Genomic DNA, 278,377 nt, shown 5'->3' with positions numbered 1-278,377 from the left:
GAGGCTTAATCATGGTGAAACACGTAAAAGATCATCTTTGAAAAGCAACATATAAAGCAAAACAAGTGGAGCAACATTGTCAAAAGATTTGAGGGAAAAAGAAATGTGAATCCAGTATCCAGAAAAGCAGTCTTTCAAGGAAGAAGTTGGTAGAAAAACAACTTAGAGTTCAGTACTGTGTTCATGGAGCCCTTCCTGAGGAATCTGCTCCATCTGATCAAGAAATAACTTGGGAGTTTAGAAGAATTAAAGTAGTAAGCTGGAAAATATGTAACACAAAACAATAAAAGAACAGAGGTACAAAAATAAATATGAAACATCGCAAAAACCCAACCATATAGATAATTGCATTAAAACATAAGTGGACAAAACATTTCATTTAAAAGGCTGAGATTGGCAGACTAAAGTTTTTTAAAATTAAATATGCTTAGATACACTTCACATTCAAAGACACAAATAAGTAGAAAGTAAGGAGGTGAAAAATATGCCGTGCAATCAAGAACCATAAGAAAGCTGGAGTAGGCCAGTATCAGTATTAGAAAAATAATGGAGGGCAGCCCAGTGACTTAGCGGTTTAGCGCCACCTTCAGCTCAGGGCCTGATCTTGGAGACCTGGGATCGACTCCCACGTCAGGCTCTCTGCATGGAGCCTGCTTCTCCCTCTGCCTGTGTCTCTACCTCTCTCTCTCTCTCTCTCTCTCTCATGAATAAATAAATAAAAATCTTTAAAAAAAAAAAAAGAATGGATTTTTAAGACGAAAAAGATTACTACAGACATAGAGATATTTCAAAACAATAAAATTGTCAGTGCATAGGGAAAATAATAATTATAAACATATATGCTCCTAAAAAGAGACTCCTTAAAATACATAAGGCAAAACTGTCATAATTGAAAAAATAGATAATTTAAGAGTAATAGTTGGAACTTTGAAAAAGCCACTCTAAATAACTGATAGAACAACCAGTAAGAAAATTAGTATATAAAGAAGGCCTAAAGAGCACTGTTAACCAACTTGATCAAATCTGCCTACATTTGTAGAACATTCTACTCGGAAACTCCAGAACATAGTCTTCTCAACTGCCCATGAAAGTTTTCAGGGTAAACTATATACTGGGCTGTAAAACAAGTCACAATAAATTGTAAAAGATTGAAATAATAAAAAGTATATGTTCTCTGTCCACAACACAACTAAGAGAGTCACAAAAGAAAACTGGAAAAACCCTAAATAACTCATGGATCAAAGAAGAATCACAAAGGAGGCTTCTTAAATGCTCTGAACTGGTTAAATAGAGTGACAAAATGATGTGACACAGCTAAAGCAGGAGTTAGAAGGAAATTTGTAACTTTAAATGCCATATCAGAAAAATGGTTTCCAATTGATAACCTAGTCTTCCACCGTCAGAAACTGGAAAAAGGAGAGCAAACTAAGCCTGAAAGAAGGAATAGAGAGGAAATCAATGAAATAGGAAACAAAAATAGAGGAAATTAATGAAACTATTGGCAAAACCTTGCTGAACTGGCCAAGGAAGTAACAGAAAAGACACAAGTTACCAAACCCAGGACATAGTGGGGTAACATTGCTACCATCCCCACAGAAATTAAAAAGATTATAAGAGAATGTTACAGGTTTGTGCCAACAAATTAGACAAATGATGTGAATGAACTCCAAGGAAGACACAGTTAACAAATTACAAAAATCTGAATGGAAGTATAACAAATACATTGACTTAGTAATTCCAAATCTTCCCACAAAAATGTCCAGATCCAGATGGCTTTACTAGTAAATTCTATCAAACATTTAAAAAACAAGTAATACCAATTATTCACAAATTTCTTTCAGAAAAAAATGGAGATGGGAACATCTGTCCATTCATTCTATTTGGTATCTGTGATACCAAAGCCAGACAAAACACAAGAAAAGAAAGCTACATATAATTTCCCTCCTGAACATGGGTTTAGAAAGTCCTAACTCCTAGTCACAATTTTAAGGAAGAAAATTATTGCCTGTGTAATAAGTGTGGGGGAAAGGAATTAGATTGGAAAAAATGAAATAAATTTATTTGCAGATGACACTATATATAGAAAATCTTGGGCAGCCCCAGTGGCGCAGTGGCTTAGCGCCGCCTGCAGCCCGGGGTGTGATCCTGGAGACCCTACATCTGGTCCCATGTCAGGCTCTCTGCGTGGTGCCTGCTTCTCCCTCTGCCTCTCTCTCTCTCTCTCTGCGTCTCTATGAATAAATAAATAAAATCTTTAAAAAAAAAAAAAAGAAAAAATCTTAAGGCATCTCTTAAAGAACTATAGTAAAAATGCATTTAGCAAGATCAGAAGGTTTCAAATCAATACACAAAAATGAATTGGAGGTGCCTAGGTGACTCAGTGGATTAAGCGTCTGCCTTTACCTTAGGGCATGATCCTGGGAGTCCTGAGCTGGAGCCCTGCATCAGGCTCCCTGCTCAGCAAGGAGTCTGCTTCTCCCTCTCCCCATTTGTGCTCTCTCTCAAATAAAATCTTTTTTTAAAAAATGAATTGTATTTCTGTATATTAGCAACAAGTAATCTGAAATGAAATTAAGGAAACAATTCCATGAATGGTAGCATTAAAATAAATAAATGTAACAAAAAGTGTAAGACTCATACACTGAAAAGTATAAAAATTATAAAATACTGTCATGAGAAACAGAGGAAGATTCAAATAAGTGGAGAGATATTCCATGTTCATAGATGGGAAGACTTCCCACATTGATTTATAGATTCAGTGCAGTTCTTAACAAAATTTCCACAGACCTTTATGCAGAAATCAATAAGCTGATCCTAAAATTGATATGAAAACAGAGACCTATAGTAGCAAAACAGTTTTTTAAAAGAAGAATCAAGTTGAATGATTTACACTACTTAGATCCTAAAATTTACACTAATACTACAGTTAGCAAGACAAGATGGTGCCAATGCAAGGATATATCAATGGAACAGATTTGACAGTTCAGGATAAACCCTTACCTTTATGGTCAGTTGATTTTCAACAATGCCAGAGTGCTAATTCAAAGGGAAAAGGATAGTCTTTTCAAAACAAATGTTGCAAAAAAAAAAAAAAATGTTGCTGAGAGAAATTGGGTTTCATAGTAGATCAGATAATGGGCCACCCAAAGAATTGAGTTCTGATCCATGGAATTTGTAAATATCACCTTATCTGGAAAAGGGGATCTGTACATCTGTGATGAAGTTGAGGATTTTAAAATGAGATTTCCAGGAATTATTTTTTCAAAAGATTTTATTTATTTATTAGAGAGAGAGAGAGAGAGAGAGAGAGAGAGAGAGAGAGGCAGAGGCAGAGGCAGAGGGAGAAGCAGGCTCCATGCAGGAAGCGCAACATGGGACTCAATCCCGGGTCTCCAGGATCACGCCCTAGGCCAAAGGCGGCGCCAAACCGCTGAGCCACAGGGGCTGCCCGTGATTGCCAGGAATTATAGTGGTGGGCACTCCCTAAAGGCCATCACACATGTCCTAAGATAGAGGCAAAAGGAGATGACCCTTAGACGCAGAGGAGATCACTCCAGAGAAAAAGGCTGTATGAAGACAGGTGGAGGAAGCCCAGCAACCACCAGAATCTGTTCCAGGAACAGATTCCCCCCAGAGACATGGATGGAGTGTTGCCTTTATGACACCTTTATTTAAAATAAACCCTTACCTCACACGATATATAAAAATCAACTCATAATGGCCCAGAAGCCTAAATAACAGGCTACATTATAAAGCTTCTAGGAGGAGGCCTAGGAGAAAATCTTTGTAAATCCTTGGTTAGGCAAAGATACCTTATGTACAACATGAAAAGCATAAGCCAAAGAAAGACATTGATAAGCTTCATTAAAATTTTTCTGAATTTTCAGGGGCCCCTGGGTGGCTCAGTTGGCTAAGCATCCGACTCCTGATTTTGGCTCAGGTGGTGATCTTGGGGATGTGAGATTGAACCGCGTGCTGGGTGTGGAGCCTGCTTAAAATTTTCTCTCTCCCTCTCTCTCTCTATACACTCCCTGTGTGTGCTCTCTCTCTCTCTCTCTCTCTCAACAAGAAAATGCTTTAAAATGTTTTAAATTTGCTCTTCAAAGGACAGAATGAAGGAAATGAAGACAAGCCACAGACTGTAAGAAAATATTGCAAATCATATATAATAAAGGATGCGTATCCATGTATATAAAAATAATTTTAAAAAACTAGATTTAAAAAATGGTGAAAAAGATGCCACCAAGAGCCATTTAGTGTCTATAAAATCTCATGAAAATATATTCAACATCATTAATCATTAGAAAAACACAAATCGAAACTTCCAACATAGCCCCTGGCACCCACTAGAATGAGTATAATAAAAAAGGTCATACCAGCCATTGGCAAGATAGAGGAAAAAAATGAAAACCTCATACATTTCTGGTGAAAATGTAAAATGTAAAATGATACTACTTTGGAGAAACTGTGGCAGTTTTCTAAGAAGCGTAACTTTTCTCTATGAAATGAAAACACCTGCTCATGCAAACACTCGTACGTGAATGTTGATACCAGCATTAGTCATATAGACCCAAACTGGAATCCATCCAAACGTCTGCCAACTGATGAACATCCAAAAGATGGTATATCCATACAGTGGAGTACAGGTCAGCAATTAAATAAGCTAACACGTGTTACAACATTGATGAATCTCGGGCAGCCTGGGTGGCTCAGCGGTTTAGCACTGCCTTTGGCCCAGGTCATGGTCCTGGGGTCCTGGGATCGAGTCCCATGTCGGGCTCCCCACAGGGAGCCTGCTTCTCCCTCTACCTGTGTCTCTGCCTCTCTCTGTGTGTCTCTCATGAATAGATAAATAAAATCTTAAAAAAATAAAAAACAATATAGATGAATCTCAAAGACAAAAACATTCTGCTAAGTGAAGAAACCGCCAAATCATACAGCTTCTTATGCAAGATCACATCTTCATTGTGCTACCTCTGTTTCTTGATTATATATAATCCCAAGAATGATAATAGGTTGCCATCATTTGGGGAAGTATATCCTTAAATTTTCATTCTTATGAAACTCTTTTGGCCTAGGTGATTCTTGGGTGAAATATTTAACTTCCTGAAAGATGTGGATAAGGGTATTGGCCGTTAGTTCCTTTTCTCTTAAAATTTAAAAATGTCCGGGGTGCCTGGAGGACCCAGTCAGTTAAGTGTCCAACTATTGATCTCAGCTCAGGTCTTTACGTCAGGGTCATGAGTTAGAGCCCTGCTTTTGGCTCCATGCTGAGTGTGGAGCCTACTTTTAAAAAATTAAATTTAAAAAAATCAGCAAAGCAAAACATGTACATGGTTAAAAATCAAATTGTATAGAAGGATTTCCCACCCCAACAGTTCCCACACTCAGCCACACTCTGAGGAGGCAACCACCGAAAGCATTTCCCCTTTGTTCCTTCTGGAGAATAAAACATCTGTCTAAATATATGTTATGGCCCCATTTCCTCATTTATCACCCTGAGGTCATCATTAGGATCTCCTATTTTTAAAATGTTTTGTATGTATCCTTTCCCCATTTTTCTATGTGGTTTACACTCCTTTCTCTGGTTTATTTTTCTAGGAGCTCCTGGTTTGTGTGAGGCACCAACCCCATATAGTTTCACGCAGCTGTGTTGTTAAATATCTACCATTTGTATCTTAGCTCTCTCATTGAACAGAAGCCTGAATTTTTTTTTTAAGATTTTATTTATTTATTCATGAGAGAGAGACACAGAGAGAGAGAGAGAGAGATGCAGAGACACAGGCAGAGGGAGAAGCAGGCTCCATGCAGGGAGCCCGACATGGGATTTGATCCTGGATCTCCAGGATCACACCCTGGGCTGAAGGCAGCGCTAAATGCCTGAGCCACCTGGGCTGCCCAGAAGCCTGAATTTTGATGTAATGAGAGCTATTGACTTTTTTTTTCTTACGGTTAGTGTTTTTCTTTGAGAACTTTCTGGCATTCTTTGCTCTCTCTTGACTTCGATCCAGTCTCTATCTTTCACATTCAGGACTTTATCTAGAGTCTGCCCCTGTATCCGGGATTAGATAGGGACCCAATTTTCTTTTCGCAGGTCATTCTCTAAACAGTCTGTTGTTTCCTCATTAATTTATTTTTATACTTTATCTTATACTGAGTGTTATACAAACGTGGGTCATCTCCAAATCATCATTTTCCCTTGGTCTGTTCATCTGTTCTTGTGCAGATTTCAGTATGTCTTTATTAAAATATGGCCCTTGGGGTGCCTGGGTGGCTCAGGCAGTCAAGTGTCTGACTTCAGCTCAAGTCATGATCTCAGGGTCCTGGGATCAAGTCTCAAGTCAGGCCCCCCACTCGACAGAGAGTCTGCTTCTCCTTCTGCCCCTCCCCCTGCTCATACTCTCTCACTCTCTCAAATAAATAAATAAAATCCTTTAAAAAATAAAATAGCAAAACTAAAATTAAAATAAAATGAGGCTTTTCAGCATGTCTCAGTATGTAAAATTTACTTCACTATGCATAGATTCTTACATCTTCACATGTATTTTTACATAATTTTGTTGAGTTCCCTTAAAAGAAAAAACCAGCTGGAATTTTGACAGGTACTGCATTTCATTCATAGATTAAATTAGGAAGAATCAACATCTTATAATATTAAATGTTCCTATCTTGAAGTGTGGGATGTCTTTGTATTTATTCGGATCTTCAATCTCCTTCATTAGAGTATTTGTTTCCCCATAGAAGGATTTTGGATTCTCAGATAATTTCTAGATATCTTATACTTTTAGTCATTGTACTTTGTATCTTTTATTATATTTAGTATAGTTATTGCTGGCATAGAGAAAGACCATCAATTTTTTGCATTCCCCCCCCAAGTTTTTATCAATTCCAGTTAGTTAACATACAGTGTAGTAGGAGTTTCTGGTGTAGAATTTATTATTTTTTTAAAGATTTTATTTATTTATTCATGAGAGACACACAGATATAGAGAGGCAGAGACACAGGCCGAGGGAGAAGCAGGCTCCATGCAGGGATCCTGACAAGGGACTCAATCCCGGGTCTCCAGGATCACGCCCTAGGCCAAAGGCGGTGCCAAACCCCTGAGCCACCCGGGCTGCCCTCAGGTGTAGAATTCAGTGCCTCAACACTTAACGTACAACACAGGGAGCTCATCACAAGGGCCCTCCTTAATAAGAGCATGGAACACTTCACTAGAGTGTCATCCTGCATGGGGGCCCAGGCTAATCGCCGCATTTTTCTAATTTTAGCATGTGTGCTGCTGAAGCGGGCACAAGACCATTGAATCCTTTGTAAGTTGGTCTGGAACATTGAACTCTGTATGTGTTCTGACACAGTTGACCTTTAAACAACATGGATTTGAAGTGCGCGGGTCCTCTTCTACATAGATTTTTTTTCCCGGTAAATACAGCAGAATACTGTAAATGTATTTTTCCTATAATTTTCTTAATAACATTTTATTTTCTCTAGCTTACTTTACTCTCAAAATGCAGTCTATCACACACATAATATACAAAATATGTGTTAATCAGCTGTGTTATCGGTAAGGCTTCTGGTCAACAGTAGGCTATCAAGTAAAGTTTGGGGGGGTCAGAAGTTACACGGGGATTTTCTGCTGCATGGGTGTCTTTGTCCCTAATCCTCCTATTGTTCAAGGGTCAACGCAGTTTGGTGGTTCTTTTGGTTTTTCTCTAGGTAGATGTTCATCGTACTGCTCACTTCCTTTTCTTCTGTTACAACATGGCCCTGTATCTCCAGAACAAGATTAAATGGTGGCAGTGGCACTGGGCATTCCTACCTTGTAATTAATCATAAAGAAAACCCATCTAAAGTGTCTGTGTTACATTTCTCAACTTAAGTTGCTGTGGGATTTTTGGTATTAGAGCCCTCAGCAAATGAATGGAGTTTGGATCCTCTGGGAAGCAGACATCAAGACAGAAATAGACGCGCAAGGGATTTGGCCTCTTGGTATGATGGATTGCCCTGGTTGATTTTCGGATGTCGAACTAGCCTTGCATCCTTGGTGGGGATGACGTGGTCATGATGTACAGTTGTTTTAATACATCACTGGACTCACTTCGCTAATATTTGTTGAGGATTTATACATCTAAATTCATGAGAAAGGTTGATGCATAGCTTTATTTTTATGCACGCCCTGTTTGTACCGTGGTACCAAGGTAACGATGACCTCATAAAACGAGCTGGGAGGTGTTCCCTCCCTCTTTTCTTCACTGGCAGACATTTTGTAAAATTGATGTTAATTCTTTAAATGCTGGGGAAATTCTCTATATGAAAACATCTGGAACCTGGAAATTTCTTTCTTCGGGAACTTTTAAATTACAGATTCGATTCTTTCGACGTTATGGGATTAGTCATGTATCTGTTTTATCTTGTTGGGTTTTGGTAGTTTGTGGTTTTCAAGGAATTAGTCCATTTCTTCTGAGTTGTCAAATTTCTGACACGTGTGACAAATGTATGATTTATAATGTCTGCAGGATCCTTTGTGGTGCCCTTCCTTCATTTTGACACTGGTGATTTGTCTCTTCTCTCTTTTTATCCTTGTCAGTTGAGCTTAGGGTTTGTCAATTTTATTGACTTTTTTGACAAATATGTTTGTTGTTTTCACTAATTCTCTCATTTTCATGCTTTTATTTTCATTCATTTCTGCCCTTTTAAAAAAATTCATTCTTTCTGCTTGATTTTAGTTGCTGTACTTTTCCTTTCTCTTCTTTTTCCAGCCTCTTGAGCTGGGGATTTAGATTACTGATTGATATATTTTCTCTTTTCTAAGGTAATGTAAACATTTATTTTCTAATGTAAACACCATATTGGCTGAACCCCACAAGCTTTGATGTTGTATTTTCAATTTCATTTCAATGTTCATTCACCTTCCTTCATTTATTTTTCAGTTTCCTTTGAGACTTCTGTTTTGCCCCACAAATTATTTAGAAGTGTGTTATTGAATTTCCAAGAATTTGGAGATGGTTCTGTCGTCTTTCACTTACTGTCTTCTAATTCGATTCTGTTCTGGTTAGAAAACACACTCTGTACAATTTAAATTCTTTCAGATTGGCTAAGGTTTGTTGTATGACCAAGGATATGGCCTTTCTTCACAGTGAGTGTTCCCTGAGACTTGCCTACAGTATGTATCCTCCTGTTACCGGGTGGATGGAGTATTCCGTAATGTCAGGCAAACCCAGTGGGCTGTGGCGTTGTTTGTTGCAGCCTTGCTGGTTTTATCTCTAATAGTTCTAGCAAACACTGCAAGCTGGGTTTTGAAATCCCCAGCTACAACCGTGTGTGTCTGTTTCTCTTTTCTTCACCAGTTTTTGCTCCGTGGAAAAACTTGAAACTTTGCTGTGTGCTGTACCCAAACTTAGGGTTGCTGGATCTTAGTGGGTTGACTGAGCCTTTATCATTCTGTGATGCCCTCTTTTGTTCCTAAATAACTTTTTTTTTGCTCTGAAGCTTACTTTCTTTGGTGTTATTATAGTCACTCTTGCTTCTTTTCTAATTCACATTTGCATGATAGAGCTTTGCCATCCTTTTCTTTCCTACGTATCTATGGTGTTATTGTGAAGTCATGATTCTCATAGACTGCAGGTGATTGAGTCGTGTGTTACCCACGCTATCTCAACCTTTCTGCATTCTTAATTTTTTCCAACTTTACTGAAGAACAACTGGTGTCTGTCTTTTAACTGGTATATTTATCCTACTACTATTTAAAATAGTCTTTTATATTAGAGCTTACGTCTGCCATTTTAGTGTTTTGTTTTCTATTTGTCCTCTTTTTTCATTCCTCTGCGGGGTTTTTTTGTCTTTGTTTTTGTTTTGCTTGCCTTCTTGTGAGTTACTTGACCATTATTCAGCATTAGATTCTTCTTTATTTATAACATTTTTTTATATACCACTTTGTGTAACTTTACTGCCAGTTGCCCTGTGACCCAATACCGCTGTGATACACCACAACCTGTGCTCTATCAGTGTTTTACCCTGAGTGTAGAAGCCTTACCTCCATTTAGATCTTTGACTCTCCCCACTTCTTAAACATAGTTGTCTTAAGTGTTTTCCCCTGCATGCACTGAGCACCACATCAAATGGTGTTATAATTTTGGCTTCAAATATAAAGTATACTTAAACTCAAGAGGGGAAGAACAGTCTGTTAGGTTTGCCTGCCTCTGTCTTCTCATTCCACTGTCCTTGTCTTCTCCTCTGTAGATCCTACCATCTGTCTGTTGTCATTCTCTGCTTTACTCTGCTCAGGCTGCTATTAGACATCCTACGGCCTGGGGGCTTAAGGAGCAGAAGTGCATCCCTCACAGTTCTGGAGGCTGCAAGTCCAAAGTGAGAGATATTGGGAGGTGTTGTTTCTCCTGAGGCCTCTCTTCTTGGTTCATAGGCTACCCGCCCCCCATGTCCTCAAATGGCTTCTATGTGCACATGCCCTGGGTCTCTTCCTCTTCTTGTTAAGACCACTGGTCCTATCAGAGTAGGACCCCATCCTTAGAGCCTTGCTTATTAACTTAGGTACCTCCTTAAAGGTCTTATCTCCAAAAACCGTCTCATTGGAGGTTGAGCTTCAACATAGGAATGAGTGGGCACAATTCAATCAGTAACTTTCTTTTTTTCTTTTTTAATGTTTGGGGGTTTTCCTTTACTAACCTTTAAATGTAGGTATGCTAGCACCAAATTCTTTAAATTTCCTTCATCTGAGAAGTCTATTTCCCCCTAATTTTTTAAGGATAGTTTTGCCAGATACAGGATACATGGTTGACAGATCTTTTCTTTTATGTCTAGAAAAATGTACCACCGACTTCTGGCCTTGATGGTTTCAGGAAAGAAATCTGGTGTTATTAATTCAGTGCCCCAGTACAAGTAATGCATCACTTCTCCCTGGTTTTTAAGATTTTTTTTTGTCTTTAGTTTTTTAAAAATTTAATAATGATGACATGTCTTTGTTTGGATTTCTTTGAGTTTATCCAATTTGGATTTCCCCCAGCTTCTTAAATCTGTAGTATTATGTCTTTTGCCAAATTTGGGAAGTTGTCAGCTAGCCACACCTTCTTTCTCTTTTTCTGGAACTCAGATGATAAATGTTGGATATTTTGGATACTTAGTTAGACATCTGTTCCACAGATCCCTGAGACTCCATTCATTTTTTTTTTTAAGGCTATTTTCTCTGTTTTACTCAGACAGAATAAACTCCATTGATCTGTCTTCAAGTTCATGGATTCTATCCAAAGTCCTCTCCATTCTACTATTGAGTTCATTCAATGAGTTTTTCTTTGCAGAGATTTTTTATTTTTCCATTTTTCTCAAGAGAATTTATCATTATTTATTGAAACATTCTTAATTACACTGTTTTAAAATCCTTGGCAAATAATTTCAACATCCTTTCACTTCAATATTGGTATCCAGTGATTTTTCTTTCTCACAGGGTAGTTTTCCTGATTGTTGGTATGATGAATGAATTTTTATTGTATCCCAGACATTTTGGTTATTGCGTTAGAGGACTCAATGCTACTTAAATCTTATATTTTAGCAGTGAAAGTGTCCCCTTTACATTTACTGTCTAGGTTCTGACCCGCTTCTGTAGGCTGTGGTTCAGTGACAGGTTAGTATTAGAGCTTTACAGTGCTGCTGGCCAGCCTCATTCTTCTGGCACTTCTGGGGTTCTCACTCCACCCCCACTGTTGCTGTCTGAAAGGTTGGGCCATCTATGTTGCTAGACCGCCTTCTGCCATGGAAGGGCTTAAGCCCCTGGGCCTGGGTCTTCTCCTGCCACAGGTGCTGAGCACAGAGTTGCTGGGCTGTGCTGATGCTGCTCCCTGGAGGATCAGCAGCCTTCCCGTTCCCGAGCAGTTCCTGAGTGCAGAGTCAGGGTTGTGTCAGCCCAGTGGGGCTTTGAAGGCAAATTGGGCTCTCCGCTGTGTCCCCGAAGTTGGTTAGCAGCCTCCATCTGGGCTCTGTTGGGCTCCTCCTTGCCCAGTTCTTCCACCAGGCCTTTCCTATTTACTTGTCTCTGCCATTGGCAGTTCCAGGTTTCAGGTCTCTTTGGCACCCATGTGGGGCATGTAGGAGCTCAAAGCCCTCAGCACATGACCACACCTGAAGACCTGAGGTCTCCAACCAGTCCCCCTCTTCTTCTCTTCCATTTTCAGAGTCCTTTTGCCATTCTCTGTCTGATTATTTCCAGGCTATTTAGTTGTATTTGGGAGAGAGGAGGTGGATAAGTGAATTTATGCATTCTTGTTCTTTTCTTTTCCTTTTTTTAAAAGATTTTATTATTTATTTGTGAGAGACACAGAGAGAGAGAGGCAGGCAGAGACATAGGCAGAAGGAGAAGCAGGCTCCATGCAGGGAGCCTGATGTGGTACTCAATCCTCGGACCGTGGGATCACGCCCTGAGCCAAGGGCAGATGCTCAACCTCTGAGCCACCCAGACGTCCCTAGCTTCAGAACAAGCTAGAAGTACCATTTAAGGTTTTGCAAAATGGAAACTGGAATGAACCATTTGAAATCCATGGCCACAAGAGCCACTGCCCTGGCATAGAGCAGTCATTCGAGTGATTACTGGTTGAATGAACGAGTGAGTGGAGTTTTCATAATCTAACTTCAGGATCCTGGGCAGCCCAGTTGGCTCAGCGGTTTGGCGCCTCCTTCAGGCCAGGGCATGATCCTGGAGACCCGGGATCGAGTTCCACGTCAGGCTCCCTGCATGGAGCCTGCTTCTCCCTCTGCCTGTGTCTCTGCCTCTCTCTCTGTGTGTGTCTCTCATGAGTAAATAAATAAAATCTTAAAAAAAAAGTACTATGCTTTAGAATGATCTCTATTAAAAAATAATAATAATAATTTCAGGATCCTGAAGCCATTTGTGAGACAGAGCCCCATTCTCTGGAGTACTTGGACAAGAGTACTCAAGAATGCTTCCTGGAGTTTGTAGGCTGCACCTTTCTGAGCAGAAACCCATTCATTTAACGCTAATCTGAAGGTAGGAGAGTGTTATTCTCCAAAAGCTGATACTACCTGCTTATATCTGTGTTCATCTACCCTTCAGTCCATCCATCTCTCTGTCTGTATATAGGTATTTATCTAACCTTGAGGATCATACGTCTTTTTGCTTTTCAAAAAAGCAAAAAGCTTGCTTTATTCAGGATCCAGACATACTTAGTATATTAAATCAGGACTGAAAAGACAACTCTTAGCCAGAGTCTTTCTTCAGGAAAGGAGACCAACATTTAACATAGAAAAATGAGAATATTTTAAGAATTTTACTCTCAACAGCACTGGGTTAACATGATAGAATGTCAGCATTTTTTAAAACCTCTAAAATATTGAGATTTCAACGAGCTTCCCTTCAGCGCATGCTCCCTCTTCTCCGTCAACATTATGATGCCTCTCAGATGTGGCTTTTTAAACGAAAGCATGTTAATGAAGCAGTAAATAATTCCATAGCGAGATATTCACTGCACAGGGTGTGTTTCACAAAGCATAACACCCGTAGGTTTTGTTTTTGTAAATCTTTGACTCCCCAGCGGATACCCCACTTTCTGTATTCAAGAGATGAATACATAAGGAATTCATTAAGAAATCAGGCTTTGAAAAAAAAGAAAGAAATCAGGCTTTGGTGGGACAGCTTTGATTTGACACTTTTGAAATATGATCTAGGTCATGGTGGTGAATGGTGCAAACCTCTTTTTTGGCACCAGCATCTGGATTTGATTATTTTAAATTAGGTTGTGGGGTGCTGGCAACCCCCCCTCGATGGAGCTGCTACTGCAGCCAGACCTGGCATCCCAAGATGATGCGGGAAATTGCATGCGCTCCAAATACCTGGCAGCGAACGTGTACGGTAATTCTTGGCTTTGTTGTTTCAGCGCTGCCTTGATCAGCTTATAGAATGCCACCCTTTATGCTTCATCAGCGATGATGGCTTTCATGCCAAAGGTAAACCAACCCTGGAGCACTTTATTTGCATCAAATGTCTTCCTCAGAAGCGTAAGTGACACTAAGTAGGCTCTTCGGTGCATATTTATTAAATGGATTTTAAAAAAAGAACCGTCCAAAATAACCTACCACTAATAATGTGGCTAGTGTGCTCTGGGATGCCTGTGGGCAGCTGTGTAGCTCCCTACCCGCTTTGTCTCATGGGCTTTGCTGCCTTTGCGGCCCCTGTGGCCAGGAGTTCAAAACCAGGCGGTCTCCCGTCCTCCACTGCATCTGTATTCAAACAAGAGCGGGTAAGATTGGGCTTTAACCGACTTTTCAGCAGCTATTATGTCCAGTTTTCCTATTTTGGGAATGTTTAGATCTGAAAGTTTATTTTTCAGGATCAGAGTCTGGTGCAAAGAGAAAGAAAACAATCCATTTCACATCTGAAGAGCTTACTGACCATCTGTATTCCCTCTTCTATGTTGTTTCAGAAACAGTCACACAGCCACTCCTTGGGTAACTTCATCGAAACAAACTCCATGCACACTCATGCCGCAAAGATGAACAGCTTGTTTTGATGTTTGGAAAGAGCTTTACAACAACTGTTTGGGGAAGAGATTCTGCACCAGGAAGATCCAAATGCAGAGCCCTCATTCCCACACACACACACAGCAGGATGACCCCGATGGGTCCACTTCTTTCTCTCCGCGTGTCCTAGCTTAAAGTCACCCAGGAGTAAAGAATCTTAGCATCTGCGGTGTTGTGTCTCAAAGATGCACCTCCCAGGAACCCCCACAAAATCTCCTTACAGAGGAGAAAACATACAGACCCTCAGAGCCGGGGTGTCACCCAGACCCACTTGTGATGCCAGGGCCCTATGCACGCTCTATCCTCCGGTCTATCACGCAGCTACTCCAGCACAAACCAAAAATTGCCCTGAAAGATAGAATCTTGGGAAACCAATAATTTCCCAAAGGACCCTTGAATCTCCCATGCCTTCTAACCCCCACTCTGCAACATGCTTTGTGTCCTGTGCTCACAAATTCTCCTCCTAAATTTGGGATTGTTTTCCCGTTCAAGCGATGACATTTGTTTTTTCCCTTCCGTGCATCAAAAATGCTTTCTCTAAACCACAAAGGGAGGGAAACTAATTTATTTGTTATCGAATAGGTGTTTATAGTGTTGGGAACATTACTGAGATTCCTGGGGCCTGGTTTCTGAATGACTTTTCATTTGGTTCCTGTGCAGAGCAAACGGTCCCACATTGAGGACACAGGACTTGGGAGTCAGGGAGAGAGGATTCTGGTAACAGCCTCCCAGTTTCTTGACTGTATAACCTGAGGCAACATTTTGAGCCTCAGTTTCCCCTTGTGTGAAACGAGGTGGAAGTACCTGCTTCTCCATGCTGTGCGAGGACCCCACAGGGGCAGAGGTGATAGGATGCTCATCCCACTTAAGATGGCAAATCAGAATGGATGCCCACAGTGAGTGCTTATGGCCAGCTCTGATCAAGAGAGTACACACAAGAGTCTGGCCTGGTGCTGACTGGCTGCATCTGAGTCCCTCAGATCCAGGCTCTAAAATGAGGATTAAAGTGACACAAGTGTATCTGGGAGACAATCCCAGGAGGTGTCTGGAGAGAAAGCCAAAGCACTGACTTAGCTCCAAGGAACGGCTGACATCCACAAGAGTGTCCTGCTGTGGGCCACTGGGGCTCGGTCCTGCTGGAGACTTCCCAGTTGCCACTTGGTGAGTCAGAAGGGTGGTCAACTACCACCACTCCTGCTCATTCTGGGGCTAGTGGCTGCTCTCCAACATGTCCTCACCCACCCAAGCTCCTATGGCCACGGTGTTTGCAGGAGGGGTCGTGGGTCTGTGAACATGAGCTCCAGGGAAATGTGGCATCAACAGTGTCTGCTGCAACTGCTGTGACAGGTTTTCAAAAGAGAACTCAGCATTTTCCAGATACCTCAGGTGACACTGGTCACTCATGGCACAGTGAGCAGGCCTGGCTGTGCTGCTCAGGTTCAGCCCCAAACAGAGACGCCAGGTGCTCACCTCCATTGGGCATTGGACGGGGCTAATGGGGAAGGGGCTCCCTGCCACCGAAGTAGATCCCCAAGGAACTGACAGCTGAGGGTGGCAAGCTCCTCCTGGACGGAGTAACCAGATGGCAGGTCTGCCCAGCATATTTGCCCTATTTGCTTCTAGATTTCTGGCAGGGAGACTCTTCCGGCCCTGTGCCACCCCTCCTAGGACCTTCTTTGGAAGAGAGGCCTCCAGGTGCTGACATGTGGAGTGAAAGTGCTGGCTCTTGGCCAAGCACTCCAGTGGGCCCACCAGCCCCAAGCTCCCGTCACACACCCTGTGGGCCCACTTCTTAGCACCTACTCTTCAGTGTGAACATAGATAAGCATTACCATTGTGGGAGAAACCAAAACATTTGAGCACACACAAAACAGACCATACAAGTAAAGAATTACACACACACACACACACACACACACACACACACACTTGCACACCCAAATACCGCGCCCCCCACATGCCCCTGTTGTTGGATACCATCAGAAATAGAAAATTCTGCATCATGAATTGAGAATAATCATCAGAGGCCAAAAATAGCCTAAGTTAAATTTTTTACAAGTTCGAAGGTGGAGTGAAAGATGACATTAAGGTCCTATTGGGCTAAGGCGATAGAGCCATGGAAAATACAGAGAAAAATGTAAGGAAAGTAGAGAATCATTCTAGGAGGCACAATATCTGATTAACAGGAGGCATAGAATAAAAGAACAGAAATGTATTTTTGGTTTTTTTAAGATTTGATTTTTAAGTAATTTCTACGTACAACATGGGGCTTGAACCTACAACCCCAAGCTCAAGAGTCACATGCTCTACCCACTGAGCCAGCCAGGCACTCCAGACACATATTGTTAAATAAACTGAAAGCTTAACTATTAGTTAGATGTTGGACCTTCTGCTGTGATCAATGGATAAATGGATAAATAACCCAGGTTTCTCACTCCTCCAAAATGAATATACAGACATTTCCCAAAACCAGAGACATGAGTTTCCCCTATCAAAGAAGCCCATTGAACACCTCAGAAAATGAGTTTCACAGAACTATGGCAAAGCACATCATCATGAAACCTCACATATCATAACAGGTTGAGTCTCTGAATTGTGTTTCAAGGTTAATCTGTTGAAGTTATAAATAAATAAGTATTCATAAAAGGTTGTGCCTTGAGCTATGGTTCTAACTTTAACTTAAGGACCCACACAACCATTCTACAGAGGCTGAGTTAATCGAACTGAGTCACCACGGTTGCGAGTAAAGTTAGCCTCCAATAAGAAACGTACTTTAGAACTTCAAGTGAACAAACACCATTATCTATACCAAATTAACCTGAAAACTTGGACTATCTCGTGGCAAACACACTCTGGTTACAAGAAAGGTTACAAGAAAACAGTGCATAGAACTGTTAACACAACACAATAAATATTCCAAGAAAGCTCCTTATACTTCTCATCACAAAGACTTAGCCAGAGCTTAACTTTATGCTGCTCAGATACATGTAGATTTTTTTTTAAAAAAGATTTTTATTTATTCATTCATCAGAGAGACAGACACACACACACACACACACACACACACACACACACAGAGAGAGAGAGAGAGAGAGAGAGAGACAGAGACAGAGACACAGGCAGAGGGAGAAGCAGGCTCCTTGCAGGGTCTCCAGGATCAGGCCCTGGGCAGAAGGCAGTGCTAAACCGCTGAGCCACCCAGGGATCCCCAGATACAGTAGATTTAACAGGTTTGTCCAGGGAAACATCTATTTTCTTATCTATCTAAAAAATATCTACTGTCGGGATCCCTGGGTGGCGCAGCGGTTTGGCGCCTGCCTTTGGCCCAGGGCACGATCCTGGAGACCCGGGATCGAATCCCACATCAGGCTCCCGGTGCATGGAGCCTGCTTCTCCCTCTGCCTGTGTCTCTGCCTCTCTCTCTCTCTGTGACTATCATAAATAAATAAAAAAAATAAAATAAAAAAAATAAAAAATAAAAAATATCTACTGTCTAGCACAGGGTTGTTCTTTTCAAAAGTACCTGTTTTAGCAGATCCCCATTTTCTCAGTGTTTCTCATTAAATGCTTCTGCTTCAGCCGAATGTTCTAGCCAAGGCTGAATTAAAGAATATGGGACTCAGAGTTCTCTACTTCCACCCTAAACACCAGAGAGAACTGATAATCCTAAGCTTTCACAGAGGGAAAAAAAACCCCACTGATCCGCTAATGTAACAGATGCCGCAGATGTCTGCCAAGCAGCCAACCCTTCTTTCTAGGGGGAATTCGTAGAACCCAGATTGGAGGCCTGCGGTATGGCTATTCCTGTGGGGGTAGGCATGACAGGGCCCAGCACGGTCATCCAGGGCCCCTTAGCTAGGTGCTGAGCAAGGAAATACAGGAGCACATCTGCTGAGGCTGGCTTCATCTTATTGCTCCTTCCTTGTGACTCAGGCTGTGAGGTTTGGAGCTGATGCAACCATCTCATCCCAGCGAACAGCACCATGGCTGACGTGCCAGCGATGGAAGAGCGGATTGCTGGAAGGCGCCTGGGCCCTAGATGAGCATGGAGAAGTGCCAAACCAACCTCAGGATTGCTTCCTTCCAGACCGCCTGCTAAGGGAACAGTCAAGGTACTCATGTCATTTTTATACAGATACTATGTTCTGGGAAGGATTGGAATGTGACACCCCAAATATGCATAAGGGTTATTTTGAAGCTGAAAGCAATTAACAAGCTGCAGATGTAGGAGAAGCTCTCTATCCTCCCCCTATCTTCCTAAAAATAGGGCATGAATTTGCCTTTGTGAAGGTGACCCTCCTACTGTGGCAGCAAGGGAGGAAAAACATTTATGACTGGAGGTAGAACTGGCACCACCATGAGTCTACATAAACAGACCTTACTAAATAACCTTTATCTTCTAGTACATTCCCCCGTACCATTACCTTCCCATAAATTACTGCTACTCGAAGCCCAAACCTGTTTCCTCTGTCTCATTGTGTCTGTGCAATTTATCACATATAAATCACGTATATAATTGATCACGTATAAGCCTCCAGGTCTATCCACCTCCTTAGGTGTTTACCTCTTTTCCAGGAAGAGCCACCTGTAGATATAAAAATTAAGATTAACATCAAATGAAGTTTGTGTGCCTTTTGTCCTATTAACCCATCTTTGTAGATTAAAGCTGTAAACCGTAGTCCCAAGAACATAAGAGAGTGGATGAAAAGTTTTTCTCTCCCCTACAGTTGCTTGCTACCCAAAGCATCTTAAAATACACATGCAAAGAATCAGAAATAACAGTAGCATAGGCCTTCTCAGCAGCAGTGAGGGAAGTTAGGAGGTAGTGAGAGGATATCTTTGGAGCTCAGAAAGACCTGTCAATCACCTGTTGTAGAACGAACCGCCGCTTCCCTCTGTCCTCACCAGGACTTGTGATGGATATTCAGTCATGTCTCGTTGTGGTTTTAATTTGCACTTCTTGATGCTACCCAGTGAGCTGAGCATTTATCCAGACTTAGTGGTCATGTGGATTTCTTTTTTTTTTTTTTCTTTTTTTTTCATGTGGATTTCTTATAGGAACCGTCCATTCATTTTCTTTTTTTTTTTCCATTCATTTTCTATACCTTGCTGCCTCTTCCCTTTCTGATGTGTAAGCTTTCTTTCATATTCCAATACAATTCCCTCGTTCTCTGTTCCCTCGTTCTCTGTTGCAAATAACTTCTCACACCCTGTGGTTTGGGCAGGTGAGGGTTGCATTCTGACTGTGTTCTTATCAAGATGGAACCCACTGCTCTGTGATCTGAGGCAAGTAACATGAGTTTGGTCTCCCTTCTAACGGAGTGAGATAGTCTGAGTCACAGGATTGTTCGGGGCATTAAGTGAAATAAAGCATGTCAACAGGGTAGTCGATTAATATACAGAGATAGCTTTCATGTTATTACGGCTCCTGGATCCTCAGAGCGGGGGATGTTTAGAGATCCCTGAGTCCATTGATCACTGAATCAATGATATGTAGATAGCATTCTCCAGGACAGGGGCAGTTTTCAGTTGTATACATATTAGCTCATCTCATCTATTCTTCACAACAACTCTATGCAAAAGATACTAGGGTTACCCCAACTTTATGTATGAGAAAACAAAGAGAAACAAAGAGCCTAGGACACTTGCCCAAGATGTCTTGGAATGGGTAAACAAGATAAAGCTGCTGTTTCCGCTCCTGCCTCTACTGGGAGGAGTACTCCCAAGTGTAAAGTTTAAAAAAAAAAAAAAAGGAATGTTGTTTAGAGTAGGCTTAGCCTGGCCTGATGGCGGGAGAAGGGCTGATAGGCACTCCCCGGCCATTGCAAGGTCATCTCAAGTTTCTGGAGAACTCCCAGTTGGGACCCTCACCAAGGTGAGAGGAGCCATAGATCCAGACCCCAGGTGTGGGCCACAGTCCTTCCGACCCCACAATGCCCCAGGCAGCATTCCTGGATGCTCTCCCCTTAGGTTTGCAAGAACCACCTTTGGATGCTCTTATGAGGGACCACCCACTCTCCTTACACATAGCTGCCACCTGCCCACTTTCTTCTAAAGCTTCCATTAGACTCTCAAAGAGGCTCATCATCTCAAAGAAAGTCCATTTACCAAACATACCTGGTCTAAATCTGGTGCTCCCCCCAAAAACTGACAGATGTAACTTTTTTTTTTTAACTTCTACAGTAAAGGGAGTTTCAGTTTCCCTAGCTTCTGGGACTCCTTGAGTGAGTTTTACTTGTGTGGATAAAAGAGAATCCATAGGTGGTATAGGGGGAGGGAAAAAAAAAACATGTCGCCCTGTACCCTCTTAGGATCAGTGTCTAGGGATCTGCATTTTAAACTGCCCGCCCCCCCCAAAAAAAATCCCAAAAAACCAAAATGTGTTTATTTTGCAGCCCTATGAGAGGCCATACAGAAATGAAATGAAAACCCCAAAGAAATGGTTAAGTCTGAGGACATCTATGCCATTTTCAGCGAAGAGCAACCAATAGTGGAGACGAGACAGAGGAAAAGAAGTTTAGGTTTCTAGAAAAGTGGCAAATTGTGGGAGATAAATATATGGGGACCAGTGATGGGAGACAAGGTCCGTCCTGGAAAGTCTGTGCATGCAGATGCGCATCAGTGTTGGCTCTGGGTCCCAGGTGATGAGAATGCTCTCTTGTTGTTACCGGGTGGGCACCTGATCACAGACATTTTATGACCTGCTTTTTTGGGTGGAAAGGAAGGCAGAGAGGCTGTCCTACATCTGTTGTTTCTCAAGTCCCTTTAGCTCAAAATATTCAATATGCCCACGTGGCATGATTTACGGTGGCACGTCCTAATCCCTTCAGTGGGGAGGGTCCCATGATCTTCCCTCCACCCCCATCCTACCAGCCTCCTCCTAGGGCAGGGCCGCTGCCTCTCAGTACGCAGGTAAATAGCCTGGAGGTCTGCACAGGAGAGCAGATGAGTGGGGACTTTGATGAGCTTTGCTGCAGGACCCGAATTTGTGATCCACGTGAGCCCCCGGCGGGGGACCTTCCCAGTGTTACCCCCACCCAGTGGGCTTCACCCAGCCCACTAAGGACGACGGTTTACAGCCACAAGGCTCCTTCCTTCTCAGCGGGAATTGGGGCTGCGCAGCGTCTTTCTAAACGCTTTCCTGAAAAGCAATGCTTTCAAAGTTTACTTCTATAAAAAGAGTTTTCTGAATTAAACCCACTTAGGTTAAAAACCCATTCAAAGTTTTAACAGAGCATGGTGAACAAGTGCTGTTTTCAGGCAGCGCTAATACTCCTATACAGTTACACTTAGGTAGGGGAACCTGGGCTTAATTTAATCCAGTGCCTGGCCCACAGCGCGCCAAGGTCCGCAGGGAGTTTGCTCAAGCAGTTCTGCTCTCTCAAAGCCAAAACATAAGTAAATTAAAGTTCTTTACCGATTTGGGGGAAATTTTAACAGATCACATTTTTCCCGGTGCTACTCTTTTCAAAAGGAGAGCGATGAATAAAATTGCGTGTATTTTACAAGCTAACAGAATAATCTCCCTAACACCATTCTAATGTGTAAACAAACAGGTGTGTGTGCCCCCAGGGCAGCAACCATGGGTGGGGGGGCAACCTGTGCAACCTGTGTCTGTGGCAAAGTGAGATTTCTATTCCATTTGGGCCAGGGTTTAAGGGTTGCGTTAAGGGATGTTTCAAGTAACATTCTTTTTTTTTTTTTTTAAGATTTTATTTATTTATTCATGAAAGACACGAGTGAGAGAGGCAGAGACACAGGCAGAGGGAGAAGCAGGCTCCGTGCAGGGAGCCCAATGTGGGGCTCGATCCCGGGACCCCGGGGTCACACCCTGGGCTGAAGGTGGCACTAAACCGCTGAGCCACCTGGGGTGCCCACATTCTATTATAGTAGACGAAATACACATTCATGGTCTAAAAAACCTTTGAAGTTCAGGCAAGTCTCAGGTACAAAAATCACCCTTGACCCTGTTGCAAGGAAGTAACAGACAAATTATTATTAAGATTTGAAAGTAGTAACCTACCTAGTGCCAGAGTTAGTTTAGGGAGTAGAGGGGCAGTCTATTATTATTATTATCATTATTGTTATTATTATTTTAAGTAAGCTTTACACCCAATGTGGGGCTTGAACTCATGACCCTGAGATCAAGAGTCACCTACCCACAGAGCCACCTAGCCAGGCATCCCAGACAGTCTTTAAAGAAGTATTTGGAGCCCTGGGTGGCTTAGTTTTTTGGGCATCTGCCTTTGGCTGGTGGTTCTGGGATCCTGGGATCAAGCCCCATGTCAGGCTCTGTGCTCAGCAACAGAGTCAGCTTTTCCTTCTCCCTCCATCCCTCACCTCCTGCTCGTGCTCACTTGCACATGTTTTCTCTCTCTCACATGAATGCATAAAATATTTTTTAAAAAATGAAGAAATATATGAAGACATTGCATGTAACACTGAAAAACAAGATAATAGTAATCATGATTTTATATAGGTATTGATTGTTCTGAACTTCTGTGTCTTTATACATTGTCCTATTTATAATTATATTGCACCTGAGGGCTGTGAACAGCAATAATAATAGCAATTAGTGTTTCAGGAGCCCTCACAGTCTATCAAGCCTATATTTGATACCCTCCAAAACCAGGCAAAGCCTCCCATGAGTACCACATCATATTTATATGATGAATAAATTTAATCATCACATCAAGTTAAAAGAGTAGGATACTATATGAAGGAAGATATTAGAAAAAGATCTAGTGACTTTTGCATGGGACGCTCATCAGAGGAAACCAAAGACCACCTCTGGTTTTAGAGCCATTGTGCATCAGCACCAGGAGGGAGACAGCGCACCCGTATTAGGACAGGACAGGAAGCAAATGGAGCAGCACAGTGCACAACAGTGACGGAGTCTAAGCCTCAGAATAAATGAAGATCCATGAGTCCATTCTCATATAGATACAGCCTTGAATTACAGGTCAGCAAGTGCAGGAAGTGGGAATAGAACTTTCCTCACAGATGAATCCCACATCACAAACAGAAGGAACAAGGGAAATAGAAAACCACCTTACTCTCTGTCAATTAAATAAATAAAATCTTAGAAAGAAAAAGAAGGAAAGAAAGAAATAAAGAAGAAAAGAAAGAAAGAAAGAAAGGAAGAAAGAAAGAAAGAAAGAAAGAAAGAAGGAAGAAAGAAGAAAGAAAGAAAGAAAGAAAGAAAGAAAGAAAGAAAGAAGAAAGAAAGAAAGAAAGAAAGAAAGAAAGAAAGAAAGAAAGAAAGAAAGAAAGAAAAAGAGCCAGCCAGCCACCTTGGGCAGATAGCCAAGCAATAATTGTCAGAGGCAAGGTCCTCCGAGGGGCGGGGTGGAGGGTTGAGGAAAAATGGAGTATTTGTAGTGTCTCAGAATAATCTCCCTCTACTCCTGACACTGCACGGTGGGGACCCCGACACACAGCCTGACCCAGGGGCCCCGGGTCATCCTCACTGAGGGTCAGACAGCCTGACCCGGGGCCCCGAGATCCCATTGCCATGCGGTTGTCCTTGCTGAAAACGTGTAACCTCTGTGTGATGGTGACAAGCATCAGATGAGCCCGGTCAAGATAGGGCACCAAGGCCAGGGGGGACCAAGCAGCCCCCGGAGCTGCCCCTGCATGGAGAAGACTCAGGAGCCCCGCGGGCCCAGTGCCAGTGGGACCCAGGACCCCAAGCAGAGAAAGGACATTGATGGCAAATTCGGCCAGATGGGCGTCAGGCCTGTAGCGCGTTTAGCCGCATCCTATCAACGCCAGTCTCCTGGAATGGGACCTGCTGCCTTGGAAGGTGCTAGCATGGGAGGAGCCTGGCGGGAGTCCCCGTCCTGAGGCCTTTCTGTAAGGCTAACATTGTTTCAAAGGAAAACAGTGAGGCAAAGAGAAGCGATGGCAACGGAGAGCGCGCCTGGCCTCCTCCCACTGGTGCCCCAGCCCGGGGTCCCCGGGGAGGTGCGGAGTGCTCGGTGGCCCCGGGCTTCTCCCAGGAGCAGGTGCAGCAGGCCCTGGAGAATCACCCTCAGGACTGGAGGAAGTTTCCAGAAGCCAGTTACAGGAGCGCGGGCTCCAGCTCCCCAGGGACTGGCCTGTGACCCTGGCAGCGCGTTGCACTGAGGCGTCTGCAGGGCTGTGCGGGCAAGTCGGCAAAAGCGTGTGGATGATTTGAAATATGCAGAATCTGCAACATTCCCAGACTCATGCTGAGGTTGAGAGCAGGCCCCCCAGGGACACCCCTTCTCTTTTGCTGAGTTCTGAGCCACCGGACGACCAGGACAGCAGAGCAGATCCCCACTCTGCTAGTGTTACAGCCGGTTGGAACAAAGGGCTTTGTCCTGTCCATGGCTTTCTCCGAATATGCTCTGTCCAGCCCCCCGCCCCCCGCGGGCAGATCGGAGCGCCTGGCCCCCCGAGAAGGCAGGAGAGCCCGGCCGCCAGACCTGGAAGTGTGCAGAAGCCGCGGGCGAGCCGGGCACCCCTGGCTTCCCCCAAGCACCCATCAGAGGAGGCCCCTTGCCCGGCTCCAGGTGCGCTGGCAGGTGGGCAGGCTCTGGAGGCTGGGGCAGCGGGCGAGGGGTTTCTCTGCAGCTCCTACCTGCAGCACTGGCCGGAGTGCGTGAGTTAAGGCTGCCAGGGGCAGAGGGGACGGGGACAGAGTGTTGGTTTTGCGAGATGGGGGGCTCCTGGGGCTGGATGGTGTGACAGTGCGAGAACCCGCTTTGTGCCCCAGCCCTGCACGCTTACACAGGGTGGGGACGGCACACCTGATGCTCTGTGTATTTTACCCTAATGCTTAAAACTTTTCGTTTAAAAATGCAAGGACAGAAGGTCCATGAGTTGCATGGCATGGCCGCGAGTCCCTCACGACTTCGCCGTATCTGTGTTCTTCAAAAGCAAAACAAGACACCATCACTTCGCCCTGCAGAGAAGCAGAAAACAGTCTCCGAAACTTCTAGTCGTTCCCTCTGCAAGGACTATAGCACCAGGGTGACCGGAAAGCCCCCCCTCAGGGCCTCCCTGCTTGCTCCAGGAACGGGCGACAGGGGTGCAGGGAGCCCCCCAGCCAAGCCGGGTCCCCGTCCAGGGTGCGGCGGGTGACCCCAGGGCCGCCGAGGTGGCCACGGCGCCGCGTCCTCACCCAGGATGCATCCGGACTCCCTTAGATCCGGAGCGGCTGTGGGGCGGCTCCAGATGGAGACTGAACCCGTGACCTCTCCACATAAAGACGTCCGTGACACCCACCGCGCCATCTGGGGCTCATAAAACCACATTCTCTATCTGTTCTTGGCTCGCAGGCCACTCCGGAGCTGAAGGGCAATATTTGGGACCGCTCTGGTTTATTCGTGGGCTTTAATTCAGAACACATTTCCACAAAGAGAAGCAGAACAAAGCACAATAGCACTAAAGTTCAATTTACATTCTCCGTCAGTGAAACAAAATGGAAATAAAAAACAGTTGTGCGGGACTCATTTATGACTACGCTGTGGCTCCAAAGGCTCCTTTCTTACAATGTCATGGAATAAAGGACATTTTTTAAACTGCCGGCAAAAGAGCTTAAGTGACCAAAAAAGGAGAGGTGAAGAATTTCTATTATGAAAAAAAAATTTTTAATGAGAGTGGTGATGACAGCCTGCGATCTCTCTCTCCCAACTTGGCAGAGGCGAAGTTATTAGAATATTTCCTGCCTCTGAGTCTCCTCGTGCGGGGACCGGGGTGTCTGGGGGTCCCTGGGAAGCCCCAGGAAATGCTGGCTCGGGGAAGCGGGTTTGCTGGCAGCCTGGCCCCCACCTGCCGGGACCGCGGGGCACTAGGGCATCACCCCCTGACCTGCCCTCTGGGCCCACGTGCCCTCACGAGTTACGTCTGGCTTGTCCTGCAGAACCCACTCCAGGTCCCCGCCGATGTCTGCGCTGCCAACCCCCGTGTCGGCGATGCGGTCCTGCCCGCGGGATGGGACACGTCCTGAGATGCCGGTGTAGGCGCCGGGCTCCCCGAGTTCAACGTCAGGCTGGATCGTGGGCAGCTCAGCGGCAATAGAGGCACGAATAGACTCCTGAGCCCACGTCCTGCACAGTCTCCACCCGGCTGAGAAATGCAAACTCTTCGAGGAACACGTGTGGACTCTCATGACCATGGCCCCACCAAGCCCCTGGCAGCAAGCTGTCCTCGTCACCAGGCCTTCCCTTGCATCGAGTCTTCTCTACAACTGGGTCTCCCGGCCGGTTTATCTCTGTTTGTGTTTCTTTTGTAGGCTCTTCTTCACAGGACACCCTCACTACTCATTCCCACGCCTGGCCCCACTGTTGTACCGTCGCCTCCCTAACCCTGGGAAGCATTTCTGCTTCATCTTTGGCTCTTGGCCTTTCGGCCCAATGCTTGCTGTGCCATTGGGGGCTTGTTCAGTGCCAGTAGGAGGAAGGAATGCTCCATCCGTGCTAAATTCGATCATTTTTCAAATTAAGTTTTAAAAAATGTTTTGTGTTCTTTTCATTGTGTATGAATACTTGCTAAAGAAATGCACTTTGGGGTACGCCTGGGTGGCTCAGTGGTTGGGCGCCTGCCTTTGGCCCAGGGCATGATCCTGGAGTCCTGGGATTGAGTCCCACATCGGGCTCCCTGCATGGAGCCTGCTTCTCCCTCTGCCTGTGTCTCTCCCTCTCTTTCTGTGTGTCTCTCATGAATAAATAAATAAATAAAAATCTTTAAAAAAAAGAAAGAAAAGAAATGCACTTAGATATTGTAGGAGATGTTGGGCACCTGGGTGGCTGAGTGGTTGAGCATCTGCCTTTGGCTCAGGGCATGATCCTGAGGTCCTGGGATCAAGTCCCACATAAGGCTCCCCACAGGGAATCTGCTTCTCCCTCTGCCTGTGTCTCTGCCTCTCTCTCTGTGTCTTTCATGAATAAATAAATAAAATTTAAAAAATAGGTTGTGGTTTTCACGCCATTCACTAAGGAATACACCATCCTACACATCCAAGAAATAGGGGTTTTTCTCTTCTATGGCCATGATAGCATGATCGTATTTAGTAATTCCCAAATAAAACCTAATGCCCAATCCATATCCAAGTTTCCCCACTGTCCACCCCAAACGTCTTCTATAGTAGTTTTTTTTTAGGACCACGATCCAAGCATTGCATTCTACTTTTATCCCTGTCTCCTTATTTCTGTGTGACATAGTCCTGTCGGGGAGGCCAGGCCAGTTGTCATGAAAAGTGTCTCACTTTACAGATTTTTGTCAGATTGTTTCCTGCTGGAGTCATTTCGTGGCTCCTCTATCCCCATATTTCCTGTAACTAGAGTTATGTGTAAAGGTTTGATGAGATTTGAGTTAAAATATTTCAAGCAAGGACACGGTAGGAGATCCACATGGATATTTCCCATGAATTCCTCTCATCCACATGAAGCCATGTGCAGCCTCCCACACCCAGACAAGCTTCTTGGCCATCAGTCTTGTGCCTCCTCTCCCTGTCGAGAGCAATATGCTTGTCGCTGTGTCTCCTCGGGCCCCACACATCCACACCTCTGTTTGTAGTGTGCTCCATACAGAGGTCGTCTTTCTCTCGCAGGCAGGATCCATGGTAGCAGGCACAGTAGACGTGGCCCTAGAGTGTGGCTGGGACCTGGGACTCTCTTCCAATCGGTAGAACATAGATAGCACAAGTGAAGGGATGGTGGATCGGCCTCCAAGGTCCAGCCTAAGGACCTGAGCATCTTTGGTCCCCTAAGGCTCCGAGTCTCTGCTGATTCCTTATTATCAGAACCACATACTTCATTTCTCAAATTACACCAGGACCATTAATATCACACCCCCCCACACACACACACACACAATGGAACCATACGTTCTTTGCAGGCAGGAGCCACATTTAAATACTGTACCTCCTGCATTCTGAGGCACCATGTTGCCTACCTAGGAGGTTCTCCCTGAACACTTGTTATTAGCAAAGGTAGCAATTATTATATTCAACAACCTGCAAGTGCACACCGACTACCATCCTGGCTTTCCAGATGTTGAAAGCTATATCAATACATGTCTATATACAGAACCAAGTATGTTTATAATAAGGAGAGAAGTATAATAATATTTGGCTCTGCAAAAGAAAACACTGTTATTTGGAATTTCCTTTTATTTTTTTTACTCCTTGGAAAAACAATACAAATGGAGTGAGTTAGTGACAATGCTTTCCAGATGTTCTCTAGATAAGACAATAACAAATATAAACAAGAATCTTTTCTTATTTTTCCTGAGAAAATTCAAATGAAAGTTCAGTCTTTAACCAATTGACCTTTGACCAAACTCACATTCCCCAGTTAAGCTTCGGACGCCAAACACAGAAAGGACTTGAAAAAGCCGTGAGTTGGTCAAGGTGCTGTAAGTCTAAGATGGAGTCCTGAGCACAGGATTTCTTTTTCATAAATCTCACTAAAATGAGAAGAAATTTATTTTTTTGATGACACATCTATGGACTTGATAAAAAATAACAAAAGGGCTTATTAGAGAAGTGAAATATTGTCTCTAATCACAACAAGAGGGTGGCAGCTAATACAGAGACCAATGTGAATTGGAATTACCATCCCCAGGGGCGCCTGGATAGCTCAGTTGGTTAAGCATCTGCCTTCAGCTCAGGTCATGATCCCAGAGTCTGGCTCCCTGCTCAGCAGGGAGCCTGATTTTTCCTCCTCCTTCCCCTCTCCCTCTCTCTCTCCCCTTCCCCTCTCCCCCTACTCATTCTCTCTCTGTCTCTCAAATAAATAAATAAAATCATTTTTAAAAAAGGAATTACCATCCTTAGATCCAAGTGCATACTGTGTCAATAAGGTAAGAATGGGCTGCAATGAAAAAGGAGCAATAAAAGCAAAAGTTGCTAGAATTTTTTGAAATTTTGTATGTTATATCTAAAATGAATGATTATTACAACTGAAAATTTCCTTTGAAGCTTGAAATTGTTGATTGAACACAAGCAAAAGGAATTCTCTGTGGTCTGTAAGGTAAAACCTAGGATTTCACAAACTAGAGAAAACTTAAGAGGTCCAAAGTACAGAGAGAAGTCAAGCATCTATTGGGTCCTCTGAAGAATAAAATAAAGTCAATAGACAGGTAGGAAACAATAAAAAATAATTAATGTAAGAAAATTTCCTAGAGATGTATATAAACTCAAGTTTTGAGATACAAAGAACCCACCAAGTGCCAATCAGAAATGTTTAAAAGATGCTCATCAAGGTACAACTAGGAGAAACTGCTAATATCAAGGATAAAGAGGAGACTCCAAAACTTTTGAAGAGAGAAAATCAGTTTGTTTCATAAATGATGAGGATTAGACTGAGGGCACATCTGATGCTATACTGACACTTAAGAAAAGGGAAATAATGCTTTCCTTCTCAGGAAAATTATTTTGAACCTGGACTCCTGTTCCCACCCAAAACATCAACACAGTGTGAGGGAAAATAAAGACAAAGGTGAGTTTTTGATTGCAAGTAACCGGAGCCCCAGAGAGAGCCCCAGAGAGAGAGGATGACTGTCACATGGACTTGCTTCAGGGCCAAAGGATGCATGGAGACCTGTCTGCCCATCTCTCCATCCCGCCCTCATTAGCATTGGCTTCTTTCTAAGACTTGCTCCCACAAGGGTGTCAAGTTTCCTCATTTATGTGCATCAGAGGAGAATGAGGAGAAACTTTCCTTCCAGCAACAGGATATTAGTTTCTCTTTTCAATCTCATTGGACTGACTCAGGCTGTTTGTGCCTACACAGAGTAACATGTGCCAATTGCCTTAGACTCATCCACCAACTGGGAAAGGGGGTTACGTACCCTGAGTCATGTGCTCTAAGCAGATGAAGGGTAAATGCCTGAGAAAAACAGATTTTCTTGAAAAAAAAAGAAGGGAACGTGGAGGCTGGATTGCTAAATGACAATGTCCAGTGCATATCCTCACAGCCTTTCTCAAAAAAATCCCTTGAGGACATATTAAAAAAAAAAAAAGGAAAAGCAGTCAGGAAAAGGATGACACACAAATCAAAGGATGATGAGCCAAGACACATAATGACATTAGAGGCATGTCCATGATAAGATGGCTCTCAAGACAACTTCACTTGTTGAATAAGGAATTCCCGAAAAAATAGAAGCATACATTGTTAGTTTTTTAAAAATAAAAGCGAATCTGGAGCTGCAACTCTCAATTATTTCAGTGAAATATAGGAGAAAGAGGTAAAAAGGGAAGTGAAGATAGTTCAAAGACAAAGACAACAAAACATACCACTGAGTTTGTCTTGAAAGGGAAGAGTAAACATAAGTACATTTATTCTCAAAATTATAAGAAATATATCTTTGTTGAAGCGGTCGTGGTGAAATCACAAATATGAAAAAAATAACAGATTCTTCCTCATTAGCACTCAGGGAAAAACAGGGTGAAGCAACGAGAAACCATTTCTTCCCCCATCATTTTGGTGAACGTTTATTTTGATAATCCCGTTTTGGTAAAGGCAAGGGGAAATAGACACTCGTAGAAGTATAAACATATGAACCATTTGGGAGATGATTTACCAAGACCTCTCAAACGTTCAAACACACATACACATTCAACTAGCAATCCCCCTTCTGAGGAACCTTCCGACAGAAATATTTGCACTGTTCACACAAATAAATATTGACAATGAGCCATGCAGTATGACTTAAAATAGCAAACAGTGATAAAGGACTGATATGCCCTCAGAGGAACAACCAAATAAAATGGTGAGTATCCATAGCACACAATCTTCTGTAGCCCTCTGAAGCAGAGTTTGGTGAGATTTTTTTTTTTTTCTGTAAAGGGCCAGATAGTAAATGTTTTAGGTTTAGGGTGCCACACTCATGGTCTCTTGCAACTTCTCAACTCTGACATTAGAATGTGGAAGTAGATTGGAGAGGAAGACAAACCATGAGAGACTTCTGACTCTGGGAAACAAACAAAGGGTTGCAGAAGGGGAGGTGGATGGGGTGACTGGCCACTAAGGAGGGCACATGATGAGATGAGCACAGGAGCACAGGGTGTTATACTATCTGTTGGCAAACTGAATTTAAATAAAATATTTTTTTAAAAAAAGAATGCAGAAGTAGCAATAGGCAGTACTGAAAATTAATGAGCATGGCAGTGTTTCAATAAAACTTTATTAAAAGAAGCAGCAATAGTCCAGGGGCACCTGGCTGGCTCCATCTGAAGAGCACAGGACCCTTGATTTCGGGGTCATGAGTGCCAGCCCCACGTTGGGTGTAGAGATTACTAAAAATAAAAATAAAAATAAAAAAAGGCAGCAATAGCAGGCTGGATCTGACTACAGATTGACCTTTGCATTAAGGATTTCATTTGACCTACATACACTGATATGAAAATACCTCCATGATGCATTAATTTTAAAAATGAAGTTGGAGGGCAGCCCTGGTGGCGCAGCAGTTTGGCGCCGCCTGCAGCCTGGGATGTGATCCTGGAGACCCTGGATCGAGTCCCACATCGGGCTCCCTGCATGGAGCCTGCTTCTCCCTCTCTCTCTGCCTGTGTCTCTGCCTCTCTCTGTGTGTCTATGAATAAATAAATAAAATCTAAAAAAAATGAAGTTGGAAGCAAATGTATTATACAATGCAATTTTGAAAAATTGTATGTAAATTTACATACATATGCAGTCAACGCTCATGACTCACAAGAATCATGTGCTGTTAAGCCATCATGAACAGTGAATTATCAAACACTGAACCAATGCTCCTAAGAGAAATAGATTTAGATTTAGGTTCCTGGGAGCATCTGGTCACAACTACTCAATATATAATCTTGTTTAAGTGTGTTTCCATTTAAAGACACCTTATTTAATATATACCATTGATTCATGAATATTGAACTCACAGCCAGCAGGACCGCCACTCACTCCTGAAGGAAGCTTATCCAGCACACGTGTTTTCTCCATGGGACCCATCACAGCCTTCCCGGGCTTGGGAGTACAAGCCAGCACTTCAACACCACGCTTGGGGGGATTTTCAATAGAGAAATCACCAGCAAATGCACGAGAATGAGAAAAACATGGCACTGAGTAGACCACATAAAGGATATTCCAGAATAAGCTAGAACAAGGAGGCAGAGCAACACCTGTTTGACCTTGGCTGGGGAACTGCAAGTTGGATGACATGTTTTTTGCAGCTGCACCAATGTCCAAAAATGATGTTTTAAGTGTCCCAAGTAAGGAGGTTGGGGTTTCAGGTACATTTTAGTTACTAGAAAGACTTGCAAATGTGAAAGACTTGCAAATGAATAGCGCGGATTATGTGTACACATGTGTTTGTAAATGCAGAGGGAAAAGCTTTAGACAAAAACACTAGAAATAGGGGGTTAACTTCTGGGAAGGAAAGGAGTTTGGGGGATATAGGGAGGCTTTCAATGTCTTCCACCTGCCCTTCTGGCTGTGTTTCGGTTTCTCATAGGCCCATATTATTTTTGTGATATTCCAAACATTTGAAAGATTTTTTAAAAATAATTGAGAATATATGTAGCTTTCTGGTCAAAATATTTAAAAACGAGATTAGAATTAATTTTCAAATTTCAGTGAGTACCCAGATGCTTGTCAGCTGATGGGTAGACAAAATGTGGTGTATCTGTCGAAGGGGAAATGAGTCCACAGTGATAAGAAGTGGGGATGCTGATACATGTTGCAGTGTGGAGGACCTCACAGACAATCTGCTAAATGAAAGAAGCTGGTCGCAAATGACCAAATTTTATATGATTTCACTCATTTAATTGAAATTCTAGGATAGACCAATCCCTATACACAGAAAGTAGATTAGCAGTTTCCCAGGGCTGGAGTTTTTGGGGGAAATGAGGCTAGAAAGGTTTCTTTTAGGGGAGACAAATATTTTAAAATTCCATGGGACACCTGGGTGGCTTAGAAGTTGGGCGTCTGCCTTTGGCTTAAGGCATGGTCCCAGAGTTCCAGGATCTAGTCCCACATCGGGCTTCCTGCATGGAGCCTGCTTCTCCCTCTGCCTGTGTCTCTGCCTCTCTCTGTGTCTCTCATGAATAAATAAAAATAAATAAATAAATAAATAAATAAATAAATAAATAAAATTCCATTGTAAGGGCAATATATTCATAATTCTGTGAATATACTAAAATCACTATTCATATACTTTATTATTTTTTAAATTTTATTTCTTTAAATATTTTATTTATTTATTTGAGAGACAGAGAGAGAGCACGAGCAAGGGGCAGAGGCAGAGGGAGAAATAGGCTCCCTGCCTAGCAGGGAGCCTGACACAGGGCTCAGTCCCAGGACCTCAAGATCATGACCTGAGAAGAAGGCAGATGCTTCCCCAACTGAGCCCCCCAGGTGCCCCCAAGTTGTACACTTTATTTTTTGTTTAAGATTTTATTTATATATTCATGAGACACACACACACACACACACACACACACACACACACATACAGAGGGACAGAGACACAGGCAGAGGGAGAAGCAGGCTCCATGCAGGGAGCCTGATGCGGGACCTGATCCCAGGTCTCCAGGATCACACCCCAGGCCGAAGGCGGCGCTAAACCGCTGAGCCACCCAGGCTGCCCAGTTGTGTACACTTTAAATGAGTGAATTGTAGAGGATATGAACTGTATCCTAACAAAGCTATTTTAAAAAATTGTTTTTTTCAGTGAGTTATTTCCCTCCAACTCAATTTTAACTTCTTGCATATTTTCCTCAGAGGCCTCTGTGTTTTTTTCTGATTTATTTTCCTTTTTATTGACATAATGAAGAGCAAGCATTTAAAAGATTCTGGAACGTCACATGCTGGAAAGAAAGAGGTGTTGGTTTTGCATGATGTCTGGATTAAAGGTGATATTTATTTATTTATTTATTTTTAAGATTTTATTTATTTATTCATGAAAGACACAGAGAGACAGAGGCAGAGGGAGAAGCAGGCTCCATGCAGGGAGCCCGACGTGGGACTTGATCCTGGGTCTCCAGGATCAGGCCTTGAGCTGAAGGTAGCACTAAACGTCTGAGCCACCAGGGATGCCCAAGGTGATCTTTATTTTCTACTTTGTGCTCCCTCTTCTGGATTATTCAGATTTCCCAAAATGAGCATTGATTAAACACACTGATATTTTCATGATAAAGGTGGGCGCTTTCTTTGCCCTGCTTTTACATTTCAAAATCACTCAAACGATAGATCTGACTTTCCCATGGCACTTGTTTGGAATCTAGCTCCAATTTCCAAATAAAAGTCTTTATGGTTCTTTTTTTGAAATTTGTTTCTTTTTTGATTTGTCACTGTGGAATTAAAGAGAAAAGTTTCTGTTTGCTTCCTGTAGTAAGACCTTCATGGTGAGAAGGTGAGTCATCAGATTTCTGAATAGAGCAGACTCATCTTCCAAGGAAGCATCCCTGCACTGTGATTCAGTAGTTGTCTTCCAGCGGGTTCTGGAAGTCTGGACTCAGTCAAGGCAACTAAGCTCCATTATTTACTAAAAAGGGTGGGATCCCCTCTTGGTATCTGTGGGGGACTGATAAAGGCTCCCGGTGAATCACACATCCTTGTGTCCAGCTGCCTGTGCCCAGTGTCCCCAGCCTGTAGCTAGCATGTTGGAGTGAGGTCATCTGGGAGCTACCCTCCCTGTGAAACCGGGAAAAACCAGGACAGAATCTATCCACCCTGTCACAGAAACATGAGCAATGAACCATTGCTGCTTTAAGCCATTAAACCACTTTGGGATGCTGTGTTTTTACAATAGATACCTGAGTCAGTATTTGAGGACCTAAAAGGATGAATTTTGGCCCTAAGGACAGACGGAAAGTATAACAGGCCAGGGCACTGCTAGTTTGAGAGGCACTGGGAGATGTTCTTCCATACAAATTCCTATTTGCTTAAGGAAACCTGGGTTTCTTTCTGTTCCTTCCAAAAAATAAGCCCTAAGTAACACATATAAATTAGTACCAGGAGAGGGGTTAATGTAGCAATGGGTTCAAGATGGCCACAGATTCTTTAATACTTCTCCAGAAGAGTGTTCTTTGGTACCCCATCACCAAGAGTGTGGCAGGTGTGAAACTACATCAAATCTGGGCATAGCCTTTAAGACCAGTAGACATTATCTTACCGTCTTCAGCCCTGAGCTGCCATGCGTGTCTGACTCCCCAGAGGCCATCGAACTATGAGAAACCCAAACTTTGTGAACACATCCCAGAGAGGAAGACATCAGGTGAAAAGAAAAGGGAAGAAAGGCCCATGAGGATGGAGACATGCTGAGTAGAGAAGGCATTTGGGAGGAAGTGCCAAGGCTCAGGCATCCTTGTTGACCCTACCTCACTCAGAGACTGACTAACCAGTTGAGCTCTTCCAAAATTCCTGATCCACATTCATGAGCAAAATCAAATGGTTGTTTTAAAACCCGTAGCTGTTTTTTAAATGGTTTAAAATCAAATGGTTGGAGGTACCTGGCTGGCTCAGCCAGTAGAGCATGCAACTCTTGATCTTGGAGTCATGAGACTCATGGCAGAGTTTACTTAAAAAATAAGTAAAGTTTTTTTTTTTAAAGGAAAATGGTTGTTTTAAGCCACTAAGTTTCAGTGGGCGGGGCGGGGGGGTTGTTATGTAACAATAAGTAACTGGAGAAAGTAACAGACCCTCAGGAAAAGTTGACAGTGGATTTGAGTCAAAGACCTTACTTTTCTATGAGAAGAGAGTAGCCTAGCCAATGGCACTTGCAGGAAAACCTGCACTCTTGGGATAAACTCCATGTGGGCCACGTGATGTATCAGCCTTCTTATGTCTATAGGATTTGATCTGCTAGAATATTCCTTAGAATATTTTACATCGAGTTCCTGAGAAGTATGGGTCTGTAGTTTTGTTTTCTTGTAATGTCTTCATATTGTTTTAGTATCATGGTGACACTGGCCTCATAAATTGAGCTGAGAATATCTCCTCCTTTTCAGTTTTATGGAAGACTAGATATAGAATTGCTGTTATTTCTTCCTCAGACATTTTGTAGAATTCACCAACAAAGTCATCTGGATTTGGCATTTTCTTTGGGAGGAAGGTTTCAACTATAATTTCAATTTCTTTAATAAATAGAGGGTCATTCGGTTTATTTCCTTCAGAATGAGCTTTGGTAGTTTTGTCTTTCAAGTAATGTGATGATCTCTGACTTTTAATCATGGTGTTTAGTCATACTTACTGTGATTATCAGGCATCTTGCTCTTTGTTTTCTACTTGTCCCATCAGCTTTTTATTCCCTTTTCTATCTTTTTTCAGCCTCTTTAGGATTTATTGAATGGTAGTGTGTGTGTGGTTTTCTTTTTTTTTTATGATCCTACTTGATCTCTTTCATTGGCTAATGGTCACAACTTTTTGTTTTGTTATGTTAGTGGTTGCTTTGGGGTTTACAGTATTCATCTTCATTTCATCACAATGTACTTATAAGTAACATTACACTTATAGTATGAGAACCTTATAATACTATATGTCCATTTTTCCTTTTTCTTCTGTTTATTTTTTTATTCAATTGTCATATATTTTACTTCTACTTATGTTATAAACTCCACAAATGGTTCTGTCACATAGTTTTAGAGCCTGGATTGTCTGATCCAAATTCCATTCTCTTCATCTACATGCTAACAACAAAACAAGAAAACAGAAGTGCCTGGATGGTTCAGCCAGTTGAGTATCTGACTCTTGGTTTTAGCTCAGGTCATGATCTCAGGGCCGTAAGACTGACCCCTGTGTCAGGTGCTGTGCTCAGTGCAGAGTCTGACTGAGGCTATCCCTCTCTCTCTCTCTTTCTGCCTGTCTCTCCATTTGCACATGCTCTCTAAATAAATAAATTTTAAAAATCTTTTTAAAAAGCAACAAGAAGAAAACAAACAAAAACAAACAAAAATTTCTGTTCAAAGTAGTCTTTCACAAGCCTACTTTGGCAAGTAGGAAAGGTTATGGGACATCTGGGTGGCTCAGTCTGTAAGCATCTGCCTTCAACTCAGGTCATGATCCCAGGGTCCTGACATAGAGCCCTGTGTCAGGCTCCCTGCTCAGCAAGGACCCTGCTTCTTCCTCTGCTGTTCCCCCTGCTTGTACTCTCTCTCTCTCTGTAAAATAAATACATAACTATAATCTTAAATATGGGAAAGGTTATGCTGGTTAAATGTGCAGTGCTTGCCTAAAATGCAACACAATCAGGAAATTCAACTGCATGTTAGTATAGATTCTTAATGCTCTCAACAATGCATGTTCATTTAAGCCTCAAAAAGTTCTCAAAGAGCTGCTGGGATAAAATTGATAGACTTACAGGGTAATGTTACTATAAACTTTTTTTTCATGTAGAAAGTAAAAATGCATAATGTAGCACACGGCTTTGCGTTCTATAATGAATCATAATTGCTTACACATATGGTGCTTGCATTATGCTGGGCACCATTCTGAGTGCTGTTCGTATATTAATTTATTTAACCTTACCTCACTGTTAAGTAGTCCATTTACAACAGGGCAGTGAGAATTACTATATATGGCAATTCAGAAAATGTTTAACTCAAGAGTGCAATCAATTTTAAGGATGATGTGCATCCTGTTATATTACTTTGCTACGTCAGTGAGATCAAGATTTACTAAAAAGGATTCAGTTTCCATCCCATGTGAATACTAAATTTCTTTCCCTCCTTAAAAAGAAAAACACTTTGTGCTTTATTATTTCAACAAGTTCTCAATCTTATTGCTTCAACTAGTCCCGATAAATTGTAGTTGTTACTGTTCATATCGTTTTTATACTATGGCATCAGACTCTCAAACAAATACTGACAGGAGCAGGGCTGGAATTTGCAGCGTTCTGCATTGTTTGTATAATCTACACTCCCGAAGAGATGAATAAATCATGCATTCTTGTGTAGCAGGGTAGAAAGAGTTCCCACATGCTCTCAGCAAAGGAACTCTGAGCACATCTGTGGAATGTCAGAGCCCTGGTTCAGGAGGTGAAGACCATGGGAGGTATAAGTCCCATAGCACAGACTTTCAGGGGAGGTAGATGAGACCAGGGAGTGGGCCAGTCCAGCTAGCTATCCCACCTGGGAGGCTGCAGGGCTCTCTTTAAGGACCTGAGGACCTTCCCCATCCCCCACCCCCAGGCAGGATGCAATAAGCCACACCCACTCTCACAGCCAATGTCTTAGGGAAGAGAAGAGATGAAATCTGAAAATAAAAAACCAGCAGCTTTTCGGCCAGCTCCTGTGGGGAGTGGAGTATTGAGTAAATACTTAATAAAGGGATCCCTGGGTGGCGCAGCGGTTTAGCGCCTGCCTTCGGCCCAGGGCACGATCCTGGAGACCCGGGATCGAATCCCACGGCAGGCTCCCGGTGCATGGAGCCTGCTTCTCCCTCTGCCTATTTCTCTGCCTCTCTCTCTCTCTGTGTGTGTGTGACTATCATAAAAAAAAACTTAATAAAAATAAGTAAAACATGTAGTAGTATAGATAGTGGTACATGCTCAGGAGAAAAAATAGAGCAGCCACAGGAGATAGGGATGGTCCACTCTGAGAACAGGGTTTCAGGGAAGGCACCACTGAGAAGGAGACTTTGAGGAGGTGAAGAAGTATGCCATGCAGCCTCTCAATAAGACCCTTCCAGGAAGCAGGTATGCAGGACCCAGGTGGTTGAGGAAGACTAAGGAAGCCAGGGAGGAAGGAAAGACAGAGAGGTTTGCAGGAGTAGAAGGTCCATGGAGAGCAGATCATGTGGAATCTGTGAACCATTGGACAGATGTTTGCTTTTCCTACAGATGGGGACAGTCACAGAGGAAGTTGGTGAATGAGGAAGAGAAGACATGAGTTGGAGTCTAAGTGTGTCACCTTGGCTCCCATCTAATTGCACTAACTCAGCTTTGAGTTAATGGAGGCCTGGACCATGGTAGAGGTCATACAAATTAATTTGTGTAAGCATATATTCTGAAGATGGAGCCAACATGCCTTCTGATAGATTTGACGTGGGAGAAGATGAGGAGTCCAGGATGACATAGAAGTTTTTGGCCTGAGTAATGTTTGCAGAAATGGGAAAAACTGGAAGAGTAGGCCCAGGGGAAAATAAGCAGTCATGTTTGGGACAGTTTCAGTTGGATGTGTCCCTGATAAATTCAAGAGGAAATGTTGAGTGTGTTGTTGGGCATGTGACAGTGGTGTTGAGGGGAGCGATCCAGCTGAGATGCCCATTTGGGAGTGTCAGTCTACAGTTGGCATTTACAGACATGAGACTGCCTGCCATCCCCCAGGGAATGACATTTAGAAGTTAGGGAGAGGAGAGGAAACAGAAAAGGAGGTGAAAATGTGGCCAGTGTGGTCTGAAGAAAACCAGGGGATGTTTAGGAAGCCAATTGAGGAAGTCTTTCCAAAAGGTAGTGGTCAAGGCTACTAATGAAGAACGTTAGGACTTATAATTGACCCTTGAGATTACAACCATGGAAACCACAAAAGACCCTCCCATGGGGAGCCTTTGTGGCTAGGTAGTGGTGAAATCCTGCTAGGAGTGATTTCAAGGTCAGAGAAAATGGTACAGCAAGGACATCTGAACATTCTCTGCTCCATAAAGGTAATGAGAAAACTGGCAAAATTATCAGTCAACTTTCCAAGAAGGCTGGAAGCTAACCAGAGGCTTGTAGCAATCGTAAATGTAGGAAGCGCTTCCGTGAGACAAGCAGCCAAGTCTCAGTGAGAGCAGAAAGACATTTGAATAGAACAGAAGCTTTGTGGAGCTTTAACTGGTCCTGTTCTCAGCTTCTGCTCTCTCCTGCTTTGCAAAGTCTGAAAACCCAGCAGCCTGACAGCCACCAGGGAGGGCACAGTGGAGGCGAAGCTTCTCCACAGCCCCACTCCCAGACCAGTGTCCTTGTTGGACATGTCTGGGGTTCCCTGGGAGACCAGCTTTCAAGGTTGAGCTCCTCCAGGAAGAAGAGAGATGTGTTGAGACCAGGTAGAGGTAACTGGCCAACTTCACAAGTGTACGACGCTGGGGCAAACGACAGACTGATGGCAAAGCTTGAAAGGGAAATTTGGAGAATGAGCTATCCAAAGGGGCTTTGGAAAGCTCCAGTCTTGCTCTGCTAGGTATGAAGACATGGATCTGTGAGGCTGTACTCTGTCCTTCTCCCCTAAAGTTGGGAGATCAAGTCTTTCCTGGACGCTCTGGATCTTGCTCTGATGAGACTCCTCAGCGTGAATCCAGTTGTGGAATGGCCCAGCCGCCCCCTGAGAGCAGGAGCGTCCACGTGGACGTGGTGATCACTAGGCCAGCTCTCCCTCTCTCCTGGAGGCAAAGACTCTGAGGTCTTCCCCTAATGCAAGGACCTGTTCCAGGCCTGTCTCGTAGCTTCTGGCTGGTCTTGGGCTGGTGGCAGCATCCCTGCCATCTTCCCTGGGGGTCTTCCCTCTCTACCTGGCTGTCTCCGTGCCTCTTCGTAAGGATCCAGGCAAGGTGGATTAGGGCCCCTGATGATGTCATCTTAGGAGACATCACCTGAAAAGACCCTGTTCCCAAATAAGGCACTGTGGGTTAGAACTTCAACATCTTTTGGGGGGCACAAGGCAACCCATCACGTACATGAAAACCAGCTCACTGCAGGCCTCAAGCTCCCAGAAGCTTGAACTAGTGGAAACAAGACAATCCTCCAGGTGTCTCAGAGATGGTATTGCATAGCCAAGGAGTTAGATGGATAAGCGCCAGCCAGTAAGGATATGGTGGTTGGTCCACAGAGGATGGAGGGTCTACATTTGCTTTTAAGACTGAGAAATAAATTATTTTTAAAGAGGATGTTGGAAGGTGTTCTAAGGCATGAAACCTTGTTGAACAAAAACCTTTGTAATATCAGTACTTTCGTCCCATAACCCTATTGCTGTAACCATGGTGATATAAATACATGTTGGTTTTATTGACTTTCCTTTTCGAAAAAGAATGAACTATTATTTTTAACTGCCCTGTCAGGGAAAATATTCTGACCATGTGTATGCTACAATGAGAAATTTATATCTGGTCTTTGTCCCAGGTTCCTGGCACAGAGCTTTTAATCCTCTTAGACTCTCCTGAGGGATGAGTAGCCTTTGTTTTTCATAAGGAGCTCCTCTCAAGCACACCTGAGTTCATGCTAATGAGGGGACTGTGGGAGGGACCCTAACCCACTTCGGATGGGGGCTGGTCACCAGAAAGGCCAAGCCAGGGGTAGAGGGGATGGAAGAGGGGCCAGAGATGTAGTTCAATCACCGATGGCCAATGGTTTAATCAATTGTGCCCATGTCATGGAGCCTCCATATAGGGTCCTCAATGAAAGGCTTCGGAGAGCTTCCAAGATGGTGAAGCCATGGAGGAGCTGGGACGGTGGTGCACCCACCTCTACCTTGCCTTGCGCCTCCCAAGTTGGGAGTTGAATCGTATCTTTTAGAATAAACTGGAGGTAGTCAATAATGTGCTTCTCTGAATTCTGAGAGCCGTTCTAGCAGATTTCCAGAACTGAGGAGCCAAATGGGAGCCAAAGCCAGGGGCACCCAGGCTTGGACTCGCATCTGATGTGAGGGGGTGTGGTGGGAGTGAGCTCTTGGCCCATGGAGTCTGTGCTAAATGTGGGTGGTCAGTGTCAGAATGGAGTTAAATTGAGGGACCAACCCCCAGGTGAAAATTGGTGTCGGAAAAGACACCATGTCCTTGATGTCAGGAGAGGAAAACACATCTCCCAAAAAACCTCTGGCAAGATGGAAGCTTTGCTAGCAGCAGTCCTTCTCAGGACGCCCACCTGCCGGGCAGGAGTCATCTTTGCCCAAAATGCTGGCTCACAAAGAAAGATATTTCCTGTCAGTGTCTTTCCGCTGCTCCCTTTTCCTGACCTAAAGACTGGAAATTTAGGATAAAGTTTCTTGTTAGAATGACGATGCTCGAGCTGCCACAAGCTTAGGAAGTTCATGGTTCTTGGTGACAACAGAGAACTTGGTTTCCTCGTCTCTGAATCTGAATGTTGGGGAACAAGAAAGCATATTAGGCAGGTGGACCTATAGGGTTTGGGATGAAATTTATTTCACAAAACCACTGTAGTATCAGGCAGATGTGTAATTTTAGGATAGGCCTAAAAAGAATTCACTCAGTCGTGTAAGCGTGAAATGGAGAACCTGCCAGCGTCATGTCATGAACACGGGCTCCCCATTAGAGAAAGGCAGTGGGCTGGGAAATGAAAGAATGTATTGTATTTGTCCCGAATCAGAGTTGAGCACAGCATTTTCTGCTCCCCCCCCCCTCAGTCCCTCCCAGGTACGCCACCACTGCTGCCTCTTGGGTGCTGGTGGGCACACACGGTTAGTGGCAGCTCAGCAGGCAGACGGGACCTGCACCACTTGGGCACCGTCACACCTGTGAGGTGTGCCTCCAGCTGGGGTTCCAGGCGCACTGTCTGCATGGAGCCTTGACCTGTAGTGGGGTGAAGGTGATAAAGGAGCTGTCCCCAAGGAAGGGACAGCCACAGGGAGGAGTGAGAGCCACAGCAGGGGAGGAAGTCAGGAAGAGCATGTTCCAGGTGGGAGGAGCAGCCTGGGCCAGGCCCCACGTGGAAGGGATCTTGGGCTCTTTGTAATTTGGAATGAAAGAGCCATATGGCTGGAATATGGGAGGAGGGTCACGTGCAGCAGAATGAGGCTGGGTATTGGTCCTTTGCGCAAGGTAAGGGCATCAGGCTTTAACCCTGAGAGCTGACATGCCATCTGAGAGTGGTGCAGTTCAACTTGGGTGTGAAAGAACTTTTTGGGGTGCTTGGGTGGCTCGGTTGAGCATCTGACTCTTGATCTCAGCTCAGGTCTTTTTTTCTGAAAGGTTTTATTTATTTATTTATGAGACACATGGAGAGAGAGGCAGAGACACAGGCAGAGGGAGAAGTAGTCTCCCTGTGGGGAGCCCAATGTGGGACTTGATCCCAGGACCCCAAGGTCATGCCCTGAGCCGAAGGCAGGTGATCAACCCACTGAGCCACTCAGGTGTCCCTCAGCTCAGATCTTGATCTCAGGGTTGTGAGTTCAAACTCCATGTTGGGTTCCACATTGGATGTGGACCCTACTGAAAGAAAGAAGAAAGAAAGAAAGAAAGAAAGAAAGAAAGAAAGAAAGAAAGAAAGAGAGAAAGAAAGGCCTAAATCATTTTTATAGGGGATCTTATTACATAGCTATGGAGAGCCCGTTGGAGCTGGGTGATGGAGGAGGGGACACTGGAACAGAGGCTCTTAATGAGGCAAGAGAGGATATTTTCTTGAGTTAGGGTGATGGCCCTGGGGACAGAGGATAGTCGGCAGAAGCACCGAGGACAGGGCAATGGGCTGGATGTGCTGAGAAGAGGAGCCAAGGTAGGGTTGTGTGTGTCTCGTGGAGCATGGATGGCAGTACCGTTCGGTAAGGGAGGGAATTTGGGAAAAAGATCAGGTTTCGGGCTGGGTTCAGGGTTGAGAAGAATGTAGGTCCGGAGATCAAGTTTGTATAATTGGAGTCTGAGGTGTCCCTGGGACAGCCAGGTGGAGATGCCCAAGCGGAGGTTGAGAGCACTGGCCCCGTTCAGGTTGGAGAAACGGACGCCAGCCTCGCCAGGACAACTGAAACCTTGGGCTGGGAAGAGGTTGTAGAGTGAAGAGACCCAGTGCAGCCTAACGGCCAAGGGAAAACAAGGAGGGACACCTGGAGAAACCACGGCGGGGCCCGGGCCTTGGTGTCAGGAAGCCGAGGGGAAACGTGTGCTTTCAGGCGGGAATGGTCTAGGATACCATGCTGTGGAGGGGCTGAGCAAGAGAGAAACAAAGACGTCCTTGATCCTGGCCAAGCTGTTTGCGTGATTCAAGGCGGGGCGGGGGGCCCGAAGCTGGACTGGCCAGGAGAGTGGGGAAATGGAGCCCTCCTGTTTGTGTTTGGATGTTTGCATTGCTTGCTGCTGGTACAGCAGAAAGATACAAGTCAGGGGAGGATTTTTCCAGTTGAAATGGAAAGAAACACGCGAGACCCCACCACCACCAACACCACCACCACCCTGCACTGGTTTGCATGTACTCCCCACAGAAGCCCCCTGGGCAGAGGCTGTGCCAGGCAGCAGCTGCTCACCTTTCCCACCAGTGCAGTGATGCCGGCTAAGCTCTGATACCCCAGATCCCAGACCTCATTTGATCTGATCTAGCATTGCTGATACTCAAAAAGCATTACTCGTAAAAGAAAAAATTTCATTAAAATAAGAACGTGCTTCTTATGAAAGGACACTGTTAAAAAAAAAAAAAGAAAAGACACCAAAAGACAAACTGGAGGCTGAGAGAACACATTATCTGGATCTGGATCTGCCTGAAATGAGCTTCTATCCAGAACATAGAAAGAACTCATAAAACTATAAAACTCAAAAATAAGAAGATATATGACCCAGCTAGCAGATGAGCAAAAGATTTAAACAGACATTTCATACAAGAAGGCACACAAATGGCCAATAGGCTGTTGCTCAGATACACCGGGACCTTTCTGCCCTAGAGCCTTCACACTGGCCCGTCAATGCACCTCAATGTTTTCCTCCGTTACCTGCATGACCCTTTCTGGTCTTCCAGGGGGCCCACCACACTCATTTCCTCCCTTCCTGCCCACTGCCTGTCCCGAGGACAGCACGGCTGTGTCCCATCCTGGTGGGGTGGCCGTCAGCCTCCTGGTGCACACTCCTCCACCAAGAGGCCCATGAAAGCAACAGTACACTGTGGAAACCCCACCGGGCTCTCAGGGAGGGGGAAGTGGGCTGCCGCGTTGGGAGGATGCTCAGGGAGCCCTGCGGGGACGTCCACATGGGGAGAAGGGAGGCCTCCCCCCTGGTTAAGACCTGGGGCCTGGTAAGCCTTCAGCTGAGGCAGCACTGGCTGACTTTGAGTGAAGCCTCTCCTGAACTCCTGACCCTCAGAAACTAGTAGAGTAATAAATGTTAACTGTTTTACGCTGTCAGGTTTGGGGCTGATTTGTCATGCAGCGATCAGTAAGCAGTCCAGGCTGGAGGGAACGAGCAGCTTCGTTCTGACGTGGGATCAAAGCCACATTCTGCTACTTAGAAAGCACGTTATTGTGACTCTCCCCATGCATGAAGGCAAATGTACTGTATTTTTTTGGTTCCTGTGGGTTCTGAACTCATAGAAAGGGAAGGAAGGAGGGAGTGCAGGGGAGGTTGCTGGGAACCAGCCAGAGTTATAGGTAGGGGAACTTTGGAGAAAGAAATGCTGCATTTCTTAATAAAGATAAAAATTTTTAAAAAAGATTTTATTTATTTTTTCATGAGAGACCGAGAGAGAGGCAGAGACGCAGGCGGAGGGAGAAGCAGGCTCCCTGAGGGGAGCCCGATGTGGGATTAGATCCCGGGACCCCAGGATCACAGCCTGAGCGGAAGGCAGATGCTCAACCAGTGAGCCCCCCGCCCCCAGGTGCAAAGATAATTTTTATAAACCCTGCGCGATGGAATCCTGCATGATACAATCTGCATTTCGGACTCCACCCCAGGAACTGATGGCAACAATATATGTTGCTGTTTAAACTTTCAGGTGGGCTTTGTTGGGGACCCCAGTCCTGTGAAAATTGCACACAGATGAGGGTCTGTGTGCAGGATTAGGTCATTTCCCCAAAGTTCACACCAAAAGTAAGTGGCGCGGAGCTCTGACCCAGTCGCCCTCCCCGCCCAGCAGAAAGCACAAGGAGCACAGATGCAGCACCCAGGGCTTTGCTGATGGCCCCTTCTCTGCCTTCCCTGTTTCCACCCGAACCATGATGGAAGAGTCTGGAACTAAGTGCTTCAAGACCAACCCTTAAAGCTTTATTTACTCATAAAGCATCCTTGAGGGCCCCCAGGGGAAGAGAAGTGAGGGAAAAAACCCAAAGATAAAGATCTGGCAGTCCTCAAACAATGCGCGGGGGAGATTGCTGCCCGAAGCTGAGACAGGCAGGAGCGCCAGCACCACGGGCTGTGCGCCGGCATCCGCAGCTGGCTCACGCTTTTACCATCTTTTCCCTTTCTGCCTGGATTTCCGGCGGCCCCTGGCCAGTGCCTGGCACAGTCCTTACAATGTGCATTAGGGAAGAGAGGTGTGTGGGATGTGGCTGCAAACAGATTCGGCCAGAGACGGGCGGGCCTAAAATCATTTTAACAGGGGTAATGCGGCGGGGCGGCCCAGCCGTACTGTCAGCAAGAGAACTTGGGTTTCCTGCCATGTGCGAGGCAGCGAGGGCCAATCCGGGGGTGGGGTGGGGCTGGGGGTGAGGGGGTACGCGGGGGTGGGGTCTGGCACCCAAGGCCAGGGCTCTCCCCAATTCACCCAACCCGCAGGAAATGGGGCTTGAGGGGGAAAAAAAAAGCCAAACAAACTGCTGGGTAATCAGTTAGAAGATAAATCTCACCAAACAAACAACGGAGATGCTGGCGGTGCCAAGTCCTCTGCTCCAAGAGAGCAAAAACAAAGAAAATTCCTAAGTTACAAACAGGAGGGTCAGGCTTTCCAATTGCAGACCCTGGCATGTGTTAAGCAAAACCAAGAATAAGCAAGAAAATATGCCGTTTGAATTGCATTCAGAATGTCTTTTACAAGTGAAGCAAATTACTTCTGCATGTTCTGGGGCTCTGCAGAGAACAAATAGTGTTCTGCCTTTAATGGGTAAAATTACACAATTTGCTTTTAACAGTAAACCCGAAGCCACGGTGGCTTCAGATAGCATCGCGCTGCCTCTGCGCGGCTCTCCTCTCGGCGGTTCCCGGGCGGCTGGAGGGACGCGGTGGTCCCCGCGGCGCGGCGTGGCGAGGCCAGGGGGCCCCGGAGGGCGCCGCTTCCTTTCCCCGGCGGCTCGCCTCTCCACGCCCCGGCTCCCCGCCCTCCCGCACCGCTGGTTTCTGGGGCCGAGGGGCTGTCGGGCTCGGCCCGGTGGGCCCGGCCGGGAGCAGAGGGGTCCGGGGCTACTGAGCAGTGAGCGGGGCCCCGGGGGTCCCGCCCCCTGGAGGTGGATGCCGGCGGCTCGGGCGCCCCTGCGGCCTGCGCGGCCCCCGCGAGGCCCGGCCACACGCCCCCGGGGCGCACCTCCGCGGCCCGGCGACCCGAGGGCGCGCGCGGGAGGCCCGAGCGGGGACCGAGCGGCCGCCCCCGCCCCCGGCCCCGGCCCCGGCCCCGGCCCCCCGCTTCCCGCGCGCCCCGCCCGCCCTCCCGCCCGCCGCGGGCGCGTCCCTCCGGCAGGGGGCGCCGGCGCCGGCCTCGCTCTGCCCATCGGGGCGGGCGAGCCCGGGACCCTGCCTCCTGCGCGCCCGCGGTCCGCCCCCCGCGCTCCTCCCGGCGGCCGGCGGGACGCCCAGCCCGCGCCCCGGAGCCTCGCAGCCAGCCCGCGCCGCGCCCCAGCCCAGCGGCCGTCCGGGCCGGGCCGGGCCGGGAGGAACACGAGGAGCTCCGCGGCGGGGCCCCATTCGCGCGGCGCCGGGGAGCCAGGGCAGCGGCCGCGCGGCCCACAGGGGTGGTGGCGCCCGGGCCCGCGCGCCCCGCCGGCCCCCGCGCGCCCCGCCGGCCCCCGCGGCCCCCGCGGCCCCCACGGCCCGCGGCATGGCCCGGGGCTCGGCGCCGCCGCTGCTGTGCGCCCCGGCCGTCTGGGTGGCCGCCGCGCTCCTGCTCTGCGCGCCCCGGACCTCAGGTAGGACCCGCCGCCCCTCGGTGCCCAGGCGGGCGCCGCGCTCTGGTCTGCGCCGCCGCCGCGGGGGCCCGGGCCGCTGCCTGGGGGGCGCGCTCTGGGGGCGGCTCCGGGCTTGCAGGGCCGGGGCGGGCGGGAGGCGCCGGGGCGTGCGGGGGGTGCGGGGCCGCGGGTGTGCGGGGGCCCGGTCCCGCCGCGGCGCGCTCAGCTCTCGGGACCCTGGCTCGGCCCCGCCGCCCAGGTACCCCCGCGGGGCTCACAGCCCCCGCGCCCCCGGGTGCGCGGAGCCTCGGGGTCCCCGCGCCCCCGCCCCCGCCCCCGCCGCTAGGTCCGAGGAGACGTTGCCTTCCCTTTTGTTGGCCCCGCCACCCCCTCCTCCTCTCCCGGGAGGTGGCCGAGCGGCGTTTCCTGCCTGGGGTCGGGGGGTCGCGGGCGGCCTTTCGGCTGCTGGGCGGCTCCCGAGACCCGGGCCGGGCCGGACGCGCGGCCGGGTGTGTGCGTGCGCCCCGGACACGCAGGAACCGCCCGAGGGGGCGGCGCTCGCCCAGGCCGCCCGGACCCCTGCGCACCTCCGCCCGCGCGCCGGCCGCGTTCCGGGCACCCCGCCGGGTGGGGGAGGGCGGCGCTGCCTCGGGCCGGCACGTTGGGAGGCGAGGAGGGTCGCCCCCGCCCCTTTGCACTTGAGACGGATCCGGCGTCGCCCCCCACCCCCCCACCCCTCCATGTATTCCTGCAGGCAGGTGAGAGTGAGGGACCGTCGCCCGGGGGGCTCGCGCCTCCCGCGGTTTGCTGCCAGCCGCGCGCTCCGGGACCGGCGCACGGCATCAGGGGGGCCGGCCCGCCTTCTTCTGGGGGGAGTCGTCCGGGTTTAAGCAGATGCTGATTTCTTCAGACATTGCTGATGACTGGATTTGGGAAGGGGGCTTGCGTTTCTGTCGCTGTCCCTTAGGAGCGTAAAAAAGCGCGCAGGGTGCCCCGCGCAACGGTGAGCAGACCCGGCCTCTTCCGAGTCAGGCCGGGGGATCCTCGCGACATCCCCGCACCCCTCCTCCCCGCACGGATCCCTCCCCCCTTCAGAGTGGGCGGGGGAATCCGCTGCTGCGCGGGGAGGGGGGCGCACGGGGCCTGAATCCGGGCCTGGACGCGCGGGGGCGCAGCGCTGGGGCTGGCGGTGCGCGCGGGGCTCGGGGCCCTGCACGGCTGCCCGGCTGCACGCGCCGCGGCGGCTTGCGTTGCACGAGCGTTGCACGAGGGTGGGGTGCCGTGGGGTGCCGCGGGGTGCCGCGGGGTGCCGCGGGGTGCCGCGGGGTGCGGAGGGCTGCCAGCGGGGCGCTGCGAGAAGGGCGACTCCTCTGTTGCTCAGACCGACGTGGGAACAAGCCCGGGGAAGTTGCTCGCGTTTCGACCGAGTAGTTGGAACGTTGCCCGTCCCTTTCAGTCATATTTCAGGAATCTCATGAGGAACAAAGCAACCCTGGGTCATTCTCCTTAACTCTGGAACCCCGAGCGGAGGTCACTTGCTTTTTTTCCAGTAAAATAATCATCTCCATAAGGGAGGGAGGAGGAAAGGTGTTCATCATCATCCTCTTCCTTCTGGAATGCTCCCGTTAGCCGAACGTTCAAACTTGTTCATATTCAAAATATGAATTCACTTGTATGCTTACAGGAGATTTGGGTGCTTTTGGCATCTTTTCTGCCGTGAAGAGGAATCCCTGCAATCTGAGTGTATTTCATACACAAAAGATGTGACTATATAAAAACATGGAAAGGTTATTGCAGAAGGATTCGTAGATTCTTATTCTGCATTTTTATGGAGAGCTCTGTTCCCTGAGGAGACAAATACCTAATGGGACTGTGTGCCCCGCCCAGGTAGGAAAGGCTGGGAGTGGTGATTTGGGGGTTCACCCTTTTCCCATTTTGAGAGCGCAGGAGTGTTGATTTCTGGCCCAGATTCTTGGAGTGATGGTCATAATAAATAATGCTATCGGTCCATTTGGAAGCCAGCACAGGACAACATCTTGAATAAGACTTTGGAAAAAGAAAAGTTTTCATGTATGTTGTAAGGCAACATGTTTTTCTCATTATGGCTGTGTATGCAGCAAAGAAGCACACTTTTGAAACGTTTTGGCATTTAACAGCGGGGGCAGGCTTAACCCTGGTGTCCACTCAGTGCTGAATGCCATCCTGAGACCTGGACACACTGGCCCTGCGGGTCACCATCCATGTAGCAAGCTGCTGTATGAAGGATTCACAGAAACACCCTTGGGTGCCCATGGGTGCCTAACTCTCAGTTAGTAAGCAAGTCCCAGTTTGGAAAAAAATGACCAGAATTTTGCTTAATGTTTTGCGTGCAACATGAGTTTGAGAATGTGCTTCCTGGGGACTGTGATCTGCAGATTGACGAGGCAAAATGGGAACCGCATTTCTGTTTTTATTGTTAAGCCTTTCTCCTCTTGTTGGGTCAAAGCACAGCCTTGTTAGGCGTTTGTGTGTCACTCTGCAGTAAAGTACTTGTTACCGGTGAACGGTTAGCCTTGGTTTAACCTCTGAGACACCAGAGCCTGGCAGAGCCAGATCTTTCCTTTGCAGTCTACCCCCCCCCGCCCCCCCCCCACCCCGACCCCCAGGCCAGATCAGTGGGATAGAAATGTCGTGGGGCCGCAGCTTGTCTGACAGGTAGGGAGGGTGCATCCTCTAAGAGGGGGATTCTGAGGCAGGTTTCCGCCGCAGAAGTGGCGTTCCTTTAAAATGCATTCCACGGGAGGCCAGGATGTGGAAAGTTATTATCATTGAAATGGGACCCGGGTGTGAAGGGCCGGCCCTCCCTAATCTGCAGAACCCTGGCCAGTCTGATTAAGCACAGGAAATTTGTGTACTCTGTAGCTCTTTTCCCTGGGAGAGCTCTAATGATATAATTCCAGGTCGTCGTCAAGGAAAAGACAGTGGGCTGCTAAGTGTTATCCCCACCCCGGGTTTATGACCATCTTCGGAAACTTTCCGTCGATGTCAGAGGCCTTTTGGTGTTTATTTGGTCCATTCCCTGGGAACCTGAAAGTGGACCCAAAGTCCTCCCCCACAGGAGCGTCCTGCAGTCACCGAGTGGAGGAGGACGGGGTAGCAGAGCTTTGGGTTTGCCCTGCTGTGCCCCATGGTGGGGGGCTCCTGAAAGGCTCTGACCCCATCCTGATGGATAAGGTTGTCCTTAAGATACTTCCTTCTTTGGGGACCCTGAGGTGACTGCCAGGCGAGCTCCATGAATACCATGCATGAAAGCTTTCAAAGCAAAGGGGGCTTTGCTTTGCAGAGAGAGGAAGCATTGCTGGGGAAGTCTGGATCTTGCATGGCCAATAGCAATTTCATGAAAGGACAATTGGGGTTAAAAGCACTGATGTTGGAAACAGTGCTTCGCGGTGACCCTTTGGGTCCTTTGGTTTTGTGGTGTTCACTGCAGCACGGTATCAGAAATGTTAGGAGTTTGATGAGTAGTGAGGACTTCCTGAGTTTTGAAATAAAAAAAAATGGAGCAACCAGAGGAGAAGCTCTGGCCCATTAAGTATGGATGCAACTGGGGGAGGGAGGGGGGTGGCTGGTACCAGCCTCTCTCTTTCTAGTAGGTATTTGGTTTTGTCCAGGAGCTTGCCACGTTGGGAATAAAAGGGCAGGACAGCTCTGCTTGCATGGACAAATGGTCATGAAACCTACCTGGGGTGTGATCGATTTAAAATCATGGTGACAGAGTGGCCAAGGAATTGTTGAACAGTGTTGGGAATTTGCTGAAAGCTTTTCAAAAATAAGGAATTGTGTTGGTGTGGTGGTTTGCACCATTTTTGGGATTTCGGGTTTTTTGTTTTGATTTGATTTTTTTTTTTTAATTCTATCTTGGAGAGAACCAAAAAAAAAAAAAAAAAAATCAAAAACCAAAGGGAAGGAAGTAATTACAGAAAAATTTAGCCTCATTAGACTAAGTGGCTTGTCCTCTAGAAAGTCTCACGTTTCAGTGGGAAGTGGAGTGTGTGTCTTTAATTGTCTTTGGAATGAGCTCCAGTAGGCACCCTGTCACTTGTGAGATGTTATCTGGGGAGAATGTGGTCGCTTCTTTGAGTCCTCCATGGGTGGGGGAGGGTTTGCTCCAAATCCCCCCAGTCCCCAGCCCAGTGATTTCCACAGCCCGGTGCCCTGCTGTGGGGGTGGGGTCGGTAACCCACTGTGCACTTAAATTACAGAAATCCCCTTTGCAGATCGGAGCAGCAGAGGACAGTTGCTGCCGGGCACACTTTGCTATTCGGGTTAAAATTCATTAAACTGAAATGAAGGCTTGACTTCCTTCACTGCCCTGGCTGCATTTCACAGGCCCACGCACACAGAGGACATTCCTGGCACCGCGGGGAGCTCTGTCGCCACCCCCCGGGGCTGTTCCTCCCCTCTGTCCTGGGGCTCAGTGTTTGTCCTTAGCTTCAGGAGCACGTTGGAGAGTCCAGAGCAAGGAGGGGCTCCATCTGGTTTGCCTAGAGTTTGGATTGTTGCTGGTGGGAGATGGGAAGGCAGAACTGGATCCAACCGGATTGACCCTAACGTGTGGGACCCGCCCTGAGTCTCTCGTGCAGTCCGTGGCACTGGGCGGGATGTCGCAGACAGGTGTGTGCACCATGCATGTGTGCCTGCGTGTGCTTGGGAGGGGGCAACCCCATAGCTCCATTAAGAGCATGTCAAACGTTTTTTTTTTTTTAAAACAAAAAAAGATTTTATTTATTTATTCATGAGAGACACAGAGAGAGAGAGAGGCAGAGACACAGGCAGAGGGAGAGGCAGGCTCCCTGCAGGGTGGTGTGGTGTGGCAGGACTCATCCCAGGTCTCAAGGATCACACCCTGGGCTGAAGGCGGCGCTAAACCACTGAGCCACCCGGGCTGCCCCAAGAGTGTATAAAATGGTCTTAGGGGTGCCTGGGTGTCTTCCTTTTGGCCCAGATCATGATATCGGAGTCCTGGGATCGAACTTCATGTCGGGCTCCCTGCTCAGCAGGGGAATCTGCTTCTCCCTCTGCCCGCCCCCCCGCCCCCGCCTTGTGCTCTCTCTCTCTCTCTCTCTGTAAAAGAAATAAATGAAATCTTTAGAAAAAAATCATCTTAGTGACAACTGTTGACTTGAATTAGGCCGAGTCTGAGATCTTGCAGCAGGACACCTTGAAGAAGTGAAAGGAACATGGTGTCCTGGAGGAATGTGCACCCTGCAGATTCAAAGCACATGCACAGGGGAAGGGCCAAGGACTCCTTGCCCCCCGTACCTGTGAGCCGCCCCCCACAAGGCACCCTGGGGGTGCAGAAAGCAGGGTCCCACAGGGAGACCCACTCGTAGTGGTCCGGGCCAGGGAGAAAGGATGTGACATGTGAGGACACGCTCACGGACAAATTCAGAGTCAAGTCTGGCAGCATCAGTATTTGTCAGCCCTCCTAAAGAGAGCAGAAGACGTGTGCACCCGGACGCGGAGGTCTCCCTTAGCCCAGACGCCAGCAGCCACCCTGGGGGGCTAGCCAGGTGCCTACAGCAGCGGGAGCAGTAGGAAGTAGAAGCGGCCCAGGTGCAGTCCATGGGGTAGGGGAGATCTCGGGAGTCAGGTCACAGGTGTGTTCAGGTTGTGAGGGGGGTGAGTGGTCCAAGGGACTGGCCTGCAGTTCTAGATGTTCTAGATAACTTGGCAGCAGTGGTTGGGATGAGAGGATCATGTTTGTACCCAAGAAAGGAGGTGCATGAAATATCAAGGGGCTTGGTGTCGGACTCACTGGGGAGTTTCCAGGAAAGGTGCTGGATAAGGAGCTTCCTGGGGGGAAACCGACAGGGGACATGTCCATGTCTCGCTTAGGGGTCTGGAGGACGGTCACACTCAGCATTTTGGCTCCTGGCAGGCGGTGGGCATTGGACCAGAGAATGAGTGGGCTTTGGGGCACGGTGAGGAACTTGGTGTGGACATGGGGGCCCCACCTGGAAAGTGAGTGGCCCACCAATGGGTGGCAGGACAGACGTGGAAACAGGGGAGGGGCTGCAGGCTCGAAAAAGCTTTCAGGCACAGCGTCTGGGTCCCCCTAGTTGCAGGGTCTACCTTTAGCCCTACAATGTGTTGTTATTTTGTGTTTTTCTTGTAGAACACCCCCCTCGAGAACATTTGGAAATAACATCTGGAAACTGAGAGTTTTCTTCCCAACAGTTGAAATAACCCCCAGGTCACCGCGTCGTAATCATAGTGTTCACATAGTAGACTTCATATAACATCGGCTATTGTTTCCAAAGCAACTTGAGATAGGGAAACATTGAGTGACACGCTACGTCTGCAGGAGATGATGGGACAAGGGGGTGCCCCCTCTAATGAACGTGAGAGGTGGGTGCTGTGCAGAAGCGGAGAGCCTGGCTGGTTGTGCATCTGCTTTTTTTTTTTTTTTTTTTTTTTAAGATTTATTTATTTGAGAGAGTGAGAGAGAGAGAGCATGGGGGAGGGGTGGGGAGTACAGAAGGGGAGGGAGAAGCAGACTCCCTGCTGAGCAGGGAGCCCGATGCAGGACTCCATCCCAGGGCCCTGAGATCATGACCTGAGCTGAAGGCAGGTGCTTCACCGACCGAGCCACCCAGGGGCGCCTGAAAACATTTTTAGTGATACACTTCAGTTCAGTGGCAGGAAGCACGTTCACAGTGTCCTGTGACCCCACCGTGCATCTCCAGAACTCTTCATCACCCAAACTGAAATTCTGTCCCCATTAATCCCTGGCTCCCCGATCCCTCTCCCTCCAGCCCCCGGCACCCACTGTTCTGCTGTCTGTCTCTGTGACTGGGCCGGCCGCCAAAAGTACCTTGAATAGATGGGCTTATTCGGCATTCATCCTTTGGTAACTGGCTTCTTTCACTTCGCCTAGTGTTTTCAAAGTTCATCCACGTTGTAGGATATGTCAGTACTTCCTTCCTGAGGCTGAAGAATATTCTGTTACGTTCACCCCCCCACACACACCCCACGTCTCCTGCATTCTGCTTTGCCATCTGTTGGTGGACATTCGGGTTGTTTCCCCTTTGCGGCTGGTCAGTCACGCTGTCCTGCACACGGGTGTACGTGGGGGTGTCTCCGGGGCTTTGGGTGTATACTCGCAAGTGGAATCGGTGGACGGCCTGGTGGTTCTCGTTTTACTGCCCAGGAACCGTCATCCTGCCCCTGCCGTAGCCACTTGCTGCTTTCTGTGTTACTGATAGTTGCGGTCACGGTGGATGTGAGGTGGGATTTCACTGCAGTTTGGATTTGCGTGTCTCCAACGACTAGTGACATTGAGCATCTTTTTCCTGTCATTTGTGTGTATTTCACGGCCGCCTGTATATCTTCTTCGGAGGAATGTTTATTCCAATCCTTTGCTCATTTTAAAAATCAGATTGCTTGGGTGCGTTTTTGTTTTTTTTTTTTTTTTGGTTGCATTGTAAGAGTTCTATATATCCTGGATATTAACTCCTTATCAGGTATAAGTGTAATTGTACGTATTTACTCCCATTCCGTGGGCCACCTTTCCATTCTGCTTTGTGTGAGGTGCGTGTAGGGTTGGGCAAGGACCAAGTGTGTTGATTGTGTTGTAGGCAGAGTTCCTACTGTGGAAAGGAGATGCTAATCTGGGATACAGGAAAGCAAGAACCCACAGGGGGCTGGATTGGAATTGGAGACAGTGGCATAAGTCACGATTTCATCTATTTGCTGACACAACAACACACACACGTGAATGTTCACGTTAGGAAGTCGTAACTTGTAAACTGTCAATGATCTCTGATGTAGTCATGTTCTGGCACCTCACTAGCAATGAGCACTCCCGCTGCCCGCATCTGGGCGGGTAGATAGAGTTCCTCAGTCAAGGAGCTGGAAGTCCTGGGGAGGCAAGATCGCTTGTGGGGCCAGCATGGGGACGGATGCAGGGTGAGCCCGGAGCATGTTCTTGGGCCAGAAAGTAAGTGATCAGAGATAATGGGAATGTCTCAAACGTCCAGGTGCCCATTGCAGGAGCTCTGGAGGTCACATCTGGGACGTGCTAATTGTCGAACAAAGGTGAGCGCGGGTTCGACATGGAACAAAATGGTTCAACGCTGATGAGTCAGTGAGTAACCGCATACATGTGTGTGTTTCCTGGGGCCACCTGATGGAGCAGCACAAACAAGGTGACTTCAAACATAGGAAATAGAGGATGTCCGCAGAAAATCCCCGTGTCAGCGGTCCACACTGTTGGGAGTCTCCAGGGAATCTTTTTTTTTTTTTGCCTCTTCCAGCTCCTGGTGACTGTCCCTTGTGGTGTCCCTTGTATCGTGGAGGCATCAGCTTGCTTTCTCCCTCACCTTCTCAGAGCTGCCCTTCCTCGGTGTCTGTGTGGGTCCCTTCCTCTTCTTGTAAGGACACCTATCATTGTGTTTAGGCTCCCTTTAAATCCAGGACAGTTTTTGTCTCAGGGTCCCTTCACTTGTTACTGCTGCAAAGACTATTTCTAGATAAGGTCACATTTGAAGTTCTGGGTGAATATGAATTTTGAGAGACACTATTTAACCCACTATGTTCCACAAATAAATAGAAAGGATGGGGAAGAGAGGGCACTTCCCTATAACAAACTGCCAATTAGGGGACTCTGGGTGGCTCAGCGGTTGAGCGTCTGCCTTCGGCTCAGGGCGTGATCCTGGGGTCCCAGGATCGAGTCTCACATCGGGCTCCCTGCAGGGAGTCTGCTTCTCCCTCTATGTCTCTGCCTCTCTCTGTGTCTCTCATGAATAAATAAATAAATAAATTTTTAAAATGCCAATTAATAAATGCGCAGTGAGCAGGAAAAATCCCATTTAGCGATAGTAATTGTAGAGGTTGATTTGGGCAAGAGTCCTCAATGAATGCTGAATCTAATTAGAAGAGGCCACACATGGTGGGGAGCAGGAAATGTTTCTGGCCCACAGTGTTTCCCACCGCCCCCCCATCCCAGCCCTCATTTGCAAGGGGACAGTTAACGACAAGACTGGAGAGGCATAGGACGTCGCCCTAACTCGGTGATCAAGGCTCACACCACCCGGGCGGGCCGATGGACACGTTCTTCTGAGAAGGGTGTCACTTGGGTTGCTTTCCAGCTGGAGATATGACACCTGACTCTGACGGTGGCACACACCAGCAAGCCCAACTGGAGAAGCATCTTACTGAAACAGTTGGCTTTTAGCAGCAAACCTCAAGGTCGTGAAGGACGAAGATGGCCAAGGAACGGGACTATGGGACGGGGTGACCACATGCACTGTGTGATTCCAGATGGGTCGGTGCTATGGCAAAAACACGTGATGTGGGTATCGGTGGAACGTTTGATGAAATTGAAATGTGGGCGTAAATTACTCAAAAATGTCCAAGTTAACTTCCCTGAGTTTGTGAATCATAGGGAGGTCGTTGAAGAGAATGTCCTGACGTTTGGGATGTATATACTGTGCATTAATGGATAACGTAATGTCTACAGTCTATTCGGAGTCTTCGGAAGGGAGAGCACGGCGTGTGCGGAGACAGTATGGTGGACACATGGGGGAAATATGAAAAATTTGTGGGTCTGATCAAGAGGATGGGTGTGTGTGTAGGGGGGAGTTTCCTGCATGAATCTTGCAACTTTTTTGTAAATTGGAATTGATTTACAGGGACTCCTGGGTGGCTCAGTAGTGGAGCATCTGCCTTCGCCTCCGGATGTGATCCCCGAGGTGCCGGGATCGAGTCCCACATCGGGGCTCCCTGCAGGGAGCCTGCTTCTCCCTCTGCCTCTCTCTCCGTGTCTTTAATGAATGAATAAATAAAATCTTAAAAAAAAAAAAGGAAATGATTTACAAGTAGAGGATTGAACAGGTCATTACACACGTGTGACCATAGCCAGTGTCTCTAAGAAGAAAGACACAAACAGTTGTGTTTTATTGGAAATGGTGTCAGACCTCACACAGGGCTGGGGAGGCTGGCGGGGGGGTGGGGGGGTGGGAGACGCTCGTGTTTTCGACACCAGTTTCTTCAACGAGGCTGAAAGTTGCCAGGTCTGAGTCTCGTCTCTAGATTGCCAGGACTTCTAACACATTTCCCCTTCGCTTTTTCATTATAGAAAACGTCAGGCGGACACACAATGAGACTAAGTACAGTGAACCCCTCTATATTTTTCCTGCAGCCTCCACAGTTACACGTCCTGTTAATTTCGTTTCATTTCCCCCGGCCCTCTTAATGGGTCCCAGACAGCCTTAATTTTTTTTTTTTTTAACCTGTAAATACTTCAGCATGAATGGTAAGGACTGTTCTCCACATAATCTCAATACTGTTATCACAGGCGTTATCTGAGACCCAAGCCCTGCCCTGTTTTCCCCAGCCGGCTAGAAAATGGCCTTTGACACTTGCCTCGATCGCAGCGGGGGTGCAGGCGAGGGGTGCCCCCGAGCCTCGGTGTTCGCCATCCGAGCGGCCCTCAGCCAGACCTGGGGTTTGCAGCGGGTCTGCGCCGCTGCGTGGCGGCAGGTGCAGAGGTGTTCGCGCAGTGCAGGGCCTGTGGGCGCTCTGGGGGGGAAGGACCCCGCTGGGTCCTGGTGCAGAGGTGTGTGGGGGCGCTGGGCGGGCCCCGACGAGCTGGTCTGGCCCTTCTGCCCCGGGCCCTCTGGGTGGGGTGCTCCGGGAGAAAGGGGCTGCGGTGCGCTGCCTGGAGCAGGTGCTTCCTCGCCACTCTCGGGGCCCGGTGTCGTCACACAGAGGTTATCCAGGTGAAGGAAGACAAGGCGGAGGAGATATGGGACCTCTTGGGTCCCTCCGACCCCTTCCTGCATTTCTCAGCGTCAGCGCATCAGAAGGGTCCGTTTTGTGTGTCTCGGAGCAGAGGGTGTGATGTCCAGCCCCCCAGGGTTGGGGGGACCCGTTTACAGTCCGTAGGGCAGGTGAGGGGGTTTGTATCCAGAGCACCTGACCCCTGAGGTAGATGAGAAGGTCAACGTCCCACTTGCAGCAGAGACACAGCGCACAGCAAGCAGTTCACGGAGCAGCAGATGCAAAGGGCCAGAACCCCTAGGAAGGCGTTGGGCCTTGTTAGGCTCGAACATGATGCAGGTTACAAGACAGTCACCCCCCGCCAGTGGCGTTCCCCCTGAACTTTGGCTGGAGTCACCAGTGGGTAACGAGAGCCATGCCAGCGGTGATGTGGGTGGCGTGGTGCTGGGGGAGGGTGGTGCATGCTGCCACTTGGAGGGCGGTCGGCACTGGCTCTTACCGTCACAAGGGTGCACGTCCTGGTCTTGCTCTAGAACGAGACATGTGTGCCCGGGGGGCACGCTGCTCACTGCCGCCCCAGTTCGAATGGAGAGGAGTTGGAAACAGCGACGTGTCTTGCAATGGGAGCCAGATAGCCGGCACTGTGTCTCCTTGGGGGCTGACATGGAAATGGGGACCCCTGGGTACCAACAGAGCAGTGATTCAGCGCGGGATGCTGGGTGGGACTAAAGTCAGGCCACAGAGGGATGCATGTTGCATGTGACTGGTGTAAAAAAATCCCCCCACTATCTCCCCTCCTGTGTGTGTGTGTGTGTGTGTGTGTGTGTGTGTGTGTGTGTGTGTAGATGCTGGCCTCCAGAATCAGGCGTCTAGTCTACAAACACAGAATGACACCAGCAGTTCCCCAGGGGGAGGGGAGAGGAGGGCAGAGGGGTCTCAGGATCTTTTGTGCCGTTGTGCCTCCCGCACCGGTGACACCTCGTTGGGTCCTTTCTTTAAGCTGCCAGGGAAGACACTGTGTCTGGCATTTGAATAAAGGAGTCGAGGCTGTTGTCACAGACGCTGTTGCCTCCCATCACCTCCCTCCTTGCTTTGTCCTTTGCTGGCCAGAGCAGGAGGTGAAGGAGAACCGTGGGAAGGCTGTCTGTCGAGGAGACCGTGGCAGTTCTTAAGCCTGTTGGGGAGCGTTTTGATTTTTAGGGTGTTCACAGACAGGTAAGGACATCCCAGGGAGGCTGGGATGTGGGAACCCTAGGCCAGCCAGTTCCCCAGTTCTGCAGACTCTCCACCTCCAAGTGTCACATCCCCATCCCGTTCTTCACATATTGATCCTTTTTGAAGCTGTCCCCAAACCCTCCACGTGGAGTTGCACCTGCTGGGCAGCTTGTTGCAGGGCAACAGGGGGCAGCCAGCTCCCCCCCCTTTACTGCCACGGTCCCCAGAGCCACTGAGATATTTGGACCTTATGTAAATAGCCGCAAGAACCAGAGTCTTCTGCATATTTTGAAACCAAAGCAAAAAACAGGAAATCTGAAAGAATGTTAAGATGGAACTATAGTGGGAGCTGTCTTTCAAAACTAACAGCTTTGTGTTTCTCCGGTTGTGAGGCCGGAGGGCCGTTGCTCTCACTGGATGACTTTCCGTAAAGACAACACCACATGGGCACAGGGTGGATGACGTGACCCCCACAGAAAGGGATGCTGGAGCCCTAACTCCCAGGACTTCAGAATATGATGTTAGCTGGAGAGAGGATTTTTACAGATGTGATCAAGTTAAAATGAAGTCATGACGGTGGGTCCTAAGGCAGTCTGACTGGCGTCCCTACAAAAAAGGAGAAACCAGGGCCCAGAAACAGCCTTGCGGTGGAGGGAAGGTGACAAAGGTGACGAGAAGACACAGGGAGAAAAGATGCCAAAGTCAGCCAGGCCCACATCTTGCGATCTCGGGGTTCAGCCTCTAGGTCAGTGGGATGATGAATGCCTGTTGTTCTGGTGCTGTCTGTTACCATGGCCTGTGCTGACCGATACGCTGCTGCCAGACACCCCTTCTGTCGATGAGCCCGGGAGCCCCGGGACTGGTCAGTGTTAGGGTCTGGAGCTGGGTCCCAGACACAGCAGGGCCAGCGCCGCCCGATGGGGATGAGCCACTTGGCACAGAGGGCAGGGCTGTCCTCCTGGAGAGCTCGCTGTCCCGTGCTGCTCTCTCGACAGCGCTGTGGCCAGCCCTGTGTGCTGCTGCCAGCCTCCAGGCTGCCGACAGGGGGCCGTGGGGCAGCCGCCCTCCTGTCCCCCCACGTTCCTCCAGCCTCTTGCCTGACTCTCGATGGGGGACCTGAGGCTTTGACGGGGGCGGGCAGAGTGGGAGGGGGCAGCCCCCAGAGGTCAGAGCCGGGTGAGGTGCCTGCACACGCTCCCCTCCGGGGTGAGGCCTCCTCGAGGTGCCAGGCGCCCATCCCTTTGTGACTCTCGGGGGAACCACGGTAACAGCAAAAACACAACCCGCTGAGAGCAAACATCCTGGGCGCTAGGATCTCGCTGCTTGTCAGCGTGGGTGATTTATCGGGGCCTGGAAGCCTTTGAAGCGGGAGGCGATTGGACTCCTTGAAGTCTGGCCCCGCGGGGAAGCCATGGAAGCACCAAATGGAGAGGAAGGGGCGAGGGGCCCCGGCTGGCTCGTGGGGTCCCCGGCTCCTGGTGTGGGGAGGGTTTCTCCTTTCTTCCCTTTTGTCCTGTTCCAAGGCTCAGGGGTGGCCCTGGGGGCAGTGGAGAATTGCTAGCAAGCAGAAAGAGACCTTTTGTGGGGACCTCCCTGGCAGGCTGCAGGGGCACGCGACCAGCAGGGTGGTACACGATGTCAGCTCCTTTGGGTGCTGGACAGTGGGCATCGCAGGGGGCCGCACAGGGCGGAGAGTTCTAGGCAGGGGTGTCGCCGCGCACCCCAGCAGATGGCAAGGAGGCGTTGGCAGGGGCCGAGGCCACGTGCTAGGTGTCACCCAGACACAGCCTGGTTGCATCAGGAATGGTCCAGTGCCTGATTATTTCATTGTGAAGATTCAGATGGCTGTTTTGACCTCTATGAGTTTTCTTTCATGGTTTGCAAAATTCAGTATGTCTTCGTCATTTCATTTTGGGAGAAGGAAAACCAGCCCATTGTTTCTCAAGGCAGAGCTCAGGCACAATGACTTCTAATTAGTGGAGGGTTTCCAGAGTTCAACTAAAATTCACTTAACTTTGATTGTTGTTTTCTTCTGCTACTCTAAACTTGGAGCCCATTTCTTTTCTTTTTGAATAATAATTTAAAAAAAACATCCCCCAAACCCAAGATAGTCCAGTTTCTCCTACTTGACTAAGTCACTTTAGATCATGGACTCTAAAAGCCAAGCTGATTCAAAACAAAACAGAACAGAGCAAAACAAAAGAGAAAGAATGAAAACCAAGTGTGGGTATAAGCCGATTTGCTCAGTTTTAAGGTTTTTAATTAATTAATTAATTAATTTTTAAGAAGATTTTATTTATTCATGAGAGACACACAGAGAGAGGCAGGGACACAGGCAGGGGGAGAAGTCGGCTCCATGCGGGGAGCCTGACGTGGGATTCGACCCGGGTCTCCAGAATCATGCCCCGGGCTGAAGGCAGCACTAAACTGCTGAACCACCAGGGCTGCCCAGGATTAAGGTTTTTAAAATGCTCTCTATAATGTTTTGTTCCTCCTGGCTATAGAATGGGGCTTGCCCTGTATTTGGGTGTGTGGGGCGTGGGGTTGGGGGTTTTTACAATGTTGAGGGAGCTTTGGCTTGGGCCCAATTATCAATCTACTGTTGGGCCCAACTATCAATCTACCGTTGCAGGTATTTATTTAAAGAATCATTATGTGACAACCCCCACAAAACAATTCTATGCTGTTTTCTGTTTTTTACAGAAAATAGATTCTTCCAAGGGGCCTCCCTCTTGGCTTTGGGGCTTCATTTAGCTCTCTCTGGAATGTTTAAGTCTTACATCAGGGTAACTCACGTATTTATTACAGGACGAGGTACGAGTCAGGAAACACCAATCATACACGAAAAGCCCAGTAACACATGCTGATGGTTTGGGAAGAACCCCGTGAAGGGTGTAAACTGAGAAGCTCCCCCTCCCCCACCTCCTTCTCATGCCCCCGCCCCCCATCCCGAGATCCCCAGATAGATGGCGGCCCGTCCATCTTGGCAGTCTCTGTGCTTCATTCCAGATGCTTTCTAGGCACATGTGCTTGCCTGTGCATCTCCTTTGTCTTTATTTAAATTGTGGCAAAATTTGCCTAACATAAAATTAACCATTACATTTATTTATTTAAAGATTTTGTTTATTTCAGAGAGAGAGAGAGAGAGAGAGAGAGAGAGAGAATGAGCAGGAGGAGGGGCAGAGGGAGAAGCAGACTCCCTGCTGTGCATCCCAGGATGTCCGGGATCATGACCTGAGCTGACTGAGCCACCCAGGCACCCCAGAATTAACCTTTATGTATGTATGTATGTATGTATTTATTTATTTATTTATTCATTCATTCATTCATTCATTCATTCATGAGAGACACATACAGAGAGGCAGAGACACAGGCAGAGGGAGAAGCAGGCTCCCTGCAGGTAGCCTGATACAGGGCTCAATCCTGGGACTCCAGGATCATGCCCTGAGCCAAAGGCACACGTTCAACTGCTGAGCCACCGGGGCTGCCCAGAATTAACCATTTTAAAGTGCACAACCCAGGGGAGTTTAGTCTACTGACAGTGTTGTGCTCCCCTCCCAACTCCATCTGGTTCCAGAACATTCCCATCGCCACACTCACGGACTCTGTCTCTCTGGATTTGCCTTTTCTGGAAATTTTACATAAATAGAATCCTACACTGTGTGGCCTTTGTATCTGGCTTCCCTCACTGGGCAAAGTGTTTCCAAGCCCGTGCTGTGGCATCCCTGATCTGTTTTTATATTCAGTGAGATTATACCACACAGACTGCGCTGCTGTTTTGAACAACACTGGCTCTTAGAAATCTTTCCCTATTAGTGCATGCCAGGCACCATTTCCACCTCTCGGCCTTTGCTAATATCTGCCGGTGGAGGCCCAAGGATGCCCACATTTCACTGGCCTCCCACCGGTGGATCTTTCTAATCCGAAGTTGGAGCTGATGCATACACTTCAGTGCTGCAGGGAACATCTGGATACACATTTTGTTTTGTTTTGTTTGCACTTGTGTATCTGGAGAGTCAGTTCCCAGAAGTGATTTTTTTTTTTTTTAAATCTAGCATGTTTATGTTTAAATCTTTCATAGATTCTACAGGATTGCTCTTCCAGAAGGCAGCACTTTATCCTCCCATTCCCGGGGTGCGAGCCAAGCCCTGTCCAACTCTGGGCATTGTCAGGCATTTTCATCTTGTTAAGCCTGAAAAGTGGAAATGGTATGTTAATCCTGTGTATTGACATTTTACCGTGAGGCCAAGTGTCTCCTAAGTCCCCGTGTCTTCCTTTTTTCAGGGAAATAACTGTTTACTTTTTCTACTAATTTTCTGTTAGTTGTTCTCTGTTATTTCCCTGACTGCTCTTTTTTTTTTTTTTTTTTTTAAGATTTTTATTTATTCATGAGAGACACAGAGTGGCAGACAGGCAAAGAGAGAAGCAGGCTTCTCGCAGGGAGCCCGATGTGGGACTCAATCCCTGGACCCTGGGATCACGACCTGAGACAAAGGCAGATTCTCAACCACTTTTAGCTCTATTCCTGATCACATTTAACTGTTGATCACGGGAAAGTATTTTTTCTTTCCCGTGATCAAAATTGTCCTTGGTCTTTGCTTGATGGTATTTGTTTCTATGCAGAAAGTTTTATGGGGACAAATGAAACTGGCTTTTCTATACTTTGAATTTTGCCACAGTAATGTTGTTTTTAATACTATCCTTTTTGGAGGGGTTCTTATGATTTATCTCTTAGGGTTGAATCTTTCATTGACATGGAATTCGGATCCACCTTTACTCTCCTCAGACAAATTGCTTGGAGATCCTTTATTGAATCATGCATTCCTTTCCATGATGGGAACAGCAGCCTTTTCTGGGTATTAAAAATTCCTTGTTAGCTTGGCGTTATTTTTAGGTTGTTCACTGGCTGTCCCACTTTCAGATACCACAGCTTTATATGTTTTAACATTCGGCTGCAGTAATCCGTTCTCTTACCCCCACCCCGCTCCCCAGAGTTTTTTTAGCTAGTCCCACTTAGCTTTCTGAATGAATCTTGGAGCAGTTTTATTCTTCAGTAAAGCAAGTTCTCAAGGGTCTGTTTTCCTGAGTGCAGCTTCAGCTTTACCTTTTAGATTGTGTCACATATCGTGCAATGTTTTTATTACTGTTGTTCCCAGGGTGGTCTGTAATCTCAGTTTCTGTATCTTCTGTGATTCGAGAGCAGGTTAAGAAGAAACCTTGATTGGGATGCCCGGGTGGCTTAGCTGTTGAGCATCTGCCTTCAGCTCAGGGCGTGATCCCGGGGTCCTGGGATCGAGTCCCACATTGGGCTCCCCACAGGGAGCCTGCTTCTCCCTCTGCCTGTGTCTCTGCCTCTCTCTCTGTGTCTCTCATGAATAAATAAATAAAATCTTTAAAAAAAATTTAATGATCTAACGTTTAAAAATGCTATGACAAAGTGGATAGGACTGTTGGCATCTGAGGATGTGTCAGTATTTACTGGAGAGTGATGAGGACCACAAGCGTCGGCGGCACCCTGTCCGTCCTGGGGACCCAGCCCCCGGCTGGCCAGGACAGCCAGCCACTGTGTGGTGCGCATCATATGGACAGGCCTCTGGGCGCCACGGTAGTCCCTCAGCAGCAACTTCAGGTTGGGATTGGCCTGTGCTCTTCGGACAGATTGTCCCATATCTTTGGATGTGCCCATGAGAGGAGGCGTTATTATTACCCCCGTGATGGTTGAGGAAGCTGCAGCAGGGAGGGATATGACCTGCCCAGAGCCATGCATCTGCGCTGGTGGGGGCTGGGGACCCAGCTCTCTGAGTCCCACTCACCCACCCCAGAGTCAGCAGGGCCACTGACCTTGGAGTGCAGGCCACCTTCCTTTCTTCTGTCCCCACACTGCGGTGGGCTGTAGGTGCACCACGGACTGTCCCCACGGGAGCTTCCACTGAAGGAAGGTTCTGTTCCACGTCCCAAGGCAGAGGGACACACAGGCCATTCAGGGCCCCAGAGGGAGGCATCGGGTCCGTCGGGAGCAGAAGTGGGAGTGGGGGGCAGTGAGGCCAGAGCCTTCCTTGGGCTTTTGCAGGAAAGGTGAGGCCAGGCCGAGAAAGCAGCTTAGGCTTGGCCAGCTGGAATCTGGTGAGCTCTGGGCCCTGGGGGCTCTCCCTTGTTGGGTTCCTGGGCCCGGAGCACTTGGGGGTGTGGGAGCTGCACTGGTTGGTTTGCACAAGAAAGTCCTGCCCGGGAGCCCTTTGCCACCTGGAAGAATTGGGTGGCCCAGGGCGGGGCTGCCTCTCCCCATCTGTGAGGTTGAGGTCCTAGATGCCAGAGCTTTGAGAAAGCAAATAAGCAAATCTAGTTAGCACGGTTGGCTCTATGATGAATGGGTGCCAAGTAGGCAAGTGCAGAACGTCAGGCAGCCGCAGAGTTAGGAGTGGCAGGCGGCGGCCCCTGGCACGGGCCCCAGCAGCCGTCCTGCCCCAGCCGGCGGGTGGGTGAGGACTTCTCCTCCGGGTGGCCTGCCTGCCGGTCACATTTCACTGTGGGTAGTTTGGGATTTGGATAGGCGTCCAAATGCGATGGAGGGCAGAGGCCACCGGGCGACTTTTGAGATCCTCGGGTCTCGGGGTGTTTTGTTCCCTCCTGGGAGGATGGCTCCAGGGCGAGGAGTCTGGACCTCTGACCTGCTGTGGGAGGACAGTCCCATCCAGGACACAGTTTGGCACTGATGAATAGTTATGATCTGAACAAGACTGCTTTGCTCCGTTGGGCTGCGTGTGGCTTGCGAAACGGGGCTAAAGGTCCATTTCCCCCACTCCAGTGACACACCACTCCAAAAAATGTGTTACTGTGCACTTTTTCAAGTTGTGGTAAAATGCACATCAAATTTGCCATTTTAATCATCATGAAGTGTGCAGTTGGTGGGGATTGACCCCATTCACACCGTTGTGCAACTATCCCCGCCATCTGTCGTCCGGACTCTTGCTCCTGCAGGACTGAAGCTCTGTCCCCGTGAAGCCCAGACTCCCCATCCCTGTGCCCTCCCCCAGCCACTGTCCTTCTCCCTGTCTCTCTGACACTCAAGGGACCTCATGTGCTGGGCTCCTCCACTGTCTTTTCGTGGCTGGCTTATTTCACTTCGTACAACAAGGTTATATGCAGACTGACCACTCTTGATCTTTTGCAAAGGTGGATGGATTTCTGCCTCTCCCAGCAGGGATGACCGGTGGCAATGACGATGGCTTGAAGTTTGAAGATGTGCCTCTGTCTGTGGATCCAACTTAAATCGCTGTTGGAAGGGAAAATGCCAGACGTCTTCTTAAGTGCACTCTTGAGCAACGTGGGGTCTGGGGGCACTGACTCCCCCTGTGCAGATGAAAATCCCCATATAACTTCCGACTCTCCCAAAACGTAACTGCAGTCACTCTCCTGTTGACCGGAAGCCTTAGCAATAACATATCAGCAACGGATTAGGATGGTTTGTAGGGTGTGTGTGAGTGTAACATATTGCATTCTTACAAAAATTCAGCCAGAGGAAAGAAAATGTCATTAAGAAAATCGTAAGGAAGAGAGAATACATTCATGGTACCCTAATGTATTCATCAAAACGCTTTTCACGTAAGTGGATAGTTCTGCTCAGTGTGAACCTGTGGTGTTTGAGGGTCAATTGTACATGCCAGTCAGACCCAAACAACTGAGGCCGGGGCCACGGAAGGCAAGTTACTCGTTCCCCACCAAAGAGGAATATGGGCAGCTGGCTGTTCTGTCCAGGAGTCCGTCACTGTGGGGTCAGAATGGTGTCCGCCCCCGGATCCGCCCCACCGCTTCTGTTAGATGGATGGAGCAGGGGGCCGGCTTTCCTCCCCCCACCGACCACCCCTCCTAATAGAGGGTCTCCATTATCACGAGTTTGAGCTCTGGTAGATTAACCCATCTGTAGACTTGCTGCCGTACAAGAAGCTTCGGGGTGTGTACATTTTGACTCAGGGAGTAATTAGGAGAGGGGATTGAGAATTGGGGCTTGTGCAGAGACAAGTCCTAAGTTTGTGAATAAGTGGGTGGTTGTGCCAGGCACGAGAAGTGTGCACACGCACACATACTGGAAGCCAAGGACATCACTGGGGGCCTGGCTTGGTGAGCTCACCTGCACTGGATGGGGGCAGAGCTTGCCCGGGAGGGGCTGGGGTCGTAAGGCGTGAAGGCCGTATTGAGGAATTGCATTCCTGAGAGCTGTGTGAGTTCATGTCTGCAAGACAAACAGGTGCTGGGTGCTGGGAGGGTGTCCTTCTCCAGAGAACCAGAACCCCACGGGCATGATCGTCTTAGTGTGGTCCCTGGGCCAGCAGCACCTGGGTGAGAACTTGTTAGAAATGCAAGTTCTTGGGGCACCTTGGTGGCTCAGGGGCTAAATGCCCTCCTTTGGCTCACATGATCTCAAGGTCCTGGGATCGAGTCCTGCATCGGGCTCCTTGCTCAGCCAAGCATCTCCTTCTCCCTCTGCCTGCCACTCCACCTGCTTGTGCTCTCGCTTTCTCTCTCAAATAAATAAATATAATTTAAAAAAATGCAAGTTCTTCTGGCCCAAGAACTGAGCCCGGCAGAGGGCCCTGGGCTCAGGGATGTCACAGAGGTACCAGTGGGGCTGTTCCTCTGACAACCCTGTTGTCCCCCCAGCCCTGTGTGCCCGGGGACCCTGCTTGCCTTAATCAGGAGGATAGTGAGCAGGTGGGCAGGTGCACGGTCCAGAAAATGGGCTCCTTTGTGCGGACATTATTTGCAACAGGCCACGAATTTATAAGCACATTGGTAAAAATCTCAGATCAGTGTTAAAGTATTGATCAGTGCTGTCAACCTGAGTGATTCTAGGGCAGTGATTACTCAGAGAGATTAACTGTGGTCCTTGAGGCACCGTCTTTAATGCTTTCTGTACAAATTTTAGGAAGAAAGCATGTGTCCAGATGTGTGTTCATTTCCTCAGCTCGTGGTCTCCAGACCCATTTTCCTTCCCACGTCCTGAAGTAGCCAGTGGCAGGTTTTCTTGTCTTGGATGTTTCTGGCACGCGGTTTCCAGACGCTGGCGTTGCGGGGGGTGTGCAGCTCTGAATGCTGCCCGGGACGCATCATTTCAGCTAGCCAGAGTGGTACCTGCTGTACACCCAGGGGCTGCCCATTTGTTGGTTTATTCAGCAACATACAGGGAGCCTCTCTGTTGCCAGGTGCACACTGAAATCCTCAGAGCTGGTGACAACATATGCTTCATGGTCTCATATTGTTAATTATAACTTCAAGAAGTCTTTGGCGTGTGGGAGTGTTTTTTTTAAAGATTTTATTTATTTTAGAGAGAAAGAGAGAGAGTGCATGTATGTGTGTGTGTGTGTGTGTGTGCACGCACAAACAGGGGAGGGACAGAGGAAAAGGGAGAGAGAGAATCTGGAGCAGACTCCACACTGAGCATGGAGCCTGATGTGGAGCTCAATCTCACGACCCTGAGATCATGACCTGAATGGAAACCAAGAGTTAGACACTTAATGGACTGAGCCACCCAGCCACCGAGGGAGTAGCTTTATGTGGAGGTTGAGGTGTCTTTGGGCAGGATTTGCTTGATGGGGCTGGGGGAGGCCACGACCAGCAGAGCCCCAGCATGTGGGCCTATGGGGGATGGTGCTTGGATATGCTTCGTGCTGTGTACGGAGGACAAAGGTCCGGACAGGCTGCGGGACCCACCCACAGGGCCCATCTGCAGAGCTTGACAGGAGAGGAGATGCTAAAACCCAGGAGTTGGTGCTTTGGAAAAGGTTCTCATGTAATGCTTATAAAGACTCTTCAAGGGGCATCCGGGTGGCTCAGCGGTTGAGCATCTGCCTTTGGCTCAGGTCATGATCCCAAGGTCCTGGGATTGGGTCCTGCATCGGGCTCCTCACAGGGAGCCTGCTTCTCCCTCTGCCTATGTCTCTGCCTCTCTCTCTGTGTCTCTCATGGATAAATAAATAATTCTTAAAAAAAAAAACTTCAAGTCTGCAGAACATGAAACAGTTAGTATGCACATCTAATTGCCACTATGTAAACTGTTTCTCATTGCATTGTAAGGATTGGGGCGGGGGGCAGGTGAGATTGGTGTGAGTTTCCCTTACACAGACCCGGTACATCTAGGAATGCGGTTTTGGGGTCACAGGGTGACTGTGTGTAGTGTTTGAGGCACAGCCAGTCTGTTTGTCGCAGGGGCCCACATCCTCACCAGGCAGGGTGTGAGGGATCTGGCTCCTCACATCCTTTGCAGTACTTGGCGGTGGCCTTCTTTTATTTATTCATTTACTATTTATATTTATTTGTTTATTTTTAAGTAGGTTCCATGCCCAGCGGGAGCCCAACCCAGGGCTTGAACTCATGCCTGGAGATCAGGAGTCCCATGCTTAACTGAATGAGCTACCCAGGCTCCCCGAGTTGGCCTTCTTTTTGATAAATGCTGGCCTTGGCCCACTGCCCTCTGTCCTCGCCCCCCTCCCTCAGGCGGGAGGGTCAAGCATGGTATTTATTCTTAAATAAAAACAAGTGTGTGAAGTTAAAGACGAAATTAACATCATAGTTCCAGAGATTTCGAATCAGCAGTGTGTGCTCTATCAATATTCAGGTCCCAGTGATAACACTGTGGAGTCTTCTAGGTCATTCGATGAGGGTTACCTTTTCCAGCTTCTTACCGGTTGCTCAAAAGATGAGGGGAAAATAGCTCTCAAAGCTTCCATTTCACACAGTGTGCCCCTAATGTCGGGGGTTGAATTGGCTGTCCAGAGGCTGGACTTGCAGACCTCCAGGAGTCAGGTGGCGTCAGAGGGGCAGGTGTAGGGTCGGGGGCCAGGGCTGCTCAGAGCGGTCCCGTCCGGCCTGTGCAAACATGTCTGAGAAAACGCAGGCTTGGTAAGTGTTGGAGCTCTTGGTTCACAGATCCCTCATATTTCACCTGGCGGTGCACAGTGGATACCTGTTCTGAGGTGTGCAGAGAAACCTTCCAGTAAGGTCAGAGCAAGTGGGATGTGAGATCGCAGGCCCGAGTCCCACTTCCCACCACTGCACCCCGCCTCTGGCATCCTGAAATCCCCACTGTGCTAGTGGGAGCAGCTGAAATGAGAATTTAGATTGCCAAGAGCAAGTACCTCCAGAGACTTGGCTAACGTGGTGTTGTAGGAGCCCAGGTACACGTTTGGTAAGAAGAAAAAAAAAATTGAACAAGGCCGTTAACATGTGAAATGATCCTCTGAGATTTTTTTGAAAACGTTCATACTGGAAGCAGACTGGAGGTAGAAGAATAATATTTGGAAGGTCATAAATCACGGTTAGTTGTTCAGACGGTCCTGTGCTCAGGGACAGGGAGGCATCTGTGAGTTGTACTGAACCGGTACTTTTACGAGCTGGCCTTTGCTTTAATATGAATTTATACTGGATGAATTTGGTATTTAAAGAACAGAGTCAAGAAAAAGGAGGCTCGTGTAGGAATCCAAAGCACATTGTGTTATACAGTTGGGCTGAGGAGTTATGGTTGTCTGAGAAGGCAGCTGTTTAAGAAGCAAGAGATCTTGGGGGTGTCTGGGGGGCTCAGTCGGTGAAGTGTCTGCCTTCAGCTCAGGTCACGATCCCAGCCCTGGAATTGAACCCCGCATTGGGCTCCCTGCTTAGTGAGGAGTCTGCTTCTTCGTCTCTCTCTGCCCCTCTCTGCTTGTGCGTGTGTGCGCGCTCTCTCTCTCTCAAATAAATAAAATCTTAAAAAAAAGAAGAAGAAGAAGCGGGGCACCTGGGTGGCTCAGCGCTGGAGCATCAGCCTTTGGCTCAGGGCATGATCCTGGGGTCCTGGGATCGAGTTCCACGTCGGGCTCCCTGCATGAAGCCTGCTTGTCAATCTGCCTGTGTCTCTGCCTCTCTCTCTGTGTGTCTCTCACAAATACATAAATAGAATCTGGAAAAAAAAAAAAAAAAAGAAGCAGGAGACCTTGTATAAAAACCCTATTTATTGGGAGTAGTCATCATGAACACTTATTGGGTGCCTATTAAGCAAAGAAGTTCATTCATGACACCTATGTGTCCCTTAGAGGTTTTCCAGTGTGGGAAGCTGGATGCCATTTGTTTAAAAATGTGTCAAATCTTAGGCCGTGTGGTTGTGTCGAGAAGTGGCCTGGAATGTAAGGTCAACAGGGAATATGGACTTTGTAGAGTCATCGCCGTGGGCTGGATGGGTGGGGAGGGTCTGGCTGGGGGTGGTGGCCAGTGTGTGTCACGGGCCTGACCGGGGCCAGAGAGGGCCGATCGCTGATTCTGTCTTGCTTGTTTTTTCAACTTCAGTCATCTGGAATGAAAGTCGTTTTTGGCTACCACGAAGCTAACCTCTTAGGTGCCACCGCAGACCGTGTGCACGGCTCATGTGCACATGCTTCCTGCCCCTTTTATTTTCACACCAGAATTACTGCCATAGAGTACACATAAACTCTCCTCTTTGGAGGGAAGAACTCACCAGTTTCAGGATATTCGCAGAATCGCACAGGACGCGACATCACCAGTGCCTTCTTTGACAAGATAAGACATTGCTGGCCCATGGCTGTTGTCAGCCTGCAACCGTGGCTGTCTCGCTTGCTCCCGCTTTCACACATTTGTCTTAAAAGGCCTTTTCCTGGGGATGCTTGGGTGACTCAGCAGTTGAATGTCTGCCTTCAGCTCAGGTCATGATCCTGCAGTCCTGGGATCGAGTCCCACATCGGGCTCCTCTCATGGAGCCTGCTTCTCCCTCTGCCTGTGCCTCTCTCTCTCTGTGTATGTGTGTGTGTCTCATGAATAAATAAAATCTTAAAACAAACAAACAAAAAGATCTCCTGAAAGCTGGCATTAGCTTTTCTCTCCATCTTACTGTAAACCATCCTTAAAAGTGTTGAGATCAGGAGCCCCACGTGTGGACAGAGTTCCAGGGTACCCCTGGGCTGGGATCCGTGAAGTCATGTGAGAGAGCCTGCCTAGTGGCCCCGCGTGGCATCTGGGGGCAGGTGCAGGACGGGACGGTAACGTCACTGGAGAGATTGCAGCTGGATACAGCAATGAACGTTCCAGTTATGAAGTGGCCTGACCAGTGAGCTCTGTGCTGCATCCGGTTATCACCTAGCTTGAGCACAGGCGGGACCCCCGCTCGGGGGCCTGAGCGGGAGGTGGCCCACGCTGGCCTCTCTGGCTTTCTGCCCACCTGTGCAGCTGCCTCCCCACTCCACCCCCGAGCACCCCTGCTGTCATCTGGGGCTGCTGCGCACCAGCCACGCTGGCTTTCGTCCATTGTGCAGGGGCAGCCTCTTCTGCCGAGAAGTCCCTATGCCTGCCTGGCCAACACTGTGCTCATAAAATGTGCATCTGCCCTCATCTGGGGTCCTAGGGATCGGGATCGAGTGACCCCCTGCAGTCTTGGGGCCCCAGCTCTCCTGCCGTACCTGAAGGTCCCAGAAGATAGGACTATGGCCGCCTTTCTCACTGGTGCACCCCTATACCGCCTGTGGTGGGCACAGACCCCTGTGCTTCTCAAATTGTGTTGGAAGAAATGATGGGGCTCACCTCGTAAGCAGGTGTGTGTGTGTGTATAGGTATATTTGCGTGTGCACATGCGTAGGGCTTTTTTTGTGCATATCGTTTTTTAAAAAAATTATTTATTCATGAGAGACACACGGAGAGGCAGAGACACAGGCAGAGGGAGAAGCAGGCTCCTTGCAGGGTCCCCGATTGGGGACTCGATCCCAGGACTCTAGGGTCACGCCCTGAGCCGAAGGCAGATGCTCCACCGCTGAGCCACCCAGGTGTCCCCTATTTTTGTGCATATCTGAAGGAAAATAATTCTGTTAGGCTGAACGAATGGTAGAGGACTCCATGCCAGCACAGGTGGTGTGGTCCCCCTGCACCGTGGGCAGCGAGGGCACGAGATCACCCCACCTGGGGCGGCCTCTATGCCTTTTTTTTTTTTGCCACATCAAGTAAACTTCCCCACGATACCTCTTTCCTGGGAGCTCCTCTCTAGGTATCTTTTTCCCCCTAGTTTCTGGGTTTCGGATTCTTTTCTAAAAATCTGCTTTGAGTATCAGACAGTAGTGGGCACAGTTTAGGACCAAAAAACCTGGAGACTGGTGTGTGTGGGGGAGGGGCAGCCTGCGAGGCAGGAGGTGGATTCTGCCCTGAGAGGGTGTTCGAGGCCTGAGCCAGCCCAGGAACGCTGAGCCCAAGCGGCAGCCCTTCAGTGTGCAAGGGAGCGGGAGGAGATTAACGACTGTGCACCCGTGGCTGGTGATGAAGCTGATAACCAGCACTTGAGCAAACACTGGAATTAATTTTGGAGCCTCTGGGAAGGGGAGAGCTGAAGAATTATGGAAGAGCACAGTGTCCTGTGGTTTCATTTGTTCCCATCGACTCGGAAGCAGTGAATGTTTTCTACCCATCGATGAGAAAACCCATGGGTGCTTGGGGGACCTTGTTCTTTTTAAAGATCTTTATTTTTTTAATATTTACTTATTATCATTTTTTCCCTAAGTAGGCTCCATGCCCAACGTGGAGCCCATCGCAGGGCTCAAACCTGTGACTCTGAGATCAAGACCTGAGCTGAGATGCAGAGTCGAATGCTTAACTGAGATGGGTCATGCTACCTAGGTGCCCCTTCAGGATCTTTCTTATTTAGAGAAAACTAATTTAAGTTTTTAAATAACACCCAACAAGCACAGGGGCTTGAACACACGACCCTGAGATCAGGAGTCACGTACTCCATGGACTGAGCCAGCCAGTCTTTCTACCATTGCGGCAGCCAGCCACAGTTGTCTTCCTCTTTGCCTGTTTCTTGGGAGAAAGCAGGAGTTCAGGATCCTTTATATAATAAGACTTCACATTCCAAAAAAGTGTTGCTAAGTTTCTGACCTTAGTTACAAGGAAAGACATATATGAGATAGCTGGTGTCGGGACCAGGAGAAGGGCCCCAAACGTGGCCATTGTCATCCCGTTGGGCGTTCTGCTGGAGGTCTGAGTGACCACAAGGAAAACAGTGACCATGAGGGCCACAGATGGGGTCAGCTGTCTAGTGGGTACGATGCCTTCACTTGAGAATTTTTTGACCTTTTAAAAGAGGAGTTTTGGATTTGAAGTCTGGCAGATGTTGGCATTGGGTAGCAGAGGGTTGTGAGGATAAAGGTTGAAGGGTGGGAGCCACTGGAGGCCGGGGTCCCTCAGGATTTCTCTGCAGGAGGGGGTGCCCCACTGAGGCTTTGAGGAGAGGGCTTAGGTGGCGGCCAGGGGTGCTGGCTGCTGCCCCAAGCATTGATAGGCAGAGCATTACACATGGGAAATGCTTGACGAGATTAGAGAATCCACCAACAGAAAAGTCATGGCAGCTTCCCCCGAACAAAATAAGCTCACAGGACTGGAAATCCGCATGAGCTTATTCATGACTTTGAGTTTCTAATTTCCGTCCAGAGTTACTGACTCCTGGCAAGACCATGGAAGAATTCCAGGCGCCAAAATGATTAGTGGCCAAGGAAACAAATCCCCATGATTCGATCAAGCCAGCACTGGCTCCTTCCTCCTTGGCGCTCTCCTGAGTGGGGCCAGTTGTAGCCAAGATATGACCACACACCTTCCAGAAGCTGCTGGGTTTCCTGGGGTCCTCTTGAAGACTGAGATCTGAGAGCCCGTGTGAACAGACCCTGGGATACCGTTGAGCACAGATGTTACGAATCCCCCAACACCCACTCTAGAACCTAAGCTCAGCCAGCCCTCGGCCTCCCCTCCTCACTCCCTCCGATGGGAACAGAAGCGTATTGGACTCTTCCCCCAGGGGTGCCAGAGGAAGGGATGGGTTCCAGGGGCCGCTGAGGCCGGGCGCGTGTTCGGGTCATCTGTGGGGGCTGCCCATGGGGTCCTGGTCCTCAGTTCACTTCATCCCCCTGTGGGAGGTGGAGTCCATCCTCCACGTCATCTCCTCATCAATGCTGAGCTTGGCGTGGAGATCTCAGCTCCCAGCAGTGCCAGCTGCAGGAAGCCTGCGGGTCCCTGCCGCTGCTCTTAGGATGGTGTCCCTTTGTCTGAACGGCCAGTCGCTGACCGTAGAGGCAACCCTGCTGTCAGATGCTACATTAGGGGGATGGAGATGTTCAGTCGTGGAGGATGGAACCACCTTGGTTACAAAAAGTGGCAAATTGGCTCTTAGTGGTGGTGTTTAGCAGACTTGTGGTGTATTTTTAATCCAGAAACCAGAAAAAGAAACCGAAGGATTCCCCCCTGTGTGAGCCCTGCCCCCCTTCCCTGAGGCCTGTGGGCCCACCTTCAGGTGTCCGGGAGCAGGTGAGGCTTTGAGCTCAGCCACTTCCTGGTGAGCCCCAGTCGTGATTGGCTAAGACCTGCATGGCAACCGCCTTCTCCTTTGCTGGTGATTGGCTGGGGGCCAGTCCCTATCCTGGTTCTGGCCAATGAGGTGTGAGGGAAAGAGGGCTGGGGACAGCCTCTGGCCACCTGCTCCTCCTTCCTGCTGGGGCTGGTGTGATCTCTGCAGCTTGATGGAGACCCTCCGGTACCAAACTTGAGGGTGAAATGTCATTGCAAAGCATGATGCGATGGGCAGGTGGAACTTTCACCCTCTCTGCCATCACTGGACCCCTTCCCGTGGACCTCGTCATCCGTAAAGGCTCTTAAGGTTAGGATTTTTTTGTTTTCTCCTGGAGCCCCCAAAACATCCTAACTCCTAAATGCCAATAGAATTGCATGGGATCCCTGGGTGGCTCAGCGGTTTGGGGCCTGCCTTTGGCCCAGGGCGCTATCCTGGAGACCCGGGATCGAATCCCACGTCGGGCTCCCGGTGCATGGAGCCTGCTTCTCCCTCCTCCTGTGTCTCTGCCTCTCTGTCTCTCTCTCTCTGTGTGTGTGACTGTCATAAATAAAAAAAAATTAAAAAAAAAAAGAATTGCATCACATGAGCAAAACTGAAAACTTTGTTGTAGGCTTAAACTCTCTGTGAAGACATTAGTGGGGAAAATACAATGCATCCAGTTGCAAGCTGACCGGATGAGCCAAAAGGAGGCTAGTTCCTGCTTCAGTTCTTGGCTTGTAAACGTGAAGTTGTCTTATTTGCTCAGAGCACCTGTGCTCACGTCTTCCCTGTTTCCTCGGGCCTGGCTATGGTGGAGGGCTGCCCCGAGGAGGGTGCCCCAGGAAGCCAACTGGCTGGCCCCTGGGCACTGGCCGCGGGCGGACTGCTGGTTGGTTGGCCTTGGTGAGCAGCAGCTTGAGTATTTTCAGTTTGGTAGGAAACATTTCTCCTGGCCAGGAGCGACAGAGGGAGTATGTAATCTTATTCTCTGGAAGTTTTTTTTTTTTTAAAACTTTAAACAAAATTTCTGGTTACATATATACCAACTCACCATTTTAGCCATTTTTTTCTAAGTAGGCTCCACACCCAACATGGGGCTTGGACTCAAGACCCCTAGATCAAGGGTCACCCGCTCCACCAACTAAGCCAGCCAGGTGCACTGGTTTTAGCCATTTTTTAATAAAATATTTTATTTATTCATGAGAGACACAGGCAGAAGGAGTAGCAGGCTCCCTGTAGGAAGCCGGATGTGGGACTCGATCCCAGGACCCTGGGATCATGCCCTGAGCTGAAAGCAGATGCTCAACCACTGAGTCACCCAGGTCTCCCATTTTAGCCATTTTTAAGCGTCCTGTTCAGTGGCACCAAGTATGTTCACACTGTCACCATCATCCTTCACAATCATCCTTCTCTAGAATTCTTTACATCTTGCAAAAGTGAAATTCTGTCCCCATTAAATACTACCTGCCCACCTGCTCCCCAGACCCTGGCGCTCACTATTCTACCTTTTGTCTTTGGGACAACTCCAGGTATTTCGTATGTGAAAGATGTGGGAACGTCTGATTTCTTCAACTTCATGAATGCTGAAAGCCGTTAGACCCGCTGGAGCAGAGGGGGTTTGGGAGGATACCTTGCAAAAGAAATGTATATGGGGTTTTCAGTAGATCATGGGAAGCAGAGCTTGTGCCCTTGGTGGGCGGTGGTGGGGGGTGGAGGAGGGTGGGTGGTGGATTTTTCAGGAGCGAGAAGTGAGTCCTGCGTTGGTCTGATTCAGTGATTCTATGTGGGATCCTTGCCTCTCTCCGTGACTCAGAACCTTCTCTGGGTGATGTCTGTTTTCGACTTCCCGTTGCCAACGAGCATGAGCCTGCTGCCTCAGTTGGCGTCTTATTGTTACCGGATGGTGGATCCTGGGGGCAGCTGTTGGTGGTTCCGTCTTCCCCCTTGGTCGGCTTTGTCCGTTGAGTCCCTGGCAGGCAGCTGAATCGCTCTGAATCCCCCCAGCTGGTGCACCGTCCAATCCCACAGTTTTCATGGACTGGCAGGGCCAGGACCTTGTTGTAGAGAGAAAGGAGATGAAGTCTTTTCAGTGTGATTCATTCCAAAGAATAAAAGTCTGCTCAGCCTGTATGAGCTGCGGGTCCTTGAGGACCTGTTACCTGTGTCCTTGAGGCTGGAGATCAGAAATTCCCGTATGATAGATTTTTGTCTTCATTTTACGTTTTCATGAATATTGTCAATATTTTTTTCTGTAAAAAGCTTCACCACGTTATACTCTTGGCTGGCCTGTTGGGGGATAAGTACTTCTTTTTTTTTTTTCTGATCTCAAGATAATGTTACCTAAAGGTCTAATGACTCCATTAACTTTAATACAATGTGAGAAATAGAATATTAAAGAAATATTACATTAAAAACTTTCTTAAACAGTAGTTACAACAAATTTTCACCTGTTGCATGTTTGATGGTTTCAGTATTTTTTTTCTGAAATATTTATCCTTCACATTTTTTTCCAAATATAAAATCTTTTGCTCAGACTTAGAAGAATTGCATCTCGGCGGGACAATACATACAGACATACACATATACTCATACGCACACTCTTCTTTTTTTACTCGAAAATAGTTTGATATGGATAGAAAGTCACAAAAAGAGTACAATTCCCTCCACCCTTCACCCTGCTTTCCCCAGGGTTAGCATCACCCATCGAAACAACACGTTTATCAGAACTAGGAAATGGACGTTGGCGTGATCTTCTTAAGGGAACTTCAGAGCGTGTTTGAATCCCGCCAGTCCTCGCACTAGTCTGTTGGCTGTCCAGGATCCGATCCAGGATCCCACGTTTCCCGATCTGTGATGTCTTCAGCATTGCCCTGTTTTTCTTGACCTCAACACCTTGGAAGAGCACTGGCCATGTGGGTGGGATGTTCCTCGATTCGGGCTTGTCTGTTTTCTGTCGTGTGGATTCAGATTCAGACGATGTGCTTTTGGCGGGAAGGCAGCGGGAGCGAGGCTGCATTATATCGGCACCCCCTGTCCCTGTGCTGGGGTGTTCGCCTGGTCACTCGGTGAAGCTGGTGTCTGCCAGGTTTCTTTGCTGTACAATCTCTGTGGCTTCTTTCTTGATTAGTTCCTATCGTTCAGGGAGATACTTGGGAGACTCGGTAACTATCCTGCGTCTCTTCATGCCTTTTTTTTGGTCATTGGTTTTGACAACTGGGATAATTATCGTGGCTTCTGATTATGTTGGCTCTCGATTTCCATCATCCTGTCTACACTTAGCAATTGGAATGTCTACTTTCGAAGAGAGCTTGTGTGTAGAACGCTGCGTTTTGCCTATTTTTAAAGGGAGCACGTGACAGCGTTGATGGGACCACAGCGATGGGATCTTTTGCTTTGTCCCAGATATTTGTGTAGAAACATCATTTATAGGGAATGCATAATAGTGTCTTTAAATATTTTTTCCTTAGTTCTCTTTTTAGTTGCTTCCTAAGTTATTCCATGTTATTAACGATGCTACATATTTTAGGCATTAAATAGAAAGCCAGATTTATTTGGCTATGATTCTCTCTCTGTATTTGAAGCTATTTTTTTTCTTTTAAGATTTTATTTATTTATTAGAGAGAGAGAGAGAGAACATGCGTGTGCACAAGCAGGGGGAGAGACACAGGCAGAGGGAGAAGCAAGGCTCCCCAGTGAGCAGGGAGCCCAACACAGGTCTCGATCTCAGGACCCTGGGATCATGACCTGAGCCAAAGGCAGATGCTTAACCGACTGAGACACCCATACTCCCCTTGAAGCTATTTCTTAAGTATAGATTTCCATATAGGATGTTGGTAGGTCCTTAATATGTTCCAGGAGGGAGGCAGCCATTAGCAGTAATAATAACGTGTGTGGGGATGCTGTGGTTGTTTGATAGAGCCGACCCCATGGCCTCTAGTACACCTTCGGCCCATCTGCAGCTTCCCCACACCATCGCCAGCACCAGGCGTTACTCGTTAACTTTCTTTTCTGCTGAATCCACAAATCAAAAATAACAAGAATCATAAAGCTTAAAAAAACTCAACCCAACAAAACAGATGATTTGAAGAAAAAGCACTGTATTTATGTTCCTTTGGAAGAAATAAAATTTCCCAAGGGACCAAATTCCCAGCTGGAGTGGGAAGGAAAAACCAGACAGGAGGGGCCGTGAATCATGTGAGTCTGGGGCGGTAGAAGCGGCCCAGGAGGCCCAGGAGGCCCGTCGAGGTTTCAGCGGTCATTCCTTTTCCTTTTCTCTTTTTTAAAAAATATTTTATTTAAATTCAGTTTGCCAACATATGGTGTAACACCCAGTTCTCATCTCATCCAGCGGTTATTCCTGATTCCCATAAGAAGGGGAGCTTTCCTGCCCGGGCAGCAGATCGGGCTCACCATCCTCGCACATGCCCTCTGTGTGGACTTGTGTGGGGCTCCCCTCCAGGGAAGGGGCCACATGGACGGTGGCGGCCCCCGAGGGGTCGAGGAAGCCCAGCTTGGACTCCTCCTGCCCCCGGCGGTGGTGGGAGAGGTGCACCCAGGCCCGCAGATTCCAAGACAGGTCGCTGGAGAGGAAAAGCAATTAGCAAGGCATTTTAGTTTTCTCATCCGAAAGAAATTCTATAGGTTGTTTTTGGCAGAGCAGTGTGTTGCATTAGGCCCCCTGGACCCTGGTGCTCTGTAAATTAAAGAGGTTTGGGGAGCATTGTGGTTTCTTCTTAAATTCCTCCCGTTGGCTGGATGCCTGACAACAGCCGGGTCGGGCATTGGTTTGCTAATTTGGGGGTAACGGAAGGGGAAGGGAAACGTTCCCTCCTGGTCAGCAGAGTCCAACTGTCCAAGGTGTCAGCTTTATGGATTCTCATAATGAAATTATAAGGGTTTGCGTTTCTAGGGATTTCAGTCACTTTCTTAATTGGCACCTTCCACTTGCAATCTCAGTGCTGTTTCTTTTGGCTCCATTGAGTGTTTTAAAATCTCGGTAGAGCTCAATGTGGATAATCTTTTAAATACGAGATTAATTTTGTTTGTTATTCGTATCAATTAATCATCAGCTTTGAAGGAGGGGGGGAAGGATGTTGAGCTTATTTTAAGCATCTTTCTTTGGAGTCCTAGTCTGTGGTCTGGGTTCCTGGGTAAACACCCTTCCTGCAGGCAAAGGACCAGGACCTCCCTCCCTCCCTCAAGGGGTTCTCGTCTTGGGGATTTAAATGAGTTAATAGCTATAAAGCCCTTAGGACTGTGCTTGGCTTGCAGAAAGTGCTAGATTGGTGTTTGCTAAGACTACGTCTATAAAGCCTGTTTGTACTCCTTGTGAAAAACTCATTAAAAACTTATATTTTTCCCTTGCTAAATATTCTATTTATAAGAATAGAATAGACCGTGGTCCCATGGGCGGGAGATGTTTTCTGTTGAGCTCTTGCTACTCTGGGTCTAGGGCTGGGGGTGATGGGGGTGCAGCAGGGGCTGCATCTCTAAAAGCAGGCTTGTCATCCAGCCTCCTCCGGAGGTCTTTCAGCCTGTCCTTCAAGGCACAGAGAGTGTCCCCTCCATCCCTCTGGCGACCAAGACGAAAGCCAGGACGTGCTCGGGGGCTCCTGCCACTCCTCGCTCCCGTCCCCCACAGTTGATAACACAGCTGGGTCTGCTTCAGCTCCAGGCTAATTTTAGACGCCTCCCCTATCTTGTCCCTCTTACCTGACCTGTCCCTGCCCCATGCAGCTGTGCCGACCCCGGGGGCAGAGGCTGCTCCTCCTCTAGCACTTTGGGGGGTGTCTTTTGCAGGGGCCTCGATGACACCCACGCTGCTACAGGAATCCCAAAGGAGCTTCTGGAAGCAGCGAGGGAAGCCCTGTGTCTCCTCCAGGCTGTGCTCCTGGGAGCGGGCCTCGTCCCCTCCCTCCGTCACAGCCCAGACTAAGTGTGGTGCACAATGCTCCTAGAAGGGTGGCCGGCTTCCTTTCCAGATGGACATTCCTCTGAGCTTGCATTGCTTCCTGCAGCCTTGGGACCCCCCCGCCCCACCCTTACGACTGTTGACGTTTAGAAGCATCTCCACCAAATCAGGGATCTGCAGTCTTAGGTCCAGAACTCGGCACACGTCTGTGGTCACGAGCCTGCTGGATGCCTGGTTTATGAATTGGTCCCTGTTTCCAGGACCTTGCACCTGGTTCCCTGATGTATCCCAAATGTCCAGGCATGCAGAAGACCTGTCATAGCTTGTTTTGGTTTAAGGTCAACACCACCACCACCAACAACAACCCCCCCAAAAAAAACTTAAAAAAATTTAACTGTGGTGAAGCATCCCCTGTCCCTGGTCTCCTTTCCCGGTCCCCTTCCCTGTCCCTGTCCCCATCCCCTCCCCAGTCCGCATCCCCTCCTCAGTCCCCAATCTCCGTCCCCTCCCCGGTCCTCATCCCTTCCCCAGTCCCCATCCTTTCCCCAGTCTCATCCCCTCCCTGGTCCCTGTCCCGTCCCCCAGTCCCCTACAGCCACCAGGCTACTTTGTGTCTCTGTGCCCACTGCCTGTACCTGATGGAAGTGGAGTCACAAAGGATTTGCCCTCTTGTGCTGCGCTTATTGCATTTGGACCGATGTCCTCAAAGTTCACCCGTGTTGCGGCAGGTGCCAGGATCCCCTTCCTTCTTAGGATGAATGTTGTGCTGCTTGCGGATTCCACGTTTTGTCTGTCCTGCCTCTATCCACGGGCACTTGGGTCGCTTTGACCTTCTGACCAGTGGGACTCATGCTGCTGTGATCATGGGGATGCACGGATCGCCTTGAGACTCAGCTTTCACTTTCTTCAGTTTCGACCCTTGCCAGTGGCCCGAAGTGGATTATCCGTATGTTACCATCATCCTGCTTTTCATTTTCATCGTGGCGTTTTCTGCGTTCTGGTATTTTCATTCTCCAAAAAAGCTATTTTCCAGTACAGGTGAGTTCGATCTCCAATGCCACATGTTTCCCGGAGGCCCAGATCCCTCCTCCAGCCCCCACTGGAGGTGCGTGGGGAGGTGTCCCGTGCCCCTGAGCACCCAGAGCGCGGCTGTGGGGCTGCTTGGTGTCCTGGCGGAGGCTGTGCCAGTGGGAGGCTCACCTTTCGTTCCACCCTCTGATCGTGTCCGTGTAGAAGAGAAGAGCTCCCTTGACAGGTCCTCGGAGGACACTTGTGTCTGACTGGGCTGAAAGCTGGTCCCCTTTGGACATTAAAGTGAGTGCCGATGCGTGGTGTGCTGGCCCAGCAGGTCCTGCCGGTCCCCTCAGATCCCTGATCCCAGCCCTCGACTCTTTGATTTTCCATCCTGCACAGTGTCATCTCACTCCCACCTGCCCAGGGGTCGGGGGGAGGCATGCTGGCTCCCGAGACTTTGGGGTGCTTGTACCTCCCGGCTTCCTGTCTAGGGTTTGAAGACTGTGAAGCAGGTTTCTCACGGGTGCGGGATTCCATTTGGATGCAGCCCTTGCCCGTTAGCTCCCTTGACTTGTCACGGGGGCGAGCTCCACGGGTATCAGTTTTGCACGATGCAGGGTCCACGTGGGGCTGTGTGGGGCTTGCTGCACGGCCATGTGAACGGACCTCATGCCACCTGACGGCATTCCGGGAGGTGGTGGAGATGGCGGCTGTTTACGGGGTGTGCTCCCCACAGTTCAAAAAGCCTGACAAAAAGCCACCCTTGGTGGAGACCTTGTGAATCTGGAGCCTGGACATTTTGTCGGGGGTACTCTGTGCTTCTCCGACCATCAGGGAAAGAACTAGTTTCCTTGCCCCGTCACTGCAAGCCAGTGCTTTAACTAAATCACGATGAAAGGCATCGATAGATGATGAATGGATAGAGGGACATGGTGTGTGTACAAGGAATACGGCTCAGCCGTAGAAAAGGATGAGATCTTGCCATTCCTGCCAACCTGGGGAGACCTAGAGGGTTTTGTGCTGGGGGTGTGACACCATCAGAGAAGGACACGTGGCCTCTGGAAAACAAAACCAACCAACAAACAAAACAGGCAGGACAAACCAGTGGTCCCCAGAGTGGAAGGGTAGGGGGGATGGGCCACCTAAATAAAGAGGATAGAGAGACACTTGCTTATGGTTCTAAAATACCTAAGTCGCAGGACGCCTGGGTGGCTCAGTGGTTGAGCATCTGCCTTCGGCTCAGGGCGTGATCCCGGGGTCCTGGGATCGAGTCCTGTATCAGGTTCCCTGTGGGGAGCCTACTTCTCCCTCTGCCTGTGTCTCTGCCTCTCTCTCGTGAATACACAAATAAAAAATAAATAAAATACGTAAGTTGCAGGAATGGAAAGTACAGCTTAGGGATATAGTCAATGATACTGGAATCACTTTGCAGGGCAGTGGATGGTGGCGGCACTGAACCAGGGTGAGCTCTTCGTAATGTTTGTGAGCGTGGAGCCACCGTGCTGTATGCCTGCAACTGAGACAGTGCTGCTCCTTGACTACGGTTAAAAAACAAAACAAACAAAAAACAACCCACAATTGGATAAAATCCATCTCATCATGCCAGGACCACGCGAGCATGATTTAAAGCTAAAACCCAATAAACAAAGCCTATGGGATTTTCTTTTTCTTTTTTTTAAAAGGTTTTATTTATTTATTCATGAGAGACACACAGAGAGAGAGAGAGGCAGAGACAGAAGCAGGCTCCCTGCTGGGAGCCCGATGAGGGACTTGATCCTGGGACTCCAGGAGCCAAAGGCAGATGCTCAACCACTGAGCCACCCAGGCGCCCTGCCGATGGGACTTTCACTTGGGGAAGGACGGTCCATGCTGCATTGGAAGAGCTGCTCTGGCTGTTGGGAGGCAGGTACCTGCGGAGCACCCCCAGCCGCAGTTGTGACACCCTGGACCCTGGGAAGGCCGGTCGGGGTTTGGAAGCGGTGCAGGCTGTGGAGTCATCTTCCACGGCTTCTTTTTCCCCAACATGCAGACTTCTCAGAGATTGCTGGGCACAGGTCTGGTTCTGTGGGTCAGGGAAGGATTTTCTTTTTTTAAAAGATGTTATTTATTTATTCATGAGAGACACACACAGAGAGAGAGAGAGAGAGAGAGAGAGAGGCAGAGACAGAGGCAGAGGCAGAGGGAGAAGCAGGCTCCATGCAGGGAGCCCGATGTGGGACTCGATCCTGGGTCTCCAGGATCAGGCCCTGAGCGGAAGGCAGACGCTCAACCGCTGAGCCTCCCAGGGGTCCCAGGGAAGCATTTTCCTTCTAAATTGGAAGCTCGTCATTGACATGCCAGGTTGACTTCCAGGGTTAAGCTACCGAAATGTCAGTCTGTCCCCTCCCTGTGGGAGAGCCGCCTACGGCCTGGGGTACACATGCCTGCCCCCCTACCCCAACCCCAGCCCCACAGAGCAGACTGAAGGGCTCCCTGGAGGAGGCTGCCTTTTGTGCATGCTGGTCTCCCATCTGCCCCCTGCCTCCCGCAGCCAGGGCTGAGGTCACCTCTGGGACAGTGACCAATGCCACGCCTCTGGTTTGCTGTGGTTTGTAAAGCCTCCTCCTGAGTTTTACTTTAGTATGTCTGCTCAGCACTTATTACTGGTGTTTTTACATTTTTTTTAAAGCCTTCTCTTCAAATGAGCAGCATTTTCCCCTTTTCATTAATAATTGTTTCTTTGAAAACCGGCAATTCGGAGTCACATCTGAATGTGGTCTATAATTTTCTGTATTTCCTTTAATATACAATCTTGTGCTGGGATCTAGAATTTCCCAGGAAAGGCTCCACTCTTAGTTCCAAAAGAAAAAAAAAAAACCCAAAACCTCAAACCCCAGCATGCTGGTGGGCTCCCTTTCTTTGTTCTTGGACTTTCTCCCCGATTTCTGCACATTGGCTCTCATTTCCAGATCCTCTTCTGGAGCTTGCATTTTGCCCCTCAAGTGCACGCACGTAGGTGCACGTGTGCATTCACATGCCTGCCCACATTACGCGGCCACGGGTGAGGTGCAGTCCCAGGCAGTTTGTGTGAGTGACGAGGCTGTGAGTAACAAGCAGTCTTATCTTTCCTCCTGGATGAACCGCGGGGACCCTGAAGTCCTAGGTGGCATCCCTAGGTGGCATGAGAAATGAGCTGCTGTCCAAGACCCACGGGGGATCGTGACGAGCCAGAGTATCTGATTTCAAAGACTGGCGGTGCTGGCCCAGAAGGGCACCAAGGTGTGTGGTTGGCCTCCACCGTCGTGCTGGTCTGCAGGGCTGGTGGCCCCTCGAGAATGCAGCCAAGAGGCCTGGTCCCACTGTCTTAAGGGCACCCCAGACGGCGGGCACAGTGCCCGGACTCCCGCCAGGTGTCTGCCTCAGTCCCCGCGCTGGGAAGCAGGAGGGCCGAGACTTCTCTCCGGGGTGAGAGCGTGTGTGGCTTTAGCCCAGGTCCTGCCACCCAACCCTGGAAGGCAGCCTGGAGGAAGACCGCTTGGCCCAACCCACTCTGGCGACTCCCGGGCAGACCGGGTCAGCAGAAGGAAGAAGGGAGCACCCCCAGGTTCTGATCCCAGGAACCTGCTTGCCCCGATGTGCAGCCGTTACCCCTGGGATTCCCTGAGGGGGCGGGGGGCTCCCCTCGATTGTGTTCCTCTGAGCATGGAAGGTTACTCACTTTCCCTCTCAAATATCTCAGCCCTCAACTGCTTGTGTCTTTGGAAATCAAGTGGATCTGGCGTGAACAGAGCCGCGTGCCCTTGTATACACGTGAAACAGGCGCGGGCATTTTATGGCCATAGACTCTATCGCAGACCTGAGACTCAGGGATTTTTTTATATGAGCTCCTACAGAGCCTGCCCTAGAAACCGGCTGCGTTTGCTGTGAGCCCCCTTTGTCTGCAGAGCCGCCACCGTGCTCGCTGCGCCCGGGATGACCTGGCTGGGCGAAGGGGGGCCAGCGTGCTGCCTTCTGGAACATGGAGAATGTGGGGGAGACCCGTTCCTGGGAGGGGGCCCAGCTCCCATGCTTCCCTGGCCTTCCGCGGCAAGCGTGTCGGTGAGCACCTGAGCCCCTCACCCTGCGTCCGCCGCTGCCTGGAGTTGGGCATCCAGGAGGTGGCACAGAAATCCCCCATTGCAGTCTTCAGGGGACTGCTTTCCTTTCCCTTGAATTCACACTTTAGGGGGGAAGGTATTTATCTTATTTTATTTTGTTATTTTTGAACGGATGGGTTTTTTCTTTATTATTTTTATTGTGCTAAAATGCATACACCATAAATCGACCGTTTTAACCATTTTGCAGGGTATGGTTTGGTGGCACTAAGCACCCTCCCCTTCTCCAGAGTTCTTTCCATCTTGCCAAAGTGAAATTCCGTCCCCCCCCCCCCCCCATCAAAAGTGAAGCCCCCCATCCCCCTCCCCGGCCCCAGGCAACCATGTGCTGCTTTCTGTCTCCGTGGATTTGGTGACTAGAGGCTCCTCATGTAAGTGGAGTTTTACGATATTTTTCTTTTTGTGCCTGGCTCATTTCACGTGGTGAGACGTCTTCAAGATTCATCCAGGCCGTGCCATGTGACAAGATTTCTTTCTCGATTGTATGGTTTTTACATGCTTGTTTGTCAGTGCAGACAAAATGTTCCTTCTGGGCGGCTCAGTCGGTGAAGGGTCTGCCTTCAGCTCAGGACGTGATCCCGGGGTCCTGGGATCGAGTTCTGCGTCGGGCTCCCTGCTTGGTGGGGAGCCTGCTTCTCCCTCTGCCTCTGCCGCTCCCCCTACTCGTGCTCTCTTGCTCACTCTCTCCTTCTGTCAAATAAACAAATAAAACCTTAAAAAAAAGTTCCTACATTAACTCCATGCTGATGAACTGGCTTGTATTATTATTATTATTATTATTATTATTTTATGATTTTATTTATTTAAGAGAGAGAGAGAGAGAACATGAATGAGGGGGAGGGGTGCAGAGGCAGAGGGCGAAGCAGGCTCCCCGTGGGGAGCCTGACACAAGAGTTGATCCTAGGACCCCGGATCACACCCTGAGCCCGAAGGCAGACGCCCAACCCAGTGAACCACCCAGGTGCCCCAAGTCAGGTTCATATCAGAATGAATTCAGCGGTGTTCTCGGTACCTGTGGGCTGGTGTGTCCGAGAGGGCCGGCCCCACCTGGGTCCTGGACACGCCGGGGCCTGACCCACAGCAACCTGGAGGCCCAGCGCGTGGACGTCGGTAGAGCCCCCATCAGGTGCTGCTTGTGGGGATCTGCTGTGGTCCGGGCAGCCGCAAGCCCAGGGGCCGAGGCATGGGGAGGTGGCAAGGAGTGGGCCCCGTCACCCAGAGCACGAGAGCCGGAGGGAAGGGCCCCCGAGGGATGGGGGAGGTTTACCCCATTTTGTGATATGTAAGGATAGAAGACTGAACATGCTGCTTTGGCTTAGGCATGAGCGATTGTCTCACGGAGGAAGGAATCAGGTAAAGCAAACACAAGGGAAACTTTGAAAACAATCGCGTCTTGTCCTTTCGTCTCCATTTTTTGTGGGAGCCCCAATCTCTTCGGGGTTTGCAGAGCTCCTGGGATGCCAGGCAGCACTTGGAGATGTGCCCAGGAGGCCGGCTCCCCTTTCTGGAGGAGAGATCCCTGCCTGTTCAGGCCTCGGGCTTGTTGAGGAGGAGAAAACTCCAGAATGTCCTGGAGCTGGGGCCTGGAGCCCCCGTGAGCCATCTTATCTCTCCAAGCCTCACTTTCTCCATCTGCAGCAAGGGCGTGACAGTCCCCTTGAGTGGGTTAAAGCGTCATTGGGTCAACTGAGGGAGAAGCCTCTTGGAGGACCCCTGTCAAGGTTCTTTAGCCCCTTGGCCCAGTGCTCTGGTCGCACATGCTGGCTGGCACCTGCTCAGGTATAGGTGGCCTCATTTGCATGGGAGCTGTGCATGGAGAAACTTAGCTCCTCCTGGGCCCCATGTTGAGAAACTGAGTCAGAGTGCTTTAATTTTTCACCCTCTGCCAAAGGAGGTAAGATACTAAGCTAACATTTGAAATTGCCCAGAGCTTTTTCTCCTGCAGGGAAACCTAGAACTTATTTTTATATGGGGTGAGAAGCAGATAGATAAACCGGGGAGAGCAGCATTGTGGTTTGGTTACATCTAAAGTAGCTTATAAACTGTTTCTGTCTCCTGGTTCTACAAGTTTTATGACATGTCACAGGGTCTCTGAGATAAGTGGGCAGATGGCACGGAGTTTGCACTGGGTGCGGGTGGAGCTGGATTTAGTGTAATTCACCCTGTATGTGCTGCTCGTACCACATGGTCTCTGTCACATTGCCCTCTGCACTTCAGGTGGGTATAGTAAGGTGTTACATGGACCGTCTTGGATTCTTTTTTTTTTTTTTTTTGGTAAAGATTTTACTTATTTATTCATGAGAGACACAGAGAGAGGCAGAGACACAGGCCGAGGGAGAAGCAGGCTCCCTGTGGGGAGCCTGATGTGGGACTAAATCTCAGGACCCCGAGGTCATGCCCTGAGCAAAAGGCGGTCTCTCCCTGCGGTCCCCTCCCCGCAGCTGTCGGCACACACAGCCACTTCTCTGCCTCATTAAGCCCCGAGTAGTTTCGCAGACACCCTCCTTCCCTGCCATCACCTTCTCTCTGTGCTTTCCTGGGGGCCTCCATCACCCCGCTTCTGAACTCGGCCGTGACCCCGCCAGGGACTGGAATAGGACACAGCCTCTGGGTGCTGCTCGGGGGGCGGGGGCTCCTGGTGGCATGTATCCTGGAGGCATGGATGGTGGGACCCGGCTGCCCTTCACTGCTCCGCTTGTAGGGGAGCTGCCCCTGCTGTTGTTTCTGGAGCAGAACAGGGTGCCCTGGGCCAAGGCCAGCAGGAGGGGCCTCGGGCACTGGGCAGGTGGGTTCCAAGGCCCCCTGCTACCTCCCTGGGGCCTCGGGCGGGCAGAGCAGGTGGAGGCGGGCAGGTGCCCTCTGGGGTCCCTTCCTACGCACTGCGGGGTCCGCGGGGGTTCTGGGCCAGCTGGGTACCCAGGCTGCAGGACACCAACTCGGCTTGTAAGCAGGACTGGGCCTGGATGTTGCTGAGAGAATCCCTGAGTTGAGGGCACCTGGTTGGGGGGGTCCCCTTCACGTGTAGGGCCCTGGCACAGACCCCTCGGTGAAGGGGGCCCCGTGTTGTGCCGGCTGCATGGGTGAGTGTGTTTGCCGTACCTGCCCATGGGCACAAGTGTCCTACAGAAATCACACCTCAGTAAAGGCACTGTGACCCCAAGCGTGATCTTGGGGCTCTGACCCTGGCTCTTCCTGTGTGTTTTTGGGCGGGTCGTTTAACATTGTGGGTCTGTGGAAGCAAACGCGTCTTCTCCACACACCAGTACCTTGCCGGTCACCCTGGGTCCTTAAGTAGGCCACAGGTCACCTTTCCCCCAAGGGAAATTGAAATGGTCTGTTTGCAGAGAAGTAGCCGGGGACACAGGATGCCTCACTGACCGAGCATGGCCCTCCGGGACTCCCTTTCTGGAGGTGGTGCCCATCATGCTGAGGCCCCAGGGGTCAGGGGCCCAGCGTGGTGAGGGCTGCTCTGAACCTGTGGGGGTCCCTGTGGCCTGTCTGTCTCCCTCCCTCTGTCCTCCGGTGCCTTCATTCTGGTGTCTTGTGGCTCCCAGGCCTGAGGGATGTGCTGTGAATGCGTGCGTGGACTTGGTAATGTGGCTCGGGACACTCTGAAGGGGACCCAGCCTCAGGGAGGACATCTGGGTGTCCTGCTTTGGAGTGGATGTCCTGTAATTTCAAATGCCTTCATGCGAAAGAAGCACTCGAGGGGCCCCTGGGTGGCTCAGTGGTTGAGCATCTGCCTTCGGCTCAGGGCTTGATCCCAGGGTCCTGGGGTCAAGTCCTGCATCGGGCTCCCCGCAGGGAGCCTGCTTCTCCCTCTGCTTGTGTCTCTGCCCCTCGCTGTGTATCCTTCATGAATAAATAAATAAAATCTTAAAAAGAAATAAAAGAAGCTTTGAGGTTCAGAGTGAGCTACCCCCTGGCCTCTGGCCCCTCCTTGGTGACCCCCTTAGTGACATACTGAATTGTATATATCCACCCCCAGGAAGCATGTTGTCTACACTGTGGGCTCCCGAGGCTCACCTCACATCCTACCCCCACACCTTCGGCCAGGCCCTTCCGTCTCACTAGAATACCCTCCTTGTTCTGCCTTCAGAATCCTGCCCTTTGGTATGAACACCGTTTAGCATGCGTGCCTGCTTTTATCTGGTGAAAATATCCTGAGGTGATGCAAATTTGTGCTACTTTTTAGGGGGCCCCTGCCGTGGGATTGTTTATACGATTTATTAGCCCCCGACTATTAGCCCCCGACATCTGGCAGTCCCTGAAAGGATGGTGCACCAGGGGACCCTGGTGCTGATGGGGCAGGAATGCCTGCCGTGAATCTGCAATTATTCTGGCCTCAGACGGAGACTGTATTTGGATGCACTTTGAAAATTAAGCAGTATTGTTTTAATTGCTAATGTTAATAATTAGCTTGATTCTGAGGTTTAATGGGACTTGCAGACTCCCAGCCCCCCACTTAATTTGGGGGTGTTGATTCAGATCACAGCACCTCGCTAGACTGGATGGGGGTCCTCCAGCACCCCTAGCCCGTTCAGTGTATGCCCAGCTCCCAGGGCTGAATTTAACAGATGAGGAAGAGGAGCTTTCCCCACCCTCTTCCTCCCGGCTTACCCCCCTCTCTCCAAGTGAGCTGTTACCCCCAGGAGAGGGTCTGGGGAGAGCTGCGGAGGGCGATGCAGCCCAGCGGTGTTTGCTGGGGCCTGGCCAAGCGGAAAGCAGGCCCGTCAGGAATGATTACAGAGCCCAGTGTTGGAAAAGAACAGGCCTTTATGTCGGTGGTAAAATGATTAGGAAGTAATAAGAAAAACGCAGGTTTGGACAGAACATTGTTTTGTTTAATCAGTTCTAAGTCCAAGAGGAAAAAAAAGAAAAAAGGACCCTTAGAAGTCATTTTAAAAGGGATTACAACATACACGTGAACATTTTTCCATCTACTTTACGGGTTTAAACTTTCAGGGGAAGGGGCCGGTCAGGTCTCTGTTCCTGGTTCTGGTCTCATTCTCCCTTGGATGAGGCTGTTTCTGTAATGGGATCCAGAAGCAGAGGTGAGTGAGACAGACGTGTGAGCAGGAAATGTCACCTAGTGACTCACCGTTTTGTGGGCTGCACAAAATCCAGGTGGGGCCAGACCTTTGCAGAACCTGAGGAGGGAAGCCCGGAGCTTGATCTGCTTGTAAGGAGAAATGAGGATCTGAGGAGAATGAATCCTGTTGGTTTTAAAGCACAGGCGTCGCTCTGCTTACCATGCACTGCTTTATTGTGCTCTGTCGATACAGTGTTTTTTTTTTTTTTTTTACAAATTCAAGATTTTTTTTTTTTTTAGATTTTATTTATTTATTCCTGAGAGACACAAAGAGGCAGAGACACAGGCAGAGGGAGAAGCAGGCTCCCTTTGGGGAGCCTGATGCAGGACTCGATCCCAGGACCCCAGGATCACTCTCTGAGCCAAAGGCAGATGCTCACTAGCCACCCAGGTGTCCCACAAATTCAAGATTTGTGGCAACCCTGTGTTAAGCAAGTCTGTCCTCACTATTTTTCCAGCAGCATTTGCTCACTTTGTGCCTCCATGTTACATTTTTGTAATTCTTGCAACACTGCATACTTTTCTGTTATTACAGTGATCTGTGCTCAGGGCTTTCAACTTGCTGAAAGTGAGTGGTTAGCGTTTTAAAGTAATAAAGTAGTTTTTAATTAATGTGGGTACATTTGTTTTTAGACATAATGCTACGGTGCCCTTACTAGACTACAGTGTAGTGTACATGTAACTTTTCTATGCACCGGGAAACCAAAAAATTCATCTGACTCGCTTTAGTGAGGTATTACTTGCTGTATTGCCTGGTCTGGAACTGAACCTGCAACATCTCTGAGGCGTGTCTGTTCTGTTTCTAAAGATAAACTTGACAGGGACAGACCTGTGGGGAAGCAGGAATTCTAAGGTTGCGTCTAGAAGACTCAGAAACCAAGTCCACAGCTACGAATATGCCCAGTGGAGCAGCACTGACTGTGTGTTTTTTTTTTTTTTTTTTTTTTTTTTTTAAATAGACTCCAAGGTATAGACTGCTTGACTTTCCCCTTTGGAAGGAGGTAGACAAACAGATTTGGGGAAACTTTTCCAATAACAGGTCTTAATTTCTCTTGGACTGTATGGATGTTATTATCGCTTACAACACTCAACTTCCAATGTTTGTAAAAATGTTAAGTATTCTTTTTTAAAAAGATTTTATTTATTTATTCAGGAGAGACACAAGAGAGAGGCAGAGACACAGGCAGAGGGAGAAGCAGGCTTCCTGCATTGAGCCCGTTGTGAATCTTGATCCCTGGACCCCGGAATCATGCCCTGAGCCAAAGGAAGACGCTCAACCACATCTGCCACGCCAGCCACCCAGGAGTCCCATAAAACGTTGAATATTCTTAAGTGATTTGACTTGGGTTAATGCCTTACTGATGCTCTCACCTCAGAGTTTCTACAGGTGTCCCTGGCTTCCCTGCATCACCAAATGCTCAGATCATCAAATGAAGGAAGAGGTTTTTAATTTTTTAATAGACTTTATTTTTTAGAGTACTTTTAAATTCACAGTAAAACTGAACAGAAGGTATGAAGAATTCCCATATACCTCCTACTCCCACATAGGCACAGCCTTTCCCATTATGGACATTCCCCACCAGAGTTAGTTAGTTTATGTTATGGTTTACTCTTGATGCTGTGTATTCTGGACTTTTGGACAAATGTACAAAGATGTGTCCACCTTTATAGTATCAGAGTAGTTTCAGTGCCCTAAAAATCCATTGTTCTCTGCCTGCTTATCCCTACCTCAATCCCCTGGCAACTGATCCCTTTATTGTCTCCATAGTTTTGCATTTCCTCAAATGTCATACAGTTGGAATCCTACAGAATTAGCTTTTTCAGATAGGCTTTTTTTTTTTTTAACTTAGCAGTATACATTTAAGTTTCTTCTATGTCTTTCCATGGTTTAATAGCTCATTTCTTTTTAGTGCTGAGAAATATTTAATTGCTTTTACCACAATGTCTTTATCTATTCACTTGCTGGAGGACATTCTGGTTGCTTCCAAATTTTAGCAATTATGAATAAGGCTTCCGTAAACATCCATGTGCATGTTTTTACGTGAACATAAATTTTCATTTCCTTGAGTTAGGTACCAAGGAGTGCTCGTGGGATTGAATGGTACGAGTATGTTTAGTTTTGCAAGAATCTGCCAAATGTATTCCAGTGTGGCTGCACTATTTTTTTATTCTCACCAGCAATAAATGAGAGGTCATGTTGCTCCACATCCTCACCAGCATTTGGGGTTGCCAGTGTTCTGGATAGGAAGAGTTTTCAGAGAAGGAATAATTGAGTATTCTAAAAGGGACTAGAGAGGCCCAAATTCTCTTACATCCCCAAGAATAACAATGGAAATGCCAAGGGACATTCACAGTTTCCAGGTAGGATCCTGAGCATATTTGGGGCACCTGCAAGTTTTCGATGAGAACTTCCATGTTTGTGTTTGTCTGTTCAGTGGTAATCTAATCTAAAGTTGGCATTGATCGATTAGCAAATGCATATACAGGTATCCCCTGCTTTTTTAAAAGTTTGCCTTATACCACTTTGCTTTCATGGAAAGCCTACATTAGTACCTGTTTTCACAAGTCAAAAGAAATCCGAAGAGAATTTTCATTTTTATGACAAAAGGTGTGAAGTGAAAAGAACGTGAGTGCTGATTTTGCAGCGAGCCCTGTTTGAGGTAGCGCACACCCAAGCAGCGAGGGTGGCACCACCCTGCCCCTTCTCTGGGAACTACACTCAGCAGCATCTCTCCATCAAGCTTCCAGGGCTTCAGACAGTGTCTGTGAGCATCTGTGCTTTATCTCGATTTATTTTGTGCATCCGTTAGCAAGATATTTCCTCAAATCTCTGAAAAGCCTACAAATTATTTTTTGGGATCTGAAAACACTAAAAAAATTGCCCATTTCAATGGATGGAAATTCCATCTTTGCTTTATGCTGTGTTGGCTTATGAAAGGCTTCATGGAAGCACTCTACTTTTGGATAGTGGGGGAAATCCTGTGATGTCAGTGGGGATCAGGTGAGCCTGAGGTTAAATGCAGGTGGGAATTGAGGGACAGAAACACTGGAGGGTCTGAGGAAGACCTTCCCTGTAGACAGAATGGCCAGTGCCAAGGCTTTGAGGCTGAAACAAGGGTGGAATGTTCCTGGAACAGCACGGGGCCTATATGGCTAGAATCGGGTGCTGGTGGAGCAGGACCAGGCTCGGAGGGCCTTGTAAGCCACAGTAGGGATGTAGATTTGTATCCTGCATGCACTGGGGAGCTTTTGGAAAGCTTTGAGCAGAAGCAGAAGAATGTTGTAATCTGGCTTTATGTTAAAACACACACACACACACAACACCCTGCCCAAGAGCAGAGCCAGAAATGGCAGATGATGGTGCTCGGTTGTAGGCACCTGGCTGGCTGTAGTTCTGTATTCCTGCAGGTGGTAGGCAGGGTGCAGAGGTGCCCTGGCTTCCTGTCCTACCCCCCAGCCTGTGATTAGGATGGACTTCCCCTTTGTCATTAGATTGTGTCACATGGCACCATTGACTCTAAGAAACAGAGACTATCCAGCCCCCCAGCCTTGTCGCATGAGACCCGCCAGGGTCTGGAGGTCCAAGAAGGAAGTCAGGAATCGAACTGTGAGAAGGATTTGAGGTGTGTTGCCTGCTTTGAGGATGGAGGGGCCCACATGGCAAGGAATGTGAGCAGCTTCTAGGAGCTGAGAGCAGCTCCTGGGAACAGCCAGAGAGGGAACAAGGGATTCAGTTCTGCAGACACAAGGAACAGAAATCAGAGAACATCCCGAAGGAGCCCAGCGCCACTGGAAAGGAATCCAGCCATGCTGACAGCTTGGTTTTAGCTTACAGAGACTGTGGGCTGAGAACCTACCTTGCTGTGCCCGGACTTCTCATCTGCGGGACTGTACACTTGTCAGCAAGTGTTGTTCTGAGCCTCTAAATTTGTGGACATTTGTCACATGGCATCAGGAGACTGAGCACTTGAAAACACAGATGCAGAATTCCTGTCTAGAATTTAGCAGATGAGACAAGGCAATGTGTTAAAAGAACAATTGGAAAGGAAAAAGGTTTATCCTAGAAATTCTGTTATGAGTCAGCATGAAAACATCCACGTGAACAGGTTGGCAGGGAAAAAAGTCTCAGCGGATGCAGTGGTGCTTGTGCTAAATTTCAGAATTCTTTGCTGATGAAAAATTAGCATAAAAGGCTTGGCTGACTTAGTAAAAGCAATTTTCTGGAACCTGTAGGGAATATTACATTTCATGTAAGACATGCAAAAGTCAGTGACAAGGTATGGAGGTCAGCTATCACTGTTGCTGACTGGTGCCATTCTTGAAGTCCCAGACAACATAATAATTAAAAAGCTGTCTTTATTTGTGGGTTATATAAATGTTAATCTGGAAAATTCAAGAGGATCAACTGACAAGTATTAAAAATAAGGGCATTTAAGCCAGGTGACCGGATGTAAGTTAACAGAGAAAGGCCACTGGTTTTCTGCTGCATCAAGAATGACCCTTTTGGAACAAGACCAGTAACTGTAAACATCTGACAGTTTATAAATTCAGTGGATTGCTAACCAGAATCCCAAAAGGGTTTGTCATCAAAATCAGTGAGTTTTTCTAAAATTCATGTAGAAGTGAAAAACCTCAACACAACCAAGGCCGTTTTGAAAATTAACAATAAGAATGGGGAGGTGATCTTTATGGAGAGTGCAGTGTGTAGTCTATGGCTCTCCTGACGGGAATTGCACTGCATGGCCTTGGGAGCAGGCAACTGCCAGGGCTGTGTCACGTCCCCCAGATTCATGTGTTGATGTCCTAGGGCCCACTACCTCCAAATGGACTATATAAGCTGGTGTGGTCTTAAGGAGATCAGGACACAGATATGCACTGGTGAACACCCACATGAGGGCACAGCGAGGAGACGGCTGGTCGTGTGTGTGCACGCTCAGGAGAAATCCCTGCTCACACCGTGGTCTTGGATGTCCAGCCTCTGGGACCTGGAGGAGATACATTTCTGTGTCTTATGCTGCCCAGGCTGTGGTGCTTTGCTGTGGCAGCTTCAGAAAACAAATAACACTGACCAAGTAAGAAAGAAAACAGGACCCTTCTGTGCACAGAGACTCGCTCCCTGGGAAGCCATGCTCAGCCTCCCAGGAGGAGTCCCAACATTGAGCCTTGCTTGTGTGAACATGTCCTATGATAAAAAGGTGTTAGTGCTATTGCCTTTTCAACTGGGGAAAAGTGGGTCTCCCTTCACTAATTACAAAAAGAAATTCTGGGTGGGATTTTGAGCTAATATACATATATATATAAATAATATATACATATATACACGTACACACACACACACACCTACACACACACACACACACACACACAAGATTTATTTGTTCAGAGAGTGAGCTTGTCAGGAGCAGGAGCAGAGAGAGAGAGATTTCCAAGCAGACTCTCTGCTGAGTGAGGAGCCTGTTGCAGGACTTGATCCAGGATGCTGAGATCATGACCTGAACTGCAATCAAGAGTTGGACGCTTAACCTGCTGAGCCACCCAAGCCCTATTTGAGCTAAAGTTTAAAGAAGTGCATTTAAGAGGTCAAGTTTATAATCTCAGTGTGGGAAGATTTGTCAATTAATACTAAAAAATAATTTAAAAAATACCCCCAGGGATGAAGGTGCCCACGTTGTTGATGTAAAACGTTGCTCGGTGACGCTATCTGGAAGTGAGTGCATCTTCTCATTTTCCTGAGAAATCTTGCACTCTGAAATTCAGTGCTTTCTTGTCCTGGAGAAGGGAGGCTGGGAGGTGGAGGACTGAGCTGGAGAGACCCCAGCCGTGGACAGGATGGGGTTCGTGGCTTTATTTGGGAACTGCTGAAATCCCAGTGTGACTGTGCTCTGTCACGGGACGGCCAGTATCTGTGCTGCCTTGCAAACCCTCGTGTGTCAGGCACAGAATCGAGAAGTGTACCCCAAAACATGAGAGGAACTTGACTCTTTGGATGGAGGGGATCTTTTTCCTGCTGGCTGAGCTGGGCATCCATCCCATTGTAATGGACTCTGAGCATGTGAACCTTGGTCTTTAAACAACATTCGTCTCTTGTGACATCTTCTTAGCCCTTTGAAGCCCAGCTGTGTTCTGTGAGTTGTAGGTATGAAGTCTCTCTGAAAGATCTGGAATTGGGGTGGGCACAGTGTATGTGTGCACTCACAGGAGTCCCTGCAGACCCCCTGCAGACCTCGGGAAGCTGGAGCATCAGTGTGGGGGGCATGGGGAAATGGGTGCAGGCTCCAACAGGTTGCAGAGAGAGGTCTGGAAGAGTATGCACACATGCAATGAGGAGAGAAAGCACCGTCATCTTGAAGGACAGGCTGCCTGGGTTCCCCGGAAGTTTCTAGAAGCTGAGGTTTGCATCTCCCTGCTGGAGGCTGAGCATGGCTTCCCAGGGAGCGAGTCTCTGTGCACAGAAGGGTCCTTGTCCAGCTGTCCGTGTCCCCAGAGGGGAATTGCTCTCCAGCCTCTGATTCTTTTGGGGGACTTGTCTTCCAGGAAACTGAGAAAAGGGGTTGTTTGCATTTTCTAAGTAGAGAACAGCCTGTGAAGGGAGCATTTCTGACCCACACTGGGCTGAGGTCGTGGGGCCTTGCAGCGTGTAGTAGCAGAGCTACGAGGCCTCCCTGTCCTGCTTTGCAAAGGCTGGCTGGTTGGGAGGCTTGATCTCAGGGGCCGTGACCCCTGCCCCAGCTCACCTCCTGTGCTCAGGGGCTCTAGCCAGAGTGACTCCGGAGCCTGTCCTGTGTGAGGGGATTTCCTGGGGGAATCGGCCATGGAGCGCTTCCTTTTCACCCTACAGGTCCCTTGAAGAGGCAGGGTGCACATGTGCCAATTTTCAAGTTTTCAGATCCCGAGAAATTTCCAAGTCAGCCTTTCTGAAGCTGGGTCTCTCTGGGCTCAGTGTTAGGGTGTCAGTGCGTTCTGTGCTGAGATTTTGAGTCTCATGTTGGCCCTCAAATGTTGAGAAAGCCCTTTTTTGATTGCTGTCGTCGGAGGGGCTGCAGATGCCTCCTGGCCCACCTGGTGCCCTGGTCAGTGTGGGGGTGGAAGGGGGGCTTGCCAGGGAGGAAGGAGGCTCTAGATCCTCAAGCAGAAGGCCAGCAGGTGCAGAGCTCAGGCCCCCTGATCCAGAGACCCCCGCATGCAGCCACACAATGGGACATTCATTGCCCGTTCCCTGTGGGCTGACGTTCAAGACATAGACCCGACACTGGAACTTGGGTGTGTCCATCGGTGGGCCAGCAATCGTGTATCTGGGGCCCTAGAGTCCATGCTTGGTGGCCTCAGCCCTGCAGGCAGGGGCTGCTTGCTGAGCACCATGTGCTGGCATGCTCAGTAAGCACCTGGGCCCTGTAGGTCACCACCAGTGTCGCTGGAGAGGAGTCCCGGTGCAGGGCAGCCCCAGCTGGATGTCGGGGCACGAAGCACCCACTGTCTTGTCTACTACATGGCCTCTCTTCCAAACATAGCTGATCTGTGATATTTGCTTTTCCGAGGAGCTCTCAGACCCATCTCGAAAGCAAAGAAAAGCAGACCACCATAGATGTCGGGAAGTGTTTAGAGAAGCCCACGAGGGCACTTGGGGTGCGGCGTGCGGATGAGCACCAGCTGTCCCCCAGCACAGCAGAGCCGACTTGGCGGCTGGGGGCCCCCTGTGCCCGGCGTGGCCGCTGGGAGTGTCTGCTGGTTTCTCTAAGTCAACTGAGTCTGGGTGTCCGTGTCTCCAGTTATGTGCCCTGACACAGGCTTTGTGCCTTCTGTGATTTCTGAGCAGTGGCTTTGGCCACGGCCAGCCTCTGAGCGCAGGGTGGGCTCACAGGGCAGTGGTGTTCTTGTGTGTCTCGCCCCATCCAAGCCTGCCACACTCGTGAGTGCGAATAGGGAGTGGGTGAGCCCAGAGGGGTGCTGAGAGTGAGAACCATCAGCTGGAGAACGAGTCTGAACAAGCCAATTGGCACAGGGGGTGTCCGCGTCGGGAGAGGGAGGCTGAGGTTACTGCCCCGGGGTTTTGCTACTGACGGCGCCCTCTGACGTGGTCCTGGTCCTCCCAGGGGTCAGCGCAGTTTGTGGCCCGTTGTGCGTGCCCGTGAACCCGGGTGACCGTCCACATTCCCCTCCATCTAGATCAGTGGAACACAAAACCATCACAGGAAGCCCCCCTTGGGGAGAAGCCTGGGGATGGCTTCTCCATCACAAGGAGGCACAGCTTCGCCCCGTCGGGCCCCTGACAGTTTGGAAGTCTTGATGGTTCCAGGTGTGCACACGAACGTGCCAAAGCAAGAGGAACGAGACACGGGGAGCTCAGATGGGAGCATCCAGTTTCGGGGGCAGCTTGGCCCTGTCTGGAGCTGGGCTGGAGGAGGGCTGCATGTGCTCCGAGGACGGGGTGGGGGGTGGGGGACACGTCCGTGGGGCTTCCGAACTGCGGTGCTGGTGTTCACACCGCAGACAACCCGGCGTCCGCCGCCAGGGCGCTGGACACCGATGGTGATGCCTGCGTTGAGTGGATGGCGCAGCACTCAGCTCGGGCAGGAGAAGCCCCTTGGTAGCAGGAGGACCCCGATGCTCTTTATGTGAAGATCAGATCCCCGCAGAGCCATCTTCTGCTAGTGGCTTTGGGATGGCTCCATGTGCGGGAGAGGTGTGCAGCTGTGTACGGGCGCTCGAGTCAGGGGACCTTGGAGGGGGTGCTGCGAAATGGATAATGGGGCTTTCACCTGGCTCTTGTGTGGCTCATTCACTTTTTTGGGGGGGGGCGTGGGTACATCTGAAATATTTCATACTAAATTATTTCCAAAGCTGAAAAGCAGATGGACCCTGGAACCTTCAAATACTTTGCCCCGAGGGCCCAGGGTGGGAGTCGGTCTCCCCAAGCCAAACCGCACCTGTGGGTCCTACTTGGTGAGATGTCAGAAGTTGAGTCGTGGCCCTCCCCCCCCCCCCCCTCCCGCAGTCCTGGATAAAAGAAAGACGGCCCATCCTGCCGGCCCCGCAGGGGAGCCGCTTCTGGGTCTGTATTTGTACACTCAGGGGACCCTCTCCTGCCGGGCTTTTAAATGGTAAGTAATGGGTTCATGACCCTTGGTGAGAAGAAAGATAACCCCAGCAGGTAATATTATCTTTTCCTTTCATCTGCTAATCTCCCTGCTGCCGGCCAAACACCCCGGAGCCCTGGGTCTGCCCTGGGTCTGCACGTCGTCGCCAGAACCCTACAATTACAGCCTTTGCCGCCGCCCCCACCCCAAGCTGGAAAACCTGATTTTCTTAAGGGGCAAAGCAAAGAAACCTCATCCCGGGAACGGAATTTGGTTTGTGTTTCCAGAGAAGTGTGGGGTGGTCAGGGGTGACTTCCTCTCCTTCTAGTGTAGCACCCGGATGGCATCCCGTCCTGGAGGAAGAGGAGGAGGAGGAGGGCCTTTGTCTCAGAGCCAGGAGACAGCAGCTCTGGATCCTCGTCCCCTGGCCCGGACATTGCGGTGTAGACAGTCTGTGTGCCCACAGAGCCCTCGGGATTAGACATTGTCAGGCCAGCCCAGGCTCGGCGTGTCCCCTCGAAATGGGGACGGAGAGGGATTGATGGGAAGGTGTCCTGCGGAAGCTGCAGATCCCCCAGAAGCAGGAGTGGCTTCAAGGACGCGGGCCCCACCCTGGCTCCAACAGCAACTGCCCACTCCTGCCCCCATCCCAGTCCCCGGATTCGTCACTGCATTTGCGAAAACGTTACTAGGTGTCTCGAAAAGATAAGGGCTCCTTCACCAAGGAACCGCCCGGCCATGGACCTGATAACATTTCATACCGTGGAGATGGTTTCACGATATAACACACTCAGGGTCCACTTCTTACTGTGTTTCATGATTTCTATTTTGTTAATTGTTCAACCAAGGTTGACATAAGACCTAGACGCTGCAACTGGCTGATGGACTTAAGACATGTTAAATTTTTTAAGATGTTATTTATTTATTCATGAGAGACACAGAGAGAGAGGCAGAGACATAGGCAGAGGGAGAAGCAGGTTCCCTGTGGGGAGCCCGATGTGGGACTCCATCCCAGGACCTCGGGGTCACACCCTGAGCCCAAGGCAGATGCTCAACTGCTGAGCCACCCAGGTGCCCCAAGATGCATTAAATTAATGTAAATCTCAACCCTGGGGGAGGGGCTCCTGTAGGTCTCCTGCTGGAATTCGGGGTCTGAAATCCCAAGTCCTTCTGCTTTCCAGGCATTGTGTCCTTTAATGATCCTGGGTGTGTACGTGTTCATCCTGGAGCGGGAGGTGCTCTGGCCCTGCCGCCCCCCCACAAAACTCCTTCCCCTGACACCCCTGGGGAGGCGAAGGGACCCAGAAGCCAGGAAGACCAGCGCTTGTTGGGGCTCTAGCTTTATGAAAAGCACCCTCCTTGGAGGCTGGTTCGTTCCCCTTGAAGAGGTCCAGGAACGGGGCCTCCGTTATGTACCCCCAGTCCCCTTTCACCTCCTTCAGAGGCTTATTTTTTTTTTTTTTTTTTAACTTTTCTGCAGCCCTTTGCCCTTGCCGCCCTGCCTTTGTTCTTCTGGGGCCAGCTGCAGGCCATGCTGCCATTTGGAAACCATGCCGTCCCCTTGGGCCTGGTTCACTGGTGGGATGGGAGGGGGTACAGAGCCTCTCGACTTTCAGGGTACATTGTGGGGCTAGGTGGAATGTGGGGAGGGGTGCTGGCTCTCTCACTGGGTCCTGGGGCCCCTGAGCTTGGTGGCGCATTAACTTTGTCAGTACAAGGCTTAGTGAGTGCTCTGCCTGGAAACAGAAAATGCTGAGTGAGGGCAATAAAACGCTTCCTACTCAGGCTCCCCCGCTGATTAATCACCTTCTCAGCGCAGGAAACCGATGATTTAATATAGAAAATATGGTTTAAAAAAAAAAGTTGGTGCAGAGGTTGTTGGGACTTCATCCACTGCATGTTTATGCCAATGTAGATTACATCCTGACATTCATTTTTTAAAAAAAGGACTCGAAAGTTTTGTCAAACTGGACCTGGAAGCGTGTTCAGTGGGTGGAACCGTGTGGGACGTGCCTGGCAGCCCCGGGGAGGCCTCAGCTCCAGTTTGAGCCAGGAATCCAGGAGAGTCGGGAGTGTGTCAGCTGTGGTCAGGTCAGATGTGTCACATCACCGAGGTGGGGCCCTCAGCACCCAGACCCTGACAGTATGAAAACCGAACATAGACTGGAGGCTCTTCCGTGGAAGACCTGCCTTTAAACAAAACAAAACAAAACAAAACAAAACAAAACACAACACAACAACCAAAGTAAGGAAGGGTAAGCAGGGAGTAGGTGATCCTCTTTGGGGGTCAATTAGGTAAATGTCGCCTAAATGATTACCGGAAGGGGTGACCATGTCCTGGGGCCTCCTGCCAACAGCGCCTTGTGAAAGCCACCATGCTAGTGCCACGGGCCTGGACCCGGGTGTGTGTGTGCATGCATGTGTGCGTGTGCTGCTGTCTGTGTGTGTGTGGGTTTGATTCTGCGGAAGCTGGCATGTGGATGGGAGGTGGGTGTTATTGGATGGTGTTGAGCGCGGGACGATGGAGCGGGGCTGACGGATAGACAGGCTGAGCGGAAGGAGGAAGGAAGGTACCATGGTCAAGTGCCTGGGCTTCCCACACGGAGCTCCCCTGCGGGGCTCAGTGGTTCTAGGCAGCTGGCAGGGCGGCGAGTGTGTTTTCTCTCTGGCTCTGCCCTTGGGTCTTTGGCAGCGAGCACAACACACGCTTCCCAAGACACGCGTGTGTCCCGGCAAGACTCTGGTGGGTGTGACCTCCCCGAGAGTTTGCTCCCGCCGGAACCCGTGCTGGGAAGCGGCTGGGGCGGAGGGCCCAGGGACGATCTCCTTTGGTGGTGGGGTCTCAGCTGCAGTGAGGGCTCTGCTGGAGGAGGTGTCACAGTGTCCAGCTTTTCCAGTGTCAAGGCCACCGTGCAGGGGGCTGTGGAAGCATCTGCCTTTGGCCTCGGTCATGATCTCAGGGTCCTGGAATCGAGTCCTGTGTTGGGCGCCCTGCTTGGCGGAAAGTCAGCTTCTCCCTCTGCCTCTGCCCCCTGCTCATGCTCACTCGCGCATGCTCTCTCTCTCTCTCTCTCTGTCTCAAATAAATAAATAAAATTAAAAAAAAAAAAAAAAAGAGAGAAACTGAGCTTCCTTCTCCGTTCCTAGGAAGCATTCTGGGTTTCATCATCTTGTGCAGCATAACAGGTACCTTGTGCTTCGTGTCAGTGATCCCCCTGCTTACCTTGGTAGCCTCGCCACCTGCTAGCATGCCCTTGTCCCCGAGTTAGGGCGGCCGTAACAAAGCTCAGGGGCCCGGCCACTTGATCAAGGGGAGAGAGAGCCTTCCCCACAGTCTGGAGGCTGGAAGCCAAATTCATTCAAATTCTGTCAGCAGGCTCTGTTTCCTCTGAGGTCTCTCTCTCCTTGGTGTGTAGTCACCGTCTTCTCCCTGTGTCCCCACATGGTCATCAATCTGTCCTTGTCCGTGTCCTAATTGCTTCCTATGACACCCAGTCACATCCGGTTAGGGTCCACCCTAAGGACCTCATTTAAACCGAACTACTTCTTTGAAGACCCTGTCTCCAAATGTGGTTGCATTCTGAGACGTGGGGAGCTGGGGTGCCCACCGAAGAATTTTGGAGACGTACACTAGAGCCATGCCCATCCCTAACGAGCGTTTTGCTTGGATTTGCCTGCGTGGGCCTTTTTTGCAGGCAGAGGCACATTCGGGATGCTTCTGCAGCTGGCTTCCTTCCCTCAGCACAGCCCCTGGCTCTTCTTGGTCACTTGGAGGCTGCCTCATGGCTCCCTTGGAGCTGTGCTTGCTTGGGCAATGGGCTAGTTCCTTCAGGGTTCAGAGGGCTGGCATGACACCCTATTTGCTGTTGGCTTAGTAGACTCTACCCTGGAGATGACAAGGGGAGGTGGCTCCACGGGCAGCCCTGCTCTCGCTGCCCGACTACCTGTGGACACATGTGGACACCGGCGTGCGGGTGGCCCCGGGGCCCCTGGACCTAGCATTCTTCCCAGCCTCCATTTCAGAACTGGGATCTCTTAACACCTCTCCCCACGTCTGCCTCTGGCATCTGCTCTTCGGGCCCTCCGCGGCCTTTCCCATAAGCTCTTGCTCTTGCTAACATTCCCACACGGTCTTAGTTTTGCTCTCTGTTACTGGCCTTTCCCAAAGAAACCGAACAGTTCAGAGAAGCTCTCTCTACCCCTAATTTTTTTTTTTTTTTTACCTAATTATTAAATTGACTCATGTACATCAGTACTTCAGGGGAAAAACATACTAGGAAGAGAAAAAATTGTTCCTCCTTATGCTACTGCAGACAGTTATATATTAAAAAGCTAGAATATTTATGTCCATGATCATACATGTATGGTAACACCTAACAGGCTTTTATTATATAAACCTTCATTCTCGTTGCCTGTTCCATTTTTCCGTGACTACCATTTTTAATGGTTACGTATGATCGAGTCAATTATGGTATTCCATCATGGATCAAACACCTCACTGTTTTTAGACACATTGCATTTTCCAGTTTTTCCAAATTATATTCATGAAGTTCAGAGCTTACTGGAAAATTACAAGTACGGCACACCGAACTTTTTTCCTCTAATTTTAAAGTAGTTGACAGGGTGCCTCATCGTCCCTGAATGATTTTGTGTGTGTTTTCTACAAACAAGGAAATTCTCGTACGTAATCCTGATACACCACCACCATCGGAATCAGGATGTGAACCTTGACGTGTGTCTGCTGTCAGCCCCCACCCATGACAGTGTCACAAGTGGTCCTAAGGGATGTCCGTCTGTGCAGGATTCCGTCCAGGGTCATGTGCTGCATTTGGCCCTAGGCCTCTTTGGCTTCTTCCCTTCTGGAGCATTCCTCAGCCTGGTCTTGACCTTTGCAGCCTTGGCACTTGGAAGGAAACAGCCCACTTTTATAGAAAGTCCCACAGTTTGGGTGTATCGGGTTTTGCACGTTCAGCAGGTGGAAAAGGAGAAGGACTTTGGGTCCAGGGAGGGGAGGGGGCTGTCATGGTCTGCTGAGGCAAGAGTCACTCATTCTCGGGACTCCCACCTCCCACTGCCTCCACCAGCCTGTAGAATAAGTGAATTTAATGAATGCGGCCAAAGTACTACTCTTCTATTTTTCTAGCAATAAAGGGATTTCTCAGGTATTGTAAATATTCCATTTGTTGGAGGAAGCCATGGTTGGTGCTGGGGCCTTGTGAAGTTCTAAACGCTCTGAAAATCTTGTTAATCCTGGAGGCTTAAACAAATTAAAGGGTCCTCATCCTTAAAATCTTTCTTTTGCAGCCTGCTTTTGATGAGAAAATAATTGATTATCTTTGGGGATAATGATACCTTGAGTTATTTATAGCCCTCCTTCCTGGGGAGCTCTGGAACTCTTTGCAAATGCAATCTAATTTTGAGTCTTACAACCTCCCACTGAGGTGGGAGTCAAGTATTATTACCTCTTCGCCCCCTTCCTCTAGTGTTTGAGCATAAAATCTAAATCTGGGAGATGCAACGACTTGCCTGAGTATAATTTAGTCTGTCAATAGACATAACAGGAAAACTGGTACACAGCACACTCCAGCTGTAAAGTGATTTGATCACTTCGTCCGTGATGGTTCTTCAGAGTTATCCAAGACTGAACAGTTGACTCTTTTTTTTTTTTTTAGGATTTTATTTATTTATTAATGAGAGACACACAGAGAGAGGCAGAGACATAGCAGAGGGAGAAGGAGGCTCCCTGTGGGGTCCCTGATACGGGACTCGATCCCAGGACCCCAGGATCATGACCTGAGCCAAAGACAGATGCTCAACCACTGAGCCATCCAGGTGTCCCTGAGCAATTGACTCTTTTTTACTTTTTTTTTTTGAATTTTTATTTATTTATGATAGTCACACAGAGAGAGAGAGAGAGAGAGGCAGAGACACAGGCAGAGGGAGAAGCAGGCTCCATGCACCGGGAGCCCGACGTGGGATTCGATCCTGGGTCTCCAGGATCGTACCCTGGGCCAAAGGCAGGCGCCAAACCGCTGCGCCACCCAGGGATCCCTGAGCAATTGACTCTTAAGACATGAATGTAAGAATGTCATCTGGCAGCACTTAGTATTTTTCCTAGAAATCCAGGCATTTGGATACATCAAGATAATTTTCCCTTTATACCTATAGATGTCTCTTTTCCCTGAATACCATAGTCTTTGAGTGACCCTTTTGATCCTTTTCTGGTCTTAGAATCTCAGTTCTCTGGAGGCTCATTCTGGGTCTTTCTGCCTCCCATCAATCAGTGCTGGGCTCATGACTTAGGGGCAGGCATATGCCTTGGGACTTCCTGAGCTCCTTCTTTTGAGAAGTGTGGGTCAAACCTTGAGAATATGGTGGTGAGTGAGGTCAGAAGGAGTGTGGAGGGGCCATTGGGAGCAGAGATGAGAACTTTATAAGAAATGCTCAATGGGAAGTTTGAGTCCTTCTAAGTTCTCTGTACATGTACTGATAGTTTGGCTGGGTATCATTCTCAGTTGATGCCAAGTTACCTGGAACGTCACCCCATTGTTGCCTAGCACTCTATGCTGCCTTCTTAGAGGTCTGCTGCTTTTGGAGTCTCATTTCTTTTCTGGTAATGTTTTTGCTTGGAGAGATTTGAGCATCTTTTCCTTCTCCTTGGTGTTCTGAAATTTTGTGATCCTAGATGAGGGGTACATGTCTTCTGGTTCCTTCTTCTGAGTGCTGGCTTGCTTTTTTACTCTAGATTCATGAGTCTTCTGGCTTGAGAATGGGGCTCTCTCCAATGTCTGGTGATTCTTGATTGATTCATAGTAGAAATGATCACGTACATCTGTTGAGGCTCAAGTGGACTCAGTTTGGGTTCAGTGTTGGGGCTGGTCAGGTTACAAGGCCTACAGGTCTGTTTCTGGAGTGGTCCATTTCATTTTACTTTTGATTAACAGGCACCCTCTTTTGATGTCCCTTGCTCCTGTTAGCAGGGAAAGAAGTGGAAGTAGAGGCCTGAGTGCCAGCCTGCCTTGAGCTTGGGTGAGAGAGGATGTAGCCTGGTTGGGATGGGAGTTCTTGGTTTGGGTTTCTACTGGTCCTTCCACATGTTTGCACCACTATTTTTCACCCCCTACCAGCTGTCTGATGAACCCGGTATCTCAGTTCTGTATCATTCTTCACCTGTGTCAGCCATGTAGACTCTATACTGTTTGTCCTTCTGTTCATCCTCCACAGATCTCCACGGCTGTGGTTTCTCCTGTGTGTTGTACCACATGACTTGCTTTTTTCTATAAATTTCTGGGCTTTCTCTTTTCCTTTCACCTTTGTCTTGTTTTCTTCATGATTATGGGTTTATATCTTATTTTATTACATTCCCATTACTTTGTGAGGCATTTAGAAAGAAGAACAGAAAAGCATGTGGTCAATCCAGCTGTTTTTCCCTGCTGCATATAATAATGTGAGAAGCACCACAACAGGCCTTTCTTATTTTATGCTGGCTCTTAAAATAAGAAAATTAACCAGTTAGTTTCTTAAGGGCTCTTGGAAATTCTTTTGAAAGCATTTACATTTCTGCACCTTTGTCAAGTGAATTGAGAGCCTTACTGGGATTTTGCATAGGCTTCTCTTTGCCAGATGTCTCTTACTTCTGGTAGAATCAGCTTCTTGTCCATTTGAAAAATTGCCATCAACAAAAGTACAAAAGCCTTGGGGCATATCTTTAGGCATTCCACGGGCAGCCTTGCATGCTGCAGTTAGCGAAGTCTGCTCTCTGCCATGGGGATCTGTGATCAGGTGGGCTAACCAAAAAAACTGTCTTTTAAAATTAGCAGAACATAGCAAAACAACATATCCATGTATTAAACATTGTCTTCAACTTAAAATCACATGAACCACCATGCATCTGCTAGTCTTTGGATGTTGGCCACGGTCTTCCAGTCAGGGTCACCTGATAGGAGTCCCCAGATGTCTCTTTTGCCTAAACTACACCCAGAGTTTTCAGTTCGAGGCTCTTTAGAAACAGAATGAAAACCAAGAGGAACTTGTGACACAGGCCAAGGTCTGAAGGGTATAAGGTCTTCTTATCCTTTATATCTTCATCCCCACACTCCATTTCTTTACTGTGTTCTCCAAAACCAGTTCCGTTCTCCTAGAACGAATTCCTTTTGCCCTTATGTTTCTGCAGAAATATTAGGAATTTAGACAACATTTAATTATACAATTTAATACTCTGATAGGTATAACTGGTGTGAACAGGTTTGGGCGCTGATGTGGTTGAGTCCTGGGGAGTGTGTGCGTCACTTCGAGGAGCAGAAGTGGGCAGTGTGGTCTCAGTGTGATTGCTCAGTGCAATTTTCAGGGGCCATGAGGACCTCCCATAACCAGAACAGTTGCTTGAGTAGAAGTTGGTGAAGAGACTTTTGCTGGAATAATCCTGCTCTGATGCAGATTCGGTTTCCCACTGTTGAAGTGGAAATGAATGATATTCTGTTTCCCGAGCGTGAGCCCAGATTTGATGGCTCCTGGAAGCCCTTTCTGGGAGCCAGGCTTTGTCAGCCCTTCCAGGTGGCTGTCATCATTTTCCCATGTCCTGATTTGATCTTCTACAGACAGACACTGAGTTACTCGTCTAAGTCTTGGTCTAAGCAGAAGTCCAAGTCCCCCAGCCAATTCAGCAGACCACCAGATGGAAAAGCCTTTAATGGACTCTCTTAGACGCTTTCCTCTTAAAATTTATCTCGAAGGAGAAGTGAAGGTTAATTTGTCAGAGGTAATTTACAGCCTGAATTTTCAGGGGAGGTGAAGTTTCCCTGAAGGCAACTCTTTATGGAAGAATCTGGGTGTAGAAGGAGACTCTGGGATTCAGCTGCTTGGCGCTGGATAAATTACAGTACTGTCAACGCAGCCGTATTTATCGCCGGGTTGGGCACACTGTACTACTTTGGAGATGGTTCATGCATCTGCCCTGGCTCGGATGCACTCAGATGTCTCTGGGGCTGCAACAGAGAGGCCCTGTTGCACTCTGTGTTGCCATTGGTGGCATTTTAGTACTCTGGAGAGAGGGCAGGATGGTGGACAAGGGACGTAGGGACATGGGGACATGCAGGTGCTAGGGAGTTAGCCTATGTGCAGTTCTCCCGAGTGGAAGATGATGGAGGGGGGTGTGAGGAGGGGCAAACCCAGCCTTTATGCTGTTTCATCCAGAGGAAGGAACCCAAACCACAAGGCCAGAAAGTCCTCACCACAGGGGACAAACCTTAGCTCCTAGCTGTTAGAATCAGAAGAAAGTATGATGATAATGGTAATATCAAAGAGTCGAGTCTCTCCATTATCTTTAAGAAATTCGAAGGCTCTCCTGCAGAGCCAGGACCTCGAGTCTCATGCCACACCAAGGGGACACTAGGCCTGTACCCTGTGTGGGTCTGGCATTTGAGTTTGATGCAAAGCACACCAAGATGCCTTTGGTTTTTCTCAGGGTGAACAGGACCACAGTGTGCAGATCCCTCACATGTGTTGGTACTTTGGCCGTGAGCCACGCCTTCCCCATTTATCCCGAGGAGCTGCTGAAGGAGTTCTTATTCTGCACATTTTTATATTTCCAGCCCAGCCTCCTGGGTGCCATGGTAGAATGCAAGCCCTGTGTGTTGGCAGCAGATAGTTGCCTCTTGAGCGGTGAGCGGCACAAGGGCCACACTGAAGACACTGACTGCTAAGCATGCCAGCCCAGAGTAGGAGTTGGGAAATACCAAGGTGGAAGGCGAGTTAACACAGTAGTGACCTCCCAAAAATCTATGGACCCCAAAATAGAATTGATTCCGCTGCATGTGAATACTGCCTGCTTCCTCTTCCAGGCCGGGCACGGGCTTGCAGAAGAGTTGGTTGCACATGTGGAAAGTCTTGGGGGTGGCTGAACGCTGTTGAGGAAGAGTGGCTGCTTCCCTTGGGTGACATAGTTATTACTGATTAAAATGACAAGATGAATCAAGGAGTAAACTGCCCATCTGAGCCTGTAACTGCAAATGGACTTATAACGAGGGACCTGGGTTGGAAAACTTTCTGTTTACTTACCAAAGATGAGAAGTGTGTGGGTGTGGGCCTCTTTCATACTGGCTGTTTTTCCCAGAAAGAAAAGGAAGAAAGAAAGAACAATGAGGTTGAAGAAATCCTGTAACCTTTATTTAGAATTTATGGAGATTTAGAATTTATGTGATTCTCCTTCATCTTTGTTTTGCTTATTATCTATTACTGTGTAATAAAACACTCCAGCGGGAAGCCCTGGTGGCACAGCGGTTTAGCGCCGCCTGCAGCCCAGGTTGTGATCCTGGGGACCGGGATCAAGTCCCACATCAGGCTCCTTGCATGGAGCCTGCTTCTCCCTCTGCCTGTGTCTCTGCCTCTCTCTCTGTGTGTGTCTCTCATGAATAAATAAATAAAATCTTTAAAAATAAAAAATAAAAAAATAAAACACTCCACCATTTAGAGGCTGGAATGATGGCTTGTTATCATTGATACCAACCTTCTCTGGGTTCCAGGATCTCTTCTTGTGTCTCTCATGAGGCTGTAGTAAGGTACCAATGAGGGCTGTATCTCATCTGAAGGCTCATCCAGGCTATTTGCCCAAGAAGGTGCAAGAACATGACGGGTGGCTGGTGCTGATTGTTGGCTTGGAACTCAGGGATTTATTGACTGAGAACTCATATGTGGCCTCTCTGCATGGCTTGGCCTTCCCACAGAGTGGTGGATGGGTTCCAGAAGGATGCTGTGGAGAGTAAGTGTCCTAAGGGCAGAAAGAGGAATCTGGCCAGGTACAGGCTTCATTCAGAACCGACACGGGGTCACTTCTTCTATATTCTGTGGGCCAAAGGCATCCGAGGGTCCACTTTGATTCTCGAGGGTGGGAAAATTGACAAATTGACCCCAGTTCTTGGTGGAGAGTGTCAAGGTCACCTTGTAGAAGAACATAATAAAGATACTGATGCAGCCTATCTTGGAACATGCAACCAATCAGAGATTTTAAAATCTAAATTGGATATAAAATCTCTTTAAAAATATTTCTATTTTTATTTTACATTTCTATTTTACAGCCCGTGAACACGTTCTTTCAGTTTGCAGGCCTACCTATTCATTTATTCATTCAATAAACATTTATCAAGTGGGTGCTATTGGATATGTCATGGCCAATAAATGTCAAAATGGAAGAATGATAGGGAGAGTAAGAGTCACAGACAATGTCTAAGGTAGAGACAGACACACAGTGGTATATGTGTCATACAAGCTGCTCTACACATGGTGGGGCTGCCCATTGTGTAAGCAGAGAAAGTAAGACTCATGGACAGAGGGGAAGCTGATGAGGGAGCTGATGTGGGCAGCACTCCGGCTGTACCTTCTCACTTAGAGAAAATGGTGCACTCTCTGCTTCGGGGCTGTTGCTAGAACAACCAGGTGGTTCTGAGGTCAGAGGTCAGCAGAATCCCTAAATCTGGATTGTGCCTCTCTCTGGAAGGCATTCTTTTATTTTTATTTTTTTTTAAATTTTTTTATTATTTATTTATGATAGTCATATATATAGAGAGAGGCAGAGACAAGGCAGAGATAAAGGCAGAGGGAGAAGCAGGCTCCATGCACCGGGAGCCCGACATGGGATTCGATCCCGGGTCTCCAGGATCGCGCCCTGGGCCAAAGGCAGGCGCTAAACCTCTGCGCCACCCAGGGATCCCTGGAAGGCATTCTTTTAAAGAGTAATTTGACTGAGCTGTAGAACAATTCTATTTTTAATGTGGGCATTAACAATTCTTTGTAATTGTATTTTTACTTATTGTGAGCTCTGCTAATAGCATTCTGGAAACTAAGGCATGCTCATGCTTAGAGTTTCCTTGTTCCTGTGAGTGTCCTTAGAATAAGTATTGTCTCCAGGTTTATAAAAGTATTATATACACTTGTTCAGACTCTCCTTAAAATCAGTTCCAAATCTGTGGCTTTGGGCCATTTGCAGGCTGCATAAAATAATGCAGTCCAGATTTGTTGAAATATGAGGGCTTTTTTTTTTCCTTTTGACATCTGCACTTTGAGCATTCAGTATTTTATTCACTATTAAAAAAAATCACTTTTGATCTTCAGTTGCCTTCAGCATCACAACCATAGATGGGTAACCACGACCAAAATCAGGATTAAGAATGGTCTCAGCAGCCCCAAAACTTGCTTGTGGTACCCCTTTATAGCTGTGCTTCTGGTCACTCATAAATCTTGGTGACCACTGATGTGTTGGATTTTGTTTTTTCAAGAATTTCATGTCATGGAGTCATAAAGGGTTTAATCTTCTGAATCTGCATAAACCTTTATGATATACCCATGTGGTTTCAGCTATCAATAGTTCATTCCATTTTTGTTCCTTTTCCATCAGGCCTGATCATCCAAGGTCTTGGGCACAAATTTCCTTCTGTATGAAGTGCTTCCTTCAGCAGATATTTTTCTGCAAGTCTGCTGACAGGGAGTTCCATTAGTTTCCCTTCTTTTGAAAATGAAAATCCTTCATCTGGTAAGGATGCTTTCGATGGCTGGGTATAGAAGTCTGGCTTGATAGTTTGTTTCTTTGAGAACTTTAATATTTTGTTTTTCACCCTTCTGACCTCCATTATTTTTTAATAAGAAATCTGCAGCTATAAAAATAGTTTTTCCTCCATAAATATTTTTTCTCTGATTGCCTTAACGATCTTTGTGACTTTGTCTTTAGTTTTTTTTCAGCAATTTGATTAGTATATGTGTGGTTAAACTCGATTTCTTTATCTTTTTAGGGATTCATTGAGTGTCTTTATTTTGTGGCTTTGTGTTTTTTTGCCTCATTTTGGAAGGGCTTAGCTATTATTTTGGTTTTTTTTTCTTTCTTTTATTAAAGGTTTTATTTTATTTTTTAAGATTTTATTTATTTATTCATAGACACACAGAGAGAGAGAGAGGCAGAGACACAGGCAGAGGGAGAAGCAGGCTCCATGCAGGGAGCCCGATGTGGGACTCGATCCCGGGTCTCCAGGATCACACCCCAGGCTGCAGGCGGCACCAAACCACTGCGCTACCAGGGCTGCCCTTTCTTTCTTTTTTTTAAAGTGTGACTTGAACTCATGAAGCCAAGATCAGGAGTTGCATGCTATGCTGCAAGCCAGCCATGCACCTCTTGGCTATTATTTCTTTCCCTTTTTCTGTCTGGGACTCTGATAATATGAATGTCAGATCATTTCATTTCGTCCCACAAGTCTCTCTTCATTTCTTTTTCCAATCTTATTGTTCAGACCCTGTAATTTTTTATTGATATCTGTCATCTCTGTATCAGTTTCAATCTCATACAGTGAGGTATTTCTTCCATTGATTGTGTTTTCATTCTAAAATTTCCTTTTTTAAAAAAAATAAATAAAATTTCCTTTCCCCCCCTTTTTATATCTTCATTTTCTTTGCTAAGACATTTCATATTTCTGTTTTCCAAAGTGCTTATCCTTACTTGTTGGAGTGTTTTATAGTTGTTATATGAAAGTTTTTGTCAGATAACTTTCCAAAATCTATGTCCTCTTGTTCTTTTTTTAAAGGTTTTATTTATTTATTCATGAGAGAGACACAGAGAAAGGCAGAGACATAGGCAGTAGGAGAAGCAGGCTCTCTGCAGGGAGCCTGATGTGGGACTCGATCCCAGGACCCTGGGATCATGACCTGAGCTAAAGGCAGATGCTCCACTACTGAGCCACCCAGGCACCCCTATGTCCTCTTGTTCTTTTTTTTTTTTTTAAATTTTTATTTATTTATGATAGTCACAGAGAGAGAGAGAGAGAGAGGCAGAGACTTAGGCAGAGGGAGAAGCAGGCTCCATGCACCGGGAGCCCGATGTGGGATTCGATCCCGGGTCTCCAGGATCGTGCCCTGGGCCAAAGGCAGGCGCCAAACCGCTGCGCCACCCAGGGATCCCTGTCCTCTTGTTCTTAATGTCTGTTGAGTTTTTTGAGATTTTCCTGGTTTTCTTTATGTTGAATATCTTTGGGTTGTATCATGGAGACTTGAGATGTTATATTTGGCTGTGAGACTCCGTGTGTTGTTTGATCCCTGTGGGGGATGTTGTTTGAGCACAGTTGGTCCATTTGGGTTCAGCTTCAGGTTCCCAGCAGCTTCCTGTATTTGTAGCTCCAATATCAGCTCTGCTTTCAAAGCCTTTGTAACACTTCTCAGGTCTGTCCCACACATGCAACCTTTCAGTGGCCAGTCTAGGACCTGCTTGGTATTATTCTGTTTTTCAGTTATTTTCTGCATCTGTTTGGGTTTGGATCCACATACACAGCTCATGGGTGGCCTTGGGAGTTTATAAACAAATTAAAGAGATGACTTTTCTGAATTTCTAACCCCCCCTTGATCTATCTCCTCTATACTTCCTGCTTCCCAAGAGCTCCCATTTTCAATCCCCTGGTACAAAACCCTGGGCTTTTCACTGCTTTTTCTTTTAAAAAACCAGATTTTGTTTATTTGAGAGAGAGAGACAGTGAGAACAAGCAGAAGGGAAGGACAGAGGGAGAGGGAGAAGCAGATTCTCTCCTGAACAGGGAGGCTGACGCAGGGTTTGATCCCAGGTCGCTTGATCACCACCCAAGCCGAAGGCAGACACTCAAATGACTGAGCCACCCAGGCACCCCTAGCTACCTTTTCTGCTGCTTGCTCACCTGGACTGTGCCCCTGTCCAGGGCTAGGCAGTTGGAGGACAGAAAGAGACAATGACAACAACAGGTTTGCCCTCCTCCTGGGACCCCAACCTCTCTGATCATGGAGGTAGTTTCTCTTCAGAGGTTCAAGTTCCTGCAATCATCTCCTGCCATCTCCGGCACCACCTCCATCCAACCACATGGAGCTGGGGTGCAAGAGAATGAAGAAAAGAAGGAAAATGAAAAATAAGAATGCTCCATACACTCTTCTGTACCTATCTCTGCACTCCTCAAGCAGAGCTAGAAGGTTTTTCATGGCGCTCACTTGACTGTGCTGGTGCCCGTGTGTGTGTGTGTGTGTGTGTGTGTGTGTGTGTGTGTGTGTGTGAGGGAGAGAGAGAGAGAGAGAGAGAGAGGAGGAGGAGGAGGAGGGGAGGGCTGTGTTAAGTTCAGGTCCAGGTGCCTGGATTCCTGGATTCATTCACTGGGAGACACAGGCAGAATCACTCCACCTTGTCCAGAACCACAGCCCTCAATGTGTTTTGGTCACCATAGATAGTTTGCAAGTCTCCTTTCTGTTTTGCCTTAAAACGCAAGAGCCCCAACGCCATTCTGAGAAGGATTTGTGGATTTTAGGTTATATCTAGAGCCTATCCATTTTTTTCCCCCAAGCAAAAACATCTACATGCAGTAGTTTATTAGATTCCTTCATCACAGGGCCCTGGGTGGCTGGCTTAGTCACCCAGCTGGTTAAGCATCCAACTCTTGGTCTCAGCTCAGGGTCTTGATCTGAGCCCTGTGTTGGGTTCCATGCTGTGTATGGAGTCTACTTAAAAAAAAAAAAGATTGCTTCATCACTTCTGACCCATAGAACTTTGGGGATTGGTGAAGACATTCCACGTTGGCGTATGGTAGCCATTAGCCTCATGAGACTATGCAGCACTGGAAATGTGGCTTAGTGAGACCACGTAACTGAATTTTAAATCTTCTTTCACTTTAATTAATTGAAATGTCAGCAGCCCCATCTGTCTAGCAGTGCCCTTGCCATACGGTGCAGCTCTGAAACATGCAGCTGGCAAGCTTGGATTTCGGTCAAGGGAGAGAACATCTCTATTTCTTCCTTTGCCAGTTCACATGAAAGCTTTCTCTCTGTGCCTCAAACCGACTCCACTGTTGTAACACAACACCTAGCCGGAGTGTGTTTTGATTTAGGTAATTCAGGAAGTGGCTGTTTTTTCAACATGTGTTGCTAAATTTGGATAGTGGCTCACGTTAGAGGCATATGCTCTGGAGCAGCTTAAAGAAAACATCTTCCATATTTCATTTGGAAGGGGCTGGCTGTTGAACATCTCCAGCAACTCTTGAGTAAGCTGCTCCCCTTCCTTTAGAAATCTCCTCAGGCAGGTTGACCTGGCCTCCAAAGAAGCCAATGTTTTTCCGCTGTACCCCCGCCCCCGCCCATGTTTCGAACTGCAAACCAAAGTGGAATTCGTCCACAGGCTCATAATTGTGCATTTAAAATAAACTCGCGTCTTCGGCCCATATTTGGCAAAGGAAATGTTATCATGCCCTTGTCTAATTTTTTTAAGGATGATGAAGGACTCCTTTGCAAATGGAAATATTTCTTTTCCCCTCAGAACAAGATTTTCACCTAACTGCTTTTGGTTACTTTGTGTGGTTTTAAAAAAATGAAATGGCTCTTCTACCTTCCCCGTGAAGCCAGCATTTCGATCTCCTTATTTATAAAGAGGAGTAAGGTTAATGTGGTTACCATCACATTATTTTCAGTTAAATTGGAAAAAAAAAAAAAAACTGGTTTCACAGTTGAGTCATTTGATCCCGTGAGTCTGTCATCTGGTGACTGTTTTCCTAAGCCGAGGTATCGCTTTCACGGAGAGGTGACATTGTACGTCGAAGGAAGAGCCTGCTGGTTGGAAGTGTGCAAACTGCCTATTTACTTGGAGCGGTGGGTTTAAGGACTCCCAATACCTTCATGTGGTTTTCCCCTTTGTTGTTCCTTGAAAGGACTGCTGGAGATCTCTTAAGCTTTTTATTGCCATATAGAATTACTGTATTTGAAAAATATACAGGAAAAAAACTTGGAGCTTTAGCCTGTACTTTGAGGATGCGTGGATCACAGACAACTGAGTCCAAGACTTCGCTGTTGGGGGTGGGAGGGGGGAGTATTGTGCCAAGCACAGAAATTCCTGGCTAAGGGAACAACTGTGGTCATTTGAATTTCCCTTTTGAGGAAAGCAGTCTGTCGGCTGAAAGGATGCAAAATAACTTTTTCATGAGCCACTGCCCTCGCCTTTCAGAGCCGACCGGAGGAGGATCAAACGGGTGTGCAAGATCAGCAGAAATAAAACATATGGCACCCTTGAATTTAAAGCTCTGATTTACCTGTTACATTTTCTGTGCTCTGTTAAGGTGAAAATGATAAATAAGTTGCTTAAAGCAAGCACGTGCTGCAAAACTCCCCGGCCTCGTCTGCATCTTTGGTACGCCCTCGTGAACGTTGGGAACCAGACCTCTTTGGACTTCTCTTTGGAAGGAGACACCATGCAAGGGACCGCTCTGGAAGGGGGCCTTCTTGACTCCTGTGACTTTGGCCGTCCAGGCTAGGCGCCTTTCACACACTTTGATCTGTGGCGGCACTTCCCTGCAGATTTTGGCACCAGAATCATAACATCTCTGAGTTGTAATTAGGACTGCATGGCAGGACTGGAAGGGTCCCCTCCTGCGGTGTGTGCCTTGGCAGTGCTCCCTTACTCCCAATGCCCCTTGTCCTCTCGATGTTGGTGGCTGTGTTCTCAGCTCCCAATGTGGACAGGGACCCAGGGTAGGTTTGGCGACTCAGAGTAAAATGTAGGGTTTTTTTCTCCATTGCAGGAACCAGGTCTTGTTCTGGCCAAAACCACTGACAAGCGCCAGAAACAGGAGGACTGTGTTTGTGGGTGGTGCCTGGTCATCTGACACCTGCCCCCTTGTCCCGGGGCTTTGTGGGTTGAGTTTAAATTCTTGGCCTCACAGAAGTGTGTAGTGGCAAAGGATGTTAGCACACGAGCATAAAGATGGGAACCTTGGCTGCTGAAGTGAGTCCAAACAGAGCCCACCTCCACCTTTTCTTGAAACCACCTTATCTTCTGCTTTGTTTCTGCTTTCTTGCTTTTGTTCTAGATGTTATATCGCCTATGCTTGTCCCCCGTCCTATTTCCAGCATCTCCAGATTCATCATTCTTTTCTTTAAAGAAGATTTTATTTATTTATTCATGAGAGACAGAGAGAGAGAGAGAGAGAGAGAGAGAGAGTCAGGCAGAGGGAGAAGCAGGCTCCATGCCAGGAGCTAGACGTAGGACTTGATCCCAGGACCCAGGAGAACTCCCTGGGCCAAAAGCAGGCGCTCAACCCCGCTGAGCCACCCAGGCATACCTCCAGATTCATCATTCTTATCGATACACTTTTGTTGAGATATAAATGCAGCTCCCCATAGAAGGTATAAAATTCAATGACTTTTAGAGTATTCATAGAGTTGGACAACCACCTCCACCATCAATTTTAGGATCTTTCACCACCCCAGAAAGGGACTTATTCCCTTCAGCTATCACCCCAGTCTCCCCAGCACCCCAACCCCAGCCCCGTCATCCAGTGAAGTACTTTTGTCTCTAGGGACCTGTCTGTTTGGGACATTTCATATAGAGTCACGCAATATGTGGTTTCTGCGAGTGGGTGTCTTTTCACTTAGCGTAATGTTTCCTGGTTCATCCATACTGTAGCGTGTCCTAGGACCTCCTTCCTTTTACAGCTGGATGATATTGCATTGTACAGAGAGACCACATTTTATTTATTGATTTATCAGTGTATGGACGTTCAGGTTGTTTTTGCTTTTTCCCTGTTATGAACAATGCTGCTGTGAACACCCCTATGCGGGTATTTCTATGGTCATGCTCTAATTTCTCTTGGGGATCTACCCAGGAGTGGAATTGCTGGATCACATTGTAACCTTGTTTTTCTTTTCTTTTCTTTTCTTTTTTTTTTAACCTTGTGTTTAATACTTTGAGGGACTGCCAGCAGTTTTCCTCAGCAACTGCTCCATTTTAGGTTTTCCCACCAGCACTGTGTGAGGGTTTCAGTTCTCCACGTCCATCCTTGCCGAAACTTGTTAGGATGTGTCTTCTTGACTTGCCCAATAGGTGTGAAGTAGGATCTTGCTGTGATTCTTGATTTGCATTTCATGAATGGCTCATGATGTTGAACACCTTTACGCGTGCTGCTTTGCCATGCGTGTATCATTCCTGGGGGAGTAACTGTTCAGCATCTTGGCCATATTTTGACCCTATTTTTTCTTTTGATTATTCAATTATGTTTATATTAGTATGGTTGGGCTGCCATAACAGCATAACATAAGCCAGGTGGCTTGGACAACAGAGACTTGTTTCTCTTGTTCTGAAGGCTGGGAAGCCTAAGATTAAGGTGCTGGTGCGGTCGGTTCCTGGTGAGGGCCGGCTTCCTGGCCACCATCTTGCTGTGTCTTCACATAGCAGACAGACAGGGTCAATGCTGACGTCTTCCTCTTCTGTTAAGGGCATAATCCCCTTTGAAGGGGCCCCCCCTTCAAGACCTCGTCTATACCTCATCAGCTTCCAAATCTTACCACCTATATAAATACCATCCCATTGGGGGTTAGGGCTTCGGCATATGAACTATAGGGGGACATAATCATTTAGTCCATGACAGTGTTTTCTATGTATTCTAGAAATAAGTCCTTCATTAAATATATCACTTGGGAATTTTTTTCTCCCATTCTGTGGGTATCTTTTCACTTTCTTGAGGAAAGTCCTTTGAAGCACAAACGTTTTTAATATTGACGAAACCCAACTCATGTATATTTTGTTGCTTTTTCTTTTGGTGTCATGTCTTAGAGACCATCAACTAACTGAAGGTCATGTAGATTTATACCTTTGTTTTCTTTTAAGCATTTTTTAAAAAAAGATTTTATTTATTTATTCATGAGAGACACAGAGAGAGAGAGGCACAGACACAGGCAGTGGGAGAAGCAGGCCCCATGCAGGGATCCTGTCGTGGGACTCAATCCTGGGTCTCTAGGATCACGCCCTGGGCTGAAGGCGGTGCTAAACCGCTGAGCCACCCGGGCTGCCCTCTTCTAAGCATTTTATAGTGTTAGCTCTGGCATTTGGGTCTGTAGTCGATTTTGACTTATTTTTTTCTGTTTAATTTTGTGAGGAAGGGGCTCAGCTTCATTCTTTTGCTTGTGAATGTCCTGTTGTCCCAACACCAGCTGGATTGTCTTGGCAGCCTCAGCAAAACGCAGTTGCCTGTTAATGTGATGGCTCATTTCTGGACTGGGAATTCCACTCCATTGATCTGCACGTCCATCCTAGACCATCACCTCACTGTCTCAGTCACCAGGAAGTGTGAGGCCTCTAGCTCTGTTGTTTTGTTTCAGGATTGCTTTGGCTATTCTGTCGCTTGCATTTCCATGTGAATTTTAAGAGAAGCCAGACAGTTTCTGCAGAAAAAACCATGGGGTGTTTGTAGGGATTGTGTTCAGTCTATAGAGAAGTTTGGGGGAGTGTTGCCATCTTAACTGAACTGAACCTTCCAGTCTGCAAACGTGGGGTGCTTTTCTGTTTATTTCGATCTTCTTAAATTCTTTAGACAGTGCATTGTAGTTTTTAGACTTGAAGTTTTGCACTTTCTTGGGATGTCATTTATTCCTAAGCGGCTCATTTTCTTTGAGGTTATTACAAATGGAATCATTTTCTTAATTTCAGATTGTTTGTTGCTAGTGCATAGAAATCCAGTTTGCCTTTTGTATTTATGTGTCATGTATTGATCATCAACCATGCTTGCAGGTGGATTAATTATCTCCTCTCACTCTTCTTCCGGACTCCTCTGTTCCTTTTTTTTTTTTTTTTTTTTTTTTTTAGAGATTTTTAGTTTTATTTATTCATGAGAGACACACAGAGAGAGGCAGAGACACAGGCAGAGGGAGAAGCAGGCTTCCCATGGGGAGCCCGATGTGGGATTCAATCCCAAGGCCTCAGGATCACGACCTGAGTTGAAGGCAGACACTTAACCGCTGAGCCACCCAGGCATCCCAGGACTCCTCTGTTCCTGATAAGGTCTCTCCATTCATCCAGAGAGCAGGGGACAACCCCGGGTGGGCTTTGATTGTTTTTGCCATCAGGGAGTCCCCAGGGATGCCCTGCCTCTGGGCATCCCACTGCCTTCCTCTCGTGGAGAAGAGGATGTGTTGGCCTCTTGACCCTTTCCCTGGGAGATTGAAGGTGTCCAGATGCTGGTCGGGGTTCTGATAGGCAGGGTCCCTTGTGTCCTTCCATACCTCCCTCAAACCATCCCAGTTGGAATCTCCACTCTCCTCCCTGAGAAGGGCCTCCTCTCTGTGGCTGTCACAGAGTGTTGGGCCTGCAGGGCCACACTCACGTCTCAGAGCAGGTAGGGCTGGAGTGGCCAGACCTTCTGGGGTGGTGGCCATCATGATGTTCCCACCAGCTGGAGTGGCCCACTGCATCATGTCTAGAATGCTCCAGAGAGTACCCGTGCCTTCAACAGAGATTTTCCTGGGGGTGCAGAAGCAAGACTTTCAAATGCTATGTCTAGCAAGGGCCTTCATGTGGGGCTGGGCCGGAGTTGGTGTCTCATAAGGTTTTTGTTGACCCACTTGCTGTGGCTGGGCCTCGCATGTGGCCAGACACAAACCTGCAGGCTCCGGAGCTCCCTGTCCTCTGTCTGTCCGTCGTCTGTTCTTCATCTGTCCTCAGGAGCTCTGAAAGGCAGGACTGTGCCTTGCACGATGCCTGCCACAGCTGTGTGTCTAGGGGGCGGACCCCAGTCCCTGATGCCTCACAGGCTGTGTGACCTTGGGCATGTTGCTCAACATTCCTGTGCCCCAGTTCCTCAGCCCTATGGTGCAGGTGTAGCACAGGGGGTCACTCTGAGATAAGTGAATTGGTGTGTGGCACGTGGAGGCCCTGAGGAGACACTCAGTGCTTTTGTTATTACTGCCCGTGAGTGCAGAAAGTGCTAAGTGAAGTCATAAAGCTGCACTCTAATTTTTAAAAAAAAATGTAAATAGACCTCTTTTTAGGGCCATTGTGGGTCACAGGTCATTTGGGTGAAAGGCACAGATTTCTCCTATACTTCTTGACCCCACAGGCATCTCCCCACTGTCAACATCCCCACCACCTGCTGGGTTTGTCACAGTCTGCAAAACTGCGATGACATGTCATAAGCACCCAGAGCCCAGCGCTTACCCCAGGCTGATTCTTGGTGTTGTACAATCTGTGGGTTTGGAGCACGTGGAATGCTGCACAGCCCTTGCTACTGCTCCGTCTGTTCATCCCTCCCTTCGACTCTCTGATCCCTATACTCTGTAGTTTCGTGCTTCCGGGGTGTCACGTAGCTGGGACCAGTATGTCACCTTTTCCCGTTGGCTTCTTTCACTGAGTGATAGGCATTGAAGATTCCTCCGTGTCTTTTTGTGGCTCGATGGCTCATTTCTTTGTAGTGCTGAATAAGATTCTCTTGCCTGGGCCGCAGTCTTGTTTCGTAAACCAAAGCTTGGCCTGTGTATGAATGAGACCTGCTCAAGGTGTCCGAGGTCCTCGGCCTTAGCCTGCTCCAGGGTACTGGATTCTGGAGGTCTGCGGTGGGGCTGGAGTCCTGTATTTCTGAGGACTTTCTGGGCTGCCTTGGGCCCCGAGGCAGTTTGGGAACCACTGCCCTGTGGTGTGTGTGTGTGTACATGTGTGTCCATGTACATGCGTGTACATGTCTATCAGTGCATATACGTGTGCACATGTGCACTTTTATGTGAGTGGGTGTGTCTATGAATGTGCATGTGCATGTGAGTGTATGTCTCTGTGTGCCTGTTAGTGCATATATGTGTGCACGTGTGCACTTTTATATGAGTGGGTGTGTACATGTGTGTGCATGTGAGTGCATGTCTGTGTGCCTCTGTGTGTATATGTGTGTGCGTGTGTGCATTTGCATGTGAGTGGGTGTGTACCTGCATGTGCACGTGAGTGCATGTCTATGGATGCATGTGTGTGTGCATTTCCATGTGAGCACATGTGTACATGCATGTGCACTTGAGTACCTGTGTGTGTGCCTGTGCATTTGTCCCTTGCCCAGGTTGGGGGCTGTGGGGCAGAGGCCTGCCCCTTGGGGACAGCCTGGGGGGACACTGCTTTGTTTCCCGGAGCTGCATTTGGGTGGGGCAGGGCCGCCTTTGTTTCCGCTCTGCAGTAGAACCAGGGCGGGATTCTGGGGGCGGTGGGGGTCGGGAGCGCGTTTTGATTTCCTGGGCTTGGCGGCCGCACGCGGGCTTTCTCCTGAATCCAGAGGACCTCTGGGTGTAGTTCCCACCCCTTCCCTACGTTCACCCCTTTATTTGCTCATGTTCATTTCAACAGGATGTATGCTTGATTAAGTTACTCTCTTTTATCATAATTAAAGAAAAATGTGGTGGGAGAGCACTCCAAACTGTGCTCAATGAAAACCAGATTGTCGAACCTGCGGGGAAGCACGGGCGGCGCCCTCACACCCGGAGCCCCGAGTTCCCGGCCGGCAGGGAGCCTGAGGGGCTGCAGGCGGTGGGGAGCGTGTGCCAGCGGGTGTTGCCCCCGATGACCTGACCCCGTCCCCCGCGGCCTGGGCCTGCCCCGGGTGTGGCGTCCCTGGTGCCCCCCTGAATGCCGGGGTGTGGGGGGGCTGCATGCACAGCAGGCTTGGATGGGCCCTTTCTAGGGGTGGGGGGACCATGGGCCTCTGGCCAGCCCGTGTGCACGATCGTGAAGCGTATGCATCTGGCTGACCTGCCGTCTGTAGACGGCAGTGCTGGTCACGCTTAGCACGACGGCCACACCGTGCAAGCCTGGCTGTGCTGTCTGTGGGTCACAATGCCCTTGGTCCTCTAGGGGTCGGGGAGGTGCGGGCCATGCTGGCAGGTGGAACGGAACTCAGGCCTGCTGCTGTGGTTCGTGACCTCGTCTCTGTGACATGTGTGGGATGTCTAGAACACTTAGTGGGGGTGCTCAACTCCCAGACCTCCAGAGCCAGATGGGGCGAGTGTGGAGGGGCCGCTCACTGACAGCTTTGCCGACGGGCACCAGTGAATCAGTAGCCAGGGCCCTGTTCTGTCACCGCGCATGAGCCTGGGCTGCATCTCCTGAGCCAGGGGCCGTGCTGGGGGGCGGGTGGGTGTGAGCAAGGGCTCTGCATCCTCGAGGCCCGGGCCCAGTCCCAGCCCTGCCACCCACCAGGAGGTGAGGCTGCGGGAGTCCGTACACCAGAGACTGGTCACATAACGAACTGATAACTGGTGCATGACGTCTTTGCAGCGACGGGAAGAGATTGAGCACAGACAACGCTCAGAGCAGCGGGCACCCATCGGTGTTGGAATTACTGCTGACCTTACAGGTTGTCCGCTGTAGGAGGCGAAGCTCTGCACCACGGCAGGGTATTTATTGGACGGGACACCGGGTTTGTGACACCTGCTTGGCGGATGGTCACCAAGCCCCGCATGTTCCCGCACTGGGCACCCAGCGCCTCCACCCCGATGTGGCTCGCAGTTCTGGGGTTTGTCCTGAGGTCTGTCTACCTCCTTAACCCTCACCTGCCACCTGGCTGCAGGCAGCTTATGGGGTGCAGTCATTGCTTCAGTGGGCAAGTGCCTGTCCCAACCCCATGGGCGTCTCCCCTCTGCAGCTGGGGAGTTTGGGCCTCAGGGCTACGGGACCGTGCCTGGGCCAGGTGGAGATGGGTGCTGTGGCAAATGCCATGCCCTGGGGCAGACGGCTTGCCCGGGTCGAGTCCCGTCCAGCCTCTCCGTGTCACACCAGTGGGGGAAAATAAAGACCCGAGGATGTCTACTGAGCTTTCTGAAAACATGCTGGTCTGCTGCCCTGTCTGAGAATGGGCTTGACCTTAAGAGAGATTTTCGATGGTCTGATAGGTGTTTCCCGGACCCATGGGATGCCTGCCAGCCCCGTGAGGACTTAGGGCCCTCCTGCAGCCTCCAGGGAGTGAAAGGATGAGCCATCCTCCTGAGGGTGGGGGTGAGACTTGAGCTTAAGGCCAAGGTACTTTTGGGGGAGGAATTGAACTAGATTTTATATTCTCACGTGTATGAGGATAATCCCATTCACTTAAAAACATTGTTTTAAGCATTTGAGAAATAATCAGTTGTGGCCACAACTAGCACCCGGTTGGCTTAGGTGAAGGAGCATGTAACTCCTGGTCTTGGGGTTGTGAGTTCGAGCTGCATGTTGGGTGTAGAGATTATGGGGAAAAAAAAAACCTTAAAAAAAATAAAGAAAGGAAATAGCAGTTGTGATTTTAACCTTGTGAGAGATGTTTCCATGTGCCTCCTGTAAAATAATTGAGGCATCTCTACTAATTACAGTTTTTAAAAGAAAGCGTTTGCTATTTCCCTGTGGGCTTGTCCCAACCAAAGGCTACGGCGGCAATTCTCCACAGTTCAAATCTCACCTCTGACTCGAGTTGCTGCTAGAAGGGCTTTATCTAAAAAAGTCGTTTTGTCCGATCGCGTCTCAGGGTAAGAGCCCTGCCTTCCCAACGTGTGTGCCACGGGGCCACGCTCTTGGAGGCCACAGAAGATCCCATGCCCTGAGGTTACTCCCTGCCTCGTGACTGGGGCTCCTTAAAAGAGGATCCTTGATCTGAGTTTCTTTCTTTTTTTTTCTTGTTAAAGATTTTATTTATTTATTCATGAGAGACACACGGAGAGAGGGAGAGACACAGGCAGAGGGAGAAGTAGGCTCCCTGCAGGGAGCCTGATGTAGGACTCTATCCCAGGACCCCAGGATCACGCCCTGAGTTGAAAGCAGACACTCCACCACTGAGCCACCGAGGCGCCCCATGATCTGAATTTCTTGATGTACATAATTGGGAGGTGATGTGAAGCCACAGCTCCTTTACTGAGAGGTGATCAGGGTGGAATCAAGTTAGTGCTTTATTCCTTTGCACCGAGTCATGTCTGCACACAGAATGTGAATTTCCCTAGCAAAGTGTCAAACCCAGGGGTTGGGGTGTGAGAGCCCCCAGCTTTGCAGCCAAGTGGGACAGAAATGTGGGGGCCTGTGGGGATCTGGTCCTGGCAACTGGCATCTGAAGTGAGGGCTGTTGTGTGGGCCTGAACCCTTAGAGCCCAGAGCCTGACACTAAATCTGGGCAGCTTGTGTTAGGAGTGAATGGTGGGACTCCCGCTGGGCATCTGGAGAGTGGGAGAATGGGTTGGTGTGGGGACAGCACGTGTGTTGTCAGAATGCTGTGGGTGTAGAAGCAGTTTGTCTTTACAGGGCTGCCAGGGCTCGCCCCCTGAATACACTGCTTGCTCTCAAAGTCTTGTCTTTGAGTTGGCTTCTCCAGAAAGCTACCCTAGGATAGAAATATTGCGGGTTTGGGCTCAGGAATCGTTGTTCAGGCACAGGTCACGAATCGCTGTTCTGCCAACGGTTGACCAACCTCTTCCTACCATCTTCTGCGTCTATACCACTGTACGTGGTTGGTGTCACCACCACCGTGCTGTCAGGCCATGCTGGTGTCCATGCAATTCGACGGAAGGCTGCCTGTACACACAGGCACAGCGTCGGCCCGTGTGTCTGTTCACACAGCAGGATGTCCAGGGGGATGTGTCCCATCATTGTGAATTAGTGTCCGGGACCCTGAGCTGAGGATGGGCAGGTGAAGAGCTCAGGGGCGGTCACCACTCTGTGGTGATTGAGGGCACAGAGAGAAGCTGGCAGGACAGTGGGGGTCCCCAGCATCTCGGTTTTCTCACAGGGCTGTAATCCGCAGAGGCCACCCAGATGTATGGCTGGGTTGACACTGTGATGTCTGGGGCCTGGGCCTCCTCATCTCCAGGGACTGTCTCCTTTACCCCGTGCTGGGGGTGACTTCCCTTCAACCCCAGCTCTGTTACCCGGGAAAGCCGTCTCTCCTTCCATCTCGTGGCAGCCACCAACCAGCCTGCCTGTTCACAGCACAGTCATCAACCTCCTTGTTGACGTCGTGGTCCCCACACTTTGCCTATCCATGGAGCTGTCACCTTTTCTAGGACTCTTGGAGCAGGTCTTTACACTTGCTGTGCCCTGGTCCCTCAGCCCTGGTGCCATCTGGTAAAGCCCAGCCCTGGAGGAGCCCAGCTGGCCATGGTCTGTGAGCCGAGGCCTGGCAGCCATGCCCAGCTGGAGGGCATCCCACAGGGCAGGGTGCTCATGCCCATTTGCTTGCGGTTGGTACCTCCCGCCGGGCCTCTCACCATTTGGCGGACTCCCCACATGTCTCAGGGGGCCTCATCTTCCCATGCCCTACCATGATTATTTTTATCTGTTCACTTAACTGGCATTTCCCAAGTGCCCTCAAGAGTGGATAAGAGAGGCAGTGTGCACGTGGACGCCTGCCGGGTGGTGTGAAATGATGAGCCCGTTAAGCAGGATGTTGCCATGGGTGACCTGAGACCCCTTCACTTGGATGCTGGAGACCTCCTCTTCCTCTCCACCTCCCTGGATGGTCCTGCCCGCCCTGGTTCTCAGAGAAGAGAGAGGCCTTCGGAAGAGCAACTCATCGAATCGGGTCCATGGTCTGCGTCCTGCCAGCCTCCCGTCCTCCCTCTCCTCTTGAGGATGGAAAAGAGTGTCCCCGAAGGATGATTCCTCGACGGACCTTGGGCTACATTCCCTTCCGGCTTCTTATGGCCTTGTGTCTTTGTGCATCGATTTCACTTCTTGATGGCCCTGTTCTTCCAACTGAGTTCCCATTTCCTTTTAGATATGCTGTAATTTCCCTCATTTGGAGCTAAAGTTGTGCCTTCCATCCTTCTTTAAGGAAGCTGTCCCGTACTGTATCTCGAATGCACCCCCACCCCCGGCGGCGATGGAGTCACTGGTGACTCAGAGGGGTCAGTGTATTCACGTACCACCTTCACAGTATGAAAGAAAGTCTGAGAAGCAGCGACAGCTAGCTAACTTGAAAGAGAAGTCACGTACTCAGCGGTGAGCCCCCAGGAGCGTGGGCTCTACAGGAGTGGACCTGGTTTTCAGGCCCGTGTGAGCTCAGCCAGGTGGCCAGGCCAGGACTCCAGCTGGAGCCATGGTTTGCAGCAGGTGTCCTTGGATGTGTTAGATACAACCGAAGAGCCGAAGCACTGTCTGGAAGCCCACAGTCCTGCCCTGGGGTCTGCATTTTCTCGCCTCCAGAAAGAGCAGCATCTGCTCATCTGTTGAGATGCTTCTCACATTGCATTATATTGCCACCTTCTAGGTCCCTTTATCCAGTCTTTTTCTCTTTTGCCCCCCCCCTCCCCACCCAGGACGGCTCAGTGTTGAAACCAAGAGAAGCCCAAGAACCCCTGTGTGACCGTGGTTGGGATGTGAGCAGAGTCTGGGTGCCTTTCCCATAACACTCCTGAAATCACACAACCACAAAGAAGGGTTTGGTCCCACGGTAATGTGGGCCCATGTGACCTTGCCTAGTGGGTAGCCTGTGGTCGCCTCCGGAATGACACAGTGTGGAACTAACTGGACAGCCTGATGGACCTGTGAACAGGGGTGGCCATAGGTAGACCTGACCTCTCAGTTCTCAGGGGTCCAGCATTAAAAGTCCCGAGTTTCCTATGGTGCCGTTGCTTTAAAGCTCTTTGAGGGGAATCCCTGGGTGGCTCAGCGGTTTAGCGCCTGCCTTTGGCCCAGAGAATGATCCTGGAGACCCGGCATCAAGTCCCACGTCAGGCTCCTTGCATGGAGCCTGCTTCTCTCTCTCTCTCTCTCTCTCTCTCTCTCTCTCTCTCATAAATAAATAAAACCTTAAAAAAAAAAAATAAAGCTCTTTGAGCATCACGTGTCATGTAAGGTATTTCTGTCCTCCGTGTACTATCCAGAGATTATTATAAGAGTGGATCCAATTGTAGGCCAGCATGAGTCCAGCAGGATCTCATGAACTAAAGCCCCATGTCCTGCTGTTGTAGACATAACAGAACTTTGGCAGGCGAGTGAAGAAAGTTGGTGACCCCAGCGGGGGCCCCGTGCTTGCATGCGCACATCCCCTCATGTCTCTGGATGGCTGGACGCACAGATGTCCACCCGTTCTTGAGAAGCCAGCAGAGTGTAGATACCACCACCCTCCCCCAGTTTAATTACCTTAAAACCTCCCTCGTAATCCCGACCCTCAGGGGGATTCTCAGGAAAGCGTGGCTTCACCCAACAGCATTTTCCCCTTGATTGATGAGCGTGGCATGCATCTGTTACTGGAAAGAGAAATCAAGAAACAGAAATCGCACCAACACGTTTCCTTGTCTCTCGTTTCCATAAAACACATCCGTCCGTTCAGGGCAGGAAGACCCCGAGTACCATTAGCTGTGCACCCCAGGTGATAAACCTCTTCAAGTTTCTGCTTGCTTCGAAGGATTCCACAATATAAATAACTTTTTTTTTTCTTTCCCCCCTTTACGAGGCTCATCTGTTTTACATTTCGAGGCAGTTTCGACACTGCCTGGCGGGAAATGCTAGCTAGGCTGGGAGTTGTGCTGAGGCTGGTGCCTGCGTGCTTCCCATCCTGGAGAATGAGTCTGCACTGCTCTCAAGATCAAAGACAGACGCGCATCCAGCCGAGTGGAACCGGGGCTCTGGGGAGTGTAATTCTGATGGCAGCAAAGACGTGAAGGATGCTTTCCTGCTCAGCAGCGGAGTGGAGGGGGCAGGGTCCACCATGCACTGGGGCGGCCTCACGAATGCTCGCATGCCCCTGAGCCCCCAGCCTGGCACCCACTGCACGGAATTGAGGACAGGAGTGTGGTGGGTGCATGGCTGGGTGTTGTGGGCCCAGGACCAACGGCCTGACACTGTAAAGACTGCAGTTGCTGCTTCGTTGGCTGTCTCTCTCGCCTCATCTGCTTGGTGCCCTTGGAGCCGGCCTGGGTTTGGGGAGCAGTGGTCTGCATTCCCCCCACGTCTCTGTGGGTGGTATTTGGTGTGGGGGTTGAAGGGGGGAGATTAGTGTTGGAGGAATCCACGTGTGGGGTGTCTGTGGTAGGATCAGTGCCCGTGTAAGAAGAGGAAGCCACAGCACAGTGCTCTCCCTGCGGCATGAGAACCACCAGAAGGCAGCCGCCTGCCCACCGGGCAGAGAGCCCTCACCACGCTGAACCTGCTGGCGCCTCGATCCCAGATGTGCAGCCTCCAGCGCCTCGAGTGTCTGTGCTTTACAGCTCCCAGGCTGTGATGAGCTGTGGTGTCCGGTTGCCTCAGCCAAACTGACTAGATGGGGGAGCTAGGTTGGGTGGCTGTTTGGGGGGCATGTTTGGGCTTCTATACGGTGCATGGATGCAACCTTCCATTTTGGGGTGTACTGCATGGAGGAGCAGGGCAGGGGTAAGCACTTAGGGGTACTGGCACTCAGAGAGACAGTGGTCCTGCCTGCTGTCCTTTAACATGGGCCTCCACCAAGTGGGAAGTCCCAGGAGTGAGGGCTTGTGGCCTCTGTTGGGGGTCAGGCCCCACCCCTGGAGCCCCAGCTCCTGCCATATGTGCCTGCTGCTGGCAGGGCTGGTGTGGGTTGCTCATACCTTGAGGCTCATCTCATGCCTCTGTGGGGGACCGTGTTCCACCTGGGCTCATGGGGCTGTTGTGAACGGCTGCCCATTCCTGGCCACAGTGCCCCCAGGATCCTTTTGGGGAGGATGGGGTGACTCCCACTTCTGGCCGAGATTCCCTTGCAGACAGCTGCTGCTCCCTCTCTAGATTCACCTCTCGCTCTCTCCACACCCAGCCCACAGTGTCCCTGTCCCATTTTGTGCCTCGGTGCCTTTGCACATGCCGTTCCCACCATGTGTGCTGTCTTTCCCTTCATTTCCTGAGAAACCCAGTCATCTATGGGCTTTGGCTCTGCGGTGCCCTCTCCCCCTGCCCCAGCATCCCCATCCACACTGTGTGCTTGGCTTGGCCCCGGATCTGATGGGCACTATTTCTTTCTTTCTTTTTTCATTTTATTTATTTATTCATGAGACACACAGAGAGAGGCAGAGACACAGGCAGAGGGAGAAGAGGCTCCCTGCGGGGAGCCTGATGTGGGACTCAATCCCAGAACCGTGCGATCATACCCTGAGCCAGAGGCAGAGGCTCAACCACTGAGCCCCCCGGGTGCCCCAATGGACACTATTTCCTAAGCATGTCTTTCTGCATTTTGACCTGTGGCTCCTGGAGGCATGTTTCTGTCCCTGAAGTAATTGGTATGTGGATCATGGGGTTTCCCAGGGAAATGCAGCTCCTCTTCGTTGGAAGGCAAGCAGCAATAAGCAAGAAGATGTTTCCAGCCCAGCAGCCTTCCAGGGGATTCTCCTGAGCCCCGGATTCAAAGGAGGTTTGGCCACAGAGGAGATGGCGGGCAGGAAACCCTAAGCCCCCCTGCGCCCTTGAAGCGGGCAGGCCCTTCACACGACTACGTGCCCAAGAAGAGAGGGGCTTGGCCAGGGACTGTCCGCAAGGGAAGCAGGCTCTGTAGCGCAGGCCCTGAAACACAGCACCGCGGGCTGGGTGGCTCCGTCCCCCGGACCCCAGCTCCGGCGCTCGGGATCCGGCACCCGGATGCCAGCAGGGCCGTGTTCTGGTGACCTGCCTCCTCGCTGGGTCCTCGCATGGCAGAGAGAGAGCTCTGCTGCCTCTTCCTCGGCCACAGAAGATCGTCCAGTGAGTCCAGGACGGGCCGCTCCAGGATCTGCACCGATTCTGAGCAGCCCAGGCCGGACAGCAGGGTTTGGGGTGCCAGGGGGACTCCACTGTGTCCTGCCTCCAACACCATGGGGGCAGGGACCCAGAATGAGTGGACCCCGCCCCCCCAACCCCCCCTTCCCCGACACACATATTTTTGATTGGATCCATCATTTCGAACCACGTCACGAAGGCGTTCAGCGTTGCCTGGGAGTAGTTTGCAAACCATGAAATGGTTGCTTTGAATCAGGACACATGATTCAAAGGGATCATTCCTCCCCGCTTTCCTGTCCGGTCCTGACCTGACCCGCAGGCGACCGCTGAGCTTACTGGAAGGGAATTACCAAATGTAGCCTTTTTTTTTTTTTTTTGCCCCAGGAGATCCCCCCCTGGGGATCTGGTTCTCCTCTCAGCCTCCCCAGCCCTGGAGGTTCTGGTGGCAGCGAGCTGTTGCACAGCCATGGAAGGGACCCTGCTGCGTTGCACGCGGCCCACCGAAAGCTCTGGAGTGAAGCTGTGGCATGCGTGGCAGTGGTGGGCAGGGGAGCACACCTCGGTGGCCGTCCTCGGGGCGGGAACAAGCGCCTGTCTGTAGGGGTAGCCGGAGCCCGGGGCCCAGAGCCCGCCGCACCTTCCTGGACGAGGCCCCGAAACCCAGCCAACAGTGTTCCTTTGTGCTCGCGGCTCCCGGGACCAACGGCCTGACGCTGGTAGCTACAAGTCTAGTCACCGGGCAGCGGTTTAAATCAAAATAATCACTTTAAGAAACAGTAGGGAGCTTAGCTGGAGAGCCATTTCCTCTGCCCCGAAACGCTGAGACGCGTTCTGATTTATGCCCTTGGCTCTGGCAGTGCGCTGAAACGTGCAGCTCTGAGTTATGATGAACCCCTCCCCCCCACTCCCCCACTCCAGGGATGAAAAAGCACTTCAGAAGGGGAACGAGGAGGCCTTTGGTGCAGAGAGTGGCTGTTGAAAGGAAGGGGGTCTGCGGGGAAGTGGCCCTGGGCTGGCCAAGCAGCAGGGAAGTGTGCGAGGAGGGCTGGTTTTCCTTTTGTGCTGGGCAGAGATGTTTAGGACCCTGTGCTCTGCCCCTCCCAACTGAAGAGCCCCGGATTTGAGGTTGGATGGGAAGTGGGGACTGCCTCCTGGAGGCCTGCCTGGTGGGGGTGCGGAGGGGCAAGATCTGGGCTCAGTATCCCCAGGTCCCTCAGCCTCTTTGCACTTCTGGCATCAGGCAGCTGTGTGTCTGAGGCCTGTGCAGGTGTCCCCACGGTGGTGGGTGGGCAAGCTCATGGCCCCCGGCCTCCTGTGTTGTCCTTGCGTGTTCTCCCCTCCCTCCACATGGGGTCTGGTCTGTCAGCCTTAGGTTTTGATCCACGACTTAGGTTTTGATCCACATGTGGACTGTGCTCCAGGGAGAGCGGGTCTGCCCCCTTTGCTCTGACAGCTCAGTCGATGGGCAGGGTGACCTCGCAGGACCAGTGGCCTCTGTTTCCAGGAAGAGGAGGGAGTGGGGTGGGGGTGGGGGGGTGGAGAAGCAGGTGGCATAGGTGCTTCGGGCTCTCATCTGCACCCCTCACCCTGGGCTTGTTCCATACAGATGTTCATGTACATGGATGGGGAAGGACATGTGGCCATGTGGACGCTGAGGACATAGGTCATTAAGTGGAAGAAGCTTGAAAGACAGTAGGGGATTGACGGTATGAGGCCCCCGCCACCCTAGTCGAGATTGGCACCTCTTACAGGGCCTGTGGGCTGTCAGGATGTGTTCTCTGGGGCATGAAGAACATTTCTGGAACAATCAGTGAGATTGGGGTAAACGGTGGTCTGGAGGGGCTGTGTGGACTTTTGAGCAGCTCCTGTACACATGTGTCCCGGGGGCAGAGAGGAGGCCCCTCCGCCGGGAGCTGGCTGTGGTCGGGATCTGGCCTGCTGGCCCTCCACAGCCCAGACTTCCTGTTTGTCTGAACCCCTCCCCCAACTGCTCCCTGAGTCACCGTAGGGGGCCCCTCGCAGCTCAGGCCATGCCGACCTACCCAGGATGGCTGATTTCCCCCATCCCTGTCCCTGTCCCTGTCCCTGCTGGGTCTCTCAGAGGTTCACAGCCTCCCGGCACGGCTCACAGAAAAGTCCAAAAGGCCCTATGACAGGAGTGTGCACTCCACCAGCCCCGCACATGGCCACCTGGGTTCCAGGGCAGGAGGGCGCACATCCTGATGCCAGGAGCCCACACGATCGTGTCTTCGGTGCCCTTTGTCTCTGCTGCACGTGGGGTGGCCTGGAGGAATGCGGACCCGGCAGACTTATAAGACATAGTAACATGGGCACAGTGGACCGGCAGCTTGAGGACCTGGGGTGTCTTGGGGTCTGCATCCCAGGTCCTTCATGGGAACAGGGGCTCCTCCCATCTCGCCGGGGCGCTGGCACCCCCCATGCTCCAGCCTCCTTGGGTGAGGCTTCACATTCTGGGCCATCTCATCCTCAGCAGCTGGGGCTGTCGGCCATGGGTCTGTCCTGTCCTTCTGTCCCCGTGCCCATGGCAGGTGGGGCTGGGCTGTGCAGGATGCGTGCGGCTGTGTGGCCCCGGCTCCGACCCTGACCCAAAGGCTGTTTGTTGGCCCGAATCACCGCCGGGAGGGAGACGTTGCATTTCTCCTCGCCTCCAGAGCCAAAGACTTATTTTTTAGGAACAGGGGTCTCCGAGAAGCGGTTTGGTGTGTGGACGGGTCTAGAATATGCGGTATTGGAAGTGTTTGTGCTTGTCATGCATCTCATCACAGAGGGACACACGATGTCACCAGTTGGCGGTGGCACGTGGATGGGGTGGCACAGAGGGGCAGCCATGCGGCTGGTGGTTTCTGCCCCCTTCGGCCACATCCCGATGTCCATCAGCCATGGTATCAGTTACCTGTCCCTGCCGGACACCTGGATCCACGCGGGCTGTCCGTGCAGTGCGCTCACGTCTTGGTGGAACTCTGGGATATTCTAGGTGGGCTCGGGTGCAGGAGGCTATTGTCCAGGAGAAGAGAGGCTGGCAGGTGCCTCGAGCAGCTCAGGGGTGGGTCCTGCCCAGCAGCAGCCAGGGCTTCCTGAGAGTGGTTGAAGCAAACACACCTGTGAAAACAAGCTGTCGCAAGCTGGAGCATTGGAGGGTCAGGGGCTTGGGGGCTTGGCCACAGGTAGTGGTGTGACAACAGCTGAGAAGAGAGGCTTCTGTTGCTGCACCTTCTGCCCCCATCCGCAGACACACTGGCACAGACACCCGGCGACACACTTATACTCACACTCACACATGCAGGCACAGGTGTTCTCTGGGTCACATCAGGAACCAGCCTGGGATACTGGAGGAGGTGTTTTGGGAAGACGACCTAAGACCCCTACCCCACCTCCCTGCAGTCCCCCGGGAGCCCCTGGGAATCCCTTCGTCTTGTGCCATCCCCGATCTTTCCCTTGTCCCCTGACCCCAGGCCTGTGCTGGATGCCATGCATGCGGCGGCTGCACAGGGGGCCCACGCCTCGTGGAGAGCCGGCTCTGCGGATCTTTATTTCCAAGTCCCTTTGACTCTCTGCCCAGGATCGGTTACTGGGCTTTCCTCCCGCAAAGGGGGCGCGTGTGCACGTTCCCCTCAGACTGCACAAAGAAGGCCTCTCTCCAGTTCGCACGGCAGCCGACCTCCACCGTTTGCCGAAAAACGATGTCCTTGTTCTTTGTGTTCTTTTATTTAAAATCCCGGAGTGGAGCATTGGCTTTCGTGAATGTGGGGTTTCACGAAGATCCATAGCATCTGTAGTGGTTCAGCGGGTAGACACACGCTGCCTGCCTTGCGAGTTTAAACGGGCCTAGTAAGATCTGTCATGTGTCCTGACCATGGGGGATTGCGTCTGTGGGAGCCCAGGGGGGACTGAGCCACCCTCTGGGTGTCCCTCTATGTCCCCGGTGGGGGAACGGGGCCTTTTTAATGTCAGGTCCTGCATCCTGGGGTTAGGGGGAGGCCCTTGTGTTCTGATCTCTGAGCATTTCTGTGTGTATCGTTTTATAAAAAGGTGATTCATGGTGAAGCGGGGACGAGGAGGCATGCTCGGGGACAGAGGTGCCTTTTGTGGAGCGCCAGGAGGTGAGGCCTTGCAGCTCAGGTCTGGGCCCCCTAGACAGAGGGAGCAGGCTGGGCATGCAGGGTGGGCCATGTGGGGGTCCAGGTGGGCTGGGCCCTGCGCCCTCCATCTGCACCATCAGGTTGATGCGTCCCAGCCTTGTGGTTCCGGGGGCTTGCTCTGTCCCCAGACGGCTCCCACCGCCTGGTTTCGTTTGCCTTTACAAGCTGACCGGGGATGCTGACCTTTTCAAAGGGACGCTGTTTTCCTGGTTTGAGTGGCATCTTTCAGGATCCAGGAGGGAGCATTCCAACATCTCAGGTATGCCTGACCTAAGGAATACCGTAAAGATGTTAACTGCCTAGGAGACTATAAATCCCAAGCTAAACCCTGGACGAGGCAGGAAAATGTCCAGGTCAACAGTCAGATGCGAAACTGGTCTTGCGAGGGCAGTGGGAGTGTGGGCGATTCCTGTTTTCCTAAAATAACTGCTATTTAATGTAGCAGTTTGATAATGAGAACTACCCATTGAGATTTTTTTTTCCTTCTTTGTGTTCCAGTTCGAATGTGTGGGCAAGTGGCCCTTTCATCCATGTTTCTTACTCTTTTCACTTCTGCTTTGCAGTCTAAAATCAAGGTGTGGGGAAGATGAGTCCAACACAACAACAGCAGTTTAAAAATATTTGTTTCTCTTTGCCAAATGTGCAGAGATAATCTAAGAGCCCTGGGCCTTAAGGGCATTTTTCTGGCTGCACAACTGGATTGGTTTTTTTCCCCCCCTTCTTTTTGAAACCCATTAAGCGTCCTGGAAACGAGACAGTCGGGAAATGGAAAATTTATGAGAAGTGTGTGAGATTGTAAGTGCCGCCCCCTCCCCAAGCCTCTCAAGATCTCCCAACCTTGGATGGCGTTCCTGGACGTGTCGAGTTGGGGGTTCCGATAGAGCCCCTCCCTCTCCAACAGTTACGTCTCCACTTAGACTATTTGGTGGTTGTTTTTTTTTTTCTTTAATTGTTATGGTTTTGAGTTTTGCGACACTAGGTGAGACCTCATTACCTGCTTTTCTTGTTTTAAACCCCAAGAAGACACCGCAGAACAGAAATTCTTGGGGAGAGATTTAATCATGTACATCTATATGATTATTTACAAATCTGAACTAAGCTTTTAACGCAGTTCCTTTGGATACACATCCCTTAGAGAGAGAGATGTCTTCATTAATTTTCTCCTTGTGGTTCTCAAATGCAATAATCTGAACTCAGTGAGACTTATTCTGTCTGTGAGCTACTGACAGTGCACCATTGGCCGGGGGTGCAAACACAGATCGCCCCAGCTTTTATTTATTTATTTATTTACTTACTTACTTACTTATCTTTAAAGATTTTATTTATTTGAGAGAGAGCACAAGTGTTGGGAGTCGGAGGGCAGAGGGAGAGGGAAAAGCAGGCTCCCTGCTGAGCACGGAGCCGGATACGGCACTCGATCCTGGGACCCCAGGATCATGACCTGAACCAAAGGCAGACACTCAACTGACGGAGCCACCCAGGTGCCCCTCGCCCCAGCTTTTAAATGTTGTGGCTGGTCCAGTGCATCCGAGCAGGCAGGGTGAAGGGGACAGGGCTGAGCTGGGCTGACACGTCCTCCTCTGGCACCTGGGCTGGGAGGCTGGAACCCTGGGCGGGGAAAGGTCACTGTTCTCTCTTCAGGTCTGTGGGAGGTTGAGGCCAGTGGCATCTTGCCTGGGGGTTCGGGCTCACAGGGGGAGTTTTCGGGGAGACCAGAAGTGCAGACTACCAGGCTCCTGAGCCCTGGGTCCAGGAATGGCACAGCAACGCTTTTCCTGCCTTATTCTTGGGGTCAGAGTGGCCTTGGAGCCCGCTCAGATTCAGGGGGAGGTGAGACGAGACCACAGCTTCTGGGCTATCTCCAGATCTGCGGTGAGGCCGCACCCAGATGCCTGGGATTCTCCCCTGGGACTGGCTCCGGAAATGCTGATGCCCAGGCCTGCACACCCAGAGGCTGTGACTTCACTGGTCCAGGCTGTGGCGTGGGAATACGTATTAGGTGCCCTCGAGTTGTTCTAACATACGGCCAAGTTTAGGAGCTGCTGTTACGACTGAATGGAAGTGGGTGTTTGCTATGTGAGCTGTCTCCTGAGGGGAACAGGACCACGAACGGGAAGGATGCACAGACGTGGCACTGGACAGGAGTTTTCAGTGTCTCCTTGAGAAAGATCTCACAGGGTGACCTTCCCAGGCTGGGGGGTGGCTCTGCCTCCACGGGTCAGCCCCTAGTCTCTGGAGCTGCATCCTGCCCCCCTCTGTGGTCAGGCCTCTCCTCACCCTCCTACAGGGACTTTTACACCATTATTTCAGGAGTCTTCTGGAAAGAATGCCCAGTGCTGCCATGATAGGCTCCTGGGCCCATGCCCGTGGACTGGGAGCCTTGCATTTTCTCTTCCCTTGGTGGATGGGGGGCCAAGAATGAGGTGGCCAGACCCTGTAGAGACCCATCCTGAAGTGTGTTGAACCCAAAACATGCCAGGGCAGCCCAGGGTTCCAGGTCTGCTTATGTTGCCACTGATGCTTTTTTTGGAATAGGGAATGGGGGCAGGGGGGTGAGTGTGGGAAAGAGCTAAGGAGCCCTTAAACCAGCACCACTGGGGTACCTGGGTGGTTGAGTGTCTGCCTTTGGCTCAGTGGTTGAGTGTCTGCCTTTGGCTCAGGGTGTGATCTGGGGTCCTGGGATCGAGTCCCACATCGGGCTCCCTGCGAGGAGCCTGCTTCTCCCTCTGCCTGTGTCTCTCTGCCTCCCTCTGTGTCTCTCATGAATAAATAAATAAAATCTTAAAAAAAAAAAAAATCCAGCGCCACAATCCCAGTGACTTGCAGAAGCAGCATGGGATGGGAATGCTTTAAGAAGACAAGACAGGCCTGTTTTTCATGCACGGTTGGTAAACGAAGCACGTGTTCGCTTTCGTTAGCAAGCGGCTGGGTTCGTGAAGAACAGGGGCAGGTGAAGAGGAAGGTGGGTTGCGGGTCCCCTTCCCTTCCTGCTGCGGCTCCCAGACCCCAGACTGAAGGGGCTATGTTCCCGGAGGGCCCTCGCCAGGCGTGCAAACTCGCGTCGCTGTTTTCAGACCGGCGCGGCCTCTGGCTCCCTGCCCCGGGCCCACCCGTTCGCATGACGTCTGTGCTCCGAGACATAAGGCAGAGCGCATTCCTGCGCTGGGTTGGAAAAGCGATCACTCCCTGGCAGAGGGCTTGGCCGGGTTATAAAGTGGCCTCCCTTGAGCAGAGCCCGTGCTATCGGGTTTTATTAGGGCTGTGTTTGTCTTGAGTCCCTCGGGAGTCAGAGCCGTTGCTCAAATGGAACTTTTAGGTAAACCTCCCGGCTGCGTTTGATGAACCACACCTTCCTTGGGTTCGGGATTTCACAAAAGACTTTCTCAGCTCTAAAATCATGAGAGCTTCCACTTGGGACGCATCCCTTTTGAGAAGGCTTTAAAAATCCGATTCCACTTTAGGGTTTTTTTTGTTTTTTGTTTTTTTGGGGAATTTTAAGTGTCTGGGTAGATGGGTGATGCTGGTTTTGTTGGAGCTAGAACATAAATCCCGCGGACATTTGCCTTATGTGGCCACAAAGGGAGCCAGGTTGACTGCGTGCTGGGGGGCCCGTGTCTCTCTCTCTCTCCCCCCCTCCCTCTCCCTTTTCATTATTCCTCCAGGAGGCCCGGCAGGCCCGTCTCCTGCCTCTATTGGAGTTAGAAATAACAAAAATTCAGGTATCACATGCGAGGCCAGGTCCAGAATTCATGTTTGCTTGGTGGCTGGATCGAAAAATAAACCACAGAACACAGTGGCCCCTCAAAGGGAGCTGGCTTGAAGAGCTCGAAGCCATGGGGGGGCCGTAGGTTTGAGTGTGAGAAGCTGGTCCTAGTGGTTTCTGAGGAGCTGGGCAAGTGGGGAGACCGGAGGCGACCCCAGGGACTTCAGGGGAATGCTAGGGAGGCACGCCCCGCCTGGCCCCCCACTCCCCCCTGCTCCTAGTCCTGTCCCCTGAGCCAGGGGTGTGCCTCTCTCTCTCTCTCTTTCTCTCTCTAACAAGATTTACTGTTCTTTGTCATGGAAATCAATTTGCAACCTGATCCGCATTTTTACTTTCCAGCCTGCAGCTGGAAGGGAACTTGGATGAGCTTTATAGCCCTAGCAGCCCAGGAGGAAGGGCCAGCCCCCCTCCTTGCCCTCTTGCACCATCCCTGACCCCAGGCAGCAACACTTGAGGCTGGGGGCAAGACCTCTGGAAGAGATCATGTTGCTCACAAATGCCTTGGATTTTCTAAGAAATCGGGCTGGGAAAAAGTAGTTCTAATCAACGCATTCAAGCCTATGCTTGCAGTTCATTTTTCCTGTGTGGGGAGGAGGGGACTTGGGGTCCAGCAGGTGGACCAGGACATGCGTCACTGAGGGTATCTGGGTGGTGGTCAAGTCACACAAGGTCCATGGACCGGGTGGGGCTTGGGCCCTTCCAGTGAGTGGAAGGCACTGGAGGATGGTGCACAGGGCTGGGGTCTGCAGGTGCCATGGGGAGACCAGGGATGCTGGGCACCTGGAGGATGAGGTTATGAACACAGCTGCCCCTAAGAAGTAGCAGCAGGGAAATCCAAACTCTACGGGTCCCTTCCAGAAAGTCACTTGCTTCATCTGTCCCCAAAGCATGACTTCCTGCTGGCATTCTTTTTCTTGAAAACAACAAACTTACAGAAAGTAATAAGGTGAATTTCTTAGATAACTCTAATCATAAACAGTGTGTAATGTCAATTCCTACATTCCCATTTCTCTCTCTCTCTCTCCTCTTTAAGATTTTATTTATGAGAGACACAGAGAGAGAGGCAGAGACACAGGCAGGGGACAAGCAGGCTCCCTGCAGGGAGCCCGATGCAGGACTCGATCCCAGGACTCCAGGATCATGCCCTGAGCCGAAGGCAGATGCTCAACCGCTGAGCCACCCAGGCGTCCCCACAGTCCCATTTCTCAAAGGCCAGGTGTAGTTACTGGTAATAGTCTGGTATGTCTGTCTTTCCAACTTTTTTCTCTATACATACAAAAAAAAATTTTTTTAAGTGTTGCTCTTAATATTTTTCTCTCAATATTGTAACATGAACATCGTTGACATTATGCGACATTGGTCGCATAATTCTCTTACTCTTTTTCATGAGCCAGAGGCTCCACTCCCTGTGTAAGTGAACTGCTGGCCACCTGCGCCAGGGCCACTGGCCCCTTCCAAGGAAGGAGCAGTACAAGCTGAATGCTTTGAAAATGCAGAACGAGGAAAACTTGTTAAAAACAGTGGCTCTAGATGGGGCACCTGGGGGGCTCTGTCGGTCGGGTGTCTGACTCTTGGTTTCAGCTCACGTCCTGATCTCAGGGGTCGTGGGATCGAGCCCCATGTTGGGCTCTGCACTCAGCGTGGAGCCTGCTTGAGATTCTCTCTCTCTCGCTCTCTCTCTTTATCACTAAAATAAATAAATAAAATCTTAAACAAAACAAAACCCAGTGGCTGTTGATTTTGATGTGTCATAGTGAAAATCGATCAGGGGTTTGTATTTGGATTTATGCGTGCATGGAAACACTTCACTTTAAGAATACTAAACCAGCAAACAGATGATATATTATAATACACACTTGACCCTTGAACAGTGCAGGATGCTGACCCCCCTCAGAGTCGAAAATCTGCATATAACTTTTAACTCCCCAAAACTTAACTGCTGCTAGCCTACTATTGACCGGAAGGCTTATTGATAACATAAACAGTCAATTAACACATATGTGGTATGTTCTAGGTACTACACCCTGTATTCTTACAATAAAATAGACTAAGGAAAAAATGTTATTAAAATTATTGTAAGGAAGGGGTGCCTGGGTGGCTTAGTTGGTTGAGAGGCCAACTCTGGGTTTTGGCTCAGGTGATCTCAGGGTCCTGGGTTTGACCTACAGGTCAGGCTCTGCGCTCAGCAGGAAGTCTGCCTGGAATTCTCTCTCCCTCTGCCCCTCCCTCTCCTCATGCTCTCTCTCTCTCTCTCTCTCACTCTCGCTCTCGCTCTCTCTCTCTCAAATAAATAAATAAATCTTTAAAAAATCGTAAGGAAGAGAAAATACAATTATGGTGCTCTATCAAAAAAAATCTGCATTAACAGTGGACTCAAGCAGGTCAAACCCATGTTGTTCAAGGATCAATTGACTCTATGTGATTTGTGAAGAAATCTTTGTAAACAGAAATCAGTAGATTTTGACTTAGAGAAAGGCCCCAGGCTCTGCACCAGTATATTGGTTCATATGTATGTTTTTGGTTAAAATAAGATATTTATCACAGGTACCCATCATTTTTTAAGACTACCCCACCGTATATGATAGGCTTCCATTAATCAACCATCTGTAAATCCCAGTTGCATTGGGACAAAGGCGTCAGCCGACCTGCCCTCTGGAACGTGGCCACACATTCATTTTATCCCTCCCTGTTCTGATGGTTTAAATTTTCTCTCATGGAACACCTGGGTGGCTCAGTGGTTGAGCGTCTGCATTCAGCTCATGGGATCCAGGATCGAGTCCCACATTGGGCTCCCTGCAAGGAGCCTGCTTCTCCCTCTGCCTGTGTCTCTGTCTTTCTCTATCTGTGTGTCTCATGAATAAACAAATACATCTTTTAAAAAATTAAAAAAAAATATTTTCTCTCATGGTTCCAGGTACGTGGAAATATTCCCAGTTACCTCTGAGCTTGCTGTGTATTCTCAGTTGTCTGTGGCTAAGTGCGGTTATATGAGAACATGTGGGATTTCTCCACATTTAGGGAAGAATGGCTCTGTGCGGATTCACCTGCCTCTCTGAGTGCGCTGGAGGGAAGGGACGGCGGTGCGCGTGGTGTGATTTATTCAGAGGTGCGTTGGTGTGGCCGGGGTAGTTAGTGTGTAGTTAGGCTGTCCCTGGAGGTCAATTGAAAATTGAGTTCTCCTTCCTCCTCAGCTGGTGTGTGTTTTCTGGTGTCTGAAATCGTTTAGACATTATAAATAGGGGAGATTATGAGATAGCCAAAAAGGCTTTCAGGAAAATTAATCACACACTTCTCATTTTTAAAAACCACAGGAAACTAGAGATGGAAGGATAACCTCTTATAATGTTAATTAATATCTGTGCCAAAGTGAAAACAAGCATTAGTGGTGTAACCTAGATAATCGTATTAATATCAGGCCAATTATGAAAACCTGATGTGATGTTGTTCTGTAAGGGAGGTATTGAATGCGTTGTGCAAGATACAGTTACTGTTTTTGGAGATTAAGTAAACAGACTAAAAACTTTCAGTAGACTCATTAACGTATTTGGAAAAGATCTATTGGAAAAGGTTTTCTGTAAATCACCAATAATCGGAAGTGTACATCTCTTTGGGGGGAAAAGGATGCAGCATGAAGCAAAACCAGACAACCCACGTACCAAAGAATATGAAAGCGTGTTAGAATAACGAAAAAATTTTAAAAGGACAATAATCCATTCATGGTCTGCACCCAGCGTGGTGCTTGAACTCACAATTCCGAGTTCAAAAGTTGCACGCTCCACAGAATGAGCCAGCTGGGCACCCCAGGAAGACTAAATGTTTTAAAGATATCTGTTCCCCCGAGGGTAACACACATTTGGAATAATCTCAATCCATATCTTGGTAGGACTTTGGGGGGCACAGGAAAAAATGACATGACCGCCCAACCTGAAGAATAAAGAATTGGTTCAGTGGCCACAACAGTTTTGAGTAAGAAAAGTGGTGAAAGCAGATCATTGTTAGATTTAAGATACATTATAAAACTGTAGTCACTAACACGATACGATTCTGCCCCGAATTCTGGCGGCTGATAGGAAAATAGGTGAATGGCACGAGTGACTTTGCAGAAGAGAAATACTGATGAGCGACACAGAAATTTAAAAAGGGCCTCAGAATCCTTCAGAGTTCACGAGGAGAAGTTAAGCTTAATTATGGACTACTTTTGGGTTGTTGCATTATGAAGTTTTCAAAAATCATATTCTTGTATGTAACACAAACAGGTGTGTGAATATAGGATCAGTCCTTGTGTCCGGTGCTTTCACTTTTAGGAATCACTCTGAGACTATGGGGAGAGAAATAAAGATTTATAGACGGGGGGTTATTACAGCTCCATTCAGTACAGTTAACAATTAGAAGGAGCCTGAGTGTCCAGCAGCAGCAGAAGAGTTAAGTAAACTTGATATGTTACAAAGAGAGGTATTCTGTAGACACGTAAAAGATTATATTTTCAAAGAATAACAGATGATACAGCAAAATCTTTATAATATCATGTTACCTGTAATGATATGGGGAAAACGTTCGATGTAATATTCATCTGTTCAAAGTAAGACACGGTGAGTGCTTGATATGCACCTGGCAGTGTCCCAGACTCCCGAGATCTGATTGAACGATGCAGATTCCCTTCTTTTTTGTTGTTGTTTAAAATATTTCATTTATTTATTCATGAGACACAGAGAGAGAGGCGAGACACAGGCAGAGGGAGAAGCAGGCCCCCTGCGGGGAGCCCAATCCTGGAACTCCAGGATCACACCCTGAGCCAGAGGCAGAGGCGCAACCACTGAGCCACTCAGGCGCCCCACAGATTCTCTTCTTATGGGCATATAGTTCAGGGGAGGAATTATTATTGTATTATTAGTGATAACAGAATAATTTTTTAAAAACCGTCAATTGAGGAAATGACTCGAATCTTGCAAAAAAACGTGTTTATGTTAACATGTAATAAGGATGTGTCATCTGGGAAGTCCAAAAGAAATGGACCAAAATTTTAATATTGCTTTCGTTTGGCTCCAAGTCTAACATTTTTTGTTGTTGTTGTTGTTGTTTTTGTGTTTGTTTGTTTATGGTGGTGATGGTGGTGGTTGTTTCCCTGAGCTTTCCAGTCCTTTCCAAGGACTTTTCTATAAGATCTGACGTCTATTTTAGCAATCAGAGCAAAGTTAAGACAGAAGCCCTCTCACGGTCACCCCTTCTCAGAACGTTACACACAGAGTAACTTAAACACACAATGACTTATACACAGAGTCATTGTTGCTTATTTACAGAAGACCATTTGCTTTAACCCGGGAAGTACATGCTGGCTTTCGAGTAACCTCGTGCAGTCGCCGGGGCGTGGAATTTAACCTCCATCTACGTGGGGGTTTTAGGAGCGCATAGGTTGTAGCGCAAAGGAGGATGTAGGTATGTCAAGGAAGGAAGTGCCTCGTGGAAGACGCAGGGCCTGGAGGGTGTGAGAGGACACACACACACACACACACACACACACGCGCGTCTAAAAATGAAATGGCACCGCCAGTGCAGCTGGGGTGCTCCCCGTTCATGCTCTGTTCACACTTCTGTGCACTTCATCCTGGGAGCTGGGGCAGCATCTTCCTTGGGAGCGTCTTGGCCTGGCTAGTCCTTGGCTGAGCCGAGCTTTGAACCCAGGGAGCCAAACCACAGGACGTCCACAACAATGCTGGCAGCCTCCCCTGGGACCCCCCAGAAAAGCAGTTACTGCTCTGGGGGTCAGAACCCCTACATATGCCTTCCTGTTTGCCACCCGGTTAGATTTCCATAGAAGCCAGGAGGGTGTGGACCTGAAAGGCTGTGTCCCTCGGGGCCTCTGGATCCTGGCTCACTTCACGAGCCCCAGTGCCTTTCCTCGGTGTCTTTGCTGAACCACAGATTTTTTTTTTTCTCTTCCCTGCTGAAAATCAAGTGTGTTTGCCCAAGTCAGCAGTTTGTGGCCGTGGAGAAAATCTGAGGATTCTCTCTGCGGCTTTGCTAAATTGATGCTTTTCCTTTCACGGCCCAATTCCGAACTGATTCAAGAATCCTGTGATTTTTTTAAAAAATGTGACATGGGATGGGCACCCTGTTTCCTCGGGGTGCTCCTGTCTCTTGGGGCCTTCCAGAAGGTGGCAGCCGGGATGTGCCCGCGAAGCCGCCTTCTCTCCCCCTCCCGGGTGTCAGGCTGGATGTTCTTGTAGAAATCTTTGCGAGCAGTCAGGACAGCTCTCCAGGGTCCCCAAGGGGACGGCTCCAGGATGGTTTCTCAGGCACACCACTCTGTCTCAGGTTTTCTCCCCAAAGTGATGAGGCCTGAGTTGAATGTGAGCAGGACCTCCTGGTCGCCAGCAGGTTTGGAGAGTTGCCCAACCATCCACACTGGATCTCCAGGTGGGAGTGTGCCTCGGGCCCGTCCCCAGACAGCTGGCTGGCACCTTCCAATGCTGGCTCTTGGGGGGCGGGGGCAAGTGTCTGCAGCACACGTTTTATTTCCCCGCGGGTCCAGCACTCTGCAGGGTTCCTGCCGACCTTCCTCTCCGAGAGGTGGTCTTGCTTTCAGGGCTTCCGTGTGTTACAGACCTGTGTGTTGCCAGTGGTGGGAACAGATGTGTGTGTGCGTGTGTTTCTGATTGTCCCCTATGTCTGAGAGGCACATGTTATTGGTCACTGCTTCCAGGAGGCTACAGAGAAGCACTTGGGGGCTTGGCGATGTGGCCCATCTGACGTGGGCATGAGTCTGAAGCCCGGGGCTCCCTCCCCTTCGTGTCCTGGAGGCCAGGGCCCTGGGGTGCCATACGGGCAGTGCCGTTGGCTGGATTAAGGAGGCCTGGTCCTGGCAGCTGGCAAGAGGCCCTGCCGAGCTCTCCCCTTGTGCCAGGCAGCCTCCTGATTGCAAACACATGGGCTGCTTCCTTCCAGAGCTTGGGGACCGGCTGCAGGTCCTGCCTGCTGAGAGCTACACATGCCTTCCCACCGACGTCCTGTTTCTCCTTGAGGAAACGGGGCCATCCCTTCTCAGAGGTGGAGGACAGCCTCCTCCGCTTGGGCAGGCCTCCCAGATGCACCTGCCATAAGCATCCTGGGGCAGGTTGGTGGCCATTGGGGTTATGGTTACATTTTGGCCACTTTCTGAAGTTCTGGCAAACAATTTGGGGTCTTTCTCCCTCTCCTTTCCCTGCCTGTGCTATTATAAATAGACTCCTGGAATGCCTCATGTGCTGCAGCAGGGACGCCGATGCTGCCCATGAGGAGTTACCTCAAGCGAGGAGAGGCAGCCAGCACGGCGGGGTGCGTGGGTGGGTCATGGGCTCGTGTCAGACCGGCCACTTCTCCAGGGGCCCTGAGCATCTGTTGACCTTCCTGAAGTCTGTTGTTGATGTGGAAGGGGCCAGAGCCATCTCTGCCCTGCAGGGTGGTCATGACGAGTACTGGGGAGGCGGGAAGGGGTGTCCAGCACATGCGTGTGGTCGGTAGACCTCGTCCTTATTTTCTCCTTGAGAGTCCGCATCTACAGGCTTCGGAACCCAAGGGCGGCGGGGAAGAGGGGTTACTCCCTCTCAGAGTCTTGGAGGGTCCCCCCACTGAATCCAGCAGGACTGTGTTGAGAGATTGGGAAGCCGCACACACTGGGGACTTCGGGGTGTGGCACCTTAGGGCTTTCCTGGGAACCTATTTAGCTAAATGCAACCTTGGGGATTCATTTGCTACCCAGTCAATGAGCCTCTTTATGTTCCCTCATCCACCCGTGATGCAGGTTTTCCAGTGTGTAAAAGCGTCGAAGGATAGTGCAGCAGACACACATAGACTGTCCACCTGGGCTCAGCGGCCACAAGGTTCGGCTCTCTCACCCACACACACAAACACACACATTTTATAAAAATTGTTCACTCAACAGTTTGAAAATAAGCTGTTGACACTGTGACATTTCCCCCAACCCAGCAGCACCGGAACATCTCCTAAGAATTACGGCTTTCTCGTATATTTTAGCAATGTTGTTACACAGAGGAACAGGAGCTGAAGTCTTGGACATCGGAGGTTGGCTGGATACTCTTTTTTTTTTTTTTTTTTTTTTTTTAGGGAGGAGAGAGAGAGCACCAGCGCAGGGGGAAGGGCAGAGGAAGAGGGAGGAGCAGCCTCCCCACTGAGCAGGGAGCCTGATGCAGAGCTCCATCTCACCCCCCTGAGATTCTGATCTGAGCTGAAATCCAGAGTCGGACGTTTCACCCATTGAGCCACCCAGGCGCCCCTCCTTGGATGCTCACTGTTATCCAAGTCTCTCCGAGCAGGTGTCATTCCCTTTTTCCCAAACCAGGATCTAGTCAAGATTCCCTCATCGACTGGGTTGTTATAACCTTTTGGTCTCTTTAATCTAGAAAGTCTCCTCCCTTTTTTTCTTATCTCTGTGATGTTGGTGAAGCGGTGCCACGGGCTGGTGGGATGTCGCTGGTGGAAGGCAGCATGGCCTGCAAGCCAGAGTCCCTCTTCCCGGTAGCAGTGGCTGTGCTGCACCTCTGTCCCTCGTACACGCTTCTGGGAGGATGTGTGAACACTGGTGGCCCCAGGACGGGCCCCAGCACGGGCCCCAGGACTGGACAGGTGAGCTGCACAGAGGGTCCTATCCGAGGGGATGCTTAGTCTGATCCCGTCTGGGGACTGTGCTCCTTGACTTCATCAGGGCCCATCGTTTCCCTGTTAACTGCTCGGCAACCACACACGTGGATACTTGGCCTAGATCCTGTTCCCCAGGCAGCCTTCCATGCAGGGCTTTGCAGTCCGTCATGAGCCTCGTCCGAACCAGTTATTGTACCACAGGTTGCAGAACGATGGCGTTCTTTCTCATGGAGTCATTAATATTGAAAAGTATCTTCCCAGCCCAACTTTTGGGAATCGTTAAGGACTCAGGATTTTGGGATCCCTGGGTGGTGCAGCGGTTTGGCGCCTGCGTTTGGCCCAGGGCGCGATCCTGGAGACCCGGGATCAAATCCCACATCGGGCTCCTGGTGCATGGAGCCTGCTTCTCCCTCTGCCTGTGTCTCTGCCTCTCTCTCTCTCTCTCTCTCTCTCTCTGTGACTATCATAAATTAATTAATTAATTAAAAAAATTTAAAATGCAGTCTGTTAAAAAAAAAAAAAAAGGACTCAGGATTTTTGAAAAAACCTCCATGTGTTATAATCAAAGTCATTTTTATTCTTCCGGACACTCACGTTTAGTCGCTGGAATGCTTACGGCCGGCACCTGTGTCCTTTCGACGTGACCCGACCTATGTTTGCAGCATTCTTGCTGTCTGGTTCCACCTTCCTTGTCCCAGACTGGCTGGCAGCTGATTTCCCAGGAGGCCTGGTCCGCGCTGGTAGTGTGGAGACACTGGTGTGTGGGTGCTGCTGTGCTCCTGGGTACTGGGCCCTCATTGCTTCCAGGCCCTTTCTGTGGCCAGTGCCAGCAAGAGTGTGTTTTAAAGACCATGACTTTGTCCAGACAGTTCTAATTTGAATTAGTATTAGAATGTATGACCCTTTCCAGGGATGCCGGGGTGGCTCAGTCAGTTAAGCATCAGATTCTTGGTTTTTGCTCAGGTCATGATCTCAGGGTGGTATGATCCATCCCTGTGTCGGGCTCCCTGCTGAGCATGGAGCCTGTATGGGATTCTCTCTCTCCCTCTGCTCCTCCCCCCACTGCACTCTCTCTCTCTTAAAAAGAAGAAGGGGCACCTGGGTGGCTCTGTTGGTGAAGCATCTGCCTTTGCCTCAGGTCATGATCTCAGGGTCCTGGGGTCGAGTCCCACATCAGGCTCCCTGCTCAGTGGAGAGCCTGCTTCTCCCTCTGCCCCTCTCCAGCTCATGCTTCCTCTCTCTCTGTCTCTGTCAAATGAATAAATAAAATCTTAAGAAAAAAAAGTAAGAGCATGTATGCCTCCTACATGTTTATCACTCCCCTGGATCCCCCATGTCCCGGCTTGGGTAAACTATTTGCCATTCTTTGGAGGGTCTTTTTTTTATTTTTGTTCATTAGTGAGTTTGTAAAGCCGTCTTCCTTCCGTCTTTATCTTGGCTTGCGTTCGCCCTTTACTAAGTGGACCTCACATACCAAGCTTATGAGACCTGCCCAAGAAATAGATCAAAAGCCTTGAAAGTTAGGGACCCCAGGTCCCAGCCACAGGGACCACGTGCATTGTGTTGTTCAACCAGTTTCTAGTCCTGGCCGCTTAGAGGAACACACGTTTCCGGGAGGGGGATAGCCGCTTCCCCAGCTAGTGGTTCACAGCTGGAACTGGTCCGATTTTACTTTGTCATTCCTAGCGAACCCAGGGTGTGTCAGAAACATGGAACTAACCCCCACCCCCACCCTCACCAGGTAATGTAGCCCGTGGTGGAGTGCCGTGCCCATGGCTGGCAGGTCGTCACAGATGCTCTGGAGGATGGCGCGCTGGCCCCTTCTCACCACGGCCTTGGGGCCTCGTGCACAGGAGACAGCGAAGCAGGGTGCTTCCTCTCTGGGGGTAACTCTGGAGGGGCCCAGGGGCTGAAGGACTCAGAAGCTCAGTGACCAGATGGCAGCAGATGGGCAGTTGCTGAGGCCTCTGCCCTGTAATTACTTTGTTCCCATGCTTTACAAATCCAGGAGCAGCATCAGCGGGGCTCCCTCTGGGACCAGACTCCCCAGTGCAGCTCTCTGCTCCTGGCCCCTTGCCCAGGCTCCCTGGGGCCACAGTGGGAGCGGGTCGGCTTGTCCTCCGGGCGTGCATCCTGGCCTGGCCGATTACCCAGCCATGGTCTTTTCACCGATGCTGGACCCCCAGGCTCATCAATGGACTTGAGGCAGGGAAGGAGGGGTGACTTCTTCAGGGTGGGCCTGGGCCATATGCTCTCTTCCTGGTGCAGAAGGGGGGGAGGGTGTCATCCTTGCGGAACAGAGGCGAGTGATGTGGACTCAGGGACAGGAGCCCAAAGGAGGGGTGGGGAGAGTGATCCGCAGGCCTGATGGATCTGCGGTCCTGCCCCTGGAAGGTCTAGTAGGGAAATCCCAGAGTCTGGAAGTCAGGGTTGCCTCTGTCCCAGCTAAGAGGCCAAAGGTCATATAACTGGAGCTGCGGCAGGTCCCCCCTCTGGCTGGCATTTGGGGTTTCCAAGCTGGCTTCATCCGTGTGGGCTGCTCTAAAGACACCCCACATTCTGGTTGGCTTAGAGAAGCAACTGAGGTTTCTCCCAGTTGTGGAGATGAGGAGTGTGGGATCAAGGTGCCAGCCTGGTCTGCCGAGAGCCCTCTTCTGGGTGGCAGGTGATGCCTCCCCACTGTGTCCTACAGGGAGGAGGAGGTGCAGGGGAATCTCTGGAGCCTCTTGAAAGGGCGCTAATCCCATTTGTGAGGGCCGCATCCTGTGACCTGCTCACCTCCCAGAGGCCCCAGGTGCTCACATCGCCTTATCAGGGGCAGGTTTCCAGGCATGAATAGGTGTGCAGACCACAGCATGAGGGCCCCGGGGTGGCTCAGTGCCCCCGAGCTGTGCCTGTTCTTCTGGTTTCTCCTGTACAAGGGGTTAGGTTTGTTCATGGCCCACTCCAGCAGCTCCCATCCTCTGCCACGGAGCCACGGGGGCCCCCTTTGTGATGGATTCTTCCTCTGTCACCCCAGAGGGCTCTGTTAGGAACCCTTCAGGCTTCCAGAGACCTGGTGTCCACACTCCGAAGGAGGGCTGGCATCGTCGCGTGGGGTTTAGTGGCAGTGATGGGCCAGGGGCAGGGGGACCCATGGGCATGCGTGGCCTTTTGTTCCGGTTACAGATCCTACAAGAGACACCAGCGCCTGCCAGGCGGGTTGCCGTTAGGCCGGGAGAGTGTTTCGCCGACTTGAATGAAAGAAAGACACGTTTAGCCGCGCATATCAAAGAGTGGAAATCTGTCATCTCAGGAGTCGCTAATGTACAGTTATGTGACACAGATTTGAGTAATTAGAGGGTTTGATCAGCAGGCATGAGAAGCCTGTACAAATGTTGGTCGACGTTCTTGGAAGGAAGTCAAACTCGTTGACTGTTCGAGCGAGTCATGACTCTTTCAAGGTTGCCACAGGCTGGATTGATTTAGTTTGGCAGAAACTACAAAAACAAACATGGAGTTTAGAAAAGCGTAGGCTCATGGGATCCCAGCTCCGGCCCCAGAGAAAAGGAAATGCTTCATAAATCGCCCCGTGGACCCCGTGCACCGAGGCTTCCTCGCCCCCACCTGACCATTGTCAGATGGTCTGGAGCAGCCACAGGCACACGCAGGGAGATGCTGAGAGGCCTAGCCTGGCCTCCCTGTCCCCCCCATCCCCACCCCACATCCTTCGCCTGCCTCCCCTCCCCCCAATCCTGTTAGCAACCGGCTGGGCTTGTGGTTTCTTTCTGCTTTTACTCCCTAAGTAAATCTGCAGCATGGTCATTAAGGACGGCCTTGACTTCTTCCATTGCCATGGATACAAGATGGGGCCTCGGCTTGGCAAGATGGGACACAGGGCTGCCCGGGTCCATAGGGGCCATGGAGCTGTGTTACCGGGTGTCAGCTCCTGGACCGGTGGGGACCAAGGGAGTCTCCCTTTTGGGGCTGGGCTGGGCCCCCGCCCCGGGGGTGGAAAGATGGGGTGACAGCCTTCAGGACACAGACCTTCTTCCCTGGCTCCTTGTGGTAGACACTCTGTCCTCAGGTGCATACACGCCACAGGGCCACCGCTGCACCTGAGGTGGCCTTGCTTGTTTATGGTGACCACGTCATCCCATCAGCTGGCCTGCAGGCAGGCATAGCCCTCTGGGTCTCTGGATACCGCGGAAGGCCTCCCACCTGTTGGAGGCCGTTCACTGTCCTGGAATGAACTTGGGGAGGTGGCGACACACCCACGCAGGTCTGTCCCATGGCTGTGCCCAAACCTTCCTCCCCCAGGCTCTGCCTCAGATGTGAAAGTTGGCCAAGATGTAGGCCAAGGGCTTTCCCTGCCCTGAGCTTCCAGAACATGTTACTCAAAGTGTTTGAAGCAGGGGTGGAGGCTGGCAGGTGACAGGTGGATATAGTCACTTAAAATACTGAACTTTGGGGGGCACATGGGGGGCTCAGCGGTTGAGCATCTGCCTTCAGCTCAGGGCGTGACCCCAGAGTCTTGGGATTGAGTCCGGTATCAGGCTCCTCACAGGGAGCCTGCTTCTTCCTCTGCCTGTCTCTCTCTCTCTCTCTCTCTCTCTCTGTGTGTGTGTCTCTCATGAATAAATAAATAAAATCTTTAAAAAAAAATACTACACTTGGTCACAGTTTGAGGAGAGTTTAGATAAAGTCAAGATAAGATAGTACAATTTGCTAGTGACTGTTTATAAATATTTCTCAAATCATATTTGTAAGTGTCCTTTTTGACGTTGGGCTCAAAACCAGGAACAAGTGGTAAATGAAGGATTTTTTCCCCCTACTGGACCGTGCCCTTGATTCTTTATCTCATGTTTAGATCCTCACATAATTTCCCATGAAATACACAGAACCCGGGATCCCTGGGTGGCGCAGCGGTTTGGCGCCTGCCTTTGGCCCAGGGCGCGATCCTGGAGACCCGGGATCGAATCCCACGTCGGGCTCCCGGTGCATGGAGCCTGCTTCGCCCTCTGCCTGTGTCTCTGCCTCTCTTTCTCTCTGTGACTATCATAAATAAATAAAAATTAAAATAAATAAATAAATAAATAAATAAATAAATAAATAAATTTAGAAATACACAGAACCCACTGCCAGTCCTGGAGGGGGCAGAGACAGTAAGCCACTAAAAGGTAAATGAAGGGATTGTGGATGGAATCGCAGCAATGAAGACAGTCAGGTGGGAATGTGGGGCATGTGGTGGACTGCAGGGCGTGCAGAGCGGGGGGGGGCCTTCTGGGAGGTGGTGGGGAGGCCTCTGAGAAGGCGCTCTGTGTGGAAACGGGGCCCACAAGACACAAGGTCCACGTCTTGTGGCGGGGGAGAGGTTGGGGGATGAGGACCTGCAGGGAGGTCAACTGGCTACTGTGGCAGGAGCCGAGCCTGCCTGAGTGAGGACCTGCCTCTGCTGGGTAGCAGGAAGCGGGCAGTGAGGATTTGGGGCTTTAGTTGAAGTGGGGTGGGCTGTTCCTTGGAAGGTTTGAGGCAAGGAAGTGAAAGGACAGGGTTTATCCTTTGAAGAGACTCCTGTGGTCACGTGCAACCATGTGGGTCATGATGCGTGAGGGTGAAGTAGGGAGGCTGGGGTAAGGCCGTGTTGGTGAGCCAGCACAAGGGTGGTGGCCATGGGTGTTTGGGTGGGGGCAGGGGGACACTGTGAGAAGTAACTCGCTTTGGGACCTGTCCTGGGGTAGAACTGACTCCTGACCCACTGGCTGCCAGGACTCTGGGGAGGGTGGAGCAAGATGACGGATGGTGTTTGGCTTGAGCAACTGGATCAATGGTGGGGCCGTTCACCATTTATTGAGAAGGGTTTTCTGAGAGGGGGAAGCCATGGCCTCTGGAGTTCTACGGGGCTGTTAGCTATCGGTTGCCCATGACCATGAGCATCCTTAGAGAACAGCCATGGAAAGCAGACTCAAGGGCCTCCCCTCCCCCTTGATGGTGGATGCTTTTGCCTTGGTTTCCTTGTTGGGTGTTTGAAGTGCACTCACCTCCCAGACACATGAGTGCTGCTTTAGGGATTTGACACTTTCCTCCTCATCGATTTAGAAAGGTCCTCTGGAGCCACCCGCCACTGCAAAGAGGTCCTTTTCGATTTCTTCAGCATCCCGTCCAATTGGTTTGGCTTGCAGGGAATTCACAAGAAGACCATCCATCCATTTCTGGAAGGCTGACAGTCATGGTGCTGTCACATTTTCCGTTAAGAATACCCATTGATAGCTGTCAGGCAATTTCTGAACTAAGAGCAGTATTTACACTGTTTATTTGGGGATTAGTGGAAATCCTGTAATTCTCTAGGAGGCCGTCAGAAGCAAGAGGCGCTTGATTTAATGCCTCAGTCTTGAGCAAAATGCACTCATTTTACCTGCAAATATTTAACGTTCTCCTAAGCACCTTTTCTGACCCAGGTACTCTAACTGCCTTAAGGTTTATTTGTCAGACCATGTGATAACTTTTATTATGAATGAAAATGCCTGTGGTTTCTTCGCTCTGAGAGGGAGCTGCATTGCTCCGTAATAACTGCTCATTGGAGAAAAATCATTTCATATATGCCATGAATCCATAACATGGCATGCTGGAAGCCATCGATCATTTAAAAAATGTAATGTGTATCATTTCTTATGGAAAAGGTGGTTGACATTATTGGATTTTCTTCTTGAAACATAATCCACATGACCACGAGCTTTTTCTTTAATAAAACCCGTTACGTTGTACCTTCACAATTCAGTAGAACTAAATTGCCTTCATTCACGGAACCATTACCGAGTTCCGCGCCCTGGTTTTTGAGCACGTGGTGAAAGCCAGCTTTGCTGGGTGACTAACACTTGACCAGCACTTTGCAGAAAGAGTTTATTTCCCACCCTTGCCCCATGACTGTGGGATGTGGAGGATTGTTATGGACTGTGTCGCCCTGTTGGGCTGAGGGGGAGAGAGGTGCCCGGTGAGTCAGCTGTTGGGAACCAACAGAACCTGGCCTTGAACTCCTTTTTTTTTTTCCTTTTTTCTTTTTTTAATTCCAAAGCCGACATTCTTATTAATCAATGCATGCCTCATCTCCTTTTCCTGGGAGTTCTGTGGTTGTCCCACCATCGTTTGCATCCTTGGAAGGCATGAAGGGACCCCTGTTGCTTAGATCTAGCAGAGAAGGCACGAGGAGCACCAGTAGAGCTCCTGAGCGTCAGGGAGCCGAGGTCAACTCGTTTGGTTAGTGTGATATTCAGAGGGTGGCCTGCGTCGGCAGTAGTGCTTAGAGCCATGTTGTATTTTTGTTTTAAGTTTGGAAGTCACGGCTTGTTGGCAGCACTGCCTTCGCTGAGGGAGACCCCAGCAGGCGGGTAGGATCTAGGCCACCTGCGGTGCCTTGGCCTCTGGCGGCCACCCTGCTGTGACACATGCTCCTCCCCCCGGAACCCATCTTATCTGCAGCGAGGGGTGTCTCCCCTTCCTCACCAGAACGTGCAGAGGGCTGTGATGAAGGCCGGAGCCTGTGTGCGTGCGTGCGTCGGGCATGGTTTCTGCCTCTCTCTGGGTTGCTGACAAAGCCGGGCTGCTGCCTTCCAGAAATGGAAGATGCCTTCCAGTAGTAGAGTGATGCCAGGCTTTCCTTTCCTTTGACTTTTCCCCCCTCCTTCTTTTTTTTTTCCCCCTCCTTGATAGAATACCTTATTTTGTGATTTCTCCTTCCTTTTAGAAAACGCGATACGATTCAGGATTCTCATGAGCGCCTGGGGTGCCCAGCAGGTCCTCAACTTTCTTGTTCTGCTACCTTGACATTTTCCCCATGGATTTTGCTCATTGCCAGTGTCCCAGGGCCTTCTCCGGACTTGCAGAAACGTCATGATCACAATGGGACCTCGTCGGAAAGTCCTATTTGGGGAATTCTCTAGAGTGGACCCTGACTTCATACTGAGTGACACAGTGCACAATGGAACGTTCTAGAAGGCTGTGCTGGGCTCCCGGACAGGGACCAGCCGGCTTCCCTATGGTCAAATGTTTTTCACTTGTGTGGTTTGTCGAAGATCCAGAAAGCAAGTCCTACTACGATGTATGCCTGGCTGCAACCCACAGCTCCCCACGTCCTCATCCCCCTGCCGCTCGCTTACTTGGCTCCTTTAGATGCGAGGGCTCCGAGCAGCGGTCCATGTGCAGACGGCAAGCACCCCCCCGCCCCGACCCAGACGCACCAGCCAGCCCCAAACAATCTGGTTACTGTTTAAACAACCGGTGTAAATAATGAGCCCCTCCATTACCGAGAGCATAAATACATTTCGACAAGTAAGAGGTCTGCAGAGTGAACGTTTAGATTATGTGGAAACATCCACAGCTGTAATTTGTGTGCTGCATAGGCCGAGGGGTGTGAGTGATGCGAGCTGGAGAAAGCCCACCTCTCGCGCATGTGTATTTTGTCACCCTGCCAGGAGGCCAACGTTGTTATAGTTCCTTCGCTGGGAATTAATCATGAGGGGGCAGCACCTGCCAGAAAAAAACAATTCTTTTGCCAAAAGTCCAGGTCGTATATAGGTGGCTGGTGTTAACAAGCGCCCTGGCGAGGCGGGCCTGGGCGTGAGCGTTCGCTCCGCGCCGAGGCCTGCAGTTAGTTAGCCGCTCTTTTCCTCGTCCCGAGAAGTAACGGAAGGCAAACCACAGGGGCATGGGATGAAGGTGAATTCAACGCCAAGTAGGCAGAAGGACACATGAGAAGGAGCCGCAGCGCGGCCTCCAGGTACCAGGTCTCATGCGCCCTCCCCGCCTTCCCAGCCGGAATTGGGGCGGGAGGGGTTGCTCCCTAAGTCAACACAGCCTTGGCGGGCTGCAGCCTGGGGAAGGGGAGAGGGAAGGCTCCCTCTTTTTATTTTTTGGCCAAGGTGGGAACTACGTGAAGTCCTATAAAATTAAGTACTTTGCTTTACAAGGAGACACGGGAGAGGCACAGAGTCGCCCGGGTGGGAGGCACCGCTGGGTTTTCTCCCCAGTGACGGCACGGTGTGTGTGACCCCGGCTCCTGTCCCCGGCCCGTTTGGGAGGCTCCCCGGGCTCCAGGCGGCCACACACGCGGGCGTGCCTGACCCTCGGACGTGCTGATCCTGCCTCAAATATGCAGCTAACGGCTTTTGCCAACTGTCACGGTCGCTACAAACTCGTGGATCTGCTCCCAAGGCATCCCCGACGCCCCCTCCTCCCCGAACGCCCAGCTCAGCGTCGGGGGTTTGAGGCTGAGTTTGTTTCAGGGTCACCTACGTGAGCATGTGTGTGGGGTCAGCCATCTCGACTCGATGCTCACTGAATCTGCTTGTTTTTGCCTTGTCTCCACATTCAGGAGACGCGAACTACTCGTTATGCACATGCACGCACACGCACACACACGGGCTGACAGGATTGTGTGGATTTTAGCAAATGAAGAATCCAACGAACTGAACACCAGTCAGAACCGGAGTTAGGAAGGAGAGACAGGTGCTTGACATGTGCGGGGTCTTGCTGTGGCAGCAAGGCTCCGTTTTAAAATGTGCTGAGGGTGCCTGGGGGGCTCAGTGGTTGAGCGTCTGCCTTCAGCTCAGGGCGTGACCCCGGGGTCCTGGGATCGAGTCCCACATCGGGCTCCCCGCAGAGAGCCTGCTTCTCATCTGCCTATGTCTCTGCCTCTCTCTGGGTCTCTCATGAATAAATAAAATCTTAAAAAAAAAAGTGCTGGGATTTGTTCGCATCACGTGCAATAAACACACAGACAGGGAAATGACTGGCATGAGGAGAGAAGCCCTGTCCTTCCAGATGCCTGGAAGCAGGAGGCAGGCACGTAGGGCGCCACAGGGCAGCTCCAGGGTCCGTCCCCAGGGTGAGGTTTTGGGAATGCGGGCTGGAGCCTCGATGGGAAAGAAGTGGGCAAGGCAGGTTGAGCAGGCCAAGCAGGGTGGGGTGCAGAGCTGCCCTCAGTGTGTGGTACCTGGCCCTGGGCGGGGGGTAGGGGGGAGACGGGGGCTGGGGATCAGGGTCAGAGAATTTGGTGGGTTTGCATATTGGCTAGCCCTGGGTGGGGGGCTCTCTCTGGGGTCCCCAAGGCCCCTGGTATGAAAACATCAGAACGACCGAAAACGCAAAGGACTGGTTAATATTAATATGGGGGGACCTCGGCTGGGCCCCAGCCACACCCAGGAGCAGGGGGTCCCCCCGGTCCCTGGAGGGCCATCCCAGGGCCGCAGGTGACCACCCCACAGGGAGGACAGCTAGCTGCAGGTGGGGTCTGGTGACGGCTTGGAGCCTGTGCTCGGAGATTCCCGTGAGTTCTCCTCCCATGCGTGGGAGGCACTGTGTGTACGCAGGAGCCTACACCCCAGCCCAGAGATGTGGGGAGGTCCGGCTCCAGTGTCCTGCAGCTGGGGGGGCTGGAGACTCCCACTGGCGACCTTGCTCTACTTTAAGTCCCCCCTAGCTATCTGGACTAATGACCAAAAGCAGATTCTACGTGAGGAACAGCAGCCCGGGCCGGGGCTGCCACGGCGGGAGGGGGCCAGCCTGCTCCTGGCTCCCCGGCGGGAGACGAGCGCCACCCCGGGCAGCTGCAGACGCCTCTGTCTGCGCCTCCACCCTGTTAGCACCTAGCGGCAGCGCTTTTTAAAAGATGCCATGTGCTTTGGCCGGGGCTGCGCTCATAAAGTGCCAAAACCCCGGGCAACTTACACAACACACATTTATCACCTCCCACGCCTGGAGGCTGGAAGTCTGAGATCCATGCGTGGGCAGGGCTGGTTTCTCCTGAGGCCTCTCTCCTGGGCATGCAAGCCCGTCTTCCCTGTGTCCTCGTGGGTCATCCCTCTGGGCATGTCTGTGTCCTGGTCTCCCCTCTTATAAGGACACCAGCCCTATGGAATTAGGACCCACCCTGGTGACCTCCTACTACTTTAATCACCTCTTTTTTTTTTTTTTAAAGATTTTATTTATTTATTCATGAGAGACACACAGAGAGAGGCAGAGGGTGAAGCAGGCTCCATGCAGGGAGCTTGATGTGGGACTCGATTCCAGGACCCAGGATCACGACCTGAGCTGAAGACAGACACTCAACCCCAGTCGCCCATCCCCATCTCTTCTTATAAGGACACCAGCTCTATGGGATTAGGACCCACCCTGGTGACCTCATACTACTTTAATCACCTCTCTAAATGCTCCACCTCCAAATATGGTGCCATTCTGAGGTGCAGGGGGTCAGGACTGCAACACATGGATTGGGGCGGAGGCTGTATAATTCAGCCCAGCACAGAAAGCAGGAAAGTGAAGGTCACAACCCACATGGGCCTTCTCCTGCTTTGTCCTCTGTCGCCGCCACCACTAGCACTTGGAGAGGGCTCTGGGTGAGGTGGGGGGCCGCCCCCCCTCCCTGTGCAACGTGTCCGGTCCCAGTCCGGTCCTTGGAAGAGACTGAGGTCATTGTGTCCTGCCTGTGACCCCAAGGGCCACCAGTGCCCAGTCCAGGGACTCCCAGCCTTCCTGGGCACACCCCACCCTGCTGTGCCCCAGGGTGGCCTGTATTCCTGAGTACTGGGCTTCTGTCGGGAGACCCAGAGCCCCCCGCCCCCCCACTGTCCACACCCTGTCTGAGGTCCAGTTGACCCAAGTGTTAGATGTGCGGGGACTGCAGGTGCCGTGTTGTGTGTCCTGCTGGTGAGGTCACCACAACCAGCAGCCTGGAGGGGCATGCGTCTGCGTGTCACCAGCCAGAAGCACAGGCAGGAGGAGGTCCCTGGCGTGGCTGCTAGGTTCCGGTTGCTCCTGTAAAGCTCCATGAGTGTGCATCACAGGTCAGTGATCCCCGTGAAAACATCTGCTTACACACAATGCAAAACCACACCTGTCAATCCAGCGGGCCTTTGGGTCTTGACTGTCAATTCTCAGAAGGCTTTGCTGGCTGCCTCTGGGGTTTGGGAACAACGCCCCTGTGCAGATGCTAGGATGAGCTCGGTCTTCACCTTGAGGCTGGATGGTTGCAAAGCCTTTCCCAGACAGCCGGAGCTATTGCACAAACACTCATGGATGTGGGGATATCACTGCGCCTTGTGTTCCAGATGCGGTGGCTGGGGCTGTCTCAGGCATGGTGGAGGGTGTCCTAGCCTGGCCTGTGGGCACCAGTGCCCTCTGTGTCGTCCTTTCTGAGGCTGGAACCTGCACCCTTTGTGGCCGGGTGTCACTGGGGGTTAGCAGCATGGCATGGCCAGTGCTCTGCACCTCCCCTTCCCCGCCCCATGGTGCATATTATTGGTTTACTAGATTGCCACAAATTCTGTGTCTCTGAGAGAGGCGCTCATCTTCAGCTGACTGTCCTGTAGATACCGTCACCATTTGGCAATGTGTCAAGGCCGTTCCTAGAGGTATCACTCGCATCCCTGACAGGTTAGCACTAGCCCTTCCGACGCCCACCGTAGGGTTCAGGGAAGCCCCTGGGCCTGGTCCCTGGGCAGTATGCTTTTGGGCACACACAGTAGTGGGGGAGCCCACTCCCTTGGCCACCCCCACCCTGGCTGCCTGCCCATTCCCCGGAAAGCCACAAAATGTTGCCACATGTCAGTGAGTCATGCTGGTGGGCGCTGGCAGGCTGCTGGCCACGGTTTGGCTTGGGCCTGCGACCTTCCCTCTTCCTACAAGCTGCACACAGCTCTGAGGCAGGCCTGGCTCTTCCCCATCTGGGTCCTCTTCCCGGGCCTCTCCTCCCCTCCTTCCCTCCCTCCACCAACAGTCTTCCCTCTCTCCTCTCCCTCCTCCTCTTTCTCCCCTCCTCTTTCTCTCCCTCATCTCTCAGGTATGTGTGTGGGGGCAGAGTCAGCGATATATCCAAAGGGATACAGAGAATTGCAAGGCAAAAAAATCATCGCTTCTGCCAGAATAGTGCCTGGAAAGGTGTGTGGTTATCTGCAGAGAAGTAGAAATCACAGGAAGCGGAGCAAAGGTGGAATGCCATTGTTTCCGGTAGGCCGCTGATCATCAGCGTCTCAGATCCTGTTTGGTGAGACTCAAATGACCTGATGTGGGTGCAGTGTCTAGGGCAGCCGTTGGGGGAATGGGGTCCCTGGCCCTGCAGCACCAGCACCGCCTGGGGCCTTGCTGCAAATACAAGTTTCTGGGCCCCACCCCAGACCTGCTGAGCAGCAAGCCTGGAGGTGAAGGCAGTGCTCTGCTCCCCACCCCCAGGTGCTTCCGATGACCACTCAGGGTTAAGATTCCCTGGGCAGAGGAGGGAACAGCCTGCAGGGCCGAGTGGGGATGGACAGCCGCGCTCCCTGACTGCTGCAGGAACCATCCAGGGAGTTGGCAGGTTTGGGGTATAGCCCGAGCTTGGGATTTACAAATGCCCTGTGGTTCTGGGGTGCACCCAGGGCCAAGAGCAGCTCTCCCCAGGCTCCCTAACTACCAGGGGACTTCTTGTGAAGAAGCTTGGGGCAAAATGTGAAGCCGCCTGAGTGAGTGGTCTTCCTGGTCTGCTTTCTTCCTGTGACACGGGGACAGGGGGGATGGGTGGGGTCCCTTGGCACATTCCAGGGACTGACTCCCCAGGTAGGCACGTACATGTCCATAAAGCTGTTCGCAACCACCTGGCGTGTTCTTCCAGGGAAGAACACTGGAAGGCCTCTGTCATTTGGGGGCATGTCTTCCGCAAACTCAGAAGGCATCCTCCTTGTCGGTCAGCGCGGCAGGGGTGATGTGAGAGTGCTGATTCTGGGACGGTCCATGCCCCCTTGGGCTTGCGTTTGCAGGGGTGCCCTGGAGGTGCTCTATCCACGTGGGCGCGGTGCTAGGGACGGCCGGGGATGGGGAGGGCGTGTCTGCCCCCCCGCCTTGGGGCCGCAGCCTGCGTCTTGCCCTCACTTTCAGGGGAGAGTTTCACCTGAGTCTGTCGCACAGGTGCCCTGTGTTCCTGCTCCTCAAGGAGACAAGTGTGTGAGCCCCGAGGTGGCTGGGGACTAGGGGGTGAAGTGCCGGGCAAGTGAGGGGCTCCATGGCCCAGATTCATGTGTCGGGCCTGAGGGGAAGTTTCTGATTTTTTAAAAGAGAATTAGGTGTCACGTGTTGCTGTGGCTTTGCACATTATTTCCCTGGGCGCGTTCTGTGCTGGCAGTTTTATTGTCATAAGAACAGTTTCGGGAAAGACCTTGTGGAGGCTCCGTGCAGGTGCGCCCAGCTGCGAGAATGGGCCCCGCTGGCCTGGGGCTGTTGGGTGGGGAGACCCGGGCAGACCCCTCACGGCCCTGGGTGGACCGGCCTCAGTTCCCCTCAGTCACTCACCTGCAGGATGGGTCTGATGGTGATACCTCACTGGGTCCTGGAAAGGGATAAAGGAGAAGAGACCGGAACATTCCCAGGATCAGCGTTCCACAGATGAGGCGTGGCGGCCGCGGCGGTGTTGACAGTGTCTGCGCTTGGTACGGCGACACTGTCCCCTGAAGGGAGGCTGGGTCAGGGAGTGTGGCACGTTTTATTTAAACTCCCAGTGTGCGCTGGGGGGCTGCCGTCGTAGCCGAGGAGGCTGTGCGCATCCTCTTTCCCAGCATCTTCCGTGATCGTCACGTTTCCACGTCTTTAAAAACGCAAAGGAAGCTCGCAGACCCCGGCAGCACGCAGGCTTCCAGCCCCGCGCTGGCCACCGCTGTCCTGTGCGCACAGAGCCGAGTGCCTCCAGCAGCTCGCTTCTGTTCCTCTTCCTGAAACGTTCGGCTTCGTTTCTCTGGCCGCAGCGTCCTCCTCGCGAGCACTCTCGTGCCACCCCATTTTGTGATCATTAGCCGGGCAACATCACAGCTGCCACGCTCAGGTGTGGGATGACAGCTGGCCCTCGAAGGTCACGGTCAGGGCGTGGAGGACCCACCAGCACAGGACAGCAGTTTGGAAACCATCTGTCCTGTTCCTCCTGTTCCCTGGATGTGCAGTTACCTCGTCGACCTCCCCCGATGGGCCAAACCCCCATGCACCTGTTCTCCCTGATTCTGCTAATAATCCCCCCCGGGCCCTTCCTCCCACCTTTCCGCCCACGAGTCCCAGAGTGGCTGGTCCTAGCAGTGAAATGCACCTCGGGTGCAGTTTTACTTTTTAACATCCAGTTAAAGCTGAACTTGTGGGGTGGGGCGGGGTGATGTGTGGTCCTCCATGTGCTTCCCCATCAGTTACATCCCTGCGGGGATGCAGGCTGAGGATATTCTGTCCCTTTATCCTTTTGGGAGGGATGATATTGATGATGGAATGTGATTTGGTTGGAAGTTTGAGTGGGACTGGGCTCCCACCGTCCCATCCCAGTCCTTTCTTCATCTAACCCCAGGAAGTCTCATGGAGAGCTTCCTGACTAGGCGTCTTGAAAAGCGTGATTGTGTGTGCATATGTATGTGTGCATGATGGCAGGTGTGCATGCATGTGTGTGTGTGTGAGTGTGTGACGGCAGGTGTGTGTGTGTGTGTGTGTGCACATCAGTGGGCATCTGAACATGTGTAGAGCCTGCAGGTATATGTGCATGCATGTGTGTGTGTGTACACATGCATCTAGGGGCACTGCTTTCCTATAAAGACGTACCCAGAGCACGCTGGCATTTCTTCCTCTGCTGCTCCCTTTGCTTACAGGTGTCTGCATTGTTGGCTCTTCACTTCGCATGCTGAGAGTGTGTGACCATTAAGCCAGGAGGTGTAGCATCTCTAGGCTTCTTCCTTGAGGCAAGAATGTAGTGTCATTCGGGACGGAGGGACAGGGGTGCTATGTCTGATAGAAGGTGAGGGGCATGTGGGAGAAGGCAGGACCACAGGGCAGCTCTGGCTCTGCCACTGACCACTCTGGGGCTGTCTTTGTTTGTGGGTTTGTGTTTTAGATTTTATTTATTTATTCATGAGAGACCCAGAGAGAGGCAGAGACACAGGCAGAGGCAGAAAGCAGGCCCCCTATGGGGAGCCCGATGTAGGACTTGATCCCAGGACCCCGGGGTCACGCCCTGAGCCAAAGGCAGATGCTCAACCACTGAGCCACCCAGGCGTCCCTCCAGGGCTGTCTTTGGATCTGTACTATGTAACTGGGCCCCAGGTGGGACAACGAATGCCACATGAGGGCCTGTCATGTTTGCTGTTTCCCTGAACTCAAGGCCTGGGAAGTGGGCACGTAAAGAGCAAATGGTCCTGTGACTGTTGTTGGCCAAGCGTGGGTGTGCACAGGCCCGAGTTGGCACGGTATGACTATCTTTGCACTCTCTCTGTGTATGTGTGTACAAGGGATACTGAGGCACAGAGCACGGGAGACCCAGGAGATTGGAGACTTGAGGACAGTCTCAGACAGACTTGGAAAGGCAGCTGCTGTTCAATACCATGTGTAGTCATTAAATATTTACCCTGACAGTGTTAACGTGAAGTGCTTTAGTTAAGTCAGGGGGATTAAGGGCATACTCCTTATTCCTGCAGAGCATTTTGCTTAAAGCTTTTAAACTATTAAAAAAACAAAAACAAAAAAGGAAAAAGAATTTTCCTGGGGGTGGGGGAGGAATACTAATAGAGATGGCTGGAAAATATCAACGAAGATGTCACATGATCCAGTTAATTGACCTCCAGGAAGATGACCCAGAGGTCATGTGCTGAAGGAAGGTCACAGCAGTCTTCATTCAATCTTCTGGTCTGCCCAGTTCAGGGCTGTGGCTGTAGTTTTCACCCTAAAGATCTGCTCCTGGTGGATTCCAGCCCTGAGGTGGCCTGGGGATGATGGTGGCATCTCGAGGAATGGGCGCTGGCAAGAACTGGCTGCAGAAGGCAAGGCATGCTGGGATCCTGTGCCCTGGGGAGTAGGCTCTTGCCAACCTGCTGAATCCTGACCCGAGCAGTGGGTGCTTTTCCTTTACTTCTGTGTCCAGGCTGGGAGGAGCCTTGGTCCCCTGTGCCTGTTACCTCCTGGCCACTTGGAGCCTGCAGGCTAGGACTCTGGGGGCTGAGCCTCCCATCCTGGAGGAGGGGCAGCTGGGCAGAGCCTCAGGTGAAGAGGTAACCAAGACTCCTCCAGGGGCAGCCAGGTGACTCTGCTGCTGTGGGGACAGGCAGAAGCTCTAGTGATGTGATGGGCACAGGGTTTGAAATCGGGCTGTTGCGCAGCGGAGGGAGCGGGCAGAGACAAGATGGTACGGAATGCTTCCACCATGAGCTCTTGAGTTGGGTGACATGTGCAGGGCGCCAGCCCTGAGCCCCACAGCTCTCATGGGTGGGTGCTGCTCGTGCTCTGCCTACTTCCAGATAAGGGGAGGCAGAGCCGCAAGATGCTCTCGTTATGTCAGACATTTGGAAATGAGTGTGTTTCTGGTGACAGTAACCTCCGTAGGGTCGTAGTCCAGTGAAAATAAAATGTAAAATGTTCTCACTCAGAGAAGAGAAGACACAATCCCACGTGTTGTGGGCCTTGACACCCACACCCTGACCCAGTGAGATTCGAGAGGCAGCCTTCGCCAAGCAGAACTTGCAGAGTCAGAATAATTCCTGACAGTGCCGTGGAAAGCTCAGACCACGCCACTTTGTGTGCAGGCTCCTGACAATCCCAAATGGATGTGTGTCCATGCTTGTCCACGTGTGGCTGTGGTCCCCCCAACCCTGGGGGTGGGGCGTGCACGGAGTCTAATATGAGACCTCTGGAAGCTTCTCTGCTTGGAACGTTGTCCATGGGTGTCTTGACTCCAGCCCATGTGTCCTTCGATGCGCCCATCCAGCGCGTGTGTGTCAGTTCAGCAGTGTTAAGTATACCCACAATGTGGTGCGATCTCTAGAACTCTTTCGTTTTGCACAACTAAAAGTGTATACCCATAAGCAACTATGCCCCAGATCCCCTACCCTGGCCTCTGGCAACTACCATTCTTCATTCTGTTTCCATGGAGTCGACTACTCTAGACACTTCATATGAATCATGGAATATTTGTCCTATTGTGAGTGGCTTATCCCACTTGGCATAATATCCTTAGGTTTGTCCATGTTGCAGCACATGTTAGAATTACCTTAAAAAAAGAGATTTATTTATTTATTTGAGGGGCACATTGAGGGAGGAGCAGTGGGGAGGAGAGAGAATCCCAAGCAGACTCCCTGCTGAGCGTGGAGACCGAGGTGAGGCTCAGTCCCAAGATCCTCAGACCATGACCCGAGCCAAAATCAAGAGTCAGACACCCATCTGACTGAGCCACCCAGGCTCCCCAGGAGTTCCATTTTAAGACTTCATAGTATTCCTTTGTGTGTACATACCACACTTGGCTTATCCACTCATCCATCGATGGACACTTGGGTTGTTGCTTCCATGTTTCAGCTGCTCTGAACACGAGTGTGCAAATAGCTCTTCAAGACCTTGCTTTCAATTCTGGGTGTATATTTGGAAGTGGAGTTGTTAGGTCGAGTGGTAATCATAGTCTTCATTTTGGGGGGAGCTGCCGTACTGTTTTCCCAGTAGCTGTGCCATTTCACATTCCCACCATGGCACACGAGGGTTCCAGTGTCTCCACATCCTCCCCAACACTTGCTCTTTTCCATGAATGGATGTAAAATGGTATCTCATTTGTTCTGCAAATGATTGGCGATGTTTTTGTAATCTCTTTAATGACCAGTGGTTTTTCCATGTTTTTTTGGACATTTGTGAATTCTCTTTGGAAAAATATCTGTTTCGGTCCTTTGCCTGCTTTTTGTTTTGTTTTGTTTTGTTTTTGTTGATCCCCTCCGCTCTTCACAAGGCAGCATCCCTGCATGGCCCTCCGATGCCCTGCATTTTCTCCTTGGGGTAGTGGTGTGGTGGTTCCTGTGCCTCCCCAGTGGTTGGGAGACCAAGAGAACCTCACATTGGCTTTCCTGGCACATGTGGCTGGCTCAGGCTGGATTCAGTTCATTTCCCATGGGCAAAAAGGGAGGTGTTCTAGAGCTCTTTAGTGGGTTTTCTGTGAGCCTCTCTCCCCACAACCCTGGTTCTTCCTCTTTCTGTCTTTGCTGAGCCCTGCAAGTAAACTTGCCTCTGTTTAAGAGGCCTTTGAAAACACTGCACTGTGCAGAGAAAATGCTGCCTTTAAATCCTGGGTCAGTAAACATCTGTGTTTCTTCTGCTCACAGATGAGACTCAGCAGTGTCTCAAACCCAAATGCCTGCAGGGTTCGGGTGGGTAATACCAATGCCAAGTGTACCCTTCACCTAAAACCTGCCAAATTAAGAAAAGATCTATTTGTGATGCTCCATTGGTGCATGGCTACCAGTCTTAACTCTACTCACCCAAACTTAAAAGGGTGCACTAGGGTATGGCTTGTCTGCCTGGAAGACGGGATCTCTGCCTTCACTGTGGTCCACAGACCAGCAGCATGGCATTGCTTGGGAGCCTTTAGGAATGTAGAATCCCGGGCACCACCCTGCAGAATCAGAATCTGTACATAACAAGCCCTTTGTGTGACTTGTGTGCTTGTTAAAGTGTGAGTGAGGCCTCGTCCAAAAGGATCACCTCAGAGTAGCTACTCCCCATTCTTAGGCCTATCCACAATGTGGAATACTGTTTTGCAAGAGAGACAAATGAATGATTTCTACAAACACCAAATTAGAAGGCCCCTCAAAGGCATTACGGTGAATGAAAGGAGACAGTTTCAAACGTTTATCTGGGGGAAGAAAAAAACTTCTACTCTCTTAGGTTCTGTGACTGAGACTTAGGAATTAAACTGACAAGTGTCATTTCACAGTAGGAAAGGCACACAGATTTTATTGATGTTGCTATTTTTATGTGCATGAAGGCTTTACAGAAAAAAATGTGAAAACCCAAAGAACTGGTTAGCCATGGATGCTATATACCATACAAACAAAGGGCAATAAATTGTGGAGACGAGATTAAGCAAAGGGAAAGAGTTTGAGCTTCCAGCGGTGGTAGATTATGGCAGAGTGACTAGAAAGTATGTGTGGGAAACTCATGGTAGGTGAGGATTATTTAGTGGGATTTAGTTAGGCAGACTCATCCTGGTGCTGCCTCCCCCTACAGCAATAAGGTTGTTTTTCCCTCTTGGTACAAAAGAGGAGGACGGCTTCACAAAGAGAAATTTGTGTCTTGCTTTTAGACAGATGAGGAAGACAGAGAGCTCCTCCTGTCTCTGCTATTTCTTAGTTGTCTTCAGCTCAAAATAATCTTTATGCCAAAGTGGCCTATTTTGGGGTGCCAGGATCTGATCTCTATCAGTTGTATACTCTGTAATTCCATTTTTCTCAAAAAATTCAAATCTATAGCGATGGAGAAAAAAGTATGTGTGTGTATATGGTGTGTGTGTGTGTGTGTGTAAAGCAAAAGTATGGGAAGGGTGTTTTGGGTGATTAGACTGTTGTATATATTGGCTATGGTTGTGGTGATGTGAATTTATTCCTGTGTGAAAATTCATAAGTTTTTACACCGAAAGGAAATAAAAGTCAGCGAAGATGCAAACAAAAACAAAAAGACAGTATATCAACGATTAAATGTGTGCACATATGATTTCACCCATGTGTGAGTTCATTTCGCAGGATACGTTTCCTGGAGGTGGAACAGTTGGGTGGCGGGTGTGTACTTGTGGATGCAGGTGGCTGTCACATGTGGACTTTGCTCCACTTAGACACCTACTGCTATGTCTGCACCCTCCTCAGCCTGGCCTGGGACCTTTGGCAGCTGATGCGCGGGAAACCATCACAGTTTTTAAATGTCAGGTAAACTTTTGGTCCATGGCAGCTCACATGCCAGAGTCGCGAAAGTGAGCCCTCCCACGTGGAGTGGTTTTCCACGGCACAGATTCACCAATCTCCTTTAGGCAGTCCGCCAGGGATCGTTTTGTTTTGTATGTGTGCTTGTCCTTTGGGACTTGGTGATGGGCAGCTGCAAGGCCTCTTCCTGGGCCCTGGCCACAGCCTACCTGTCGACAGGTGAGATGGCCTCAGGGATGTCTCACAAATCACAGCAGCCCTCAAAACCTAGCTCGCTTACCATGCACAGCTGCTGCCTCGGGCCCCTCCCCGCTGACAGGCCTCCCAGTGTGGGCCTGTTTGCCCTCCCGAGGGCTTTCCTGAGTGGATGCTGCTTTTCACTGTGCTGGGCAGCAGCGTGGTGTGCCCAGGACTCCCATTTCTGTTCCCACTGAGGAGAATTTATGCACTGCAGGTCCCCCCTTGGCATTTTTCCCCCTTGGAAATTGCCATCGAGATTTCCCTTTGTATTCCCTGCTTTTAGCATAAGGCCTGGTGGGAGGTGGTCAGTTAGGTCCAAAGCTCCAGCAGAGAATGGTCACATCCAGCACCTTACCCAGAAAGTTTTGGCCAGTCCTCGTGTTCCCAGGATGGCTTAGCCTCCTGTTGTGGGTGCCTCACACATAAAAATAATGGTGGGAAGGAAAGCAAGGTGGGTACAATCCAGCTGCCTTTGCAGGAGCTCCTGCTGCTGGAGTGCCTTGGTCTGACACCCCCAGTTATGCAAAACTTTACCCTCCAGGGTGCAGGATTTCCAGTCCTTCCATCCAGTTGACTTTCATGTGGTGTGAGACTTGGCATCTGTTTCGGTGACTGTTTTCAGCAAGACTGCGGCCCACCGTGAGCCCCTTGCTGTCTGCAAGCCCACGCACACGGAGAGTGGCTTGTTTGCATCAATAATGGGTCCCTTCGGCTACATGGCCATGACCTTCACTGCGGCATGGTATCCGAACGTGGAAGCAAGTGGGAAAGGAGGTGAGGGCCTGGGGGAGGGGGGGGGGAAGGGGGTTGTCTGAGCAGCCATGAGGGCCCTGGAAGCCCCAGTCCCTGACCTCTTTCCCGTTTCCTTCCCTTTCCTGTTCACACATTTATCACGATGAGAAACCACGGGCTGGTGAGAGCACACACGGGTCCTTCCTCCACCTGTTTCCCCAAATGGTTCAGCCCTCTGGGCGACCCACGTCTGTTCATGGCCAGCGACTATGGCACCACCTTCCCTGTGGCCCCAGCCATCCGCCTAGGACCCTCGGACACATTTGTGGGCTTCCGTGGAAAGAATGTAAGGCACAGCCCGCCAAGTTCTCTGTGACCTGCGCTGACCCGTAGGGCGACCAGGCAGTAAGGTCCCCTCACTCCCATCTCACAGCTCAGGAGTCTGGGAGGCCGAGAAGCTGCTGCCCTGGGCCCTGGCTCAGAGCTGGGAGGAGGCAGAGGCAGGGTTTCCCTGGCGTCTGTCTGACTGCACGTAGAGGTTGGGCTCTTCCCACATGCCAGAACCTTCCAGGGCTCCATTTGTATGTGAAATTGGAGAAGGATGAGCCGGGAGCCCCCATGACTGGATAAGATTGTATCTAAGTTTTATTCCAACTCTCAGACTTGCTGGCTCTAAACTAAGACCAAGCAGGAAAATAGAGGGTAGAGCGGAGCGGAGCTTCTCGTGCTCACAGAATTTATATCTGGGGCCCAGTAATTCCAGGTGATGGAGCTTGCCTGCATAGTGAACGTGTGTGAGAGCATCCCTGGCCTCGAGCCACTAGGTGCCACTGGGGCCTGCACCCGGGTCTAACTGTCACAAATGTCTCCAGGCATCGCTGGGTGTCGGGGTGCTGTGCAAAGTCCCCCTTGCCCATTGAGATAGTGGGGCAAGGGACAGGTTCCTCCTGGGAGGCTGGAAGGCGATTCAGACCAGGAGACAGAGATGGGGTTGGTCCCTGACAGCCTCCGACCCCCACACATGCAGACCTCTGAAATGAGAAGGAAAAATAGAGAATTCAAGTGAGAGGGGGAGGAGAGGTGGGCTGTGTGTGTGTGTGTGTGTGTGTGTGAAAGAGAGAGAGAGATTCATCTCTATTAACTTGTTTGTTCCCTTTGAAAATTCTTTACAAACAGCTCTCCCAATGGGTCGTTTTGTCCATGTGAAATTGCCTGCGGATGAGCAGGGAGGGGATTTACTCCAGTTGGTGGCATCTCTGTCTCTTCCCTGCTTCCCTCATCCCAAGGTCCCCCCAGGCTCACAGATGTATTATGGGCAGAAATGGTGTTTTCCCTGAATTCTGTGTTGGGAAAGAAGGTTTCAGAAAAGTAGAACACAGAGCTGAAAGATTTGATAGAAGGATGTCATGCTACCATTTCTGTGGACAAGGAAGCAGAATCCAGGGGCGTCAGCCCCACGCATGTGTCCAGGAGTTGCCAGCAGCCTGTCCATATTTCCAGAGGTGTCAGCGCCCGCCATGGGGCTAAGGAGCCCTTCTTGTTCTTTTCATTTGGTTACAGTTTCTTCCAAATCTAACTGCTTGAGATAACAGAAAGCCTCAAGTCGTGAGGACGAAGCTGCAGGGCCCCTCTGAGTCCCAGGCGGGTGCACAAGGGCATGTTTACTGGATGTCCCGCATGCACCCATTCGCACGTGTTTTTGTGGTATTGACAGAGAGAGGTTCCTGGGTGCCGTTTGGTTGTTAAAGCAAAAGAGCTTTAAAATACCCAGCTCAGAGCACACCTGCAGCCTCGAGAGACAGAACAGGCGCGTCAACCCCGTGGTAATTACCCATGACATTACTCCATGATTGATTAGTTTAGGGCTTCTGGCTGTGAAAATAAGAAAGCCTCAAAGAAAACCTTGAAAGAGCATGATTTATGAGTCTAAAGAGTCTCACTTAGGTAAAACAATGTATTGAAAAATGTCCTTTTTTATTGGAGCGTGGGGCAATAGGCAGTGTCTGGTGATCTAATTGCCGACTTAATTCTTTCGGTAAATTATTTAAAAGGAGAAGCTTAGAAAAGACAAAGACATTAATTCATAGAAAAGAATGATAATTGGCAATTACGTGCATTTTATGATAAGCACTAGCATGGGTTTATATTGCTATAATATAGTCAATGCTAACGGTCCAAAGTTGTACCTATAAAATGGAAATAGTTGCATCGCTGTTGCAAATCCTTGCTCTTTGTATTGAAGGAATCAGATATTCTCTAACGGTATTCACTGTTTAAAGATGGTGGATGAAAGATATTTGGGAAATAGCATATAATGACTATTTCCAGGGGTGCCTGGGTGGCTCAGCGGTTGAGCATCTGCCTTCGACTCAGGGTGTGATGCTGGAGTTCTGGGATCGAGTCTCACATCAGGCTCCCTGCGGGGAGCCTGCTTCTCCCTCTGCCTGTGTCTCTGCTCCTCTCTTCATGTCTCTTATGAGTACATAAATAAATTTTTTTTTTTTAAAGCTATTTCTAGGTTGTTTAAAATGCAGGGGGTGGGTGGAGCATGCAGGGAATCTAAATACAGCGATGCCTCTTTTTGTGCAGTAGATATTTGAAGTTATGTAACTTCATTAAATTGTTAATGTTCTTAAAAAACTAGAGAATGGGGGTGCCTGGGTGGCTCAATGGTTGAACATCTGCCTTCGGCTCAGGGCATGATTCTGGGGTCCTGGGATCAAGTCCCACATTGGGCTCCCTGCAGGGAGCCTGCTTCTCCCTCTGCCTGTGTCTCTGCCTCTCTCTCAGTGTCTCTCATGAATAAATAAATAAAATATAAAAAAAAAACCCTAGAGAATCTCATTAATTATAGAATTCCCATGGGGAATTATTTTGTTCTACTTAAAAAAATTAGTTTTTTTTTTTTTTTCCAAAAAGGACTTGTCTTGAATTTGCTAAAATGATTCAGACGTGGCTCACCCGTTTCCTTCCTAAGTCTCCACACGGATATGTTTCCTGCTGAGCTTCCAGGACTGCTGGTCGCCCCGTCTCTGTGTGCCCGGGAGTGGCCTGGGAGGACACGGTGCAGCTAGCGCTCACCTTGCTTTTGCTCACTCAGGGGTCTGTCTTTGCATCTTGTGTACAGATTTACTTCGTGCTGCAAGCCCCACAAAGTGTACTGGTATCAGGGTACTGCCGGCCTCCTTGCATGTGTTGGAAACTATTCCTCTCTCTTATTTATATGTGTTTTTTTTTAAGCATCTGTGAAGTTATTGGTGTTAATTCTTCTCTAAACATTGGGTAGAATTTGGCAGAGAGGCCATCTGGTCCTCGGCTGTTCTTTCTGGGAATGTTTCTGGTTGCTCCTTGAGTGTCTTCACTTCTTGTAGACCGTCTGTTTCTTCTGGAGCCAGTCCGGTAACTGTATTTCTTTTGTAGAAACATGTCCATTTCATCTATGTGACCAACGTGTCGGTGCACGATTATTCGGCATATCATAGTCCTTTTTATTTCTTTTAATTCAATGGTGATGCCCTCCTCTTTCATTTCTGACTTTAATAATTTGAATCTCCTTTTTCTTTTGGTCACCCCAACTAAAACTTTCTCAATTTGGTTGATCTTTTCAAAGAACCAGCTTTTGGGGTCATTGATTTTCTCTGTCGTTTCTCCATTTCCTGTTTTATTTGTCTCTGCCCTATTTTTGTTCTTTCCTTTCTTCTGCCAGCTTTGGGTTAAGTTTGCTCTTCTTTTTGTAAGTTCTTAAGGTGTAAAGTTAATAGTTCTGAGATCTTTCTAAATACGGGCACAATGCTATAACTCTCCCTCTAAGCACTACTTTAGTAGCACTACTTAAGGTTTCTTTTTTTACATCCATCGCTTTCATTCCTCGCAAAGTATTTTATATAATCTCCTTGTGATACTTTCTGCGACTCTGGTTATTTAGAAACGTCTTGTTTAACTTCCACATATTTGTGAATTTCTCAAATTTCCTTCTGTTAATGATTTCTAATTTCATTCTGTTGTTAGAGAACATAGGTATAAATGGATTAAACCATATTTTATTGCCTAGAATATGGTCTTTCCTGGAATACATTCTGTGTAAGCTTCAGGAGAATGTGTATCTTGCTGTCGAGGTGGAATGTTCTGTAGTGTTAGGTAATCGTTGGTTTATAGAGTTGTTTACATTTTTTGTTCCCCTGCCGACCTGCCTAGTTCTATCCATTATTGAAATCTCCAGTTACTGTTGTTGACGTAGCTATTTTTTCCTTCATTTCTGTAAATTTTTGCTTCGTGTTTTTGGGACTTTGTTGTTAGGTGCATATAGATTTAAAATAGATTGGGTTGACCTTGTTGTCATAAAATGTCTGTTGTTTCTAATAATGATTTATGTCTTATAATTTATTTTGTTTGATACTTATATAAGCCTTTGGAGCTTTCTTCTGATTGCTGTGTGTGCGATATATCTTTTCAGCTATTTGTGTTCTTGAATATGAAGTGTCTTTTATAAACAACATAAAGTTGGATGTTTTGAAATCCCTTTTGCCAGTCTCTTTTTTGATTTGTCCTTTTAACCCACTTGCCTTTAATTAATTAATGACAGGTTTTACTTCTACTTGCTACTTGTTTTCTATGTGTTGCTTCTTTTTTGTTCCTCTGTTCCTTGATTCCAGCCTTTTCTGTGTTAAATAGTTCCTAGTGTAATTTAAAAATTTCTTTATTTTGTCTCTCCTATATGGAATTTTTAAAAATAATTTTCTTAGTGGTTGCATGAAAATTACTTACTGTCTTACTTTTTAAAAAGTCTAGTTCGGGTTAATACTAACTTAATATCAATAGTAAATACTTTGCTTCAATATGTTGCTATTCCTTCCCCTTATCTCTAAACTGTTAGTGCCATACAAATTATGTCTTCATATGTTTTAAGTCTATCAATACAATTTTATAATCACAGTTTTATGTAGTAGTCTTGTAAGGTAAATTGAAGAAAAGAGCTACTGACAAAAATATGTTTATATTATATTGCGTTACTGGTACTGTTTTATTTCTTTGTGTGAATTAGGATTCTTCCCATTGTCCTTTCATTTTAACTCAACTCCCTTTACTATTTCTTACAGAGCAGGCTGCTAGTGACAGATTTTCCTCATTTTTGTTCATCGGGAAGTGGCCTAACTTACTTATTTTTGAAAAAGAGTTTAGCTGGATATAGCATTCTTGGTTGACAGTCTTTGTCTTCCCCCAACAATTTTAATATATCATCCCCCCTGGGTTTCTGATGAGAAGCCAGCTCTTAATCTTATTGAAGATCCCTCATACTTGATGAGTCACTTCTCTTGCTGCTTTTAAGATTCTGCTTTTGTTTTTCAAGTTTGTTTATCTTATATCTAGTTGTAGATATCTTAGAGGTTGTCCTACTTGGAGTTTGTTGATTTTCTTAAGTGTGTAAATTAATACTTCTTATGAAGTTTGGTTAAGTTTTTGGTCATTATTTCTTTAAATATATTTTTTTCTCTTTCTGGACTCCTATGTGTTGATGCTCTTGGTCCTATCCCACAGGTCTCTTAGGGTCTGTTATTTTTCTTTATTCTTTTTATTTTTTTTTCTCTTTGGAGTAGATAATCTCTATTCCAGTAAAGGTATTAAACTGTCTTCCAGTTCACTAATTCTTTCCTCTGCCAGCTCAAATCTGCTATTGAGCCCACCTGGTAAATTTCAGCTCTTGTTCTTTCAACTGCAGAATTTCTATACGATTCTTTTAATTTCCATCACTTAATTGTTATTTCCTAGTTGGTGAAAAAACTTGTTATAATTCCTTTGATTCTTTAGGTGTGGTTTTCTTTAGTTTTTTGAACATATTTATAATAATTTCAGTCCCCTCAGGGACATTTTCTGTTGGGTGTTTCTTCCTGTGCATGTGGCTTATATTTTCTGTTTTTATTTTTTGCTTGTCTTTGTAATTCTTTGTTAAAAACTGGACATTTTAGGTAATATTTTAGCAACTCTAGGAGCAAACCCCTCTACCCATCAAAGTTTGTTTTTGCTGCTGTGGTTTTATTTTTGTTTTTCATTTTGGTTTTTGGTGGTGTTTTTCTTGCTACTATTTGTTTGTTTTGAGGCTTTCCTTTACTAATTCTGCGGGTTCTCTGTTTCCTGTGATGGGTGACCACTGAGTTGTCTGCCATTCTTTTCAAATTATTTTTCTTTTCTTTTTAAACTGCTTTATTGAGGTATGATTGGCATTCAGAAAACATTCCAGATTTGACTTACACAACTTGATAAATTCGGAGGTAAGTACATGCTCATGAGACCATCACCATAGTCTGTGCTATAAACATACCCATCCTCTTCAAAAGTTTCCTTCTCCCAACTTTATTTATTACTATTGTTATTGTTATTATTTTGTTTGTGTGATAAGAACTCTTAACATAAGGACCTTTACATTTTCAAGCTTGGATTCCTAAGGGTCACATCTCCCATCAGTAATGCTATGTGGTTAGCCAGTCACTGGTCAGGAGATTTTCTCAGGTACCTCGTGGTATGTCTTGAACCTTTTGCCAAGGGGATCCTGTGAGCAGGCATCTATCAAACTTCAGCCTTTACTGCCTGTTCCCAATGGCACCAGCAACAGGGAGCCATGTCTTCTCCTTCCAGGTCTTCCTTGGGCATGTGCATGTCTTTCCATGTGTGCATAGCATTGTTGATCCTAGAAATACATCAAACCTTCTGAAGTGCCCTGGGGCCCTCTGGTTCTGTATTTCCTTTTAAATTCTGGGCTGTGCACACGTTTACTGCCACTGTAGTCAGCACAAAGAAGGCCATCGTTGGCAGATTGTTGTGGGCAGTTTGTTGTTGTTTGGTAATGCCCCAGGGGTGGCCACCCCCTGCCACCTCCCCACGACCCCCAGCACAGCTGAGCCAGAGATGGAGCCTCCCCCAGGTGCTGCAAGTCCAGACAATGCAGTCACTGTGTGATGGCACTCTCGACAGAGCTTCAGGGCGTCGGCTGTCCGACCATTGCAGTGCACAGCAAACTGGTACAGCGCACCATCTCTCTGAGGTTCATTCCTTTCTCCCAGATGGATGGATGTTTTCAGTTCATTCTGTGGCTTTCGTGAATTCTCTGAGTTCTGAGATGCTTGGTTTCGGTTGTGTTGCCCAGGTCTTTTTTGTTGTTGTTGTTTTGAAGCAGAGTGGCTTCATCTGGATCCTCAGGCCACCATTGTGCCAGCCAGATGTCTGTGGGGGCCTGGTGCCTCTCACTTAGCAGAACGCACCTCCGCTGCACCTACCGAGGGAGGGGGGTGGTGACAGCAACTGGCTCTTCCTGTGGGGGAACAGCACGTGGTACAGCCTTAATGTTGTCACCATTTCTTACTTGTTTGCAGTTGTGAAGTTGTACATACACATTTAGAAGGACATGTTGTGAGACAGTGGCGTGTGGGGCCTGGCAGGGCCTGGGGATTTTGGAGGACTGTCTGGGCTGAGGATAGATGAGTAGGGAAGTGCTCAGCAGCAGTTTGGAGGAGCAGGGGCCCGTCCTGCATGAACCTAAGATTGACCCCATTATCTGCCTCTGAGAAGAGGAGATGCACAAAGAGGCGCTGGCACAGGTGCCCTGAGCCCACCTGCAGCAGCCCGAGCCCCACCCTTCTCACTGTCAGCTGAAATGCAGGGATGCCAGAGCATGGGCCAGGTGGTCCCACACACTTGTTTATCCTCACATGGTCGTGTCTGGGTTCGAGGGCCTGCATTGACTGTCACCCAGAACCTGCCGTCCTGGAGCAGATGTGCTGCCCTGGAGAGAAATGCAGCAAGGGACAGGGCAGGTGGTACGTGGGCTGAGACGTTTCCAGGGAGAGTGTCCAGGGAGTTAATGCTGGAGCAGAGAAAGCGAGAGGTGATGGGGAGGGAGGTCTGGGGGTGGGGCAGTTTTCCAGGCAAGGGACAGAATAGATGCAAACCCCAGAGGGAGAAGGGGCTGGATTTGTTTCTGAGGGTGTGAAGGGTAGAGGAGCTGAGGCGAGTTCAGGAGGGTGCATGTGTGCATGGAGGGGGAACCTCTAGCACCTCTGAGGAGGTGTAAAGTGCTAGAAGGTGTTGAGCACAGAAACCTTCATTCGTTCACCGGATGAAGAGCTCCTGCTCCTGCCCAGCTGCTGGGGATAGAACAAGCAGCAGAAAGAGGAAGAAGAGGGAGGAATAAACAAACATGTTGTTTCTTGGAAATTTTAAGGGGAAAAGGAAGACAGGAAAGAGGGTAGACAGCAGGATCATGTGCATTATGTGCAGGGAAGTGTTTGGCTTGTGGAATGAGGTCAGGGTGGGCCTTACATTACAGGAGAGATTCTGCTAGAACCGTGGAAAGCTCTGTGTAGGTGTGATAACGCAGAGATACAAGTGTGCAAATTCCCGTATCACTGGGCCACACCAGCAATCTCTCAGAAACCTTTGTCCTAAGGAAAGAAAAAGAAAGGAGGACCTAGGTGGCTCAGTCAGATAAGCATCTGCCTTTGGCTCAGGTCATGATCTCGGGGTCCTGGGATTGAGCCCCAGGTCGGGCTCCCTGCTCAACGGGGAGTCTGCTTCTCCCTCTCCCTCTCCCTCTGCCCCTCCCCCTGCTCGTGCTCTCCTTCTCTCTCCCTCTCAAATGAATAAATAAAATCTTAAATTAAAAAAAAAAAGAAACCTTCTCCTACTCCGTCTTGGCCATCACCCCCACAGGTAATGCTGACCCTCATCGCCACAGATGCCTCTGCCCCATGTTGAACTTGGTGTGAGGGCATCATACAATCCAGGCTTCTTTGTCAAAATTCACCTCTCCTGTCACAGTGAAGCCCATTTTAGAGGTCCAGTGTGACCGCTACAGGGAGGTGGGCCCATGCACGGAGGCCTGTCCAGAGGCTGTCAAGTGACCCTGCTGGGCCCAAGTGTGAGCAGCGAGGGGCTGAGCGCATCAGACTCTGATGCAGACACCGAAGACAGAGCCAATGACATTTCTTGATGGGTTGGATGCAGAAGGTGGTTGAAAAGGGAGTCAGGACCACCAGGGTGTGTGGCTTTTGCCTGTGAAAGGGCAGCGTGATAATTGAGGAAGTGGGGGTTGCTCCAGGGGAGCAGTCTGTGCTGGGAGGCTGGGTTCAAGTTTGGACAAGTCGAACGTGACGTGTGTCGGATGCGAGCCTGTCCTCGGGCCTCTGCTGCTGGCTTTTGGACGAGTGGTCGGACCCATAAGGGAGCCTGTTGGGGGCCCTGTGCACTGTGCTCATTTGCAGCCTGTCCCTCAACGGGATAGAGGTAGAGGGAAGGGGGGAGCTTTGCAGGCCCAGCCCCCAACGCTGCAGCATCAGAGGACTGAGGAGGAGACGCTCACATGGAACAGGTGGACGCGAGATGTGGCACTCGTGTGAAGGGCTCATGAGGAGGATGTGCCTAAAGCGGGGTGCCCGTCAGTGCTGACCAGCGCCGCTCCTGTGAATGGTCGGGCCTGCCTGCTGCTCAGCGCTGGTGTACGTGAGCCTGTGAGGCAGGGACCCGAGGGATGTGGGCTCAGGTGTCACTGCTGCCGCTGGCGACTACAGGCGCACGGAGCTTGGAGGACAGCACTGTCTGTTGGAGGACAGCCACGGGACGTCTTCCTACAGGAAGGAGGGTGTCCAAGGGAGGGAGCCAGGGTGCTGGGACTATTAGTGGGCAGCGGGCGGTCCCCTCTGTACTTGGTCCAGACCCCGACTTACGCAGTGTCACCAAGGCCTGGCCCCGTCCATCGGCACCACACACTTGCCAAACCTGCTTTCATATCAGCATCACCTCTAAAGCAGCCGTGAAGACAAGTAACACTGCCTGTTACGGGTTGAGTTGCGCTTCCCCCAATATAGACACCTTGGAGTCCCTGTCCCAGCATCTCCGAGTGTGGCCTTGCCCAGACATAGCATCGTTAGAAGTGATTAAGTTTAGATGAGCTCGTTAAGGTGGGCCTGAGTCCAGTGGGCCTGGTGTCGCTATAAGAAGAGACAAGGGCCCAGACATGCGAGGACAGCCCAGGAGGGCACAGGGAGAGGGGCCTGGAGAGAAAACAACCCTGCTCAACCTGCATCTCCAGATTCTGGCCTCCAGGATGTAGCCACCCAGGCTGTGGCACTGCATCACTGGCAAACTCATACAGAAAAAAAAAGTCACTGTCGCCACCTCAGCGTGAGTGGACGTGTACCTCTGTTGGTTGGTTGTTTCCATGAACATGAGACCATCACTGCTGACGAACGTCATGCTTGCAAAACAGCAAATGGACGGCACCTCGGAGACAAGAGCCAGCCAGACTGCTGCAGACCCCTGACTGGTTCCCTCGGGTCACCTTCCCACCAGCCCAGGGGTCTCGCAGCAGCAGGTGGGGCCTGGGCCCCTAAGCCCCTCCCTTGGGCACCTAGAAGGTGGCTTCCATTGTCACCACAGGACAGTACCCTACTCAGTTCTTTTCCCTGTCAGGATCATTCTGTTCTTTTCTTTTTTTAAAAGATTTTATCTATTTATTCATGAGAGACACAGAGAGAGGCAGAGACACAGGCAGAGGGAGAAGCAGGCTCCCTGCGGGGAGCCCGATGTGGGACTCCATCCCAGGACCCCAGGGTCACAACCTGAGCCAAAGGGAGATGCTCAACCACTGAGCCACCTGGGCATCCCAGGATTGTTTTAAAAAAAAAAAAAGAAAAGAAAAGAAAAGAAAAGGTATCTTTTTCTCCTTCTCTACCTTTAAACCTAGGGATTCGAGGTAAAAAGCTTCTGTGCAGGGGAACAGCCAGTATTTGAGAGTCTCCCATGAAACCAGATGGGGTCAAAGGGTGCACGCGGCATAGGTGCTCAGCATTTCTGTGAGTTGCTCTTTTGCTGCTGGGTTTGCCAAGGTGGCAGGCGGGCACGGCCGGGGAAGGGGCCCCGAGCTGGTCTCGCCGTGCAGGGGTGGCTGGCGGGGGTGGGGAGGTCTCGCTTCTCCGCGGCATCTGGGGGTCGGGGCGCCCGCCTTCCGGCACTGCCCCGGGGGCCCTAGGTGTTGGGGAAGAGGGAAGGTGGATGAAAGACCCTGATTCAGCCTCCTGGGCGGCCTCTCCCCCTCCTCAGCCCCAGACTCCCTGAACATTGACAGTGGGGCCTTTGTTGGGGACCCCGGGGGCTGTCAGGGACGCCGGGTGGAAAAAGCTCTCACCTCCGGCGGTGCCGGGGGTGGGGTGGGATGGGGAGCCGCGTCTACACTGTGACTCACTTGGGGCTTTGATGTTCTTTGCCATAGAGGTAGAATCCAAGCCAGAGTTCACATTGGTGAGGGACCTTGGCGACTGCCGTTCAGGCTGCCGGACTCTACTCTGTTCCCAGAGCAGGGTCAGGCGGGGCCCTTGCAGGAGGAATGGCACCGGCCTTCGCTCCGCCCCACGTTAGCAAGAGGGAAAATGCGAGATCACAGGCTGTTAAGACAACCAGCGCTGAGCCAGCGGCGCTCACCCCGACTGCTCTGTGGTTTTCGAGCTGGCGGTTCACCCGGGGTCACCAGGGCGCTCCCAGTGACGTTACGGGGTCTCTTTACTATCGACACACCTGGCCCAGCGCCCCGATGAATGGACGCCCCTTCGGGGCTTTATACGGTGCCCGTTCCCAGGTGCTCGTTTCTTGTCTTCCATTCTCCCGTTGCGGGCATCACGAGCGGTCTCGACTGCGCGTGTCGCCCAGCTCAGCGGTGGCTCAGGGACGTGTGGCCTGCGTTTCCCACGGCAAGCGGATGGACTGAGTTTTCATTGTAAAACTCCAAGGCTCCCGGCTTGCTTCGCCGTCACCCCCTCCAGGCTGGGGGCTTTTTCTGGGCGCTGGCTGCTGTTCTTTCTCATATCTTGCAAATTATACCTTTTCCCGGGGATGACCAAATCCAGGAATGCCAAGCCTTGGTGAATAAAGTGCCCCTCACTAATTAAAAAAGGAGCCTGCTTTGAAGTTGTCCAGATATGCCAGAGACTACACCTAATTAAATCACAACAAGTGTACTGATTCAGATCAACAGGTAGAGATTAGTGGATGAAAAGTATGAATAACAAAACATTTTAAGAGACACGAATCAAAACAAAAAGGCCCCATGGACTCTAAATCCAAGGGCGTGGGTTGAACTTCATTAGGAAATTCTTGCCTAATAGTGTCTCTGCCGCTAATGAGAGACTGAGTATTTTAATAGTACAGAAAGAGCCTGGAAACCAGAATGGGCCCACTCGCCACTTTACAGACAGAAATTTCTCTCACTGGCCCCACACGTCAGGATGTCGTGTTGGAGGCCCACGTCGGGAGCAGGTCCAGAGAAGATTTTTGTGTGACTGCTGCACGGTTTGTGATTACTCCGCATTTCCCCACACTGGGGGCAGGGCGTACCTGTCCAGCAGGCCGCCCCCCACCCTGTGAAACCCTGGCAACTCAGCAAGCATCATCCAACATCGGCGGTGAACCCTTTCTCTGGGTCACTCTGCAGACGCCAGCTGCTCCAGCTCTGAACTTGTAGGACCCCTGATAAGTGATGCAAAGGATACACCCTGAGTTCCTGGTTCCGAGCTGCTATCGCCGTGCCTGACAATTAAGGCAGGATTCAGCTCAAAACCCCACATTCTCCAGGGTGACTTCATGTCTGAGCATTCACTGGCCTGCTGTTGAGCCTTTGAACAATGCAGACGAAATCCAGTGAGTCTGTGGTGTTGCACTCCTGTGGTTAGCATTCTGGCCTGGCTTTGGGGCTGTATCTGGTGATCAAGAATGTAGGGTGTTTGGAGATGGGATCTTCCCTACAGCCCTTCTTTACCTGTAGAAGATACTATATTTTGACGGGTTAGTCTAAATTTTTGCTTGCGGGCTTGAACCATGGGATGGGATGTGTGATTGTTTCCCAGTACGCTTACTGTGTAGGATAGTTTCGGATTTAGAGAGAGTTGTGATGGTTGTAGCGAGTTCCCGTGTACGGCTCGCCTGTCTCCCCCCAGTATTAAACCTTACACGAGTCTGCTACGTTCGTCACAGTGCCTCATCTGGCTCATTATTCACAACCAAAATCCATGCGGTTCCTATTTCCTTAGACTTTACCTAATGTATTTTTTTTTTCTGTTCCAGAATCCCATGTGGGTTGTTACCACACTGTATTTAGTCTTTGCTTCTGGGCATTGAAGTGTAATTTTGACATGGGTCAAACCGTACATGTAACGTGTCATTGTATTAAAGCACCACTTTTAAATTTGTTTCGCATTACATGTTCTCTTTTCTTTAAACATCAAGAAAACAAATAAGGAGCTAATAAATAATGCCTACTTGATTGATGCCAGCGACGGTTTGAGGTTTCCAGTGGCTTTGTACTCTCTCGCTGTATGGGCTTTTAGAGTGACAATCACTCCTATCCAGTGCATCATAAATGGACACATGGCCTTCATAGCACACCTTGTAGCATTTTGCCAAAACGAAGGACACACCATTTGCTCCAAAGAGGTGCTCTAATTCAGAGGGAGATGATGAAAATCCAAGGCATTAGGGCAAGTGGGGCTCCTCCCCTAGGTGGTTCTCCATTCAGGTCTCCTCGTCTGTTGGGGGGCCAGCGGGGGTGAAGGCAGCAGCACCAGGTAACCCGAGTGGGCCTTTGTGTGAGGAGGTGCTGGGCAGGCCATTGGGGAGATGTCGCAGAGTCACGCCACCTGGGACAGTCACCAGCCAGCCGGGATCGCCTGGGCAATGCATGGGGTTAGGTAGTGGATAGAGGCCATTCAGCCAGCACCACTGACGGGCAGGAGAACCCACTAGTCAGGGAGCCTCAGGTGACGCCAGTTCCAGTGCTGGTGCTACTGGACCCACACTCAGTCCCCTGTGTCCAGAGCCTGAGAGCCCCACCTTCCCTGCAGCATCACGTGGACATGCGCTGGTCTCCTGGCAGGTGCATGTCAGGCCCCAAGCATCCCACCTTCCCAGCGGCTCCTCCGGTCCCATCCTGTATCACCTCCGATCTCGGATCTCGAGTGCACCTCACATCCTGTTCCCCTCGGGGAGCCAGATCTCCTGTCCACTCTGGGTGCTCTGATGTGCCAAAGAGGCAGGGAATGGTCTCTTTTGCTGGTCACCTGCCCCAGCTTCATCCAGCCTCTTCCTTCCTTCCTTCTCTCCTTGCTGCCTAACATTTAAAAAATCAAATTATAAAATTGGTCTTTGTTCAAAATGCCATTTTGAACTTTATGGCATTCATTTCTGTAAAATATCCAGAACAGATAAATCCCCAGAGAGAGAGAGAGAGAGCATGCAGACTAGTGGATATGGTGTCTGGGAGAGGTGAGAGTGGGAACGACTGCTGATGGTAGTAACAAGGTCTCTTTTGGGAGTGTTGAAAGATTCTGGGATTAGATCGTGGAGACGGTTGTACGACCTTGTCAGTGTCCCCAGACACACTGGATTGTAGACTTGCAAATGGCAAGTTTTATGGGATGTGAATTATGGCAATTGTTTGAAGCTTTTTAAGTGGAGAGATGTTGAAAAATAAAATAAAGGAAGAAATTTTAAATGACTTTTAAAATTCCAGATATGTAATAGTGACATTTTGATGTGCGTGTGCACGTGTGTGTGCGTGTGTGAGAGAGTTTTTGTGGTTGTTTTGTTGGTTTTGGCTTGTGTTTGTCTTATTTTTTTTCCTTTGGGGTGTTTTGGACCCTTTCGGGGGAGCCAGGAGAGAGCCTGTTGGAATCTGCTGAGATGCTGGCCTACGCTGTCACATGTCATCGGTCCCCAAGTTCATATTTGCACTTGATACGTTTGGCTTAGACATTTAAGACACTCTGTGCGTGACAGGAGTGAGAACAGCCATTTTGTGTGTGACTGTGCTCTGTGGGAGAACGACAGTTTCTAATATCAGACCATCAATGGGGTCCTTATTTCTCAGTTAGGAAGCCACAACAGGGCCCAGTTGTGTTGAAATATAAGGCGTCAGCTCAAAGGACCATGTCAATTGGCCAATTCTGCATTTATTCACATATATGGCTTGTCTTGGCGGGGTGTCTTGTATCAGTCTTGTGGGAGGCTTGAAACTCTACCCAGGTTTCCAGGCATGTAGATGACACCCTTTTGCTCACGTACCCAAACTAAATTATTACCAAACCACACTAATGTGTTTGGGGCAAAACTTGAGACTTAAAGAAACGAAAAGTCAAATCCCAGCTTATATGTCGACCAGCACAACCTTTTCAGACAGAATCATAGCATCTCTAAGGTCAATAGCGACTTGGTAGGTCTGGGGGGGTGGTGACGTCTGCTCAGGAGTCAGCAGAACAGGGACGCCTGCGTGGCTCAGTGGTTGAGCGTCTGCCTTCGGCTCAGGGCGGGATCCCGGGGTCCTGGGATCAAGTCCTGCATCGGGCTCTCTGCTAGGTGGGGAATCTGCTTCTCCCTCTGCCTCTGCTGCTCCCCTTGCTTGTGTTCTTTCTCTCTTTCTCTCATAAATAAATAAATAAATAAATAAATAAATAAATAAATAAATAAATAAATATCTATTTAAAAAAAAGTCACCAGAAATGTTGGGATCGCCTCTGGCTCCTTCCACACAGGGAGCGTGCTTGTCTCCACTGTGCCTCGGGTGCGCGGGGAACATGTTTGCCTCAGAACCAAGAGTTGCCTTGGAAGAGCTGGGAATCTATTCCACAGTGGAATTGGGCTAATGGTGCTTATTTTTCTTCAGGGTGTATATTTATTTGACCGTTTCACACCATTTGTCAATTTCTAAGCAGTTAATAACTTTTATGCCTCCTTCAGATGTGTGTATATAGCACGAGTGTGTTGGATTTCCTGTGGTCTCCCTGCATTTACACAGTGCTGAGTGATGGTATGTGTAACGTGCCAATTTACAGTTTCAAACTCAACTGAACTTTAATTCTTGAGCACAGATGCGTCGATTGCCTCACGGGTGTAGTTCATGCCAGTCTCCGCCCCGGATTGGGTCTAGGTTGTAATGCCGGGACCACCAGCCGTCACCGGGATGCACCCCGCATGTCCTACAGCTCTTCACAGTCCCCTGGGCAAGCTCATGATTCCTGAGGTTACCCTATGACCACTGCAGGGGACGTATTACCATTTGGGGCGTCATCTCAGAGAAGAAGGATGGTACTTCCACGTGGTTGATCGTGGGGGGACATTTTACCAAAGCTGGCATGGAGTGAGGCTTCTGCCGGCTGGCTCGGTTTGGACTGGACGCAATAGGAAGAGGGGCGTGAGAAGCCCGGGCAGAAACAGCCTCTCCCTGGCCTCGTGGGTGCCGGGGCTGGACTCCCAAGGGCGCAGGTTGTGTGTCACTGGGCTCGTCCTGCAATTTAGGAGCTGGCGGGATGGGCAGGATCAGCTTAGAGATGTCTTGCCGGTGCCCTTACCTGCCCTCTGGCCAGTGTTCATGTAGCTGAACAGTCTGAAGACTCTTGTGCATCTGGTTCTGTCTGCAAACCACTTGTACCACTTGTACCCCACTTTCAGAGCTCAGTGGCCTGGGGCCAGGCCTCATCTTGAGAACGGCCTGATGGGTCTGGGTGCTTTGTTGGCTCCTGAGTCTTGTTTAAGAGAGGTGGGAGGGGAGGGGCGTTGATAATTGAATTATCTTCTGTAGGATTCTTTAAAAACGGAGGCGAATGCCCATCCCCTAGAGGTTGCCACCTGAACCACGTCTAAGTGTGTGGTGCGGTGGCATTCACAGTATTCGCACTGTTGTGCACCTGCTGCCACCACCTACGGCCAGAACTTTCTCATCTCCCTCATGTGCAACCATCCCCATGGGCCCCATGGAACACTAGCTCCCGGGCCCCCTGCCTGCAGCCCCGGTGCCCACCATCTGCTTTCTGCACATGAATTTGATGACCCCGGGGACCTCATCCACCATTTATGTGTCTTTCTGTGTCAGGCTGTTTCCATCAGCGTCACGTTCTCCAGGTTCCTCTGTGTGTAGCTGGCAGGATTTCCTACTTCCTGAGCCACACGACGTTCAGTGTGTGTCCCCCACTCTTCGGTCGGCTTTAATGCCACGAACCCAGTCCCTCCAGACGTGTTGTCAGGGCCACCCCTGATGTCACTTCATCTCCCCCACCCACCCCTGTCCCCGACCTACCAGGGGAACCCAGTCATGGCCAGGCTACCAGGTGACAGGGGTCACACTGGGACAGGGAGCAGGGTGTTCCTTGCCCCTGCCCTTCCTTCCCCCAGGATCTGGGGGCCTGTGTCTTTGAGTGGCATTTCTGGCCGAGCAGGCCAGATCTGCTCTTGTGCTTGGCGCGGGTGAGTCTGGAGCTGGCTGCTCCTGCTGACACCACCTCCCTCCAAGGGGCGGGCTGCTGGTGCCGTAGCATGAGACACTTCTGTCCTCACAGCTGTGCGTGGATCGGTCCTTGGTTGCTGACCCAGGAGCCGGGAGGGGAATGAGCTGCCTATGATGCGCTCCAGTTCTGAATTCACTCAGAATTACCAGGGGCCGCGTGTGGAGGGCAACCTGCAGACTCTGGCTATTTGTTTTATTTACTTTGCCGACCGGTGTTGTTGAATTTCTCTCCTGCCCTGCACGGCGCTCAGGGCCTCGGTCACACGCTGGCCTCATCTGTGCATACTGTGCAGCACCTGCATTCTGTTGCCCTTGGGACAGACTTTAAGAAGCACAGTTGCTGTTATACCAAGTCTGATGCTACAAGAGCCCTCTCTGCAAGTCACTACAATGTCTCATCCCTCTAGGTTTTCTATAAACAGTGGGCAGTTTTGCTGGAATACTGTTGTCTTTGCATGAGAAGCAAAGTAAAGACCTTGCAGTACAATCTCATTAATGGACATGCTGTGCTCTTTTGCTCAGGGGAAGTGGAGGCTCCTGACCTGAATGACCCTTTGGGACAACTGGATGGACAGGATGGCCCTATTCCAACTCTGAAAGGTAAAGTGTGAGTTGCTCTTGGGAGCAGGTGTTGGAAAGTGTTCCCGGAATTGCAGGCAGAGAGGCACATGGTTGGCTGGCTGTCTCAGGGCTCAGCTGCTGGGGCGGGTGGCAGGGTGCCCGGGGCCCAGCACCCCCCTGCTGGTAGGTGTGATGGCATGACGTGCCTGCATCTGGGGCTATGAGGGCATCAAGGGCTGGCGTGTGCCAGTTGGAAGGTGGTAGGTGACAGGTGACGGGGCAGGGGTGGACAGATGGCTGCTGGAGGGAGGCTGGGGTCTTGTGGGGAGCTGGACTCCTGGCTTAGCCACTGTCACCTGCTGCCAGGTGCTGGTCCTCTGGGGTCACTGTGTCTATGGAGTCATCTAGAGGTAAGGGGCTGCAGACCAAAAGGCTGCCATAGCCCATGGTCCAGATGGGGTGGGGGTGTTGGGGTTACCAGGGGGGCAGGTGACTCCCCTAGGAGCAGGTCTCCTGAAAAGCTTCAGCCTTTCCCACAGGTCACCATCCGGGTCACTGCTCACCTGGCACACTCTGTAGGCATCTCGGGTTGGTCGAGTCGATAGGACGTCTTTCCTCAGATGCAGCCCGGTTTCTTAATTAAGGAGGCTTGCGAGTGGTGCCCTCTCGCTGTCCCCAGGTGCCGGAGACAGTGCTCTGGCCCTCCTCCTATTAGGGCACTGATCCCCTGTGGGGACCCCTTGAGCTTCATCTGCCCTAATGCCTCTCAAAGGCCCAACCTCAAAGACCCTCCCCCTGGGGACTAGGCCTTTTATATGTGCATTTCTGGGAGACACAGTTCAGTGCCTAACGGTGATCTATTAAAGCATTGACTTTATTTCTGCTTAGCGTCTTTCTGGTTATTCAAAGACCAGAAGCCCAAAATAAATGCTGAGCTCCCTGCCCTGAGGGTGCCCTCCCCTCAGGAGGTGGTTTCCATCCACGTGTCCATGGCTGGGTCTCCTGGGCACTGAGCAGCCAGGACTCAAGTCTCCTGGCTCCAGTCTGGGGGCTGGCGCATGCCCGTCGGTCTCAAGAGGCTTCCTGGGGTGACATGGGACGCTCACTGGTACATGCTATTTGCTCGAGGCCAGTGGTCTCAGTCAAGGGCATGTGGAGCTCTGTCTGCCATTGGTGACGCCCAGGTGTGCAGAGCCCACTGTGGTTGCACAGAGACCCAGGGCTTGCAGGGGTCAGGCCTCGACCAGGACAAGGATATATCCTTAGGCAGGCAAGGCCTATGCCCCAGGTGCTGGGCCTTGGGAAACGTTTCTTCAGAAGGAAGATGGTTTTTGATGGTGAGTCTGAAATCATTTCTTGAAAGGCTGCCGTAGCCCACGGTCCAGATGGCCCACACATACTCCTCGACGGGCCCTCTTTGCCAGCTGTGTGAGACCCAGCCACATGTTGGGGACCCAAATAACATAACACCCTTGTGTGTGGTCTCTGCCTCATGATGTTTCCTGTACTGGGGAGTCAGCATCCTGAGACCTTGACAGAGTAGCTCAGGGGAAGAGACGGGGCTGTGGTGAGCTGGAAGGAAGGAAAGGGATGTGACACTGAGATCTGAGGAGCTGACAGTCAAAGAGGGGGGTGTCCTGGGCCACAGCGGTGCCTGTGCAAAGGCCCCAGGGTCAAGACAACTTAGTGTCTTGGGGCAACTGAGAGAAAGGACTGGGGTAGCTGAGGTCAGAAGGATCACCAGAGGCTAAACGAACATGATCCAATACCAAGGCCATCAGCTGTGCGTGGGTCTTTAAATCAATTAAAATTAAATAAAATTAAGAATCCAGTTCCTCAGTCTTTGAGCTACATTTCAAGTGCTCAGTGGCCACATGTGGATAAAGGCCACCACGATAGGCAGCACGGATCCAGAATATTCCCTCACCACAGACAGCTCTGTTTGGGCAGCCATAGGTAGGACATACACTGCTCTTTAGGTGGCGGGAGAATGTTCTATTTTATTCTGAGCACCATCCTCCACTGTGCAGGGTTCTGGCCTGGAACATGGTGTAGCCTGATCATTCTCTGCGAAGATCACCTTGGTCTGGAGGGTGATGGAGGAGAAGTAGAAGGGGCTGAGGAGGGAGGAGGGAGGTGAAGGGCTGAAGGATGGAAGTGAGGGGCTGAGGAGGGAGGTGAGGGGCTGCAGAAGAGAGATGGGGCTGCAGGATGGAGGGGAGGGGCTGCAGGACAGAGGTGAGGCTGCAGGAAGGTGAGGGGCAGGTGGAGGGAGGTGTGGGGCAGGTGGAGTGAGGTGAGGGGCTGCAGGATGGAGGTGAGGGATACAGGAGGGAGGTGAGGGGCTGCGGGAGGGAGGTGTGGGGCTGCAAGAGGAAGGTGAGGGGCTGCAGGAGGGAGATGAGAGGCAGGGAGTAGGTAAGATGCAGGGAGGGGGAGGTGAGGAAGGCTGAGCAGAGGTGGATGAACCATAGTGAGAGTCCAAACCGAACCTGCACTCACCTGGTAGCCTCAGGAGCACCCAGGGGAAGCAGCATGTTTACAGCAGACCTGTCCCCCAGGTGCAGGGTGCTGGGTCCCTGGGGGCCAGAGGGGCTGGGAGCACCCCCCCTCCCCAGCCACAGCTGTGCTTCAAGCAGCATGAAGGGATGGCAGAGGCGACTGCAGGATGGACAGCAGTGGGGGTCCACCTGGAGGGAAGACACACTTGCTGACTGAGGCGCGGAAATGATCGTGACCTGAACTTTCACAGAAATTGTTATTCCCATCCAGCCACAAGCTCCAAACATGGACAAGATCTGGTGCCTTGGGTGGTATTCTGGGTCTTTCTTTTTGGTGTTTGAGCAGTTTCTCAGGCCCACAACTGCATGCTTTGTAACACCCTCTGCTTAGTAGGGATTTGATAGTCTCCCGTCTGTTTCTGTTAACCCACATGGGATCGTGTGAAAGCCATGCGTGCTTCGTGTCTGCAGTGCTGAGGCCTTTGGACACTTGCTTTCCCTTCTCCTGGGCACAGAAATACCAAGTGCAGAAGTTCACTGGTGAAGCAGGTGTGTGTGTGCATGCATGTGCATGCGTGTATGCAGGTGTGTTTGTGCATGTGCATGCATGTGTGTTTCTCTGTGTGCATGAGTGTACATGCACATGTGCACGCACATGCATGTGTTTCTGGGTGTACTTGCATGCATGTGATTGTGTGTATGCATGTATGTGCATACGTGTATGCAGGTGTGTTTCTGTGCACGAGTGTGCATATGTGCATGTGTTTCTGTGTTTACATACATGCATGTGAGTGTGTGTGACGGTGTGTATATATATGTGTGTGTACATGTGCATGCATGTGTGTTTGTATGTGCGTGTGCGTTTCTCTGTGTGTGCGTGCATGTGTGTGTGCGCACGTGCATGCATGCTGTGGGAGGCAGCGCAGAGGGCCATGCACGGGTGGTGCAGCACGCTGGGCACAGCTGTCTGAATGGGGCTTGGCCGGAGTGCACAGCAGGCCGGGAAGTGGCTCCGGCTGCCCCTGCAGCCCAAGCACCCACGGCCGTCGGGGGCTAGAGGGGCTCAGGGCGCCGCCCTTGTCAGGAAGCAGCAGCAGGAGGCCTGTACTGTGTGTTACCTTCCCAGGTGTGATGGTCAGCATGGGCCTCCGTTCTAGGCCTCCGGACCTCCACGGGCCTCGGGGACAGGATCATAGCGGATGGCCCACCCGGGGCCCCCGCCACTCCCCTGCAGCCCTATGTTCTGCTTCTCTGGCGTGATGTTCTTCCTTTTCTGGGTTATGGCTTTTGCACAAAAGGAGACTGACGCTGCCTTCCTCTCTGCTCCCCTGGCCTCCTCCTCGTACGCTCAGTGATGAGAGGAATTGGCCTGGCCATGCTTATTCCATGTGATTTTTGTTGAACATCAGACTATGGCACCACTTGGCCCCATTTGGCTGAACTCTTACAAAAAAGTAGTAACAGCTGGATGGGCTGTAGGAGCTACTGCTTTAACCTGCTTTACATTCATGATGCCTCCGCGTCTGTGAACTCATGGGCAGGTGAGAATGGCCAGTAGATCAGTCCCTCAGTGAGAGAACCACTTTGCCTCTTCTGCACGGACTAGGATCTGGGAATTCGGTATAGGTGTAGACGGTGCTTGTGTTCAGATACACTGTGCCAGTACTGAGCGCTGAACACGTATAGAGTTGGTGGTCGGTCCTGAGAGAGAAAGATCTCCAGGCAGAAAACCTACGTAGAAGAGAAAATAAACACAGGAGACTGTGATTTATAGCTGGGAAGTTTGCCTGAGACCTCGGTATGCCAGACGACGGTCACCGGTAGGACTGAAGCTGGCCCGGGGAGGGGGCGATTCCAGCTGAAGTGCTGTTCACGCAGGAGGGAGGGTTTACCAGGAGCCTGCGTTCCTTGCTACGTTTGACACGACACACTACCTGTTACGAGTAAGATCATTAGTGGTATTTTTGTCACAGTCACTGTCCCTGTCAGGACACTCACAAAAGCACACGTTTGGCCTGGAAGCCATTTGCCCTTGTGTTCCGAGGCTGTGTTTTAAGTACATATGTAACACGTCTTGGGTTTTGTAAAATCACTACTTTGGAATGCTTGTGGGAAGCGGGTAACTCCAAGAGCCCAGAGGGTGGTGCTGGGGGCCGGCGTGTCCCGCGGCTTCTGCAGACAGAACCGGTGTGCTCCTGTCTCCCGTCCCAGGAGAGGGGCTGCTCGTCATCCAGGTGAAACCAGGAGGGGAGTTCCGACCTCTTCCCCCTGGGGATACATTGCAATTATAGGTGGTCCTTGGGGCATTCTAAGTCACAGGGCAGACGTGACGCCTCACTCACCAAGCTGGCCCTGCTACGTGCAGCCTGTGGTGCTGCGGTGCTGACCTCAGGTCTCCTTGGGCACAGGGAACAGAAAAATCAGCAGAGATCACCGCGTCGGCATGGAGACGAGGCCCGTTGTTTCTGTTTGCTGAGCTCTGGGTTTCTGGCTCATGTAAGAGGCATGGATTGATTAGAGTGTGTGTTGGGTACGTTTCTGGAACTTTTGTGTGTGTGTGTGTGTGTGTGTGTGTGTGTGTGTGTATGATTGCTTCCTGGAGTTTGCTGCAGGTATAAGGGCTCCAGGGCTGATGGGTAAAGTAGAAAACCTCACCCCCCTGTTGCAGACACAGTGCAAAGAGCCCTGAGCTCTGTGCCACTCCTTGGGGAAGGCCCGTTATTGAACACCCTCGCTCCTTCCCACTGCCGAGAATTTGAAGCTCCCGTTGGACTGTCCAGGATGTGGACAGACTGAGCAGTGGTGGGAGAAAGGCCTAGCCCATGGAGAAGAGGTGTGAGAGCACACACACTCGTGCTGTCCTGGGCTGAGGGTGGGGAGAGGCCTCGTGCGAGCTCACGGTGAGTCTTCCCCAGGGAGGGTGGACATGCACCCCAACTCCCGGAGTATGAGGCTGGGCTTTGCCCCCACGCCTTCCTCTTCATTGCCCCTTCGTCCCAGAGTCCCCTCAACTCCCGGCCCCCTGTCCTTGCAGAGACAGCCTCGACCAGGAAGGAGTGGCTGCAGCTGGTGGCCACTGCCTGGCATTGTGACTGTGGCTCCTGCTGGAGACAAGCAAGGCTCATTGGATTTGGCCACCATCCTGTGATCAGCTTGTTCACATGTGCTTGTCCTAACAGCTGTCTGTGTGTGTGTGCATGCATGTGCATGTGTGTGTGTGTGCATGTGTGTGTGCATGCCTACAGCCCATGGATCTGTGTCTGTTTCCCTCTGCCTCATGTCCGTGTGCACCGGCTGGCATGTGGCCCCCTCCAGCTGTTCTTTGGGCGTGTTTCTCTCTGGGCTTGTCCATGTCTGGGTCTGCTAGCTGCACATGGGTGTGGTGATGCCCTACCCCCTTGTGAGGCCAGGATGTGGCCCCGTGTGCAGGTGTTGGCCTGTGGTGCCAGCTCCTCCCTCCCCCCCCCCCCCCCACTGCTCCCCGCTGTCGCCTCTGAGGGCTGTCGTACCCGGGGAGCACACACTAGGTGTCTCTAGCCTCCAAAATCTACTGAAGGCCAGATGTCCAAAGTCAGGGTGTCAGCAGCGGGCTCAGTTCCTTTGGAATGTCCGAGGGGGACCTGGTGGCAGGCCTCCCTCCCGGCCGCTGGAGGGGCTGGCAGGGTGGATGTCCTGCTCTTGTGACCGCAGCCACTCCCACCTCTGCCCCTGTTGCTGCACGGTCTGCCGCATGGTCTTCTCTGTGCATCTGGGTCCAGATGTCCCTCTTCTGATGGAGCCACTGCACCGGGGCCCGCCCATACGACCTCAGATTGATGAGATGACATCAGCAATGCCCCCATTTGCCGATAAGAGCATGTTCACACGTCCTAGGGACTGAGCCCCAACACGCGGCATTGTGGGGGCCACCATTCGCTGCCCCGCAGGACGGGCACTCTCCTCCAGACTGCAGACCCTGTCACATGCGTTCCTGCATCGCTCAGGGCCTCAGACTTCCTGTGCTCCTGTTTTCCCCTGCTCTCTGATTCCCACCGTTGGCAATCTCACTCCCTCCTCCCCTGCCCCTGCTGCTCCTTGGCTTGTCCAACCCACTCATCCAGCCCACCCCGCTGCTGCCGCCGTTTGCAACTGCCTCTGGGCAGACCACTAGACGGCTCAGCGGGAACGTCTGAACCAGAGTGACCCACTGACCCTGCCCCCGGCTCATTTATTGGCCTGTAAATGCTTCTCTGAGAGAAGAGCAGCTTTATGTCCTGTGTGCAGCTCTCGGGGTCTCCCCCTCACCTGCCCTGCCAGACAGGTTGTCTGTTTTATTTCCCACCAGCCAAAGCCCTGTGACCTTGTGACCCCAAGTGCACGCGGCCTTCCTCATCTCCTTCCCAGACCAGTTGGTGTGGCCTGGTAAACAAGCAGCTCCTCAGGCACCTAAGTGATTTGACCACGTTGGAGAACATGTGGATGGCCAGTCAGGATTTGAAAAAAAACAACAGCATTAATCGCTGATCTGTGAGGTGGGAGGGGTATCCCATGGTGATGAGGTCTCCTGTTACCTCTGCCTTGGCTGTCTTTTCATGCTTGGACTCAGCTCCACTTTCCAGAGTTAGGGATGAGCACAAGGCTGGCCTGGCAGCAGGGCCACGGAGCCCATTAGCATCATTCTTAAAGGTACCCTGCTGTGCAGCAGGGGAAACCCTCTTGATTAAAAGGGAAGACTTCTGTTCTCCTCTAACACTGTGGGATGTTGACTGATCCAAGGGAGCCAGATTCTCAGTCGTCTGGGTCCCGCCCTACTTGGGCTGTTTGGTCCTGTCTGGAGAGGTTTAGGGTGGCCATAAAGGGAGCCTTGTGAGCTAGAGGAGAGCTTAGCAAAAGTTAGTTACACACCCCGTATTTTGCACAAAAGGAAAACGAAGCCGGGAGTTTAAATGGGTGCCTGTGAATAAAGCCAAGGGCCAAAGCAATGGTGTGCTTCATCTTGAGAGAACTTTCTGTCTTTCCTTTTGGCCTCCAGAGAATTAATGATGGTTATTCCAGTGGTGGGCCAGATGAACTTGGCCACCTTCCTGCTTAAATTACATACAAGTGCTCCATAAAAATTAGTAAAAGATGGAAATGATTAGGTGAACTTGCAGAGAGAGATAGAGCAATGTCCAGGAGCCAGATAGGAAGGAAGCAGAACTGTGACAGCCCTGGGCTGCCAGGAAGGATCCACTCTGGGTGGTCTCACTCTGTGGCCTTGGAGAATGTCTTCATGGCTTAGCTTATCTGAGACAGAGAGTTGTGTTCTGCAAGTGTCATGCACGTATGACATGGGATCCCCAGCAGTGAAAGATGGTGTCCCCATGTGGCCGTGGGCACATCCATGGGCTCCAGGGGAGAAGGAACACCCAGTAAGTCATGGGCACCTTAACAAAAGCTGGGGATGGGCCATGGGCTTCTGCAGATATATCAAATCCTCCAAAGCACTGATACCAGAAGAGACCCCCAAATGTAAATGCTACACTAGAGAGAATACCCAGGAGTAGGAGAATGCTGATTGAGATTATGTGAATAAATAAATGCCTTTAGTGTTACCGATTTCACTTGGAATTGGAGCTATTACATTTCCTTCAACTGGGAAAAATAAGAATTGTAACAAAAATCAAATTTGCTCTTAGGAAAATGAAAGAATTTACAATTCTTGTACCCTAAATAAGGCTTCTGGAAGATCATCCTGTTACAGAAACTGTTTTGCAAGGCTCAGCTGCAGCTGCTGGAGCCTTGGGTTTCAGCATCAAACCAGAGGGAATCCGTGGGGTCCAGAGAACTGAGTGTGGTAGGTAAGCCTTTGGTAGCAAGCCAGGAGACCTAGGGCCTACAGTCCTCACCTGAACCTTGGCTTGAGGGGGCAAGCACAGTAGCCGCTACTGTGAGAAATCAGGAAACCCAGTTTATGTGACAGGAATGTTGTGGGGAAATCCCAGGCCCAAGAGTTAACATGAAAACTTGGCACTGCCTGTTGCAGGAACTCCGTTCTCAAGGGGTTCCCACAGAAAAACCAGTCCTACAGTGGAAAATTATAAAGCACACTCAGAGAGGCTTGGGATGAGTGGTGAGCTAGTAAACAAGGGAGTCAGAAGGATTAAAGATAAAGGAAGAAAAGGCAGTGATGGGTTTGAAAACCAAACAGACCTTCTAGAAATAAGTTGTAGTCAGAGAAACGAGAAACTTGATGGGCAGGTCAAGGAGCAGATGGTGCACAGCTGGAGATTACAAAGGTTTAGAGAGTATAAAAGCAGTGAAGCACAGTGAGGACCCACATACAAGGGGAAGTTCAGCATCTATCCAGGAGGAAACTTTAGAGGAGAAATAGAGGGGTAGGGAGAAACAATGTTTGATGAGATACTGGTGGAGAATTTTATAGAATGGATGGAATTGGGATGGAAGCCCATTAAGGCTACATACAAATAAATTCACAGCTCAAGATCCATGGGAATGGCAAAGACAGAAGGGAAATATGCAAGGTAGCTTACAAGGGGAAAGGTCAGATTACCCAGGAAGGAACAAGAAGTAGCCTGACTTGCAGCAGTCAACACAGAAGCCAGAAGATGGCAGTGTAATCTCCAGTCTAGAATTCCATACCCAGCTAAACTGGTACTCAAGTGTGAAAGTCACGGGTTACTCTTCGACCAAGACTGAGGATGTTCACAACCGCAGTCCTTTACCCAAAGAGCAAATGCGATTCAGGTTGAGGAAACACCTGAGGAACCTGCTCTTCTCTAAGGGAAGCATGTACAGGTTAATAGATTAGTAAGGGAAAAATGGAGAATAAAGAAAGAAACCCAGTAGAACACAGGAAAGGAGGATTAAAATGAAGAATAAAATGCAAAATGAAAACATTAAAAATAAAACTTGCCAGTTAAAAAACTCATTCACACAGATAGACATATCAATTAACGTGTTAAATTATATGTTCTTTACAAGACCCATCTTTAAAATATAATCACAAAAATGATTTTAAAAATTAAAAATACAGTGTAAGACTGTGTTAATCAAAAGTACCCTGAGGTAGCTACGTTACTGTCAGACAAAATGGTCTCTTAGACAAAAGCCTTACTGAGTGACCTAATGACTAGCTGATGCCATAAACCTAAAGTTTGTTGTACCTGACAACATGGTTTCCAATACATAAACACAACCCGACAAAATTACTAATAGTCATCTGACAAATACAGAACCAATGAACACAGGTACCACTGAAAGTAATAGATAAGCATATTAAAATTTGAAAAACTTTACAAGCTTCATCTATTGGACATTTAAAAATCCTTGCACTGAGCAGTTAGAGAAACACATTCTTTTTTTTTTTTTTTTAGATTTTTTAAAAAATTTATTTGTTTGAGAGAGAGAGTGAGCATGAGCAGAGGGGCAGAGGGAGAGGGAGAAGCAGACTCTCCACTGATACAGGGTTCAGTCTCAGGACTTGGAGATCATGATCTGAGTTGAAGGCAGATGCTTAACAGACTGAGCCACCCAGGCGCCCTGAGAAAACGCATTCTTGCCAATAAAATGTGCAACACTTACTGTAAGTATTATCTCTGTGGTAGACTGTAAAACAAATCTCAGTGGTATCAAAGAATTGTCATCACCTAGGCCGTGTTCTGTGACAACAGTGCAGTTAGGAACACTTTCGGGGTGGCCTGAGTGGCTCAGTCGGTTAAGCGGCTGCCTTCAACTCAAGTCATGATCCCAGAGTCCTGCGTTCGAGCCCCACATTGGGCTCCCACTCCCTCTGCTCCTCCCCCAGCTTGTGCTCTCTCTCCCAGATAAATAAAATCTTAAAAAAGAATACTTTCAACAACATACCTAAAAGGGAAAACATAATGTAAGTTTTAAGATACACTTGGGTCTGGGCAACGTTATGGAGATTAAATAATTTGTTAGTTGGCAAAGAAAAAGTTGAAGGGTATTTGTACTCTAAATGCATGTATTAGAAAAATCATTAACTGCAGAAGTTAGAAAAAGAGCAATAGTGTAAAAATTTGAACAGAAAGCTGCAGAAGGAGAGCCCAGTGGGTAGTAAACCTTTCAAAACACTCAAGCTCGTGACATCTTTAAGATGCAGTAGTGAAACAGCACTATTTCAGATCCATCGGATGACAAACATTTTTAATCCCCTAAACACCAAATATTAACACAGTTGTGGGGGAAACAGATTAACTGACATTGATAGTGAGCATGCATGGTTTCAAGCATTCTTGAGACTTAGATAAATAAGAGACTTCAAGGCCCTGTGACATCACCTCTGCATCCAAGTAGATGCTCTCAAGATATTTTTGCATGTGTGAAGGATGAGACGTGTATACATGTGGTCTTTAAACACTTGCAAAAATATGGAAACAGCTCGCTACCCCTCAGTTGGGAAAAGGATAAAGAAGTCCTGGTTTGTTTGTACAGTGAAGTATTATACAGTTGTTAAAATAAATGAACACCAACAAAGATAAATCCCAAGCTGACTTTGATTGAAAAAAAAAAAACTAGCAAAGATGATCTTTCAGAGAAAATTTCTAAAAATATAAAACAATAAAAATGCACATTGGAATGGTGTGTACCATTTCTCAGGAGAGGGAGGGAGAAATGGGGAAGTGTGGATTTTAGTTGCATCCTAGAATGTCTAATTTTTAAAAAAGCATTCTAAGTCAGAGATCCCTGGGTGGCTCAGTGGTTGAGTGTCTGCCTTTGGCTCAGGTTGTGATCCTGGGGTTCTAGGATCAAGTCCTTCATCGGGCTCCCTGCAGGGAGCCTGCTTCTTCCTCTGCCTATGTCTCTGCCCCCCTCTCTCTCTCTCTGTCTCTCATGAATAAATAAATAAAATCTTTATAAAAACGTGTTCTAAGTCAAATATGGTAAAATTAGTATAAAATGTTATGTACACACACTATTGATGTGTGCAACAGGTATCTGTTACATTACTATTTATATTTTTTATATGTTTGTACCATTTCAGTATTTAAATTTTAAATTAAGACAAACTAATATTGAGCAAAAACGATTAGGTAAAAGGATATGTGAGCAGTATGAATTTTAAAAGCAAAAAGGCTACAGTATTGCTCTTTGAAGAAAAGTCTGCATAGAAAATCCAAGATGGTCAGGTCAGAAACTATTTTAACTAATAAGATAGTTGAGTAAAGTGGCAAGATAAAAGAAAAATATACACAGTGGACAGAATATTGACCTCCCAAAAATGTCCCTGGAATCTGTGAATGTTTCACTTTTCATGGTTTAGGGACTTTGCAGATGGGATTAAGATTTTGAGATGGGAAATGATCCTGGGGGATCTGGGTGGGCCCAGTGTAAGCACAAAGGTCCCTCCTTAGGGAGGCAGGAGGGTCAGATCACTAGCTGGAGACGTACTGCTGGAGGCAGATATGGGGCTGAATGCAAGGGAGGTGCCACCAGCCAGGGCATGTGTGGCCTCCAGAAGCTGTAAAGGCAAGGACAGAGACTCCCAGAGCCTCCAGAAGGAACACAGCCCTGCCGTTACCTTGATGTCAGGACTTCTGACCTCCAGAACTGTAAGATAGTAAATTTGTGTTGGTTTATGCTACTAAGTCTGTGCTAATTTGTTATGGCAGGAATAGGAAATTAGTACAATATGTAGAAATCCAAGACTTGTCCTATAAGCCTTCCTTAAACCACTTAGATGGAAATAAAAACAATTCTTAAAGTACTAAGAATTCTAGGATACCTAAAAAACTGCCTAAAAATACATATAAAGGTCTCTACAAAGAAAATGACCAAGCTTTCTTGACTAGGTGAGAAGGTCTGACATAGAAACGTAGACTGTACTTTCTCCAAATTGTCAAGAAGTCAGTTTAACGTAAATCATCTGTAAATGCAGCCTTTCTCCATCGACACCCCAAGTTTTATTTTTTTAATTTTTATTTTTTTTAAAATTTTTATTTTACTTATTCATAGAGACACACAGAGAGAGAGAGGCAGAGACATAGGCAGAGGGAGAAGCAGGCTCCATGCAGAGAGCCCGACGTGGGACTCGATCCAGGGTCTCCAGGATCACGCCCGGGGCTGCAGGCGGCGCTAAACCGCTGCACCACCGGGGCTGCCCTGACACCCCAAGTTTTAAACCAAAACTACCAGGATGGTTCTAAATTGAATCTGGACAAGAAATAGCCATGAGATTGAGAAACCTTTCTTTTTTGGAGACTGAGAGAAAGCGCGTGCATGCGTGCTTGCACATTGGAGAGGTGGGGAGGGGCAGAGGGAGAGAGAGAATCTTTTTTTTTTTTTTTTTGGAGAGAGAGAATCTTAAGCAGACTTCCCACCCTGCACAGAGCCCAACGAGGGGCTCGATCTCGCAAACCTGAAATCATGACCTGAGCCAAAACCAAGAGTTGGGTTGCCAATTGACCGAACCATCCAGGCGCCCCAACATTTGCTATTCTTGATATCAAAGCTTATTTCATTTATTATAATTTAACAAATGTGACACTGCCCTAGCAACAGGCTGAGATCAGTGGTGTGGGGAGTGAAGTTAGAAACGAATAGAGGCTGTTTTAGATGCGGCAGCTGAGGGATCACCCTCTGTGGCAGAGACTTGACCCTGGAGAATCAGCAAATATCTGAGGATGGGGTGTTCTGGTCGACTGCACGATAAAGGGCCAGCTGGGTGTGTTTTAGGAAGAGTAAGGGACCCTCCCCCCTCCAGTCAGTGAAAGTGTGGGGAGAGTAGAGAAAATTTCCAAAGTATTGATACCATGGATGTCAGCTGTCTGCCGTTACATGTCTTCCTAATTTCTTCCTTTTAAAAGCTCAGTTTAATCACCCACCTGGTGGGGGAGGGTGCGCCATGAGTTTTTGCAGTTACTGTGTCATCTACCTATGGTTTTGGTCTCTCTGACCTTCCAGTAGAGCAGGAAGGAGGCTGATTCAAGACCTAGCTTGGGGCACGGGTGCCATCCGTGGAGAGTCTGCCTTATCCATTCCCAGCGGGACAAGGCTTTCATATGCCTTTGCATCTAGAACCACCGGGGGGCTGGTGCCGGAGATGTAGGTACCTTCTTCCCAGTCCTGATGTCTTCCTCTAGTGGTGCTTCATCATGGGGTGGTTTCTGGCCTGCTCTTAAGTTTGTTCTTGGATGGGTTCGGTTCACTGACACTACAGCTGTTCTTTGTCCTCAGCAACTGAAAGCAAGTATTCCTGGCCCCAACCACGTGTATAAGAGCTTTTGGGAGATACCATTGCCCAGACCCCTCCTGGGTCTTGGTTGCCATGGGGGTGAAGGTGGTCTTTTTTATAAGCTCCCGGGTGGCTCCAGTGTGAAGACAGAGGTGAGCACTGGTGGTTTAGATGCGGGCAGGATCGAGAATTAGTAAGAATACCACGTGAGGACGAGATTGCTGCGCTAGGTTCTCCTTTGTTTTCTGCAAACTGAGGAGGGTGTGGCTTCAGGGGTGAGTGTTCATCTGTTGAGAGTGAAGGGGATCTGGAAAAATTGGATGCCTCAGGCTCGGAAGAAATCGGTGGAGGCCTTACCCTAGTATCTGAGCAAAGCTGAGGGTGGTTGCCAGCACTCAGGGAAGGATGCTTTCAACACAGTGGCTCCTCCTCCCACCTGGTACTTCCATCCACCCCACCCCATCCCACCTCCCACTTTTACCAGGTTTGTCCACCTCGTCTCCCCTTGCTCATCGACATGTACCTCGTCCCTCCTTAGGGGCATTTTCTGACCAAGGATTACATTTGTGATGTCATGTAGCCATCAGCACGCTCTAGTTCCAAACTTTTTCTGCACTCCAGCAGGAGACCCCGTACCCATTAAGAGTCTCTCCCTAATTTCCCCTCCCCCAGCCTCTGGCAACTATTTATCTGCTTTCTGTTTCTGGAGATTTACTTGGTCTAGATATTTCATGTAAACAGGGAGAGCCAAGAGTGCTTTAATGATTAAATCAGTGGTGTAAGGCACACGAGCTTCTTCCGGCCACATTAGCTATCATGATGAAAACGTCTGACAGGGAATTGCTGGCACTGTCTCTGAACTAAACCTCGTTCTGACTCCAGTAGATGGTTTCAGTGTCCTGCGCGGTGGGAAGGGGTCAACACCAAGCTCTTTGTGTCCATGCAGAGGGCAGAGGAGCCAGAGAATGGGGAACACTGACAGGTTCAAGTCTAACGCTTAGCAGTTTGTCGATCGAGGATGTAGGAGAAGCTGTTGATGGATATGATGAAGAATTCCATGTTTCCACACCCATTCGATGTAAAAAAGATATTCTGGAGAAGAAACATACTGGTTCTGTTTGCAATCATTGGGCAATAATTATCGGCTGGCTGCTCCTCAAGTCTCCTTGGTTGGACGAAAGGAACGGATCCCTTAACTTTCTTCTCTGGCTTCTAACCCACCTTCTCTCCCTTTCTAGAGAAATGTTTCCATGTTGAAGAAGATCCTCCTCTATCTTTCAGAATATTTAGCCAGCCGGTGGAGCTGTCCCAGGTTGACGTATGCAGATGTCCTTAAAGTGGAGGGGACGTATGCAAGCCAGTCCCCCAAAGGCAGGAGATGAGAGCCAGCAGTGACCACCATGTCCCCCGGCCCCGAGAACCCCCAGGCCTGCTGCTTGTAGATGTTTGCTGATCACCTTGGAGACACAGACCCTTATGTTCAACCTTTACATGAAGCCATTGCCCGGGTCTGCCAGGAAGCTCTGGTTTGTCACAGGTCTCTGGAGGAACTGTCATCAACGTGGAGATGAGAATTATAATTAAGCTTAGGCCAAGAAGAGATCGTTGTAACTTTAACGTGTCATCTGCTGTTTTACATCATAATTTGATGACTGTTTTGTATGCCCCACTCTGCATCCATGTTATGCAAACCTTGACGAAGCATTTGAATATTAAGCAACTTGAAAGTGCTTCATATGAATCTCTCTGATTAAGCTGGGCTCTGGCCACTCACAGTGAAATGGTGCGTTCACCGTCATCTGTGCCCGAGATTATGTCAGAGTAACTGCTTCAGACCGTCCAAATCAGATTGGCTCTTGTGTTTGAAGACCCGGGGGTCTAGGGTGGGAGCTGCAGGAACCAGATCTCCCCAAGTCCAGCTTGTGCAATCAAGTTAATGAAGAGTGTATGTCCCGAACATCACCCTACTCGGTTCCAGGGGTTGTCATCGACATGTCTCTCACATTCCAGCTTTGTGTCATCCATGAGAATTCTGTTCCATAGGTTAATTCAGGGAATTAAGTGGAGAGCATTAAGGTGGAATCTAATGATGTGAGTAATAATGATTAGTGCTAATTAGTGACACCTCTCCAGACAGCTATCCACTGTCCCTTGTTGAGGAAAACCATCCCTGCCTCTTAAAATTCACAGCCTCCCATCCCCTTTGCTGCCTCCTGTCACCCAACACCTAGGGGCTATCACCCAGCCTGTGAAACATACCTCAGGGGTCCACTAGAAACCCTATAGTTTTCCATCCAGTGAGGCAGTAATAAGAGATATGTGCCATCTTTCAACTTCATTTTGTTTTTTTAAAAGGGTAGGAACCTACCAGAAATGAAGCCAAAAGATTCAGAGCATGAATGTATCTTAGTTTTGTCTGAAGTGAGTTCACCTCCTCATGGCTGTTGTCTTATCTGTCTAACCTTAGGGTCTTTGTGTGTGTTACGGAATTTTATCTTGCATGCTTATCTTGACAGCATGATCTCCCAGCTCCTGACCTGCACTATGCGTATACTCACACATCACACACTAAAATGCACACACATCACACAACACACCGCACATACACGGAGTTACACTCCCTGCACCATGAGTAAACCACATCACACCCACATACCTCATGCCTCACACACATATCAGAGGTGCACACACACACACACACACACACACACTGCACCACACCTGCACCCACACCACACAAGCACGTACATACATACTCCTCACACACAGCCCACCACATACACCTCATATACCATGTCACACTTGCACACCACACACCACACTACAAATACACCACGTCACACAAACACACCACTTCACACACACACATCACACCACACACACCTATCAGAGATGCACACCACACACACACACTGTACCACACCCATACCACACAAACACACACATACACTACTCACACACACACCACATACACCATGTCACACTTGCACACCACACACACACACCACACCCACAAATATACACACCACATCACACACACATACCACACACACATCAGAGATACACACCACACACATACATACATACCCTCTCCTCTCTAATCTGTTTTACTTCCTCCTGTTCCCCATGGCCTATGTCACCAGCTGAGTGTCCCCACCCCTGAGTGGATTGAGCCCCATACTCCAGCTGCACTCACTCTGCCCTCTGGGTCCTCTCGGGTCCTGCGCTCCATCCAGTGTGGGTCCCCACACAGCTTCTCCAGCTCCTGTCCCAGGTGCAGTAGGACAGGACCTTCAGCAGCACTCAGCCTTGACATCCTTGTTCTGTCCAGGCCAGCGGTTAGCTCATTTCTGAGGGTGTGTCTGTTTTGCGATGAATTTTTCCTTATTGAGGTTTTGTAGTTGGTGGTGTGGCAGGAAAGAGCATGGCCTTTCCAAGTGTGACTTACATGGTGGCTCAGTGAGATGAGACCTAGTGCTTGCAAAGAGAAACACAGTTGATCCTCGCTCTGGCTTTCATACTTTCCAGTACCCCTACTGTCTGAAGTGTACCGTAATGCCCAAATCAGTGCTCACGAAGCCATTGTGGTCATTCACAGACGTGCCTAGAGCCATGACAATTTAGACTTGCCCGATATACACATTCCTAGCTGAGGCTCAACAAGGCGACCCCTGCCTAACTGTTCCAGCTCATATTGTGAACAAGTATCCTTTCTGTGGTCCATATAGTCCTGTGTTTTTTGCTTTTTTTTTTTTTTCTTTTTGTTGGTGATTTCGCTGTTTAAAATCCCCCCAGTGATGGTGCTGGAGTGCTGGTTGGCCTTCCTAAGCCCCAGAAAGCTGTGATGTGCCTTACAGAGAAAACACGAGTTAGCTAAGCTTCCTTCAGGCACGAGTTAACAGCAGTGGTGGCCATGGGCTCAATGTTGATGATCCACGACCCATATTAGGTTGTCTAATAAGGTGTCTTTAGGCAGAAACACACGTAAAATGAACTTATGCCATGATTGAGGACAATACTGTGACCAGAGGCCCAAAGGAACCTGACAGTATTTCCCTAGGAGCAGTGCTTTGCTAACCCAGTGTTCTCAGAACATTCTGGAACATTATTATCACCAGTGCCAGGAATGGGCTGTATTTACATGAGAGAAAACAGGAGCCCTCCTGAGCCGGTCCTGGGAGGAGCGCCCGGCAGCCCCCTCTGCCAGCCCTCACTCAGTGTTGCTGTTCTGTGATCGCTCTCTGCTGCAGGCTACTTCCTGAATTTTCTGGAGCCAGTGAACAACATCACCATCGTGCAAGGCCAGACAGCCATTCTCCAGTGCAAGGTGGCGGGGAACCCCACCCCCACTGTGCGATGGCTGAAGAACGACGCCCCCGTGGTGCAGGAGCCCCGGCGCGTCATCATCCGCAAGACAGAATACGGCTCGCGATTGCGGATCCAAGATCTGGACACGACGGACACCGGCTACTACCAGTGCGTGGCCACCAACGGGGTGAAGACCATCACGGCCACCGGCGTCCTATTTGTGCGGCTCGGTGAGTCGGGGCAGCCTGGGTGTGCAGTTATCAGGTGGGGATACTCGAAGCCCCGGGACAGAAGGGTCATTTGCAGCTTGAAACCGCACCCCCACCTGCCAGCAGAAGGATCAATAAAACCCTTCCCTGTGGCCTCTCCCTTTGCACGAGGGCCCGGCCTAACCTGCAGCCACTTGCTAGTAGTAAAGGAACACAGACAGACGGAGCGGTCTGTAAACCCGGAGTGCAGAAGGGAGCCCCAGACACGTTTCTGTGAGGTGAGCCTGAAGGCCATGTCCTAGGTGGTGGTCCCATGAGGAGGTGCGCACACACACACACACACACTGCACTACCAGGTACCTGGTACCTGCTGCCGAGCCCAGGGGCGACCATCCTCATCACCGGTGGCCACAGGGAGGGGTGGATGAATCCTCTCTCATCCCAGCTGCAGATGATCCCCGTGCTGCCCCAGCCCTGCCACCCGGGCTCCAGACCGTTCGGGCCCCGGTTAGGAAACATCTCCTGAATCAAGGTTAGATGAGGAGAGAGCGAGACAAGGCAGCAAGAACTCCAAAAATACCTCCAAATGTTTCTGCAGAAACCGAGAGTGCTCCCCATCCACATTTCGTGGTTTTTGGCATCCCTGGCATGTAATCTTGGGCAGCAGCAGAGCCCAGGGCCCGAGGACGGATCACCACAAATGAGCACACTGGCCTGCGGCTGCCTTTACCATGGGCTGGATTGAAAAACAAAAAAAAAAAGATTGATTCCAAGTTGTGAAGTATTAATAACCTGTCTTCTTTCTTTCTTCTTCTTCTTTTTTTTTTTTAGGTCCAACACACAGCCCAAATCATAACTTTCAGTAAGTATCTGTTTTCCTCAAACCATTTTCTCATTCCCAGAGGGTTTCCGTTATATAAGGATCCAGGATTTAAATCCAGCAACTGCACATCTTTGCCGAATTTGCTGGACGTTGGCTGGACTTCACATAAGGATGACGATGTGCTTGCTTTGGGGGGAACACCGTTATATTTTCTGTGGCTCAGCATTGGGGAGAGATGTCGCAATAGCAATTGTTGCTGGTTCCTTCCAGTGACAGTGAGTTTACAAGGCAGCTGGGAGGAGTGTAAGTGTCCAGGCCAGGTTCCTGGGGCCACCAGGTGTCCCGGGCACATTTAGAAACAGGGAGGGCACTCTCACTGAAATCCTAGCTTCACTCGTGACCGGCTGTGGGTCTAGGACATGTGTGGCCACTGAGCCTCCTGGCATCCTCCGAAGTAGGCAAGTGTTGGACCCACCTTCCCAGGTGAGGACACTGAGGCTGAGTCTGGCTCATGCATCTTTCTCAGCCGTGGGTGGGTCCTGACTGTGAACCCAGGTGCCTTTTCCCTGATGCATCATCTTTGCATTGTACCTGTCCATCTTGGGAGATTCTCTGGACCCTGCACGTCCTGTCATCCTGTATACCAGAACCCCTCTTGTCAGGGCTTGTGTTTGAGGTTAGCAGGAGCTACTGGGCTCCTCATTTCTTGTCCAGACCTATCAGAGAGCCATGGCTTCAGCTCCAGATGTTGTGAATGGTGACACAGATGCTACATGTTGGTCAGTATTTGCTCATCCACGTTCCCCACCCCCTGGCACCTCGTCACACTGGTCACTGGGAAGGGTGGGCAGGGGCCCCAGGTAGCATACATCGGGCACTATTTGCAGAAGGTGGATCTTGATATATTTAAAGAAATCTTCTTACCCTGCTGCTATGGACTGAATTACATCCCCTACCCTTTCTCCTCCCAGCCCTCCACTTCCCGATTCATACACTGAAGCCTTAACTCCCTGGCCCCTGTGACAGTATTAGAGAGAAGGCCTTTATGGAAGAAATGACAGTTAAATGAGGTCCTGAGAGTGGGACCCTGATCCTATAAGACTCATGTCCTTACAAGAAGAGGAAGACACGTCAGAGCTCTTTCTGTCTACCATGTGAGGACACAGCAAGAGGGTCGCTGTCTATAAGCCAGGAGCTGAAGAGGCTGTTACTTTGATACTGAACTTGTCAGCGGCCCCAGAACTATGAAAAGTCAGCTTGTCCCACCTGGGCTATTTGTTATGGCAGCCTGAGCTGACTCATACATCCACTTTATTACTATACCATATTTTTAGGCTTCTTTGCCATTGTCTTTTACTCTTTCATCTGGACTTTTGTCCATTTGTATTTTAATCAGAATTGCATAGAAATAGGATTTTTTGCAGTTACTTTTTCAGATACAAAGGTTGCTGTGTGGTTTTACTCCTTTGAATGTATTAATATTATGTTATGTAATAGAGCTCCTGGTGTTGAGTAGCTTTGCGGTCCAGGTCTGAAATCCACTCAGTTGGGGTGAGTTATTCTTTCATTGGGCTGCTGAATCGATCTGCTGCTTTGTGCCAGCACACGGCCTTCTGTAATCAGGGACCTCGTAGTCAGAGGCACCAACGGTGACCACGACCTTTATTCAGTAGACTAAACTCCACCTCCATGTGGCATCTCTGGAAGCTAACCGAAACCAAGACAGAAAGAGGGGGAATCAGTGGGCTTAAGACAGATTTGTCCATAAGTTCTCCATCTTTGTCTCTGGAGTGTCACCAGCTCATCCCACCTGTTGACTCCTCTCTTGGGCCATTTCCTGAGATTCTTTCCTTGCTGGACCAGCCGGGTGCCTGTGCCTGCAAATGCAGAGCTGAACAGTGAGTAATGGTGGAGCCTCGGTCGATCACTGAGTGCAGCAGGCCAGCACTGTGTTGCTGCTCTGAAATGTGAGTGGGAACGGCTGCTAGGACTCCCTTCCAGGCCCCCTTTCCCAGCTGCAGCCCTTGCACAACCACACCTGCACATGCTGCCAGATCCCTGGACACCCCACCGGCTCGTGTGTGTTGAGCGAGGTACAGGGATTTACTGCTGTTCAAACAATGCTTTTCCTTTCATGCTTTTGAAGAGAAGGTGAGGAGGGTGTGTGTATGGGAAACAAAGACTTTAAAAACAGGCTGTGACTCCACAGACCCAAGTTCAAAGACGGCGTTATTACGGCTTACTCAGGTAGCAGCTTGGGTAACGTGAGGGGATTAATGTAAGGCTCTGTGTCTCATGTTTCATGTATGGGTTTCATTTTTATCTGCTCTTTTAGAATGTGGTTCATTTTCATGATGACAGACCTGTATGTACACCGCAGGGTAGCCTGGTGGCATGGCCAGGCGGTGGAGGGGTGGTTAGAATGAGGTAGCCCCGAGACCTGCATATCAGAGCTTCCCTGTTCCCAGCATTGCTGTCCTGGCCGACATCGTGGCCCACACGTGTGTGCACACATAATGTGTAGCAGCAGACGCTGCCTAAAGGGAGCTGTGGTGTTCTCTTGGACAATTAAAAATTACATTAGTCATTGGCCTCTGGAAAATCGCCTTCCTTGGGGCTGTTTCCTGAGCCCTTTTCTTACCTTACAAATGGCAAGTGACTCCAAGGCTTTGGCCACTCACCACCCCTACTGTTTGTGGCCCTGGAAGCCCCATTTCCTGGTCTGTCTCCCCATCTCCAGGCCCCCAAACTCCACCACATCAGGGGCATCTCCAGGCAGATGACTCAGAGGTACCCCACCGTTGACATGTCTAAACAGAACTCACCTCTCTGCTCCCTCCAATTCCTTCCACTGCTATTTTTGGGGGAACTGTCATAACCAAGTTCAAGCTTTATCCTAATTACAGGAAAATAGCCCTATTAAAAAAAAAAAACTGAAACTGCCAACAAGCCAATTATTAAAAATGACTTCAGGAGAAACCAAGCTGCCTTACTGTTGGTAAGTAAACCGGCTCAGACAAAAGGCTGACACTGAGCATTTGATGTGAAAGCCATTATACCAGCAACCTAATCAAACTGAGTTGGAGGGAGGAGAGAAGCCAGCCTAATTTTTTTTTTCTCTGTGACTTCTTGTCATGATAGATGCTGCTTCTCGGAAAATATAACTCCTTAAATCCCACAGTACAGGACTTGAATAAAAATAGAAACTTAATTCATCTTAAGATTATGTGATGCAGGCAATAAGCGAGTAAAGAGATCATCGTGGGTAAAGTCATTAGAGAACACACACCCTCCTTAACTCAGACCACATAACGACACAGTCGAAAATGTTTGCGCTCTAGCGGTAATGATAGTATTAGTGCTGGACGTGTAGTAACACATTTAATGCCTCCACTTGGTCTTTCTCTGTTTTCAGTTGAGCCCATGCATTAGCTGTTATGCCCTGTGATGCATGGATGAGAGATTTTCACACACCGACCTCCAAAGTCATCCAAGGAAATACCAACCTTCTGAGGTTTGCCCCGGAGGGACCAGCTCCCTGAACACAGTGTGGGAGAATTACACTTACTTCTTGGTGAACTGGTCACACGTGAGCTGCCGTTTCTCTGCTTCTGGCCGTCTCGCGTGATCCTGGCCTTGATGACCAGGGCAGAACCAAGTGTTTCTGAGAGGTTCTGCTGACTTGGGTTTTTATGGCGTGAATGTTGGCGTTGAGTGTGTTCAGTTGGACCAAGTGCACACTTTTGTCACATCTAATACGACATCAGCGTAGTTGGATGCTAGGAGTACTTTATCTTGGAATTAGAAATATAAAGCATGGTGTCTTACTTTTAAGGAAATCATTCATTCATTTAACAGATTTATACTGGGGGGCAACTACATGCCAGGCTTTGTTCAGGGGGTCGGGAATATAACAATGAATGAAACAGACAAAAACTAAAAATTCCTGCTGTGCGGTGGTTACACCCTCTTGGGAGACTCTTGTGTCTGGCTTCTTTCATGACATGTAGTATCTGAAAGATTCTTCCTGTGGCTTATTCCTGTTTGTTGGTGGTAAGTCCTCTGCTTTATGACAATACTACAATATGTTTATTTACCCATGGGTGGACATTTGGGTGTCCGGTTTGGGGAAGTTATAAATAAGGCTGCTTTGAATATTTTGTGTTCAGGTATTTTTGTGAGCATATTTCAATTTCTCTGGAATACATCCTTGTCTGTGGGATTACTGGGTCAGATGGTAAGTATGTACGTAAGAAATGGCCAAACTCTTCCCTTAGAGTGGTTTTTCCACCTGATGCTGTCACCAACAATGTGTGAGTTGCAGCCACATCCACGCCAACATGTGGTGTTGTCTGATTTTAGCCATTCAGCATCTTGTGTTGTGATGATTCATGGTGGTTTAATTTACATTTTCTCCTCACAAAAGGTAAGACCATCTTTTCAGGCCACACTTTTGTACAGTATCTGTTAGGCTTTTGTCCAATTTTACTGTGGTGTTTGTCTTCCTATTGAGCAACAAGAGTTCTTTATATATTCTGTATACAGCTCCTTTGTCAAATACATAAAATGTTTTCTCCCAGTCTGTGGTTTGCCTTTTTCTCTTCCTTTTTTATGATTTTATTTATTTATTTGAGAGGGAGAGCATGAGCATGATGTGGGAGGGGCAGAGGGAGAAGCGGACTTCCCACTGATCAGGGAGCCCAATGGGGGTTTGATCCCAGGACCCTGAGATTGTGAACTGAGCTGAAGGCAGACACTTCACCGACTGAGCCACCCAGGAGCCCTGCCTTTTTATTTTCTTAATGCAGTCTTTTGATGAGCAGGAAAATTTAATATTGATAAGTCTAATTTATCATTCTTTTCTTTTATGCATCATGTCTGAGAAATCTTTGCCTTTGCTTACTTCAGTACAATAAAGATATTCTCTGGTGTTTTCTTCTATAAGTGACATAGTTTTAGCTTTTATGGTCAGGTCTGTGATCCAACTCAAAGGCAGATTTTGTGTATAGTAGGAGTCATGACTTTATTTTTTCCATACAAATGTCCAGTTCTTCTGACACCCATTTTTGAAATGATTGATCCTTCTCAAATGCCTTCATGCCTTTATTGAAAATCAGTTGATCATAGGAGAGGGTCTATTTTGAGAGATTCTCCATCATGTTCTGTTGATCTGTCCTTATATCCCAGTATCACATTGTCTTCATAATTGTAACGTTGTGGTACATGTTACAGTTGGATGGTGCAAATTCACCCTCATCCTTCCTCTCTTTCGTGATTGTTGTGGCTATTCTATTTTGCATTTGCCTGTAAATTCTAGAATCAGTTTGTCAATGTCTACATAAGTGTGTCCGCGGATGTTCTTAACTTTCCATTTTGAAATAGCTTCAAATGTACAGAAAAGTTACGATGAGAAGAGTAATAGTAATGTTTCTTGTATCTTTTTACCCAGGCTTACCAACTCTCATTTTGCCATATTTGATTTATTATTGTCCTGTACATATTTGTAATTACTACTTTTCCTGAGCCACTTGAGAATTGGCTGCACTCATCATGCCCTTTCCCCCTTTATGCTTCTGTGTGTATTTCCTAAGATCAACCATATTTCCTTATAGAACAACAGCTTCAAATCCAGTGAAAATTGCCATTCATTTTCCAGTTTCTTTAATTGTCCCAGTAATACCATTTAGACCCCTTCCCTGGGACAGAATCCTCTTCACATTGTTTTCACGTCCTTTAATCTGGAACAGTTTCTCAGCCTTTCAGGACATGGAAATTTTTGACAAATGCAAGGCAGTTATCATACAGAAGATCTCGGCATTTGAGTTTGGCTAATGTGTATGATGATGTCCATGATTAGATGCTGCATATGCATTTTTTACTTAAAGTATGTAAGTGACGTTTCCTTTTCAGGGTCACACATCTGGAGATACATGGTAGAAGTCTACCCCTTATTGGTGCTATTAATTTTGCTCACTTGTTTATTTTCACATTATATAGTTATTTACTTTTTTATAATTTAAAGTAATTTGTGAAGAAATTCTGCTAGGATTTTGATAGATGATATTGTACTGTGGGAGAATTGACTCCTTAGAACCACTGAATGGTCCACCCAATGAATATGGAATATATTTCTATTTATGTAGGTTCTCTTTTATTTATCTCTACAGTGTTTTGAAGTTTGAAGTGTAGAGGTCTTATACATACTTTATTATATTTATTCCTAAGTATTTCAACCATTTTTAAGTGTATAACTCAGTGGTATTAAGCACATTCACGTTGCCATGCACCCATCACCCAAACTCTCCAGAACATCTTCATCTTTCCAAACTGAAACTCTGTATCTGTTAAACAATGACTCCCCATTTCCCTTTGCCCCAGTTCTCATGGCTATGGGATCGAGCCCCACATCAGGCTCCATGCTCTGTGCAGTCTATTTGGGATTCTCTTCCCTCTCTCTGCCACTGCTTCTCCCCACTGCCTGTGCGTTTTCTCTCTCTCTCTCTCTCTCAAATAAATAAATAAATCTTTTTTAAGAAGTCATTTACAATAATGTTAAAAGTACACAAGAGTAGCCAAATTCATAGAAACAGAAAGTAGAATCATGGTTGCTGGCAGTGGGGAGAAGCAGTGGCAGAGAGAGGGAAGAGAATCCCAAATAGACTGCACAGAGCATGGAGCCTGATGTGGGGCTCGATCCCATAGCCATGAGATCAGGACCTGAGCCAAAACCAAGAGTCACATGCTCAACCAACTGTACCATTGAGGCACCCCTGGAAATGACATTTTTAAAATTTTCATTTGCTAACTGTTACGTACAGAAATAGAATTGATTGTATTGACCTTGTCCTGTGATTTTACTAAATCTGTATTCGTTTTAGTAGTTTAAAAATATATTCCTTAGGATTTTCTATGTAAATTATGGTATGAAACGTGAGTAAAGGCAGTCTTACTTCTTCCTTTCCAATCTATAAGCCATTTGTCTATATACCATTTATCTATCTATCCATCTATAGATCAAATTGATCAATCTATCTCCTGATCAGAATGGTTAAGACCTCCATGGTAATGTCTGCTAAAATTGGTAAGAGCAGACAGGTTTATCTTTTTCAATGTCTATGGGGAAAAATGTTCCTTATTTCACCGTTAAGTCACACATCCATTGTAGGGTTCTGATAAATGCCCTTTTTTAATAGATTAAGAGTGATTTTTTTTTTTATTGAGAGTTTTAGTAATGAATGAATGTTGACTTTTGTCAACTGCTTTTTCCCTGCCAACTGAGATTATTACATGGTTTCCCTCTTTGTCTCTGTTTTCAGTAACCATTTTTTAAATGTTGAAATAACCTTGCATTCTTGTTTAGCCCAATTGGTTTATTACTTATTTTTCTATTGTCTTTTTATTTGGGTGGGTCCAGTTTTTTTATTTTTGTTTTGTGAAGCATGTTGCCCATTTGGTCAAGGGCATTTTGGTCTGTTATGTTTTGGCATCCTTGTGAGGCATTTGTATCATTTGACCTTATAAAATGAATTAGAAAGTATCTCATTCCTTTATATTTCAAAAGAGTTTGTGTAAAACTACTGTTTCTTCCCTAAATATCTGATAGAATAAACCAGTTTCTATTATTTGGGGCTGGGTTTTTTTTATCATGGGAAGGTTTTTTTATTACTTCAAATTCCTTAAGATGTTTAAGGCTATTGTGAGTTTTATTTCTGTTTCCACTAATTTTAGTGTATTTTGTTTTTCAAGGAATTTGCCATACTTTTCTAAGTTATTGGATCTGTGTTCACATATTTCTGCATAATGTTTCCTATTATCTTTTAACATCCATAGAGTCTTTGATGATGTCCCCTTTTGTACTCCTGATATTGGTAATGTGTATTTTCTCTTTTTCTTAATCAGTTTTTCTAGGTATAAACAATTTTGTTCTTTTTTTTTTTTTTTTTGAAGAACCAACTTTTGGTTTTATTGATTTTTCAGTTTCTTTTATATTGATTTATGCTCTCATCATTAGTATTTTTTTAATTACTTCAGGTTTAGCTTGACATTCTTGTTCCAATTTCTTACAATATAAAAACCTTACCTAATTTAAGCATTTAAAGTCATAAATTTCTCTTTAATTGCTGTTGTAGCTGCAGTCCACAATTTTTGGTATCCTGTTTTCACTTCTCATATTTTATGTGAATTCCATTTAAAATACCATTTAATTTTTCTTGTATTTTCTGTTTTGAGCACAAAGAAGTGGGCTATTTAATTTTCAAGTATTTGCAGAGTTTCTAAACCTTTTTGTTATTGATTTTTAATTTAATTTGATGCGATCTGAGACTTATGATTCCAATTCTGTTAAATTTACTGTGAGTTACTTTGTGGCGAGAATATGGTCTGTCTGGGTGGATGTGCTGTGCACTGAAACATGGATGCTGTCTCGTTGAGTATGTTGTTTTACAAACATCCATTAGGTCAAGAGAGGTGGTCAGTGTTTCCACTGTTGTTTCTTTATGAGTTTTTTTTTAATCTAGTTCGATGAATTGCTGTGAGACAAGTGTTAACATTTCCAAGTGTAGTTGTGGATTTTTCTGTTTCGTTCTCTAGTCCTGTAAGTTCTTGTTCATATATTTTAATGCTCTGATACTATATATGTTCACATTTATATCTTTTTGGTTACCCTCCTGTTTGAAAGATGTTTCCATTGAGTGTGGAATTCCAGGTTCACGATTTATTTTCTCTGCTGGTGAGTAGAAGCTATCCTTCTGTTTTGCTGAGGGGCATTGTTTCTGATGAGGGGCCAGCAATTATTTGTCATGTTCCGCCTTTTCTATTTATCTTAAGTTTTCAGGAGGTTGACTGTTATGTGAGTGGATGTTCTTTCCTTTTTTTTTTTTTTTTTAATCTTTCTTGCTTGCTGTTTGCTGACATTGCTTGATTAATGTGCTACTATTTTTTAATCAACTCTGGAAAAATGTTGGTGATTATTTCTTCAAATCTTTTTTCTGACTCTTTGTGTCTCTCTTCTCCTAGGATTTGATGGCACATCAGTTAGACCCCTTGTACTCGCCCCCAGCTCACTGAGGTGCTGTTTATTATTTTGTAAATTTTTTAATCTATGTTTCAGTTTGGAAATTTTCTTTTGACCTGTCAAGCTTACCATTTTTTTCTCTTTTATCTAATCTGTTCATACCATCCAATGTGGGGTTTATTGCGGATTATGTGTTTCAGTTCTTCAATTTTTTTATAGTCTCTACGTCTCCTGAAATTACCCATATTTTTCTTCTCTGCATTTTTTACTACACTTAGAGTTCCTGAAAGCCCTGGTCTGCTAACATCTGGATCGCCTTTGAGTTTCTTTTGACCATGGGTTATACTTGCCTGTGTCTTCATGTCTGCTAATTTTTCATTGTGTACTCTAGTACACATTATAGTTTGTACTCTAGATTTTGTTACCTTCCTCTGAAGAATCTTTTGTTACTGCAACCTATGGGATTACTGTCAGGTCACCTGAAGCTTATGGAAGTTAGTTTCAGGCTTTGTTAAAGTGCTGTACCTCGGTTTACTCTTTGTGCTTTTGCCCTTTGTGAAAAACGCTTTCTATCCTTCTGCTGCTCTCACTCACCTACTCCTTTCCTTATTTTTTTTTACATAAATTATAGTTATTTATCTGTCTCCCCTCCTTGACCATGAATTTGTTGGTTTATAAGTTCCTTCTTCATCTGTGTCATTAAGCCTTAGATTAGTGTGTGAGGCATTAGGAATGTAGGAGATACCTGAAATGGAATTTCCAAACATTGCTGTTCTGTGATTCAGTATGCATGGATGTTTCGCTCCTGTGGTTTAAGGGCTTTTACAGATGATGGCTTCTGTCTCGGTACTTTTCTTTAGTCTCTGAATGACCTTTTGTTTTTTTAAAAGATTTTATTTATTTATTTATTCATGAGAGACACAGAGAGAGGCAGAGACATAGGCAGAGGGGGAAGCAGGCTCCCTGCAGGGAACCTGATGTGGGACTCAAACCAGGACCCTGGAATCACACCCTGAGGCAGACGCTCAACTGCTTGAGCCACCCAGGCATCCCATCTGAGTGACCAGTTTTACAGACTTCAGTAGCTCTGTCACTCTTCAGAGGTCCAAAACTATGCCAGGTAAAGGTAAAATATAATTGTGCTAAAAACTAAACAGGAGTTTCCATGTATTTTCTCAAAATTCAGAAAGCTGAAGGATGTCATTTTCTAGCTACTTCTGTTTGTGGTTTTGGACAGTCTCTACAATTCAGCTTAGAAGCCCAGTGAGCCGAGTTAGCAGCAGATGAGATGAGATGGCCTTGAGCCCCTTCTCAGCATGTCTTCCCTACCCATCCCTCCCATCTCCCCCTGCTCTCCTGGTCCTGGGGGCACCCGCCCACCATGGGGGACCAGGCTTTCTATTCCTTGATTCTTGAAGTGAAGAAAAGAAATCGCTTCCTCTTGTGGAGTCACCCCAAGGGACTGACTGCATCACATCTCCTATCCCAGTCACAGGTGACGTTCAACAGAGTATGCATATCTCATTGATCTTCCTGGCACAGTGGGTAAGAGCCCCGAACCCACCCGCAGACAGTGACTTGTGGCACACACACTGGGGCAGAGGGAACTTGGGCTCGTGTAAGCATCGGTTTTAATTTAGTCAGCAGTTAACTCCAGGTCACAAAGAGTGAAGGAGTGAGTTGGGTGTATATTGTTAGCACCTGTGCTTGGTTGTTTAAACTCTATTTAAGGAATCCTTGACCCAAAGAAATAATGGCTAAGCGAGATTGTGAGAAAGGGCATCCAGCTCTTGTTGACACCAGACTCTCTTTGTTTAGATTATTTATGGCTCCAGGTTCCTTTCTTTGAAAAAGAGAGTTCCTGCAGGTGCCGAAGAGGGAGAGAGCCAGAGGCGGCTGAAGAGACCGTATTGTTCCAGACCCTTTGTCTCCACTATTATGAGCATCCAGATTTTACGTTTGTAAAATACAGATTTTTAAGTCCATTTGGTGAAATTGGACACAACACAGATTTTCACTGGGGGATGGGATGGTTTACCAGTGTAGGGCGGAAAGACAAGTGTTGTTAGGCTTGGGGGCAGGTTACAGATTTGCTAGAAAACAAGTGACTTTATGACAGGCCTAAGGCACTTGCCAGAAGCTTGCCCCCGGAGCCCCAACCCCCGCTCCTCTGCTCCCAGCAGATGGCAGCCGTCATATATCGGCTGTGGCCACATCCACCGTCTCCTGGGAGCATCCTGAGGGCCCTCTGAGAAGCATGTGGGTCCTCAGAATGCCTGATCTCCTCAGCTGAAGGCAGGACTAACAGGTTCTACAGAACAGAATGTGGCGCAGGGGACACATGGGTGGTTCAACGGTTGAGCATCTGCCTTTGGCTCAGGGCATGATCCTGGGGTCCCAGGATCGAGTCCCACATCAGGCTTCCTGCACAGAGCCTGCTTCTACCTCTGCCTGTGTCTCTGCCTCTCTCTCTGTCTCTCCCCCTCTCTCTGTGTGTCTCTCATGAATAAATAAATAAAATCTTAAAGCAAAAAAGAATGGCACAGACTCTAGTGGGGCCGTGCACAGGCCCCAACGAGGGAGTCAGACTGGAGGGCCCAGTGGAGGGCCATGTTCTTGTAAGGCTCCTCCTCCAACCTCTGCGTTTAGAAGTGTGATCTGTGGTATCCGTCTACATTGCACACTTCCCTGTTGCATAATAAGCACATCTCATTGTACAAATTATTTGAAGGTCAGACTTTGGGCATCTCCCCTCCCCCACGGCTTCCCTCCATTTCAGAGATGCCTCTCATGCAGTGTAATGGTAGAGCACAGTTTCTGGATTATTGTCATTTTCATAAAAGTCTTGCTTTCAAACCGCAGACATTTACAGGGGTGTGCTGTAGTGTTTCTGATGTAGTTCGCGGCTAAGATGAAACATGCTCCTGAGGAGTGTTCAGTGTGTATTTGTACATATACAGGAACATGTACCCACCCACATGTATGCTTCACATTTCGAATCCATCTTTCACAACTCTGTGGCTCTACTCCCTTAAAGGTGCTGGATTTTTAAGTTAATAGACTTTATGTTTTAGAGCAATTTTGGGTTTCCAGAAGAATCAAATAGAAAGTGTGGAGAGTTCTCACGTACCACCCCCCAACATCCACACCTACAGTTCCCCCATTAGTAGCATCTTGCATTAGCGTGGTGCATTAATTGGAATCGATGAGCCAATATCAATACGTTGTGATTAATGGAAGTCTGTTCCCTCTTGGTGTTACCACTTGGTGTTGGGCATTCTATGAATTTAGACAACAGATTTTTGAACAGCGTGGGGATTGAGACGCCCACCCCTCTGCGTGGTTGGAAATCTGCGTGTAATGTTAGACTCCCCAAAAACTTGACTACTAGTAGCCTACTGTTGTTGACTGGAAGCCAACCATCAATAACAGTAGGCTGTTATCGATAATAATCAAGTAACACATATTTTGTGCATTGTACGTATTATATACTGAATTCTTGCCATAAAGTAAGCTGCAGGACAGAAAATTTTACTAAGAAAATCATAAGGGAGAGAAAGTACATTTATCGTATTCTATTTTGTTTATTGAAATCAAATTGCATGTAAATGGACTCACAAGGCTCAAACCTATGCTATTCTGGGGTCAAATATGAGATGACTTGTATCCACCATGTTAGTATCATATAGAGTAGGTTCCCTGCCCTGAAGTCCTGGTTCTTTGCAGGTTCATCCCACGTACCACCCCCTCCACCAACCTTTGGCAACCACTGACCTTTTGCCATCCCCATAGTTCTGCCATTTTCAGAATGTCAGATGGCTAGAATCATACAGCACGTAGCCTTTCCACATCGGTATTTTACTTCGTATCGTGCATTTAAGCACAGGACCCTTTGTGTCTTTTTGCGGCTCATTTTTTGTTTGTTTGTTTGTTTGTTTGAAGATTTTACTTATTTATTCGAGAGAGAGAGAGAGAAGCAGAAGGAGAAGCAGGCTCCATGCAGGGAGCCTGACGTGGGACTTGATCCCGGGTCTCTAGGATCAGACTCTGGGCTGCAGGCGGCGCTAAACTGCTGAGCCACCCGGGCTGCCTGGCTCATGTTTTTGGTGCTGGCTAATATTCTGTCTGGATGGATCACAGTTTGTTTATCCATTCGCCTCCTGAAGGACATCTTGGTTGCTTCCGAGTTTTGGCAATCCAAATAAATAGAACCGCGGTCAACATTTGTGGGCAGGTTCTTGTGTGATCCTCTGTTTTTAGTTCATTTGGGTAAATACCAAGGAACGAGATGCCTTGATCATAAGATGCTGGATTTGAAAAGAAAGAAAAAAAAAGAAAGAAAGAAAACCAGCATGCTCACAGACCGTATCTTCCCCAGAGACGACTACCATGAGGACGGCTTCTGCCAGCCTTACCGGGGGATTGCGTGTGCACGCTTCATTGGGAACCGGACCATCTATGTGGACTCCCTCCAGATGCAGGGGGAGATTGAAAACCGAATCACAGGTAGGAGCAATGCTGTGGGACAGTGAGCACGTGCCCCGCTGCCACGTGTCTGCACAGACAGTCCCACCGGCGTCTTGGACGGTCCAACCCTGGTGCGTGTGTCTTGCCATGGAAAGTCAGAGAACTTTGTTAGAAGGAGTTGGGACTGCCACCCCGGTTTCCCCTAAAATGTTCCCACGTGTGTGTTCCCACTAGCAAGTGCAGATTGCTTATAGAGTATATGTCCGATATACTTCATTGGGTCAACCACGTAGGTTCAAAGCCCTGAGATGTCCTGTCCTCACTGGGTCGCCAGGGCCTCCCTGTCCCCAGGCTGGCCACCCTGGAGGCAGGCCGGTGCCCACACCATTCAAACACTTGACTTTTTTTATTTTCCCTGACTCTGGCTCCCTCTCAGACAGGGGCTTTGTTAAAAGGTTCACAGGGCCCCTCAGAGGTTGGGAGAGAGGTTTGCGGGTCAGCAGCAGTACTCGGGGCTTTCAGGTGCCTGCTTCACGGCATGAGAAACGAAGCTGCGTGTTCTCTGTCTCTGCTATTTGCCATTTCTGGTTGGCTGTTGGTCCTCAGTGCACTGACTTTTACATGTTGATGTGAAGGTCTTCTTGGGGAAAATCCTTTGAGAAGTAAGACAATGAATTAGACCAAAGCCCTGCAAAGCCCTCTTCCTCTGGACTCTCCTCTCCCCACAAACACACGCATGTTTTTCTCTCCAGACTAAGGAATGAGGAAAATCTTGTGAAGATGGCAGATGGCCCAGTTCAACTGGGTTCTCTACATAATAGTTCTTGACCCTGGCTGCCCACTAGAGCTACCCACCCACCTCTGATGCTGGGCTCCCCGGGAGACGTGGTGGGGTTTGCAGAGAGGCTTGCAAAAAAGCACTGCCCTGGTGAGGATGCTAGGGGATGCTCATGGAGGTGTCACTGACATGTCCTTCTAAATTCAGGCCAGCCATCCCCTTGTCTTTCACCTCAATCTGGAGGGTCTGAGGTCATGGTCTATCACAGATCTGCCTGGCCCATAGTTACTGAACCCCTGAAAACGTTCTGGAAACATCAGTATCTCTCATTGGAAAAGCTTTTCATGTCATTAAAGCAGAACTTCTCAGACCTCTTTGACCCCAACAGACAGTAAAATGTGTGCTTTACTTATGATTTAGTTTTTAGTTTACCCATACCTGTATCTCAGAGATGTGACATCAGTTACAAGAAACAAAAACCATCCCTAACAAAACCAGTGCACTTAGATTTTTCTCTTCAGTTCTATTTCATTAAGGGAAAAAGTTGGTTACGGCCTTAATATGAGCCATGCATTCTGCTATCTTCTGTTCTGCTCTAATCATCTTGTAAAATGCTAGTGGCAGACTCCAGAATGTTCATCCCACTAACTGACAGGCCCTGATTCCAGGCACAAGATTGTTCCCGAGTTATATTTGAGGGACCTGTTTGCAGCCTTCAACAACTCATATATTGAAGCAGACTGATTTTACAGCAGTTTTTAGACACAAGCCTAGAAGGATGTTCTCTAGATTTGTGAATTTGGGAGAGAACAAAGTCAAAGTTGCTCTAGACTGCCGGCCTGTGGTTTTGAGACTGTTGGTTGTGGAGATGTTCTGTTTGGAGAGCAGGCTTGTCAGAAGTTGTTCCCAGGATTCTGGAAGCTTCCCAGGGAATGGGCCCCAGGAGGTCTTCAGGGTGACCTGTGAGGAGTGGGCAAAGGCGAGGACATGACCTGTTGGACCTTCTGGATACCTAGAGCCATAGTTTCAGAAATAAGCGTTCACGGGATATGTTCTGAGGGGGTCAGGGGAGAGGAGAGATCACTAAAGGGTCAGCTGTGACACTCTATTGGTTGATTACCCCCAAAGAAATGCTAGGTTTGGCTTTCTTAGAACATCTTTCCATGCCTTTGGGGAGGGGGGCATTGGGTCACAGCCCACATCATGACAGCCCTCCCGATGGTCACCACCTCTGCTGTGATGGGACTGAACTGGGTTCACACCTGGTTCTTGAGCCAGCTCCGAGACAGCCTGCACCTAAACCTCTTAACTCTCTGCTCCTCGATTTTAATATTGGCCAGAAGGAGGAGTAAGGACCACGCGTGCATCTTACAGGCTCTGTGCAGGCTTCCATCCCCCAGCGCGTGGCCTCAACAAATTCCTTGACAGATACACAGGACCAGAAAGGACTGAGTGACTCCCTATCCTGTAGTAAATAGCGAGCAGGGCCAGAACTGGGCTCCCTCGCCAGCTCCTCTGTTCCCCTGGCTGCCCTGGGTGCTCAGCAGGTCCCCAGGAGAATGGGTGCCCACAGCGCCACCTGCTGGCCTCACTGGGCACCGCACCACAAGTCATGGGTCGAACTGGTGTCCCAGGGATGGAAGCCCAACCTGTCCTGTTCTCTCCCCATCTCTGCAGGGTGTGTGGGCAGAGGGGCGTCTCTTTCTTTAGCTGTCGGAGGTTAGATCGCCACAAGCAGGTCCTCCACAGGTCAAAGCAGATGGGCCTCCTGGCAGTGGGCTTGCTGGCTGATGCCTCCTTTGAGCCCTGGTGGCTGAGAGAGGGCGACTCAGCCCTCCTGCCACAGGCATTGCTGTTCCCCGCTCACCCTGCAGCGCCCACCCGCTTCCTCTCTCCACGTCAGAGGTCGTGCTCATGCCCCTCACACTCCATCCTCTGTCCTACCTCCAAAAATCAAAGCAGCTGACCCTAGCTCCAGACCCTCCGGGCCCCAGACCCTCCTGCCTCAATGTGCTTCTCTGCTCCCTGTATCACAAAGCACCCCCATCTCTCCCTGCCACTGCGAACACCCTCCAGCTGCCTGCTGGCTCTCCCTCTCATCCCTGCCTCTCCCATTGTTTTCTTACTCCTCCCGTGGCTGCATTTCACAGGGCTGGTTGCCCACCTGTCTGGCCTACTCCCTTCCTCCTTTGGGGGCACCCCTCCACCCAGGCCCTGACAGGGCCTCCCCAGGTGGCCTCTCTGCCCACAGACCCAAGGACCTGGATGTCAGAAAGAAGACTGGGGCTTGATCCTTGTGTGCTTTTCCCATCTCTGCTTCTAGAAGTCACCCAGCCCCGTTGCTCTACAAGCCGCCCTGTGCTTGCAGAGCCCAGTTCATAGCAGGGCCTTAGGAAGGGTGTAAAATCCGAATCTTCCTGGGGTGGAAGAAGCATCTAGCTGGATGAGAACCTGGGTGTGGTTTTCCTTTCTTATTCTGCTTATGATGTCTGTAAGTGAAGCCCTGGGACCTGGGACTTTCTTCATCTGGTGCAGATCAGGGTGGCTCGTGCTCCCTGGGAGTCTGCTTGGGTGAGAGCCTTTCTGGGCGTGCGGAAGACAGGAAGACAGGGCGACAGGGCGGAGGATTGGGGGGCCCTGGTGGGCGGGGGAGGGGAGAGGGTGGGTGGGCACAAGTGAGGGAGGGGGCTAGGGGCTCCTAGCAGGTGAGAGACACCTGGCTGGCGATGTGGCCAGGTGCCGCAGGTGCGGCCGGTGGGGCGGGAGGCTTGGGGGCCCCAGAGCAGGTGCCCGCCCACCCTGACGCCAGTCTCCCCGCCCCCACAGCGGCCTTCACCATGATCGGCACCTCCACGCACCTGTCGGACCAGTGCTCGCAGTTCGCCATCCCGTCCTTCTGCCACTTCGTGTTCCCGCTGTGCGACGCGCGCTCCCGGGCGCCCAAGCCCCGCGAGCTGTGCCGGGACGAGTGCGAGGTGCTGGAGAGCGACCTGTGCCGCCAGGAGTACACCATCGCGCGCTCCAACCCGCTCATCCTCATGCGGCTGCAGCTGCCCAAGTGCGAGGCGCTGCCCCTGCCCGAGAGCCCCGACGCCGCCAACTGCATGCGCATCGGCATCCCGGCCGAGCGCCTGGGCCGCTGTGAGTCCCCCGACCCGGTGCCCCCCTCCTGCCGGCCGTGTGTGTCGGAGCTGGGCCCTCCCAAGGCTGGGCGGTCCCCCAGGGAGGGGGTGCCCACGTTAGGGCTCCAGGCCCGGCCGCTGCACCCCTGCTCTTAGGGACGAGTGAGTCGCCACCTGCTTGGGCTTCAGACTCCACACACACCCCAAGGGGGCGGCATCCTAGGGGTGCTGCAGAGGCCCCTGAGCAGCGGGAGCCCAGGCGGGGCCGCGTTCCATACCTGCCCTGGGCCCCAAACATCTGTCATCTCTGAGGAGGTCGGGGTGCTGCATCTTGAAGGGGAGGGAGGGGCAAACCTGGGGAAGAGGCCGCCTTCCTCCCAGGCCTGGGACTCTCTTCAGCTCTCTGGTGAGGCTGGGGGTTCCCAGAGCGCCACGGAGCTCCTCCGTAGGGCAGCCAGAGCCTGGTCTCTGGGCTCACGGCTCTGTCCAAATCCTGGCTCAGGGCTCACCCCAGGTGAGCTTGGACACGTTGCTTAAATACCAGTTTCCTCGTATTGCACGGGGATGGCAACTACGATCCTCAGAAGATGGGGAATGTGAATTACATGAGTGAATCTGTAGAAGCTGCTTAGAGTAGTGTCTACACCCGGTAAGCTCTGCAGGACTGCTGTTCAGCACACACATGCACCCCGGGTCTGGCTCAGGGAGCACCCTGGGTTTGGGTCCCCACTCCCCGTGCACTGCAGAGATGATGCAGTGTTCTACTGGGCAGCACAGCGGCCGTTGGAGGGTGTGGGGCTGGGTGCTCACTGTCCCTCCTGGCCAGTTCGGCTCTGCTTCTAGTGCAAGTGAACAGGAGGTTGGGGTCGACGTCCTCATTTGGGAATGGAGGTGCCTGGCAGGTCCCAAATGTGCTCTCAGGATCATAGCATCACTTCAAATGGGCTTCCTGCCCCCCATGTATCCCCTGACTCACCCCTGATTTAACTTGTGGCCTTGGAGCTTCGTGGAAGTCATGAGATTCATTTAAATGAGTTTTAAATGCTGCTTTTCTGGGAAGGAAACTCTTTTGGGTCTCCTGGGAATTCCCGTTTGGGTTGGTGCAGGCTTAGTGATTCTGTTGTTGCTTTTGGGGAGAGGTGGAGACGGATACTCTCTGGACACCCCCCCCCGACACACACACACACACCGAGAAAGGCTTAATTTTCGGGCCTCCTAACATGTCTTTTCCCTCCCAGACCATCAGTGCTACAATGGCTCGGGCACAGATTACAGAGGCACCGCCAGCACCACCAAGTCAGGGCACCAGTGCCAGCCGTGGGGCCTGCAGCTCCCCCACAGCCACCACCTAACCAGCGCAGACTTCCCCGAGCTCGGAGGGGGGCACGCCTACTGCCGGAACCCTGGGGGGCAGATGGAAGGCCCCTGGTGCTTCACGCAGAATAAAAACGTACGCATGGAACTGTGTGACGTACCCTCTTGTAGTATGTATTCTCTCTCTCTCTTTTTTTTTGAACGCATTAACTGTTGAGTGCACTGTGTGGTGGTGTGGGGCCGGGGGGCTGGTGGCCCTGGCACCTTCCCCATTTCCCCACCATGATTGTTGGTTGTAAATACAGCCGTTGTGGGTCCTAGCAGTCCTATCTGGTTGTGATGTTTGACAGAGGAGGGAAGTCTGAAGGGTCATGTGCCTTTCACCCCAGATTTCACCTCTCCGTGGAGACCGCTGTTTACATGTTGGGTCTGTCAGTGCTTTCCTCCCTGTGTGTGGTCCCGAGCTGTTGAGTTTGGCATCTGGTTTCTCCATCGACGCTGTTACATAATGTTTCCCAATGTTAGGAAAAGTGCTTCCTGCTGCAGTCAAGCCTAGGCCTGGCCTCTGGTGCTGGGGACGCAGCACCCCCCGCCCTCCTTCACCTCCTGCCACGCCAGCTTTCACAGGTGGACTTGGCCAACTGAGGAAGAAGTGAACTTCAGTCTCCCTGCCAGTTTCCCTGCAATTTCTTTGTGAAATTAAGGACAGAAGAAGAGAGGGCCGTTAAGGGTTGCAAACCTGACAAGCATGACTCTGTGTTGAGACCATTTACATTTTGCCAGCTTCCGCCAGCTTGAGTGCCCGAGAGAAGATTGGCTGCCTTCTGAGCCTTACATTTGGGCACCTAGAGGCAGTGGTTTGCTGGAAAACACTACCGAGAAGAGACAGAGGAGGAGAGATTAACCGTGAAGCAAAGCCAGGCTCGCCGTCCACCCGCCAACCTCCTCCCCTGCCCCAGCGGCCCTGGGCTGGGCGAGCCTGCACCTGCAGCTGCTCGGATCCCTTACTTCCCGGGAGTGTAATTGGGCAGTTCCAAATTTGCCACTCCTCTTAGCACATATCTTAACACAGATCTTCAAGAATGTGAGTTCACTGCAGGAATAAATTTTAAGAGAGTGTCAGGAGTTAGATGATCGTAAAACTGCTTTGCAGAATGCCACTGTTGTCTAAAAAAAAATTTCCTACGAGGAAGGAGGTCCATGATGTCCGGTTAGAGAAAGGACATTGTAGGGCTGTAGCTGTGTTCTTCCTGCTTGCTGCTTCTCCCCCTACCCTACCCCTGTCTGCATCCATCCCTTCCCTTCCCTTCCCTTCCCTTCCCTTCCCTTCCCTTCCCTTCCCTTCCCTTCCCTTCCCTTCCCTTCCCTTCTCTGGCTCTTTCTTTGCAAAGGAAAGCTGTGCATGTACATGTGTGAGCACACATAGGCACCTACATTTTATGGATGAAGTTTTGGAAAGATACACACCAAACTTTTAGCAGGGACTTCCATCGCCTACAGAAATGTTACCATCAGAGACTTTTAACCATAGGAAACAAACTGAGGGCCGCTGGAGGGGAGGGGTGCGGGGGGACGGGGTACCTGAGTGACGGGCATGAAGGAGAGCATGTGATGTGATGAGCACGGGGTGTTATATGCAACTGGTGAATCACTAAATCTACTTCTGAAACCAATAATACTATGGGTTAACTAGTTGAATTTAAATTAAGAGAAGACACCCCCCCCCCCAAAAAAAGGATGCGTTCTTAAAACGAGCAGTTGTTACTTTTGTAATTAAAAATTAATCAAAACATTAAAAATATACATGGAGTTTGATCTGGCAGGTCTAGGATTATCTTACATCGCAGAAATCTTTGCGCTTGGCAGGATTGCTAAGGATACGTGTTGCAGGATCACTCTGAGTCGCTAAATAAGCAGCAGGCTAATTGCTTCCCAGCAGGGGCAGGAGGATGACCGAGAGATACATCTGTACACGGAGTTGTGTGCGGCTCCCGACAAATGCCTGGAGCTGTCTGTTCTTCGTGGAACCTCGTCTCAGATGTATAAATCTGCCACAAAAACCGGGGGCGGGGCAACACGGAGGCTTGGATCCCATTTAAAAAGAATTCTATTTAAAATTCTAGTTGTGAGACTGTTGCCAGAACAGCTCTGTCTGTCATTTCTTTGGTGTTCGCCTTAACACGAATATAGAAAATCAGGTGAACACCAACCTGCTAACAGCGGTGTAGCCTTTGGTAAACGGGCCATTAGGAATGTTCGCGGCCCTATAATCACCGCAGTTGTTAATGAGCATGGTGTCTGTTGGTGATTTTGAAAAGATGATGATAAAATAAATGGTCGCACAGGTGTTTGGACGGCGCTCACATCCCTGACCTGGGCCTGAGGGGCATGAAATCTCCCCGGAGAAATGACCCAAGCCTCCACTGCCCCGGGGGCTTCTAGAACATCTGCCTGGAATAGGAGGGAGCGGAGAGCAAGAGCCTTCTGTGGTGTTACTTGATTTTAACTCTAGTAGGGTGGAAGGCAGTGGGTCAGCGTGGTACTGATGGGACAGACAGACAGACACTGCGGCCCCGCATGGCCCCTGCACCTGTCTGTGGATCCTGTAGAGGGAGACAGAGCATTGCTCCTCCCTGTGAAAATGGCAAGGCTACCTGGAAAGCCACAATCTGCACATTTTACCATCGTGTTTTCGAGCGTGCTTGTGGCCCCATGTTGCGGTTGGGTCAAACTCACTGGCTACCAGCGCTCTCTTACATCAAATGCATTTTGAATTATTACAAAGAATATATGTTCATTATATTGAAAACTGGCGGAAAATCCTAAAATGTTGCAGAAAGGGTCATTTCTCACCCCAGGATGTTGGTTCTTACTACACTAAGACCCTTAGAGTCCACGGGGTTTTGTTTTGTTCTGTTTTGTTTTTTGGTGCCGTGTATTCCCGATTCATCCCGTGGCGGCGGCAGTTTTGGATTATGTCTCACACCCGTGCAAGGGGTTGTGTGCTTTTCAGTATGTCACCCGTTTTTAGGCTTGGTGTGCCGTCTTGCCCCTCCGTGGAACTCACGGGATCGTCCACTTGTGCTTGAATATTGCAGCTGGGGGAGGGCGTGGGCTGGCGGAGAATTTAGAGTTGGAACGGGGGATTGTATCTTAAAAAAATTGTGAACGTTGCCGTTGCCAGGTCCCCAGGACAGCAGCAGGATGGGAATTCTGTACATCTTGGTCCCGAGCATCGCCATCCCCCTGGTCATCGCGTGTCTTTTCTTCTTGGTCTGCATGTGCCGGAATAAGCAGAAGGCCTCGGCGTCTACACCGCAGCGGCGCCAGCTGATGGCTTCTCCAAGCCAGGATGTGGAAATGCCTCTCATCACCCAGCACAAGCAGGTCTCCTCCGCACGCCCCCCCACCCCTACCCCCACCCCGGCGCAGCCTCTGCCTGGAGCTCGCTTGCCTGTGACATTTGGGCTCTTGGTTTACTTGATACATGACACATAAGTATCTGAAATGGCCCTTTATCTTCTCGTATCTGCTCTAAGACATGTCAGGACCCGTGTGTCATTAGGAAGGAAGCGGTAGGAGTGTTGGGAACCCCCATCCCATGGTCCATGGCTTGTCCCTCCGCCTCAATGGCTGCTTTAGCGGGAGCCCGAGGAGCTGTGCCGAGGTCCCCACAGAACAAAATGAAAAGGGCTCGCCACCAGGCAAGGGCCCGTCTGGCTCTTGTAAGGGACGGAGCCCTGCTTTCTGGCCAGTTTGGGCTTGGGTCGGTTTTGCTTTGATTTTCAGGGAAAGGGTGGATTGGCAGACTTATAGAGAAGTTAGGACGGGGCTGGTCTAACCTCCACCTGGGGCTGGAGGCCATCCCCCCAGCCCCTGCCCACCCCCCACCCACCCCAAGAGCCCCCAGGACGGCAAGAACACCCCGACACACAGCACAGGAGATAGGCTGTCACAGCCAGCCTGGCCTACGTGAGGGGACATTACCACTTGCAGGCAGGCTGGGCTCTGAAGGGGGTGTTCAGGGTGGTCAGGGGGAGAAGGGACTCACCTGGCTCTGTAGCCAGCGGCCACTGCACACTCACTGGGACTTTGGGGGTGGACGGTGAGGAGGGGGGAGCCTCTGAGCACAGGGAGGGACACACAGAAGGAGCAGGACGTTGGGGCTGATTTCACCATGTGCCGCCTCTGTCACGATGGAGCCAGTCAAGAGGAAGCAGTGGGATGGGCCCATGGCGGAGCCGCTGGAGAGCAGCTGGCCTAGGCTCTGACAGTGGCAGACACCGTGGGGAGCGCGCCTCAGGGTCCCAGAAACACGCTGGGTCTCTCCAGGAGCAGCGGTGGTGCCTGGGCCTCAACACCGGCCGCACATCGGGGAGCTCTGGGAAGGGTCCTGCGTGGGGGACGTGGATGCGAGAGTCCAGGGGTGCCTCTGGGATGGTGGAGCCCAGCTTGGTTGGGTGTGTGTGCGTGTGTGTGTGTATATGTGCTTGAGTGTGAGCAGGTGTGCACACAGTCTGTGATGGTGCCTCTGGAGTTTTGGGGGGACAGAACTTGCAACCCAGCGGGGGTCCTCAGGCAGCCTCATGCTGTCAGTGTGGTTAAGAGCAGAGAGCAGTGTGCAGGGCAGGCTGAGCCTGGGATGGGCAGCGCTGGGGGTCCTTTGCTGGGCCGTGCAGGTGGGCGACACCGGGACCGCCCCTGGTCCCCCGAAACCCCCCTCCCCCCCGCCCATCCTTGCCCTGTTGTGCAAATGCAAGTGTTTCACGACAGCTTTTCTTCTCTGCAGGCCAAGCTCAAGGAGATCAGCTTGTCGTCGGTGAGGTTCATGGAGGAGCTCGGAGAGGACAGGTTTGGGAAGGTCTACAAAGGCCACCTGTTCGGCCCGGCGCCAGGGGAGCAGAGCCAGGCCGTGGCCATCAAAACGCTGAAGGACAAAGCAGAGGGGCCGCTCCGGGAGGAGTTCCGGCACGAGGCCATGCTGCGGGCCCGGCTGCAGCACCCCAACATCGTCTGCCTGCTGGGCATGGTGACCAAGGACCAGCCGCTCAGTATGGTCTTCAGCTACTGCTCACACGGTGACCTCCACGAGTTCCTGGTCATGCGCTCGCCGCACTCCGACGTGGGCAGCACAGACGACGACCGCACAGTGAAGTCGGCCCTGGAGCCCCCCGACTTCGTGCACGTGGTGGCGCAGATCGCTTCAGGGATGGAGTACCTGTCCAGCCACCACGTGGTGCACAAGGACCTGGCCACCCGCAACGTCCTCGTGTACGACAAGCTGAACGTGAAGATCTCCGACTTGGGGCTGTTCCGCGAGGTGTACTCAGCCGACTACTACAAGCTGATGGGGAGCGCGCTGCTGCCCATCCGCTGGATGTCCCCCGAGGCCATCATGTACGGCAAGTTCTCCGTGGACTCAGACATCTGGTCCTACGGCGTGGTCCTGTGGGAGGTCTTCAGCTACGGCCTACAGCCCTACTGCGGACACTCGAACCAGGACGTGGTGGAGATGGTCCGCAGCCGGCAGGTGCTGCCCTGCCCGGACGACTGCCCCGCCTGGGTGTATGCCCTAATGATCGAGTGCTGGAACGAGTTTCCCAGCCGGCGACCCCGCTTCAAGGACATCCACAGCCGGCTGCGTGCCTGGGGCAGCCTGTCCACCTACAACAGCTCGGCGCAGACCTCGGGCGCCAGCAACACCACGCAGACCAGCTCCCTGAGCACCAGCCCAGTCAGCAATGTCAGCAACGCCCGCTACGGGGGCCCCAAGCAGAAGGCCCAGCCCTTCCCGCAGCCCCCATTCATCCCCATGAAGGGCCAGATCCGGCCCATGGTGCCCCCTCCCCAGCTCTACATCCCAGTCAATGGGTACCAGCCGGTGCCCGCCTATGGGGCCTACCTGTCCAACTTCTATCCGGTCCAGATCCCGATGCAGATGGCCCCGCAGCAGGTGCCCGCCCAGGTGGTCCCCAAGCCCGGCTCCCACCACAGTGGCAGTGGCTCCACCAGCACAGGCTATGTCACCACGGCGCCCTCCAACACGTCCATGGCCGACAGGGCAGCCCTGCTCTCAGAAGCCACCGAGGACACCCAGAATGCCCCAGACGACGCAGCCCAGAGCCCAGTGCAGGAAGCAGAGGAGGAGGAGAATGGTTCTGTCCCGGAAACCGAGCTACTAGGGGACAATGAGACTCTGCAGATGGATGAGGCCGAGGGGCACCTGGAGGCCTGAGGGGGCTCGGGGCCACTGGGCACTCAGCGGGGAGGCTCAAGCCCAGGCACCAGTGGGCTGGCGTGCACTCCCACTGTACAGAATCTGCACCCGTGTCGTCCTCTCGTGCTCAGAGCTGCCGTTTGTGGCCACTTGCGGCTGGAGGGTCTTTGAGCTGGTGGCGCCTGACCAGGCAAAGGTGGTGGCCCAGAGGGATGCCCGGTGACCACCTACGCCCCCAGCATTCCCTGAGGGAGATGGGCGGTGGGTGAGCAGGGCCTGCACTTTGCAGGGACGTAGGTACTGTCTGCCCTCCACCTTGCACGTAGGATCGGACATAGAATACAGGCCTGTGGGGCCACGAGGCGGGACGTCGAGCTTTGGGATTCGGGGCAGCCGGCCTATTCAAGGATGGAGCCGGCCTGCTGTCTCCCTGCCACCCACCCCACCCCGCCCCTCTGCCAGAGACCGTCTCTCCGCTGCCGCCCGGGATCAGCGGGAACAGGATGCTGCCGCCTGCCTGCCGGGGTCCCGTGAACACGGGGCTTCTGAAATGGGAGTTCTCTGCGCCTTACATGCAAATGTGCCTTAAAAGAAACCCGATGCGATTTTGCATTTTTGTGAAATGATTTTAATCATCCTGCATGTGTATTTTGCCCACTTTTCTGGAATTCAGGGGCAAGTGTTTCTTGGGTTTGGAATGTTTGGAGCGACGTTGTACAGAGCACAGTATTGTTGTTTTGTTTCTCGAGAATCATGTACAGACCTGAAATGTAATTTATATGGTTTTGTATGCCATTTTCATGGACGTATGGGGAGCTTAGTAATTTAACTGTTTACTTTACCCACCCTGGGACGCCACCTGATTGTAATTTGGTTTGCTTGTGTTTGTGTCCTATGTAGGCGAGGTCCGTTCATTTCAGAGCCGGCGGGAGAGGAGGCTCACAGGCTGGCACACCCATCGATCTCACTTGTAACTCCCATACCTGGTGTATCCAATAAAGTGAAACAGAACTTTTGATGGGCTCTGTGCGGGCTGCGAGGATGGCAGGCAGCCGCGGTGTCGCGGGACCCAACGGCGATGCCATGGGCTGTTTGCAGTGGCTTTGGGGCGTCTTGTCCAGGACGGGCAACTCCTGAGCGCAGCCAAACGATGGAAGCACGTTCCGTTCAACTTCTGTGTTATGCTTCTGTGTTATGATCTGGGAGGCGAGTTCACTGCAGATGATGTGAAGTTGCTGTTTGGTTTTAACCTCTCTGCTTTGAGGTCCCTTGGTCCCTGGCACTTTGAGATCTGGAGGTTGGACCTGGCACTTCCTCGGGGCCCTGGAGCAGGGTGGGGAGGTGGGGTGAAGCTGTGAGTGCGAATGGAGCCGCCTTCACCACCCGTCCTGGGCCGCCTGGGCCTCTGCTCCCTTGGCACGTCAGCCGTCTGAACCACGGACACCCCAGGGTCCAGCTCTCCACGGCTTCCAGCAATGAGAGCCAGAGGGGCTCCTGCCCGCCGAGGACTCTGCTGGTGCTGCCTGGCGGGTTCCACAGTCCTGGGGCCGGCTCGGCTCGGCTGGGGATTTGCGTCCTGTGTGCGGGCCGCAATGCATATGCCTGCAGCAGGTCCGGGTGCAGCCGAGAGTGTGCACATACAAGTGCTTAACAGGTACTGATGCTGGGCTCAGGGTCCCCGGCCAGCCACTGAAGCCCAGGACTGATGGTCCTGATCATGCAGGACCTCGGGTCATCCTGAGCTCCAGGGCTCTCCTGCGCATGGCCCTTGCCCACGGCTCTGGGTAATGCTCCTCTCTCGTAGAGCCACAGAGACCAATAAAGAACTCACTTGTCTCAATGTGTATCCTGAAATCGGGGTGGTGGGGAGGGGGTTTCTTCTCTGCTTGGCAGAGGAAGCATGATTGGCGCTGGGGCCGGGAGCTCCCCCGACCAGAGCCCCTGCTCCTGGCGAGTGTGGTCCGCATCGCATAGTGAAAGAGCTCAAGGTTAAATGGAGCTACTTCTCATTTCCCTGATCGGAAAGAGGAACTTCATCTTATCTCTAATTTGGTGCACCTGATGGTCTAACTGTTGGGTTGGCACCTGAGAGTAGAATATGGGAACTAGCCCCCTGCTGCCCTCTCCTCGGGCCCCGGGTGGGACGGCAGCCGCTACCTTGGTTTACCACCTGGGACGGGGGGCTGCAGCTCAGGCCACCCACAGCGCTGAGGTGCCCCTCCCCGCCCCCTGCCAAGTTCTGTGGAAATGTTTGCAAGGTTTTTTTTTGCAGAGTGGGAGAGGTTTTGATTTGGGGGATTTTACGTTGGGGCCCAACATAGCCTTTGGTCGTCGCAGCTCCCTGTTGTTGTGAAGTCTTACTCGTCTGCCGGAAGGTCACTCAGTTTCTCAAGTTCACTGAACAGTGGCTTAGACGGGATGTTCCCGAACAACTGACCTTAGAGCGAAGTTGCCCCATCATGAGATCAACGTCGCGTGGGCTGTGTGCCGGCCACTCGCCCTGTTCACCCCACAGAGGGCGACGGCCACCGCTACTGAGTCACTCACAAAAGTGTGATGAGCTCAGTCAAGCCCGTACGATGCCACGGACAGCTTTTGCGGCCCTTCTATTTTTTGATAAATGATCCTCGTGGAAACGGTCCATCAGAGCAATGGCTAGTTTTTCTGGACTAATTGTAGGGTGTTGGCCTAAGCGCCACAGTATACACTAGCTCCCCCTCTTCGCAAGAAACCTGCTGGCCTCTCTGGACACGGAAACGTTGATTAAGTGGGCTCCCTTTGCATTTGGGTTCTGCCTCGACATGCTCTGCTGATGCCTATTTTGGGGCGACTTTGTTTAAAGCGGGCCTCACACAGATGTCAGTTGTGTGTGAGATTCTTGCAGGGACCTAGAAAACCTCTGTTGAGGTGAACTTGTAAGAAGGCGCTCGTGTCCGAGTAAATCAAGGTCAGAGTACCAGCTGGAAGCCTCACTGCTGTGAGCTAAGGTGACTCCGGCAAGGCCCATCTTGCTCCCACCTCGTCCTCTTGTCCCCCTCATCAGTCGCCAAGGTAGTAGAGACGAAGGCCTTGCTGGCCTGGGACGTCGTGAGCACACAGTAGTTGGCTCTTGAGACAGGAGTGGTGCTTTATTTAGCTGGAGGATGCCTGGATTTAGCCTAGCTGGCACCTGTACAGAGAAGGCCATGACCCCGGGGTGAGGTGTCCACACTCGAGACCGTGGTGCTGTTACAAGACAGTATTTCCTTTGCACGTTTGTTTCACTTGGTTACTGCGCGGTGACTACGTCCCTGTGGTTCAGAGACATGCACACTGGGAAGTCCTGCCCGTCCCAGTCCGTCCTGTCTCCCCCCACTCTCTTCCTCCAGGTAGACGGCGGTCATCGGCTTCCTACGGGTCCTCCCCGTTTATACGTATCCCTTTGCTTTAATACATAAGCGGTTCTCTTCTTTATAGATGGTTTCCTGCCTCGCTTTTTTGTCACATTAACGATGTATCCTGGGGCTCTCTGGCCTTCAGTGGATGGGGAGCTACTCAGCTGGAGGATTCCTAGCAGGGCCCCTGCTGGTGAGCGAGGGCAGGACTTGAAGGCGGCAGGTGTCTCAGCAGAGCCTCCCCATGGGGCCCTGCCACGGAGCTGCCACCAGCGATGTCTCAGTGCCAGTCGGGACCCCCAGCCCTGGAGCGCTGGGCATAGGTGGAGAGGACTGGGAACCTGTGGCCGGGCTCTAGGGCATGTTTTCAAAAAGGCAGGGAAAGTTCACATTTTTAACTCATTAGCATTGCTTTTCATGAATTTGTCCTGTTTGGGTTTTTTTTTTTTTTTTAAGATTTTATTTATTTATTCATGAGAGACACAGAGAGAGAGTCAGAGACACAGGCAGAGGGAGAAGCAGGCTCCCTGTGGGGAACCTGATGCAGGGCTCAATCCCAGGACTCCGAGATCATGACTTGAGCCAAAGGCTCAACCACTGAGCCACCCAGGGGCCCTTGTCCTGTTCGCTTTCTTTTCCAATCTAAAGTGCTGAGGTTTTAGTGAAAAATGTTGCCCAGAGGCAGAGAGGCAGATTGAAAACCATCCCTTGGGTGTTGGAAGGCCTCAGGGACACATGCAGGTTCCGGGGAGGGCAGGGCAAGTGACCTGACTCCAGAAGGCAGGGGGAAGGATCCCCACCACCTCAGGGTGGGAAGGGGTGACGCAGCGCCAGTGCCATTCACAAGTGTGCCCACCAGGGGGCCAAGCTCAGGGGAACCGCACTAGTGATCAAGGTCTAAGGGGGAGGCTGACAGGCAGGTGACAGAGAATTCAGGGGAAGAGAGAGCCCTCCCCCATTCAGATCCGTTCCTTTTTCTCTAAAGAACTTGACAGGAACGGCACACCCCATTTCCCGGTGCTGGCTCTTCACTCCTAGTGCCTTGTCTTTCACCATTTCCTTAATATGGTCTTTCTTTCTTAAGGTTTTAATGCTCATCTTAATTAACCAAATTTTATATTTTACTTTGTTCCTTCACTATAGTGTCTTTCATTTTTTTAAATTTTATTTATTTATTTGAGAGAGAAAGAGAAAGAGAGCATGAGTTGGAGGAGAAACTGAGGGAGAGGGAGAAGCAGACTCCCCTGCTGAGCGGGGAGCCCAAGGCAGGACTCGATCCCAGGACCCTGAGATCATGACCTGAGCCAAAGGCAAATGCCCCCCTACTATGTCTTTATTAGAAAATCGCACTAGAGCCACATCTTTGGGGGAAAGCCAGTCTACACTGATAAGAATATGCAACCAAAGAATTCTGTTAAGATTCACCATTACCTTGGGGGATGCCTGCATGGCTCAGTTGGTTGAGTGTCTGCCTTCAGCTCAGGTCATGATCTCAGAGTCCTGGGATCGAGTCCTGTATCGGGCTCCCTGCTCAGCAGGGAGTCTACTCCCTATGTCCCCTGCAAATGCTTTCTCTCTCTCATTCTCTGTTTCTTTCTTAAATAAATAAATAACATCTTTATTAAAAAAAAAAAAAAGATTCCCCATTACTTTGAGATACATGAATTGGGCTATAAGAGCCAAGGAAAAGAGTAAAGACACTGACCTACAAGTTGTCCAGAAGTTGGTTTCCGTGTTCAGGACCCCTCCTCCTGCTGCCTGGTTTCCATTCTCAATTTGCTTGTTGGAGCTTTTTCCTGTAAGTGACACAAGGTGCACTTGGTCTGTGGTGCTGAAGTAGACACAAGTCTGTGGAGTCTGTGTCCACACGACTTTTCCAACCTGCAGACAGGCAGCCTGAAGGGGTCTCCGTGGACACCTCCAGGCCTGGCTCTTACCTTGTGTCCAGTCTCTGTGTCTTCATATCGCTCATGCCAGGAGACCCATGGCATTTTGTAAGAGGGACTTCGTTCTGGGCTCCAGAGAAGTCGCTTCCGTTTCCTTCAGGGAGAGATCTCGAGGCTCCTTGAGTCGCCACTGGTCAGGCCATCACCCCCTTTTTATTTTTTTATTTTTTAAATTGTGCTGTGATTTACTCATAAAACTCAGCCATTCCAAGGGTACAATTCAGTGATTTTTTTTTAAGATTTGCAGAGTGTGCAGCCTTCACTCTAATCTAACTTTAGGACATTTCTATCCCCTCACAAAAATCCTTCATGCTTGTCAGCCCCGGGCTATCTGCTCTGTTTTCTGCCTCAATGCCTTCTTTGGACGTTTTATATAAATGGAATTATACAATATGTGGCGTTTTGCTTCTGGCTCCTTTCACCAAACAATGTCTTTGGGATTTATCCGTGTTGTAGTCCGTTATCAGAAGTTCATTTTATTGCTGCATAGTATTCCATCATATGGATATGCTATATTTGTTTATCCACTCATCTGTCAGTGGACATTTGGATTTTTCCAGTTTTCAGATATTCTGAATAATGCTGCTGTGAACTTTTGCACGTGCTCATATGTGGATGGAGGCTTTTGTTTCTCTCAGGTAGATTCCTAGGAGTGGAATTGCTAGGTCATATGGTAATCAGTGCTTTCATTCATTTTTTTAAAGGTTTTATTTATTTATTTGAGAGACAGAGAATGGAGAAGGAGGGTGGAGGAAGCAGCAGAGGCAGAGGGAGAAGCAGGGGCCCCACTGAGCAGGGAGCCGTCGGGCTCTGAGATCATGACCAGAGCTGAAGGCAGATGCTTCACTGACTGAGCCCCCAGGCGCCCCAGTAAATCAGTGATCTTTCTAAGAAATATCTCAAACTATTCTCCAAAGAGGCTGCACCACTGTACCTCCCCATCAACAATGACTCAGGACATGACATTTCAGTGCTTCTTCACCAGCCCTTGTTATCATCATCTGTTTTGTTTTCCTTGGCTTTCATTAGAGCCGTCCACTTTCAAGAATATTAAAAGAAAACATCCCTTAGATGAAAGATCTGAAGGTGCAGGACAAGTGCTGTGGACAGGATGCTAGGCCTCTCCAAACGCCTTTCACATAAGTGTTCATACAGTCGTCCTACGAATATTTCTCAAACATATCCTATTGGCTGGATTCAGTGGTGAACCGGACAGGAAACATTCCTACTTTCTTGGGAGGAAGGTGATTGAACAAGAAATACTGTGAGAAAGGCCAAGTCTTCCTGGGGAACAGTCCCTGCCATTTGGTGACGCCTCGGGCAGATTAACTGTGGGACTCAACCAGGGTCCCTCAGGTATCATTAGATCGGGTCCCTGCATTTGCAAACAACGAAGGACAGAGACATGCCCCTCCACCATGAGCACGCTGGCAGGTGGGTACCCACTGTCCTCCAGAGCTTGTGAAGACTCCAGGCTCCTGGGGTCTCTCTGTGGAGGCTCCGCTGTCCTCTAGAGACTCCAGCATTCCCTGGACCTCAGAACATAGTGGCAGGGCCCTGCCCGGGGGGCCCAGGCCCCCCAGACCTGCCTGTGAACATGGTGGGGAAACCACATGTTTATTTTCACTAACCTCTGAGTGAAATGTAGCATTTCCTCTTATGATGAACGTAGGGAAAGCCCAGAGATACTCATCGCACTCACGGCTGGCTGCTAGAGAAAATCGCTCATTCTCTCGAACCCCTGTGGTTGCGGCAGATGCCCCAACGTTCGGTTTCGCTCATCACTACTCCGTGATTACACCCCTCGGCGGGCCTGCCGCAAAATCCTGTTATGCACTGAATACAGGAGCTCACATATTGCATCCTTTGTTTTGAAAAATATTTAATAATTTTGCTATAGATATTTTCCGTACAATGTGTTTCATTCTATGCATTAAAAGGGACCCAGGTGCAAAAGGGTCCGTCTGTGGTGCAGAAAAGGTTAGGAGCCCGTCTTCATGGTCTTGCTCCCTAGAACCCCCGCACCCCCCCATGCCCAGTGATGCAGCCCTTCCTCCTGTGGCTGCCCCCAGGCCCCAGGCCATCCTCCCAGACTCCTGCCTCTCCCTGGGCTGCTCCGACCCAGGCCGGAGGCAGGAGGAGGAGGTGAGGCCTGCTGCCACCTGGCCTCCGCGGTCCCCTTTTCTCAGGCTGTTTGCAAAAGTGTGTGTCAGGAAGACCCGACCAGCCAGAGAAGCAGGAGCCGAATAGGAGCACAAAACCGTTCTGCATCTTCTTGAAACGATCAAAATCATTGCTTGCTCACATCCCCCGTGCTCACGGGCTCCTACAGTACAGTAGGTGTTCTGGGGGCGCCCCCGCGTCCTGGGATGGGGAGACCACCGTCTCACGTGGGGGGAGCTGGGCTTCTCATTTTCTCACAGGTAAATGTTCTTGGAGTTTTAATTATTATCCAATAGGTGTCAATTTCTAGTTACTTCAAATAGCTCTCAGCATGGATTTCATTAGCCAGGAGAAACGGCACATTTCTCTCATACAAAACACAAATTTCCTCTGTGCTTCGTGGTGTGTGGTGATCTGATGAAAGCCGGGTTGATTCTGTGGGTCCTATGAATATGCATGTTCGTGGCATCTATTCAGGGCATTTATTCTCCTAATAAGTTTCATTAACTTGATTATTTATGCCTGGGGGACTTTTTTTTTTTTTTTTTTTTTTTTGCTAAGACAATGGAGCATGGAAACCTGATATGTGGAAGGAAACGAGGATTCCTAGTGGAAAACTCTGCTTTTGCTTTACTGCCGTTGACGCGATTACCCCGCAGGGCGTGAGCGGATCTAACTGTGGGTGGAACATTCTGTTGCACGTGCAGACACACAGTGTGACCATGTGGCCCGCGGAAACCACACGAGACCCTCTCCAAACAGACCCGAGGAGAGATCATGAGATTGATCTGGTGACAAATGCCGGTGGCAGCCTGCTGTTCACTCCTTGTGCAAGGGGTCGCGCAAAGAACCAGCAAGAGCCAGCAGATGGGCTCAGAAGCCACGCATGTTCTCGAATGTCCATGGTGTTGCAACTTTCTGAAGAAAACTCAGCAGCCTGAGGGGAGACTCCTTGGCAGGACTGGGCAGTCTAAATAATCTGGTCTTTATTCACCAAATGTGCCCCTAAAAAAAAAAATACTGTGACCCAGAAGCCTCTGGAAAGTTTGTCTTCAAAGTTCCTTTCCTTGTGACTGGTGATGGCTTATTTCCTCGCTTTAGCTGGAAACAAAATCATACAGGTGGGCGCCTCGGTGGCTCAGTGGTGGAGCGTCTGCCTTTGGCTTAGGTCATGATCCCAGGGTCCTGGGATCGAGTCCCACATTGGGCTCCCCGTGGGCTCCCCTTGGGCTCCGCTTCTCCCTATGCCTGTGTCTCTGTCTCTGTGTGTGTGTGTGTGTGTGTGTCTCACAATAAATAAAATCTTAAAAAAAAAATCATGCAGGTATAGCCACAAGGGCATCTGCTCATGCAAGACAGAAAAGCAGAAATTCACTCTATGAACGACTTATATCCCCTTCCTACAAACGGTGCATTTCCCATTCCCAAGGTTGGGGTCTCAGAATCCTGGGGGGTGGCCGAAGGAAACAGGGAGTGAGCAGTTTTGATTTTTATGGGGACAAGAAGCCGGTCTCACCCCTACGGGATCAGCTGTGCAGGAGCGCGGTGTCCTTTTCAAGCAGAGCTGACAGTGCGTTCCAGCCTGCGGGGTAGTGGTTGGGGGGTCCTCAGCCTCCCCGGGGGATGTGGGGTCCCCAAACCACAGACTGAGATGCAACTCTGACAAGTGCCGCTAGAGGCCACTAGAAAATAAACTCTAATTCATCTGCCCAGATCCTTACATACCTGTTTCCCTAAAAATGATTTTAGTTCACACACACAGCCAAAAAGAAAAAAAAAGAGGGGGGACATCTGTTTGGTGCCCCAATTTCAAGTGTGGTGGGCGATAATATAAATGCTAATTAATTAGTGGAGGAAAGTGTGTTCCGGGTGCCTCTCCAACCACAGGCAGTAGGTCGTTCCCTCCTGCAAAGGTGGGATTATAAGAGGTTAAGTGCCCAAGGAGGGGAGTGTCTCCCTCTCTTGCTCACTGCTGCCTCCCCAGGGCTGGGCTGACTTCTGGGCTTTGGTGGGCATGGTCTTTACATTTGGAACCAGAAGGCGATTGCTGGAGGCCACAGAGTGAAGGTGACACTATTCCCTCTGTGATGCCCAGTGTGACCTTCAGGAAGGAGCTTAAAGACCTCTCCCCAACCAAGTGTCGGGAAAGAAGGCCGTGATGACCCAGAACATAGATTGTCACACCTTCCCTTTGCTAAGAAGTCACTTATGGCTGTGTTCCCGCAAACGGGGAGCAAATCCAGAGAAAGGATAATGAGGGAATCAAGAAAATATCAAGAAGCCCTCCTCAAACTCCTTTCCCAGATTCGCGAACCCAAAGTAGCTGCTGTGTCCCTGCCTCTTCCCTCCCCGGAGGTCACACACACACACGTGTCCGTTCAACCTGAGGAGTTCAATTCTTTGCTCATGGATGGTTTTGCTTTCTAAAAATCCTCATGGTGGATTTCAAATAAGTGGAATTCTCCACTTATAGATTTCTTGTTAGTACTCAGCTATTTGCAAATGCCCTTATAACGTTGCAGTGAACATTCTTGTGCGGAAAACCATGACCTGCACGGTGCCTGGCCCTGAGAAGCACCAGATATGTGGTTGCTTCTACCTTTTCTACATGTGCGTGTTCTGCTTGCCCTCCCCTCTTCTCTCTGCGTCCACCTTTATGTGACCCTACAGACCTGTCTCTTCTGATGCCTTTGTACTTTCTTCTAACTCACCACTTGTCTCCTCAGAATCTCCAGGCCCACACATAGACGCCAGAGGAACAAAGTTGTATGTCCCACCAGTACTTCTGTGTCCTTGAAGCCCAGTGGTTAAGGTTGTCATACCCAAGGCTCTGTGGCCACCAATATCGGTCCAGGTCTGTGTGAATGTAAATGCACGTGCAGTTTTGAAAATCAACCCAGGATAAAAAGTCATGAAATCAAAGTATTGAGATTTTCAAGATGACCTCTCTGCTCCAAAGAAGAGTCTCAGTACTAGTCCTCCTCCTGATAAAGAAGTAGGATACCAGCATTGACATGGGGATGGGGCACGCGTGTGTGCTGACATTCCTTCCTTCTGAAGTTAACCCCTTAGGGACTCATGTCGCTGGATGACCTGGGGTCCCCTCTTGACTACTGTCATACAGCCAGAAGGATCCACCATGTGCCTCTGGCAGAGATCCTCAGCCCACCCTGCCCTCCCCTGAGGAAGGTGAAGTGACTTGCCTCTGGTCGAGAAGATGGATGAAAAACATAGAAAAACAGAAGAAGGTCACCGTGGGTGTTAAATATGGTGAGAGTTAAGGTCCAAAGTACTCAGAGATAATGAGGGGCTCCATGAAAAAGAGCAGCCACAGATGTTTACACACTAAGTATGGCAGATAAACACAGCAAGCAACAACCCCCAGGAGCATGCAGCCTTAGCAGGGCAACTGCATCTTTTAGAATATGAAAGAGCAAGTCAGAAAAATGTGAGCAATCACAAGAGCGTATCAGCAGCACAGTCCCTGGATTGAGCTGATGCAATGAGAATTGTGTTCCCTCCAGAGAGGGTCTAATCTTTTCTCAGGACACATTTCAACCATTGATCATGTACCTGACAACAAAGTCAACCTGAGTACAATCCTGAAAGTAGAGATGTCACAGGCTTTCCCCTCTGGCCATCATCCCAGAAAACAGAAGATGGCCATTCCGAGGTCGAGGATGATGAAGAGCTGACTCCCTCTGTTTCTTGCCCCAGTGAGAAGATTGGACCCATTGGGGCCTGGAATCCCACTATGCACAGACGATCACTGTGGCAGCTGGTGTGCCTGCCCTACCAGCACCACCATTTCTACAGCTAAGATGGTAAATGACTATACCCAAGAAAGTCTGGGTTTTTCTTTCTCTCTCTTGTCAGAAGTAAGTTTGTAACTATTGGCTCCTGATGAACTTTTAAAAAATTATTATTAATTTTAGTGATTGTGAGAGCCTGTAATTGGGCACAGCAGTGGGTGGGACTACTGTCATCTACTACTGTTTGTCGCTTGACTCTTCAGAGGAAGGAAACTTCTCTTTGCTTCTATCATGGAAGGGGTGGGTTAGATCATCCGTAAGAGGGTGGCCCACGCAAATATGAATCTGAATCTAAGGACATGGGGGGCCTGGGAACTGCATGTTCTCTTGCACAAACACGGAGATCCAAGAAAGGATTGCTCGGGAGTCAGGGGAGAGGTCAAGGAGACAGACCTCTGTGAAGTCTAACAGTCAAGAAGTGGCATCCCTCTCTCCCTCTCTCCCTCTCTCTCTCTCGGTAACAGATTTAATGGCATACTTTTCGTGTTGGGTATTTTGTGAAGCCCGTGGTGCAGAGCCACTTTGACGAAACTGCTCACAGAACATCATGTTCTTCCATTGTTTCCTCACGGAGGAACTAAATCATACCGAGGTGAAATCAGACCCTCCTTGAAGATCTTCTGTTTCTTGTTTCTTTCCTCTGCCTTCTAGATTTGAATCTGGCCAAAGATCCTCCTTCTATGCCATTTTTACTAGGAAGCTGATGGGATGAAGGTTGGGGCAGAGACACAGAAAGGATGACACAGCAAGAGCTTTTTGCCTTCTCTGACCTCATCCTCAGCAAAATACCAGCTCATAGCTGGGGAAACTGAGGCTCAGGGGGATCAAGCAAGCCAAGGTGCAGTGCATTAAGAAGCAGGCATTTGAACCAAACAGCGCTGTGACATGTGTCTGGTGAATGGGAGCAGGAGTGCTCCAGGTCTGAGCCAGGGTTCCACACCTGAGGACACTTCAGTGCTTGCACCTGCCATGGCTCCCACCACCAGGAAATTCAGGCTGTGGCCCAAGGCGAGTGGGCAGGGCCTGAGAGCCAAGTTCGTGGTGTGTGGGGCTGGGGGACTCCTTCAGCAGTAAGTAGAACATGGGGTCTTGTGGGGGCACAGGCACTCCTCCCAGGAGTGGAGCATGGAAACTCAGAGGGTGTGGGTGCTCCTCTCAGGGATGGGGTGTGGGCAATCATGGGGCATGGACATTCCTCCTGGGTGGGAGACTGACCTCCATTCCATCTCCCCCAGGGCCACTGTGTCCTAGGACAGATCCCCACAAGATGGGCCCATGCTCCAGCTGGATGGGGCCCATGGCTGAAGGGGCCTCCTGGGGCCTCCTGTCCTTGAGGACAGATCACTGTGACCCAAGCAGCAGGGGTCTGCACAGGGCAGTTCCCCAGAGAAAGAGCTCCACATGAGGTCTCTGGCCATGGAGATTTTGGTCATTTTATTTTTCTCTACCTCAATTAATTAATATTAATTAAGCTGGAAACCCCCACACACCCCAAAATAGAATTTTACCAATTGTCACCTCCAAAACAGGGAAGCTTATTTTCTACTTTTTAAATACCAGGTCAAACGCTTAGGGTATTAACATGATGTATATCACACATCACTTGTTTTATTACTGTTCTTTATAACTTAATACTCTTATGCCCCAAGCACTCGAGCTCCACATTAGATGCAACATTCTGCAGTGGAAGAAGCAAATCTTTTAGGAAGTTAACTTCATTTATTTTTTTTTAAGATTTTATTTATTTATTCATGAGGAAGAGAGAGAGAGAGGCAGAGACACAGGCAGAGGGAGAAGCAGGATCCCTGCAGGGAGCCCGATGTGGGACTTGATCCCAGGACCCCGGGATCACAACATGAGCCAAAGGCAGACACTCAACCACTGAGCCACCAGAGGCCCCAATGCCACCTAATCCTAATGAGAAGACAGAAGAGGCATGCTTTGGCCTCTTGACAAAGCATGCCTTGAAAAGCCAATTTGTGGTTTAACACTGGGGTTTTTTCCTGGTGGCCATGATGCCTGCATTGTTTTAAAAGCCACAAGTCCGGTAGCCCTTTGGAGTCCACGACGTGTCTGAGTGAGGAGCCACCTGGCAGCAGGGGGCCTGGGTCCCAGGAGGCTCACTACCACTTCCCCTCCTCCAGTGGCTCACCTGCATGCAGGTGACACAGGGCCAGACACAGGACACAGAGGAGTCTGGAGAGCACCGGTGGCAGATTGAGGTGCTGCAGCAGGGGGGGGCCTGGTCTGAAAGCCTCTGATACGAAGACAAAGGGCTTCCCACAAACCTGTGATAGTGACACGGTGGGTCACCGAGGAGCCGAAGAGATCGGAAGGAGGTTTGGTGGTTGTCCAGGTGGTACACACAGCCGTCCACCGCGAGATCCCCCTGGAGGGACGTGGGGCCCGTGGTGGGCACTGGCCAGCAGTCGTCGAAGACCAGATGAACACCCAACCGGCATCTTTCTACCTGGGACGGGGACCACTGGGGAGAGTAGGACCAGGGGAGAGCAGGTATGTCAGAGTCAGAGACAGGGTCAGCACTGCTGGCTCCAGGAGCCATCAGGGGACTGTTGTCACAGATGTGTGAGGTGCAGCACCTGGGGACAGTCTATCTGCAGACGATCCACCCGCCAGCTCCGACCTCTCCCACTCATGGTCTCATCCCAGCACTTCTGCTCATGTGGGTGGCACGAGTATGGTCACCTCCACGGAGATGGGGAATGTCCAGAGTGGGTCCCCAGGGTGTCCAGTGTGGCTCCACAGCTGCACAGACCCACACAGGGGGTCCCAAGTGGTGGAAGGCGCTAGGGGAGGGCCACTCCAGTCAAGGGCAAGCCCAGCCCGGCCAAAGCCAAACGCCTCGTCTGCTTATTTCCTTTCTCCCACGCTGTCCGACAGCCCAGCCCAGCCAGCGGCCACAGCCACCATACTCGCCCCTGTTGCCCGTGACTCAGGGGTGGACGGGGGCTCTGGTCTCCCTGCACCTGCAGTCGTGTGGTGGTTGAGCTGGGGTCACCTCCCCTGTCTCGCGACCTGACCCCTCGCTCCCCTCTCCAAGCCTGAAGAAGAGACTGTCTTTCCATCACCACAATGGTGCAAAGAGTTTTTAAAACCACACTTAAATGTAGATAGACTGGCCTTTTGAAATTTTGTGATTGGCAAGTATTGGCATCTGCATTTGAGAACATCAGAGGGGTTCTTTGTCTTTTAAAATAAAAAGCACTACTTTTTCGAGGTATAATTTAAAGTGTATAATTTGGTGGATTAAATGTACACACTCACGTACCCATCACTGCACGCAAATTGCAGACTATTTCCCTCAGTCCTGTCAGTCTCTGCCTGCGTCCCCCCTACCTCCCCCACCCCATGCCCTCACTCTCCCACCCCCCACCCCAGCTCCAGACAGGCTCTGAGATGCTACAGGTTACCATTTCCTGTTCCAGAACTTGATGCAGAATCAGACTGTATTATGCACCGTTTTCTGTTGGGTCCCTCTGCTCTGCATGGTCTTGAGACCCACCTGTGTGTGAGTGTGTGTGTGTGTGTGTGTGTGTGTGTGTGTGTGTGTGATTGTTATTGCCCAGTAGAATTCCCTCACATGGGTGTACGGGGTTGGTTTTCAGCTGCTGAGGGAAACTGGGAGGTCCCCCATGTCCAGACCCCAGGACTGAAGCCGCTCTGCACATGCCCGCACCCCCTGTGCGGAGACCAATCTTTTCATTTCTCTTGGTCAAACGCCCAGGGGCAGAGCTTCTGGACCATGAAGAGGATGTATGTTAAACTTTATTAAAAACTACCAAATAGTTTTCTGCAGCACTTGTGTCACCACAGGATGTGACAGTCCGTCCATAACTTGCCAGGGGACCGAATGCACACGACTCTGTCTTAATTCTCCCTCATGGATGGAGATGCACCTGCTTGCTGCTGTCTTCTAAAGTTAACTTCCCAGGGCCCTGGGAGGCCCAGTGGTTGAGCATCTGCCTTTGGCTCAGGTCATGACCCCGGGGTCCCGGGGTCCCGGGATCGAGTCTTGCATTGGGCTCCCCACAGGGAGCCTGCTTCTCCCTCTGCCTGTGTCTCTGCCTCTCTCTCTGTGTCTCTCATGAATAAATAAATAAAATCTTAAAAAAAAAAAAGGCTAGGTAGCTTTGGGGATGATTTCCTGAGGTCATCCTTCAGAGGGAACACAGCATTTCTGCCATCCTTTGGGTATGCTCTGGTCTGTGTGCCATAAATAAGAACATTTATGACTCAATTGCTTCCAGTCATTCAACTTTTTCTGACCCCCACCCCCACCCCAGCCCATCACGGCCGTGCCAGAGAATTCAGTCACTAAAAACAAAACAAACAAGTGAACAAGCAAACAAGCACTGAGCGGTCTGGGCTCCTTGGGGGTGAGGGGGAGCAGTACAGGTCTCCCCGTACCTCCCTGGCCAGCTGGGATGAGCAGCTCCACGCAGGTCCTCCTAGGATGGGACACTTGCTGGGATGGGACCCTCCCTGCGGTGGTCCCTGCTGGCTGAGCTCTCAGTGCTGTGGATTCCTGGGCTTTGCCTCAGGTCTCCAGACAAGGCGAGACCCCCTCTCTGCAGCTCGTTCCTCAGCAACCATTCCACCTTGTGCCAGCTTTTTCCTATGGACACCTGATCTCACCTGTGGCCTCAGAGTCCACGAGCTCCTAGCTCTGCAGTGTCTCAGTCCTGAGAGAGTTGAGTAAAGAATTCAGAGAAGAGATCCACTGGCCGGCTTCCTTGAGCACTGTTTCCTGCATTTTAGAGGACAGTGGTGGGCCATCACCCCAGAACCCACTCCCTACCTTTTCTTCCCAATATCCCTGAGTTTCTGTTAGGAGACCCTGTGGATTTAGAGAAGCTGGCTCTGCACTTGACTTTGGGAGCGACGCAGGTGGTCTGGGCTAAGTGGACCCAGCAGAATGAGCTGGGGACAGGCGTATGTCCTGAACTAGACCAGTCAGCTGAAGGGCCTTGCCAGGAGTGCTCTCCCCACATCCTTCCCAGGATGAGAACCCACAGAGTACCCTGACCCCCTGCTTCTCCCTGGGGCCCTGGGATGGGGGTGGGGTGTAAGGGACCAGGGTCTTCCATTTCTTTTGTTTAATTAATTTATTTCTTATTTATTTTAAAAAAATTTTATTTGAGAGAGAGACAGAGATAGCAAACGAGAGAGAGAGAGAGAGAGCACAAGCAGGGAGGAGAGGGGGAAGCAGGCTTCCTGTGAGGAGCCCAACATGGGACTTGATCCCAGAACCCTGGGACCACAATCTGAGCCACAGGCAGATGCTCAGCTGACTGAGCACCCCTAGGTGTCCCTTGTCATCTCTTTTGGGTATCTCGCACGCTCTCCCATCTGTATCACTTGTTTTACCACAGCTGATGGCACTAGTTCAGCATCCAGGGATATAAATCCCACTACACAGGTAATGTCATTTTGCACCACAAGCCCTAGCCTTCCCCACCCCGTGTGTGTGGAACGGTACCTTCATGAAATCTTTTTTATTTGTGCTTTTAATTTGGTTTTAATTTGCATTTGCCTGATTGGTGGAGAGGTTGAACACCTTTTCATGTTTCCTAGCCCCCTGGTTTCCTTTTTTTCATTAATCAAGTCTTTTCTGTCTCTTGCCCGTGACTGTTGACTGGCTCACCATTTTCTTAGTGTTTCATGGAGGTTCTGTATATATACTGGATATTAATCTTTAGTTGGCCAGTGAAATTAAAAACAGACTTTCTTTTTTTTTTAAAAAAAAAACAGACTTTCTAATGTACTGCTTGACTTTTAACTTTGTTTATAATGTCTGGCTCACAAAACTTTTTATGTCTAACATAATAAAGCAAATCAACTTTCCTAAAATGCTTTGGGTCTTATTCAATAATCTCTTTCTATCTTGATGTGCCACCAGGAGCTGCCTATAGTTCTGTCCAAAAATTTCAGTTTGTTTTCACATTTAGGTCTTTCATCCATTTAGAATATGGTGCATGAATGTGTGTGTGTGAGTGTGTGCGCGCACATGTGAGGTAGTAAAATAAAGGTGCCTATTTTTCTTTTCCAAAGATTTTTTTAAAATTTATTTATTCATGAGAGACACAGAAAGAGAGAGGCAGAGACATAGGCAGAGGGAGAAGCAGGCTCCATGTAGGGAGCCCGATGTGGGACTCGATCCCCGAACTCCAGGATCACACCCTGAGCCAAAGGCAGATGCTCAACCGCTGAGCCACCCGGGTGTCCCAAGGTGCCTATTTTTCTGTAGGACAGCCATTTATTGAGTTGATGGTTCTCTGCTAACGAAATGCCACTTCTGGATCACACACAGATAAGTATGTCTCCAGACTGTCCCCTGACTGATTTGTCTAGTCACATTTTAAGAATAAATGCTTCTTTAAAACCAATAATACAGTACGGGGCACCTGGGTGGGTCAGTGGTTGAGCATCTGCCTTTGGCTCAGGGTATGATCCTGGAGTTCTGGGATCGAGTCCCGCATTGGGCTCCCTGCAGGGAGCCTGCTTCTCCCTCTGCCTGTGTCTTTACTATTCTCCCTGTGTCTCTCATGAATAAATAAATAAAATCTTTAAAAAAAAAACCAATCATACTAAAATTTTAAGCTTCTGTTTGCCTGTCATATGCTGCCCATAGATGCAAACACATCATAGCAGGTTTGGGAAATGACATTCTTGTACCACAATCAACCAGCCATCACTTACCAGAGTCATTCCTTCCCCTGGGTGGTGGAGACAGGTTAGTGTCGTTAGGGTGGAGTGGTTTGCGGGGCCACACAGCCTGCGCTGTTTCCCCTCACTGCTCACAGTGATTTCAGAAGGCATTTGAACACCCTGGGGCCATCGTCCTATGAAATCGATCAGCAAATATTTCAGCAGTTTACTTTTACCTGCAAAATGAGATTTCTTTTTCTTCTTAAAACGTAAAGCATGGCAATGCAAGTGTGAAGCAGTTTTGTCATTGGTCCTGTTACCTATCCATTTATTTTTCTTTCAGAACTCCCTAGTATTTTCTGAGTTGTGAAAATCAAGCCCACAAATTTCTGGACTATGAAGTAGCAGTCCCCGTCTTTAGAATTTACGTGGTGAACATTACGGTGAGCTGCATGACGCGTCTTGGCTCTGTTTTATTTTCTGCAATAAGATGTACTTAAGAAACAATAGCTGTGTCTTCTTTTCCTACTCTGTACATTTTGAGAACGAGATGTGGACAGACCCCAAGGTGTCCCCTGTCCTGTGCTCACGCCCCTGAATGATTCCCTCTTTCTGAGTGTGGGCAGGACGTGTGGCTTCCTCAAAGAGATGCCAGTGGTCAAGTCCGTAGGATGTTGCTCTGTGATCAGAGCCTGTTGTATAAGACTCTGCTGCTGGTGGACTTGCCCTCGCCTCTCCACCGCTGACTTCGAAGAAGCAAGCTGCCACAAACCCTAGGTCCCTGCCCAGGCCTCTGATGGAAACCCGGCCCTGGTCAGCATCCTCGCTAGTGCCCGTGCGACCCCAGACAAAGGCCCAGCTCAGAGCGCCTGGGCCCAGCTCCAGGACTCCTGGCCTGGAGAAACAGTGAGATGATAAATGTGTGTTGTTGTGAGCCTCCTTGGAGGAGTGTGGCGATTGTTATGTAGCAGCGATAGACACTAATACATTAACCTACAGACAATTTCTGAAAGTCACTCTCGGGCTAATGCCTAATGTTGTTGGTTGGAACATTCCAACCAGTTCCACTGAGTTTGTATTTATCCAGATACGAGGTATGAGAATGTTTGTACTAACTCTCTCCCAGGACAAAAGTGGTTCTAAATCACGTAATATTTCCTCCTCTGCCCACCTACGTTCTAGGCACTGAGTCGGGGTGCTGGAGCCGATGGCTTGCTCAGTGTGGAAGCCCCGGCACCCAGCCAGGGCCTGGCACACAGCAGCCTCAATAACACTGGTTGCAGAAGTAGGCAAAGCAACAGGCGGCTGTCATCTGGAGTTCTCCGCTGCGGCTCTGTGGTGAGCGTGTCACGTGCGTCATCTCCTGAATCACTCCAATAGTTTCGCTAGGCAGGTGGTGTCATCTGCCCTTCGGAGCAGGCCAGCGGAGGCTCTGAGGGCTGGCGATTGCCCAAGACCCAGCAGAATGGGCGCCGAGCGTGGGGCCCGCCCTTCTCCACGGAAAACACTTACACACCCACACATCCATGTCCCCGTGTAAAGCTTTCCTGAAAGGACTAAAATTCTCTTTTATCCACAACGGATCACATCCCTGTGAAGGGATCCTGGCTGGGGAGCTCGGCGAGACCTGAGCTGGGCCATCCCCTGTGACCGGGCCGCGGGCTGCAGGTGGCGCTCGAGGGCTTGTCACCGGCTCCTCGGAAATGTCTGTGTTTACTCCCGGCATTCTTGGCTCTTTGGAGAGCTTCTTTTCTCACAATTAATACAGATGGGTGGTCCCATTATGGCCGATTCTTCATCTGTGAATTATTTAGTGTGAGGAGAAGGGCTTGCACGTGCTTGATTGCTAAGAGCGGCGGGAAGCCTCTGTGCGAACCACGAGGAGGGAAGGGGAGAGGCAGAGGCTCGCGCTGGCCTGCTCTTGGCCTCCGGAGCAAGGTAACCAGGGATGGGATTTGCATCCCATCACAGTGCTTACTCTGTGACTTTAAATGACTTATCTCGCTTCATTAATCTCGTCACATCCCTGGGAGGGAGGTGCTCTTATTATTCCTCTCACAAAGAAGCAGAGCCAGGGAGTGAAATTATTCTAAAGGAGGGGAAGGACCCAGGTAGTGGCCACGTCCCCACATCCAGAGCTTGAAGGCTAGAAAGAGGCGAAGAACTCCCGCCCCCCCGGGGGGGGGGATGCCCTTATTTCTGTGTGTTTCCTTTTTATTGCCAACAGGAGTGAGCCACAGAGCCGTGCAGACGCCCAAGCCTCGTTCTGAGCAGCGGTGTGACCCGGGCTCCCCACCGCACAGATGTCCACACCCAGCGGTCACATCTCCCCTGGTTGTGGGAGGACGGTGGATAGGGAGCCGCGGGGCAGGTGCTGGTGACGTTGGGGGACCACATGATGTGTTGAGTGGGCTTGAGGGGGGAAGACAGTGGGGAGCGAGGGTGTTGCAGGGGTCCCTGCTGTTTAAAATAATTCCTGTGCCATTCAAAGGAGCAACTCTCAGGAGCACTAGATGAAACAGATTGCGACTAAACAAGATAAGCCGATAGGATGAGAAATGTGGGTCGCTCTATCTTTTGTCCAGGGCTAGCGTAAAAAGAGCTGAACTCTGGCTTTCGTAGGGCTCCGTGCAAAAGGATTGGTTCGTCGGGGCAAAGCCAAGGACAGACCCTTCCCACAAAGCTCAGGGGAGAGAAACTGCCTTTCCTATGTTATCCACCTCAGTAAGTTTGGGCTGCCAGGAAGGGGGTGGCAGGACATTTAAAGTCCACCAGGAGATGGAGTCTTTTTCATGAAACCCATGTGCTTGCCAGAGCTAACAAGGGTCATGCTAAAATGATGAGACCAACACTACGAATTGACTTATGCTGATTTTAGTCGGAATAAAACCACAAGTGGTCATCGGCCTGTTGAAGAAATGCTCACGGAGACAGTAAGGACTGTGACCTCGTTGGGCATGGGGCCCGAGGCTTGACTGTGAAGTCTTCATCAAGTACCTGGATGTGCTGGGTTGTGGACGAGTTCCAAGCATCTCCTGTGAGACTCTGGATTATTTATCACTTAGCTACTGATGAGTCTAAGTTGCACTGCTGAGTTAGCTTCAAACCCCAAGTTAGCGTAAAGATCTAACCCAGGATGCTTCTGGACCTCACAGATCGGCTTCCACAGGACTTCTAACCACTTCTTTTCCAGAACTGGTGCCTGAGTGCTCCTTCCTCACACAGACTTTCCATGTGTTTCTGTGTCAATAACACCTGACAAGGGGCCAACCCATCCCTTTATCTGGAGGACTGAGGGTAAGGCTGTGTTACAGGTGTTCGGTCCAAATTCAGACAGTGCTCTGTTGGTGTGCATGAGTTAAAATTTGAGATGAGCCTGATAATGTAGCCCACAGGATACATAGACCTCATTTCCTTCTGTTTCCCAGGCCTCAAGGGCACTTCCCATATGCTTATTGGGGTATAAGAGACAAACACTTATTAAAAGTCATGAGTTGGGGGGACGTCAGGGTGGCTCAGTGGTTGAGCATCTGCCTTCGGCTCAGGGAGTGATCCCGGGTCCTGGGATAGAGTCCCCACATCGGACTCCCCGCAGGGAGCCTGCTTCTCCCTCAGCCTCTCTCTGTGTCTCTCATGAATAAATAAATAAAATCTTAAGAAAAAGATAAATCAAAGTCATGAGTGGGGCAGTATAAACATGATAGAATCTTTAAAACCCTTTATTCTGTTGCTTTTTTTTATTACTCATCAAATATTTTGTGGGTGTACATTTAATGATGAGCCAGGCAGCTGCATGAGGGGCCGAGAAGGCACCAGCCAAACCCAGGGACCGAGTCTTCTGGAGTCTGCAGCCTCATAGCGAGGAGAGTGGAGGAAAGCCAGTGGCAGAAGGAGCGTGGGGGCTGTGGGACGGCAGGACTTAGACCAGCAATCTGCAGTTGGAATCGGCCTCCCCAGCGGGAGAGGGTCCTACCCAGGCAGGTGGAAAGCCTGGGGTGCCCTCAGGCCAGGGTCCCCCACCCCAGCGAGATTCCCAGGCAGGAGGCGGAAGGTGGCAGGAGGGGAGATGAGCACAGCCAGGAAGGCAGGTGTGGAGGAGGCATGAGACTCGGAAGGTCTGGAAGGTCTTGAGGGCCAGGCAGGGAGCTGGGGTGTACGTGTACTCTCAGCAGGGGGCAGGATCGCTGCGTGTGTAAGCAAAGCCAGCACAGCCCAGCCCGGTGCACACCTGCGGGAGGCCCTGGGAGGTTTGCTGCAAATACATTCTCCAGGAGAGCACCCAGGGCAGGCCGACTTCTCCGTCTCTCGTTGCAGGTTCACAAATGACTCACTTCACATTCTGTTGTGTGTAATTTAAATTCATAGTAAAAAGAAGTGTTCACAGCTTCCTGGCTAAGGTGGTGTAACACCACGTGTTACTCTGCTGGGGCTGCCATAGCAAAGTGCCACGGGTTGGCGGCTGAAACAACAGAAATTTAGGTCCCACGGTGACGGAGGCTGGAAGTCGGAGATCACGTTGTTTCCCCTGGGCTTGCAGATGGCCGTCCTGTCTCTGTGTCCTCACACGGTTGCCCTGCTGTGCCTCCGTGTGTCCCCATCTCCTCTTCTTATAAGGACACTAGTTGCACTGGATTAGGGCCCGTCCGTATGGCCTCATTTTATTTACTTACACTCAATAGAGATCCAATCTCCAAATATAATCATATTCCAAGGTACTAAGGTTTAGGGCTTGAACACAGGAATTTGAGGTGTAGGGATAATTCAACCCGCAACACTCCGCTTAAGTAAAATGCTTTTTCCAAGATGTTACTGCAAAAGAATTTTAAAGCAAAGGAGCTAACACATATTCTCTTGAGATGCTGGAAGCTCAACCAGTCAAATTTAATTAAATTCATTTGCCAGTAAGTGAGTGTCTCTGTACACAATGTACTCCTCTAGAGGAAAGCCTATTGTCACCTCATCTTTGTGATTGAATCACAAAGGATGCCTTCCTCCTCTTCCTCCACCACCCCCACCCAAGTCCTTTTATCCCTTTCCAGTAAGGAAAAAAGAGGGCTCTTCTGGGCATGTCTACATTTTATCTTTAAACAAAAAGAAATGGATTCAGACATCGCAGAGCCAAGCCTTGTTACCTGTCATCGTGAAATGAAGACCTTCTCTGTGGTGTTCTCAGTATCCCTGACATGGAACGTGTGTCGAGCCAGGAAAAGGAGTGGGGAGAGGGGGCCTTTATAATATCTGTGAAGATAAGATGTTGTTACTTAAAAAGCCTTTAGTGCTGGTTATTGAATTTAAAAGTCCCACTTTGTCTTAAATACTTCTCTTTTTTTCCAATTTCACTGTGATTTGCATCATACGCTCTTACATAAAAATTACTCTCCAGACCAGAAATTCTTCATTCCGACATCTGTCCAAAAATGTTCCTTCTGCATCTTGTAGTCATAACTCCTTGTTTTAATACCACCACCTCCTCCTTCCTGCTGTCACATTCTTGCAGAAATGGCAAGTGAAGAGAAAACACTCCCTCCTGGGAACCCAGGAGATGCAATGTAATGCTCTGTCGAGAGATTTGCTATATTTATGCAACCAGTAGAAAACAAACACAGACATGTACTACAATCAGGAAACTCCTGTTTGCTCTATTTTTAAAAATCTTGGTTTGGTTTCTCAAGATGGAGAGCCAGCTAAAGCCAGAGTTTACAGATTCTTTACCAACAGTGACATACCATGCCATGATCAGCTGAAAGACCTCTCATTTAAAAGCAGTGACCTGAGAAACGCTAGTAAAACAAATGCCCTGGTTAGCATGGCACACACTCTCAGGAGCTCATAGCCCTACCCTTGGGTGGAAAATTGAGAAAAGCTGAATTTTTATTATAGCGTAGTGTGGTATGCTAGAAAAAAAAGTCACTAATAAGGAAAGACCTATTGAGGTAGAACTTAGGATCAACCTGTTATATATGAAGTGGAAGGCCTCTAATCTTGGAATCTTTGTTAAGGATGCAGAGCTGATATGTGAACCTAAGATTTTTCATCGTTCTGCTGTGAGACCCTGGATTATTTACAGTTTAATAAGTGAATATTCTAAATAACTGGGTCATAGAGTCACATTACATTTAATCTAATCCCAGTGGGAACTTTAAGTGAGAACTCAACAAGTTTATCCCAAATCGTCTTTGAAAGAGCAAAACATAGTAGCCAAAATAATTTTGAAAAATAAACACAAACGGAGATTGCTTTTCTTTACCAGATGCAGAACATGCTCTAGTGACTTCTACCGCTGGGGAAATAAGTGGATGGACATTTCCCTCTTCCTCCCAATAAATGCAACTAAAAAACCTTAAAACATATATAAAGCAAACATAGGGTATACTCTGACTGGCCGAGAGAAAAATCAGACTGTTTAGGGACCTTGGATCCCAAGGAATGACAGGGTGGTGAGTACTCTGGGTTTTCTTTTTGGCCTCATATACCTCGGACTAGATACTGGAGAAGCTGGCAATCAGAAAACACCCATCTGCAAAGGACAAAAAGGTTCCCAGAGAGGTCGGCTGCCTACAAAGGACTAGGAAAGGTGCAGCGTAGCAAGGCAGGAAAGTGTCAGGCAGTAACTGCTTTGTTCAAACCAAACACTATGGAAAGGCTGTGGCCCCAGCTCCGTACTCACAGGTGGCAGAGTGGGGAGCCTAGACATCCACTTCTGATAAGCCAACAAGGTGCTCCAACTTCCCACTGGATAGTGTCAGAGAAAGCAGAGGTAGGAACTGGGACTTTCATGCACACTGGGTGGCCGTGAGCGCTTCTCCTGTATCCTGTGGTGATGGTGGAGATCAGATGGGGAGATTGGACTTTTCACTGTCACGCCAGGTGCATCTCCCCCTGCTCACAGAAGTGATGTCAGGAGAGACCTACAGATTAACAAAGTTAAGTGAACTCCAAGCCTGATCAACTCGAAAAACCCCACTTAAGGATACATTAAAAACAATTTAAAAATCTTGAAGCAGCCAGAGAAAGATGACACATTACCTACTGGGGAGACACAATTTAATGATGGTGGATATCTCACTTAAAAACATGGAAACCAGAAGGAAGCGACATGTCATTTGATGCACTGAAAAAAATGTTTAAACCCAAGAATTTTGTATCCAGCAAATATATCCTTCAGTGATCAAGATGAAGTAAAAGAAGTCTTACATGAAGACTGGGAGAAATGATTGCCCATTCCTGCCTGAAAATAACATCTAGAGGAAATGATCTAAACAGAAAAAAAATAAGAGAAAGAATCTCAGAACATCAGAAAGGGAAACACGGTAGAGCTAAAATATGGAAATATACGGTAGATTTTTCTTCTGTTCTTGGGTTTTCTAAATTATATTTGGTGACTAAAGCAAAAATTATATGGTTCTCAATATATGTAGGGGAAAGATTTGAATCAACAATATTATTGACTATGGAGGGTAAAGAGGTATAAAAGGATGTGGTTTTTCCTCACCTCATTTGAATTTGTAAAATGTCAACACCAAAAGACCTTACAAGTTTTGAATACATTATATAATACAATGTCTAGAGCAATCACTAAAAAAGCAACACAAAAAGACACCAACAAAACTCCTATAAATAAATAAAGGTGAATTCTAGAAAACATTAAGAAGCCCAACAAAGGCAGGAAAAACAAGACAGAGAAATTCAAGAACAGAAGAAAAACTTGACAAATTAAATGGCAGACTTAAGGCTTGATGATCAATAGTTAAATTAAGATAAATGTTCTAAATGTACCAATTAAAAGACAGATATCCACAGAATAGATTAAAAAACATGAACCAATGACATATTGCCTACAAAACCCACTTGAAGATAATGATACTCATTTGTGGGAAGGTAAAAAGATGGAAAAGATATACTGTACAAATTTTGATCCATAGAAAGCTGGAGTGGCCATATTAATATCAGATAAAGTAAATTTTAGAGCAAAGGTAATTGTCAGTGCCAAGAAGAAACATTATATGTGATGACAGACAGAGTCAATCCACTAAGAAACATAGCAATTCCATGTATGAATGAACCAAAGGGCCGCCAAATATGTTCAGCAGAAATGAGTAAAACTAGAAGGAGAAAGACAAGTCCACGTTGGGGACTTCTACACTGTTCTCTCAATAACTGACAACAAACTAGACAGGAAAACAGGAAATGTGTAGACCTCAAAGACACCATCCCTAACCAGGATCTAGGCAGCATACATAGAGTAGTCCCATGCACAATGGCAGAGTTGCTTCTTTTTAAGAGACCACAGAACAGACACCAAGGTGGACATAACCTGGACCATAAAGCAAACTAAACACATTTAAAATAATTGAAGTCATGCAGGGTATGTCTTCAGAACCCCACCTAATATTAAAGTAGAAATAACAGAAAGGTAAGTGGAAAATGTTCTTCTGGAGATACCTTTCTCCATGCGTTTGGAAAAACAGTTGGAACCTTCACAGCACACTTCCAAATAATCCACGGGTCAAAAATGGAGTGTCAGAGGAACAAGAAAAACAAAAACAAAAACACAAACTAAATGAAAATGAAAACACATCTTACCAACACGTGTGGAACACAAAGGCAACAGTGCAGGGAGGGGAATTCACAGCACTAAATATCTGCAGTAAAGAAGAATAAAATTTTCCAAGTAATAGAAGCTCCCATTGTATGAGACCAGGCAACAAAGAGCAAAGCAAACATAATGCAAGAGAAAGGAAGGAAATAGTACAGAGAAAAGCAGGAATCGATGAAATTGTAAACAGAAAAACAATACAGAAAATCAATGAGACAGAACACTGGTGCTTTGAAAAGGTCAATGAGGCTGGCTGACAAAGAAAAAAAAAAAAGAAGACACAAATTATTGATATCAGGGATGAAACAGAAGATACCAAGACAGACCCTGTAGACATCAGAAGGATAAGATGGGAGAACTATGCACAACTGTGTGCATATAAATTTGATAACTTACATAACACAGACCAGTTCCTTAGAAGATAAACTGCCACAATTCACCTAATATGAAATAGATCCTTTGAAGCCATGTAACAATTAAGACAATTAAAGTAGTAATTAAAAAGCTCCTCAAAAAGCAATCTCCAGACCCAGGTAGTTTCACTGGAGAATTTTACCAAGTATTTAAAGAAGAATTATCACAAATTTTACAAAATATCTTCCAGGAAATAAAAGAGAAGGAAACATTTTCACCTCAATTTATGAAGCAAATATTATCCTCACAGCAAAATGAGACAAAGATGGTAGAGAAAAGGAAGAAAACCTAGAGAGAGGATTATCTTCGGGAAGATGCAAAAATTCTTAATATTGGCAAATAGAATTCACCATTATGTAAAAAAATAAAATAAAACCTACACATCATATCCAAAGTACATGAGAATGCTTAAACATTAAAAAAAAATATCAATCAAGGTAATCCACTATATTCACATGCTAAAGAAGAAAGTCACATGATTATAGCCATTGATGAAGAAATAGCATTTGAAAAATTCAGCACTCGTTTATGAAAAAAACTTGGAAAACTAGGAGGGGAGGGGAACTTTCTTAACTTGACAAAGAATATGTACAAAACCCCACAGCTAAAGTCATCTGCAAAAGTAGGTGTTTTCCCACCATAGTCAGGAACAAGGCAAAGATGTCCACTCTCATTGCTGCTATTCAACATCCTACTAGAAGTTCTAGGCAATATTATAAGACAAGAAAAAGAAATAAGAGCAATATAGACCAGAAAGGAAGATCTAAAATGCTCCTATTGACAGATGACATGACAGTCTGTGTAGAGAGTACCAAGGAAAATACAGTAGATAAGAAAAAAAACAAAGTCCCCAAGTTCCCAGAATGAATACATGAGATCAGCGAGGTTGCAGGATATATAAGGTCAACATACAAAAAATCAGCTTTGTTTCTGTACACTAACAATGAACGTGAGGGAATGGAATTTTTAACTACTATGCAATGTGCAATCTCTCAATGAATCATGAAACACTTGGGCATGAATCTAAGAAAACATATATGGGACTTGTATGGTGGCAAAGTTCTCATTGAATGTCTAAATAGACAGATTGTCTGCATTCATAGACTGGAAGACTCAGCGTAGTAAGAGTGTCAATTCTCCTCAGATTGATATACAGACTTAACACAATTCCTATGAAATCTCAGAAGGATTCTAAGAGATATAGACAAGAGTAATCTAAAATCTACACAGAAAGGCAAAGCAACTAGAAGAGCTAAAACAACTTTGAAAAAGAACACGGTAGGAGCAATTGTTCTACCCAATTTCAAGACCTACTCCATAGCTGTAGTTGTCTAGGCTGCTCTGGATTAGGAAGAAAGGTAGACATGCAGATCAGTGGAACAAAATCATGGGCCCTTAAATTATTCCATGATTATGGCCACTAATTTTTGACGGAGTTGCAAAAGACAGTCTTTTCAACAGATAGAGTTGAATTGGATCTCCACAGGCAACCCCGACCCCCCCGCCAAAACCTATACCTCACACTTCATGTGAAAACTCACCCGAATTGAGCATAGATTTAAAGATAAAACAAAGCTTTAAGAGGAAAAAAATTTAGAGAAAAAATCGTTGAGACCTATGGCTTGGTGAAGAGTTTTTAGTTATGACATCAAAAGCATGTGTATATTAAAAAAAATTATGAAGAGGACTTCATCAGCAATTAGAACACTTGTTCTCCAACATATCCTGCTAAGAACATGGAAAGACACATGGATAAAAAATATTTGCAAACAACATATCTGACAAAGGACTCATATCTAAAATAATAAATTCTCAGAAATCAAAGTCAAAAAATAATCTGACTATACAGTGAGCAAAAGACATGAAGAGATTATGTGGATGGCAAAAAAAAAACCACTTAAATAGATACTCAATATCATTAGCTTAATTTACATTAAGGAAATGGAAATTAAGACCTCGGTGGGATATCATTATACATTTATTAGAAGAGCTAAAAAAATTTTTTTTAAAGTGATAATCCCAAAATCTGGTGAGGAAGCAGAGAAACTGGATCTTTCATACACTGCTGGTGGAGATGAAAAATGGTACAGCCACTCTGGCAAATATTCGCAGTTTCTTATAAAGCTAAATCATATACTTACTATACAACCCAGCAGTTGTACTCTTGAATGTTTATCTCAGATCAATGAAAACTCACATCCACAGAAAAACCTGTAAATAATTGTTTGTAGCAGCTCTATTGGTAATCGCCCCAAAGTGTAAACAACCACAATGTCCTTGAATGGATGAATGGTTAAGCAAAGTGTGATAAATCATACATGGAGTGGACTGTGGGTACACACAGTAACTTGGACAGGTCTCAAGGGCATTAGGTGGAGCAGAAAAGGCCGGTACCAAAGGTCACATACTGCATGATTCCATTTATGCGCCGTTCTTGGAAAAACAAAATTGTAGAGATGGAAAAAGATTAGTTGTTGCCAGGGTCTAGGGATGATGGGGAAAGGATGGCGGGGTGACAACAAAGGGTCCCATGGGCCAGATCTTTCTGATGATGGGATATTTTTGTGTCCTGATTGTAGTGGTAGTTACACAAATTTGCAATCTGTGATAATGTGGCATTGACACACACACACACACACACACACACACAATACAGTGTGGACTTCCTTGTTCTGATACTGCGCTCTAATTATGTAAGATGTAACCATTGGGAGAAATGGGAAGGGTACATGGGCCCTCTCTTTACTATCTTTGATCTATAATTATATTTTTAAAAGTTCCCCAAATGGCAAAACCCAAAGTTAGACTAATTACAACAGTGAGGGTAGAGACCAAAGGATCCATAGAACAGAGTGCAACGATTCAAAAACAAGTCAATATAGAAATTTGGTACATGACCATAGTCAGATTTCAAATCAGTGTGGAAAATATGGATTGTTTGAGAAAACTGGCAATCCAAAACAAAACAAGTTAGATCTCGATACCACGTTGTAAATAAATTCCAGAAGATTCAAGAACTGAAATATAATTACGAGGGGCAGAAAACAGATATTTTTTATAATAAGCAGGTGGCAAGAGTCTTTCTGAGAATGATGTAGAACTGTAAGCCTGAGGGAGAAGAATCGCAGACTTGATATTGAGAAACAATACATTGTTATTTAGTAAGTGATATTATAAAGAATACGAGACCTGTGACCAATTTGGAGAACATTTTTGGAACAATCGTGAGTAATAAATAAAATTCTATTAATGAGAAAGTGGGCACGGAATAGATCGAGGAAATGAACAGAGGGGATGAAAACTAAGATGCCACACAGTATGTGAAAAGAAGCTCAGACTTATCAATAACCAATAAAATACAAATTAATGAAATTAAAAAAAGATTCATTGGTTAAAGGGAGTGGTCGTGTCTTGCATTCAAAGGACGGGGGGAGGGGACAGACACTTGTGCACACAGTTCGTGGGCTGGGTCACTATTTGTGGGGAGATGTAAATATCATGACCTTTAGGTCCAGCAGTTCAAATTGTAGAAAACTATCTCCTAGAATTACTCAGGCAGGAAATGTCAACATATATATGAAGGGAACTTATTTGCAGCATTAGTTAGAATTGTCCAAAATTTGAACCACTTTCATGTTAATTGGTTAAATAAAATATGATATTTAAATATACTGGAATTTTGAAAAGATTTAAAAAGTAGTGAAGCAGAACTCTATACACTATAAATAATTTAAAAAGTAGAGGATAGGGATGCCTGGGTGGCTCAGCGGTTGAGCATCTGCCTTTGGCTCAGGTCGTGATCCCGGGGTCCTGGGATCGAGTCCCACATTGGGCTCCCCAGAGCCTGCTTCTCCCTCTGCCTGTGTCTCTGCCTCTCTCTCTGTGTTTCTCATGAATAAATAAATGATATCTTAAAAAATAAATAAAAAGTAGAAGATAGCAGTTCAGTTCAGTTCAAATGAAACCTGAATTTTAGAGAATCCAGGGTCATTTAAGCTTCTACTACCTATATTGGCAATTATGTATGTTAATATTCATACATATATATGTAAATATATAAAATATATATTTGGGTATTTTTTGGTGGACTATTTATAAAAGGATACACAAGAAATTGATAAAACTTCCCAGAGAGAACAGTGGAATGAGGAATTGGGGGAAAGATGATTTCTTTAACATACTTTTCATTTTTACTGAAGTGATACAGATGTGTTGCCTAGAATGTCAAATGGCACTAGAGGTTCACAGTGAAAATGGGGTGTAGGAGTGGGATAGAGGTCTCCAGTTAAAAAGGAAAAAGAACCATTGAAGAAACAAATTAGGCCACATTACAAATGAAAGAACACATGAGTGAGCTGATTTTGGGAATCCATACAAGCACAGACATGTTTATTTTCCTCTTTTGGCTCATTTGAGATTCTCGGGAGCACAACTCTGGAGACCTCTCTCGATGTTTCCAAAGGAAGGGAACATCTGTACTGATCCACGGGACAACAGGCTAGGAAATGACGGGGCACCATCATCCCCTCTGCGTATGAAGGGCATGGGTGGTCAGAGGAATGAAGCTGGCGGGAGAGCGTGCATCTCCTCAGCTGTTCATGGAAATGGCCTCGTGTCCCTTCCTTGGTTGGTGACAGAGAGAAAAGGTAAGAGGGCCATGCGTGATCATGAAGTCACCCAGATTTCCGTGAGACACCAAGGGCTAGTGGGACCCTTGCCCTGTCTCCTCGGTTTCACCAATATGTCATACACCAATATGATCACACATTCCAAGTGCCACCACTTGGAATGTGTGATCCCAGAGCCACATGGTGCACTCGTGGACACCGCCCGAGGTCTGGGCTGCACTGGCCTCAGACTTTGCACAGCGAACCGTGAAAGGAGTGGAGACGCACTCGTCCCAGGCAGACCCTGTCCCCTATGCTCCGGGACTCACAGTCACTTCAAATCATTCATCTTCTTCTCATGTGGCTCCAGGGGCTGCCCAGCATGTCACCTTTCTCAGCATTTTAGGTCTCTCTTTCGGGTGAATAGGCGGCAGTGTTTTCTTTGTGGAATGAAACTGCACAAAAAATATCTTTGCAAGCAGATTTGCATCTTGATAACACTCTGTTGATGAGTCTGGCCGCAGAGTGCTGATGGAGAGTGTGGATCTCCGGGAACACTTCCAGCGGATACGCATCAGCGCGGTGATGCTCATCCAGCCTTCACAGCGGCCGGGGCGGCCTATTAGCTCCCGACACCCGGCCCGCCCTCCTGGGCCTCTCCCAGCAGTCCACGCTCCGGACACCCCCAGCGTCTTTGGTGGGTTCCTCCAGGTGCAGTGACTTCCCTGCTGCAGGATGCGGGGCTTCCTCTGTTTCATCCTCCTTTTCTCGAAGAGCCTTCCCGGCTTTGTCCAAGGGTGATAATGATACATGAGGATGTAATATAATCTACAGGAGAGAACACGGATTTTGGAGCTAGAGCCACATTCAAATCCTGATACTGCTATTTACAAGTCCTGGGTTGGAATCTGTTTCTTTCTGGGTCAGACAGAGTAGCAATATTTTCATAGACTCTTTTAATCCAGTTTCTCCATAAAAACAGAACCAGTAGGACATGTATGTGAATACACACACACACACACACACACATACACAACGGGGTTTATTATAAGGAATTGGATCACGTAATTAGGAAAGCTGGCAGGTCTCAAGATCTGCAGGATGAGTTGGCAGCTGGAGACCCAGAAGAGCCAGTGGTTTCATTCTAGTCCAAAGGGCTACCGGCCCAGGATCCAGCTGTTCCAGTTCAAATGTGAAAGTGAGAAAGAGCTGATGTCTCAGTTTAATGGCAGGCAGGCGGGAGGAATTCCTTCCTCCTTGGGAGTGGGTCAACTTTTTATTTTTATTTTCTATTCAGGCCTTCAACTGATCACATGAGGCCCATCCACACAGGGGATGGAGATCTACTTTACTCAGATCTACCAATTTAAATGCTAACCTCATCCAAAGTACTCTCACAGACTCACCCAGATTAATGTTTGACCGAATATCTGGACACCCTGTGTTCCAGTCAAGTTAATACATAAAATATAAAATTAAACATCCCAGAGATTTTTGAGAATTAGAAGTTAATGTTTGGGAAGTGCGTCAGTACCAGAACATGGAATGTGGGATTTTGAAAGTTGTTAGATGATTACTAAAATTAAAAAATGTGTCATATCATTGAATCATTTGATTCCCCGTAACAACCCAAGTTGGTGGGAAAGACAGAGGTATTCACCTCCTCTTACAGACGAGATCAAGGCATTGGTTGGTTGTGCAACTTGGTTCAGGGCTTTCTAGAACATTCCCATCCTTGTGCCTTTGGAGTGGGGTGGGGGCAGGTGCAGAGGAGGGTGGGAGCATGGCACGTGTACCATGCCAGACGCGGGTGGAGCTCTCGATACTCTGGGACCTCTGAACACCTTGGAGGGATGGGGAGTGGAGTAAGTGGGGTGACCAGAGGACTCGAGAAAGCTCCTAACCTATCTTTCCGGAAGTCTGAGAGGCGATGACTGAATGCCATAAATCCTCTTCATGCCAGAAGTGGCCGCACTGCCGAGATTCAGCCTCTGGGCGTGGCCAGCTGATGGGAAGCCGAAAAGACACAAGGACTGTTTAGACCCCGTGTCTTGGAACATGTGATCATTCTACCCATGCGGGATGGCAGTTTAACTTCGCACTGTCTTAAAAATCACAGAACCTGGAGATTGAGAGGGACCTTAGATTTAAGCTAATCTGCGTTACGACCCATAATTCCACAGCCACATAAGAATACCCGCATCGTTGCGTCTCTATGTTTGCGAAACACCGTCAGATATATTACTCACGATGACCTGGACACACAGCATGAGAGTAGGATGCACATGTCTTGGCCAAGGTCTTACGCTATGTAGAGAAGACCTAGGGCAGGGCCTCCTATGACCCTCTCTGCTCAAACTCCCCGGAGAGGGGAGGTCTCTGTTCCACACGGTGTGACACGGCCTAACAGATATCTCCCTGGACTGACACTGTTTTCACTCATTTCTCATCCACGGACTGTAAACTCTTTATTTGAAATACATGTTTGTGTGAGTTCTGTGGGTGACTCAGCCCTCTCCTAGAGGACAGCTGTTCACAAGTTTAAAGACAATTCCTGGGTGCCCCATGAGCATTTGTACTTTTCTTTTTGGGGTCACAAACTTCAGGTCCCTGTGCGCCCCATGATGGGGGCTTTAGACGCCTCCCATACCCCCCACCCAATCTAGTTGCTGGAGGCATGCTCCAGCAAGCGATTTGTAAGATGCAGCCTGACAACGACCATGATGCTCCGGTGAGGTCTCAACCTTCAGAGTGGAGCGTGCGCTTGTTCCTGGACCTATAGCCCCAGACGCCAGCACACAGAGAAATGCCAACACTCAGCACAGCTGCTATCACAGGTGGGGACACTCAACCCATCTGTGCCCCCACTTACTCCTTGAGTTTTGTTCAACCTTCAATGCCTCCACTGTCTGGCCCCTGGTTGGTGACCTCTGGGCCCTACATTTATTCTCTTATGTTTGGCTTCTCTCTTTCCTCTGTTTGGGGGGTGGGTTTGGGGCATCACCATCATCTCCTTGGATTCCTGGAACCCTACAGATAGGGCAAATACACACATGGATGGACTATGACCGTCTTTATTCTATATAGATCACCTTATTAATATATTTATGACCATATTGATTTTATTGAAGGGCTATTGATATTGAGTTTATCATCAGCTGTGCCCACCTCCCTTTGTTCAGATATTCGGTTTTGTATCGTGCTATTAATATCTTGGACTCCACCGTAACTCCATAAGAATGTTTAAGGCATTTTTATCCTTTCATCTTTAGAGCTCACCTTTCTTCAAAGCTCCCAAATCACTCATTAAGCTTAACTCAATGTTAAAAGCTGTCCCATGATCCTTTTTAATTTTTGTGATTTTTTTCCCCAAGATTTTATTCATGTATTTATGAGAGACACAGAGAGAGAGGTGGAGACACAGGCAGAGGGAGAAGCAGGCTCCATGCAGGGAGCCCGATGAGGGACTCGATCCCAGGACCCCAGTATCACGCCCTGAGCCAAAGGCAGACGCTCCACCACGGAGCCCCCCAGATGCCCCTGGAGGTGAGATTCACCTGAGCATTTATGTTTTGAATTGCTGAGAAATACAAACAAGGAGGCAACGTATGCACAGATTCTGCCTGCAGTGTGTTTGGAACTTGGGACTGGGACCTCGTCTCATGCCACAAAGGACCCTAAGAGGAGAATGGGGCTCCCTCGAGGCCCAGGGCAGAATGTCTGCCATTTTTTTAATAGGCGAGTGGAGCAGATTCAACATTCACTTTTAAATGTATTTACAACCAATGTCAATGTTCTGAGAATTTCACTGACGTGTATTTTCCCTGTTGTTATTCACCACATCCAGTGCCTCCTGGAAGTCCCTGCTGCATGTAGGGTGAATCCAAGTACCATTCCTGGGTCGTGCAGTCCACATACACGACCTACTTCTACTATGGAGCATACAATCATATTTTACAACACACGGTGTACAGCGAGGCGTGATGTATAACGTGGAATACAAACAAGGATTGACAAACTATTTCCCATGGGTTCACCATCTACTTTGTAAAACAGATTTGTTTTAATTTGGATACAGCCACATTCACTTATTTACAGACTGGTCACAGACCTTGGCTACTACGGCAGAGGTGAGGTGTGACAACACAGCCCCCGTGTCCCACAAGCCTAAAATTTTATGTTTACTGTCTTTCCCCTTGAGATAAAGTCTGCAAATCCCATAATACGTAATATAACATATAATAGATGACATGACATGTTAATATAGAATATACCACACACAGTGTATAAGACAGAGTAGGCGATCTATGACAACCTACGGGATCATAATTCATAAACGATCGTTCTATTTGTCCAAAGTCGTGGGATGAGGCATTTGACGGTTTGTATAATTAAACCATTAAAGCCTTTCTCTAACTTAGAGTATTCGTTGTGTCGGAAAAAATCTGAAAATTGTCCCCTGGGACTGGTTAGAAAACCCAGAAACCATTATACAGGAATAATGATTGATCCAGCAATTAACAAACACAACTTAGTTGAGGTTTTTCTGTTTTCTGAATAAATTGTTAACAGATGTAGTAACTTCTGAGGCTGGTCTGCATCAAGGACAATGGTTCAGATTGGGGGTGAGTGATTGATTCTCTGAGCCCTTCAGAGAACACACACAATTGGCACAGAATCAGTAGATTTGAATACTGTGGCCCAGATGGAGAAACAGCTTTGAGGTGTAGAGCGTTCAAAAGCTAATTTTGAGGGATACGGTATAAAAATCTAAATGTGTCGAACAGATGTATGGAGATTTTTTTTCTTTTTTTTTACTGTGTACGTTTCTTGGACCCGTTCAATTTTGTGTGTGTTGCTCTTTGGCCACCCTTACGGCAGAGGACCAGGGTAAAGCCGGTACCGTGCGGGCTTTACCCCACAAGGTGGCATAAGGAGTAAGGTGGCCGGGGGTGCGTGGGGCCCTCAGGGGCGTGGAGCCTCGTCTCCTGCCCTCTGGTTGCGGCAGCTGGGTGCGTCTGGGCTGCTCTCCGGCTCCGACCTGGGCCGTTGAGGCAGGGCCTTGGTTCACGAGGATTAACGAGGAGTACGTACACTTGGCGGAAACGCACACCTCTCTCTGTTTGTCGACAAGGAGACACGGCCTAGTCTTACTAGAGCCAAACAATGCTCATCTGATAGTATGAATATTCATTGGATGCAAGGAATTAAATTATAGAGGCATCTGTTACACCACGAGAGAGTTAACGGCTACGTCGGGCACTTCTCGTCTGTTTGGAGCATTCACGAAGAACCTTTTATCTGAATAAGACCAGGAGCTTCTTAGTGCACCTCTGCTAAACTCAGGCGGCCCCCCGAGTTCGGCCGGCGTGGAAGTAGGTGTGGCGGGCGGTGTGCAAGCGCCCTCGGGACGCGGGTCAGCACGGGGCTGACTTTGGAGACATTGGCGGTATTTACCTGTGGTCCCTGCTCACCTGCTTACCCCCCCTGCCCTCTCCTCCCCTGATGACCCTGCCTCTTTTAGGGCATTTACACATAGAGGGCTGGTGACTCTCTCCCTGGCTTTGATGGCCTATGACTCTGCGGGGGGCGGGGGGCAGTGTTAGGAAGTTCCCACTGGGAGGATGTCACTGGGCTCCTCCACGTTTCTTGATAGAACCACACCTGCAGGAAGAGCTGTGTCCAGCCCCTTGGGCAGTGATTTCCAGAGGGCCTCTCCCAGGACGCCCACCGTCCTCGTGGCCTACATGGGATGGGTGAGGACCTACATGGGATGGGTCACGTATCAGCCTCCTCCTGGGTGGTGCGCTCTGTGAACCTGTGTGAACAGCTAGGTATACATTTCTCACGCATCCTATTTCCTACCTGCAGTAACAAGGCCATTGGATACTCTCTGGTAAATGGGCACCAGGGTCCCCACGAGTCGCTCTGTGGACAGGAAGGGGACCACGACAAGGAAGGGACACCGGGAGCCTGACTGTGGATGGAGCGGGAGCTGCCTCGTTAGGGGAGGTCACGTGGCGGCAGTCAGGGGGAGGAGGATCCCCTAATTACCTGCGGACTCTCCTCTCTGTTCCTAATTAATTTAGCTCCCGATGGGGCAGCACCAGGCCCTCGCTGAGAGAAGAGATAAGTATCTGCCCTCCCTGAGCCATGTGCCCTCACGCCGTTGGCCCCAGCATCAGAGCGCTGGCACAGGTCTGGGCACCCGCCTCGCCGAGAGGTCCTGGCAAAAGCCCGTCTACCCCGTGAAGCTTATAAAGCCACCGACATTTCGAAATCCTCCTGAGCTTTGTTGTTCTGCTGTTACCCCGTCATCCCTTGGGGGCAGTGTGTCATCTGCTAATTATTCCCGAACGCTCATTATGCTCATCCCACTGTGATGTAAGGAGGAAGGGGGGGCCTCTCTGCCTGGAGCTGGCCCAGGACTGCAGCTATGTGGAATCCCGAGTGATCCAACCTGTGGGCCACTTTGTTTTCATACCCAGTGGGTGCTGTTTGTTTATTGACGTGGAGGATTTGGAAACTACTGTTCTTTCTGCAGGTGCTGACAATCCCAGCTGCGCAGACATGAGCATCTTGTGCGTAGAGGATTTAGCTCTGGTCTCCCAGAGCTGGAGCATGACTGGGCTTTTCCAAGACGAGAGGGAGGCTGGGTTGACAGACAGTCTTTGTTAGCCTGGTTCCTACAAGCTGGAGCTGACTCTGTCTGGGTTCATCCAGACGGCCCTGGTTCATGGCTGTCATCCTAGCTATTAACTGACAATACTTACTTCCACTGTCAAGGGCGCCCCGGTTTGACGATCACATCCCATGGGTATCCTAGCACATGGTCTTCTGAGTGGGTCGAGGAGGCAGTGAGACACCAGAGGAATCAATCACTGTTCCTGAGCTTTCCGCACTAACTGCCCTCTAGGGTGGAGATGCTTGAGATCTTGAAGGTTCTGTGTGCAAAGGGATGGGAGAAGGAGCCGGACTGGTGAGCTACTGGCTTCCAGCAGTCTACACATGACATTAACTCATCTGATCCTCAAGAGAACATAGGGAGTATTGCCACCCCCAATTTACCTTTAGGGAAAGAGGTTCAGAGGTTCTCCCAACAGTGCAAAGTAAATGGTAAGACAGGGATTTGAACTGTCTGCCTTGAAGCAGGCCTGTCCAGGACACCACACTCACTGGAAAGACAGGGAGCACACACAAGCTCTATCAGCTGAGCCTTTGAGGGTTATCCCAGGAAAGGGAGAGGACAGTCGGGTGATAGAGGTTGAGACCTACATCAGATGCTGCTAGGCAGGACCTGGAAGTCATGGTGGTGCCTGAGTGGGGACCTTGACAAGGGATCACTGGGACAGGACTGGAGTGACCCTCCATGCAAAGAGTGGGGTGGGTTCCCTGGCTGCTGGACCAAACCTGTGGGTTGAGGACTGGGACCCTGCAGAACATGAATGTGGCAAAGAATTATGCTGTTGCAACGAATCGGGACAAGGAAGGAAAAAGAGAAAATTGCTACTGGAAAAGTGGACGTGGGTGTTAGGAAGGGGAGATAATAGTGGGAAGGGAAAGCTGATATCGAGATGGGGAAATTAATGCTGAGAAGGCCAACAGCATCTGCCTCGTGCTTCAAAACAGTTGCCAGAGCACCTCAAGAGTCCTCAGCTCCAGGCTTCGGGCCTCGATCAGCCCCTCCATGTGCCCCTCCCTCCTAGTGAGTCATGCCATCTGGGGGTCCTAGGTGATCACGCCCAAGGTCAGGCAGGGCTGGTAAGCCAAGGGTACTACCTCTGTACACCTGAGCATTGCATTATGTGGATAATAAAGTGCTGGTGAGCCTCCTTGGTTAACCTTTGCTTCATGGTGTTGTGAAAGTCCCGTTTCCCTGCAATCGCAAGGAAGCAAGCCTCTGAGCAGAAGGCAGAGTGAGCCCTAAATATCCTAGGTGATAACTCCTCCTGTCCCATAGCCACACACTCTGCTGGCCAGCTGTGTTTCCTCTGGTACGTTTACCTCGCCAGACTCTGAGAGCCCTTTCTTTTAGATTTGAAAAAAATAAAAAACCAAAGAACATTGACATGATACTATCAACTAAATTGCAATCCTGACAATCATCATATGGTCTCACTCATACGTAGAGTATAAGAAATAATGACAGGGATTATAAGGAAAGGAGGGGAACTGAGTGGGAAAAATTAGAGAGGGAGACAAACCATGAGACTTCTAACTCCAAGAAACAAACAAAGGGTTGCAGAAGGGGAGATGGGTGGGGTGACGGGCACTAAGGAGGGCACATGATGGGTTGAGCACTGGGTGTTATACTATATGTTGGCAAATTGAATTTAAATAAATAAATAAAGGAAATAAAGACCTCAGAACCAAAAAAAAAAAAAAAAAGACAATGATAAATGTTTTCACAGTTGAAATTGAAACAAGTAACACACTGAGGTGCCATTTGCCATCTGTCAGGCTGGAAAAAAATGTAAAAGACTGTCCACAATTAGTGTTGTTGAGGATGAGGGCAACTGGCACTCTCCTACATTGCTACCAAGAAAGTAAAATTACAATGCTTTGGAAAATAATGTGGCACCTTCTTCAACAAATTTTTGTTGTTGTTGTTGTTCAATAAATTAAACATGTGCCTCCTCACTGATCCCCTCACTGCCCTCCTGGGTGCAACTGTGCCCCAAGAGATTGAAAGCACATGCTCATGTCAAGGACTCCTGCACTAAAGATCCTGGCAGGTCTACTTTTAATAGCTCAGAGTTGGAAACAACATAGATATTCATAAATGAGTGAATGAATTAAAAAAAAACATACCTTTCTGCATCCTTCCAATGTAACACAACTAAGAGATTAAAAATAATAAAACTGTGAATCCATGCAATAAATGTACCAATCTTAATTTTTTTAAACCAAGCTGTGTAAACTCAACCCTGGCCCCAAATCATATTGTATTATTCAACTTTTCAAAATTCTAAAAAATGTAAACTAATGTAGAACAACAAGCGAATGTAAAGTTTCATTTGAACCTGGGAAGGAGGGTGAGAGGGGCCAAAAGAAGAGAATAAAGAGGACACAAGGAGATTTTTGAGAGGAAGGGACATATTCAGTCTTTTCACATAGGAATGAATTCTCTGGTGCATGCACACGACAAAACTTAATAAATTGTATACTTTGCCAAAATAAATAGATCAATAAGTCAATTGCAGACCTAATTTGGATTTCTAAGGTTTTAAACATGCACTGCTTCTCATTATCAAAATGTTTCGAAGAACTCACCAGTGAAACTCCTTGGGCCTGCTGATTTCTTTTCTTTTTTCTTTTTGTAGGTTTTAAACTACGACCTCAATTGATTTACTCGTTATGGGACTATTCTTATTATTTAACCTCAAGTGAGTGTTGGTATGTGTGGGTTTTGAGGAATTGGTCTATTTCATCGAAGGTGTTAAGCACGTGTGTGTGTAGAGTCCCTCGTAGAATTTCCGTAGCCATTTAATGTCTGTGAAATTGGTAGTGATACTTCTTTTTCACTCCTGATATTGCTAATTTTTGTACCTTCCCTTTTTTAATTTGTCGGTCTTGCTAGACATTAGTCAATTTTATTGTTTCAAAAATCGGATCAGCTTTTGAGTTAATTTTATCTATTATTTTTCTGCTTTCAATTTCACTAATTTCTGCTCTTTCATTATTATTTACTTCCATCTGGTTGTTTGGGTTTATTTGTTCTTTTTATGATTTCTTGAAGTGGAAGCCTAACTCATTAATTTTCTTTCTTTTTTTCTAACAGAACTATTTAGTGCTATAAATTGTCCCATGTGTGCTGCTTTGGCTACAGCCAAAGCATGTTGTCATTGTATTTTTCTATTCAATTCAATACATTTTCCATTGTCCTGTGAGAATTTCTCTTTGGATTATTTAGAATACATTATTTAATCTTTAAAGTTTGGAGATGATCTTTCTGCTGTTTGTTTCTAGTTTAATTCCCTTATGGTCAGGGAACATGAATTTGTTAAATTTTGTTTTATGGACCCAAATATGGTCTATTTAAATGGATATTTCCATGTGTGCCTGAAAAGAATGTGTATTCTGCTAATGTTGGGGAAAATATTTTATAGATGTTCATTAGATCCCCTCAGTTAATGGTGTATTCAGTTCTTCTACAGCCTTGTTGATCTTCTAAGCATTATATTTATTCTTGAGAGAGGGGTTTTGCCCATGGTCATAATTGTGCATTTGTCTTTATGTTTTTAGGTCTGTCAGCTTCATGTATATTGAAGCTCTGTTGTTTGGTGTGTACACATTTAGGATTGTTACATCTTTTTGGTGAATTAATTCTTTTTTTATTATGTAATGGTTCTCCTATCCTTGGTGATTTTCTTTTCCCTGGAGGCTACTTAGTCTGATATTAATATAGACATTTCTTGTTTCTTTCTGTTAGTGTTTGCATGTTATACATCTTCCATCCTTTTACTTTTAACATACTATATAACTATATTTGAAGTCAGTTTCTTGAAGACAGCCTATACTTAGCCCAAGTCTTTTTTTAAAAAATCCATTCTGGGGGCACCTGACTGGCTCAGTAAGTAGAGCATGTGACTCTTGACTCAAGGCTGTGAGTCAAGCCCCATATCAGGCATGGGAACTACTTTAAAAAAATCCATTCTCATCATTTCTGCCTTCTAATTGAGATGTTTAGAACACTTTCATTTAAAGTAATTATTGCTATGCTAATATTTAGGTTGCCCATTTTATTATTTGTTTTGTCTTATTTTACTGTTTATCTTTTTCTGACTTTCTGTGGATCCCTTGAGAATTTTTTAGTATTCCATTATTATTCACCAATAGTTTTGAGTATTTATTTTTGTATAGTGTGTGAGATGTGTGTGTATGTATGTATGTTCAGTCTAGAAATTTGAAATCCATCTTGATATATTATAGTTCCCTAGTATCAATATTTTACCACTTGAATGGAATGTAGAAAGTTAGCACCACTTATGTACTTCTACCCACCTCCCTTTTCTTTCTTCCTTTTTTTATGGTTGTCAAATGATCCTTTATTGAAATATTTTCCTTTGTAGTTAACTCGCTGGGCATTCCACTGCACCACTATTGATGTCATCTGTGATGTCATGAGGGTGACAGCCATCAACATTGCAGCCCACAGACTGGGCAGTCCCCAGGATCTCTTTGATGGTTCCAGAGAGTTCTCTGGCTAAAGATTGGTGTTGCATCTGTTGGGCAATATTGACAATCTCATCAAAAGTGGTATTTCCACTGTACTTAATGTTTTTCTGCTTCTTTCTGTCTCTTGGTGGTTCCTTGAGGGCTTTGATAATCAGGGCAGAGGCAGAAGGTACCACTTCAATCTGGGCCTGTCTGTTTTGAATGGTCAGTTTCACTGTAATCCTTAGACCCTTCCAATCACTGGTTGCCTTGGCGATGTCACCACCAACCTTTTTTGGAGATAGACCCAGCGGGCCGATCTTCAGGGCCAGGGCAGACGTGGCACCGACCTCGCCACCGGTGCACCTCAGGTACATGACTTTGATCTCGTTGGGGTCGAACTTAGGCAGCATGGTGGAGGCAGCTGGTGTTGGATGAACCCAGATTCGGGACAACCAAAGACAGTAGCACCTTTGCCTACTCCGAGCCTAAAGCCAAAAAAAAAGCCCACTTCCCTTTTCATAATTTTCTTAAATATTGCCTCCACACAGATTAAGAACAATATTGGACAAGATGACAATTTACTGCTTACTACCACAAAGCTGGATTTTGAAATCTTGAGTGGAGCAGAATACAGAATCATTTTATTATTTTTATTTATTTTTTTTACAGTATCATTTTAAATGAAATGTTTGTTTTTCCATTGGGCTCTCTTTGTTTCTGATTTTCTGATTTTTTTTTATTATTTCATTTCTGTCTGAAGAACTTCCTTCAGTGAGTCTTTTAAAGCAAGTCTGTTGGCCACAGATTCTCTTAGTTTTCTTTCATCTGGGAGTATGTTTATTTCACTTTCATTCCTGAATATTTTTGATGAGTATAGAATTTTGAGTTGACATTTCTTTCAGCCATAGAAGAATATTGTGCCATTTTCTTTTCACATGCATGGTTTTTTTAAAAAATATTTTTATTTATTTATTCATGAGAGACACAAAGAGAGAAAGAAAGGCAGAGACACAGGCAGAGGGAGAAGCAGGCTCCATGCAGGGAGCCCGACGTGGGACTCAATCCCAGGTCTCCAGGATCACGCCCTGGGCTGAAGGCAGCGCTAAACCACTGAGCCACCCGGGATGCCCTCACCTGCATGGTTTTTCATGATTTATCTGGACTCATTTGAATCATATTTCTCCTACAAGTAGTGTTTCATTTCTTTCTGGCTATTTCAAGGTTTTTTTTTTTTAATGTTTAAAATATGTTTGGGTTCTTTGGATCTTCTCTACTTAGGAGTCTCTGAACTTTAATTTGTAGGTTGATGTTTTCAACCAAGTTTTATAGATTTTTTGCTATTATTTCTTCAAATATTTTTTCACCCTACAGTCTTTCTCTTTCTCCCTTTCTTCTGGAATCACTATGATGTGAATGTTAGCTTTTTATTATTATTGCACTACTCTGAGACTCTGTTCAATTTTTCAATCTGTCCCCTTTCTATAGTTTACTTAGATTAGAGGATTTCTGTTGACATATTCTAACTTTACTGCTGGTTTCCTCTATCATATTTATTCTGTTACTGAACTCATCTAGCAAGTTCTAAAATTTTGGTTATTATATTTTTCAGCTTTAAAATATTCATTAGTTCTTCCTTATATTTTGTATTTGATGAGGTTTTTAAAAATTTTTTTCTACTTGTTTGAAGGGTGTAATCACTTGTTGGGCTATGTTTATGATCACTGCTTTAAAATCTTTGCCTGATCATTTCAACATCTGTGTGATCCTGACATCTGTATTGATTGATTCTCTTATTCAAGTTGAGATATTTCTGGGTTTTGGTATGATGAGTAAATTTGGGTTGATTCTGGATGTTTTATGTATTATGTCATGAGTGATTTTATTTCCTATTTAAGTATGTATTTTGTCAGTCAGTCAATCTGTTTATATTTAGGATGCACATCCTGGCTCAATTCTGTGGGCTTTTGTTCAAAAATCAATTTAGTTTCAAGTGTTTACAGTGGTATTCAGGATTACTCCATTGTGTGTTACCAAGAGGCAGTCTGGAATATGGAGAACATTTTATGCTGTAGGTTCAGTTCTCAAAGTCATTTCACACATTGGCTACTCAGGGGTATGCCCAGGACTTAAAATCCAGATTAAAAATTCCTTTCCTTACCTCCCTCTTCTCTTTAATTTTCCCTTCCACATTGTAGCACAATGAGATGGTCTCTGAGGGGAACTACCTCTGTTTTCCTTAGTATAAAGGGGATTGTCAGCATGGCTCCTCTCTACTGGCTCCGTGGCGATGGATCACGTGTATATGGGGAATACGCCACCTGTTTGCTGATGTTCACTTAGTGTAGGGTGGGAGCAATCAATAGGGCTCCCTTTCACCATTTCTACTGCACCTAGTGGTAAGGGGGAGGGATGCTATCATTGCTTGTGTTAATGCAGGGGGAATGGAAGGTGAGGGACAACAACCTATCCCA

At 49.1% G+C, this 278,377-nt stretch overlaps 2 protein-coding genes across 3 annotated transcripts; one reads left to right on the top strand and one right to left on the bottom strand.

Moving 5' to 3' along the window:
• Positions 1-47,935: 47,935 nt before the first annotated feature.
• ROR2 (receptor tyrosine kinase like orphan receptor 2) lies at positions 47,936-234,181 on the top strand. Of its 2 annotated transcripts, none has more exons than XM_072761354.1 (9): positions 47,936-48,214; positions 189,199-189,276; positions 207,165-207,452; positions 208,263-208,293; positions 221,646-221,773; positions 225,339-225,653; positions 226,873-227,118; positions 230,133-230,335; positions 231,738-234,181. In XM_072761354.1, the coding sequence occupies exons 1-9, from the start codon at positions 48,127-48,129 to the stop codon at positions 233,181-233,183; spliced, it is 2,823 nt and encodes a 940-aa protein (XP_072617455.1). In that variant the 5' UTR covers positions 47,936-48,126; the 3' UTR covers positions 233,184-234,181. The 2 variants fall into 2 exon arrangements, 1 of the variants encoding a protein (XP_072617455.1); XR_012002124.1 differs by having other exon boundaries at positions 47,989-48,214; positions 226,873-227,084; positions 231,738-232,049.
• Positions 234,182-275,768: 41,587 nt separating this feature from the next.
• LOC112908636 (large ribosomal subunit protein uL11-like) lies at positions 275,769-276,339 on the bottom strand. The gene has a single exon (XM_072735115.1). The coding sequence runs from the start codon at positions 276,314-276,316 to the stop codon at positions 275,819-275,821; it is 498 nt and encodes a 165-aa protein (XP_072591216.1). The 5' UTR covers positions 276,317-276,339; the 3' UTR covers positions 275,769-275,818.
• Between the last annotated feature and the right edge of the window lie 2,038 nt (positions 276,340-278,377).

The sequence above is a fragment of the Vulpes vulpes genome, chromosome 1 (assembly GCF_048418805.1).
Source record: "Vulpes vulpes isolate BD-2025 chromosome 1, VulVul3, whole genome shotgun sequence".
Lineage (NCBI taxonomy): Eukaryota > Metazoa > Chordata > Mammalia > Carnivora > Canidae > Vulpes > Vulpes vulpes.
Note: the sequence above shows the minus strand (reverse complement) of the source record. Positions and strands in the feature narration are given on the sequence as shown.

Bases quoted from the DNA above. Each gene is read 5' to 3' on its own strand.
- ROR2 (XM_072761354.1), top strand. From the start codon at position 48,127: ATGGCCCGGGGCTCGGCGCCGCCGCTGCTGTGCGCCCCGGCCGTCTGG. The intron at 221,774-225,338 runs GTAGGAGCAATG...CCGCCCCCACAG, and splicing joins GATTGAAAACCGAATCACAG to CGGCCTTCACCATGATCGGC. The intron at 230,336-231,737 runs GTCTCCTCCGCA...TCTTCTCTGCAG, and splicing joins TCATCACCCAGCACAAGCAG to GCCAAGCTCAAGGAGATCAG.
- LOC112908636 (XM_072735115.1), bottom strand. From the start codon at position 276,316: ATGCTGCCTAAGTTCGACCCCAACGAGATCAAAGTCATGTACCTGAGG.